The 252,985-nt window shown below is 41.2% G+C and overlaps 3 protein-coding genes and 14 non-coding genes across 17 annotated transcripts; 10 read left to right on the forward strand and 7 right to left on the reverse strand.

Annotated features, from left to right (window-relative positions):
* Positions 1 to 99,926: 99,926 nt before the first annotated feature.
* Positions 99,927 to 99,999, reverse strand: trnaf-gaa (transfer RNA phenylalanine (anticodon GAA)). Its single transcript has one exon. It is a non-coding gene; the product is annotated as a tRNA-Phe (tRNA).
* Positions 100,000 to 100,535: 536 nt separating this feature from the next.
* Positions 100,536 to 100,608, reverse strand: trnaf-gaa (transfer RNA phenylalanine (anticodon GAA)). Its single transcript has one exon. It is a non-coding gene; the product is annotated as a tRNA-Phe (tRNA).
* A 536-nt stretch (positions 100,609 to 101,144) lies between these two features.
* Positions 101,145 to 101,217, reverse strand: trnaf-gaa (transfer RNA phenylalanine (anticodon GAA)). The gene has a single exon. It is a non-coding gene; the product is annotated as a tRNA-Phe (tRNA).
* Positions 101,218 to 101,731: 514 nt separating this feature from the next.
* On the reverse strand, positions 101,732 to 101,804 carry trnaf-gaa (transfer RNA phenylalanine (anticodon GAA)). The gene has a single exon. It is a non-coding gene; the product is annotated as a tRNA-Phe (tRNA).
* Positions 101,805 to 115,666: 13,862 nt separating this feature from the next.
* On the forward strand, positions 115,667 to 115,739 carry trnaf-gaa (transfer RNA phenylalanine (anticodon GAA)). The gene has a single exon. It is a non-coding gene; the product is annotated as a tRNA-Phe (tRNA).
* A 1,050-nt stretch (positions 115,740 to 116,789) lies between these two features.
* trnaf-gaa (transfer RNA phenylalanine (anticodon GAA)) lies at positions 116,790 to 116,862 on the forward strand. The gene has a single exon. It is a non-coding gene; the product is annotated as a tRNA-Phe (tRNA).
* Positions 116,863 to 117,913: 1,051 nt separating this feature from the next.
* On the forward strand, positions 117,914 to 117,986 carry trnaf-gaa (transfer RNA phenylalanine (anticodon GAA)). Its single transcript has one exon. It is a non-coding gene; the product is annotated as a tRNA-Phe (tRNA).
* Positions 117,987 to 119,036: 1,050 nt separating this feature from the next.
* trnaf-gaa (transfer RNA phenylalanine (anticodon GAA)) lies at positions 119,037 to 119,109 on the forward strand. The gene has a single exon. It is a non-coding gene; the product is annotated as a tRNA-Phe (tRNA).
* Positions 119,110 to 133,507: 14,398 nt separating this feature from the next.
* trnaf-gaa (transfer RNA phenylalanine (anticodon GAA)) lies at positions 133,508 to 133,580 on the forward strand. The gene has a single exon. It is a non-coding gene; the product is annotated as a tRNA-Phe (tRNA).
* Positions 133,581 to 134,636: 1,056 nt separating this feature from the next.
* On the forward strand, positions 134,637 to 134,709 carry trnaf-gaa (transfer RNA phenylalanine (anticodon GAA)). The gene has a single exon. It is a non-coding gene; the product is annotated as a tRNA-Phe (tRNA).
* Positions 134,710 to 138,073: 3,364 nt separating this feature from the next.
* On the forward strand, positions 138,074 to 138,146 carry trnaf-gaa (transfer RNA phenylalanine (anticodon GAA)). Its single transcript has one exon. It is a non-coding gene; the product is annotated as a tRNA-Phe (tRNA).
* Positions 138,147 to 139,199: 1,053 nt separating this feature from the next.
* Positions 139,200 to 139,272, forward strand: trnaf-gaa (transfer RNA phenylalanine (anticodon GAA)). Its single transcript has one exon. It is a non-coding gene; the product is annotated as a tRNA-Phe (tRNA).
* A 1,035-nt stretch (positions 139,273 to 140,307) lies between these two features.
* On the forward strand, positions 140,308 to 140,380 carry trnaf-gaa (transfer RNA phenylalanine (anticodon GAA)). The gene has a single exon. It is a non-coding gene; the product is annotated as a tRNA-Phe (tRNA).
* Positions 140,381 to 142,246: 1,866 nt separating this feature from the next.
* Positions 142,247 to 142,319, forward strand: trnaf-gaa (transfer RNA phenylalanine (anticodon GAA)). Its single transcript has one exon. It is a non-coding gene; the product is annotated as a tRNA-Phe (tRNA).
* A 6,704-nt stretch (positions 142,320 to 149,023) lies between these two features.
* On the reverse strand, positions 149,024 to 155,575 carry gdf3 (growth differentiation factor 3). Its single transcript, XM_061724290.1, has 3 exons — positions 155,572 to 155,575; positions 154,000 to 154,329; positions 149,024 to 149,951 (listed from the first exon to the last, which is right to left on the reverse strand). Exons 1-3 carry the CDS (start codon positions 155,573 to 155,575, stop codon positions 149,119 to 149,121), a joined length of 1,167 nt encoding a protein of 388 aa, XP_061580274.1. The 3' UTR covers positions 149,024 to 149,118.
* Positions 155,172 to 212,473, reverse strand: trappc10 (trafficking protein particle complex subunit 10). The gene is made up of 23 exons (XM_061723059.1): positions 212,308 to 212,473; positions 205,337 to 205,418; positions 202,969 to 203,104; positions 190,945 to 191,144; positions 189,945 to 190,140; positions 188,119 to 188,230; positions 187,727 to 187,974; positions 186,853 to 186,999; positions 185,981 to 186,095; positions 185,331 to 185,407; positions 185,097 to 185,188; positions 181,914 to 182,054; positions 180,130 to 180,245; positions 177,208 to 177,737; positions 176,017 to 176,158; positions 174,107 to 174,265; positions 170,969 to 171,198; positions 169,892 to 169,992; positions 166,896 to 167,019; positions 165,575 to 165,739; positions 163,994 to 164,174; positions 161,530 to 161,724; positions 155,172 to 157,983 (listed from the first exon to the last, which is right to left on the reverse strand). Exons 1-23 carry the CDS (start codon positions 212,366 to 212,368, stop codon positions 157,727 to 157,729), a joined length of 3,807 nt encoding a protein of 1,268 aa, XP_061579043.1. The 5' UTR covers positions 212,369 to 212,473; the 3' UTR covers positions 155,172 to 157,726.
* A 5,294-nt stretch (positions 212,474 to 217,767) lies between these two features.
* On the reverse strand, positions 217,768 to 227,338 carry cnga4 (cyclic nucleotide gated channel subunit alpha 4). Its single transcript, XM_061724291.1, has 7 exons — positions 227,256 to 227,338; positions 227,060 to 227,166; positions 224,917 to 225,500; positions 223,144 to 223,389; positions 219,799 to 219,964; positions 218,185 to 218,527; positions 217,768 to 218,134 (listed from the first exon to the last, which is right to left on the reverse strand). Exons 1-7 carry the CDS (start codon positions 227,297 to 227,299, stop codon positions 217,768 to 217,770), a joined length of 1,857 nt encoding a protein of 618 aa, XP_061580275.1. The 5' UTR covers positions 227,300 to 227,338.
* Positions 227,339 to 252,985: the final 25,647 nt, after the last annotated feature.

The following is a 252,985-nucleotide window of genomic DNA, read 5'->3' on the forward strand; positions in this document are numbered from 1 at the left end:
TTATGTTGCATGAGCTTGTGTAAATTACTACTGATATATTATGGCATATGTGCGTGCCATGTTATTCTATGTGTGTGGCCTGTGCATTCATACCAGTTTACCAAACAGAAAGTGCAGAAGGGTGGGACATAGGGAGAAAGAAAAAAAGGATTAAAGTTTAAGATGAAAACGGGAAAAGGGGGTGAGGTGGGGGGGTGGGAAATATTTCTAATCATAAAAAGAAAAGAAACGATCACCACTGTGTGCTGTGTGTTGTTGAGACGGACAATGTAGTGATTGTTAATAATTTAACATGAGCCGAAAGTGTTTATGGAGCTATATCTAATCCAGTCACCAACAGTGAAGAAATACTTTCTACTCATCCGTTTACAAGAGCCAGGGAGTGGTGTTGGGGTTGCGGTACAGTTGTCCGTTCACGTACATCTTGTCCACGGTGATGATTGCCCGTGCTCCCACCTCCATGAGCCTCCTCCGGATCGGGAACAGGACCCGGCGGTGGTCCAAGATCTCCCGGGGGAATTGGTTGTTGACACTGAACGGTAGTCCTCGTAGCTGGGGTCCGCGGCTCCTCACCTGCTCTTTCTTTTTAAAATGTTCAAACTTCGCTACGATAGGTCTTGGTCTCTGGCCCTCTGCTCTCCTCCCTCCCAGGCCATGGACACGATGGAATGTGATGTTCCGCACCACATCTTCTGGAAGTTTTAGCTGTTTTTGGATGAAATCTTGAAGTATCAGTTCTGGGTTTTCAACCGTCTGCTCCGGGATCCCCGAAAACACTAAATTGTCCCTCATGCTCCAAGCCTACACGTCTAATAGGCCTCTTTCATGGATTTATTTTCTTTCTGGATTAGAATTATTTCCCACCCCCCCACCTCACCCGCTTTTCCCGTTTTAATCTTAAACTTTAATCCTTTTTTTCTTTCTCCCTATGTCCCACCCTTCTGCACTTTCTGTTTGGTAAACTGGTATGAATGCACAGGCCACACACATAGAATAACATGGCACGAACATATGCCATAATATATCAGTAGTAATTTACACAAGCTCATGCAACATAACCATCTACATATAATATTACCTCCAACGATTGGACAAATTAAAGTTCCTTACCTGGAATGTACGCGGAGCTGGTACTAGAGAGAAGAGACTAAAACTGTTTAATCAAATGAAAACCCTGCAGGCAGACATTATCTTATTACAGGAGACCCATTTAGTTAAAGCTTCAATAGATGCACTTGCCACGGCACAGCTTCCACATGCGTTCTCGGCCTGTTACAACTCCAGACAAAGAGGGGTAGCGATTCTCATTAATAAGAGGGTAAATTTTACTGTAAAGGACACACACATAAATCCAGAGGGTAGATATATAATATTAGCTCTGCAGATTCAAAATATGAACTTATGTATTTCTAATGTATATGGTCCAAATGTTGATGACTCCTCGTTTTTGTATTGTAATTGTAATGTAATTGTCGCTATCTTGCCTGAAACGGCGCTGCCAGTATCACTCTTTTCTCATCCCCACGCTAAGCTTAGCCGACTAGCGGCTAACCGGAATGCAACAATGGGATTGTTTATGTTGTTTCACACGGACGACTTCAGGTGAAGCACCGCACATGCGCAGTTGATGTACCTGCGATGAGACTAAAGCGTGGAGGAAAGCCCGGCCGGCTGAGTTTTGTTTAAAATTGAATTTCTGTTGCAAATAAAACCTGTCTTCCAATTCATTGCATTTTTCATTGTATTTTTAGCCTAGTTATTTCTGTGGTAGAAGTATCGGATCAGTATGTCGGCGAGTACACAAATTAAAATACTCGTACTCGTAGTCGGTGTGAAAAAAATAGTATCGGGGCATCCCTAATATATACACAGACACATATATATTCCATGATTATGTTATGCGTATATACCCCAAAGGAACCTTGAGAGATGGTGCATCACAGCTGAAAGATTTTGTAATTGGAATATCACTGTATCTTGATATTTTACCCACAGCTTAACTCATCTGAGCTGATTCAAATACCTTCTTAACTCTGGGTGTGGTCATGGATTCAGAGTCGGCCTTCTATCACCTGAAGAACAATTAGAACCAAACATGGAGAAGCAGCATTCAGCTTCTATGTGCCGTAGATCTGGAACAAACTTCCAGAAAACTGCAGCAACGCTGAAACCCTTAGGTCCTTTAAATTGAGGTTCAAAAACGAATTGGTTTACAGCTGCCTTTGACTGAATTATTTAAATTATTCTAAACGTAACTTCAAACTAGGTTAATTTAAGTACTCAATTGTGACTCTAGTTTAAGTTGAACTTTTCTTTATTTTCCCATTGCACTGTGATTTTTACCTACCTTTTTATATATTTGTTATGTAAAGCACCTTGAATTGCCTTGTTGCTTAAATGTGCTGTATAAATAAACATGCCGTGCTTATACTGTAGCTACACCATATAGCACGAAATCTCATCAGAACTGTTATGGCTCGGCCTGCTGGGGTTTCCCCTCGGCCCGATCGCGCTGCAGAAGCAGAGTCTAGGCAGCGCACAGCCAGAGATCTTCGCGCCCAGCGACGAGCCCGGTGGCGCAGCTGAGCCAACAGAGGAGCGCACCTGGAGGCAGCTGTAGCGCATCAGGTCAATTACAGGAAGCACTTATAAGGATCATAACTGCTGGCAGACCCTTGTGAGTTCGTGTTGTCACTCCTGTGTCTGGTCGTGGGTTCCTGGAAAGATTGGATTACTTTTTGGGTTTTTGTTGAGGACTTTTTCCCTTGGATTACTTTGTGGAGTTTTTTACTTTGTTCCTGTATTCTTACAGTGAGTTTCTTCCCCTGCCATTTAAGGAGGCAGCGCTTTTTGTTCTTCAAAATAAACTACGCCTTTTTTTGGGCTAACCTTGAACCTGTCTGGTGTCGTGCGCTTGGGTCCAAGGACAGAATCCTTAACAGTACGAACTCACCAAGATGGACCCAGCCGACCCAGAGCGTGGTTCATTGCAGGCCGCTGTAGATAAGCAGCTCCAGGTAACAAATAGCCACACTCACCAGCTGGAGGCGGCTTCTGTGGTCGTGCAGAACCTCCACGCCCAGGTCCAGCCTTTGCAGGCTTCGGTGGATAGCCTGACCCAGCAGCAGACGGCAATACTACAACAGCTGCAGGCGTTAACAGCGACTCTCACCGCCCGGACACCGAACCAACCTGCACCTGCGAGGGCCGTCAACCCACCTCTCGAGGTTCCGCGCCCTGCTCTGCCCGGTCCGCTACCCCAGGAACCCTGCATTGCCAGCCCACAACCTTTTGGGGGCAACTTCGAGATCTGCTCCACGTTCGTCATGCAGTGTGAGTTGGTGTTCACTCACCAACCCAGCCGGTTCACCTCGGACGCTGCTCGAGTGGCTTACATTACTAACCTGCTCACTGGGCGGGCAGCCCAGTGGGCCGCCGCTTCTTGGTCCATGGGGGCCAGTTTCCGTCACTCGTACCGCGAGTTCGTGGCTGAGCTCCGGAAAGTCTTCCACCACCCGTCCAGGGGTCAGGACCCCGGCGACCGGTTGGTTCGTGTTCGACAAGGTACTGGCACGGTGGCGGACTATTCGGTAGAGTTCCGGTTGGCCGCAGCAGAAAGCGGCCGGAACGATCCTGCACTTCGGGCTACCTTCCGAAGGGGACTGAACGACGCGGTGAGAGAGCAGCTGGCTACACGGGAGGAGCCCAGCTGCCTCGACGACCTCGTCAGCCTGGCCATCCGTGTTGACGGAGGTCTCAGGGAGCGAAGGCGAGAGCGAGTTCGGGGGTTCCTTCGTGAGACCCAGGCCCCTGGCACACGGGAGAGGGATTCCGTTGTCCCTTACAATGCGCCATCGGGCTCCTTCTGGTCCTCCACGCCGCAGATTGCGAAGGAAGAGGAGCCCATGCAGTTAGGGCGCAAACGCGTTAGTCCAGCCAAACGAGAGGCCCGATTTAGGGCAGGGCTATGCCTCTATTGCGGCCAGAAGGGACATCGCATAAGCAATTGCCCCGTGCGGCTCACCAGGACCCCGGGAGATCCTTGTGAGCCAGCTTTCATGTTCCCGCAGTCCGTTACCACCCAACCGACGGGTTAGCGTCACCCTGGCCTGGGGGGTTCAGAGAATTATGGTGGGGGCTCTCCTCGATTCTGGGGCGGACGACTGTTTTTTAGATGAGGAGTTCGCCGCCCAGGCTAAGGTTCCTCTGGAGGCTCTGGGGGAACCCGTGGAGGCCTTTGCTCTGGACGACCGTCGTCTGGCCCGGATCACCCAGTGCACCCGTCCCATTTCCCTCACGGTGGCGGGTAACCATGTCGAGACCCGTCAGTTTTTTCTTATTCTGTCCCCGTCGGCTCCGGTGATTCTCGGGTACCCGTGGCTCATGCAGCATGAGCCGCACGTGGCCTGGTCCTCGGGGGCTATCCTGGAGTAGGGTGCTTCTTGCCACGCCCATTGCCTCCAGGCGGCTCCTGGCTCGTTACCCCGGTCGATCCCCAGCGTCACCTCCCCGGATCTTGCCTCTGTCCCCCGAGAGTACTGGGATCTGGGGGAGGTATTTAGTAAGTCCCGCGCCCAGAGTCTCCCCCCACATAGGCCTTACGATTGCGCGATCGACCTCCGGCCTGGGGCCCCCCTTCCTAGTAGTCGTCTATACAGTTTGTCCGTTCCGGAGAAGGCCGCCATGGAGGAGTATATCTCGGAGTCACTGGCAGCAGGGCTTATTCGGCCTTCATCCTCCCCGGTGGCAGCGGGTTTTTTCTTTGGATTTATTTTCTTTCTGGAGACGGTTCATTCCCTCTGTGAGGGAAATCACCGACTCTTTTAGACCGCGGTTTTCGGCTGTGAGCGCTTCCAACTGCTGCTGGCCGAATTCCAGAGACTCACGCAGAGCCTGGATCTCCTTGTGCAGGACTTCTAGGAGGGACAAGCGGGAATCGAAGGCGGACAAATGGCTGTCGATAGACAGCAGAATGTCCGCGGTGGAATTTCCTGGAGGGGAGACGCCTCCAGGTGACTCCTCGGCCCAAGATCGCTTCAGTGTTAAAGTGGCGGCGCCAGACTTTTTCACCATGACGATTCTGTTAAAGCACTCATCTATATATTCCGTAAGTGAGTCCAAAGTTTTGCTTTGCTCCAGATTGTTTTTATTTTTGTATAGCCAATCTATGAAATAATTTTACGTTAGTTTAATCTCAGTTGATTTTCGCTAAAGCATTTACTGAAAACAGAAATGTTTTTAGCTCGCCATATTGGATTCTGCTGCCTCGTGGTTTTCTTACAACAGCATCTCGCGAGAGTCTCACAGCATCCCCTCCAGATCTGTAGTACCTTATCTAAAATACAGTTGATGAAGGATGGTTATAATAATACACTGATTTTCTTCAGTAAATTCGACCGACAAATAATATTTTCTGCTTTGGCATAATGTAAATTCTGTGGCAATCTCCAACTGTACTATATCCCGGAATGACAGTGTGTGGTGGTTTCCATCGGCAGGCAATCCTCCTTTTAGCCGCTTTAAGACCAGCTAGCAGAAGACGTCTTTCATTGGTGGTAAGCTCTAAAGAGGTAGTGTCATTGAGTAACAGCAGACACTGTGAATGAGGAATGGCTCTTGCCAAGACGTTAGACATAATGCCTGAAACATTTTCCCCAAATCTTTTAACCTCCGGACACTGCCAGACCATATGAAGAAAGGTGCCAATGGTATTATCTGAACAGAAGTCGCAATATGGATTATCTCTCAGTTTCATTTGTTGTAATCTTCGAGGTGTGAGGTATGTTCTGTGGATACATTTATAGTGAATCATTTGATGATTTGGGTTTCTGGATGAAAGGGATATATTTGAAAAAAACTCTTGATGAATAAAATAACCAGCCAAAACTCTTGACACTTAGCATAATACTGACTATGTGTTATGCAACCAATGTAACCGTGTTTACATTTACTGTTTTTATGATTAAAAAATGTATGCAGGCATATCATTCATATTCTATATAAGTAATACACACTTTAAATGATAATTGTAAAAATATTTCAGATATGCCTGTTAATTAAGGTAATTTATTTAATTTTTCTTGTGCAGGTTTGAGGCTGATATCGCCTTCAAAAAGTGCAGCCAGGAAGTAAAGAGGCCTGTTTACTAGTTACATGACAATTATGCAGTTTAGAGAAGACAGTGCTATTCTTTTCTTTTTTTTAAGTTGCATTAGCTGCCCATAGATCAAACAACACTTTCAGAGGTTCCAGAAGTTAAAAGAAATGATTGGTAAAGGCCTTGTATAGTTGAGTGGGTGCCATTTACAGAGGTTATTGCCCTTGTGCAGGCAGCACAGGTTTGAGTCCCAGCCTGTCGTTCCTTGCTTTCCTGTCTACCTACTGTACTTCCAATAAAGGCCACTTGCGCCACAAAACTTTTAGAAATAATCAGCAATAACTGTTGCTGGTGGTATTAAACGGGTCCACGCCGTGAATATGTGACGGACCAACAACATGAGGCAGGGGATGGATTCACCCGTCAATGTATACAGCCCCTAACTATGGTTCAGTCATGAATTAATTGTAATTATACCACGGCCTGTGTGAATACTCCATTCTGATTGGCTGGCAGGTGTCCATTAAAAGTGATAACCTACACCTAGAAAACAAGTTCGGTCAAATTGTCTGATATCTTTAATATCATTGCACTGGATCAACTGCCAGGTGGTAACCACGGCAACGGAGATTCAGAGAAGAAGAGCCGGCTACCGCAGGATGGCGACATGAGGGATTTTGTCATTTATTTTCATTTATTTGGTGATTTTAACAATTTTGATGACTGGGATGCAGAAGAGGAGAGAAAAGAAAAGCGGAGCTGAGCGGACTAGAATATCTCCTGTTGCTGAGTCATATCTCAGGTCTGTCCTAGTTACTGCAGAATCAACACTGTGTCCATTAAGGACCTTATGGGACGGTAGTGATTGTTCCAGGTATTAGTCAGACCCTCAGGTGTTACCAAGGAAACTGACTTATTGCTTGTTAAAAAACTTTGTAACTTACCAGGTTCCAACGGCTGCAGACGAGAGATTAAATAGTCGCTCAGCCGCTCAGCTGTGGCTGGTTATAAAACTAATGATTTACACTGAAAACACACTAAAGCATGAATAACTGATTTAATATTTATGTTTTTTGGTAAGTGACTGTTAGGTTCCTAAGCAACATACATAAATTAATAACTTATGAATAACAATTAATAATAATTAATTAAAATTAATAACTTAGGAAAGACACAGAGACTGTTAGAAATGATTTTTCAGGCCTTCTGCGCAGAAGGGAAGCAAAGTCGGAGCCCCGCAGAGCAACATGGCTCTCTCTGTGGCTCTCGACGAAATGCTTGCTTGCTCCTTCTTTGCATGACGCTTTTATTGAGAATCGGTGACAGGAATGACCATAACCAATGGTAGACAGTGGATGGACAATGGGAGGAAACAAACAGATAAACAGGACATTTCAGTTGTAGAGCAATGGTGTGCAGAGCCTACAGACATCTTTTCTGTTGGGGGTTTTGAACAAATGATCCAACTGACCATGAGACAGTTGTGGAACAGCCCAAAACCCTGAGTAGATTAGGGAGTGGCTGTTGTAACTGGTAACATGTGATAAGCAATTGTAAAAAAACGCAGTCAGCTCTTCAAACTGACTTGATTCTGATTCTAATGTGGTTTTCATAAGGACAAAACTAATTCAAAAAGGTTGATTAACCTCACAGTGACCATGGTATAAGTGGGATAATGCCCTTCAAGGTGTACATTAACATAAATATATGGACGACACGGGGGCGTGAACCGTCCAACGCGAAGCAAAGAATAAGAAAAGAATAAGGGTGCAACACTTCAACTAATTCACTGATCTGACGTCTGCACAGTTCAGGAAGTGGCCTTGTGGCTCCAGCCCCAGCAAAAGGTGAAAAACTCCAGATCATGAAGTGGAGATGGAAACCCAAAAAATGATGTCAAAAACAGTTCGCTGGAAAGGCTTTCTGTCCCCTTGGGTGGAACTTTCAAAGACACAGACACACACTATACTCACAGCCCACTTGCTTTTTTCGGAAGGCTTTGTGCAAGATATATTTGTCAGATTCGCTGGGTTCACACTTCCAATCAACACAAAGATTCTCTGTGATGAAAGTGACTCTGACTCCTGACACCCACCTCCTCACTTCCTCCTCCTCTTTTCACTCCTTCACAGACTTAATTCTTCTTTCCCTTTTCTGTGTCACTATCCTCCATTTCCCCTCTCTGGTCTCTGTCTTGTCCTCCTTCACCGCTTCTTTATCACATTCTCGCCTTTCCTCCTCCCCCTTCACGGCCTCAATGCCCTGTACTTTTTCTTTCACATCTCTTTTTTCTCCTCCTCCACCTCGTCTCCTTGTATTCTCCTTCTTTTTTCCTGAATCCTTCATTTTTTTGCTGTTCTCTCCCCCTACATGTTTCCAACACCTACCTCTTTTCCTTACTTTATTGAACTCATTCGCTTCTCCACTTGTCCCTTTTTCTTCACATGCTTCCTCAATTGAATATCTTTTCCCTTCACCCCCTGAAGTTTGTCTTTCTACTTTTCTCTTTGTTTCCTTTCTCCCCTTCCTGAAACAAAAAGGTTGTAATTGCAACACGAGCATTGGCTACATGAGATTACATAATGCATGAACTCACCTCCTCCTCTTCCTCCTTCACACCTAATCAAACACAGAACATAAACTGTCGAACAAGCAACTCTGTTAGTTTTGGAAGCTGCACGCTGCTTTGGTTACATATTACATGAAAGCACCTCCTATCAAAATGTTTGAATATGGAAACAACTGCATTGTGTTGTCTTTGGAGTAATGAGCTCCCGGTGTGCCGTCACCACATCTGGGCCATTAATAAAGAATGGGGGAGGGGGAGGGAGATTGAAAAACAGAGGACACATGAAACAAAAAGCAATACAGCCGACAGCAATGCCACGCTTTGAAGCATCTCACACCGGGTGTGTGTGTGTGTGTGTGTGTGTGTGTGTGTGTGTGTGTGTGTGTGTGTGTGTGTGTGTGTGTGTGTGTGTGTTGTGTGTGTCTCCTGGTGTGCGTGTGTGTCAATGCACTGCCAGAGAAACTATCAACACAAAGCACACACACACATCCACAAATGCAGAATAAACAACACTTTGTCAATGTCATCTAGTAAATTTATAAAGGCAACTTGCTCCATCGGAGGAAAAGCTCCAAAAAGGATCCTCTCCTCTCTCTCTCTCTGCTGGTAAGATCATGACATTTCTAAAATGCAACAAACATTTGCTTAATTTGTTAATTTTCTTGAGCATGTATCTAACGAACATGAGTTCAAAGGAAATCATTTTCAGTCTCTTTATTGTCCAATGGATTTGAGAATTTAGTCAAATCCAGACTTTGAATGGAACAACCTTCTGAAAAAAAAGTTAAAGGAGTTACATGGTTTCTATTAATAACACTTTTGAAGTGAAACGAAAATTGCCGTTTTGCAAGAGGAATCTTTGCTCTCGAGTTTGAAATGGAGATTTTCTCTGCTCAACATTTTGTGCTGTTTGTCAGAGTTTCCTCCTCATGATACACTGTGCAATTTAAACAGAAGACAGATCCAAACTGTCTGCTGCCAGTCCAGCACATATATTGTTGTCACTTGTGCGTGTCTCACAATTCCTGTTGAAATAATCATGGATTGCCTGGGGGCAAAAAAAATAAATTAAAAATGTAAATGTGAGGGTTGCATATGGCCCTGAAACACCGACGCACTCGTGTGCATCAATAACTCCACACATATTCAAGTTACTCCTGCCGTGGTCATTTGTCACCACCACTGTGCCAACATCCCACTTTTCACGGCTTCCTCGTTGAGTAATACACTTTCACTTTATATTTCTGGAAGCAGTGGCATACTGTGGAGCGCGGAAATGGTTTTCCTTTGACTAAGTGGTTGTATTGATTACGGTGGCCTGATGGCTTCCATGCAGTGTCACATTCTAGGGCTTGAAGGTCACCTGTATCCAGGGGGGAGATTCCAGTCTTGGCCTTTATGCATTGCAATTTTCCCAGACTCCCTGAATTGTTCCATAATATTATGCAGGATACTTGTTGAGGGAGCAAAATACTTTGTTCTTTACTTTGATATTTTGATTGAAACCATTTCATTTATTAATGATTTTTTTCTGATTAAATTTGCCACAAAAACCCCAAGACACTCTCGCTTGTCACCATTTAATCTAATTAATGATGAGCAGGGAATCAGACGTGTTGTACTTGTATTTTCTTATAATTCTTATGTGTTTCTTGGCCTCTCTTTCGACTTTTTTGAGTTTGCTTACACCAAACAAAATATTTGTTTACATTTTATAGATACATGGACGTTTGAAGAAAATCTTTTCCTTTGTATTTCCTTGTTTTTGTTCATAAAGGTTCTATTTTAATTAATCAATTTATTTATTTTGCCACAGATGTTGTTATAATAAAATGTTTAAGGCTTTTTCAAACAGTATGAACCTTTTTTTTTCTCTCCTCTTCATATTGTCAAGGGCTACACAAACATCTTATCCAAGTAGCCAAACTGGCTCGTCCTCAAAGTGCTCCTCAAAGTGCTCAAATTCTGTGCCAGAACTGCAGTGAATGACATATCTACACAGCAATGGCACTAAACTTTAAGACTGAAGCTGGTTCCAGCCTCTCAAGCTGGTGTCTCCAAGGCCGGTGTAGCTGCCATTTCACAGACATTTCACCAGATCTGAGCCAATATTCAGTCCTCCAGTGCATTTCCACACTACAACCACGGTGAATGACATCTGGGTTCTTAACTTTTTCTCAGGTGTTACTTATTTGACCGAAGTATTTGACTGAAGAGAAAGCAGCAAGGTTTTAGATATTAAAGAACATGCCAAAGTCTGTCCAAATTAATGGACCCTGTCACTTTATCAGTGCTGGTCATCAAGCCTTCATTTTGCTGCTATAATTATAATTGATCATATCTACACTACATGTATTACTGTATATATACACGCCATATTGATACTCGGGTTGTTGCACTCTTCTACATTTTATTACACCTACTTTTACTTCTTTTTACTTCTATCCTTATTCATAATATTTGATTACTTGTTACATGTTTACATGTTCTTACATTTTATTAGATTAACCCGGACCGTGCGTACGCAATTTCGTTCCATCCATTCATCCATCCATCATCCGTCCATCCGTCCATCCATCCATCCATCCATCCATCCATCCATCCATCCATCCATCCATCCATTATCTATACCGCTTTATCCTTTGCAGGGTCACGGGTCTGCTGGAGCCTATCCCAGCTGATTCCAGGCGAGAGGCAGGGGTTACACCCTGGACAGGTTGCCAGTCCATCGCAGGGCCCAATTTCGTTCCACCTCATGCAAATGAGATGCAAATGATAGTATATACTCAAAAAGTACACTTAAGTTCAGCACACTTTTGAGTACGTAAATATCAGTAGTATGCATTAATTGGGACGTACTACTCAGAGCCACACGGCACCTCATTGCCGTTGGGAGGGGGAGTTGTTACCATGGTAACAACTCCTGTCACAGCAGCAGTAGCAGCTGTTACCATGGTAACAGCAGCAGTAGCAGCACCGCTCCACTCTTTCCCGTTTATCCTGGCCCAAACAAGATGACTCCTGCGCTGTGTGGTTTTATTCTTACCTCTTCAACTTCTAACGAGAACGTTATGCCATAAAACATTAGCACTAGCTATCATTGGCTGCTTGTAGCTAGCTCATTCGTAAACTTTGCAAATACATATACCCACACAATAATGTAATAAATGATGAACTCATCTGGTTAATATCTTATGGAAACCAAAACAAAATCACACCTAATTACTCATATTTGAATTGTAGCGTGATGGTGGTGCTGCTGCAGCTTTGCTTGGTGGCGGTAACGTTATCCTCCATTTTTGTTGGTTGCTAAGTATCTGCAGCACTTAGCAACCAAACACCGCTGCATTGCATTGTGGGAGGTTTCTGCTTAGCTAGTGTCCATCAATCCACACTAATACATTTCTCCAGAATGAGTATGGATAGTACATACTATTGAGTACGTACTAATGTTTCGGACGCACTAAAAAATCTCACATACTGTTTTTGCTACTCATTAGGGTGGAAGGATGGGATTTCGGACGCAGCTATTATCTCATTCACTCTGGTAATATAAAGCTGCTGTGTGACTTTAAAGAAGTGAAAAACTCTTCAGTTGCTACAGCTCAGTCTTTAAGGGCCGGGACACATCGACCCGACGGCCGACCGTCGCCAGAAAGCAGTCGGACTGAAAGTCATCTCCCGTTTCTCAGAGTTGGTCAAAAATATACTCCCGAACACACCGACCCGAAGCCGACTGGATCATATGTTCTGCGTGAGGCGTAATTCATCCCTATAACTGCAGGCGCCGCTAATCTGTGATGTCGCCCTCAAAGAAAAGGAGAGAATTCAAGAAGGATCGAAAATAAGATGACAGCCCGACTATAGCCGATTATAGGGTTGGTGTGTCCCGGTCTTAAAGCTTTACTACTGATGAGGATCTATTTTTGTATCTCATATAGCCTATTTGAGTTTTGTGGAATTAGCAACATGAGTGAATAATCTTGGCACAGGAATGTAGATTGTGCACCAGCGTTTAAATAACGCTGTAATCATGAAACCACAAAGGCTTGATCACACTTCCTTAGAGGGGATCTATTATGAAAAACACGTTTTTTTCTCTCTTTAACATATATAAAGTGGTCTCCCCTCAGCCTGCCAACTCAGAGAAGGAGGAAAACAACCAAATGCAGTGTCTGTTCAGCCGCCCGGATGAGCCGTCCAGTGTGATGTGGATCTACGAGCCAATAAGATTCTGCTCCTGTCGTTACCTAACGAAAATGTGATTTACATCGTTTGTCCTCCGATGCGTGAAACCACCCCCACAACTGACTCTGCCGGCCGGAGCTTCCGCCATTTTTTCATAACGGTGTATCATGTCATTCAGGCAGCCAATCAGCACAGAGCCTCATTATCATAGCCCCGCCCACTCAGAATCCTGCATAGATAATGAGGTTAGAGAATGGGAAGATAAAGACATGGATCAGAGGCTGAATTTCTAATTTATTTAGAAAAAACAATCAAAAGCTTGTTTTTAAGACATTCAAGGCCTGTTTAAAATAGGTATTAGATGCCATAATAGATCCCCTTTAAGTTAATCAAATATTCTTTTTTAATAATGTATGAAGAAAAAAGAAAACTTGTGTTCCTTGAATTTTCATACATAGTCATGTATGTTGCTCTGTGTTTTTATAGTTAGTGTTGCGTATGTAGTGATTAAACATTTTTACAGAAGCTAGATATCTTCTCATGCACAGCAATGTTCCTAACTCCTACTCTACATAAGACTATACTCCGGTCTTTATAGGGGGTGCATGCAAGATAGTCTGTTCATATTCCCATTTACAAGTTACGTAGTCTAACGAAACACTCAAGCATACAGATGTCTCCTATGCCACTACTTTTTGTGCCTATTGAATTTCTTAATTTATATCTCTAAAATCACAAACCCTGCATTTGGTTTATTTTTCAACCACAAAATGTTTCTTCTTTTTCTCACAACAGCTTGTTTTGCAGTGACACCAGGAACCGGGAGTTTGTAGCATTGGAGGTCACAAAATCTGTGGTGAGATATATTAGCTTAATTAAACATGCTGTGCTCATTTTTAGTTGTGAAACTTTACTTTTGGAGTAGCTTTGCAATGAACACTGAAAAGTTAGTGTTATTTTCTTTTCATTTATTTATTTACTTTTGATTAGATTAATACCTGGAGGCCTCGGATTGGGCAAAGGTAATGGCTCACTAATATGTGTTTTGATGATACTAATGTCACGGTTTTGTGACTTCCTGTTTTATTTTGATGCCTGTGTCTTTGTGTTTAAGTTCTGGTTTGACCTTCCTGTTTCCCATCGGCCCTGATTGTCTGCACCTGTGTCTAGTTAACCCTTGTGTAAATCTGGTCTTGTCTCTCCCCTTCTCCCTGCTGGTCCGTACTGTTTGTTCCTCCGTGTTTTCTGCTCAGGTTTTTGTAGTTTTTGATTCTTGTCTTAAGCTCTGGTTTTTTTGTATCCTGTTCAGCAGCGCTTTTGGTTTTGTTTTCACCGATATATCGCGGTTTTTGGGAACTCCTGCCTTCTGGTCTCCTGCATCTGGGTCCTACTCCAACCGCATCCTGACAACTAACATGGTTTTTATGTAACTGATGTGGAAATTATTACTCTAATAACATCCTATAACCTCTCATAGACAGACAGACAGATATTATTCTGAATGACAAAATGTTTTGCTTGTCAGGAATGACCATGGACATTTTAGTTAAAAACAAAAACTACTCTACAGTTCACAATAGGTTGTAACCCTTCAGACAAGTCAATCAGAAATGGCAGGTGCAATGATTTTAGTCTTGCAGAGATATATGAAGTTATAGCTTGTTTTCAACAATTGCTGCATTGTCAGCATTTTCTGAAATTACCGAGACATCTCACATTCTTCTGTACATATTCAGGCCATATTCAGGAGTATGAAAGTGGACAAACCACTGGATGTCTCTGGTAAATACTCTGCTCATTGCCTGCCGTTGTGTGTCATTATGGATCATGTCATTGTTTAGTCACTCTGCATATAATATGTTTTTGTGTATGTGTTCTTCTTAATAGGTGTGGATGTGGGAAGTGTGGTAAAGTGTTGACTGAATCAGAAAACCTGCAGCCAAGAAACAGAAAAGCTAATGATGCTGTCACCAAACTAGAGCATAAAAGCATGAGACTCAGTGGCTATTGTCAGTGTACTCATGACATTTGCACTAATTTTCACTTGCACGCTATATGCCAACACTACTTAGCACTTGCAGTTCCCACTCACAAGCGTCTGGCACTGGAAGAGCATTGACTCTGTTATTGTCTCTTCAGAGATTCAGCGGTCTAGGCTACCGTCACTTAAACATGGTTGATCATATTTTCCTCACAACAAACAAAAAAACATATTCCTTTCGGAGACATCTTGGGAACAAGAGCAAAACACTTAGCAGGAAGTGTTAGCAGATCCAATGAGATAGAAACAGAGAAAACAACCCTGTTCCTGGCTGTGCCGTCGTAAAGTTCCACTTAGGAAGCAGCTGAAGCTCTGCCTGGATGATTTGACCAGAGGTGTATAGTAACGAAGTAGATGTACTTCGTTACACTACTTAAGTAGTTTTTTTTGAAGATTTGTATTTGTTTTTTTTTATCAGGACTTTTACACTGCAAAAACTCAAAATCTTAACGAGAATATTTGTCTCATTTCTAGTTAAAATATCAAATTTTTAGTCAAAAAATCTCATACACTTAAAACAAGAGTCAAATTTTCAGTAGGGAAATCTGCCAGGGGGACAAGATTTTTTTTGCTTGTAATGAGAAGATAAATCTTGTTCCACTGTCAGATTTTTCTACTTATTTCAAGTGAAAATTTACTTGAAACAGGTGAAAATTGTCAAATAAAAAGTTATTTTTCTGGTAATGACTTGTTTTAAGTGTAATGACATTTTTTGACTAATAATTAGATATTTTAACTAGAAATAGGACAAATATTCTTGGTAAGATTTTGAGTTTTTGCAGTGTACTTCACTACATTTAAAAGTTAAAAAATATACATTTACTTCGTTACTTTGACATTTGCCACCTCGTCACTCGTTAAAAATTAAAATAATCAAAGAATTATATGGAATTCCCGGCGGGTCCGAGAGGACGAGAAGAACTACATCCAGTACTATTACTACCGTGAGATTAACCGCGGGATGCAGAAGGCAGCAGCAGATGTCAACAAGGGAGACACAGAAGACGCACTGCTACAGCTTGGGCAGAAGATGCCGGCCACCCGTGGTCAGACCTGGTCACAATGTTCAGCTATAATCTCGGGATGGGTGGACATTCCAAAACCTACCGAATCAAGTGTATGTTGTGCTTTCCAAAGAGCCACGAGATAAAGGGATTCAAGAATTCAACCGTCCAACCTCAAGAAGCATGTTAAAGTAAGTGAATTAAAGCTCATGAGGATTCCCCCAACATAGTTAAAAAGTGGTCCCTATGTTAAATTTTGCAAGAAGGACAGTTGGTGTTGTATTGTATACCACATTTCATTCACCTGAAAGTGAAATAAAAAAACAAGGGAAGGATCATTTTTGGTTGTGTTGTTTCTTTTCATGCATACTATAAAATACTTATACTTTTACTTTTGCTACTTGAGTATATTTTTTCACAAGATACTTTTGATACTTAAGTACATTTAATGTGAGCTACTTTAAGACTTTTGGTCAAGTCATTTTCTTATCAGTGACTTTAACTTTTACCAAAGTCTTTTTCAGTTATGGTATTTCTACTTTTACTTAGTTACTTTTTTCAAGTACTTTATACACCTCTGGATTTGACCATACAAAGACATGTCTTCTCTGATGACAGAGAAAGCAAACATTAGAAAAAAAACCCCAGGGTGAAGCATTATTAGCACCTTGAAAATCAACGTCAAAGGAAAACTACTAAATACTTGACCCTGTATTTTGTTTGCTCTATTTTGGTTTCTACAACAAAAAACACAGAAAGGGATATGACTACTTCAAGAACATCATAAAGTTCGACATCATGTGACTAAGATCAGCTTACTCAGCAGATTGATTATAACTTAATAAATAAACAACATGAATTACTTTGTTTTTGAACACATGCTAAGGCTCTCAGTGTTCTGAGCCCATGAAGTGCTTTTCACCACAAAGTCTAGTTGGTTTTTAATGCAATACTGCCTGAGAGTCAAAGATATAATACCAGTTTTCTCGTTTTCACACTTTTTAATGAAACTGCAAGGTGCTATATGAAACATAATGACTGGTCCACATTTCTTATGTAAGCATTTACCAAGACAGTCTATCACAGCGAAGTAAAGCCCTCTTACGTTATCTGTGTTACCAAACAAACAATAACTAATTAACTGTGTTGTCTAACAACACTGTTAATTAGTTAACTTTATGGAAGCTTTTTTTTTTTTCAAAAAAAGGCATCTGACAAATTGGAGATGACTATACATTGGATTTACTGCTAACGCTTTTTAATAGCATGTATCAGGTCTGTATTCGTAAAATAAATTGATGAATTAAATATGAAACTGCTGAGTTTATCTTAAAGGGGACCTATTATGACATCTAATAACTATTTTAAACAGGCCTTGAATGTCTTAAAAACAAGCTTTTGATTGATTTTGCTAAATAAATTAGAAATTCAGCCTCTGATCCATGTCTTTATCTTCCCATTCTCTAACCTCATTATCTATGCAGGATTCTGAGTGGGTGGGGCTATGATAATGAGGCTCTGTGCTGATTGGCTGCCTGAATGACGCGATACACCGCTACGAAAAAATGCAGGAAGCTCCGGCCGACGGAGTTAGTTGTGGGCGTGGTTTCACGCATCGGAGGACAACCTGTGTAAATCGCTCCCATCGTTACGTAACGACGGGAGCAGAATCTTATTGGCTCGTAGATCCACATCACACTGGACGGCTCATCCGGGCGGCTGTACAGACACTGCAGAATCTGGTTGTTTTCCTCCTTCTCTGAGTTGGCAGGCTGAGGGGAGACCACTTTATATATGTTAAAGTAAGAAAACGTGTTTTTCATAATAGGTCTCCTTTAACATGGTTGTTTTTGTGGATTTTTGTATGATCATCCATTCTTTGCTTCTATAAATAATAATAATATAATAATATAAATCTTTATTTTTTGAACATGCATGTTAACAAAAGAATACAAAAAGTAAAAAATATAATGTACAAATTATGTGTATATATAAATATAGTCAAAAACAAAACAAATCAAAGCAAACAAAAATAAAACAAAACAAACGCCCATCATTTAGTTCTGCTACTATGTATGTATCTAATAATAGAAGTAGTTATAATTGATAGTATTACATTATCATTACTTTACAATGTTTACAATGTTTACTTTAAATGAATGTATTGCTCTCTGAAGCATCAACCACAACTTTCATAACCTCAGCAATCAAGTTCCTTCCAGGCAGTATCTTCCAGCTGATCTTTATATGCATGACAGCAGGTTGGTGTTTGCACACAAGTGTGTAAAGTTGGTGTGTGTAAATCCTCCCTCGTATGTACAGTGCCCAATTAAGGCCCAGAATGCTATTTCCATCCTGCTGCTGCCTCAGCCAGGTGGCTGAGGGCGACTGAGAGACGGTCTGAGAGGGAGATAAAGTTCAAACCCTCTCATTAATACCCAAACATGCTTTCAGTAGGAATGTGAGGAGCATTTGATCTCCGTTTTAAATTAAAAGACAGAAGATAGGCTGTAAAGACAAGTTCTAGTTTAAAAAAAAGCATCATAGCCTAGTAAAATAATTTGAAGTTTGTCGACTGAACCCACTGACGTATTTCTCTGGCTCTGTAACAAGAAAACGAGAAAAAAGTAGTCCAATATGTGCCGTAGCAGAGCTTGAGCAAGCAGTGGCTAAATGACGAATGGAGGATCCTACTGAACGGGTTTCACCTTGTACTGCTCTTAAAACTCCAGCTCAGCAAGGTGACACATCTGTGCTGACTTTTAAGAAAGTTAAATTGAGGGGTATATATTGGTCTTGTGGGGAAAAATGAACGCCCTCCCCATTGGAAACAAGTAACAGTGGAGACAATGTAATACTGAAGTGGGATCTGAGTTTAACTTGATCATTCTACATGATAATCACATGAAATGTTATGTTTAATATTTAAATGGCTGTCCCGAATGGACACTGACACCAGGCATACCTCCAACTTAATGGCAAAGTGAAGGTATTGGAGTGATCCTCACGAAGCCCTAACTTCATTACTAGAAAAATCTGTGGGGATCACTAGAAGGACAAGTGTGAAGAAAGGCCACAAACTTCAATCAGCTCCAACGCCTACAGTATGTCATGAAGACTGGAACAAAATGTCTGACTTTAGGGAAAGTAACAACACCTCATTTTTTCTTATTACCTGCGATTTGTGACAACAAGTGAGCGAGTAAACATAGATTGATCAGGAAACAGAGGATGACTGAACTTTCCACCCAATCTCTAAGGAGGAGTGGATCCAACCTGCAGAGAAAATGCAGCAGACATAAGAACTTGTAGAAAACTAGGTAGAAAACTATATATATGTATAAACAAACTATGAAAGATAATTTATATGCACACCCATATATGCCATCTTTTATTATTATTAGGGTCTATTGTATCTGTAGGATTTTTTTTCCTCGTTTTTTTCCTCATTTTCCTTCTGACGAAATGAGGGCCTTTTTCCCCCCTAAACGTGCCCCAAAAGTCACCAAATTTTGCACCAAGCCAGGCCTGGCAAAAAATGTGATATTTAATGGTTTGCATTAATGGGCGTGGCCTAATGGCTCAACAGCGCCCCCTAGAAAACTTTGTACCTCAAGCCCCACAATACGGTTTGACGTACATGCACGAAAATCGCTACACACCTGTATCATGTCGCAACTTAAAGAAAAGTCTCTTGGCGCCATGGCTGAAACCGAACAGGAAGTCGGCCATTTTGAATTAATCGTGTAATTTTGGCAAAATTTATGACATTCCTTTGGGAGTTAATGTGGCCCGAACCGTAACGTGCACCCAGGTGTGTTATACATCAAAATGTGCGTCTCCATCCTGCGATAACATGCATAACTTTTCTCTTTCAAAAAAAAAAAGCGCCCCCCCTTCATCTGATTGGTCCATATTTGATATTTCCTACTTTCTGCCATAACTTTTAAATGGTTTGACATAAAGAGTCGTGGGTGGTGTCATCAGACTCGGTTTTGAGTACTTGACCTTCATTGGCCTGAATTAGCCCCGCCCCTTCTTCTGATTGGTCGATATGTGATAGTTCCATTTTTCTGCAATAACTTTTGAATGGTTTGACATAAAGAGTCGTGGGTGGTGTCATCGGACTCGGTTTTGAGTCCTTGAACATAATTGCTGCAAATTAGCCTTGCCCCTTCTTCTGATTGGTCGATATCTGATAGTTCCTATTTTCTGCCATAACTTTTGAATGGTTTGATATAGAGAGTCGTGGGTGGTTTCATCCACTAAATGTTCAGGCCTGAAGAATCTACATCAAGTCATACAAGCTTCCACTGCAGCCTGAACGTGCACAAGGGTGGAGGGCCCGTTGGATCTACGCTCTGAGCTTTAGTAATAATAAACTGCTGTGAGTTATGACTTCCTGTGTTTTCACTGATTTAGAATAATGAACAATTATTTTTCAGCATCTCAGCAGGTTTTCAACCTGCCACCTCATTTTGTGTGGCATGTGCATACTTGAATGAAAGGTTGGACCACCAGTTGGACTCCCAGTTTTACATTCTGTTCCTCCAAAATGTTATTAAATACTTAAGATATGGCTGATTAAATTGTGTATACAGCTGTATACATAAAAGACGTTGCCTGTATCTGTGTAAAGAGTGCTGCAACATTCTCAGTCTAGGAGAGAATTCTGTTTGCGTCACTCACGCCTCATGTTTTTTCTGTTAATTCCTGTTTGTTTGGCGAAGGGACATGCAAATGCAGAAGCCCCGGTTTGCATGTTTACTAAAGAGAAAGAGGACATTCTTGATGTGGATGCTGCTACTGTTGCGACTGTTATACACCACTCATCTACTTTTCTTGAATGTCACCTTCTCTTACTGTGTTCTCTTATGAATTTCGACGCTTTTGGTGCTTTTCCACTAGTACCTACTTGGTTCTACTCATCTCAACTCGGCTCGGCTCGGCTCAACTTGGCCTGGTTTCTTTTCCATAACAATTCAGCACCTGCAGCAGAAGTAGGAGGTTGAAGTGAAGCTGCTGCGACCTGGATCATAAGGGGGGACCCTCCTGCCGAAGGCCAGACTGGGGGGTCGGAGACGTCAGCAGCACACAGCAGGCAGGTGGAAGCAGCAGCAGGATGACCAGAGGTGGGGGGGACCGCAGGCAGGTGGAAGCAGCAGCGGGATGACCAGAGGGTGGGGGGGCGCAGGCAGGTGGAAACAGCAGCGGGATGACCAGAGGGGTGTGGGGGACCACAGGCAGGTGGAAGCAGCAGCGGGATGACCAGAGGGTGGGGCGGAGCGCAGGCAGGTGGAAGCAGCAGCGGGATGACCAGAGGGTGGGGCGGAGCGCAGGCAGGTGGAAGAAGCAGCGGGATGACCAGAGGGGGGGGCACCAGGACCGCAGGCCAGCACGCAGCTCCCAAAGCTCCGGCCTGCAAACATGCACAAAAGAGAAAAAAGGGGGGCCAACACAAGAAACTACAGGAACGATGGACAAAAATGATAGCTATGAGATACTTATAATAAAATAAAAATGGAAATGGAGAAGAGAGGAAGGGAAAGGGAGAGGAGAAGAAGGGTGAGAGGCACCGCCCAGCGGATCATGTCGGTCCCCCCTGCAGCAGAGGCCTATAGCAGCATATCTACGACCGAGCTATGTTTGAGACTAACTATTATAGTCTTGTTCTATAGCTGCAACTATGACTACTGACTCTAACACACTAGAGTTTACACTACCTAGGGATTTACCAACACCAGCTAGAGGTTTACTAAACACTAACTATAGGCTTTACTAAACAGAAAGGTTTTAAGTTTAGTTTTAAAGGTGGAGGTGGTGTCAGCCTCCTTTACCCAGATTGGAAGTTGGTTCCATAGTAATGGTGCCTGATAGCAGAACGCCCGCCCTCCAAATCTACATTTACATACTCTAGGAACTACGAGTAAACCTGCACTCTGAGAACGGAGAGCTCTGCCAGGAACATAACAACAACACTAAAGATGTAGAACCTGGAGGAGATGATAGATGTGCTGCTGGATCTGTGGCTTGTGTTCGATATCAAGTTAAAAAATGAGAGTGAGAGAAGCTTCAAGCGGCAACGCTTTTTTTTGTTAGTTTGTCTCGGTGCTGCTGAAAAGTCAGCTGGTTCCGTGAGCAGCTATGAAGAGACAGAGCTCCTGGTAGATCTGGTCGTTCCTTATCTCCGTCTAGATCCCTTTTTAATTCTCTCCTCAGCACCAGGTTTATGAACATCTGACCCTCAGAGTTGGATCATGAAACAGACTTTTGCTGCCATTGCTAGTTGAATAAAATGAACAAGAAGCCGTGAGAGTTGCTCTTTCTCTGATGTTACATCCTGACTCAGACGTCTGACTCCAACCCCCCGACCAATCGGTGGTCTGTAGTGTGATGATGTCAGATACAGCCGACTCAGCAGCTTAGACCCTCAGCAGAATAGATACAGAAAAGTATCTACTCTGCACGTTAGACCCCTGGTGGAAAAGAACCAAACCAAGTGGAGGAGAGTCGGGCTGAGTAGGTACTAGTGGAAAGCGCCATTTGATAAAATATCTTTATTATTTCACCACGCTGATTTTCTACCAGATAATTAGCTGATTGTGATCGAGTTTATCTGATCTGAAGACGCTTGCCTTGGATACCTCCATTGTTAGAAGCATTATATTTGTGCATTATGTATCAACAATAGTGCATAAATATTTTACATCAAGGCAACTGATATCTTGTCACCAATCAGACTTGTCAGATGGCTTGCTGCTGGACATAACGTCTGTAAAGATTTAAAGGAAATAACTGTGCAGACACTTTTAAGCTGAGAAAGTAATGACAGATAACTGCTGTTAAGTGACTGTGATACCAATCAAATTGAATGCACTTTACTTTTTTAGGGGGTTTTATAGTTTTCATGCAATTTTCTAATAACTAAGAGTCTGCAGGGTGTGTGTGTGTGTGTGCGTGCGTGCGTGCGTGCGTGTGTGTGTGTTCAGATTGGTGACAGGCTAACAACTCAGCTTTGATTTTACAAGACATATTGGTCAGCACATTAAGACCTACCCGGCTGACGATACACACTGATGTAGTTTTACCAGGTTCTCACATTTTTTCCCCCCTCTGGGATTCACACACACACACACACACACACACACACACACACACAGACACACAGACACACAGACACACACACACAGACACACACACACACACACACACACACACACACACACACACACACACACACACACACACACACACACACACACACACACACACAGAGCTCATTCTTGGTGCCCCAGATGGCTTTAAATCGTCTTTTATGAGCAGGACTTGATGAAAACGTTTCCCTGGACACTTTTTTTTCTCCCTCCTTTAGCCTTCAGGCAGGCTGTTGGTTTATTTCTCCACACACCATCACCTTTATGTGCCATCTTCATCACTCTGCTATGACAAGAACCACATATCAGCAGAGGAACATATCAAATATGGATTATTAACATTTACCCAAAAGCAGAATCTTAAAAATTGAACGTTAAACCACCATTTGTTGAAGAACAGAATTACAGAATTTGTAATGAATTAAATTTGTTGTAATTTTAAAAAGATCTTTGTGTCAGCGCCTAAATTAGATATACAAAGTCAACAATAGTTATGTAAACTACTTTTCGACTGCTCTTGAGGATGATGTTGGATCCTTCCATAAATCAACCAAAAACAAAGAATTGAAACTAAATGTCTCCAAAGTATGAACTGTCACTGGTGTTTATTTTGACTTCAAAGCATGTTAGTCAGAAATACTAATCAAGAATCATACTAAATGAAATCCATAAAACAAAATCAGCCAATAACGTATTTGCATTGATTTCAGTTGTATTTCCAAACATAATTTCTACTTGCGACCCTGCAAAGGATAAAACGGGTATAGAGGATGGATGGATGGACGGACGGACGGACGGACAGATGGATGGATGAGGAACTGCAGTTGAGGAACTGCAACAAATCTTAGTTTCGCATGAGACTCTGGAAACTCCCGGAATTGAGATAGTTGGGCGATGGACAGGTGGGATAAACAACCAGATTGGCCAAATACTATATTGAAAAAAAAAGCTACAATTAGAAATAAAACAAAATTGATGTATGCCTATTTTTGAATAAAGTATTAAAGATTGTAACACTTGAATTTATTTCAGAGCAAATGTTGACTTTTAGAACCTACATGGAATATAAAAAGCTAATTAAAATCAAATCAGTCAAATAAAGCACGTGGAAACATTGAATCTACTCCAGTCCTGAGCTCCCTGAGGATATTCCTGGGAACATTCATTTGACTTGAACAAATCCTCGGAGATCTAGGACCCTGACCACACGTAGCCGGGTATTTGCTAAACCGAAGATATTTTCCTACGTTTGGACCTGTCATCCACATGAAAACGCAAATAAACGAATGTTTAAAAAAACTCCGGGCAAAGTGAAGATTTTTGAAAACTCCGTTTATGTAGATGCGTGTCGACAGAGACAACCGGAGTTTTGCGTTTTCGAACGTCACATTATGCGCCAAAACAACAACAAATCTACTCTGACGTGCGACCTTTGTTTACTACAGAACTACAGATGATCCAGTATCTGTTCTCCAAGCTATTTATTAAATAAATGGTCTCTGCTCTTGACCACCGTTTACTGGGTTACACCGACACAGAGCCTACGCCGTAGGGTACGCAGCGCACCGTACGGCGCACCCTACGGCGTACCCTACGGCGTACCCTACGGCGTACCCTACGGCGTAGGCTACGGCGTAGGCTACGGCGTAGGCTACGGCGTAGGCTACGGCGTAGGCTACGGCGTAGGAGACCCGACTGCCGGGGAAGCTGCGCCGCAGTCGCAGATGATCTACAGGTTAGAATGCTTATGAATGTGGTCGAAAACGCAGATCTTCGGTTATGTGTGGAAGGGTTTTTTTTTTAAAAACGATGTAATGTGGATACAAATTATTTTATAAACGGAGGGGGGGAAATATTCGGTTTTAAAAATACCCGGCTACGTGTGGACGGGGTCTAGGGCCAATCCCAATACACCCTCACTTTCTACCACTAGCCCTCCCTTACTACCACTACCCCTAAAAAAGAAGCCATACATTTTAGGGCACTTGAAATCTTCCCAGGACCCTGTCCCAATACTCCCCCTACTCCTACTTTCAGCACCACCACTAAAATCAGGAGCTGAGAGCCAAAAGCTGTTTTGAGTTCAGCTGTAGCGCTGTTAATATGCCACTTTATTAAGTTTTAATATTTTTTCAGGCGTAAAATTAACCGTTAAGATCCCCAACCTGGGCTCAGTTTATCCAAATAACGCCTGTTAAGAAATTTGATCTGATGTTTTCGGCGATGAGAAGAGTCGCCGGTCCGGGGCATTGCCCTGCATTCATCCACAACTCAGTCATTGCTCTTTTGATTTTATTGTACCTTGCTGTCCTTGTGCTTTTTGTTTGTTTTTGTTTCTGGTGTGAATCCGTCATCTTCACCATTGTTGCTGTAATTATTTCCCAATTTTATATCTTTTTCACCCTGCCTTGATCTGTACATTCTTTGTGTTAAATAAAAGATGAACAGTTAGCTACTCATCAAGTCTAGAGTTTAAACATGACCCTGAGCTGCAGTGAAAGCTGAAGTGTGGGGTAAAGATTAAACTCTTAAAATCTGACTGTTTGCCACGTTTTTGTCTCCAAATCCAGGTTTGATAGCAATGGAAATTTCCCATGAATTTTGAACTATTAATCACTTTACGTTGATATTTTATGGGTGGAAAACTAATCTCTTCATCAAAAACTGATGAGTTAATCAGTTCAGCTCACGGATAATTACTTTGATGGCCTTGGAAAGTGATTGTATTTACACTTATTCTAACTCATTAAACTTCCCCTCAGGTAGACTTCTCTTAAAGGAATTCATGATTTGCATTTTCTGCCCTTAAACAAGCAGAGAAATGCAAATGAAGCTGGTACATCATAATTATTTACTGTCATGGAAAGCTAATCAATGTAAAACAGTAGTGATTTTCAAGCCTGAGATAACCCCTGCACGTTTCTTCAACTGCAAATCATTCAAAAATGTGTCCTACACAACAGTGTTGCTTTTAGCACTGGAATTATCAAATATTACAAATAACCATGGCCACGGTTACCGGTACATGATGTTTTTTAATTTGGAATTAATTATTCCGAAATAAATAATTCAGAATTAAACTATTTTCCTTCAAGTTAACATGGAAATAGTAATTTCGAATTGAGGTTTACATGGAAAACACGTTTGATGGTCTTTCTCCAATTCCTCTACAGGTCTGGGGGTTGGGAAGGTTCTGATTGGATAGGGGGACGGACGTCTTTACGTATTTACGTCTACCGGAAGAAAACAAAACTTACTCGATTAGCAACAACATGGAGGACCACATTATTAGCATCCTTTTTGGATTTGTTTTGATCCTCCAAGCTATTTATTAAATAAATGGTCTCTGCTCTTGACCAGCGTTTACTGCGTGCTGCCATCTTCAAACTTTGTTTGGAAAACCAGCCCAGCGTGGAATATAAGCGTCATGGAGACAGACGGACGAGGGAACGAGCAGAAAGAAAGACCGGAATTAATTTAAAGCGGAATAAGTGTTTACATCATACCTGCCAACACTCCCGATTTAAGCGGGAGTCTCCCGATTTTCAACCATTTCTCCCGCCCTGCTCCCGATTTGTAATTTCTCCCGCTTATCTCCCGATTTTAAAGTGAAATGAGTCAATGGTGTTTCACTGTCGGGGTTCCTGCATGGATGTATTATATTAACGAGTTCCTGACAAACCTGGCAACCCAACCCAAAAGCACTGCCTACGTCCAAGCTCCGCCCCATGGAGCTGCCGATACGTAAACGTCGCCGCCATATTGGATGTTCAAGACTGTAAACTAATACAAGTTTAATGGACTTATTTTCATAAAGCGCCTTTCTACAAAGAAATGTACGTTTTACGTCTCATTTATTCATTCACACGCACTAATATACTTGGGAAACAGTTAGGCACCAAATATAATATGTTTAATTTTCTCAGATGGTAAAAATAAGAACTTTATTGATCCCACATAGGAGTCATTCATGTTATATCAGCTATAGAGAACAAGGTAGTGCCGAAAAACAATATATATCCCTCCCCACAAAAAAAAGAAAAATAGATAAATATATTCTCTCATCAGCAAAGCATTACATAAACATATTTTAAAATTTTCAAGTTACAAAATAACATATTTGAACCATTTTTCAGATTTTTTTCAGTTATTTTATTGTTTGGAAAATGGTTAAATATGCTATTTTGTTATTTGAAAATTTGAAAATTTGTTTTGTTTGAGAAAATGCTTTGAAAAAAAGCTGAGGGAAGAGTTGGTGGAGTATCAAGTCATAGCAAGCAAGGATCTCCCACAGGAAGAGAGAGTTGAAGGTTCTGGTTCTTCTAGGGAAAGAGGAGAGCTTTACAAATCTGACATCACTGATTCATCAACGCTCTGCATCTCTCACAGCAATGCCAGCTCAGAGAGGTCATTCAGCATGGTGGAAAAGATCCTCACAGAAAACACATTGACTATGGATAATTCTACTCTTTGCACTCCTTTCTTGCAGGATAAACCATACCAGCCCTGGTCACAAGTATGTTCCTCCAAGAAAGTGATTGAAGCTGCAAAGTCTGCCACCTACAATTACAACAGGTCCTTGGGTGACAAAGGGAACCTGGAAAATTCTACAAATATTGTATTTTATTGTTATTAATACTAAACTTAATTGGCTCCAAGAAGGCTGTAGAATCATTTTGGGAGGTACATTTTAGCACATTTCATTGTAGCTATGGATTTAAAGCTCATTAAAAGTCACCTTGTTTATATCAGGGTGGGGATGTTGTGAGTGGAGCATTCCAACCGCTACCCCAGAAAATCTCCCTCTTTTTCACAGCCCAATGTTGGCAGGTATGGTTTACATGACTGCGGAATTATTCTATTCGGATTTTAAATCGGAATAAACCAGCCCCTTACTTCGGAATTAAGTTTAATTCGGCAATAGAAAAAGAGTTGCTCGTTAGGGTGTGATCGCTGTAAAATGGTGATCGGACCCGGGAGACAGTGTGGAAAAATAGAAGCAAGAGATCCAGGCACTCGAGACGAGGTGGATTAAAAAGATAAAAAAGCCTTTATTCAAAAACGGCTGATATGTTTCGGCCTATCGGCCTTCATCAGGGCAAAAGGAACCCGTATAAATAGCCACAGGTGTGGTAATGAGCACAGGTGAAAATAATCACTCATCAAGGCGGAACCACAGGTGAACCATAGCGACATCTTAAGGTGGTATGGGGAGGTAAACTCATCACAACAAATAATCATTGGAATAAAACATCCATATAGTACACAAAAAAAACGCTGCACGTATGAGCAAAAATGTCTCAAACCTGTGTGCAGAAAAATCTGAAAAAGAAAAAAGAAACACTCCACAATATGAAACCAAAATCAAAAGGAAAGAACATGACACAAGCCGACAAGGGACGGCATATAATTAAAATAGTTTACAGTAGCCATGACCACAAGGTAAAGGCTACATGACAAGTCTAGACCGATGGCAGGGAAGCATAGGCTGCAGTGTACAGTCAGATGTAACAATAGACATATTGACCAACACGACCTATACACCATGATTCATAGGAAACATATGAAATCGATATCTTCCTTAAGGCCAGGCTTATTCAGGGCATCTAAACGATGGATCCAGAAAGTTTCTCTCTGGTTGAGCTTTTTCAAGTTTAATTCGGAATGTCCATTTTCATTCGGAATTAGGTGTTTACATGGTAATTTTTAATCATTGTAAATCGGATTTAATTTTAATTCTGAATTAAAGAGGAATTAAACTTCCCATGTAAACGCACTGCATGCACTGCAGTAGGTCCACATCCTGCAGCTTAATACATCTGGCTGCCTTGGGCAAGAGCCATTTAACAAATTGTGGTGATAATGTACAGGTACGGAGGACACTCCTTTTAAAGCTAAGCTTCCACTGTCCTCTGTGCTGCTGACTGAGAACTGTGAGATGGAAGACACCATCATAATAGTAATAATAACAACAATACATCCAATTTGTAATGCACTTACATTTGAAATCTCCAAGTGCAACACTGCAGAGAGCGGAGGAGACTGCAGGAAGGAGGAGGCTGATGGAGACGGAGAGGTCTGAGTCTCCGGAGATGGAGCTGTGCTTCAGACGAGCTCTGAGAGGAGGCAGAGACAAAGATGGGCAAGGGAGATTGTAATAAACTTTTGGGGTCGTGAGAGAAGGACTTGATTTAAAGAGAAGAAAAAGAAGCCTTGTGGAAGGGATAAATTTGGTGAGGGGGGAAAGAAACATGCCTCTAAAACACTTTTAGGGTGCTCCTCTTTCTTCCTCTTTAATTGCCTGCAGCTCTCTTTGACATTGACCCAGGGGTGTAAGATAATAGTGCTTTGTCTTTTATCCTCTTTCTCTTTCTCTAAGCAGCTCTAAGAGACCACTGGCAAGACCTTAAAACAGTGAACAATAAGCCTAAACAAATTCAACACCTTGACCGTAAACTTCAATTTGAAAGTGCAGTAATAAGAAGAAATCCTTATTGACTTGGAGCCGTCATCTTTTACACCAGTTCACCTCTGATTTTACGAGTACCTTTCAGGTTGGTTCTTTCAGCTTATCAAGAGTTTACCATCATTCTTTTAGGCTGTTTAGGTCCCAATGTTTCCTGTCTCTTTATAGCTGTTTTCATATGTCTGATTAATGAAAATTACTAAACATTACCTGGATGAGGTGTATATTTAATTGCAAATGTCCAAATCTTTTGGACTGGACATTTCAGACATACAAATAAATGAAAAGATCCACATTAGAAATACGCTTAAGGTGAAATTTCGTTGAATCTGTATAGCAATACCCCGTTTCCACGTAGCGAAAACGGTGGTGTTTTCATGCATTTTGGCCGTTCGTTTACACAAAAACGAAGCTCAAAGTGACCAAAAACCTTCATTTCTGAAAACTCCGGCCAAAGTGGAGATTAGCAAAAACTTTGTTTTCACGTTTGCTTGTAAACAGAGAGAAACGGACATTTAGGTTTCAGAACATCACATTATGAGACAGAAACGTCACCAGTGTCATGAGTGTGACCTGTGTTTACACCGTCAATATTTTCTTGTTTTTTACCTGTTTTATATTCTAAAGTCACACTTAAAAGTAACTCCACTTCTCTGTCCCTCCAAACGAAAGACTCTCGTTCATCTTGGAAGTAATGCCTGAATTATGGTCCCGCGTTAAATCGACGCAGACCCTACGCCGTAGGCTCTTCGTTGGTGTAACGCAGAACCATAAATCAGCCTTAATTGGAAGGTACTCGTGTCATTTGTTGATGTTTTTTTCCAGGATTCTGATTGGCTAGCATGACTTTATCTTCTCGTTACACTGCCCCCTGCAGGTTTGGCTGCTCATAGCACCTTAACAGCGTATTTATGCGGGTTCGTGTAAATGAAGAGATTTTTCATTCATAACTTTCAACATACAGTAGAGGGGGAAATATCCATTTTTGTAAATACCCGGCTATGTGTAAACGTGGCCTTAATTAAGCGAGAAGAAGGTCAAGACTGTCCATATAGACTATGAACTGGAAAGCCTTGAGACAAAGTTATATGACCTTGATTGAACGTATGGAGCCTTTCATGTAAAACAAAGGTGTGGCTTGCGTATGGCTGGATGAATCTAGCCATCAGACACCCACACAGAAAACCTGTATCCACTTTAACTTGACATTTACATAAACCTATGTTTAAGTGGTGTTACAATGACTTTGAGGAAATTTCTTCCTGTCAGAGTTTGCAGCACGTAAACCACCTCCGAGAGTATTTCCAGACATAAACATTTACATGACATGGATGATTTCTAATTGCTACAGGTCAAAGGTGCAACTGAAGACAATGTCAGGAGCTCATGTGTGAAAACATCTTATGTAATTTCAGACACTAACAGAAGGGCCCTGGGGCCCCATGGCATCTGTTTCCAGACCCTTTGTTTCCCTTTCACCTGAAAATGAACTCTAGCTTTGGCTTGTTGTTCTGTGTGAAGCTGGAACTGTTGAAATGTTAATGTATGAAAGTAGTTGTAACTCCTTTGTTGCTGTGTTCTATATATTCCACTCTGGAGTACTTATTATGTATATGTAATGTATATAGTTTACTGCAGAGGTCACTGCAGAAGACATCTTACCTCGTTCCAGTGCCAAAAGAAGAAAATAAATCTCATCCACCTGCCGTTAATGGCTATAGTATGTATGTGTCAGGCCAACACACTGCCAAAGTTCCGGGGGTCGCCCACGAGGCCGGGCAGACCGGCGAGACAGCTCGGGGGGTCGTCCACGAGGCCTAGGCTTGGGCCTTGGCGTGGGGCCTGGGCAACTTGTTGTGGGGCCTGGAAGACTTGGCGTGGGGCCTGGAAGACTTGGCGTGGGGCTTGGAAGACTTGGCGGGGGGCTTGGACGATTTGGCGGGGAACTTGGACGGCTTGGCGGAGAACTTGGACGACTTGGCAGGGAACTGGCTGCGGGGGAGCCCGGGTCCGTGGCGCTGGCTGCGGGGAACCCGGGTCCGTGGTGCTGGCTGCGGGGGAACCCGGGTCCGTGGCGCTGGCTGCGGGGGAACCCGGGTCCGTGGTGCTGGCTGCGGGGGAACCCGGGTCCCTGGCGCTGGCTGTGGGGGAGCCCGGGTCCTCGGCGCTGGCTGCGGGGGAACCCGGGTCCGTGGCGCTGGCTGCGGGGGAGCCCGGGTCCGTGGCACTGACTGAGGGGGAACCTGGGTCCGTGGTGCTGGCTGCGGGGGGCTGGCACCGACGCCGTCGTCGGCGTCGCTCCAGAGCCTGAATGCTCCTGGGCCCACTCCGAGCCAGGCGTGTTCCCCAGAAGGGGGATTCCAGCTCATCCGGGGAGTCCAGCTCATCCAGGTGCCGCCAACCAGGAATAGTGAGTTCCGCCTCCCGGTACACTTGGTCCCAGAAGGCGGAACTCTCTCCCGCTGGGTCCGTTCTGTCAGGCTGGTGTGGTGAGGACCCAGATGCAGGAGAGCGAGAGGCAGGAGTTCAACAAAAAAGGGTTTATTTTACAAAAACAAAAAACCAAAACACTGCTTAGCAGGATCAAAAACAGGGATAAAAAAACTTGAGCAAAAACTTGGCAGGACACATGGAGGAAAGAAACAGGACGGAACCACAAGGAGCAAGGGAATGACAAGACCAGATATACACAAGGGGGTAACGAGACACAGGTGTGAACAATCAGGGCAGATGGAAGACAAGCGGGGCAAAACAGAAACACAAACTGGGGGAAATGTCAACCACTGACAGTATGTCCTCACGTCATCTCATCTTGAACGTGAGGAAGAACAGGAAAAAGTTGAATACTAGAAAATTTCAGGAAATTTTGATATGGGCATGCCCTACTGCCCATTCGTCCCCTCTTGCTGCTTTGGTTTGGGGCTGTAGTGGTTGTGTAGTGGTTGTGTGCAGGGTGGTTCTATGTCAGTTTGAGGTGTTTATGGTTGTATTGCATTCATTCCTGTGCTCCCCGCAGGGCGTGTAGTTTAGGGTTGTTAATAAACCGTTAAAGGTTGTTATTAAACCTTTGGGGATGGGGCCATTAGGCAGGCATTTTGATTTAAAATGTACGTAAATCACAGCTTCATGAAACTTGAATATGTTGTAGTCCACAGCGAGGCGAGTTTTGAAACATTTAAATAATGTCCCTACGATAACCTGTTGCCTAGCAACAATCGTCCAAAGTCAAATGGATATTTTATTTTTATTGAAAGTTTAACATCTCAAAAACTGTAATAATTGGCATAATGAGGTTGAAAAGTATTTTGGTCAGAAGTGAACCGAGTCTGGGAACATTTGAATGATGTCGCAACCATAAAGTTCGGCCGACCAATAAGCGTCCGAATTTTTCCCCTTTTTTCCGCTTCTTGGCATCTAGCGTTGCCACGGTAACGCTTTTGACTGAGAAAAGTATTGCCCTTTGAGGCACGATGGATCCACATGTGGTTTTTTCGGGCGTGTTTTTTTGGGGGAGATTTTTTTCTTCCATATCAGAGCGGGGTCATGATGTACACCCATTGCTGCGCAGTGGGATTTTTGTGACTTTAACTTGTTAGTAAAATGCTAGCAACATTGCCACTACCTAGCATGCCCATAACTATTTCCATCATGAAGAGATGAAGTGGAGGTGGTGGAGGAGGCTAAATACCTTGGTGTTTACCTGGACAACAGACTGGACTGGAGACCAACTCTGATGGCGTGTATGAGAAAGGACAGAGCAGGCTTTACTTATTGAGGAATTTTAGCTCATTCAGCGTATTCAGCAGGTTTTTGCATATCTTCCGTTGTGGAGAGTGTAATCACTCAGCTCTCTGTTGGGGAGCAGCATCAGAGCCAGTGAATGAAAGAAACTGAATAAATTCTGTTCTGGGGCTTCTGGAGCTGATGTGCAAAGAAGGACACTTCATAAAATGACAAAAAACATTGGATGACCGTTATTCAACCACATACTTTCTTTCAGTGAGCTTCTTTTAGATCTGCTGCAACAAATAGAGTATTATTGAACCGTATTGATTTGAAAAGAATGAGCTCTGGATGCAACCCAGATTTACATCAGTACATCAGTTTTTCTAATGACATTTTCTTTTAAATCACCTCTCAACTGCTTGCTCTCTTTCTCACTCATGACAAAGTTGTTAAGGGGTCAGTAGATTTCACACAGGAAAAAAACTGTTGCTAGGAATGTATGCACATTTTAGGAGAGGCTAATTGGGCCTCTCATTAACAACCTAGCAACCTTGAGTTGCTAATGATGTGGAACTTTTTAATTTGGCCACAAGCTGGACAGAGAAGTCTGGAGGTCTATACTGTACGTAATGTTCAGATCAAATTAGTAAGGTAGATGCAGTGCTGGGAAGGAAGTAACATTTCCCAATGCATTCATTGTGTTGGTTGTGTAAGGTTGTAAATAAAAAATTATGAGACAAATTATGCATTTAAAAAAACGATTTCCTTTAATTACCAAGGGTAGAAGGATGCTGACAGCTACATATCAAATCTGTGAAATGGTTGGTGCAAGTCTTTCTTGAGGTTCAGGATGAGTCCACTGCATTCCGCACTCAACTTGCCGTGTACATACATTAACACACAAAATAAATGTGTATACATTTACATATAAAGTAGTAACAGACAGATAGGACAGGCATGTAAAGCTCTAAATAACACCAACACTGAATTCCTGAGGCACAGGTTTGGTTATTTGGGAATTTGGGGATTACCCCTTTTTTTCATTTGCTATTAACATCCTTCCAATATTACCAAGCGAGTCATTTATGAGACTTTCAGATGTGTGATATGGTCTACATTAATATACTACAAACCAGGAAAAATATATATCTAGCTGTTCTCAAAGTCACTAAAAGGCAAAAAGGATGTCATCCTGCATAATTTGCCATACGTATGTAATTGTAACAGATGCCATAGAAGACAGCAAGAATGCATTATAAATAGGGAGTAAAATAACACCTTAAAACTACAAATGAACTTTTTTCTCTCCATAATTATAATCATTTATAATGAATAACTTTCTTAAGGAAGAATATTCTACTCCCTGCTGACACGTAAGATACTTCACCACTTTGGCTCTGGGTTTTTTATTTTCTTTTAATCATTATTCTTCCCACTCGAAACCTGTAGTATTTTGTCTTCCTGCTTGAATCTATATTCACTAAAACCACCTTCATCTGCAGTGAGATTTCTCACTTTGCTGCACGTAAGGTGACAAGCAGCATTCCCCTGCAATATTCAACCCCTGGATTTGCTGAGATCCTGTCAGTTGGCATCCCTAAGTTGATCACTCAAGGGTTTTTAATGATGCGGCTGTAGTAGCATCTATCTGACGGCAGTCAAATACCATCTCCCTCCATTTTTCAGAGGTTAAAAACAGTGAAAGTGAGGAAGCCAAAACTGAAAAGCTCTTCGTGTTACAGTCTTTGTCTCATTGAAAGATAATTCACTCTCCCCAGTTGCGAAAATCTACAGTTTAGTCTGCCGTTATGACCAGACTTTCATCTGCTGTGATGCTACTTCACAGCCATCACTTCACTCTGAGCACACTTCAGCGGATAATTGGCTGTCCTTTTAACCGCACAGACTGTCAGCTGCGATGGCTTTTTAGAGTCACTGTTCCATGTCTCCATGCAGGTGTATCAGTGTAGCATCATTTTCTGGACACTCTGGCTGTATTTTCCAATTTTTATCACTTGTTAGGCCATTCTCAGATCTCAAAACATATATTTAGTAGTTCTTGACCTTTCCGTCTGGCCCAGACACAAGCAGCCTATTCATGTCCTTTTTATTGTGTGAAGCGTATTGTATCTTTTTGCCTTTATTGTTACTTGACATTTAGATGTTAGTCTTGGGAGGTCAGGTCGTCAGCCTGAATGCCTGAGCCAGTGGGAAAAGATACTTTTTTGTCATCAAAATTTCATGACATGGGAGCAGTAAAAAAGCGGCTGAGGCTACTGTATGAGGAATTGTGGTTGCTTCGTCTGAAAGTATTATCTGAACAGACACTGCTACAGTATTGGTCTAATAAAGAGCTGAAATGAAAAGTCTGCCTAATGAAACATAGTCCAACATCATTAAGTAACGTCAAATATGCACCAACTGCCAGGGTTATTGTGAGGAATAGCATTATTACGGTCAGGGCCGGCCCAAACCTCCATGGGGCCCTAAGCAAAATCTGATTTTGGGGCCCTCTATTACTGCCAATAATAATGATTATTGATCATTTACACACCCAGTATAAACTTATTTCATGTTCTTCCCTGTCATTACAAATACACTCGTAAAACTAGATGTAAGAACTTTTTGTTGTACAAACCGGATTCGGTTGAAGTTGGGAAATTGTGTAAAATGTAAATAAAAACAAAATACAACGATTTGAAAATCCTTCTCAACCTATATTCAATTGAATACACTATAAAGACAACATATTTAATGTTAAAACTTAATTGTTTTTTGCCAAATAATAATTAACTTAGAATTTCATGGCTGCAACACGTCCAGTAGAAGTTGGGAAAGGTGGCAAAAAATACTGAGAAAGCTGAGAAAAGCTGATCAAACACCTATTTGGAACATCCACATGTGATCAGGCTAATTGGGAACAGGTGGGAACCATGATTGGGTATAAAAGGAACCTTCCCAAACATGCTCAGTCATTCACAAGCAGGGATGGGGCCAGGGTCACCACTTTGTCCACAACTGCATGAGAAAATAGTTGAACAGTTTAAGAACAACATTTCTCAAAGCAAAATTGCAAGGAATTTAGGGATTTCAACATCTACGGTCCATAATATCATCAAAAGCTTCAGAGAATCTGGTGAAATCACTGCACGTAAGCGCCACGGCCGGAAACCAAGACTGAATGACCGTGACCTTCGATCCCTCAGACGGCACTGCCTTAAAAACCCACATGTGTGTAAAGGATATCACCAAATGGGCTCAGGAAAACTTCAGAAAAAAAAGGAAGATTTTTTTTTTCATTAAGCACTTCAAGAAAAAAGTCGAAATATCGAGAAAAAAGTCGAAATGTCGAGATTAATGTTGAAATACAATTTCAAGAATAAAGTCAAAATTTCGTGAATAAAGTTGAAATGTTGAGAAAAAAGGAACAATTTCAACTTTATTCACGAAATTTCGACTCTATTCTTGAAATTGTATTGTGTGTATTAATCTCGACATTTCGACTTTTTTCTCGAAGTGCACAATAAAAAAAAAATCCCCCAGATATTTTTTCTCCTGCATGGCCCTAATACCCTTCCGGAGTATAAACATACATTTTCAGAAGGGACAAAATTGGCCTATACGGTGATACAATTTTCTTGCCTGTTGAGTTTTGTGCTCATTGAGTCATGAAGGTGGAGTCTGATGAAATAACTGGTTGGGACCTGCAGTGCAGTTTCTTTTGTTTTTTTTTTATCCCATTAACATAAAGCTGGTCATTAATATGGAAGACTCACACAAGCGCTAATTTATCAAAAAATGACCTTCACAGTTGAAATTAGACGTATTCCCTTAATGCACTTCTCAGGGTCTAACTTCTACCTATGGCTTTTTGAAAATTGGATATTTATATCAGTGTAGCTCTCTGAGTTTACCTATCTCTCCTCTAAGAACTATTACAACATTTAATTCTCGATTAGTCTTTGGTTGTTTATGGACACCTGGGCACACTTTCATTCAAATGTCATAACTTAGACGTACTGTTTTGAAGCTTATTGGATCAGAACAGTTGTTTCCAAAAACATAGGCTATGTATGTCTTGCTTTGTTTTTTGTTTGGTTTTTATGTCCATAGCCAAATATCTGAAGCTTTAGGTAAGCTTTGGAAGGTGTCATTGCACATTTATGCCCAGCACAATTTCCTTTCCAGCTGTCAAATTGCAGTTTTTTTTGTTTGTTTGCTTTTTAAACTCTTGTGGCCTACATTTTTGGAGACCATCAGCACAAGCCTTGACCAGGTCAACTGGTTTTAAGAACCCACATAATATTTTGAAGGTCACTGGTGGCGGACACGGTTCTTCACAGGTCCATTTTAGTGGCCATTGTTCTCCATTCTACTCAGCAGTTACTGAAGAATGTGGGCATTATCATTTAAGTCAGTAAGCAGCAGTCAAGATTCAGATTTAAAAAACCAAGAAAGTGGGGAGAATTATATTGTGCATGAGGCATGCCAGCTCTCCATGCCAATCAAAATAAGACAAACATCTTTTCAAGTATAATGTCCAGTAACAAGGTCGGAATAAACTTCACTGAACGTGCAGGGCAGTTACCTTTTCAATTACCTTTTTACAAAAAAAAAGGTTTCTTTTCCTCACATGAACAGGTCAAGCAAACAATTAACCAAGAATCAAAGTGGATTCATTCAGAAACACACTGAAGATGAAGGACTGAACTGACAGATTTTAATGTGTTGGTCCCCATAGCAAGACAGTCTTCTATAGAATGGAATTTGAGAAATAGAGGGACTCATGACGTCACAGATCAGACTTCACAGCGGGTTTCGCCCACTGAGTGTCAGAAAGACCGAGTGTCAAAAAGACTGAGTGGCAGCGTAAACTTTCAGTTTGAGCAACTGGAAAACATCTAAAATGGGAAAGAGCTGTTGTGCGATCGACTGTACTCATAGATTTAGCAAGAAATCGGAGTTATCGTTTTACAGACTGCCAAAAAATAAGCTTAAGAGAGACAAATGGATCGCTGCAATTCACAGAAACAACTGGATTCCAGGCACCGAAACGTGGATTTGTGGTTCCCATTTGTATCAGGTAATGTTGGATTTTTGGGTAGCTAACGTTAAACGGTCAAATCATAAAGTTCGGTGTCCACATCACTTTAATTTCACCAACAAATCCTGCCTTGAAGTCGGACCAAGCGTCAAGACTTTTGTATCTTCAAGCTTTGCTTTGTGTATTTCCCCGGCGTAGAAATTAATTACATATAAATATCAGGAAACTGGATTCATGGGAAAAATATTAATGTCCATGGACCACTGGTTCTTGGGGTAACTGTACCAAATATTAATGTCCATGGACCACTGGTGCTTGGTAACTGTACCAAACATTAATGTCCATGGACCACTGGTTCTTGGTAACTGTACCAAATATTAATGTCCATGGACCACTGGTTCTTGGTACATGTTCCAAATATTAATGTCCATGGACCACTGGTTCTTGGTAACTGTACCAAATATTAATGTCCATGGACCACTGGTTCTTGGTAACTGTACCAAATATTAATGTCCATGGACCACTGGTTCTTGGGGTAACTGTACCAAATATTAATGTCCATGGACCACTGGTTCTTGGTAACTGTACCAAATATCAATGTCCATGGACCACTGGTTCTTGGTAACTGTACCAAATATTAATGTCCATGGACCACTGGTTCTTGGTAACTGTACCAAATATTAATGTCCATGGACCACTGGTTCTTGGTACATGTTCCAAATATTAATGTCCATGGACCACTGGTTCTTGGGGTAACTGTACGGGTCACTGTCAAGTCCAACTGCATTTAATTTAAGCCCATAATCAGCTGTTATCCCGTCTTCTCCACTAGTTGCAGCTGTTTTTGCCACTCAGTGTGAGTAAGGGGGCGTAAGTGGGGAAGTGACATCAATGCATACCCTCTATACTGTACTAGGACGGAGGAAATCAAAGGTTAACATTGCCTGTTATTATTATTTAAAACTCATGCTGCATTTAAAGCTGCCATATTATGGTATGTCAACTGCAGGTGACATTATAACCGCTTTTTTAAAAACTTAAATAACTAATTTGATAAATAAATAAAACCTGTACATTAGTGTGATCAGAGATACCTGTAAAGGGACATTCTGCCTTTCAAAAAATTAGTATTTGAAGAGTTTTTTGTTTTTACTCCAGGTCCTATCTAAAATGGAAAGGGTTGGGTTAAAGCAGGTGTGGGCAGTCCTGGGGCCTCATGTACAAAGAGTGCGGTACACACAAAAAAAACCTGCGTACGCCACTTTTCACGCTCACGGTTGGATGTTCAAAAAGTGACGTGAATGTGAAAAAACTATGACCCATATATGTCTATAAAACTATATATAAAAATGTCTCTGCACCATCTCCTAAGCCAGATAAAATGGAAATCAGTTGGTCTTTGACAGTTGCCATGGGCAGCTGCAGCTGAGAAACTTTCATGAACAGAATGAGCTTTGCCTTGTTTTAAAGAAGGAATCCTCACAATTGAGTTTGGACAGGTTCAGTCTCTCATACCCGTAAAAACATTCAAATTTTCAGTGCAGTAGGGTGTGGACAGATGAAGCAGGATTACCAGCCAGGATGTTCTTACCGTTAAAATCCTCAGTAATCTTTGACAAACACAAAAGATGAGGACCAGCTTATGCTTCAGAAATGGATCAGAAGGTTGAGTCCACACAGAATGAGCTTTCTAACTGAAGATAAAACATCAAAATCCTCTAGGTAACTGCACATTAATCAGATTAAGACTGTGATGGTCATGAATAGAAATCAAAACATGCACAGACTCAACTTGTTAATTCTGCATTCAGAAGGATAGTTGAATAATTTGCTTGGCCTCATGGATATCAAATATACTGGGACAAAATGAAGTGTATTTGAATTGTCATTAGGAAATGGTGGATAAAAAAAAGAAATCAGAGATGTAATGTGAACATGCAGGCAAACAAAGTATATTTCCACCAATTGATGTATCTTCACAGCAAAGTACTTTCAGTTTAAGAGTTGACTGTGTTTTTAGCTTAATTTTTCAAATTAGCTCTACTTTGTAACTTGATTTCTTGATACCTCAAACTGGGCAAGAAATGTATGTATCCTTGGTAACATGGTGATTTCATATCTATACATTTGGACTTCCTTTTGAAGCCTTGAGTTTTGCATGTGGTTGTTGATATCAATATTCTCATGTTGGATGTTTATCTATGTATAAGACAAAAAAATTGTAAGTATAGATAATCCGTTAAAAATATACTCCATCTATGCAAACAGATATAACTAAATGTTATATGCTTGAAGTTTAATGACAATTATTTGTATTTGAGGTGAATAGTACAAATTATAAATGATGCTTCAAAAGTTCAAATAAAAAACTCCCATAAACCCTCAAGCACCCTGCGGAGGGTGTAGAGCTGGTCCAGTGTTGCACGACCGGGACGAAAACCGCATTGTTCCTCCTGAATCCGAGGTTCAACTATCGGCCGTATTCTCCTCTCCAGTACCCTGGAGTAGACTTTCCCAGGGAGGCTGAGAAGAGTGATCCCCTATAGTTGGAACACACTCTCCGGTCCCCCCTTTTAAAACGATGGACCACCACAAGAGTCCCACAGGCCAACATGGCCCAATGGGACTCCTTCAGCCTGACAGCATCCCTTACTTCCGGTGTCCACCACCGGGATTGGGGGTTGGTGCTAGAGGGCTGCAGTGGGATTGGGTCCCGCTGCCGACCTAACGCAAATCTTGCGGGCGGGAGCGGGCGGCTAAGAAAAAACATTGCAGGATTGGATTGCAGTCTAGCAACAAGATGGAAATCAGTGGTGTGGAAAAGAACCTCAAACAAGGTCTTTACAAAACAAAGACAACGCAAGGCAAGTCAGATATTTGGAGAAAGTGCGTTTAGTGTCTGTGGAGCATCTTGGAAGAGAGACATGGGATTGGGACCAGCAGTCAATCAGCAACATTCTCTTCCTCCCCAGCAATGTAATGGCCAAGCGAGTCATTTGTTAAATTAATTCATTTCAATCGTTAACTTTGTTTATTTTATGTTATTATATATTATATATATAAGTAGTCTTATTTGAACCACTCACAGCTACTCTCGTTGATATAACCTCAATCACATAATTGCGTGCGCGAAAGGCGAAATAGTTTGTGCGATTATGACAATGATGGATTTGCATTTAACTTTCAGTCAGGTGACCTATGAACTGTCAATTATCCATCAAGCTCCACAATTATCATGTTAACATTAAATCAGATAGATTTGTCAAGGGCGTTTCTCTTGCGGGACGGGAGAAGACACTAAATCAATGCATCTCTATTATTGTGCGGCATAAATTCTCAGAGTTTTGCGGATGCGGGCGGGAGGATATAACCACTGTGGGGGGTAATGGTAAGAAATTCAGCAGGAGCGGGATGAAAAAAGACAGTCAGGGCTCTAGTTGGTGCCACGACAGGCACCAGACCTTGCGTCCACAACTTCAAGCAGCCATCTTTGGTGTTTCAAAGGGCATGCTGTTTCTCTGTCCCAGGGTAGGTGTTGTGATGACCATATATGGGAGAATTGAAAGAGCTCTTCTTCTGAGATTTGACTCAACAGTCCCTTTCATCTATGGACCTATGTACAGAGCACTTGAGTCTTTAAATAAAAGATCTGAAGTACTCAGATCATCTGAAAACAATACAAAACAGGATGTTTCCCAGTTCCAACCTTGGACAAGGTTAACTTTAGTTTTAAAGGCGACATATTATGGAAAACTCACTTTTTTTTCCACACACACGCTCATACACACACACACACACTCACACATATATAGCCACTCAGTCACATACGTATACATACACATACACACACATACACAGCCACACAAACATATACATACACACACATACACACACACACACACACATAGCCACAAAGACATGTACACACACACGCACGCATACTCACACACACACACACACACACACACACGCATGATCATATACATACACGCACACACACACACATAGACATACACACTGGCCTGTTCACCTGCATGCTTGTTCTGTAGTTTTTGGGGTTAGTTAGTGGTAGCTTAGCTCAGACTGGATTCCTGGATTGGCAGTGGACGTCACCCCCCCACTCCCACGCCCTTCTCATTATGGTCTAATTTTTACATCATACCAGGACTTCATAATAACCAATAATGTTCAACTGCAAATTTTTCTCATTTGGACTGCTGTGGCCAGGCTGCACAGAGCCGAACGATTCTGCAGATCTGCCATACTGCTGTCTTCATGAGCAACAGTTTAGACTCATCATGCCCAGAACAGGAAGGCTTTAGAAATGCTCAGATACTGGCTGTAGAGACCAGCACAAAATGCTCCCATCAACAGATGAGCAAAGAGCCCTGAGGATTCATTCAATTTTGAATCATACCGCTTCACAAACCTGGGGCAATACACAGCTGGACTGATGACTAAATTTATATTAAAAGAGGGATCAGTACCAACTGTTCATGATGAATCTACAGGAGATGAAGATGCGCTTCTTTTTTATCTTTTCCATAATGTGGTGTAATTCTTTGTTCACCTAGCACAGGCTAACAGCAGATGTGGTTTCCTTCTAAAGATAAGTGTTGTTTGCTTCACATGGGCATTGACGGTGTTATTTGAATATCTTATCACGCCTTAATGCAGAGACAATTCATAGTCATAAAATGTGAATGTGAGATAATCATGCTTTTTGTGCGTAGTTACTGTACACATCTTATGGATTTCTGGATAATAATTTTGGCTATTGTTTATGTTTTACAGTTTGCACCTGTCTCCCCCACTTAGCATCAGTCTCTCCCACTCAGCATGTGTGTGTGGGAGGATTGCCTTAGCCTGTTAGCTGCTGAACAGTTGAATCTGCAGCCTGGGTCAGTCTCTCCAGGCAACCCTCTCGTCTATAGACACTGAATGGCCTTTTCATTCTCTGTATCGGACTCCGGTTCAACCATGCACGGCTGAACCGTTGTGCGTTCGAGCCGGTAGCCATGTTTCCCACTGCAAAATTCAGTGGAAGCAGGAAAGGGTCTGCCATCCACAGAAATACCTGCTGGTCTGAAAAGAGCACTTTATGCAGTGTGAAAGAAGCTGTAAGGAGTAACCCTTGGAGTGTTTTGACCACTACATATCACAGGCACCTTATTTAGATAACCAGAATTGTATTAATTTTGTGGAAAAAGGTATAACATTTTACTTTTAAAGGGACATTTGGGAATAGAGTTTGTTATTGTTGTGCTTGACAAACGTTTCCCAAACTAACCCCTTGCCCCTGAAAATATATCAGCTATCGGCAGGACTAGAGCTCTCCTGAAGGCTCTGGTTGAACAGCCCGACAAACCATCTCCGATCGCGCTGTTTTATTTACCAAGATCAAAAGAAAAGCAGAACAGTGATCTCTTCTCCATCCTGTTTATTTATCTTTTATCTCCTGTTGATGTTTATTTATCTTTACTCCACCAACTCGAAATATTAATCACTTTTCTAAGCGAACGGGGCTAACGCAGTTCAAACAGCAGGTGTATCCGCCCCTTTAATCTGATTGGTTCAGAGTAAATCGTGTTTTATCCACTGCTCTGCGTCCCCCACGTGGGTGCGCTCTTATGATTGGCTGGAACAAAGGAAGACATCTGATTGGTTGCAGATCCTTCCGTGTTAAAAAAAACCTATTTGTGGACCGAGTCACGTCAAGGGAGTCTCAAAAGTCACACACAAATCCAGCGCAACTCACAGACAAAAAAAACATTTGTAAATCAGGTTATATTTGTGTGTGCATCAAAAATACATTTGTATATCTTGTCCTACGCACGTGTGAATTGTTCTGTGCACGTGTGAAACTGTGTGTGTATTTGCATCGGTCTGTGCATTTGTAAAACTTGTCCTGTGCATTTGTGAATTATGAGACTGTTCTAGCTCCATATTTGGGCAGGGTTTGCGCAGAACAAACCCTGCGGAAGGCGGCCTTTCGCCCGCCGCTGAGCTCCGCTCTGCACCGAGCTTGGCGCAGAGCGGTCGCACATAAATTAATGGGAAAGCCGGCTACGATCTGCGCTTTGCGCCCTCTCTGTGAAAGGGGTGTGTTGTTTTTCCCGGGGTACGGAAGAGGAAACTCCTTCCGCGTTCATTTCTGACCAATCGGAGAACAGCTGGTTCGCGCATGGCATTTGTTAACAGCTTTGAACCGGTACAGACGGTTGCCTTGTGAACACAAACCCCACAAACGAGAAACGAAACAACTGTATCGATTTAGCCCCTGAATAGGAACAAAACAAACGGGCCACAGGTGTGAAAGCACCCTTAATTGGCATCATTTTGATGACTCTGGCCCATACAAAATCAGAAAAATATATATTTTTTATGTTCTTTTATTTGTTTCTTGCAAACAGCCGTTGTCAGAAACAAAATTAATTGGCACATATTATTGTTTACTAAAATGTCATAATAATGGTGTTCCTGAGTCTGTTTTTTGAATGTACACAAAAGAACAGGGATGTACCTACAAACACCTCCATGCATGCAGGCACACATGTCCCCAACATTTGTCTGGGGGTACCCTCCTCCCTATTGTTCTGCCTGCTCTAATATCCCTTCAGCCTGTTATATCTGCAACCACTGGAATCATGTAATAACAGCTTGTCAAGGCTTTTTGTGCTGAGAAGCATTTGCATATTCAAATGTGTTAACGAGTGGATCTCGCTGTGGCTGATTGTCTAATATGCATATTCACACAGTGAATTTGTATTCATGTTCTGCTCAACTGATGAACGCATCAGGCTTGTTGTCTCCTGCTTTTTTCCTTTCAGATTTTCACATTAGAATGAGAGTGCATACCTGTTTTCATGATCCCACCTGCATATTTATTGTGTTTATACATGTATGAATTCCCTCATACTCATGCGCAAACACATTTCTGATTTACAGCCTGTTTATTCCCTGCCAAGCGACACTATCAGACTACAAATAAAAGATAATGCTGGCCAAGTAAACACTGAATGCACTGAGATCATTCCAGCTCTGAAACCTTATCACATCCACACACAGAGATATTGAGATTTCCTGCAAGGGCTTCAAGGATCATATCAGTCCTGCAGATACTTTCAGTTCAATGCATTTTAGGATTTTCAGTCTGTGGGCCACTGGTACTTCTCAGTATATGTACATTTTGGCTGATCATAGCAAATAAAGAGCCTCCTTGTTAACAGCAACCATGTTCCACTCAAGTGAGCAGTTGCAGGACTGTAACAGTATTATGTGGATGATGGAATAGAGTTCTTTCTCTCTCACTGTATGGTTTCGAAGCTTTGTCGTATCTGGCTCTCCCTTCATTCCCTTTGGAGTCTGGTGAGAATGTACCACATGATACTGACACGACAGTTAACTGGTGTTGCAACTGTTGCACTTGCTGCTTTGCCTGTTGGACTTCACTTTCTGCTCCAGTATCTATAGCTTTCTTGGTTGCTTTTGATATTAGCTCTGTGTGTGCCTCTTGTCGCTTGTTTGTTAGCTCTTTAAGCTGAGAGAGCAACTCTTTAATTACTACTTTTAGTTCTTGGACCTCTGTTGATTTGGCTTTTGTCTCTTCACACTTTTACTTGTTCACTGTTGTGTTCAACTTACGTCTCATATTCTTCCTCCTCCCGGATCTCATTTAGGAAGGAGAAACCCCCTTCCTTTCTCTCAGTCTCAGCTGGAGTAGCATGATGTCGGACTCAGCAGCACCCCTTATGAGTTGGTCAACACATGCACGATCAGCTCTATGACTGGGGAGACCTCCTATTTGCACCACTTTGGTCAATGAGTGCTCCAACCGTCTCAAGTCTGACAGCGCTTCTCCTCGCTGTTGATGGAGGCTCCTGAAAGCAAAATACATGTCTTCACCAGACTCAGGGGTTCTAAACGCACTGTCTATAGCCTCTAAACTAGCGTCATGATTACCTAGCCGTACAGTTTAGATAATTTCGAGTGTGGACCCATTTAAACTCTCTACTATTCTCTTTCTCTTCTCTCTGGCAGAACAGTCACACTGTTCAATCACCAGGCGAGCCTGCTCAAGCCAGTGGTCAAGACTCTCCTCACCTGCGGGTGTGGGAAGGTGACCAGAGAATGTTCGAAGACGTCTAGATGCATTGTTCTCACTGGTAGTTTTTTCGAATAGATCTCCAACTGCACGTATGATAGATTCAGGCGAGTTCTCCTGTGGAACATCTGTAGACAGCATGGTCTGAACATCATTAACCGTTTTTCTCTCCCCTTCCATTAGCTTGTTGAGCTTGGCTAAGAAGGCATCAGCCAGACTGGCAGATTCCACAAAAGGGGATATTTTCCAGACAGAACCTCAACCCAATTACCCCTTTCCACCAAACCGGTTCCAGGGCTGGTTCTGGGCCCGTGCTGGTGCTGGTTCACCCCTCCCTCTATTGACCCCTCTATCTCTGTTACCTGCCCTATCACTTTTAGTCAGTTTGAGCCAGTATCTCTCTCCGCTTTAAGCAAATCCGTGGGCCAAATGAAAATTTCATCAGGTCCAGTAGATAGTGTTCCTTCACTTTTCATTAAACAGACAATTGAGACTACAGGTCCCTGCATTTTAACAATTATAAACGATAGCCTTGCCCATGCCTAAGAAGTTTAAGCACGCTGTTGTTGGGCCATTGATTAAAAAACCCAATTTTGACACTTCAGTACTTTCCAACTACAGACCTATTTCGAAACTTCCATTTTTATCCAAGATTTTGGAGAAACTTGCGCTGCAACAACTACAGTCATTTTTAGATACACATGGTATCCTGGAACCTCTCTAATCTGGTTTTAAAGCCCTCCACAGCACTGAATCAAGGTTTTTAATGATTTGTTGTCAATCACTGACTCTGGAGATTCTGCTATCCCGATCCTCCTTGATTTCACAGCTGCATTTGACACTGTAGACCATGACATATTAATCTCCCATCTGGAACACTGTGCTGGCATCAGAGGCACTACTCTGAAATGGTTTAGATCCTACCTAACAGACAGAGATTTTTCTGTCTGCCTGGAGGGATTGGTATCCCCCTCTGCTCCTCTCCCTCTTGGTGTTTCTCAAGGGTCTATTCTAGCCAAAAGAAAACTTCCTACTCTACTTAACAAAAGAAGTTACAACATGTGGCACTCACCTCTAACCTGGTGTATATAACAGAAAGTTACCTACGTGATGCTAGGTGTACAGGGTACCCCATCTTACCCTGTCCCTTCCCCGTAAGGAACTGAGTGAAAAAGATAGCAACTGAAAATGTATTGCTTGAGAAGTTCAACTGAGGTCTGAACAAACTAAGAACTGAACAAACTACTTAGACGGTTGGCTGTTTGGAGCACAGGAGGGTTGCAGCTAGAGGAGAAGAGCCTCATGGGTAGGACACAGGTGCTTTATATATTGTGACGAGCTGAGATGATTGGTGGGACCGCTGAGTGGTGGCCCAACCAGTGGAGAGGGGGGTGGAACCGAGTTGAGGGAATGGGCTGGACCTGTGAGTATGAGACAGAGTGGAGGGAGAGCGAGAGGAGCAGGAGCAAAGAAGAGAAAACACCAAACTGCCCCCCCATACTAGTACACATAACACATGGTCTTGCACCTTCTTATATCTCAGGTCTTTTAAATGTTCATACACCTTCTAAGGCTCTTAGGTCAGCTGACCAACTCCGCTTAACAGTTCCCCCATCCAGGCTAAATAGGAGGGGGGACCGGGCCTTTGCAGTAACTAGCCCCAAACTCTACGCCTGGCTCCTTCTATGGCTGTTTTTAAGGGAGCTTTCAGACCTGTGGCCCGTTTGTTTTGTTTCCGATTCAGGGGCTAAATCGATAGTTGTTTCATTTTTCGTTTGTGTTCACAAGGCAACCGTCTGTAGTGGTTCAAAGCTGTTAACATGCGCGAACCAAATGTTCTCTCATTGGTCAGAATTGAACACGGAAGGAGTTTCCTCTTCCGTACCCCGGGAAAAACAACTATGGAGCATCATAAGCGAGTGTGGCTAGTTTGTTTCTGTTTGCTGTGTCGATTATGTTCTGACTGCAAACGAACAATTGTTTTTCTTTTCCTTTTGCTTGTCCAGCACTTTGGTCAGCTATTGTTGTTTTTAAAGATCTTTATAAATAAACTTGACTTGACTTGACTTCCATCACACACCCTTTCTTGTTGACTTTAAAGGAGACGCTGTTCGGGATCTTTTCTTTTGGCATTGTAATCCGCTTAAAAATCACTATTTGCAGAAGCTTTAATCCAGATGCTGTGCAGCCAAGAACGCAAGTGAAATTCCTTCTCTCGTGGCCAGTGGTTCTTAACATGATGGATGATTCACCTTTCTTAACATTTTATTTTTCATCCTATCCACAATGTAAAAATAAGAATCTCATGAAGATATCTACATCAGAAACTGGTGGTCATCCTGGGGCACAGTGAAGCACCCCCTCCACAACAGCATCATATACAATATGATAATATATAATAACTATCAACAACATACCAACACAATAACATGGGCTCATCTGAGTTGTTTTTGCCCTACAATAGTTCTATTTATTTCTAGGAGAAAGGAAGGATGTTCTTTTTCTTCTTTTTCCTGCTAAATGGGTGTGATTTAGAGCAAATCATTGCTTATTTGCATACAGGCCAGGGAAGTGAAATCCAAGTACAGGTTATCGCTTGAGCCCCATGTGGAGATGCATGTTAATGCCAGGTGTTAGAGCCATCCACTTGTGATGAAGTAACGCGAGCAGATGTTCCCACCAGGTTTAAACAGATCCACTGTATCTCTTATGGAGCTTTAGCAAATTACTCAGGGGTTTTTTCAGGACTTTAGAATCTGCCTCATATTGACTCGCCAATGAGGAAACACACACATCAACGATATATTGCTAAAGGCTAAAATATGAAAAGTAATGAGCCTTTCATAAACCCACTTGCTCTCTTAGTGTTGAGTCATCACATGTTAATGCAATTTCAATACTTTCATTAGCACTATCCTGCACACACACACACACACACACACACACACACACACACACACACACACACACACACACACACACACACACACACACACACGCACACACACACACACACACACACACACACACACACGCGCACACACACACACACACACACACACACACACACACACACACACACACACACACACACAAAGATAGAAGAGAAAGAGGGAATCATGTTTCCATCCCTTCAGACTACATTGGCTTACAGAACAGCCATAATGACTGCATGCATAACCCTGTTGTAACCCTAAACCAAGGGTTCACCTTAAAATTTGATAAATGATATTTCAGGGACCTGCTTTTTGTATCCAGAACAGACAAGTCATCACAATGGAAATGGTAATACAAACACACACACACACACACACACACACACACACACACACACACACACACACACACACACACACACACACAAGCGAGGTAATGATAAGGTAGAAATATTAGCTCTGCCTCTTATTCTAATGGGTGATGTGGATCATGGCTGTTTAGAGTTATTGACTGACACTAAAGACACACTGTTTAAGTCATCATTAGTTCAGCTATCAATAACCACTAGTAGTAAGTGTATTGACCAGGAGTAGGCAAGTGTGTGTGTGGAGTAAAGCTGAGCTGTTACTTTGACTAACTATAACATCAGAATAACTTATTTACATCAACATAATCTGACAATGTATCTCATTTGAATATACGCCATTGTGTGCATTTCTCCCCCTCATTTTATGGCTTCTGTCAGGGTTTGACACTTCCCCCCAGTTTGTGAGTTTCAGTTCCGTCTCTCCTGTGTCCCATTGGCCCTGATTGTCTGCACCTGTGTCTCGTTGTGTCTCGTTATCCCCTGTGTTTCTACCTCCATGTCTCCTCGTAGTTTTTGTCCTTCACGATCCTGGTTTTTTGTTAATCCTGCCAAGCAGCGCTTTGTTTTTGCCTTTTTGTAAATAAACCCTTTTTTGTTGTGAACTCCTGCTCTCCTGCGTTTGGGTCCTCAACTAAACCGAATCGTAACAGCTTCCACATCTACCTCTGCATGAAGTCTACCTTGGCAACTTGGTCCTCCTTTTCTGGTTTAGTTTTGCTATTGTTTGTTTGTTTGTATGTAGGATAGGCATTAATATAAGCACTATGCTTCTGCCTGTGCCTTTTCAGTCACTATTTTTCCATAATGTTTGTGTTTAATGTTTGTAGTGTGATGTGACTGAATAAAGACTTTCAATCAATCAAATAACCATATCTACCATGTTATTGGATATATATTAATTAGAGCCACATTTGTCTATGTCACATTTGTCTAAAACACATTTTGTAAAGGTTAACAGCACTTTTCCAGAGGAATCCATAGTATTTTTGTATTATTGTTCAGAGTTTATTTTTTAATTGGTTAAATTGATGACATTTTATGTAATATGAGGCAACCTGCTAGCTCAGGTGTGATACCATCAATTACACAAATACACTGCTGTTTCACTGACAGAGAGACTAACCAGCATCATCCAATCCTCCAAAGTATGTTCTCCCATGTCGTACTTGCCTCTGAAGTCTGAACAAACAAATAAACAAGTACACAGTTTTGTCTTGAGTGAATCTCCTGCATCTGGGTCCTCCCCAGACCTTAGCATAAAAGCTGAATTATGGTTCTGCGTTAAATCAACGCAGAGCCTACGCCTAAGCGGGAGGATCTCCGTAGCCTACACCGTAGCCTGACCTGCACCTCCCAAAAAATGTAACTACGTGAGGCGATGCAGACCCAACGCAGACCGAGAGGGCTGTGATTGGTTTGCTTGGTAGCAACGCATTTCCGGTTCCGGTTCGTGAAGCAGTAGTGAACTTTCAGCGCTCTTTTCTTCATATGTGTGTGTGTGTGTGATTTTTTTTTTTTTTGGGTTGTTTTGGTTTTTTGCACAATAATTGTCCTTATCTCTTTGATTTACTGTGACCGGAAAAGAACAAAATAGTATTAAATAGTGCTCTGGGGGGGTACTGCAACGCGGAGAAATGGAGTGACGCAGAAGTCTGAAGGGTTCACGACGGCGTCACGGCAGCGGCGTCACGGCAGCGGCGTCAGGGCAACGGCGTAGGTTCGGCGTTGGTTCAATGCAGAACCTTAAATCAGGCTTATTCCCCAAATCCAAGTGTAGCAGGTTTAAGAATTGTTTTACACTATTTAAAAAAACCCTGGTAACACCAAAACATGTGGCTTTGTGTGCAGTGGGAAAGGGACAGCAATAGCTTACAGTCAAAAATAAATGCAAAGGGTCAACTTTACCTACAAAACTGCTCATTCATTGGTGTGGTTTATACCTCAAACTAACGTAGGCCCCCCCAGGCGCTTTATTACAGTACAACTGGTCTAATAAAGTTTCATGTCTGCTGGAGTGGGTGCACCTGATGTTCACTTCCCCACAAATGTAAATACATATCTGGCCAGTGAAGATTGCAACACATTTGATTGGGTTAGTTGGTAGAAATGTATTTTGTTTTATGTGTTTTCTACTTCTTTTTTGCGATTTTCCAGTTGGATAAAAAGATAAGTTGCTGCAAGCACTTATCAGCTCCAACACACGCGAGCTTTAGATGCTCTGTAGCGATGTCTGCTCTACATAAGGGAATTAAAAGGAACTCTAACTTCAGTTTCGTGCTCCTTGTAGCTCTCAGCACACTTAAACTAAATGAGAAAGCATTTCACTTGTTTTAGGGAGTATAGAGAAAATAAATACCAGTGAGAAAAACTATTTGATTCTCTGTCAGAGCTCTTTTATTTGTCTGTATGTAGGCGCATCAAAGACTTTATATCAGGCAGACACATTTAAAACTTTTTTCCTTTTGAGTTTTCTTTCTGCACTTAAACACCAATCCTCCGGCCTTCTTCTTTGTGCAAAAATCTGAGTTTAGTTTGCTGTGAACAAAAGAGAGCACAGGATAAATAAATAGTTGAGGCAAACATAACTGGATAAGGTGTACACAACTCTGGGTTTCAAGGGTTAACAGAAACTTAGTTAGGAGCCACATCCACAGTGACAGCAGCTCTTGTCAATGTCAATGTCATCCATACATGGCATAGCATTCTGGTTTTAAGATTAAAACGTTATATGCAACGATCATATGAACACTGTTAATAATTGGATTATATCACATTGGACCTGGTGGACAGCATGCAATGTTCTGGATTAAGCTCATGTAAAACTGATCAATACCTAAGTGGTTTTACATGAAGGACCTTGACTTTCATTGATCCAGTGGCATTTCTATCGAATATCACACATAATATGTGTTTAATCTGGAGATAACACAGATTTTATTGTGTAATTCAAAGACAGTCCAAGGGCGCATTCACAGGTGTGCTTAAAAAAAAACCTCTCCACTACGTATTCTTTTTTAAGATTTCTGCATATTGTACATATTGGGGCCAGATCTGTGTCAGGGTTGCATAAGATGAACCCAAATACAAGAGACACACAGCCGGGAGTGATCACACAAAGCACTCAGTAACCATAAGAAATGCAATTGCAGGACAACCAAAACCAGATACAAAGGCAGTTATGAAATAAATAACAGTAAGTAATCCACACAGGGAGCATAGATAAGAAACAACAAATCAGCAAGGGAGGAATGAGAAACCAGAGCATATAGTTACTAATAAACACTCAAGATATAAAGACTGCTTCGCTCTTTCAGTGAATTTGACTTCTGAGCTGTAATTAAGACCCGACAATGCATAATCATTCTCAGTATCAAAACAATACAGAATGCTGTGCTGATAAGACACAAATTTGTTGGTACCCTTCCATTAAAGAAAGAAAAACCCACAGTCATCACTAAAATAACTTGAAACTGACAAAAGTAATAAACAATAATTTACAAAAATTAACTAATGAAAATCAGACATTGCTTTTGAATTGTGGTTCAGCAGAATCCCTTAAAAAATAAACTAATGAAACCTGGACGAGAATGTTGGGGTCCTCAAAACAACCCTTTGAGGCCAGAAATGGCGCTGCCAGTCTCACTAATGGGTATCATTCTCTTCTCATCACCACGCTGACTGCGGCTCAACATCTCCCCCTAGAGTCACTAATCATTAACTACAACAACAATGAAGTGGTATCCGTGCATGGTATTGGAGAATTTTTTGCGAGTACGAGTATATGAGAGCAGTATCGGTATCCCTAGTTATGACATAGCCAACAAACTTTGGCCCAAACCGTGGCCTTGGAGTTCAACTTTAATTTCTTTGGAAGTTGTTCTTGGTTCTTTGGTTATCATTTGTATCATTTGTTTTATCAATTTGTCATCAATTTCCTCTTGAGAACATGTCCAGGGAGGTTTACTATAGCTCCATGGACCCTGAACTTCTGAATTAAATTCACAACTGTATACAGGTTTGTAGCAGGGCTAGTGCTACGGGGCCGACCGACAGGACAGAGGACACGGGGTTTTAGTGCAGGAACTCTTTATTCAATCACACGTGCACAAGCAGAACCTTCTCACAGCAGCAGCCCCTCTCTGGAGTGCAGCTGCTCCTTATGAAGGCAGGCAGGGTGGAGAGGTTGATGGGGCCCACCTGTGCCCATCACCTGAGTGGCTGCACCTCCACCCTGCCAGAAGGATCATCAACCTGCTTGGAGAAGGTCTTCCTGCCTTTGCTTCTAACAAGCCTGTCTAAAATTTTCTTTCTGATCTCCTCTGACAACGCTGTTTTCTGTGGTCCATGTTCAGTGTAGTGCAGTGTTTCCCGACCCTGTTCCTCGGGGCACACTGACCTTCCCGTCTTAGATGTCTAATCTAATGCACATGTTCGGGTCACCATCTAATTGTCATCAACGTCTATACAAGCCTGTCAATGGCCCTCAGGTTTCAGCCAGGTGTGTTAAAGAAGGGAACAATCTACAACAAGCAGGACAATGTGCCCCGAAGAACAGGGTAAGTAGAAGAACTTGAGCCTATTGTAATATTTCAATTTCAATTGCATATACTGTAACCACAATATATAAATGACCAAGCCATCCATCCATCCATTCTCCACCACTTATCCGTTACCGGGTTGCAGGGGCAGCAGCATGCCCAGACTTCCCTCACCCTAGACACTTCCTCCAGCTCTTCCTCCAGCTCTTCCTCCAGCTCTTCCTCCAGCTCTTCCTCCAGCTCTTCCGAGGGGAGTCCGAGGCGTTCCCAGGCCAGCCGAGAGACATAGTCTCTCCAGGGTGTCCTGGGTCTTCCCCGGGGTCTCCTCCCGGTCGGACATGCCTGGAACACCTCCCTAGGGAGGAGGGACATGCCTGGAACACCTTCCTAGGGAGGCGTCCAGGAGGATCCGGTACAGATGCCCAAGCCACCTCGGCTGACTCCTCTCAATGTGAAGGAGCAGCGGCTCGACTCCGAGCTCCTCCCGGGTGACCGAACTCCTCACCCTATCTCTAAGGGAGCGTCCAGCCACCCTGCGGAGGAAACTCACCTCGGCCGCTTGTATCCTCGATCTTATCCTTTCGGTCACTACCCAAAGTTCATGACCATAAGTGAGGGTAGGGGCGTAGATTGACCGGTAAATCGAGACGTTCGCCTTAAGGCTCAGCTCTCTCTTCAACACGACGGTCCGGTACACCGACTGCATAACTGCGGACGCTGCACCGATCCATCTGTCAATGTCACGCTCCATCTTTCCCTCACTCGTGAACTTTTGACTGACTTTTGTGCTGCCATTGCTGGTCGAATAAAATGAACAAGAAGCCGCCGTCAGAGTCGCTCTTTCTCTGATTTCCTCCTCCTGACTCAGACGTCTGACTCCAACCCCCCAACCAATCGGTGGCCTGTAGTGTGATAATGTCAGATACAGCCGACTCAGCCGCTTAGAACCTCGGCAGAATAGTTACAGAAAAAGTATCTACTCAGCACGTTAGACCCCTAGTGGGAAAGCACCAAACTGAGGCGAGGTGAGTCGAGTCGGGCGGAGTAGGTGCTAGTGGAAAAGTGCCATTAGAGTTTGTTTGAGACTTTTCTCAATAAATATGGATGATCTGTAAAACATTGATAAAACAAAACTAGGGGTGGTCTACACAAGAGCTAAGTGTTCAGTTGATTTCATCAGTCAGTTCAAATCTGTATTTTATGACAATATTTAGAATAAAAGGTTCTGGGGGATCAGCAGCACACCGTGTGTAGCCCCTGACAGGAATATAATACGCCTCTCTTCCACGCTCCACCAGTCTCTCCATCTAAGCTCCCTCTTCTCTACACTTTCCCAGTTTAACCACTGTCCCCGCTTAGCTTGAGCCACTGCCTTCGAGCCCCTTAATATGTCCTATGTACCTGCTCCACAATCAATCTTCTTTTTGATTTGGGACCTGCTTTGTTCCATACCGGCTTGCTTGATCCAAGCCCCCAGCCTAACCAGCCAAACTGAAACTGGTCCTCTTGGGTTCCATTTCCTTACCATAGTTGGATCTCCCAAACTATCGCATCCTTATTCCCAGCTCACAGTAACTACCTGCCACACTTAAACTCCTCTGTAAAACTAGATTACCGCAATATCCCTTTACTTAGGGAGCTTTCAGACCTGTGGCCCGTCTGTTTTGTTCCGATTCAGGGGCTAAATCTATACAGTTGTTTTGTTTTTCTGTTTTGGCATTTGTTTGTAGAGGTTCAAAGCTGTTAACAAATGCCACGCGCGAACCAACTGTTCTTTGATTGGTCAGAAATGAACGCGGAAGGAGTTTCCTCTTCCGTACCCCGGGAAAAACAACAACTATGCAGCATAGTAAGCGAGTGTGGCTAGTTTGTTTCTGTGTGTTTCTGTGTGTTTCTGTGTGGATTATGTTCTCACTGCAAACGAACCGCTCCAGGTCTGGAATGGAAGCAAGCCGAGACCACCTCTCCTAGGATCTCGGCTCGCTTGTTTTGTGCCGCATCCGATCACGATTGCTGTGTTCACATGTACCAAACAAACCGATCTTTAGGGGGAAACACTCCCTGTTTGGAACAACTGCTCCAAACGGGACAGGTGTGAAAGCACCATTAGACACCAAGGAACACTTCCCGCCTCCTTATAGGTTAACTAGGTGAGACTCTCACTCATCATAACCTGTACATGAAACATCCTACAACTCTTTTAATCAATACACATTTTCATTGAGAAAACGTCTGAAAAAGCAAAAAAATAAATTGTTGTGTAAAAAAGAGAAAGGATCTTATCTTAAGTCTAACTATTTTAAGAGAATTATGGTTATAAGTGGTTTTAAGGTGTGATTTGTATGAAAATGTAGGTATCAGTGATCAAAAAGCCCCAAAAGTAGCTGCTCTGGTCAGGACTGTGAAGACTGAGTTTAAATGATGCTACAGTACTTCATCCTCCTGATATTTTGACTTAAGCACGGCACAGATGTTTCACCATGACTTATTTTGTCAAGTTGTGAAAAGATGTGATGCTACTTTAGGTTTATTGCCTGAATGCTTAATACAAAGAAACATCATTGGAGTATTTTGTGTAGTTTTGTATTTTTTTGTTACCTTTTTTAAAGAGGGCATGGCTCAAACGCAAGTTTTCAGCAGCAAAAGTTTTCCAACTACCTTTCACACGCCGTTTATATGGACTTTTTTATTTTGATACTTTGAATAGTCCATGTACCTTGAAGAAAAATCTATTTTATCCAGTTTGAAGCAAGCTGCATCTTCTAAATACCTCTCGGTTTCTATAGTGTTCTCACTCTGCCTATTATAACTTATCCACCATGTTCTTTCTTTCACTTTTTATGTTACCTCCATGATCATTCTGCTCTTTCCTCCTTTCCTCATTTTCTGTTCATTTTCTGTTCATTGTTCTGCTTTCCTTTCCCTCTATCTATTCTTCCTATGTCTGTCGCCTTAGGAAGAATTCAGCACCAAGTGACAGTCTGATTTAGTCCCGGCACCAACCTCCTATCTCTCCCTCCCTCTCTCTCTCCGTCTCTCCCTCTCTATTTCTCTCTAGAGAGCGGGTGTCGCACATAAATCTCTGCTGTATCCATTTATTACCTACTACATTCAAGCCTTGACCTAATTCCTCCTCGTCTCCAATGTGTCAGTAGGTCTGGGATATAGTGCTCTTACAATAGTCTGTCTCCCTTCCTAATCCAAACTAAGTCTCTTCTGTGTTTTATGGTTAATAATTAAACCTGCACTGTCTTATATTACCTCATACGCCTAATGCAATATAACAAATTACCAATATATAGTCTGCTTTTTCCATAATCACCCCATTTCTTCATGGATGTACTAAAAGGCAGTGTGTACAGTATGTGTGTAAGTGTGTCTAAGATGATGCCTATATTAAGATTATATCTCTTCCCCTTGTGTTGGAAATCATTGCATCAGCACTCCAGTTTAGAAGCATGAGGAGAAAGAGAACTTCAGGCATTTTTACACCTATTCTCATAAGGTCAGAATTTATTAAACCTGCCTCTTTTGGGACAAAAGCCGAAATTATCTCTAGAGTTAGTCTTTGAATCTACTATAGGTCCATTTCCAGTTACGAGTGCAGTCATATACCATTACACTGTGGCAGAGGTATTGCTAGACCCTCTGGTCCTGCAAAAAAAAGCTCACTCTGGGGGCTGAAGAAGTAATCATTACCTTTGGAGGTTAGAAATTGGCTTCTTTCCGCACTCATTTAACCTTATTGCAGAGGAGGTGCTGATGGAGCTGAGCAGATAATAGTTGTGGTCTCATGACTTTTATTGTACCTCTCAGACTACATATTCAACCCTAGTTAATTAGATAACACATTCTAATTAACAAGAAGCCACTACTTCATAAAGGAAGGCGCTGGCCTGGGAGTTGTTCCAGCACAGCATAAAAACATCCAACTTATGCAAAAGTACCACTAATATGTTTGTTTGTCTCTGTGAGACGTTAGCTGCACACAGCTCCCCAGTAATTGCAGCCATGAAAAACCCTGTATAAATAGCCACTGAAAGCACAACTTAATGCTTTACAAAAAACAATAAATAACATGTTAATTAATGAGATTTACAGGGCAACTGCATCCCTTGTCTTGAACTAATTTGCTTCAAATATGTTCAAGGAAAAGACTAATAGGTCTCCTTTATTTAATATTATCCTTTATAATAATATTAAAAATATTAATATAGTGCATGCAGTGCACATGAATGCATTGATTATTATAAGATGCAAATAATCTAATGCAGACCTGCAGGCCCTGTCTGAAGGACACTTTCATAAAACAGTTTTTCTTTGCAGATGGATAATTTGAGACTGAAATGTCGATGGAACTTTAACCATGTAGAGAGAAATTCTGTAACCCATTCAATTCTCATATTTTACACGCCTGCAAATATTCCATTTAATTTGATACCCATTTCCAAACATGCAGTATATACTGCAAATAAGCACCAGGTGATATCCATTAATTAAATGAAAGATGGATGTAGACATAGTGATAACTATGATCTGCTTTACAGACTAACTTCTGGATGTCAAGGGATTCGCTTCATCTTCAGATGCCGCTTTTCCACTAGTACCTACTCTGCCCGACTCGACTCACTCACCTCGGTTTGGTTCTTTTCCACTAGCGGTCTAACGTGCCGAGTAGATACTTTTCTGTAACTATTCTGCCGAGGTTCTAAGCTGCTGAGTGGGCTGTATCTGACATCATCACACTACAGGCCACCGATTGGTCGGGGGGTTGGAGTCAGACGTCTGAGTCAGGAGGAGGAAATCAGAGAAAGAGACTCTGACGGATTCTGGTTCATTTTATTCAACCAGCAATGGCAGCAAAAGTCTGTTTCTGATCCAACTCTGAGGTGCAGATGTTCATAAACCTGGTGCTGAGGAGAGAATTAAAAAGATCTAGACGGAGATAAGGAACGACCAGATCTACCAGGAGCTCTGTCTCTTCATAGCTGCTCACGACTCCAGCTGACTTTAAAGCAGCGCTGAGACAAACTAACAAAAAAAAAAGTGTTGCCGCTTGAAGCTTCTCTCACTCTCATTTTTTAACTTTATATCCAACACAAGTCACAGATCCAGCAGCACATCTATCATCTCCTCCAGGTTCTACATCTTTAGTGTTGTTGTCTTCTCTGTTTAGATCACACAATCAAATACGTTACAGCTGCTTCTCTCCAACCTCCTACTTCTGCTCCGGGTGCTGGATTGTTATGTAAAATAAAACCAGGCCGAGTTGAGATGAGTAGAGCCGAGTAGGTACCAGTGGAAAAGCGCCATATGATCTGCTTTACAGACTACAGTAACTTCTGGATGTCAATGGGGATTCCCATCATCTTCAGAGAGACAAAATCATGTGAGACTCACATGGTAAACTGCTTGCTTAAAGGAGCATGAGGCTCCTTTGAAGAAATTAGACTCTCTAGCACCACCCTTCGCCACGACGGCCGTCGGGGGTACTGCAGCCAACAGTGAAGCCGGCACGGGAGAACGGGGAGAACGTGCATGCAGCGTCATGTGACGTCACATCCGCAGCCCAGCGCGGGAAATTCCGGTCACAATTGCAGCACATTTTGCAGCACACAGCCTGTTCAAGGCAACAGAGAGATACACTAGAGGAAACATTCTTTTTGGTTTGGAACGCTTCATCTGACATTATTACTAGAAAACTTAAAACGTATACGCATTTTTTTCATAAATCCTGCCTCAATCCTGCCTCAAGCTCCTTTAAACATATTTCTAGACATAGCTCTTCCTTTCTGCTATTATCTTTCTAAAAAAAATTGGTGGTGAAAAATAACTACCAAACTCAACTTCCCCTCATACATAGCCGACATGATTTCTAAATTGTCTTCGTCATTTTCTCCACCTGCCCCTTTGCATCTTTTTGTTTTTTATGAAATGTTCCCTTCAGGTTAGAATTACTGCGGATATATTACTTTAATTAATTATTTGGTTGCTTAAACGTCTTTTAAATCTTCGCACTTACAACTCAATAACAGCGCCTCCAAAATGAACTGTGAAACAAGCATGTGTTGAGTTTTGTGATCCCCAGAGGAGGCAAGATGTTGCATTGTTCAATCAGGAGAAAGGAGAGTGTGAAATAAAGGATTCTTCTTTCATCTAAATGTATTTGGAATCCAGGAAGGTGTCATCTCAGCACACTGATTGCCAAATAAAAGTCTTCCTTACTGGTTGAAGTAAATATAGGGCGACCTAGATTCTGGAACTGGAGGGAGTCATCCAACAAAACTTGCTTTTAGTTCATATTTGGGTTTTTGTTTTTCTTTTAAGTTTGCTTATTTGTTTTGTCACCAGGCACACCAGTTTAGCTGGGATAAGATAAGATTATATAAGATAAGCTTTACTGTCCTGAAGGGAATTTGTTTTAAGCTTAAAAGGGCTAATCACAGCTTCAGTTATACACAGTGGACATTCAGCAAAGTAAAGTATCAGTAAGTATTACACGTACTAACGTTGTGCAGTATAAGGCATATAGGGAGACGAAAGGCTATAAAAATAGTACATAAAAACAGTATGAACTGCATAAAATCTTAAAACCAGAGGCAATGAATACTACTAATAATAAGGGACATTGATGAAATGTGATCAGATAATTAAAGTGACACATTCAAGAGTGTTATAGATGAGGGGACTTTAGTGTCTGCCGGCTCCTCTTTCCTACCGGACCCTGGTAGTTCATATTCATACGTTCTTTTATTTCAAACATGTAAAAAAAACAAGAGAAAAGACAAGAAAACAAATACAGGTGGGCATTCCACCACGTAAAGAAAAAAAACCAACATCAAAACACACATTTCAAGTTATGTTTGAAAAGGAGTGGGAGGAAGAATAAATGTATTAAATCCCACCCCCTTTCCACAACTAAACATAAATTATATGTCTGTATTTATTTTTTATACTATACACTTATTTGTATAAATATATATCTTTTTTACAAAAATAACCTGTTTAATACAATATGTATATAAATAAATATAAATATATATAAATATAAACATACAAAGACAACATGACAGAATAGCAGAACAAACACAGCTGCTGATCTTTAAACACAGTCTTCACTTTTATACCTCAAATTAACCATTTCTTTATATTTCTTCTTAAATTGTTTTATGTTTGTACATTTTTTTAACCCCAAATTCAAACCATTCCACAGTTTAATTCCACAAACCGATACACAAAAACTTCTTTTTGTTGTATGCACAAATAAAGATTTTGAAGTTTAGGTTTCCCCTTAAATTCTAACCCCCTTCCTTCCCAATAAATAATTTCTGAATGTTATCCGGTAGCGAATGGTTTTTTGCTTTAAACATTACTTGTGCAGATTGAAATGCCACTAGATCCATGAGTTTTAGTACTTTAGACTGTAAGAATAGATAACATAATAACATATTGTGGGTGGAGGATGTCTGTTGGGTCATTATGGGTACTGCAGGCCGGTTAGATCACTTTTCCATTGTAGTTGGACGACTTTTGTATCTTATCATTAGGCCTATTGTATCTGTAGGATTTTTTTCTTTCTTTCTTCCGACAAAAGGAGGGCCTTTTTTCCCCCTAAACGTGCCCCAAAAGTCACCAAATTTTGCACGCAAGTCAGGCCTGGCGAAAAATTTGATATTTAATGGTTTGCATTAATGGGCGTGGCCTAATGGCTCAACAGCGCCCCCTAGAAAACTTTGTGCCTCAAGCCCCACAATACGGTTTGACGTACATGCACGAAAATCGCTACACACCTGTATCATGTCACAACTTAAAGAAAAGTCTCTTGGCGCCATGGCCCAAACCCAACAGGAAGTCGGCCATTTTGAATTAATCATTGTAATTTTGGGAAATTTATGCCATTTCTTTGGCCGTTAATACGGCCCGAACCGTAACGTGCACCCAGGTGTGTTATACATCAAAATGTGCGCCTCCATCCTGCGACGACGCGCCGCCTCTTCATCTGGTTGGTCCATATTTGATAGTTCATACTTTCTGCCGTAACTTTTGAATGGTTTGACATAAAGACTTGTGGGTGGTGTCATCGGACTCGGTTTTGAGTCCTTGAACATAATTGGTGCAAATTGGATAATTCATAATTCCTATTTTCTGCCATAACTTTTGAATGGTTTGACATAGAGTCTTGGATAGCGTCATTTATGGTATGCTTATGATGATAAGTTGAGTTTTATATGAACAGCAAAGGCACTTTTTATAGTATTATTGACCTAGGAATGTGGGGGGAACCTCATGGCGGTGGCCATGAGTGCGAGGGCCCGTTCATCGCTGCTTGCAGCTTTAATTTTGATTGTAGTTTTAATTAAAGTAGCCATCTTTATTTTTTTCCTGGATAATTAATGTGCCATACCTGGTTGCCATGCCATACATAATGACACTCCTGAGCATAGCATCGGAAAAAAAAACAGACTATTTTTCACTAAATCCAAACAGTGTCAACCTCCTGAGAAAAATGAATTCTCTGAGCAACAGTAGGTTATTGCAGAGAGACCCCAATGTTCACACCGTTTTAATCAAGCCACTTGTTCAGGGACACAGTTATCAATTAAAAACAGTCGTGGTGGTTGCCTCATGGACACAGAGCTGGGTTTCAGGTTCAAGTCCCCAGGTTGGCAGCAGAGGTGAACCACTGTGGTTCTGAGTAAAGCCTTTAACCCCTGAACTGCTCCCTGGGTGCTGGGAAAAGGCTAGCTTTTAGTGTAACAGGGGATGGTTTAACGTTAAGTCCTGAATTAATGAAGTATCTCATTAGCCCTTTGGGATCAGAGAACATTTATTTTGTTTTAGTACTGTTACAACAGGATTTCCTCCTGGTAAACTGAGGGACAGTCATCTCAATGCAGCAAGATCTGGTCTGAGAATTTGACAATACCCTTGTTCTTATTCTTCCTTCTGCAATCGTCAGTGTCCCGAGTAAAGCGTATTGGAGGACTCACACAACCCTGCAGCACTCCAGTGTTACATTGTTCAATCTCTGAGAGGGACATTAACCTTGACCTGCTGTGACCTGGTTGATAAAAAAGAATAAAACCGTTTAATAATCTGACAATAATCTCACATTATCATATTGTATGCCATAGAAAATATAAAAACTTTAAATTAAAATAAAATAAAAAAAGAAAGAAAAGACAAAATAATAACAAAAAATAAGTAAATACAACACAAACCATTAATAAACAAAGATCAAGGCATAATTAAACTAGCCTCCTACAATATCCTAAACTCAAAAGTGTAATTTCTTTGATGATCCATCACCAGCCATGAATGCAGGGAGTTTCATTTGTATCGTATATGATGTATCACATAAGGAACAAAATAATAAAAGAAATACCTACAGAAGGTAAATTAGTTCTTTAGAGGTCCTTATTTTTATATTCGTCAATAATTGTTTTCTTGTATGTGTTTTTAAACTGTATAGAGTTAGTGCTTTGTCTGATTTCTTCATCAAGACCATTCCACAAAGTTCCCCCACAGACTGATATGCACATGCTTTTTAAGAGTAGTACGTACACACGGTTGTTTAAAATGTAATTTTCCTCTTAGATTATATTTTCCTTCTTTATCTTGAAACATTTTTTGAAGGTTTTCAGGCAGTGCATTATTTCTTGCTTTGAACATTATTATTGCTGTTCTAATTTTCACTAAGTCCATGAATTTCAAAATCTCTAATTTAAGGAATAGAGAATTGGTGTGATGGAGATACCCAGCATGATTTATTATCCTTACTGCTCTTTTTTGCAATGTGCATATCCTTTGTAAGGTGCTCTTGTAAGTATTACCCCAAATTTCAACACAATAGATCAGGTATGGTAATATGAGCACGGTACAGATGGTGTAGTGTTGTTTGATTCAAGATGTGTATACATTTACTCAGCACTCCAATACTCTGTCATCTTAGAACACAGATACCTAATGTGAGCCTTGTGGTCTATTAAAACACCCACAAATTTGTTTTCATAAACTCTTTCTATTACAACGTCATTCATTTCTTTGAACATCTTCATTCATTTTACAATTTCCAAATAACATAAATGTAGTTTTGTTCAAATTCAATGGTAACTTTTTTTTATCAAACCAACATTTTAATTTATACATTTCTTTCGTGACCATTTCCACGAGCTGCGGCAAGTCTTCTCCAGAACAAAGAATATTTGTGTCACGCCCATTTCCAGTAACGTCGGGTCGGGACCAATGATAGTTGATATCTGTTGTTGTTGTCTCAGAAGATCTAAACACATAATCTTAAACACACAACAAACAAAACTTTTCACGGCAGTGTAGCCATCTGGAGTGAAAAACTGAGTGATACTGTGGACCAGCAGACAAGTTGATACTGATACTGAGACTGATTTCTGTATCAAATCAGTCCCAAACACCACCATGACGTGCCAGAGACTTCTTATCTCATGCAAAGGCATAAATTAAACAACCTTGAATATGGCCTTTCTCGTGAGTTAAAGTGTCTCTAGCCAACTCGTGCTACCCCGGTCACCAGACAGGAAAGAGGACACGTGGTTTTAGCGGAGAAATTCTTGATTTTTAATTTGCCACTCAGACACACACGTGCTTCAGCACACTGCAGCCGTCGTAGCACACTGCAGCCGTCGTAGCACACTGCAGCCGTCGTAGCACACTGCAGCCGTCGTAGCACACTGCAGCCGTCGTAGCACACTGCAGCCGTCGTAGCACACTGCAGTCGTCGTAGCACACTGCAGCCGTCGTAGCACACTGCAGCCGTCGTAGCACACTGCAGCCGTCGTAGCACACTGCAGCCGTCGTAGCACACTGCAGCCGTCGTAGCACACTGCAGCCGTCGTAGCACACTGCAGCCGTCGTAGCACACTGCAGCCGTCGTAGCACACTGCAGCCGTCGTAGCACACTCGCTCTGTGTCATCCCCCTGAGCGCCCTGCCGGTGTGCAGCCCCTCTTTAAGTAGCCAGGCAGGGCGGAGAGATTGATTGGGCACAGGTGTGCCCAATGGGTGTGCTGCTCCCCCGCAGACCACACCCAATCCTCTACCCTGCCACAGTGTCATTTCTTAGTTGAGACACATAAGAAAAAGTGGCAGGAGGCCTTTTATCACAACTGGCTCTTGATGTGAGTTTGGCATAAAAGGGCCTTAAACTGATTAGTTTCAAATAGAAAATGAAGTGATGGCCATGTGCAGCCACTTTAACACATACAGTATGCTCAGCGGTGCACACAAGCCGGTACTCGAGGGCTAGTCTACTGCATGTTTTAGATGTTTCCCTGTCTTCAACACACCTGATTCTAATCACTGGTCGTCAGCAACATGTCATCAAGGTTTACACAACTCTGTTGGTGACACAACCTTATCTATCAGGGTTGTGTTGAGGCAGGGAAACATCTAAAACGTGCAGTAGACTGGCCCTCGAGTCCCGGCTTGTGTGCACCCCTGAGTATGCTGCTTTTCATTAAACTAACGCCATCCTTCATCGTGACAGAAATAGAAAAGGTGCCGACTATTCACCATTTTTATTTATCTGTTTTAGTAATGGTGCCTGCTATCAGGCACCATTACTATGGAACCAACTTCCAATCCGGGTTAAGGAGGCTGATACCACCTTTCTGTTTAGTAAAGCCTATAGTGCTTAGTAAACCTCTAGCTGGTGTTGGTAAATCTCTAGGTAGTGTAAACTCTAGTGTGTTAGAGTCAGTAGTCATAGTTGCAGCTATAGAATAAGACTATAATAGTTAGTCTCAAACATAGCTTTGCGGTAGATATGCTGCTATAGGCCTATGCTGCAGGGGGGCACCGACATGATCCGCTGGGCGGTGCCTCTCACCTTTCTTCTCCTCTCCTCTTCCCTTCTTCTCTTCTCCATTTCCATTTGTATTTATTATAAGTATCTCATAGCCATCATTTTTGTCATCGTTCCTGTAGTTTCTTGTGCTGGCACCCCTTTTTTCTCTTTTTTTCTCTTTTGTGCATGTTTGCAGGCCGGAGCTTCGGGAGCTGCGTGCTGGCCTGCGGTCCCCCCCCACCCCGGTCATTCCGTTGCTGCTTCCACCTGCCTGCGGTCCCCCCCCCCCCCCCCTCTGGTTATCCCGTTGCTGCTTCCACCTTCCTGCGTGGATGTCTTTTGTGTGCTTCTGACATCCCCCCCCCCCCCCCCAGTCTGGCCTTTGGCAGGAGGTTCCCCCTTATGATCCAGGTCCTGGTCCAAGTTTTTCTTGCCACTGTTTGGCTTAAGGCTTTTCTCCCATTATGGGAGTTTTTACCTGCCATTGTTTATGTAATAATTGCTCAGGGGTTCATGTTTTGGGTCTCTGGAAAGCGTCTGGAGACAACATCTGTTGTACTATACGCTATACAAATAAAATTGAATTGAATTGAATTGTTTATTTGACAAGGACAGAGCTTTTCTTTTTTTTTTTTTTTTTAAAAGCAAATGAACACTTCTAAATATGCCAGATTTCACCGAGGGCTAGTTTTCATCCATTGTCCCTGACCAGGTCTTACAAGGGCTCCCTGGAATGAGATAAATGATGCTTCCTCTCCTCTCCCTCACTCATACAATGAACAGCAAACAGCCAGCAGCTGAGAGCGGAGCCCAGGTAGAGGAAAATATGACATTTCACAAAAAGATTTCACCAGGAATAGAAGTCCATCACAATATCTGTTCAGTTCAATCAGTCTATTGAGCCAATTCACAACAAACATCATCTCAAGACACTTCACATCCAAAGTAGACAAGTTCACTGCAGTTTAATCCGAAACAATCTGTTCAATACTATCAAAATCCATTTATATTCCAATAAACTTCAATCCTTTATAATTCATTTATAATCCAATTTGTTCCAACTCAACTCAATTTATTGTTTTATAATCCTAATTCAGAACCCCCATAAAAACAGGTTTACTGAGGAAACAGCCTGACTTCCAACTGATTCAGTCCACCGCCCAGCGCAAGGGCAAGGCAAGGCAAGGCAAGTACAAGGCAAGGCATGTTCATTTGCCCAGCACAAGGGCAAGGCAAGTACAAAGCAAAGCAAGGCAAGGCAAGGGAAGTACAAGCACAAGTCAAGGCAAGGCAAGGCAATACAAAGCAAGGCCAGTACAAGGCAAGGCATGGCAAGGGAAGGGAAGGGAAGTACAAGCACAAGTACAAAGCAAGGCAAGTACAAGGCAAGCCATGTTTATTTGTACAGCAAATTTCAAGTACAAGACAATTCAAAGTGCTTTACATAAAAACATTTTTAGAAATGCATTAATAAGTAAAAGAGTTGAAAAGTGGAATTTACAGAAGCGTAGTGCTGCCACCCCAGAAAAAGAAAAAAATATCAGTATCACGTTATAACGTGAAAAGTTTATTGTTACAACAATAAATTACTATGTTATAATGTGATATGTTTGTATATTGTAATAACGTGAAATGTTTATTGTTCTTTTTTTTTTTTTTTTTTTTTACCTTGTCTGCACACATATTAATGGTTAATACCATGCTGGTAAGAACCTAAGGCATATATATGTGCATTGTTACTATATTTAATATATATACATATACTGTATATACGCATACATACGCATACACATACATATATATACACGTACGTGCGTTGTTTCTTTTAGGGGGGGGAGGGCGGGTGACATCCCCTGCTAAACCAGGAAGCAAGAACACACATGGAGGCGCACGTCGAGCACTGGAAATCTGCAAGAAAAAAAAAAACAGAACAGACACGAAACAATGTTTATTGTTCTAACAATAAACTTTTCTCATTATAACGTGATACTGATATTTTTATCTTTTTCTGGGGTGGCAGCACTACGCTTCTGTAGGAATTAAAGACAGACAGATGTAAGTTAAAAAGAATGAAACAAATGAGATGCAATAAATAAAGGTTGTAGATTTCTGAAATGCAGTAGTAAATAAAAACAGGTTCAACCTTGACTTAAAGCAGTTGAGAGTTTCAGCAGCCCTGATGCATTCTGGGGGTTTGTGCCACAGGTTTCAGGCAGTATAAAGCTGGCCGCTGCCTTGGTGCGTTTTGTTCTAACCCTCACAAGGTTACAGTAGAAAAGACTGACTGTTTATGAACAGACAGAAGGGGGCACATGAAGGGCAGCCATCTGCCTCCACCGGTGGGGGGGCGCCAGAGTACATGACAATACACAGAAAGACATTAGTCAAAAGATACCTGCTATGAGACAAAAAAAAACAGAAACACTAAATTAATAATAGTAATGGAGGAATACGCATGCGTAAAAAGAAAAGAGTGAGGAACGTGCCCCTGTGCATCATGGGAGGTTCGTCAGTGGTCAGTGTATTGGGGGCGGAGTTATATGGCATCTAAGTTGGCCAATGTGCCACCACGTGTCACAGAAATTGTGTGATCCTGCTGACAGACACACACACAGAGGTGAAAGCATTTCCTTCCACCCCTGCAGGAATGGCAGAGGTAAAAATGATGATAATGCAACACTTTTCTCACAATATGAGCCATTATTACATTATGAGCTGTTATTACATTATGAGCGGCGCCAGTAAGGCTCATAATGTAATAAGTTATTACATTATTACATTATGCACAAAGCCGTTATTACGTCATGCGCTCATTATTTTATTACATTATGAGCCGATTATTACATTATTAACTTTTATTACATTTAAGTTATTACATTATGAGCTGTTATTACATTATGAGTTGCTACATTGATCATTCACACACCCACTATAAACTTATTTCATGTTCTTCCCTGTCATTACCAGTGTGGGGACTAACGCGTTATTTAGTAACGCGTTACAGTAACGCCGTTAGTTTTGCGGTAACTAATACTCTAACACATTACTTTTTAAATTCAGTAACGCAGTTACCATTACCAAACGGTGCGTTACTCCATTATTTCTGGCTACAGTGAAAAAAAAGTAGAGAAAGTCACAATATACAACAATCTAGGACTAAGTGAAACTGATATGTGACCTTGGGTCTTTTTGGCTGAAGCCATTTTGAATTTTCTGCAAACCGGCCACTAAGGGGTGTCACAATTTGTTTGCGGTGGTTTTTGAAAACCTTATGTCCAAACCTAACACCATGCCAAATATCAAAAACTTGTCACCAAGTGCACAATCTTCATGATTTTTGACATATTCCGTCCCAGCTATCTGGAATGATTAGAAACTAACAAAATAAATATCCTAAAAAAATCAGTATTTTAAAAACATGTGTTTTGACCTGCTGCCATCCAGCTTCTGCTGTTTGACTCAACAGCAGAAGCACTGGCACATGAAATGTCATGACACGACAAGTAGTAGAGAGAAAACCCAGAATGAACTGTCACCCATCAACCAATCACGGACTGAACCCTTTTAAACATATACAAGCTCCTTTAAAGGAGCATGAGGCTCCTTTTAAGAAATGAGACTCTCTAGCGCCACCCTTCACCACGACGGCCGTTGGGGGTACTGCAGCCAACAGTGAAGCCGGCACGGGAGAACGGGGAGAACGTGCATGCAGCGTCATGTGACGTCACATCCACAGGACAGCGCGGGAAACTCGGCCCCAGCACTGCAGCACATTTTGCAGCACACAGCCTGTTCAAGGCAACGGAGAGATACACAGGAAGCTCATTCTTTTGGGTTTGGAACGCTTCATCTGACATTATTACTAGAAAAATTAAAACGTTTACGAATTTTTTTCATAAATCCTGCCTCAATCCTGCCTCAAGCTCCTTTAAGGGATAGAACCCTTCAGAAGAGCATCTAAAATTAAAAAAAAATCCTGTTTCAAAGTGACCATACAGTTTGAAAAGAATGACTCGAGTCTTTTAATTTGTACATTATTCTTATCACCCAATCTTGCAGAAAACCGCTTTCTTGATGAATATGTACTTCCGTTATTTTATTGATCTATTTTGTTTTCCTATTCTGTGTCTTAAATTGTAATATGTGACTTCTTGACCCGTCTTTTCTTTTCATTGTTCTAGCTTCAACATACACTGTATATATATTGTGGCAGTGATCCAACAGTCACCCAGCAGTCCTTATAGTCAAAGCACAAAATGTCCCGTAAACATCAACACATGGATTTATTGTGAGGTCATTGCACCTCAGCCGTACTATAAGTGCAGCCATCACCTGTATATACGGTCTACTCAGTGTTTATTTGGTTGGTTATATCTGCAGAGGTTGGCAGGAGACCATTTATCGTCTGAAAGTTCTTCTTTCAGAAGGGAAATTATTTCCAAAATGCCCCAATAAAGGACTCCATCAGAAGCAGAACCCAGAGGGGAGCAGGACGGAATGAAATGACCAGTCTAAAACTGCAGTTGCACTTTTATGTGGTTGAGGACAAATTGTACTTTCAGTGTGGTCAAGAGTAGAAAGGCTGACTGCAAGGTAATCAGAAAAGTGCTCCCAATGAGATATTATTGATGGGACCGTGTTGTCCTCCACAGTTTTACTGGAAGTAAGATTTTTTTTCTGTTAGGAATGCAGCGATATCCTCACCTTCACTTAAAATATAGAAGTCTCAAATCAGGACTTTTCGGATGGTGGTTTGTTTGAGGTAAAGACAATGTCAGGGGCGGCAGGTGATTCCGAGGACTTTGGAGGAGGTGTAGAGGGGATTTGAAGGTGGGCAGATTAGAGGAGACGGAAATGGGTTGATTGGGGCAAAAGGACGAGGTGGCTTTGTGAAAGGGAAGGTGGAGGATGAAAAAATGTTTGGTGAGAGAAGAATATGGAACGGAAAGGAGGAAGGAGGATGATTTCAGAGGAAATGGAGAGGAGAAGCTACTCACCCAGGAGTGTGATAAAGAAAAGTGTTAGAAAGATGTATCTTTAATCTTTATATCCTGATGTGGAAGTGAGTATGGTTATTACTGTGTGAGGAACACCACGGGAAGGGTAGGAATGGCAACGAAAGGGAGGAAAAGTGAGTGCATGATGTCCAAAAGTGTCGTCTTCAAACCCATCATGGCACAATGAACCTCAAGTCTGATGTGTGGATTTATGTCCTAATGAGCCCGTATTTTACACACACACACACGCACACACACTTGTGTATACAGTATATATATATATATATATATATATATATATATATATATATATATATATATATATATATATATATATATATATATATATATATATATATATATATATATATATATATATATATATATATATATATATATATACACATTAGGGCTGTCAAAGTTAATTCAACGTCCTCTTGACGCTGACAATTTTTTTAATGCACGATTAACGCGCAGGATAAAAAAAAAAAAAAAAAGCGTATTATCTCATTTCTGGCGGTCGATGGCACCCGTAGCTTGAGGAAAAGTATGGTGATTACTGCGTGAAGTTTTTTGAAAAGCGAGGAAAGATGGAGAATGAAAAGGAACTTTTGAACGGTAAGTTCACTTTCAAAAAGATGCAGATGGTTCGCTGGACAAGACTAAAGTTATTTACATGTGGATTTGAAATGAATTACCATGGAAGTACGTGCAGTCTCAAATACACTAGCAGCCAAACACACGGCCGATGCAGAGAGAAACCCCCCCCCCCCCCCCCCCGTCTAAAGCAGACAACGCTGGATAGCAGCTGCACCAAAGGCGTTTTGATCCCACTTAGGAGAAGGGGATATTTTTTTATCCTTTTATTTTCCTCCATATGAGGTTAGACATAATTACATGGAAAATGTAACTGATCAATGCACTTCTTGTACAATGTTTGTGATGCATATGGTTCATTGTTTTACATTGAGCTGCTTAAAAAAACAAGGAATCTTAAGTTAGTCTTTACAAGTGTAAAGCTGGGGACTACATTGTGTTTGTATTTATGAAGGAACGTTACATTCAGGTCAAAAGCTTTTTTTGTGGAAAGTTGAATAAACATTGGCATAAAGCAAACATATTTGCCCTTTCTCATGTTGTTAACAGTATTAAAAACATAAAAAAATACCTTAAGGTAATTTAGAACAGCAAAAAATGTGTATATATATATTACATATGGGAATACCTGGAGTAGAAAATGAGATCATATCATGTCAGCGATGGTCTGTGTAATAAGGCACAAACTACCGGTACCAGCAGCACCAGGATTAGTCTGGATGGAGGGGGTTATCTCCTTTATCCTCCCTTCTTCAACTTTTATCTGCCCTTTCTACTCCCTTCATGATGCTTTATTCCCATCTAATCTACGTTTTTCTCACTTTCTCTGTAGGAAGGACATATTTTTCCTCCTGCTCTACCCCTCATGATTTTCTTCCTTCTCTTTCCTTTCAGTTTTTGTTCTTACATTTTCTAATTCCTCCCACTTCCCCCTCCTCCTTCATCCACTCCAGCTCGCTCATCTGCTCTGATATTCTCATACATGAGACCTGTTTCATTTCACCTGTTCTCTCTAGTTTCCTGCTTTTTGTTGACTCAGTTACCCTTCTTTTTCACCTTCTTATTTTTATGTTGCAATTATTTCTATATTTTCCGTGATCTTTTATTCTCTTTGATTTCATTTTCACTATTTTCTGTCATTTCTCCATATTTCCTGTTTCTATTCTTCTGCCTTCTCCCTTTGATATCATACCTTTTTTGTCTCTTTTTCTTTTCTATCCTTGGGTTAATATGTTCTTTTCTTTTATCATCTCTTTAAACTGTTTCTGCTTCCTCTTTCATTTTCCTCAGGTTTCTTCTTTTGGTTTCCTCGCTGGTCACCACCCTTTCATCCTCTCTTGCCCCATAACTTTTAGTTTCCTCTCCTTTGTTCCCCATTCCCTCGTTCCCCGTGTCTTCTCCCCTGCCCTCTCTGCAGGATTATTAATGGCCTCGTATTGTCGGTGACCGGGCAGACAGGAAACAGAACCCCCTGCAAATAGTCAAACAGCATCGCAGCCCCTTAGGCGGGCGACCAGGTGAATCAGTGCGTGTGTGTGAGTGTGAGATGGGATGTGTTTCCAGGTTAAAGTTATGGTGCTTGCGCTGACAAGCAAAAAAAAAAAGGGGAGAAAAAAAGAGGGAAAGAATTCATTTTCTCCAGAGGGATGAGGTGTGTGTGTTTGTGTGTGTCTGTCTGTCTGTGGTAACAGAGGACTCCTGCTACCTCCAGCCCTGCAGGCCTCTCAGAATAAATGGATTTTCTTTTTCTATTCTAGGATGCAGTGAACCTTATTTCCTTCTCATTCTCCTCTCTTTTTCAATCTGTCTCCATCTCTGTTCATGCTTCAAGAGCATTCCCACAGATGTTTCAGCCCTCACCCCCAACTCTGCCATGTCTTCATAAAGAGCCATTAATAGATTTAAATTGAATTCAATACTTTTTTTTTTATTACAGTGGTGTGAAACAAAGAAGAAGAAGAAGTTAATGCAATAAAAGCAAGGAAGATATTCCTGTCAGAAATATGAAGAATAACAGAAATGACAGTAACGCAATGTTGCTAGGGTTACCAACTGTTTTATACCGTCTAAATGAAAATGAATGGTGGGTTATTTTTGTACAAATGTAAATTTTCTGTATAAATCATTGAGATGAATAAATGAAAACACGAAACATCTGAAGAACTGTTGGAAGTGTAGCAGAGAAAGGTGTTGAAACCTCCGGGGCTGTCATGCATTTGCAGCCTGAGCTAATAACATCATCATAAAGCATCAATAGCTAATGGAAGTCAGTGTCTTAGCAGACACTCAGTTTCCAGTTACACGCCCTGCTGTTAACAAACTTTATCAAAGAAAAACGCACAATTATTACTATTTATTGGAAATCTGTAAAAATCAATGCATGTGATAAAATAAAATAAAAATAAAATGGAAAATAGAAAGTCAGGTTTGGGGGATAGTCACCCTTTTGATCAAGATGATGTCCCCTAGTAGCACCAGTAATGACGCTTTTCCACTAGTACCGACTCCACTCGCCTTGCCCTCGTTTATTTTCAACACCCAGATCAGAAGTAGGAGGTTGGTGAAGCTGCTGTGACGTATTTGATTGTGTATCTAAATGAAGAAGACAACAACACTAAAGATGTAGAACCTGGAGGAGATGATAGATGTGCTGCTGGGTCTGTGGCTTGTGTTTGATATCAAGTTAAAAAATGAGAGTGAGAGAACCTTCAAGTGGCAACGCTTTTTTTTGTTTGTTAGTTTGTCTCGGCGCTGCTGAAAAGTCAGCTGGAGCCGTGAGCAGCTATGAAGAGACAGAGCTCCTGGTAGATCTGGTCGTTCCTTATCTCCGTCTAGATCCCTTTTTAATTCTCTCCTCAGCACCAGGTTTATGAACATCTGCACCTCAGAGTTGGATCATGAAACAGACTTTTGCTGCCATTGCTGGTGGAATAAAATGAACAAGAATCCGTCAGAGTCTCTTTCTCTGATTTCCTCCTCCTGACTCAGACGTCTGACTCCAACCCCCCGACCAATCGGTGGCCTGTAGTGTGATGATGTCAGATACAGCCGACTCAGCAGCTTAGAACCTCGGCAGAATAGTTACAGAAAAGTATCTACTCGGCACGTTAGACCCCTAGTGGAGAAGAACCAAACTGAGTGGAGTTGGGCTGAGTAGGAACTAGTGGAAAAGCGCCTTAAGTGTCCACCACTGATGCAAGTTCCAAACATATATCAATATGACACATAAATAGATATTTCCAGCTGCTCTTAGGATATAAAAAATAACGCATCTGACGTTTGCAAGTGAAAATGACGCGTAATTATTTTAGCTGATATAGAGCAGGAAGGCCAGATACGATGACTTGAGATGCATTTAGGTAAACATTGTAATACCAGGTGTTAACACGTGCACAAAGCGCTGGCCACTGATGTTCCTCCCTATGAACTGATGAAAATGAATCACACTGATATATTTATGCTTTTAATTAATTTCTGAATTGAGTTTTGAGAATACATTTTGATGGTGGTCCTGCAATTTCTTTCTCAACGATACTGTATATGCATGATGTACCTGTTGCATTTGCTCTACAGTTGCAACTTTGGGGATAAAAAAATGTCTTTTCTTTAATACATTTTCTAGTTTCTATCATAACTGCTATTGGATTTTGCAGACAGTAAGACCCAGACCCCCAGTTACACCTTCACCACCAGAACTCTTTATTCTTTGTGTCCGTAACAATGGGAACCAAAAGCTGCTAAAATGAAAATCCTGACCTGGAATCTGACTTCAGATTTGGACGTAGGCGTGTCAGAGTTGCCCATCTGCTTTGGCTCTCCGCGGCTCTCAGGGCTCGAGACAAACCCGCCCAGAGAAGCACACAGACTCCTGACATTGTCCAGAGAGGGTCCATCTCCAAACAATCACCAGGGCCATAATTGCATTATGCTGAATTATATAGCAGCAAATGGAGAAGGGACGGAGGCAGAGGAAGAGATTCAGTTTCATTGCATTTTGCACATTAAGATGTGATTCAGCTTCTTGCATTAGTCAAAAGCCTGTTCAATGTCCCCGAGAAAACATATCTTTTTTAAATCAGACAGATTTGGACTAAAATGCTAAATAAATAAGCATGATCATCAAAACCACCTTCAGCCTGTTATAACTTGTTACACTTACAGCTCATATATAATAAAGACGTTTTTTAATCTTTCATCTTATTTGCTAAAAATATAATTAAAGATTCAGAGAATCTGGAGAAATGGTTGTGTGTGCAGAGCGAGGTTGAAATGGTGCCCTTGAAAAACGGAATCGTCCCGTATTTATAAACTAAAGTCCCGTATTGAGCTGAAAAGGGACGCACTTTGTCCCGTATTACTGTGAGAGTCAGAAAATAGTCATAAAATGCCAATGGAAAATGACATTGAGCTGTTGAGTTCATAAGTTATTTTGTTCTGTTTTACTACAACTGTAGCTACAGTCATGGCCTTTGAGACACAAATATGTTTACAATTTTTCTACAGACTACTGTTTTTGAAATTAAAGTGATGAGGACACCGAACTTTATGATTTGACCGTTTAACGTTAGCTACCCAAAAATCCAACATTACCTGATATAAAATGGGAACCTGCAAATCCACGTTTCGGTGTCTGGAATCCAGTTGTTTCTGTGAATTGCAGCGATTCATTTGTCTCTATTAAGCTTATTTTTCGGCAGTCTGTAAAACGATAACTCCGATTTCTTGCTAAATCTATGAGTTCAGTCGATCACACAACAGCTCTTTCCCATTTTAGATGTTTTCCAGTTGCTCAAACTGAAAGTTTACGCTGACACTCAGTCTTTCTGCCACTCAGTCTTTCTGACACTCAGTCTTTCTGACACTCAGTCTTTCTGCCACTCAGTCTTTCTGACACTCAGTCTTTCTGACACTCAGTCTTTCTGACACTCAGTCTTTCTGACACTCAGTGCGCATAACCGGCTGTGAAGTTGCATCTGTGACGTCATGCACATTCCCTCTATAAAGTTGTTGTGGTGATCTCGCATGTGACACATGCAAGATAACCACAAGTTAAGTTACTACGATGATTGAAAAGCGAGTGAAGCTGGCGTCTGTTGTCTTCCTCAGCTGAGCGTTCAGAGAAAACATTCTTGCCGACGTTGCTGCACGAGGGCTTGCTTTCTGAGCGCAGCGTGATGGACACCCTGGCTACTGCCAGGAAGATTGTAGATCACTTCAAACACAAACATTTTATTCTTTAAGCCAGAAAAGGACAGTAAGAATTAAGAGTACAGTCTAAAAAGCACATTACTGCCTTACTTTATGACACTGTTGCACTTGTATTTGCTTACTTGTTTACATGCCTGATGGGTATTTTAAGTTGAGCGGCTGCTGATTTTATTTAATTCAAATTTATGTTTAAATTTGCACTATTTTTAGTAGTTAATAGTTGCACTATTATTATTTGATTGTTCAAGCTACCTCGAAGAGACCTGCACTGTTTAAGAGCAAAATGATAAAATAAGGTGAATCAAATAGAAACAGGGGACAACCTGCATCTGTTTATTTTGCATTTGTTAATTTTTTTTTATGTGTTATTAAATTACCGGCTCGGGACTCGGTATAAGCAGATACTCAAAGTCAAACGACTTGGAATCGGATCGAGGCCAAAAAAACCTGATCGGGACATTCCTGGTCATAAATCTTCATAAGTCCATCAGACTGTATTTTTCTGCAAGACATTGCTAAAGCTGCATCCTGCAGCCTTTGCAAAACATTGCCTAAGCAGAGAGGGGATTATACACAGTGGTAAACATCTCTGCATAGCAAATTGCTCTTCAGGCATAATACAGATACTGTAGCTTGAACTTGTATTTCTTAGTTTTTATTTACATTTTACACAGCGTGACAAGTTTTTGGGGAACTTGTACTTTGAGATAATTAAGAAATCTGAAGGAGCAAACCTTGAAGAGCTCAAGAGCTACATGAGTTAGCGTTAAACTGGTCTAGCTGCACAGATGCCTCTTGAATCAGGCTGTAGTGTTCCAGTTTCCAGTGACAGATGGGTTTTACTTGTATGAAATGCATGGATTGTGGTTCCAGACAGGACCTGTTGACCTGGCTAACGGGCACACGGTAAAGGGCCACGGGCTGGGAGCGAGCCTGCAGGCTGCACGAGGAACAGCCTCCATAAATGGGTGGATGTTCAACTAGGTGAGCTATCCATCTAATCATTTGTAATATCTAATGGCGCTTCTACACTAGTACCTACTCAGCCCGACTCCACTCGCCTTGCCCTCGTTTGTTTTTAAACACCCAGATCAGAAGTAGGAGGTTGGAGAAGCTGCTGTGACGTATTTGATTGTGTGATCTAAACGGAGAAGACAACAACACTAAAGATGTAGAACCTGGAGGAGATGATAGATGTGCTGCTGGATCTGTGGCTTGTGTTTGATATCAAGTTAAAAAATGAGAGTGAGAGAAACTTCAAGCGGCGACGCTTTTTAATTTTGTTAGTTTGTCTCAGCGCTGCTGAAAAGTCAGCTGGAGCCGTGAGCAGCTATGAAGAGACAGAGCTCCTGGTAGATCTGGTCGTTCCTTATCTCCGTCTAGATCCTTTTTAATTCTCTCCTCAGCACCAGGTTTATGAACATCTGACCCTCAGAGTTGGATCAAACAGACTTTTGCTGCCATTGCTGGTTGAATAAAATGAACAAGAATCCGTCAGAGTCTCTTTCTCTGATTTCCTCCCCCTGACTCAGACGTCTGACTCCAACCCCCCGACCAATCGGTGGCCTGTAGTGTGATGATGTCAGATACAGCCGACTCAGCAGCTTAGAACCTCAGCAGAATAGTTACAGAAAAGTATCTACTCTGCACGTTAGACCCCTGGTGGAAAAGAAACAAACTGAGGCGAGTCGGGCTGAGTAGGTTCTAGTGGAAAAGGGCCATAAATCTAACAAAGAATCTGAAAGCAGAATAAATAACTACTGGGAAAATAAAGTACACTATTTATTTTAAGACACACAATGTTGCACCTCAGTTGGGCAGAAATGCAGTTTGAGGTTATTTCTCAGCACAACTTACCCACAAAGCTAGTGTGACACTAAAAACAGAAACATCGTCCTGCTCTGGCCTGGTCAGACACACGAATGGTAGATTACAGTAAATCAATTTCAATCTGCTAAAACAGACATCATGGAAGGTTAAAACTGTTAAAACATCAGATACTGGATGATGGACTACAGACGCTCTCATGTGAAGGGGGAAATGGCAAAGGCAGCCCCATAACAACAACTTCATATACACCCTAACGATCTGGAGGCTTTGACTCCGAACCGTTTGCTAGAAATGAAAATCGGCCAAATATTCCCCCAGGTGTCCTCTCAAAAGGTGATATCTATGCGCGTCAATGCTGGAAACAAAATCAGTATATAGCAGATTTATTCTGGATTAAGGGATACCTGCCTGTCTTTCAAGAAAGGTAAAAGTGGAGAACAACAAGAAGGAATTTCAGCCTGTCGTAGTTTTCCAGCACTTGATTCGATACCTGTAAATGGGATTCAAAGAGACAATGGTTCAGTTAGCATAACAGAAGTTTATTTAACCATTAGATAAGCCCGTATGACTCAGAGTTTAAATCCTTAAACTGAACACTGCCAACTCCTCCAGTTTGGGCACGAGACTCTCATCGTTCACACTTTAGTCACACTCTCATGCCACAACCATTTTCTCACTCACTGAATTACCAATTTACAACTGTTGGCATAGAGGCGTAAAAGAGGAGAGTGACGCTGCACACAAAGACGAGGCAGGCAGCAACAGCACTTTTTTAGACCTATCAGGAAGAGAGTGAGAGATGTCCACTAAAAATGATTGGTGATGCCTTCGTTTGTCTGGGACCAGTTATCAGAGATGTATGCCCCATAACGGTACAGCTCCTCTTCTGCTCTGCTCGCACAAAGGTAGGAATGAGTGTGTGAGTGTTCCCTTACTTAAACCCACAAATGTGGCAATGCCTGTGAGCGGGTTCAAGCCATCAAATCAAGTTTATCCTCACATCCCTCCATATGGTTCATTCCAATTACCGTACTTTCGCGACCATTCGGCGCGTTTGGAAAGGCACACCCTTAGTTTTGTGTGTAATTTCTGTATTTAAACACACACACGGCGCACCGACCGAAAAGGCGCCGTCTACAAACGGAGCGCCGCCTTACAACACACACACGCGCGCCGCACAATACACACACACACACACAAGCATACAAGTGTGCATATTTAAAAATAGAGCGGGAGCAAAACTTAGTTTGATTGTACTTTATTTAAGTAATTACATTAATCAGTTGTCAGGACTCAGCGCTTCGGGTTTCATCCGAGCCTGATCGCGCTGAGACCGGGAGAACTGATCAGCGCTGAGACGGGCACGAGCCTGATCGCGCTGCTCTGGCCGTGCTGAGCAGCCGAGTCACTTTCCGATGCCAGCTTTTGCGAAAGCTCCCCGACCAAGCAGCAGCCGACCTCCCAGCCCGCGGGGATGCGTCCCCGCCGCTCGGCCGGGTGGTTCCTCCGGCCTTCGGGCCCGCCTCCGCGGTGCAGCCGCGTCTCCTTCTCGGTAGCGAGCCCGAGTCTCCCCGTCCGCTCCAGGTGTCCCGCCACGGAGCCGCCGCCGGGCAATCACGGGCAATTCATGCGCCCCCCCCTTCCCCCTTTAACTTCTCATGGTGGCCTCAAAACGTCCGCCTTAAGCCTGAATTATGGTTCCGCATTAAATCGACGCAGAGCGTACCGTACAGCGCGCGTCGCCGCGTACCCTACGCCGTAGGCTCTGCGTTGGTGTAACGCGGAACCATAAATCAGCCTTTACAATAATACAATGGGCGCATTGCGTCATTGGGCGCGCGGCACATTTTTAAAAAAAAAAGACGTTTATATGCGCCTAATGGTCGCAAAAATACGGTACCCTCTCTGGTTTATCAGCCTATTTGAAGGAGTCAAACGGTGCCAACCAACACACACCTTCCAAGCGTGTTGCTAGTCAAAGATGGAAAAGCTTCTTTTTTTCCCAACTCAACACAAGGATAAGCATTCATGCCGTGTCCACAGGCACAGCCGATGTATCTCTTCAATACTTCAACCAGTGACACATGAATTACACTTTGGAAGAGCTCTGCTCCTGAAATGCTCCACTTTCATTGGGTCCTAAGTGTGCAGACCTTTTCAACTCTCCTCACCTAGATGAAAGTGCTGAACTAGGAGGCCATTTACTGCTCACTCCTCCAGAAAGCTTTAGTGTGCATCATAGACCTCAGTTATCATGTGGATGGCTCCGTATCCCTGAGACGCTACATCCGTCTGAGCACTAGGATCTGCAGCCGCGGGGGTTCAGTCCCACACAGTGCTGCCTTCCCGTATCTCTGGAGAATCACTTACAGAAGCTGAGGTCTCGGTCACGTCTGAGCTTCTCCCTGACACTGTACTAAACAATATTGTTCTCTCACAGCTTGACTGCTGCCAAATAGTATGGGAGAATGCTACTAAAAAAGATTTAAATAAACTCCAGCTGGTTCAGAAGAAGGCAGCACGCCTTGTTCTCCAGTGTCCATATAATACCAGTATCAACAGCATGCACTTCTGTCTACAATGGTTAAAAGTTGAGGACAGAATGAATGCTGCACTTCTGTTTTCAATATGGAAGGTTTTACAATCCAAAACTGCATTATATCACACAATCTAGAGTCATATCCATACGTCACTAGACAGGCAACAAGGGGCCGGTTTTCACTTCCTAAGCCAAACACTAATTTTCTGAAGCATACAGTAGAATATAGATCAATGAAATTATGGAATTCTTTACCACTATATGACTAGATTAACACAGAAATCAATATTCAAAAAGCACATTAAGAAACACCTTGGAATATCATATGTATAGGATACCATACACATACACACACTTATACAGATACATATACATACTGGAACAGGGACGGGTGCGTCCGGGACCACCACTGGAACAGGGATGGTTGTGTCCGGGACCACCACTGGAACAGGGACGGGTGCATCGGGGACCACCACTGGAACAGGGATGGTTGTGTCCGGGACCACCACTGGAACAGGGACGGGTGCATCGGGGACCACCACCAGAACAGGGGCGGGTGCATCGGGGACCACCGCCAGAACAGGGGCGGGTGCGTCCGGGACCACCACTGGAACAGGGACGGGTGCATCGGGGACCACCACCAGAACAGGGGCGGGTGCATCGGGGACCATCACTGGAACAGGGATGGTTGTGTCCGGGACCACCACTGGAACAGGGGCGGGTGCATCAGGGACCACCGCCAGAACAGGGGCGGGTGCATCGGGGACCACCGCCAGAACAGGGGCGGGTGCGTCCGGGACCACCACTGGAACAGGGACGGGTGCATCGGGGACCACCACCAGAACAGGGGCGGGTGCATCGGGGACCACCGCCAGAACAGGGGCGGGTGCGTCCGGGACCACCACTGGAACAGGGACGGGTGCATCGGGGACCACCACCAGAACAGGGGCGGGTGCATCGGGGACCATCACTGGAACAGGGATGGTTGTGTCCGGGACCACCACTGGAACAGGGGCGGGTGCATCAGGGACCACCGCCAGAACAGGGGCGGGTGCATCGGGGACCACCACTGGAACAGGGACGGCTGCGTCTGGCACCACCACTGGAACAGGGACGGGTGCGTCCGGGACCACCACTGGAACAGGGACAGGTGCCTCCGGGACCACCACTGGAACAGGGGCCGGTGTGTCCGGGACCACCTCGGGAACAGGGACGGGTGCGTCCGGGACCACCTCGGGAACAGGGGCGGGTGCGTCTGGGCCCTCCTCGGGAACAGGGACAGGCTGGGGTTGCCGCCACCGTTGTTGTCGTTTCCCCTGAGGCTGAAAACCCCTGGGCCTGCCTAGAGCCAGGCGTGTTCCCCAGAAGGGGGACTCCTGCTCCTGCCAACAGGTCCCTGTCCTTTTTACCTCCTGGTGAAAGAACTTCACTCTGTCAAGGTAGAAGAACTCCCACAGGTCAAGAGTCTGTCTTGCGGTTCTGTTAGGAGTGAGGTTGGAGTAGGATGCAGGAGAGATGCAGGAGGCAAGAGTTTCAAAAACAGTGATTTATTTAACTTAGACAAAAAACAAAAACACTGCTGAGCAGGATTGCAAAAAAAACACCCCAACATGAACTTTACAAAGTACAAAAACCTGAGCTGAAACACGGAGGAACAAACAGTACGGACCATCATAGATAGATAAATAAATAAATAAATAAATCAACCACCTTCTGACTTACAGAACAGAATTGTTGACATTGTCTGTTCTGTAACCATGAGGAGGCTCCCGTGTCGGTGCACGTGGCGGTGTGTTCAGAGCTGGCACACAACAACAAGGTGATTTCACTTCATTAGCTTCAGCAGAATTGTACAACCATTTGGATCTCAGTCAAGGTGAAAGAACGGGATTAATTAGGCCCTCTGAGCAAAGCTCTGGTGCTCAGCGCTGGCCCTCTGTGGAGGACGGTTCACAGGTTTAACAATGAGTTTGATTATTTGCTCTAATTCTGCCACGTGCAGCAGATGGACAGGGATAATTAATTTCAGGCCAGAGGGCTTGAACTTTTCTGTAGCCCTGGGAAAATTCTGACAATTAAAGAAAAGTAATCACAAAAATGAGCAAATGAGTGATGCAAATGGTCTTATCATTTATAAACAGACCAAGCAGATGAAAACAAAAGAGCAGGAGACATTTTCTCTTTGAAAAAAATGGAAGTTTAATTACTGCTTTGTGGAATCAAGGGAAATAGGCATTCAGAAGTAAACAAGAAAGTAAATGCAGTCTGCCATTTCCCTGTCTGTCACACAGCCACTTGCTTTCCCAGAAATTAGTTTTTTTAATTGTGAAGGGAAGAAAAAAAAGAAACGGCCTAATGTGTGCAAAAGCAAACTATGAAAATTGTTTAGTCCATCTCACGTGTTGCCAACTGATCCATCAGCATTTCCACGTGTTGAAGACATTTTTTAATATTATTGTATATTATCATTTCTCTTATTTGCTATAAATGGCTGTAAAATGAAGTTTATGACATCAGATCACATCAGAAAGACCCAAAAACTGCCGGTTTATGTCACATCTCTCAGTACTGGTGGATTCAGTGACATGCATTGAAACTCCCTGTGACTCTACCTGATTTCACACAAAAACACTGGAGAAGTTCAGGAAAATGGGAAGACAGCTTGGTCTGGACCGTTTCCAGTTGTCTTTCATCTCCAGAAGTACATAGGAAGCCTGATGAGCTGGTTTGGTTGCAATTTGCAACCTTGTCAATAGGAGTCACTAAATCCTGAATGCTGATCCTTTAATTGCACACAACAGGACACTTTACAACATCTCCTTATTAACACAGAGGAAATGTGTGCTATAAACTGATTTCATAACAAAGCCATAGTTTATTATAATTTAAAACACATGGGCTGCCCATCCTTCCATCCTAATGAGTAGCAAAAACAGTATGTGAGATTTTTTAGTGTGTCTGAAACATTAGTACTTACTCAATAGTATGTACTATCCATACTCATTCTGGAGAAATGTATTAGTGTGGATTGATGGACACTAGCTAAGCAGAAACTTCCCACAATGCAATGCAGCAGTGTTTGGTTGCTAAGTGATACGTATATGTCATAAGTATAATATTAAGTATAATAATATTATTATATAATATTAATATTATAATATTATATAATGTTATCTTGTTTGGGCCAGGATAAACGGGAAAGAGCGGAGCGGTGCTGCTACTGCTGCTGTGACAGTAGTTGTTACCATGGTAACAACTCCCCCTCCCAACGGCAGGAAGTGCCGTGTGGATCTGAGTAGTACGTCCCAATTAATGCATACTACTGATATTTACTCAAAAGTTTGCCGAACTAAAGTATACTTTTTGAGTATATACTGTTTAGAATGGCATTTGGGACGCACCGATGGTCTGTATGCATATCCTGTGCATTTCTATACTGTACACTTACTACACTTCTGGTTAGATTCTAAGTGTATTTGGTTGCCCTGTACTTGTACATATACTGTACAGTGACAGTTAAAGTGGAATCTGAACTAATCTCATAAATAGTAACCAGGTGTAGCCATTTGAGTGCACTTTATTAATTGATCTTTAACTTCGTAAAAGCTGAAGTTTTTTATAATTGGCTGATCTGGAGCCTTCAAGTGTGTGTGAACACAACACTAAGGAGGAAAGACATCAGCAATGATCTAAGACAAGCAGTCGTTGCTATCCCCCAATTTAAGGTCCATAAGATTCCATCATTTTACAGTTAGAAAGATCTTTCCCAAGTAGGAAAAATTCAAGTCCTCCTTTCCAGGAGTGGAGCACAATGCTCAGAGATGTGTCAGAAAACGCAAAAGCTATGTCTCAAATGTTCTAGTGGGATCTTAATGGTACACTCACACAGCAGCGTTGACTTAATGTGCAACAGATGGTGCTTCTGACGCGCCTTCATCATCCCATAAACAATTAAAGCAATGTGCTCCCTTTCACTCGACAAATGAGTCGTGTACTTTGAAAATGTCCCAGACAGACCCGACACAGCAAATAAAATCCACAATTCAATTCGGCAACACATGACACTCTTGCAAGGCGCTAAGGTTCGGAACAGAATGAGCCCAGCCTTAGTAAAGGCCCTCAGTGCCCTCGGAGGGCCTGCCTAACCATCAGCGCCTTGCAAGGGTTAAGGTGAACGGATGTCCCTGCACAGGACGTTTGAGGGAACTGTGGGAGAGCTGCACGGAAATGAATATTCACAGAGGCAATGCTGGACAATACTACAAAATAATGTACGGAAGAGTATTAGGACCAGGAGGGGAGAACAAATATCTGAGAGGGAAAGATCTTTTTTATTGTGCACTTCGAGAAAAAAAGTCGAAATGTGGAGATTAATGTTGAAATATAATTTCAAGAAGGAAGTCAAAATTTCGAGAATAAAGTTGAAATACAATTTCGTGAATAAAGTCGAAATTGTACTTCAACATTATTCTCGACATTTCGACTTTTTTCTCGACATTTTGACTTTTTTCTCAACATTTCGACTTTTTTCTCAACATTTCAACTTTTTTCTCGAAGTGCATAATGAAATAAAAATCTTCCTCCTCTAAAATATTATTTAAATTTTTTTATATTTTTCGAGAAAAAAGTCGAAATGTCAAGATTAATGTTGAAATACAATTTCAAGAATAAAGTCAAAATTTCGAGAATAAAGTTGAAATACAATTTCGTGAATAAAGTTGAAATTGTACTTCAACATTATTCTTGACATTTTGACTTTTTTCTCAACATTTCACATTTTTTCCTCGACATTTTGACTTTTTTCTTGAAGTGCATAATGAAAAAAAATCTTCCTCCTCTAAAATATAATTTTTATTTTTCTCCTGCCTGGCCCTAATACTCTTCCGTACTAATGCCATCATACAGAACGCATTCTTAAAGTTAATGCCCCCAACGATGGCTGAACAAACTGTTGAATCATGGGGTGTACTTACTTTTCAGTTTTTCACATGTATTACTGCTTTAGATATTGCCTTGGTTCTTGATAGATGAATAATGACAATGTTTAATATGTTGTGATCGTATTTAGGCTAATTTTGAAACCTAAGGGCTGTTTGCACAAAACCCAGATAAGGGATTAAGCCGGGAAATGTCAGTTATCCTGGCTGAACTTGGTCTCCGGCTGGCTGCACACAAGCAGACGCAGAAGAAGAAGAGAAGTTCCCACAGGAATGATTCTGTGCAGCTGCTTCATCCTGCTAGCTGCCTGCATCAGATCATTCTGCTGTCGCTCTGATCACAAATAGATTTAGTTTACAATTATTCATCATCTTCTTTGTATAAGTTTGACCCACATCAACCTTTTACAGACAAATTGTAATTTAGCGTAGTAATGATCATTATATATCGTCCATTTAGGCTATAATTATAAAGGTGATTGAGGGCTGATGTTTGCATTCATCATCAAAGCTTATCATGATTGTTAGAAATAGTTGTATAAAGTCAGGGTGTGTGATCGTCTACTCCTGTTTTTGGGTGACCTTTTTACAAGAAGCATCTCCCATTCTTATGGTGGTGCATTTACATTGAAGTAAGGTATTAATGCAAATATTTGAAGTTGTGAATATGGCTACTTCCCACAATTTATAAATAAACTAAAAATATGCAGCAATTCCATTTTTTTTTCTCGAGATAACAATTCATCATTGAAAAGCATATTTACCTGTCAAAGAAAGCTTCAACCTTTTCTATGAAAACATCAGTTATTCTCCCAGAAGAGATGTGATCAAGTTTCTTCATAGCATTTACATTTAGTTCTGTGTTGAAAAAATCAATTTTCCGATTCTAAATCGGTTCTCATATTAATTCCTAAAAATCGATTCGTATGTCTAAAGATCACATTTTTTTTTCATCATTCCATTACAACTTTTGGTTGTTTTTTTTGTTTATGCCCAAAAAAGGAATGTTTTGTTGGACACGAGAATAACTAATACCATGTTTTTGCCTTTAAATATGTTTTCAGTTATAATTGCATAAATTGTCTATATTCATTACTTTATATACTGTCTTGGGGTTACATTTGCATAAAAAGCTAAAAACCAAATGCTCAAAAATTAAAAACCGAAATCGACCGAAAATTGAAAAAATAAAAACGGAATGGGGAAAAAAATAAAACTGATTTCATCCGTCTCTGTTTCCTCCCTGGATCTGTTTGGTAATTTTGACCCACATTATGTTTCTGTTTGCAGTTCTATCAGCATTCTGGGAGCTGATTGGTCCTTACAGCGTCATTAGCTGCAATACTTGCTATTGAATCTCAATATAATACTAGTATTAATATGTTGCATAACGACAGTCATGTAATTCATGCAACAACTCAAAAAACCGTTTTAATAACACTAACCCAAATCAATATCAGAATCGAAACGGATGAAATCAAATCTTGATAATCGATTCTGAATCTTAAGAATCGGAATCGGAATCGAATTGATTCTTGACATTTGAATCGATCCCAAGTCCTATTTACATTATGTACATTTAGAATCCAAATTCGACTAATACATCTTCATTACAGATGTTTTCACTAAATATTTGTGTAAAACGTATCTAACAGCGTCTGATATCTGCTGGAAGGAGCCAAAGAGAAGTGCAGGCCAGTGAAGACCTGCCTTCAGCATGTTCCTGTTGTTCATGCCTTGCTGCTGATGAAGGAACAGTCATGGTCTGGGTGGTCCAGGTTTTTGTTTAATGTGCCTTCAGTCAGCATATTTTTTATATTTCATTGAATAGAATAGAATAGAATAGAATAGAATAGAATAGAATGTCTTTATTGTCATTTGTACAGGTACAACGAAATTGGATGCAATCTTCTTTAAGGTGCATGGTTCCAAAAAATATATATATTAAAACTACAACTATAAAAAATATATAATCTCTAAAAGGACACAAACAGGAAGACAACATACAGTATTCACGTTTGGCAGGTATTGCAGTATTGCACATGGAAAAGGTCAGTTTGAGTATTTAGCAGTATTGAGTTTAGTTATGGCTCTGGCATAGAAACTGTTCTTGAGTGTGTTTGTGCGTGATTTCAGTGTCCTGATTGAAGAGGCAGAAATCCTCAGTAAAAGGCAGCATTTCCCATTTGCAACACCATTCCAGTGAGTCTTGCTGTCACCTGCATGAAATTACGTGAACTGGCATATTAAATTAAAAACCATGAAAAGGTGTCTTTCAGTGTTCAACGTTTTATATGTAGACCTGAAATTAAATTCCCAGTCAGAGGCACCTTACTTCTGTTTGATGAGCATCACTCACAGTAAGACGATATTTTGCGAATGAGTTCTTTATTACAAACTGTGTTGGATTACTGCACAATCAATCTGTCTGATAGACAGACTCTAACCTCTAATCTTCACACCTCATGTATTACTTTTCTTTTCAATGTACTGGTTGATTAAGCTCCTCATGGTTTCCATTGCATTCTGTTGCTCGGGTAGAGAAATCTGCAACATCTGCGTCAGTAAATCTGCAAACAACCTCACGATCTGTTTAAAACTGAAACTGGACGTGTTTTCTTTATCATGCAGGCGTACATGCCGTATTCAGTAGAGTGGAATGGTATAGAAACGTAATTATCATCAGATGTGTGAAATAAGACCTGGAAACAGGCATTGTGGCATAGAATTGTCAAATTGGTTTAATTCACCGTACAAATTGTTACAGATTACTTTTGTAATTCTGTATTTGACCCGGTCTTTGTACGTGTTGACCGTATAGAAACGTAATTCTTGCCATTTTAAGAATGAGATGTACCTGCTGTACTCTACTGACCTTACTGTTTAACAACTTTAACTGCTTTTTATTATTTTACCTCTTTTCTTATCATTTTATTTCATGTGATTTGTTAATTACTGTTTAATTGTGTATTGCCGCTTTTAATGTTGATGTAAAGCACTTTGAATGACCTTATGTTGAATTGTGCTAAACAAATAAACCTGCCTTACCTTGCCTTGGATAATTACACCTATCAGCTAGAATACTCACTTCTAAAATTGTTGAATACAGTTTTGTCCTTTTTTTTGTCAAATTCAGACATGCATTGGTTTGTTAGATGTCTCATATTGTAAACCACTGGCTTTCTGTAATGAGTTATTATGTCTTCACACACGGATAGAAATCGCTTTTGTTCTTTTGCATTTAAAAAATATTCCTTAAAGATGAATTTGTGGTTTTGTGATTGATGAATAAGCGTACCACTGGAACCAATAAATGTCAACATTACACAGTTTTATATATCAGTGATCTATGTCTCAGACCTTTAAATAAATAATACGACCGTACGTACCATGTAGGTCAGTTTTCTGGAGAAGCAGAGAAGATGGGTCTTCACTTGCAAAGAAACACTTAAAACAAGGTGTAGATGCGTAGAAGTCTGTTACCCAGAATATAGGATTTATATAAGTGAGCATAAAGCTCACTGTGAGATGAAGTCTAAACATTTACACTTGTTGTGCAACAAGTAGCGGGCTGTTCAGTTATCAAGAGTTATTAATCATTTTATTCAACAATTATTAATAATTAATAAAGTAGACTATTTATTAAATTGAATCATCAAAATGATTTAATCCTAATTGGGGCACCACCTGGATGAAAAAAAAGATAACTTTTAATTATTCCACCAGAACACAGTAAGGGCAGTTATTTCTGGTGGATAATGTTGAAGGCCATTACGGTTCGGCACTAGCTCTGTCAAACAGCCATTGTGACGAGAATTTGTGTAAAACATCACAAACAACTTCTCATTAAAGTCAATCAGAATTTATTTACATCAGGTACCAAGCAGATGGTAAAGCGATACCCAAATAAACTCTGATGGCAACTACATTAAAACATAAATCAAGAAAACAGTAAGAACAAAAAATGAAATGTTAACTGCATGAATGGGAAAGAAATCAAAAACAATAATCACGTGATACAACGATCATCTATGGTTCAAAACAACGTGGCTGCACGTGGCCCTGTGGTATTTAAAGATGGTGGCGCCCTCGCAACGCCACGTGCAATCAGACCGGGTGACAAACACAGCATTTAAATCGTGAATAATTGGCAAAGATGGCGCCACAAAATAAACAAACCATAATAATGCCGGTAGTTGCCGGCGTTACACGGTAATATGCGTACAGTAACTTCATCAAACACAAATTTAGCTCTGAACCGCTCTAGATTAAACTGATCACCCAGAACCATAAACCTCACGCCTCGTCTGGGTCCGGATCGGGAAGCTGCGGGCTCTGTCGACTCCGGGTCGCGTTTTTGCCGGGGTTTTCCAGTCAGAGTCTCTCGGTTTCTGTCGCCTCCTCCCTGAAACGAAACGGGACAGCGGTGGAGCGCCGCCTTCGGCCGGGCCGTGCTTTCGGATTGAACGGAGCCTCTCACGCGCTTCTAGGCGCGGCGGAGCCGGTCACTTGTAGATGTGCGGCTCTTCTCGCCGGTCCCCGAAGTGCGGGTGTCACGGATCCAGGAAATGCAGCTCACAGCTGAGGCGAGGCGCCGGCTGGCCGTCCTTGAGACGTCCCGATTCCTGATATGAACAGATAACTCGGAGCGGGAAAAAGGGGTTTCAGTCGGGGGTTTCAAAATGTTCACAAAACATTCATGAGTCCAGAGTTCACATGAGCACATGACGGTAGTCCAACACGTGTTTCAAGTAAATTTTCACTTGAAATAAGTAGAAAAATCAGTGGGACAAGATTTATCTTCTCATTACAAGCAAAAAAATCTTGTTGTGGCAGATTTTTCTACTTATTTTAAGTGAAAATCTACTTGAAACAGGTGAAAATTGTTGTTTTTTTCCAGTGATGAGTCTTGTTTTAAGTGTAATGAGATTTCTTTGACCAAAAATGAGACATTTTAACTAGAAATAAGACAAATATTCTTGATAAGATTTTGAGTTTTTGAGTGTACCTTACTTAAATGCAAAACTAATTTCCAGAAAAGAATTACACACCAAAGTCAGGACAGGCTTTATACTTCCTGTGATGCATCTGTCTCACTGACTATGACATGTTCGTATCTGAAACTTTAACTTTTAGAAGGTGCCTGGCGGTACCGTGAGTGTGAATGTCTGATAGTTACTTGATGCTCATTAAATTACCATTTGTGTAAGAGTTAATGTGAATGCAATGAAGTGTATCAGCATGAAGAGGGAGCTCAGCTAATTAAAACACTCCAAGTGCCACATGCACACCCACACACACCCACACACACACCCACACACACACACACCTGGACACGTGCAGCCAGATAAGGCTGAGGGGTCAGCGCTAATGGTGTGACCGCCGTCCGCTAAGAGCGTCCATTTGAGGTGCTGAGGCGTGTGTTGCTGGAACCTGCTGTCACCTCATTACAGGACACCGCCAGCCACAGCTTACGCTGACATCCAAGAGAATAAAACACTATTTTACTTTCCCAAAAGTCCTGAGCAAAGAGTTTTTCCCTCATGAGCCGCTCACACTGCGGCTGGATCCTCCCCCACTGAGCCCTGCAGAGGAGAGAGAAGACAGGAGAACAGAACCTACATTAACTGCAGTTATCATGAGTGGAAAACATGTCAGTTATGCTCATGCCAAACGTAGGCTCAAAAAATGTTGGTTTCATACCAATAAGTTATCATTGAATTTGAACAAAACTAAATTTATGTTATTTGGAAATCGTAAAATGAATGTAAAAAGATGTTCAAATAGAAATGAATGATGTTGTAATAGATATAGTTTATGAAAACAAATTTGTGGGTGTCTTAATAGACCATAAGTTCTGCTGGAAGGCCCACATTAAGGCCACGTTTTCACGTAGCCGGGTATTTACAAAAATTTCCCCCTCTACGTTTTGAAAAATACCATAATTTAAACGAACCCGCATAAATAGCTGTTAAGGTGCTATGAGCAGCCAAACCTGCAGGGGGCAGTGTAACGAGAAGATAAAGTCATGCTAGCCAATCAGAATCCTGGAAGCCGGGTGGGGGTCGTTGGCCTGAAGGGTGAGGGCCTCCTGGCCGCGTGTCCGGCCCGGACCGGGTGGCCGGGGATTGCCTGGGTCGCGTCCGCCGCCGCGGGATCCCTGGCTGCTTCTTCCCGCGCCGTGGGGGCCCCGCCCGCGGGCCCCCTCGGCCGCCGCCGGGGGGGGGGGGGCCTCGCAGGCGGTGGGTTGCCTCCCTCCTACTTCTCCCCTCTGTGGGGTTGCCGGTGGCCTGGGTTCCGGGCTCTTCCGTGTCGGCCTCTGGTATCGCGGGTGCCGGGGTTGCTCCCCCCCTCCCCCACTATAGATACACTTCAGGTGGAGCTTTGTTTGGTTTATTACACACACACACACACACACACACACACACACACACACACACACACACACACACACACACACACACACACACACAGACACACACACACACACACACACACACATGATCATATACATACACACACACACACACACACATAGACATACACACTGGCTTGTTCACCTGCATGCTGGCTCTCTAGTTTTTGGGGTTAGGTAGCGGTAGCGGTAGCTTAGCTCAGACTGCGATCAGATCTCAAGATTTAGGTTGATTGCTGTTATTGTTTTGGTTGGCTCCGTGCCGGTTTTGTGCTTTGTTTGTGGTTTTTTGTTGCAGATTTCCAGTGCTTGACGTGTGTTTCCGTGTGTTCCTGCTTCCTGGATTGGCAGTGGATGTCGTCACCCCCCCCCCCCCCCAAAAAAATAAAAAATAAAAAAAAAATCACTGGGTTTGTATGTGTATATTTATGTATGTGTACGCATATGTATGCGTATATATATGTATATATATTAAATATAGTAATAATGCACATATATATACTTTTGGTTTCTACCGTCATGGTATCAATCATTAATATGTGTGCAGACAAGGGAAGAAAAAAGAAATAAAAAAAAAGAATCCTGGAAAAAAACATCAACAAATTACACGAGTAACTTCCAGTTACTTCCAAGATGAACGAGAGTCTTTCGTTTGGAGTGACAGAGAAGTGGAGTTACTTTTAAGTGTGACTTTAGAATATAAAACAGGTAAAATACAAGAAAATATTGACGGTGGCCAAACAAATTGTAAACACAGGTCGCACTCATGACGCTGGTGACGTCTCATAATGTGACGTTCTAAAGCCTAAATGTCTGTTTCTCTCTGTTTACAAGCAAACGTGAAGACAGAGTTTTTGTAAATCTCCGCTTTGGCCGGAGTTTTCAGAAATTATGGTTTTTGGAGACTTTGAGCTTCGTTTTCGTGTAAACGAACAGCCAAAACGCATGAAAACACCACCGTTTTTGCTACGTGGAAACGGGCCCTAAGTATCTGTGTTCTAAGATGGCAGAGTATTGGAGTGCTGAGTAAATGTAGACACACCTTGAATCAAACAACACTACACAATCTGTACTGTGCTCATATTACCATATCTGATCTATTGTGTTGAAATTTGGGGTAATACTTACAAGAGCACCTTACAAAGGATATGCACATTGCAAAAAAGAGCAGTAAGGATAATAAATCATGCTGGGTATCTCCATCACACCAATCCTCCTTAAATTACAGATTTTGAAATGTTCAAAGCAAGAAAAAATGCACTGCCTGAAAACATTCAAAAATTCATCTAAGAGGAAAACTACATTTTAAACAACCTTGTGTACATACTGCTCTTAAAGCATGTGCATATCAGTCTGTGGGGGAACTTTGTGGAATATAATATGATACTGTGAGGAAGGGACAGGACTAAATCAGCGTTCTGCTTCCTCCTGTTTCCTCTCCAACACATTATTTTGCTTTTTATTGCTTTTTTATATTTAGACGCTTTTAATTTGATGGTGATTTGTTGTTGTTCGAGATAAAGCCAACAATAAACAATAAATTAAAGCTGCAAGCAGAAATGAACGGGCCCTCGCACCCTTGTGCACATTCAGGCTGCAGTGGAAGCTTGTATGACTTGATGTAGATTCTTCAGACCTGGACATTTAGCTGATGACACCAGCCACGACTCTCTATACCAAACCATTCAAAAGTTATGGCAGAAAGTAGGAACTATCAGATATCGACCAATCAGAAGAAGGGGCGGGGCTAATTTGCACCAACTACATTCAAGGAGTCAAAACCGAGTCCAATGACACCACCCACAACTCTGTATGTCATACCATTGAAAAGTTATGGCAGAAAATAGGAACTATCAAATATGAACCAATCAGATGAAGGCTTTTTGGCACCTATCGTCGCCACGGTAACGATTTTGACTGAGAAAAGTAAAAAAGTGCTCGGGCCCTAATAAATAAATAAATAACTCCACACATAAGCATGTGATTCACTTAAGCTATTTCTCTCTCTTTTTTTGCCAGTTGACGCTATATTAATTGTACAGAGGTATCACATATAATACAGGTGCCCTGAAGAGTCCTTCAAGTAGCACAAATGTGTTTTTTCATGTTAAGATATCAGCTTCAATTTCATCTGCAGGAAAACATGATTACTTTTAGGAAGTGTCCTGTGAGACTCTGGTCTCACATACCTTCTACAGCACTTTCTAACTTTAAAATGTTGTGATTCCTGCAACAACTGTGTTTCACTTCACAGCACTTTTTCACGTAAGCACAGATGAAACTAACTCACAGAGGTACAGAGTACGTCATGGCAGAGGTGAAAAACAAGCTTACCAGACTGTACTATACTGGTTTTTGGTAATCTTCTATTATGGTTAGGAATACTGCAGTCAGTAGGCTGGTTGACAAAACAGGATTTCTTCCACGTGGCATGGAAATGGATGCAAGATGCACCATTATGAAGTCATTTCATTCAACAAAGTGCTGGACATCCTCCACTGTTGTCCTTTCTAACTGAATTGTGTTCCTTTATTTCATTGACTGGAGGCATTTTATTGCACAGGGATGATGTTGCACCGTTACATAGCAGAGGGGGCTACAGTCATAACAGCTGAAAGACAAGCTGGATCAGGGAAAACCAGGCCAAACAGTACCAAACTGACACAAACTGAGCTGCGCTTAGAGGCTGCATGACAGAGCAAAAGACCGAACAAGAGCAAGTCTGGGATAGTGTCGTAAAAGACCTCTTAACCGCTAGCCTTTAGGGGGACCCTATTAGTGTAAAATAAATGAAAACATTCCTTTTTGTTAACTTAATAGATATAAAAAAACAGATGTTGATGCTGAGACTTTGAGCACAACCTGGTTATAACGAGAACGTAGTCAACATACTATTACTTATATACTGTATGACCTCCAAATACACCCAGATACACCTAACTGGTACATCCCTCTCTGCTGTGCTTCAGCCTGCCTCTAAAACCCTTAAAGGTATAGTCTGTAATGTTGGAGAGCTAGCAGGATTTGAAAGTGGCACCTCCTCTAAGCCCCGCCCCCTCCTCTAAGCCCCTCCCCCTCCCGTCAGCGCTCCGTCCGAAGCCACGCCCCCACAAACTTTGGGGAACGCGCATTTGCAGGAGTCGAGTTTTCCAGGACATTTTGGAAAGCACATTTTCAACAAAACTACCCCATGTCTCATTCACCTGTAAGCGAAGCCGGTTTTAGGGGGGGCAGGAGGGGGCTGTGCCCACCCAAACGTGCGTCATGCCCACCCAATCAAAGTTATGGGGATCCTTTATTTTTTTATAATTTAATTTTTTTATAAATATAAAAAAATATCGCAGAATATCTGTACCGTTTCTAATTGGGTGGGCACTGCGCATCATTTTTAGACAACAATGAACGCATACCGCAAAAGTTGTGTCTCGGTGGAGGGACCCGACGTTCCAGCAAAATGAGAAACAGAGAAGTTCAGAACAGCACACAGAGCCACAGTGAAGGCTGATTTATGGTTCCGCGTTACACCAACGCAGAATGGTGCGCGTCGCCGCATACCCTACACGGAACCCTACGGCGTAGTCGTGGCTCCAGAGCCTGTGCAGAGCCTGTACAGCACCGCAGCACACCGCCACCCTCACCGGCGCTCTCCGCCCTCTCCGGGATGGAGACGCCTCCATCCCCACGGACCCCCATACTGGCGGTCCGTTGGCCCCGACGTCCCAGCAAAATGAGCACAACAGAGAAGTTCAGAACAGCACACAGAGCACACACTGAAGGCTGATCTATGGTTCCGCATTACACCAACGCAGAATGGTGCGAGTTGCCGCGTACCCTACGCCGTAGGGTACAGCGTAGCCTACGGCGTAGCCTACGGCGTACCCTACAGAGCCTGTACAGCACTGCAGCGCACCGCCACCGCACCGGCGCTCTCCGCTCTCGCCGGGATGGAGACGCCTCCATCCCCACGGACGCCCATACTGCGTTGGTGTAATGCAAACCCATAAATCAGCCTTCAGTGTGTGCTCCGTGGCAGACCCCCAGTAGCGGACAACCTGCGCCTCGGAATCGCACTTTGGCTTTCTTTTTTTAGCTTTTTTAGCAGGGCGAGGTGGTATTTTTGGCTGCGTTTTCTCGTTTTCTGCGCCATTCTTCAGCAAACGTGACTCGAGTGTGTGAAGTTTTCCAGCAAGATTTTCGACGTGACGAGTGCGCGCATGGGACAGAGGGGGGCGTGGGCGGGACTTAAAATGAAGGCATCTGATTGGTTCTTTCCCCCCTGCCAATCCTCTGGTCCTCTGACCAAACCGTGCCATTCGGACCGCAAAAAACAGATTGGAGTTTTTACAGGATTAAAGCTGTCAGAGAGGTCGGATTTTTTTCTTTCCTTTTTCTGAACACATTATTCACTGGCTACTCTCAGGATGGAAGGACCATTTCACCCAGTACAACAATAAATGTTTTTGAATACAATTACAGACTATACCTTTAAGCATGACTTGATGTCAGTCCAGTGTGAGTGATGCCACACTGACTACGTTTACATGCAGTCAAAATTGGGCTTGTGGTCAATATTCCGGTTACTGAGACATTCAGAATAATCTATTTCCATGAGTGAGCAAACAGGGTCATCCCTGTATACATGGTGATTAATAATTTGGGATATCTGGATCAAACCAGCGACGCACAGAGAACGTGATGACGCAATTCCCCTCATTTCTGCTTCTTCTTCCTGTATCCAAATCACAAAACCACGACAATAACAGCAGCACGGCGGATAATCTGACCCGCTGGTACCGTTTTGTTTCTCGGCCTTGTAGTTCTCCTTTTCCAGCGTCTTCCAGTGGAGCTTGATCTGGTCTGGTGTTTGTACAAATGCTGCTTCGTACAACTTTTCTCTCACCTTCTTGTAAATCTTCTATCCCGGTACTTTGTACCGTCTACAAATGCAGAAATGTTCATATCCTTCATTACATTTATGAAGTGATTAGTCTCCTCCTGGTCTTGGTTTCTCAGTGTTTATAAGAACTTCCTGGACTCAAAAGACCAGGATTCCTTGTGAACAGAGCATGAGCAGAAAACTAATTCCTGTTCCGTTTGATGGGGATATTCTGTTTGGCGTTTACATGACCCAATATTCGGGTTTTAAAAGGAGTAACCCAGGGCTCATATTGGGGTTTTTAAAAACCGGAATAAGAGCAAATTCCGGTCATTCAAAGGGGTTATTGGTGTTTACATGGCCGTGCACAACCGGGTTATTGCTAATATTCCGGTTAGAAAAGGGTTATTGACTGCATGTAAACATAGTCACTGAGTGAGTAACGTGAGTTGCACAGAAACCACAGCAAACTAAACACCCGCATAGATGAAGGACAAGTGTCTAACTAATATCAACAGTGATCAAGTGTGATGACACTTTCTAATTCAAATGATGCTATTAACTTAAAAGCTATTAGGTTACCTGACTCATGCATTACTGTCAGGGCATAGTAGTGACAGCTTCAACAACATGGTGAAAAAAGGTAATTATTTACTGAAATCACAAGGTTTTGCTTCATGGAAACTGTCGATATGTCATAAAATCCCAAATAAGAGCCAACAGGAGATAAAATCCTGGGTAGCTTTCTGCAATTACTGCTCACTCACACACATTTGGAGGATTCAAACAAAGCACCATTGATTTTGTTGCATACTCCCGGCTTCCATTTATTGTGGTAAACAGCTTTACAAGACAGAAAATTGTCCAGATTTCTTTTTCATTTCCAGCCATAAAATGAAGCAGTGGTAAAGAAAGGTGCCAAACAAGCTGGATTTACATTGTTAAGTCTACTGACACCCAGCACAGTTATTTTATAAAGTCACAATTAAAAAGCAAATTAAGTGTGGGCCGTTTAGGAATAACATGCAAGTAACAGCATGAACCTCCTAAGACCTGGTGTACGGGTACACATATGTGCACATCACACGCCGTGTTTTCTTTGTCAGAATATTTAATTTCTTAACAGAGGACCAACACAAAAAGAAGAAAAAAATGGCACCAGGTCTTAGGAGGTTAAAGAGGATGTAAAAGTAAGTGCAAGGTAAACCAGCCACTAAACAAGACCTTCTAATCAAGCAACAGGCATTTATTTCTGTCCTGAAGGCACAAAGAAAAATGGTTGTAAAATTTCAAAGCTTGTAATTCAAAACCGAATGAGCTAACTCTGATTTTGCTCTTATTTTACTAACAGACCACTAGATCCACCTTTGTACCGCCACGTCGTATTTCAAGCTTACTTATGGTACTTTTCCACTAGAACCTACTCAGCCCGACTCGCCTCGGTTTGGTTCTTTTCTACCAGGGGTCTAACGTGCCGAGTAGATACTTTTCTGTAACTATTCTGCCGAGGTTCTAAGCTGCTGAGTCGGCTGTATCTGACATCATCACACTACAGACCACCGATTGGTCGGGGGGTTGGAGTCAGACGTCTGAGTCAGGAGGAGGAAATCAGAGAAAGAGACTCTGACGGATTCTGGTTCATTTTATTCAAACAGCAACAACAGCAAAAGTCTGTTTCATGATCCAACTCTGAGGGTCAGATGTTCATAAACCTGGTGCTGAGGAGAGAATTAAAAAGGGATCTAGACGGAGATAAGGAACAACCAGATCTACCAGGAGATCTGTCTCTTCATAGCTGCTCACGGCTCCAGCTGACTGCTCAGCAGCGCAGAGACAAACTAACAAAAAATTAAAAAGCGTTGCTGCTTGAAGCTTCTCTCCCTCTCATTTTTTAACTTGATATCAAACACAGGCCACAGACCCAGCAGCACATCTATCATCTCCTCCAGGTTCTACATCTTTAGTGTTGTTGTCTTCTTCGTTTTATTCACACAATTAAATACGTCACAGCAACTTCGCTCCAACCTCCTACTTCTCATCTGGTGTCTAAAAAGAAACAAGGGCAAGGTGAGACGAGGCGAGACGAAGCGTGCTGAGTAGGTACTAGTATAAAAGCGCCATAAAGGTCTCCCAACTGAGGTATTTCAGCATTATCAAAGCTGTCAGGTATACCTGTGACATCGGTGCTGCCACCTACTGGTTGGTCTGTATCAACAATTGATGACAATCTTTCAATTCTTCTATCAATTCTTTCTGTAAAACTGTGAACACCTTTTAAAAAATACCAGCCAGGGACCTTTAGATCACCAGTGTAACGCTCTCCCAACTGAGCTATTTCGGTGTGTTAGAAGTTTCTAGGTATACTTGTAACATTGGTGTTGCCACCTACTGGTTGGTCTGTGTCCAAAATGGTTCAAGTCCTTCATTCTATTGCTCTCTTTAAAACAGCAGATATCATCCAACGGAGACTGCTGCCGAAACCCGGGATCGAACCAGGGACCTTTAGATCTTCAGTCTAACGCTCTCCCAACTGAGCTATTTCGGCACGTTCATAGTTGTCAAGTATACCTGAAAAATAGGTGCTTCCACCTACTGGTTGGATATACCAGAAATTGTTGACAGCATTACCAAAAATTGTTGACAATATTACAATTGTTCAATCAATGGTCTCTGTAAACCTGTTAACAACTTTTGACGCATATTAGCCAGGGATCATTGGATCTACAAACCAATACCTTCCCAGTTGAGTCATTTTTGCGTGTTAGAAGTTGCCAGGTATACCTGTGAAATCGGTGCTGCCACCTACTGGTTGGTCTGTCTCAAGAATTGTTGACAATCTTACAATTCTTCAATCAATGCTCTCTGTAAAACTGTGAAGAACTTTTAAAAAATACCAGCCAGGGACCTTTAGATGGCCAGTGTAACGCTCTCCCAACTGAGCTATTTCGGTGTGTTAGAAGTTTCTAGGTATACTTGTAACATTGGTGTTGCCACCTACTGGTTGGTCTGTGTCCAAAATGGTTCAAGTCCTTCATTCTATTGCTCTCTTTAAAACATCAGATATCATGCAACTGAGACTGCTGCCGAAACCCGGGATCGAACCAGGGACCTTTAGATCTTCAGTCTAACGCTCTCCCAACTGAGCTATTTCGGCACGTTCAAAGTTGTCAAGTATACCTGAAAAATTGGTGCTGCCACCTACTGGTTGGATATACCAAAAACTGTTGGCAATATTACCAAAAATTGTTGACAATATTACAATTGTTCAATCAATGGTCTCTGTAAACCTGTTAACAACTTTTGACGCATATTAGCCAGGGATCATTGGATCTACAGACTAATACCTTCCCAGTTGAGTCATTTCTGCGTGTTAGAAGTTGCCAGGTATACCTGTGACATCAGTGCTGCCACCTACTGGTTGGTCTGTCTCAAAAATTGTTGACAATCTTACAATTCTTCAATCAATGCTCTATGTAAAACTGTGGACACCTTTTAAATCATACCAGCCAGGGACCTTTAGGTGGCCAGTGTAACGCTCTCCCAACTGAGCTATTTCGGTGTGTTAGAAGTTTCTAGGTATACTTGTAACATTGATGTTGCCACCTACTGGTTGGTCTGTGTCCAAAATGGTTCAAGTCCTTCATTCTATTGCTCTCTTTAAAACAGCAGATATTATCCAACGGAGACTGCTGCCGAAACCCGGGATCGAACCAGGGACCTTTAGATCTTCAGTCTAACGCTCTCCCAACTGAGCTATTTCGGCACGTTCAAAGTTGTCAAGTATACCTGAAAAATTGGTGCTTCCACCTACTGGTTGGATATACCAAAAATTGTTGACAATATTACAATTCTTCAATCAATGGTCTCTGAAAACCTGTTAACAACTTTTGACGCATATTAGCCAGGGATCATTGGATCTACAGACTAATACCTTCCCAGTTGAGTCATTTTTGCGTGTTAGAAGTTGCCAGGTATACCTGTGAAATCGGTGCTGCCACCTACTGGTTGATCTGTCTCAAGAATTGTTGACAATCTTTCAATTCTTCTATCAATGCTCTCTGTAAAACTGTGAACACCTTTTAAAAAATACCAGCCAGGGACCTTTAGGTGGCCAGTGTAACGCTCTCCCAACTGAGCTATTTCAGTGTGTTAGAAGTTTCTAGGTATACTTGTAACATTGGTGTTGCCACCTACTGGTTGGTCTGTGTCAAAAATGGTTCAAGTCCTTCATTCTATTGCTCTCTTTAAAACAGCAGATATCATCCAACAGAGACTGCTGCTGAAACCCGGGATCGAACCAGGGACCTTTAGATCTTCAGTCTAATGCTCTCCCAACTGAGCTATTTCGGCACGTTCAAAGTTGTCAAGTATACCTGAAAAATTGGTGCTGCCACCTACTGGTTGGATATACCAAAAACTGTTGGCAATATTACCAAAAATTGTTGACAATATTACAATTCTTCAATCAATGGTCTCTGTAAACCTGTGGACACCTTTAAACTCATTTAGAATGTGAGAAGTTGCCAGGTATACCTGTAACATCGTTGTTGCCACCTAGGTAAGGAATAAGGAACGACCAGATCTACCAGGAGCTCTGTCTCTTCATAGCTGCTCACGGATCCAGATGACTTTTCAGCAGCGCAGAGACAAACTAAAAAAATTAAAAAGCGTTGCTGCTTGAAGCTTCTCTCACTCTAATTTTTTAACTTGATATCAAACACAAGCCACAGATCCAGCAGCACATCTATCATCTCCTCCAGGTTCTACATCTTTAGTGTTGTTGTCTTCTTCCTTTAGATCACACAATCAAATACGTCACAGCAGCTTCTCCAACCTCCTACTTCTGATCTGGGTGCTGAATTGTTATGGAAAAGAAACCAGACCGAGTTGAGATGAGTTGAGTTGAGTAGGTGCTGGTGGAAAAGCGCCCTTACTCACAGCGTATGCTGCTGTGGTCCCCGCAGTTCATTTTTTCACCACCCACTCGCACCTGTGGCAGCATAAAAACTTCCTGCTCCCACTGGACTTACATCAGGTTTTCTGGTGTCGCACTCCAACGGCCCTCCAAGACAAACGTCATATTCCCATCACAGTCATTTATTATGCTTTGAATGTTATGAATGCTGCACTGTGACGACACTGTGTCACCATCAAATTAAAAGCGTCAAAATATTTAAAAAAAGCAAAACAATTTAACAGTCTCATCCAGAAATAAAGAACAACAGCAAAATAATGTGTTGGAGAGGGAACAGGAGGAAGCAGAACGCTTATTTAGTCCTGTTCCTTCCTCACTATATCATATCATATGCCATAGAAAATATAAAAATTAAAAATTAAAATTAAATAAAATAAGAAAAGAAAGAAAGAACAAAATAATAACAAAAAAATAAATAAATACAACACACACAATTAATAAATAAAGATCAAGGCATAATTAAACTAGCCTCCTACAATATTAAACTCAAAAATGTAATTTCCAGTCACTGATCCAGAACAGCCATGAATACAGGGAGTTACATTTGTATCATATATGATGTATCACATAAGGAACAGAATAATAAAATAAATACCTACAGAAGGTAAATTAGTTCTTTAGAGGTCCTTATTTTTATATTTGTCAAGAATAGTTTTCTTGTATGTGTTTTTAAACTGTATAAAGTTAGTGCTTTGTTTGATTTCTTCATCCAGACCATTCCACAAAGTTCCCCCACAGACTGATTTGCACATGCTTTTAAGAGCAGTACGTACACACAGTTGTTTAAAATGTAGTTTTCCTCTTAGATGCTATTTTCCTTCTTTCTCTTGAAACATTTTTTGAATGTTTTCAGGCCGTGCATTATTTCTTGCTTGGAACATTATTATTGCTGTTCTAATTTTCACTAAGTCCATACATTTCAAAATGGTTTGATTTCTTCATCCAGACCATTCCACAAAGTTTCTGTTGATGGTGCACATCCTCATGTAGATGTGTGTGGGGGTGAGTATGTTAATGATGCAGATCTGCTGTTACCAGGCAGGATACACGGTGATTCCATTATCATTGATTAAGTGGCAGAGTGTGCGTGTCAGTGTGACACACGCACTATAAAAGGATTAGAATTATGGCAGCCAAGGAGTGTGTTTTTATGTGATGGTAGAACATTAATCAATGTGCTGGTGCTATCAGATTTTACTTATTATGGAGGTTAAAGGAACAATGAGTGTGTGTCCGTGTCTGGTATTTAGACCTGCAACCATTCACTCATCCTGAAGACGTAAGCAAGAAAAGGTCTCTCCAGTAGCCAAAAACACCCAAACCTTCTTTGTCTTTTTCATGCTGTATGTTGTTTTAAAACATGTTTTTGCCTAATTCTCACCAACAAATGCTCAACCTAATCACATAGAGGCAAGGCAAGTTTATTTGTAGAGCACAATTCAACACAAGGTAATTCAAAGTGATTCACATCAACATTAAAAGCGGCAAGACACAATTAAACAGTAAATAACAAATAAAATGAAATAAAATGATAAGAAAAGAGGTAAAATAATAAAAAGCACAAGTTATCAAAAAGTAAAGGCAGTAGAGACAGCAGGTACATCTCATTCTTAAAATGGCAAGAATTATGTTTCTATACGGTCAGCACGTACAAAGACCGGGTCAAATACAGTATTACAAAAGTAATCTGTAACAATTCGAACGGTGAATTAAACCAATTTGACAATTCTATACCACAATGCCTGTTTCCAGGTCTAATTTCACACAACTGAGGAGAATTACGTTTCTATACCATTCCATGCTACTGAATACGGCATGTACGTCTGCGTCATAAAGAAAACACGTCCAGTTTCAGTTTTAGACAGATCGTGAGGTTGTTCGCAGATTTACTGACGCAGATGTCGCAGATTTCTCTACCCGAGCAACAGAATGCAATGGAAACCATGAGGAACTTAAAGCAGCACTATGTAACTTTTCCACCTTAATCTAATATTTCATCATCATCATTGTGATGGTACATCAACTTCCAACAGGTTTAATGAACCTCTGTCATGGTCTGAGGGGTCTGTATCGCCTTCACTGGACTATGTAACTTTGAGGAGCATGGTAGGAACCCTGCCACACTACTGGTAAAGCACTACCGCTTTTGTCCAAAGAAGCCGCCAAACTCATTAATTTCAAGAAATGAAAGTATTCTACATATAAAACGTTGAACACTGAAAGACACCTTTTCAAATAAACAGTAAATGACAAATAAAATGAAATAAAATTATAAGAAAAGAGGTAAAATAATAAAAAGCACAAGGTGTTAAAAAGTAAGGGCAGTAGAGTAGAGCAGGTACATCTCATTCTTACAATGTCAAGAATTACGTTTCTATAGGGTCAAAACGTACAAAGACCAGTGTAGCAGTGCGAGTGCACTGCTACACTGCTATAGGTCTATGCTGCAGGGGGGCACCGACATGATCCGCTGGGCGGTGCCTCTCACCCTTCTTCTCCTCTCCTTTTCCCTGCCTCTCTTCTCCATTACCATTTTTATTTATTATAAATATCTCATAGCTATCATTTTTATCATTTTATCCTGACTCCCCCAGTCTGGCCTTCGGCAGGAGGGTCCCCCCTTATGAGCCAGGTCCTGGTCCAGGTTTCTTCCCTCCTAAAGGGGAGTTTTTCTTGCCACTGTTTGGCTTAAGGTTTTTCTCCCACTAGGGGAGTTTTTACCTGCCATTGTTTATATAATAATTGCTTGGGGTTTATGTTTATGTTTATGTTTATGTTCATGTTCTGGATCTCTGGAAAGCGTCTAGAGACAACATCTGTTGTATTAGACGCTATATAAATAAAATTGAATTGAATTGAATTGAATTGAATTGAATTGAATTGAGTGCTACGGGGGCCGACCGACAGGATAGAGGAGGACACAGAGTTTTGTGCAGAACCCTTTATTCGTCAAACACTTCCCAAACACCGCCACACGTGCACAAGCACAGCTCCAGCAGCTCCTCCAACATCAGCAGAACCACACGTCTCAGCAGCAGCTTCTCCTCTTATAAGGCTGGCAGGGTGGAGAGGTTGACAGGCCACACCTGTGTCCCGTCAGCCTGAGTGGCTGCAGCTCCTACTCTGCCACAACCAGGTCAAATACAGTATTACAAAAGTAATCTGTAACAATTTGTACGGTGAATTAAACCAATTTGACAATTCTATGCCACAATGCCTGTTTCCAGGTCTTATTTCACACAACTGAGGAGAATTAAGTTTCTATACATAGACTTTAATACCGACATCCAACCAAACAGCAACTGAACGGAGAGGTGTGTTACGGTGACATCTTCAAGGGTGGGAACATGGGTATGTATGTTTGGCTGTTCCAGAACATTACAGTGTCTGTTACAGCTGGAACCTCCTCTATCACTGAGATGGAGCTGCTCAGGCTTTCCTGGCTATGTGAGTCCAGCTGACAGCTAACTCGCTCTGTTGTCAGCTGGGTTTTGGTTTGTGCCAAATGCAGCCACTGAGGGAATCGCCACCATGTAGCCTAAGCAGTGACCAATGAGCACGACCGAAAGTTCTGATCATAACATTTGTCAATAGATGCCATATGGCTCAACAGAACTTCTTTCATACAAGCTCTGGAAATGCAGGGAGGACCAACTGCAGGCAGGTGAACACTAATGATTTGATTCTGTTTTATTGAAAAGGAAACAGGAAACTAATGGCACTTTTCCACTAGTACCTACTCGGCTCTAATCATATCATCTCGGCTCATTTCAAATCGGCCTGGTTTCTTTTCCATAACAATTCAGAAACTGGAGCAGAAGTAGGAGGTTGGAGGAAGCTGCTGTGACATATTTGAATGTGTGATCTAAACGAAGAAGACAACAACACTAATGGCGATTTTATACTAGTACCTACTCAGCGTGCCCCGACTCGGGACGCTTCATCACGCCTCCTACCGCCTCCACCCGCTTTGCCCTCGTTTCTTTTCAACACCCAGATAAGAAATAGGAGGTTGGAGTGAAGCTGCTGTGACGTATTTGATTGTGTATCTAAAAGAAGAAGACAACAACACTAAAGATGTAGAACCTGGAGGAGATGATAGATGTGCTGCTGGATCTGTGGCTTGTGTTCCATATCAAGTTAAAAAATGAGAGTGAAAGAAGCTTCAAGCAGCAACGATTTTTTTTTTATTTTGTTAATCAGCGCTGATGAGAAATAAAGCCTGAATTATGGTTCCGCGTTAAATCGATGGCGTAGCCTACGGCGTAGGCTCTGCATTGGTGTAACGCGGAATCATAAATCAGCCTTGAGCTGGAGCCGCGAGCAGCAGAGAAGAGACAGATCTCCTGGTAGATCTGGTCGTTCCTTATCTCCGTCTAGATCCCTTTTTAATTCTCTCCTCAGCACCAGGTTTATGAACATCTGACCCTCAGAGTTGGAACATGAAACAGACTTTTGCTGCCATTGCCTGTCGGATAAAATGAGGAAGCAGCGGGCTGCTCTCGCACTGACTCCTGCTTCCTGACTCAGACGTCTGACTCCAACCCCCCGACCAATCGGTGGCCTGTAGTGTGATGATGTCAGATACAGCCGACTCAGCAGCTTAGAACCTCGGCAGGATAGGTACAGAAAAGTATCTACTCGGCACGTTAGACCCCTAGTAGAAAAGAACCAGTCGAGTCGGGCTGAGTAGGTACTAGTGGAAAAGCGCCATCAGCTGCAATGTGAAGTATAAGGTTCTGGAGCCAGGTTCGATCAAAAAGCTTTGAAACTGCAGATTATAACGCAAAACTGATCACAGTTCAAATTTATCGTCTGTCCAATGGATAATTATCATAATAATTATCACCACTTGTGATAATTGTGACCCTTATCCCGGTAATTCCACCGTGTCTGCAACTCTCCCTCGAGGCCCGTCTGACATTTCCCTGGTCTGTATTTTACTTTTCATCTTGTACTTAAAATTTCTGCAGATGGCATATATTAAATTCAGCATTTAAACATTTCTTCTCAGGACCATTACTAGTGATAAGAGTTGAATGGGTAAAACCTACAGACGGGGGATAAAAAGAAAAAAAACAAGCCTTCTTTAGCTTTCAAGACAGATATCATTTGACATTCATGGAGTCGTGCACCAAGAAGTTGTTTTGCGGGTCAGACGAGGCCGTGGCGTCTGAAGGAGAACATTATATGAAAACTACTTGAACTGTGGGGCATTTTTAAAAGTTCAGCTAGTTCCAGACGGGCCTTTAAGAATCCTGCAGGTTTTTGTGCAACAGGACTCTAAAGCATTCTAAACACGACAGAAGGGGCAGCTTTTGTTTTCATTTGTTTTAAATCCCTACACTTTTGACTATCTGGGAGGTAAATAAACTAAAAGGCCAAGAGAAACCAAAGTATGCATGAAGAAATGAAGAAAGTGAAGAAAACGTAATCTCACTTGATCAAATCAAATCAAACGTTATTTATATAGCGCTTTTCATGCATAAAAATGCAACACAAAGTGCTTTACATAAACCATTAAACAAACATAAAACTTATTAATACAGGATAAGATTAGACTATGAAGTTAAAATACACACTAAAAGAGTATAAAAGTATAACATAAAATCCTAAGAGTAGGTCTAGAAAGCAAGATATTAAAAACTGAGAGAATAAAACAATAGAATGTATAAAATAGACCATAAATAACGACTAAAACGTTTAAATATAACATTGAGATAAAACAATGAGATAATAAAACAGGTTAAACTAAACTAATGATTAATATAAAACAGAGCAGTAAGATCAAATAAAAATAGGGGTATAAAGGGTTAAATGAGTCAGTTAAAAGCCTGATAAAGAAATGTGAAGCAGGTGAATCAGGTGAGAGTAAGAAACTGGACTGGGGACGTTTGGACACAGAACATGTGAATGGATCAGAGTTTAACCATGAATTCTTGTCAATATACCTGTCGGAGATAAATACAGAAGAAGATGCCTCAGATTCTTTCCACGATGTTCTTAAATTGAGTGAAAAGGGCAAATTAAAAATAAAAGAAGTGGTATTATAAGTCTTACAGTTCCAGGTTTTGTAATTTAACACATTTTTCATGAATATTTTCTCATTTTTTTCATTCTTTGATATTTGTTGTACCTTCATTCAGCCTCTGCCTTGTACTGTCTCATACGTGCTTCTGTTGACGCACTTGTATTGCACTTTCACTAAAAATCAATGAAAAATGTTTGTTTTTGACAATGTGGCAAGGCAAGTTTATTTGTATAGCACAACGCAAGGTAATTCAAAGTGCTTTACATCAACATTAAAAAGCGGCAAGATACAATTTAACAGTAAATAACAAATCAAATGAAATAAAATGATAAGAAAAGAGGTAAAATATTAAAAATCACAAGTTATTAAAAAGTAAGGACAGTAGAGTACATCAGTACATCTCATTCTTAAAATGGCAAGAATTACGTTTCTATACGGTCAAAACGTACAAAGACCGGGTCAAATACAGTATTACAAAAGTAATCTGTAACAGTTCGTACGGTGAATTAAACCCATTTGTCAATTCTATGCCACAATGCCTGTTTCCAGGTCTTATTTCACACAACTGATGAGAATTACGTTTCTATACCATTCCATGCTACTGAATACGGCATGTACGGCTGCATGATAAAGAAAACACGTCCAGTTTCAGTTTTAAACAGATCGTGAGGTTGTTTGCAGATTTACTGATGCAGATGTTGCAGATTTCTCTACCCGAGCAACAGAATGCAATGGAAACCATGAGGAGCTTAATCAACCAGTACATTGAAAAGAAAAGCAATACATGAAGTGTGAAGAAGGTTAGAGTCTGTCTATCAGACAGATTATTAAAAAGTTATTAAAAAGTAAGGGCAGTAGAGTCCAGCAGGTACATCTCATTTTTACAATGGCAAGAATTACGTTTCTATACGGTCAAAACGTACAAATAACCGGGTCAAATACAGTATTACAAAAGTAATCCGTAACAATTCATTCGGTGAATTAAACCAATTTGACAATTCTATGCCACAATGGCTGTTTCCAGGTGTGATGCTTAACAAAATCATTTTCTTTCTGCTTTTCCCTTCAGGTGTCAGCACAGTGGATCAGGTGACTCCATCCTAACCTGTCTCCTGGATGCTCGTCCGTCACACCAGCCAACGCTATCTCCTCTTTCACCACATCCAGAAATCTCCTTTTTCTCCTTTCCCAGCTGTTTCTGCTGCAGGAAGCTCCACCTCCAGCATCCTTCTATCAGCACAGTCCCCATCCCTCTTCTTTATGTGCCCAAACCCTCTCCGTCTGGCCTCTCTCACTCTGTCACCCAGACGTCTAACCCTTGCTCTTCCTCTCATGTGTCCCATCCATCCATGTCACTCCCAGAGAAAATCTCAACACCTTTAACGCTGTCACCTCCAGTTCTGCTTCCTGTCTCTTGGTCAGTTATGTTCCATCAAACAGTTATTTAAAATGAACTGTCTTGGTCTAAAAACTGTTATTTTTTCATTCAACACTGTGTTTTACAGTGGCCGACAAGGGCCAAACGCACTGCAATGGCCTAATGCATCTCAGTTAAGGAAAACGGCTTCAAGTACAGAAACGATTCAAATTCACAAACTCAAAACGAGGTACAAAAAGAGGAACGTGGTGCAAATGAAAAAACGTGCTGCAAAAAACAAAGACAAATGCAGCATCATCAAACGCTGCAAATAGAGAAACGATGCAAATCACAAAACGATATAAAACAAGAAACTATCTTCAAAAGAAAAACGCTTCATAACTACACTACAACCGGAAGTGCTCCAAACCTGCTGGGGGCGCTCTCAGCCTTTTTTCTCAACATTTTGACTTTTTTCTCGACATTTCGACTTTTTTCTCGAAGTGCATAATGAAAAAAAAAATCTTCCTCTAAAATATTGTTTTATTTTTCTCCTGCTGGCCCTAATACTCTTCCGTAGTTTTCCTCTACGGCTGACTGACATGGCTAAAACAGGTAATAACTGAAACAGGTCATTTGTGGTATGTAACGTACCTGTATGGGACCAATGGACGTTACCTGTGAACCTCTGACACATTGGCCCCTTTGGAAATTATGGCATATTGTTGTGACGGCATTCATGCAGTAGACATTAGAACAAAAGACCAGGATTGCCTTTTATTTATAAATCCAGGCTTATATATCCAACTCTACCCGCAGAAAGTCACTCATTCATCCCTGACTGAGATCTGCTGGAGAGCTCTGCAGTGGTCTGCTCAGCACCTCCACTAACCAGCTGCCTCGTGCTGCCAGTTCTCAGACACCCATGCAAAGATGCAGCAAAGGAAATGCATGCTGCACTTTCAGCTGGATCCACACTGCCCCCTGCTGGTGGACAGAGGAACACCCCCCTCAGAACTAAAACTATCCTAATCCAAGGTGGTCAAATAACTTCCTCAAGCAGCAGATCCTTTAAAAGGAATAAATATTCTGTTAAATCACATCCTGAGAATTAATCCAACAATGAATTTTAGTTTATAGTTTTATTTGGATCCCCATTAGCTACAGCAAAACTGCAGCTATTCTTCCTGGGGTCCGACACGTAATACACAGTACATTACAACAAAAAATTAAAAGTGGGTTCCATGCAGACATAGCTCTGTACATCACCGTTCTTTTACCATAGTTTCTTTATTCTTGGCAGTGAAAAGTTCCCTCTGAGACGTCTTGTGCTGTAGCTTTTAGCACTAAGCCCGAGCTGACAGTGACGTTTCTTCTGCTGAACAAGACTGAGCTCAAGAGATCCGTGCAACCCAGTGAAGATGTTGTCAATGCATGCAAGCCGATGTTGCAAGCACGCTGTCGTTTGAGAGGAAGCTGTAAAATGATACATATAGATGGACTGGCAAGAGAAACGCAAGAAGTGGCCACATGCAGTCGTAGTGGCTGAGTCATCCTGGCTCCACAGGCTCCATCTCGACTGCTATTGATTATTCATTTCTCTTCATTTGTGCACATGTGGGAGAGTCTGGCAGAGACAAACTAACGCATAATATCAGGTCCTGACAGCAGTAAATGCAGAAAACAGTTTGGTAAATGTGTTAATCATTTGTGTTATTTATATTCAAGAGCGAGCAGTTGATTCGGGCCCCGGCTCCCACACCCCAAACTTAGAGAGGAAGACGGAGGTGGAGGAAATAGATGAAGGTTCAGGATGCAAACTTAGCAAGTGCAAATGCTCATTTACCTATTTTTTTAATGAACCAGTTGCTAACATTGTTAGCTAGATCAGTGGCTGCTTGTTGGTATTAAAAAGGAGCCTATATCAGGAATTCAGTTAAAGCATCACTATTGTCATCTATAGCTCAGTTTAGACACAGAGGTTACGTTCATTTTAACATGCCGTCCAGGACTGTTGGAAATGTTTTCTTTTCCTCTTTAGTCTCTCAGTTGACATGCTAGCACTTGTTTTGGAAATGATCCGCCGCTGTCCCACCAGCCCAACCCAGGTCCAGTATCTTACATTTTAAGATAGATTTAGGAGAAATCCAAAATAAATACCTGTCAACCACTTACAAACTACAATTATGTGCTCAGAATCTGATACGCCTATCTTTGTTGACACTGAAATGCTGTTGACATTCCTATGTATGTGATTCCTATAATAGCGCCTCAATGAAAACACAAAGGGGAATTAAAGCACACTTATTTATTTTAAATATTTTCAGTTTATATACATAGTGATTGTCTTCAAGTGAAACATTTACATTTTCTTTTAATTTGTCATTTTCACTCGTGGCTCTCTGGCATTCATGACTGATGACACAGACCCATTTTTCTGCCTCCGGCTGAAATAACTTTCACAAAGCGTAACTGAGCCCCATCCTGCTCCTCTTTAGGAAAGTAAATTTGGTTCCGCATGTTTACAGTAGATATATTTACATGAAGTCTTCCCTTTTTGGGCAGAAATGTTTTCTCTCTGGTTACATCCATCCATCTCTGATTTGTTGTTCCATGTGCCCTGGGTGGATGCTAGCTGGGAGGCTAGTGACAATTCAGTTTGCAGTTTAAAAATTATTATATTATAAAATGAGAAATTTATGGGAAAATACTACTACAGGAGGACGGTGGGAAAGAGGGGTGAAATACGGTAGTTTCCCAGCCAAAACGGGAGACTTGACAGGTAAGCACTTGTTAGCCAGACCCGAAACCAGCTTTTTACACTTTGCATTTTGCATTTGTTCAATGCTTTTCTTTCTCTGTATGATGAGCTATGCCAAACTATTAAGCATTTTTGTGACACCTCAGGGCAACACAAATAAGAGAGACTTTGCTAAAGTCTGGTCATCCCGCTGCTGCTTCCACCTGCCTGCGATCCCCACCCCCCTCTGGTCATCTCGCTGCTGCTTCCACCTGCCTGCGGTCCCCCCCCCCTCTGGTCATTCCGCTGCTGCTTCCACCTGCCTGCGTGGATGTCTGCTGTGTGCTGCTGACGTCCCCGACCCCCCAGTCTGGCCTCTGGCAGGAGGGTCCCCCCTTATGATCCAGGTCCTGGTCCAGGTTTCTTCCCTCTTAAAGGGGAGTTTTTCTTGCCACTTTGGCTTAAGGTTTTTCTCCCACTAGGGGAGTTTTACCTGCCATTGTTTATGTAATAATTGCTCAGGGGTTTAGGTTCTGGGTCTCTGAAAAGCGTCTGGAGACCACATTGTGCCTCCTGAATCCGAGGTTCAACTATCGGCCGTATTCTCCTCTCCAGTACCCTGGCATTAGACTTTCCCGGGGAGGCTGAGAAGTGTGATCCCCCTGTAGTTGGAACACACTCTCCGGACCCCCTTTTTAAAAAGAGGGACCACCACCCCGGTTTGCCACTCCAGCGGTACTGTCCCCTTCCTCCATGCGATGTCGCAGAGGCGTGTCAACCAAGATAGCCCTACGACATCCAGAGACTTGAGGTACTCAGGGCGAATCTCATCCACCCCCGGTGCCACTGAGGAGCTTATGAACCACCTCAGTGACCTCGGCTTGGGTGATGGATGAGCACGCCCCAAGTCCCCACTCTCTGCTCCCTCTGTGGAAGACGTGTCAGTCGGGTTGAGGAGATCCTCGAAGTATTCCTTCCACCGTCCGACAATGTCCCGAGTCGAGGTCAACAGCTCCCCACCCACACCGTAAACGGTGCCGGCAGAGTACTGCTTCCCCCTTCTGAGGCGCCGAACGGTCCTCCAGAATTTCCTCGAGGCCGACCGAAAATCTTCCTCCATGGCCTCCCCGAACTCCTCCCAGACCCGAGTTTTTGCCTCCAGTACTGCCCGAGCCGCGGCTCGCTTGGCCTGCCAGTACCCATCTACTGCGTTAGGAGTCCCACAGTCCAACATAGCCCGGTAGGACTCCTTCTTCAGTCTGACGGCATCCTGTACTTCCGGTGTCCACCACCGGGTTCTAGGATTGCAGCCACGACAGGCACCGGAGACCTTGCGTCCAAAACTTCGAGCCGCCGCGTCGACAATAGAGGCAGAGAACATGGTCCGCTCGGACTCAATGTCCCCCGCCTCCCCCGGGATCCGAGAAAAGTTCTCTCGGAGGTGAGCGTTGAAGATGTCCCTGACAGAGGGCTCAGCCAGACGTTCCCAACAGACCCTTACAATCCGTTTGGGTCTGCCCGGTCTGTCCAACCTCCTCCTCTGCCAGCGCATCCAACTCACCACCAGGTGGTGATCAGTTGACAGCTCAGCCCCTCTCTTCACCCGAGTGTCCAAGACATGCGGCCGAAGGTCAGATGAAACGACAATAAAGTCGATCATTGACCTCTGGCCTAGGGTGTCCTGGTGCCACGTGTACTGATGGACACCCTTATGTTTGAACATGGTGTTCGTTATGGAAAAACCGTAACTAGCACAGAAGTCCAACAACAAAACACCGCTCGGGTTCGGATCGGGGAGGCCGTTCCTCCCAATCACGCCTCTCCAGGTATGACTGTCATTACCCACGTGAGCGTTGAAGTCCCCCAGTAGAACAATGGAGTCCCCAGTTGGAGCACTATCCAGTACTCCTCCCAGGAACTCCAAGAAGGCCGGGTACTCCACACTGCTTTTCGGCCCGTAGGCACAAACAACAGTGAGAGACCTTTTCCCGACCCGAAGGCGCAGGGAAGCGACCCTCTCGTTCACCGGGGTGAACTCCAACACATGGCGACTGAGCTGAGGGGCTATAACCAAGCCCACACCAGCCCGCCACCTTTCACCCTGGGCAACTCCAGAGTAGTGGAGGGTCCAGCCCCTTTCAAGGAGCTGGGTTCCAGAGCCCAAGCTATGTGTGGAGGTGAGCCCGACTATCTCTAGCCGGTATCTCTCAACCTACAGGAAGGCGGCCCACGTCGCCGTTTTGGGATGAGCCCGGCCGGGTCCCACGGGCAAAGACCCAGCCACCAGGCGCTTGAAGGAGTTCAAGTATCTCGGGGTCTTGTTCACGAGTGAGGGAACGATGGAGCCTGAGATTGACAGACGGATCGGTGCAGCGTCCGCAGTTATGCGGACGATGTTTATGCGGACGAAGCGCCTTTATGGCGCTTTTATACTAGTACCTACTCAGCGCGACTCGACTCGCCACGCTTCGTCTCGCCTCGTCTCACCTTGCCCTTGTTTCTTTTTAGACACCAGACGAGAAGTAGGAGGTAGGAGCGAAGTTGCTGTGACGTATTTAATTGTGTGATTAATACGGAGAAGACAAAAACACTAAAGATGTAGAACCTGGAGGAGGTTCGATCCGGGAATTTGGTAACTGTTTCAGCTGGAAGATTTCTGCAGGTTTAAAGACAGCATTAGCATGAAGAACTGAAATATGTTTTACACAAACCATCAAGCAGGTGGCAACACCGATGTGACAGGTATACCTAGCAACTTCTCACATTCTAAATTAGTTTAAAGGTGTCTACAGTGTTGCATAGAGCATTGATTGAAGAATTGTAAGATTGTCAACAATTTTTGAGATAGACCAACCACTAGGTGGCAGCACCAATGTCACAGGTATACCTGGTAACTTCTAACACGCAGGAATGACTCAACTGGGAAGGTATTAGTCTGTAGATCCAATGATCCCTAGCTAATATGTCTCAAAAGTTGTTTACAGAGACCATTGATTGAACAATTGTAATATTGTCAACAACTTTTGGTAATATTGTCAACAATTTCTGGTATACCCAACCAGTAGGTGGCAGCACCAATTTTCCAGGTATACTTGACAACTTTGAACGTGCCGAAATAGCTCAGTTGGGAGAGCGTTAGACTGAAGATCTAAAGGTCCCTGGTTTGATCCCGGGTTTCGGCAGCAGTCTCCGTTGGATGATATCTGCTCTTTTAAAGAGAGCAATAGAATGAAGGACTTGAACCATTTTTGACACAGACCAACCAGTAGGTGGCAACACCAATGTTACAAGTATACCTAGAAACTTCTAACAAACCGAAATAGCTCAGTTGGGAGAGCATTACACTGGCGATCTAAAGGTCCCTGGCTGGTATGATTTAAAAGGTGTTCACAGTTTTACAGAGAGCATTGATTGAAGAATTGAAAGATTGTCATCAATTGTTGATACAGACCAATCAGTAGGTGGCAGCACCGATGTCACAGGTATACCTGACAGCTTTGACCATGCTGAAATACCTCAGTTGGGAGACCTTTATGGCGCTTTTATACTAGTACCTACTCAGCGCGACTCGACTCGCCACGCTTCGTCTCGCCTCGTCTCACCATGCCCTTGTTTCTTTTTAGACACGAGATGAGAAGTAGGAGGTAGGAGTGAAGTTGCTGTGACGTATTTAATTGTGTGATTAAAACGGAGAAGACAAAAACACTAAAGATGTAGAACCTGGAAGAGGTTCGATCCGGGAATTTGGAAACTGTTTCAGCTGGAAGATTTCTGCAGGTTTAAAGACAGCATTAGCATGAAGAACTGAAATATGTTTTACACAAACCATCAAGCAGGTGGCAACACCGATGTGACAGGTGTACCTGGCAACTTCTCAAATTCTAAATGAGTTTAAAGGTGTCCACAGTTTTACATAGAGCATTGATTGAAGAATTGTAAGACTCTCAACCACTTTTGAGACAGACCAACCAGTAGGTGGCAGCACCAATGTCACAGGTATACCTGGCAACTTCTAACACGCAGGAATGACTCAACTGGGAAGGTATTAGTCTGTAGATCCAATGATCCCTGGCTAATATGCGTCAAAAGTTGTTAACAGGTTTACAGAGACCATTTATTGAAGAATTGCAATATTGTCAACATTTTTTGGTAATATTGTCAACAATTTTTGGTATGTCCAACCAGTAGGAGGCAGAACCAATTTTCCAGGTATACTTGACAACTTCGAACGTGCCGAAATAGCTCAGTTGGGAGAGCGTTAGACTGAATATCTAAAGGTCCCTGGTTCGATCCCGGGTTTCGGCAGCAGTCTCAGTTGGATGATATCTGCTGTTTTAAAGAGAGCAATAGAATGAAGGACTTGCACCATTTTTGACACAGACCAACCAGTAGGTGGCAACATCAATGTTACAAGTATACCTAGAAACTTCTAACACACCGAAATAACTCAGTTGGGAGAGTGTTACACTGGCCATCTAAAGGATCCCTGGCTGGTATGATTTAAAAGGTGTTCACAGTTTTACAGAGAGCATTGATAGAAGAATTGAAAGATTGTCATCAATTGTTGATACAGACCAACCAGTAGGTGGCAGCACCGATGTCACAGGTATACCTGACAGCTTTGACCATGCTGAAATACCTCAGTTGGGAGACCTTTATGGCCCTTTTATACTAGTACCTACACAGCACGACTCGACTCGCCACGCCTCATCTCACCTCGTCTCACCTTGCCCCTGTTTCTTTTTAGACACCAGATGAGAAGTAGGAGGTTGGAGTGAAGCTGCTGTGACGTATTTGATTGTGTGATTAATACGGAGAAGACAAAAACACTAAAGATGTAGAACCTGGAAGAGGTTCGATCCGGGAATTTGGAAACTGTTTCAGCTGGAAGATTTCTGCAGGTTTAAAGACAGCATTAGCATGAAGAACTGAAATATGTTTTACACAATCCATCAAGCAGGTGGCAACACCGATGTGACAGGTGTACCTGGCAACTTCTCACATTCTAAATGAGTTTAAAGGTGTCCACAGTTTTACATAGAGCATTGATTGAAGAATTGTAAGATTGTCAACAATGTTTGAGACAGACCAACCAGTAGGTGGCAGCACCGATGTCACAGGTAAACCTGGCAACTTCTAACACGCAGAAATGACTCAACTGGGAAGGTGTTAGTCTGTAGATCCAATGATCCCTTGCTAATATGCGTCAAAAGTTGTTAACAGGTTTACAGAGACCATTGATTGAAGAATTGTAATATTGTCAACAATTTTTGGTAATATTGTCAACAATTTCTGGTATACCCAACCAGTAGGTGGCAGAACCAATTTACCAGGTATACTTGACAACTTTGAATGTGCCGAAATAGCTCAGTTGGGAGAGCGTTAGACTGAAGATCTAAAGGTCCCTGGTTCGATCCCGGGTTTCGGCAGCAGTCTCCGTTGGATGATATCTGCTCTTTTAAAGAGAGCAATAGAATGAAGGACTTGAACCATTTTTGACACAGACCAACCAGTAGGTGGCAACACCAATGTTACAAGTATACCTAGAAACTTCTAACAAACCGAAATAGCTCAGTTGGGAGAGCATTACACTGGCGATCTAAAGGTCCCTGCCTGGTATGATTTAAAAGGTGTTCACAGTTTTACAGAGAGCATTGATTGAAGAATTGAAAGATTGTCATCAATTGTTGATACAGACCAATCAGTAGGTGGCAGCACCGATGTCACAGGTATACCTGACAGCTTTGACCATGCTGAAATACCTCAGTTGGGAGACCTTTATGGCGCTTTTATACTAGTACCTACTCAGCGCGACTCGACTCGCCACGCTTCGTCTCGCCTCGTCTCACCATGCCCTTGTTTCTTTTTAGACACGAGATGAGAAGTAAGAGGTAGGAGCGAAGTTGCTGTGACGTATTTAATTGTGTGATTAAAACGGAGAAGACAAAAACACTAAAGATGTAGAACCTGGAGGAGGTTCGATCCAGGAATTTGGAAACTGTTTCAGCTAGAAGATTTCTGCATGTTTAAAGACAGCATTAGCATGAAGAACTGAAATGTGTTTTACACAAACCATCAAGCAGGTGGCAACACCGATGTGACAGGTGTACCTGGCAACTTCTCACATTCTAAATGAGTTTAAAGGTGTCCACAGTTTTACATAGAGCATTGATTGAAGAATTGTAAGACTCTCAACCATTTTTGAGACAGACCAACCAGTAGGTGGCAGCACCAATGTCACAGGTATACCTGGCAACTTCTAACACGCAGGAATGACTCAACTGGGAAGGTATTAGTCTGTAGATCCAATGATCCCTGGCTAATATGCGTCAAAAGTTGTTAACAGGTTTACAGAGACCATTTATTGAAGAATTGTAATATTGTCAACATTTTTTGGTAATATTGTCAACAATTTTTGGTATGTCCAACCAGTAGGTGGCAGAACCAATTTTCCAGGTATACTTGATAACTTTGAACGTGCCGAAATAGCTCAGTTGGGAGAGCGTTAGACTGAAGATCTAAAGGTCCCTGGTTCGATCCCGGGTTTCGGCAGCAGTCTCAGTTGGATGATATCTGCTGTTTTAAAGAGAGCAATAGAATGAAGGACTTGAACCATTTTTGACACAGACCAACCAGCAGGTGGCAACATCAATGTTACAAGTATACTTAGAAACTTCTAACACACCGAAATAACTCAGTTGGGAGAGTGTTAAACTGGCCATCTAAAGGATCCCTGGCTGGTATGATTTAAAAGGTGTTCACAGTTTTACAGAGAGCATTGATAGAAGAATTGAAATATTGTCATCAATTGTTGATACAGACCAATCAGTAGGTGGCAGCACCGATGTCACAGGTATACCTGACAGCTTTGACCATGCTGAAATACCTCAGTTGGGAGACCTGTATGGCCCTTTTATACTAGTACCTACTCAGCGCGACTCGACTCGCCACGCTTCGTCTCGCCTCGTCTCACCTTGCCCTTGTTTTTTTTTAGACACCACATGAGAAGTAGGAGGTTGGAGCGAAGTTGCTGTGACGTATTTAATTGTGTGATTAAAACGGAGAAGACAACAACACTAAAGATGTAGAACCTGGAGGAGGTTAGATCTGGGAATTTGGAAACTGTTTCAGCTGGAAGATTTCTGCAGGTTTAAAGACAGCATTAGCATGAAGAACTGAAATATGTTTTACACAAACCATCAAGTAGGTGGCAACACCGATGTGACAGGTATACCTGGCAACTTCTCATATTCTAAATGAGTTTAAAGGTGTCCACAGTTTTACATAGAGCATTGATTGAAGAATTGTAAGATTGTCAACAATTTTTGAGATAGACCAACCAGTAGGTGACACCACCAATGTCACAGGTATACCTGGCAGCTTATAACACACCGAAATAGCTCAGTTGGTAGAGCGTTACACTGGCGATCTAAAGGTCCCTGGCTGGTATGACTTAAAAGGTGTTCACAGTTTTACAGAGAGCATTGATTGAAGAATTGAAAGATTGTCATCAATTGTTGATACAGACCAACCAGTAGGTGGCAGCACCGATGTCACAGGTATACCTGACAGCTTTGACCATGCTGAAATACCTCAGTTGGGAGACCTTTATGGCGCTTTTATACTAGTACCTACTCAGCACGACTCGACTCGCCACGCCTCGTCTCGCCTCGTCTCACCTTGCCCTTGTTTCTTTTTAGACACCAGGGGTCCGTTTCACAAAGCAGGTTTAGTGAAAACTCGGAGTCTGTTAACCCTGAAATGAGGGAAACTCTGAGTTTTCCTTTTCACAAAGGGAGGTAACTCAAACCAGAGAACCAGTGAAACCTGAAGTTTCTCTGGGTCTCCGCCCTCTTTCAGAGCCGCACGCACATTTGATTTACTCACTCATTCAGTCAGCAGGCGAGTTTTGGCGAAGTTCAGCCGTCTGTCATTAAAAACAGAGTCAGTATATATATTAGAAGTCCATTGTCACGAACATGGCATGTCCTTTTGGTGAAGACACAATCGATGAAGGTGCAGAATTAATGCGCAGAGAATTAAATATTCGTCGGGAGATGGTTATCAGACCACGTAATACATGTACATTACAGTACATAGTCTCATTACAGGCAAAGCAATATATGTTAATCCTTTATTTGTTGTAATTTTGATGATTGAATTGTTTAATGATTTCATAATATATTCAAATTTTTTGAGATTTTTTATTTGGGGTTTTCATAAACTGTGAGCAATAGGCTAATCATCAAAATTATAAAAAATAAAGGCTTGTAGTGGGAAATAATATTTGTTGAATTTACTACGAATGAAGTTTTGCAATATATTCAAATTTTCCGACCTCCACCTTTATATTATTACATGAATAAATAAGAGCATAATACTGGGGTCTCCAACTCCGGTCCTGGATCCACCTATCCAGCATGTTTTAGGTGTCTCCCTGCATGAACACACCTGATTCTAATCAATGGTCGTCATTAACTTGTCATCAAGGTCCGGACATTTCTGTTGCTGACACAGCTCCTTGTATCATGGTGTTCTGAAGCAGGGAAAGATCTAAAACATGCTGGATAGGTGCTCTCCCGCAGGACCGGAGTTGGAGAACCCTGGCTGTATTGGTTCAATACGGAACGCAACTTTTAATTCCCAATTACGGAACAATTCCGTATTACAAGGGACGGTTGGCAAGTGTAGCAGGTATATAATAGTATATATATGTTATGCATTCCATCAAAAATCCCTCACGCCATATTATTTTATTTTCAGTCTTATTTTGTTATTTTTCTCTTACTTTGGTGGGGCGCTCACAAGCGCGGTGACGTCATCCACCTGCTTTTGCGCGGTTTCTCCCTCTTGCCACTGACAATCGAGGGAGAGGTAAGTGGATTACTTTCCAGCTGTTACAATTTTGCTTTATAAGTGTCTTTAAGTGTTACAAACGGGGGAGTATTGTTGTAGTCTGAAGTTTTGTTGTGTGATTTTCTTTTAATTGAGTTAATTTGTCGAAGGCTTGTTTTAATAGCATTGTGGGGACCCCCCACTCTGCTCTACACTCTGACACACACACTCGCACTCACAAACCACTCCATTTGTTGACACATTTTTTCCCTCATTGCAGCTGGTGTCGAGGCTCTAGTGTTGTACGAGCAAGCACTAAAGCCTAGTTTTTCCCGTTTATTTCAGGTATGTTTCTGTTGCCCCAAGATACTTGAACTCCTCCACCGCGGATCGGTGCGGCGGCCGCAGTAATGCGGTCATTGTATCGGTCCGTCGTGGTGAAGAGGGAGTTGAGTCGAAAGGCAAAGCTCTCAGTTTACCGGTCGATCTACGTTCCCACCCTCACCTATGGTCATGAACTCTGGGTCATGACCGAAAGAACGGGATCCCGGATACAAGCGGCCGAAATGAGTTTCCTCCGCAGGGTGGCGGGGCGCTCCCTTAGAGATAGGGTGAGGAGCTCTGTCACCCGGGAGGAGCTCGGAGTAGAGCCGCTGCTCCTCCACATCGAGAGGAGCCAGCTGAGGTGGCTCGGGCACCTGTATAGGATGCCCCCTGGACGCCTCCCTCGTGAGGTGTTCCGGGCATGTCCCACCGGGAGGAGGCCCCGAGGAAGACGCAGGACACGCTGGAGTGACTATGTCGCTCGGCTGGCCTGGGAACGCCTTGGAGTCCCCCCGGAAGAGCTGGAGGAGGTGTCCGGGGAGAGGGAAGTCTGGGGATCCCTGCTCCGACTGCTGCCCCCGCGACCCGGACTCGGATAATGCGGTGGACAATGGATGGATGGATGGATGTTTCTGTTGCTCCCACGTTTTGTTAACTTTAACTTTATATAAAATATGCTGTTCAGCTAGTGTTGTGTTTATTGTGAAGTGTGTTATATGTATTTGTATTTATGTATTTTCTGTTTGAATTTGTCTTGTACTGTAGTCTAAGTGTGGCTGCAGTGCTCTTGCCACTGACAATCGAGGGAGAACTGGTGTCGAGGCTCTAGTGTTGTACGAGCAAGCACTAAAGCCTAGTTTTTCCCGTTTATTTCAGGAGAAGAAATAAACTGGCTGAACAGTATTCCTGAGTCCCCGTGTCCTTCCATACAAAACACAACGCAGAGCGCAAACCGGCTACATTGGTGCCGTGACCCGGATGCATCAAGATCAACGCCAGCTTGGTCGCCAGGGGTCAGCCGACAACAACGTTAAGGTTCTTTTAAGAAGGTTACATTGAAGTGACTTTGTCACAGTGAAAAGGACATTGGGGGTGGATTTGGTCATTGTATGATCCTATTTTTTATTTTTTTTTTTCCTGGAAACGGAAAAGTATAACTAGAAAAAAAAGAAATGTAAAGTGTCAAGTGAAAGAAAAAGACAACTGAAAATTACTTTCTTTGTTATTGTGAAAAATCAGTATATACATATATTTTTTTTCTTTTTTTTTTTGCATTGATGAGTTATTTGGAAGAAAACAAGAAAATGTATTACAATGCTGTAAATGGGAAATCGGCTCATACTATTGGTTCTGGTTCTGGGAGGGGGGCCCAACTATTTAACACATTTTTGGTTTGGGGAGGGGCGTTCGGCTGTTTAACTCTTTAGGGAGGGGGTCACAGCTATTTAACTCTCCAGTTACTGGTCTTGGAAGGGGGGCGCAGCTGTTTAATTCCCCAGTTGTAAGACCAGAGGTGAGGTCACCAGCACCCAGATCCACCCATCCGGTTAATGTTCCAGACAATGTAGGTTCCCCAGTGTTCACTTCCACTCATCTACCTAGCCGTCCACTCATTACACACATGCCCACTGAATCACTGTCAGCCATCCCAGACGTGAGTAGCCCAGCTTTGAGTAGTCTCATCACATAGATTATTCTATATCAGCTCAGTTAAAGGGGAATAGTCAGACAAGTGAAGACAGTCAGGTACGGGTTCAGAACCCAGGTACAGGCCAGTCACTTGTTGATTCCACGCTTAATCTGACTGGTGTGAAGTTAGTCATGCAGTCTGATGTGAGAGAGCCTCCAGTATACAGAGGAGATGGGTCTGACAAGCTTACAGTGCATGAGTGGGAGGAGCTCATGGACACCTACTTGAGGAAGAGGAGCATACAGCTAGGAGAGCAGCATCAGGAAATGTTGTCTAAATTGACAAAGACATCGTAAAATAACACTCCGTAGCAATCCTTCACTGAAACCTCATGAGAACCCGAAAGTTATCATTGACATACTGAAACAGCATTTCAGTGGTGTGTCATGGTCCAGTATGCCTCTTGCAGACTTCTATAGCACCGTGTCTGTGGTAGGAGAGAACCCAGTTGAGTACTGGATCCGCCTTAACAAGGCTGTTGATGCAGCTGAGGAAGGTCTGAGCAGACAAGGGCGACATATTGATGATCCCTGTCGAGAGGTGTCTATGATGTTTGTCAAGTATTGTCCTGATCCTTCCCTTGCTGCAGTGCTGCGGTTCAAAGCGCCAGAGAAATGGACTGCTGGTGAAATACAGGAGCACGTTGACCGTTATCAGATCGAGAAGGGAGAACGACTGACCACCAGACCACACCGTCCTGGCCCGGTGAGGCCTGTCACCGCTCATGCTCAAGCACCCGTGTCTGAGGAGACATCAATGCCCAGCCAGCCTGTGATGCCACCTGTCCAGGCTGAAGCTAGTGTCACATCTGCTCCTCAGTTCGATGATAATTGTCTAAGGACTCTGATTGGCCTCCTTGATCGCACACTCGTTCAGAACAGCCAGGCAATGGCTCAAGATAACCAGCCGATCTATAGACAGCACCAGTCTGACCAGTCACAGAGGAGACACTGCAGAGTCTGCAAGTCTGTGGAACACTCGACTCTGGCACACTGCATGCGGGACCGCCTATGTTTGTCTTGTTTCAAGTCAGGCCATATCAAGAAAGACTGTTCGAGTTACACTAATGGACGGAAGGACCAAGCCGCACAGCCACCTCGAGAGCAGAAGCCTTTAAACTAACTGGCCCGCATTGGAAGAGGGGAAGTGTGGTTGAGGACAAACAAACCCTCAGGAGTGACAGTGAAATTGAACAGTGTTATGTGAAAGTGTGCAGTGCAGCACCGGCCGGTGTGAAAGTAATAGCACAGAAGACACAGAGAATTGAGCCATACGATGAGCTATTCTATGCTCCAGTCAACGTGAATAATACATTTCAGATGCGGGGGATGCTCGACTCAGGTTCCATGGCCTGTACTTTCAGTGAATAAGCAGAGGAAAGAATGCTGATGGAGAAAGTATTGTCAGAACAAAGACCTATGACTCAGGAAGTGGTCTTAGTGGGCTGTGGAGGAAAACTCACTAAACCAAAGTGTATGTACGAGGTTGAACTGAAGGTGTATGGCGAGAGCTGCATCGTTCCAGTCCTTGTGGTGCCAGGCCAGCGAGATGATCTTATTATCGGCACAAACGTCATCAAGTTTCTCATGCACACAAGTTGAAGAACAGTGATGATTACTGGCGCCTCATCTCCGTCTGCAGCCTTTCTTCGTCCCCAGAGTGTGAACAGTTCTTAGACGTCATGGCTAATACATCCCGTTGGAGGGGTGAGGAGCATAGACATATATAAAGGCTAGATAACTTGTCCGCGCTGCTGCCAATGCAGAGCGACATCGTCACACGGCGGCCATCTTGCCACAGGAGAGTCGCTCACTCATAACATTGTGTTTAATGGTGCCTGTACTGCTTAAACAGCCTTAACTTGCTCAATTCTCAACAGATTTTCAAACAGTTTGGTTTGTTATGAACGTCAGAGATGTAGATTGTATGAAAATAACAAGAAACAGATAGTATTTATATTAAATGAATATTTCTATAGTATTCTTAGTAATATTTATATTTACATATACAATATAAACATATATACATATATTATTACCTTATAACATATATATATATATATATATATATATATATATATATATATATATATATATATATATATATATATATATATATATATATATATATATATATATATATATTATATATATATTATTACATTAAAACATGTTTATATATTATTACATTATGATGTATTTATATTATGACAGTATAACATGTGCATATGTGTACATTATAACATGTGTGTATGTATATATATATATATATATATATATATATATATATATATATATATATATATATATATATATATACATGTTATAAGGTAATAATATATGTATATATGTTATAATGTAAATATAAATATTACTAAGAATACAATCGAAATATTAATTTAATATAAATACCATGTCATAGCTATCTGTTTCTTGTTATTTTCATACAAAAGTACGTTTTTTAATGTTTATAATTATTCACAAGTATGCAGTGTCATAACTACATCTCTGACGTTCATAACAAACCAAACTGTTTGAAAATCTGTCTAGAATTGAGCAAGTTAAGGTTGTTTAAGCAGTACATGCACCATTAAACACAATGTTATGAGAGGTGAGCTCTCCTGTGGCAAGATGGCCGCCAGTGAACGACGCTGGAGACTCCGCCTTGAGTCATCTAGCCTTTATATATGTCTATGGTGAGGAGCTACCGGACAAAATTGGCACAGTCAAGCTCAAACAGTCAGTCACTCTTCTAGCGATGCAAGAACACCTTGTTTGGGGTAAGCTGCCCAACGATACTCCGATGTCACCAGGAAGCACTGTGATGGTGGAACCGACCTCATCCAAGTCCATGCCACGTAACATCATGGTTGGTCGTATCGTGACACCTCTGTGGGGTGATAGGTGGATCCCCATGAAGGTCACCAATCTGTCTGATAGACCAGTTATGCTGAAGAGGAACTGTAAGCGGGCGGATGTGTCCCCCTGCCTGGCTGTGGAGGATTTTGAGCTGCTCCAAGGCTCTAGTCAGGTTGACAAGACTGTTCCAGCCAAGCGTCGAACATCAACCAGTCCTTCTGATCTCGAGCAGAGGCTGCGGGATGTTGGCCTCGACAACCTTGACATACAACACTGTCTCACCACTCAAACAGGGAAGGAGAAGTTAGTCCAGCTGCTTGAGTGCTACAATGATGTGTTCTCCAAGCATGAGATGGACTGCGGTGAGGCAAAAGGCTTCGTCCACCGCATTCGATTGACTGACGAACGCCCGTTCCGCCTTCCTTACCGAAGAGTACCCCCTGCTCACTACCAGAAACTACGTCAAGTCTTGACGGACATGGAGGAGCAAGGGATAATCCGGAAGTCTGTGAGTGAGTATGCCTCACTGCTGGTGATGGTATGGAAAAAGGATGGAAACCTGAGGATCTGCACCGATTTCCGGTGGTTGAATGCAAGGACACTCAAGGACGCCCGTCCCCTTCCACACCAGTCGGACTGCTTGGCCGCCTTGGGAGGAAACGCCTACTTCAGCACGATGGACTTGACGTCCGGCTTTTACAACATCCCCATGGCCGAAGAGGACAAAAAATACACAGCCTTTACCACACCGCTGGGTCTGCATGAGTATAATAGGATGCCGCAGGGGCTATGCAATAGTCCAGCCTCCGTTATGCGCATGATGCTGAGTATATTCGGGGATCTGAACTTCAGCAGTCTGCTATGTTATTTGGACGATTTGCTTGTTTTTGCGTCAACTGAAGATGAAGCCCTGCAGAGGTTAGAGGTCGTCTTCCCACGTTTGCGAGACCACAACCTAAAATTGAGTCCCAAGAAGTGTCACCTGATGTGATCGTCTGTCAAGTTCCTGGGTCACATCATAGATGGCAGTGGTGTGGCTGTGGATCCTGCAAAGGTAGAAGTAATATCCAAGATGTCTAAGTCTGATCTAATGGAAGATGATGGGTGTACACCCTCAGTGCGGACGATCAAGTCCTATTTAGGCATGGTGTTCTTCTACCAACATTTCGTCCCTAATTGCTCTTCCATCGCCAAGCCTCTCTTTGCTCTGACTGCTGGTCAAAAGAGAAGAGGAAAGAAGAAAGTCAATGTGAAGCCAGGGACGTTCAGGAAACTCAAACCTGATGACTGGACTCCGGAGTGTGACATCGCCTTTGTCAGTCTTAAAGACAGTCTGCTGAACTGTGTGGTCCTTGCACACCCCGACTTCTCACGTCCCCTGATTCTGTCTACCGATGCTTCCTTGGACGGACTCGGAGCAGTGTTGTCGCAAATACCGGCTGGTGAAAGCAAAGCACGACCCATAGCATCCGCAAGCAAGACACTGAGCAGCTCTCAGAAAAATTATCCAGCTCATCGACTTGAGTTCTTGGCACTGAAGTGGAGTGTCTGTGACAAATTCAGCCATTGGCTGAAGGGCAATTCCTTCACAGTGTGGACAGACAACAATCCACTCACGTACATAATGACCAAGCCCAAACTCGACGCCTGTGAGCAACGATGGGTCGCAAAGCTTGCTCCTTATACATTCAGTCTGAAGCATATTGCCGGAACCAAGAACGTGGTGGCTGACGCCCTCAGTTGTGATCCGTTTGCCAAGCCAGTTGGGCATAGACTTGTCTCGGAGTCCTACAACAATCTGCTTGCGGAGTCTGAAGAAGTTGGAGTGAATGGAGTTCAGGATGTCTTCCGTCTGAAAGTCCAGTGTCACCGGACTAAGAAGGCAAAACGGGGCACTGCAGCTCAGTCCCGTTGTCTCCAGCCCCTGTGTAAAGACATTGTGAAAGCTATCATTGATTCTCATAGTCATTGGGACGCAGCTGTGGAGTCCAGGGCGACAGAACTGATTCAGTCCGTGCAACACCTGGTTCCACCTGGGCAAGATATGCTTCCGGCTTTCTCGCTGGAAGAGCTCCGACAAAGCCAAGAGCTTGACCCTAGCATATCCAAAGTCATGCCTTTTCTAGATTGACAGAGGAGACCCTCAAGGCGAGAGAAAGACTGTTTGGACAGAGGTGCCCTGGCGCTTATCAAACAGTGGGAGAGACTTAAGGTTGTCGATGGGGTGCTTTACAGGACTGTTAAGGACCCCTTGAGTAAACACAAGAGACACCAGTTTGTCTTGCCCCAGAATCTGATTGGAAAGGCCTTGAGTGGTGTGCATGACTTTGCCGGACATCAAGGGCAGGCAAGAACGATTCACCTGGCAAGACAGCGCTTCTTTTGGCCCGGAATGGAGCATCAGATCAAAGACTACGTGAAGTGCTGTCAGAGGTGCATCCTGGCCAAGACACCAGAACCTTCTGCCAGAGCTCCGCTTGAAAGTATCAGGACTTCCGCTCCTATGGAACTAGTGTGCTTGGATTTCTGGAGTGCGGAGGATAACAAGCAACGTTCAGTGGATGTTCTTGTCCTGACAGATCATTTTACAAAGTTGGCCCACGCCTTTCCCTGCACCAACCAACAGGCGAAGCAGGTTGCTAAGAAGTTATGGGATAACGTCTTCTGTGTGTATGGATTTCCAGGACGAATTCACACAGACCAGGGAACCAATTTTGAGAGTGATCTGGTTGCAGAACTGCTCAAACTGTCGGAAGTCTCCAAGTCACACACTACAGCGTATCACCCCATGGGGAACGGAGGAACTGAAAGATTTAACAGGACTCTGGGAAGTATGCTCCGTTCTCTGCCACTGAGGGAGAAAGCCAGGTGGCCCCAGCAGATTCAGACCCTGACGTTTGCATACAATCCCACGGTGCATGAGACAACTGGGTATGCACCCTTCCACCTGATGTTTGGTCGGGTTCCAAGGCTTCCCATTGATGTGATGTTCAAACAGGTCCTGCACGACCCTGTGGTTGTTGACTACGGCAGCTATGTGACAACACTTATGTCCCACCTTTGCGAGGCAGCGGATATTGCCCAAAGACATGCCATCAAGGAGCAAGACAAGCAGGCCAGGGGATACAATCGAAGGGTCAAGGGGACTTGTTTGAATGTGGGAGACAGGGTGCTTCTCGCCAACAAAGGCAAGAGGGGCAAGAAGAAACTCGCAGACAAGTGGGAACCGACAGTCTATACTGTCGTGGGCTGCAATCCACAGACTCATATCTACAAGTTGGAGGATAGCGATGGAAGGACAAGGGTGGTGCATCGCAACCTTCTCCTGGATATCAGTTTCCTGCCTGTGACGTCTGCTGAAGGGGGTCCATCAGATACCGAGGATGGTTTTGATGATTCCGAGGACGAGTCTCAAATGGAAGATACCGTCGACTCTTTGGAGGAGGAGGATTCAGGGGATAGGACGAGCGCATGGGTCCTCACTGGAGCAGAAGATGTCAGTCACCAGTCTGATTCAGAGGCAGATGAGTCTGATAGGAACACAGAGCCAGGCCAGTCAGTTGCTCCAGATGCAGCATCGGTGATTGACGCCAGTAGTGTCCAGTCATTCAGACCAGTTACAGTGCCAGCAGTTTATATTTCAGATACAGTGTCGAGTGTTCACACAGCCCATGCCCCTACAGTTATCCCTGGCGCCTTACCCAGAGTTGAGGAAGAACGGGGCCGAGTCATTCAGGGACCCACGCAAACAGACATGCAGGGTGTGGTCAGGACACGTGCTGGCAGGGTTGTTAGAAAAGTCGACCGGTTGATAGAAACGATGGTTCAGGAACCTCTTAGCATGGGGGGGTTTGCCTACTCGTTTCGTTAGGGTTCACAGCTTGCTTCCACTCTGTTCTAGAGGGGTTGTTTTGTTTCTGTTTTTGTTTTAAAGAGAGGTTCGCCCTCTTTTCTCACATTTTTTTTTTCCTTTTTCTTGTCGTTGTGCTATGGTGTACTTCCTGAATGTACTCACCCGTTTAGTTTGGGACTCAGGTAGGCCGGGTGGTTTGGTGTACGCGGCACCAGACATTTCTAGGAGAGACTAGGGTTTGGCCGACCTTTTGTTTACTCTGGGCCTGTTTACCGGGCAGCTCTTAGCTGAATGTGAAGATTAGATCTTTGTGTGTACCCGTGCCAGTTTTTTTTCGTGATGTTGGTTGGCCCTTTCTGTGATATGTCCTGTCAGTCGCTCAGGATTTTGGTGGAATTCAGGAAGGGTGAATGTAGCAGGTATATAATAGTATATATATGTTATGCATTCCATCAAAAATCCCTCACGCCATATTATTTTATTTTCAGTCTTATTTTGTTATTTTTCTCTTATTTTGGTGGGGTCCTCACAAGCGCGGTGACGTCATCCACCTGCTTTTGCGCGGTTTCTCCCTCTTGCCACTGACAATCGAGGGAGAAGTAAGTGGATTACATTCCAGCTGTTACAATTTTGCTTTATAAGTGTCTTTAAGTGTTACAAACGGGGGAGTATTGTTGTAGTCTGAAGTTTTGTTGTTATGTGTTTCTTTTGTGAGCAGTTTTGGCGTTTTGGGCGATTTTCTTTTAATTGAGTTAATTTGTCGGAGGCTTGTTTTAATAGCATTGTGGGGACCCCCACTCTGCTCTACACTCTGACACACACACTCGCACTCACAAACCACTCCATTTGTTGACACATTGTTTCCCTCATTGCAGCTGGTGTCGAGGCTCTAGTGTTGTACGAGCAAGCACTAAAGCCTAGTTTTTCCCGTTTATTTCAGGTATGTTTCTGTTGCTCCCACGTTTTGTTGTATTTTAATTTATTCTTTTATTAACTTTATATAAAATATGCTGTTCAGCTAGTGTTGTGTTTATTGTGAATTGTGTTATATGTATTTGTATTTATGTATTTTCTGTTTGAATTTGTCATGTACTGTAGTCTAAGTGTGGCTGCAGTGCTCTTGCACTGACAATCGAGGGAGAACTGGTGTCGAGGCTCTAGTGTTGTACGAGCAAGCACTAAAGCCTAGTTTTTCCCGTTTATTTCAGGAGAAGAAATAAACTGGCTGAACAGTATTCCTGAGTCCCCGTGTCCTTCAATACAAAACACAACGCAGAGCGCAAACCGGCTACACAAGCCTATCATAAACCTGTCCAAGCCATCAAGGGGTTCCACAGGATTGCAGGTGAATGATGTGGAGATCTGTTAAATTAGTTTTATATTATTCTGTGCTGCGGTGTTACTCTTTTTTCGAAAAACATGTTCAAATTTGCGGTATGCGCGCATTAAAATCTCTAATTCCATTCGGGTGAAAAAGGACACGGCGTGAAGTATGTGGATCTTCAGATGCAAACTAACGTTTCCTCAAAGGGATTTTGTAAATTGAAATGATAAATAAAGTTTAAAATAAAAAAAAGAAAAAGTATGTCGCTCTTTTGTTGTCGCCGGTTGCCATGGTGAATCCTTGTTTCAGCGCTCTACTGATGATGGCTTTTTATTTCCCTCATGCACGAGCTTAACTCCAGGGGTCCGTTTCACAAAGCAGGTTTAGTGAAAACTCTGAGTCTGTTAACCCTGAAATGAAGGAAACTCTGAGTTTTCCATTTCACAAAGGGAGGTAACTCAAACCAGAGAAAGAGAGGTAACTCTAGCCCGTTTCACAAAGAGAGGTAACTTAAACTCTCGGTCAGTGACCGTAGTAACAGACGCTCTGAACCTAACCTGGTCGGGACCAGGTTTATATCGTGAAACCTGGAGTTTTTCTGCGTCTCCGCCTCTTTCAGAGCCGCACGCACATTTGATTTCCTCATTCATTCTGTCAGTAGGCGAGTTTTGGCGAAGTTCTGCCATCTGTCATTAAAAACAGAGTCAGAATATATATTAGAAGTCCATTGTCACGAACACGGCATGTCCTTTTGATGAAGACACAATTGATGAAGGTGCAGCATTAATGCGCAGATAATTAAATATTCGTCGGGAGATGGTTATCAGACCGCGTAATACATGTACATTACAGTACATAGTCTCATTACAGGCAAAGCAATATATGTTAATCCTTTATTTGTTTAATTTTGATGATTGAATTGTTTAATGATTTCATAATATATTCTAATTTTTTGAGATTTTTTATTTGGGGTTTTCATAAACTGTGAGCCATAGGCTAATCATCAAAATTATAACAAATAAAGGCTTGAAATATCTCACTTTGCATGTAGTGGGAAATAATATTTGTTTCACCTTTAGTTAAATATACTACGAATTAAGTTTTGCAATATGTTGACATTTTCCGACCTCCAACTGTATATTATTACATGAATAAATAAGAGCATAATAAAGGGGTCAGCAACTCCGGTCCTGGATCCACCTATCCGGCAAGGTGTCCACAGTTTTACAGAGAGCATTGATTGAAGAATTGAAAGATTGTCATCAATTGTTGATACTGACCAACCAGTAGGTGGCAGCACCGATGTCACAGGTATACCTGACAGCTTTGACCATGCCGAAATACCTCAGTTGGGAGACCTTTATGGCGCTTTTATACTAGTACCTACTCAGCGCGACTCAACTCGACTCACCACGCCTCGTCTCGCCTCGTCTCACCTTGCCCTTGTTTCTTTTTAGACAACAGATGAGAAGTAGGAGGTTGGAGCGAAGTTGCTGTGACGTATTTATTTGTGTGATTAAAACGGAGAAGACAACAACACTAAAGATGTAGAACCTGGAAGAGGTTCGATCCGGGAATTCGGAAACTGTTTCAGCTGGAAGATTTCTGCAGGTTTAAAGACAGCATTAGCATGAAGAACTGAAATATGTTTTACACAAACCATCAAGTAGGTGGCAACACAGATGTGACAGGTGTACCTGGCAACTTCTCACATTCTAAATGAGTTTAAAGGTGTCCACATTTTTACAAAGAGCATTGATTGAAGAATTGTAAGATTGTCAACAATTTTTGAGACAGACCAACCAGTAGGTGGCATCACCAATGTCACAGGTATACCTGGCAACTTCTAACACGCAGAAATGACTCAACTGGGAAGGTATTAGTCTGTAGATCCAATGATCCCTGGCTAATATGCGTCAAAAGTTGTTAACAGGTTTACAGAGACCATTGATTGAACAATTGTAATATTGTCAACAATTTTTGGTGATACTGTCAACAATTTTTGGTATATCCAACCAGTAGGTGGCAGCACCAATTTTCCAGGTATACGTGACAACTTTGGACGTGCCGAAATAGCTCAGTTGGGAGAGCGTTAGACTGAAGATCTAAAGGTCCCTGGTTCGATCCCGGGTTTCGGCAGCAGTCTCCGTTGGATGATATCTGCTGTTTTAAAGAGAGCAATAGAATGAAGGACTTGAACCATTTTTGACACAGACCAACCAGTAGGTGGCAACATCAATGTTACAAGTATACCTAGAAACTTCTAACACACCGAAATAGCTCAGTTGGGACAGTGTTACACTGGCCATCTAAAGGTCCCTGGCTGGTGTGATTTAAAAGGTGTTCACAGTTTTTACAGACAGCATTGATTGAAGAATTGAAAGATTGTCATCAATTGTTGATACAGACCAACCAGTAGGTGGCAGCACCGATGTCACAGCTATACCTGACAGCTTTGACCATGCCGAAATACCTCAGTTGGGAGACCTTTATGGCGCTTTTATACTAGTACCTACTCAGCACGACTCAACTCGACTCACCACGCCTCGTCTCGCCTCGTCTCACCTTGCCCTTGTTTCTTTTTAGACAACAGATGAGAAGTAGGAGGTTGGAGCGAAGCTGCTGTGACGTATTTATTTGTGTGATTAAAACGGAGAAGACAACAACACTAAAGATGTAGAACCTGGAGGAGGTTTGATCCGGGAATTTGGAAACTGTTTCAGCTGGAAGATTTCTGCAGGTTTAAAAACAGCATTAGCATAAAGAACTGAAATATGTTTTACACAAACCATCAAGCAGGTGGCAACACCGATGTGACAGGTGTACCTGGCAACTTCTCACATTCTAAATGAGATTAAAGGTGTCCACAGTGTTGCATAGAGCATTGATTGAAGAATTGTAAGATTGTCAACAATGTTTGAGACAGACCAACCAGTAGGTGGCAGCACCAATGTCACAGGTATACCTGGCAACTTCTAACACGCAGAAATGACTCAACTGGGAAGGTATTAGTCTGTAGATCCAATGATCCCTGGCTAATATGCGTCAAAAGTTGTTAACAGGATTACAGAGACCATTTATTGAAGAATTGCAATATTGTCAACAATTTTTGGTAATATTGTCAACAATTTTTGGTATGTCCAACCAGTAGGTGGCAGAACCAATTTTCCAGGTATACTTGACAACTTTGAACGTGCCGAAATAGCTCAGTTGGGAGAGCGTTAGACTGAAGATCTAAAGGTCCCTGGTTCGATCCCGGGTTTCGGCAGCAGTCTCAGTTGGATGATATCTGCTGTTTTAAAGAGAGCAATAGAATGAAGGACTTGAACCATTTTTGACACAGACCAACCAGTAGGTGGCAACACCAATGTTACAAGTATACCTAGAAACTTCTAACACACTGAAATAGCTCAGTTGGGACAGCGTTGCACTAGCGATCTAAAGGTCCCTGGCTGGTATGATTTAAAAGGTGTTCACAGTTTTACAGAGAGCATTGATAGAAGAATTGAAATATTGTCATCAATTGTTGATACAGACCAACCAGTAGGTGGCAGCACTGATGTCACAGGTATACCTGACAGCTTTGACCATGCTGAAATACCTCAGTTGGGAGACCTTTATGGCGCTTTTATACTAGTACCTACTCAGCAAGACTCGTATCGCCTCGTCTCACCTTGCCCTTGTTTCTTTTTAGACACCAGATGAGAAGTAGGAGGTTGGAGCAAAGTTGCTGTGACGTATTTAATTGTGTGATCAAAACGGAGAAGAAAAAAACACTAAAGATGTAGAACCTGGAGGAGGTTCGATCCGGTAATTTGGAAACTGTTTCAGCTGGAAGATTTCTGCAGGTTTAAAGACAGCATTAGCATGAAGAACTCAACTGGGAAGGTATTAGTCTGTAGATCCAATGATCCCTGGCTAATACGCGTCAAAAGTTGTTAACAGGTTTACAGAGACCATTGATTGAAGAATTGTAATATTGTCAACAATTTTTGGTAATATTGTCAACAATTTTTGGTATATCCAACCAGTAGGTGGCAGCACCAATTTTTGAGGTATACTTGACAACTCTGAACGTGCCGAAATACCTCAGTTGGGAGACCTTTATGGCGCTTTTATACTAGTACCTACTCAGCGCGACTCGACTCGCCACGCTTCGTCTCACCTCGTCTCACCTTGCCCTTGTTTCTTTTTAGACACCAGATGAGAAGTAGGAGGTTGGAGCGAAGTTGCTGTGACGTATTTATTTGTGTGATTAAAACGGAGAAGACAACAACACTAAAGATGTAGAACCTGGAAGAGGTTCGATCCGGGAATTTGGAAACTGTTTCAGCTGGAAGATTTCTGCAGGTTTAAAGACAGCATTAGCATGAAGAACGGAAATATGTTTTACACAAACCATCAAGCAGGTGGCAACACCGATGTGACAGGTATACCAAGCAACTTCTCACATTCTAAATGAGTTTAAAGGTGTCCACAGTGTTGCATAGAGCATTGATTGAAGAATTGTAAGATTTTCAACAATTTTTGAGACAGACCAACCAGTAGGTGGCAGCACCAATGTCACAGGTATACCTGGCAACTTCTAACACGCAGAAATGACTCAACTGGGAAGGTATTAGTCTGTAGATCCAATGATCCCTGGCTAATATGCGTCAAGAGTTGTTACAGTTTTTCTTGATTGCCTAAGCATGATTTTCAAAACAGGGCCCGTGGTTTCAAAACACTACACACAATTAGCACAACAACACACCAAATTAGCAAAACACTACAGATCCTTTGCAAAATTAAACACGCTTGTAAAAACTATACACTTCTTTTTAAAAACCACACTTTGTTACCATATGAAACAAACACGTTTCACATTACTATACTCTGTTTGCACGAGTTACACTCTGCTGTGATAAACCTAAAACACTTTTAGCACTTCTACGTCCCTATGATTAGAGTAGGCTACTATCAACAAAGTACAAATATACAGTTTTTCTTGATCGTTTTGGCCCATTTTTCCATTCACAGTTTACTTTTTCCAAACAGCTCACACAAAGCCCTTAACAGAAGCTGAAATAACCAAAACACTTTATGATGTTTGCAGAATGACACCACTTTCTCAAAACTTGTCACACATCCATCAAAACCAAACTTTTCCATCAAAACCTAGAATTTTTTCTCAATTGAACATGTGTGTTTTCTCATTTATTTACTGTAACGATGGATAACAAAATTGATACTACAGTTATCAATATCAACTTTTGTTCAACACCCTCATAGTATTGACTATTTTACAACTGACAACATACTACAATTTGGGTTTTGTATTGAGCACTCTAACTTAGTTATATAACTTAGAAATATACTGTCACAGAGTATTTACAGTAAAATCAGAAAATGTGTATACAGTAAAATATTGTAGATCTGTTTTTGTATTGCTGAAGTTCCTGTCAACACCATTGATTTACATTTGTTCTACTGTGTACAAAATGTCAAGATTCTGACAGAAAAATATTTATTGCAGTACTTGTCACATGCACATACTGTAAGCAATCAAAATGACAGGGTTCAATATGCAGTACAACAAAGGTCAATTCTCAAAGAAAGTACTGTAAATGAAACACAATCAAATGAAACCCTGTAAATATGAAAAAAATAAAAATACAGGAAAATTACGCATTGTCGACACGGGCCTGACGATCAGGCCACATGTTCTCGTCCACGTCCTCCTCCATCCATGCTTGGTGTCAACTTCAAGCTATTGACCTCTTTGATAGGTTGAGGACTACTTGCTTTGTTTTGCAAAGAGAGTTCACACAGGTGCTGATAATTTTTAGAATTGAGAGAGCAGTTCCAATTGGCTGCTACAAAGTGTCTGCAATGTGTTGCCATGGTAAATCAGTTATGTTTTGTGTCTCTTTGTGAGAAGTGTGTTAACTGTTTTGAAAAGTGTATTACAGTAAAAGTCAAAGAAAATTGTGTGAAAGCAATGAGAAATAGTTAACCGATTCACCAGAGAGGACTCTTGCTGTGCAAAGAAGGTGTGAGCATTAGATAAAGTTGACCCATGATGTGCAAAATGTGTCAAAGCAATCGAGAAAAACTGTAGTCTTTCTCTGACTCTTGTGCTTGGAGACCAATGAGCTCATCTGCTGCTTTCTATAGTGAAGATACACCTGATTGGTGTGTCTACATTTAAGCAAACAAGTGTTTGCACACCTGATGACTGTGTTGAACCAACTGGTTGGACGGTGTGCTAATTTGACAGTCAGTGCTTTGGTATTGCAAAGAAGTGACTTTATGATAGATTTTTGTGTCTAATGTACGTTTAGTGTGTTTAGTGTTTTGAAAATCACTGTGTGTAGAGTTTTGCAACAAGTGTGAGGTTGAAAATGTGCTTATAGTTGTGCAAATATGGGCTGATGTTTTGCTTCTTGAGTGTAAGGTTTTGCTAATAGTGTACTACTTTTAATTTTAGTGTGTAAGCAATCGAAAAAAACTGTAACAGGTTTACAAAGACCATTGATTGAAGAATTGTAATATTGTCAACAATTTTTGGTAATATTGTCAAAAATTTTCGGTATATCCAACCAGTAGGTGGAAGCACCAATTTTTCAGGTATACTTGACAACTTCAAACGTGCCGAAATAGCTCAGTTGGGAGAGCGTTAGACTGAAGATCTAAAGGTCCCTGGTTCGATCCCGGGTTTCGGCAGCAGTCTCTGTTGGATGATATCTGCTGTTTTAAAGAGAGCAATAGAATGGAGGACTTGAACCATTTTTGATACAGACCAACCAGTAGGTGGCAACACCAATGTTACAAGTATACCTAGAAACTTCTAACACACCGAAATAGCTCAGTTGGGACAGTGTTACACTGGCCATCTAAAGGTCCCTGGCTGGTGTGATTTAAAAGGTGTTCACAGTTTTTACAGACAGCATTGATTGAAGAATTGAAAGATTGTCATCAATTGTTGATACAGACCAACCAGTAGGTGGCAGCACCGATGTCACAGGTATACCTGACAGCTTTGACCATGCCGAAATACCTCAGTTGGGAGACCTTTATGGCGCTTTTATACTAGTACCTACTCAGCGCGACTCAACTCGACTCACCACGCCTCGTCTCGCCTCGTCTCACCTTGCCCTTGTTTCTTTTTAGACAACAGATGAGAAGTAGGAGGTTGGAGCGAAGCTGCTGTGACGTATTTATTTGTGTGATTAAAACGGAGAAGACAACAACACTAAAGATGTAGAACCTGGAGGAGGTTTGATCCGGGAATTTGGAAACTGTTTCAGCTGGAAGATTTCTGCAGGTTTAAAAACAGCATTAGCATAAAGAACTGAAATATGTTTTACACAAACCATCAAGCAGGTGGCAACACCGATGTGACAGGTGTACCTAGCAACTTCTCACATTCTAAATGAGTTTAAAGGTGTCCACAGTGTTGCATAGAGCATTGATTGAAGAATTGTAAGATTGTCAACAATTTTTGAGATAGACCAACCAGTAGGTGGCAGCACCAATGTCACAGGTATACCTGGCAACTTCTAACACGCAGAAATGACTCAACTGGGAAGGTATTAGTCTGTAGATCCAATGATCCCTGGCTAATATGCGTCAAAAGTTGTTAACAGGTTTACAGAGACCATTGATTGAAGAATTGTAATATTGTCAACAATTTTTGGTAATATTGTCAATTTCTGGTATATCCAACCAGTAGATGGCAGCACCAATTTTTCAGGTATACTTGACAACTTTGAACGTGCCGAAATAGCTCAGTTGGGAGAGCGTTAGACTGAAGATCTAAAGGTCCCTGGTTCGATCCCGGGTTTCGGCAGCAGTCTCCGTTGGATGATATCTGCTGTTTTAAAGAGAGCAATAGCATGAAGGACTTGAACCATTTTTGACACAGACCAACCAGTAGGTGGCAACACCAATGTTACAAGTATACCTAGAAACTTCTAACACGCTGAAATAGCTCAGTTGGGACAGCGTTACACTGGCCATCTAAAGGTCCCTGGCTGGTGTGATTTAAAAGGTGTTCACAGTTTTACAGAGAGCATTGATAGAAGAATTGAAATATTGTCATCAATTGTTGATACAGACCAACCAGTAGGTGGCAGCACCGATGTCACAGCTATACCTGACAGCTTTCACCATGCTGAAATACCTCAGTTGGGAGACCTTTATGGCGCTTTTATACTAGTACCTACTCAGCAAGACTCGTATCGCCTCGTCTCACCTTGCCCTTGTTTCTTTTTAGACACCAGATGAGAAGTAGGAGGTTGGAGCAAAGTTGCTGTGACGTATTTAATTGTGTGATTAAAACGGAGAAGAAAAAAACACTAAAGATGTAGAACCTGGAGGAGGTTCGATCCGGGAATTTGGAAACTGTTTCAGCTGGAAGATTTCTGCAGGTTTAAAGACAGCATTATCATGAAGAACTGAAATATGTTTTACCCAAACCATCAAGCAGGTGGCAACACCGATGTGACAGGTGTACCTGGCAACTTCTCACATTCTAAATGAGTTTAAAGGTGTCCACAGTTTTACATAGAGCATTCATTGAAGAATTGTAAGATTTTCAACAATTTTTGAGATAGACCAACCAGTAGATGGCAGCACCAATGTCACAGGTATACCTGGCAACTTCTAACACGCAGAAATGACTCAACTGGGAAGGTATTAGTCTGTAGATCCAATGATCCCTGGCTAATATGCGTCAAAAGTTGTTAACAGGTTTACAGAGACCATTGATTGAAGAATTGTAATATTGTCAACAATTTTTGGTAATATTGTCAACAATTTTTGGTATATCCAACCAGTAGATGGCAGCACCAATTTTTCAGGTATACTTGACAACTTTGACTGTGCCGAAATAGCTCAGTTGGGAGAGCGTTAGACTGAAGATCTAAAGGTCCCTGGTTCGATCCCGGGTTTCGGCAGCAGTCTCAGTTGGATGATATCTGCTGTTTTAAAGAGAGCAATAGAATGAAGGACTTGAACCATTTTTGACACAGACCAACCAGTAGGTGGCAACACCAATGTTACAAGTATACCTAGAAACTTCTAACACACTGAAATAGCTCAGTTGGGACAGCGTTACACTAGCGATCTAAAGGTCCCTGGCTGGAATGATTTAAAAGGTGTTCACAGTTTTACAGAGAGCATTGATAGAAGAATTGAAAGATTGTCATCAAATGTTGATACAGACCAACCAGTAGGTGGCAGCACCAATGTCACAGCTATACCTGACAGCTTTGACCATGCCGAAATACCTCAGTTGGGAGACCTTTATGGCGCTTTTATACTAGTACCTACTCAGCACGACTCGACTTGCCACGCTTTGTCTCACCTCGTCTCACCTTGCCCTTGTTTCTTTTTAGACACCAGATGAGAAGTAGGAGGTTGGAGCGAAGTTGCTGTGACGTATTTATTTGTGTGATTAAAACGGTTTCTTTTTAGAACTCCCCCACATTGTGCCTATTAAAGGCAGTGGCTCTTCCGAGAGAGGTTGCTTCAGGAGTGCGGCATGACAGATGGTGGCGTATCCTAAAACTCATGAACCAATCACGTCCTATAAAAGGTTAAAAGTTGATATATAGCCTAAATCAGGGGTGCCGAATCCTGGTCCTTGAGAGCCCCTATCCAGCATGTTTTAGATGTTAATCAGACAAGCTAAGTTTATAGTAGTTTAACTAGAATCAGGTGTGCTGAATTGACCAGGATGGTTATCTTTTTATTTATCCTTTATTCAACCATTGCAGTTTACGTTGAGATTTACATAAGAATGATGGTGGGCATTTCCCTGAAAAAAAAATTATTAATATTCCCAATTATTATAAATGTACACTTAGACTAACCTGCTTTTTTCGTCTCTCATCCAGCTTGCAGGGACATCAAGGCCATTTCTTCGTGCTAACTCAAATGCCAGTTCACGACATTTCATGGCACTTAGACCGTAAAACATTGCAGCTAGATTTTTTATATGGTCTGCAAGCTCTGTCTCAATTTCTTCACTGAAGACTTGATTGGCATGTCCTGCTCTCTTATGGCCTGTTCTTTTCACTTCTCCTGGTTGTTTCATATCCATGTATCTCTTTAAAGTCATCCTGTCGATCTTCATGTCCCTTGCCACCTGACGAATGGACTTCCAATTCTGTACCTCTGCCACTGCTCTGTCCAAATCCACAAAAGGAGTTGAAGCCCTGTCTGTCTTCCGTTTATAGTGGCGTTGCATGATGGTTTCTGGTCTAAATTTCAAAATGTCACATAATTTTGGTGATAAAATGTAAGAATGCAATGAACATATTACAGTAACATAATACTTTATTAATAATAATAATAATAATAATAATAATAATAATAAGTGGGTGAAGTTGAGCCACTGACTGGCTCAACATCCCCCAGGCCTTTTGGCTAAAATTACCCCACCCCTACCATTTTAAAAAACTTGTATCATCCAGCAGTTTAGAGCTAACATCATGCTAAAAGTATAGCCTCATATTATAACTTCCTAATCCACTAACACATATGTGAGATTTGTTCAAACTTGTCTTTAATTGCAAGAATCACTCCTTGAACATGAAAAATTCACATTGAACAGAAAAAAACTGTTTTTTGAACTTAAATATGCTTACCACTTACTGGATCAGCCTCTCTCCATCACAGGGTGAGTACAATGGATGACTCTTCAAACACACGTGGTCACGTGACCAAATTTGTCTATGGTTGATCATAAACAAGGGGTGGCTCAACTTCCCCACAGGCTCAAATCAACCCGTTCTCCCCTACTTGTCAACTTTGAATGTGCCGAAATAGCTCAGTTGGGAGAGCGTTAGACTGAAGATCTAAAGGTCCCTGGTTCGATCCCGGGTTTCGGCAGCAGTCTCAGTTGGATGATATCTGCTGTTTTAAAGAGAGCAATAGCATGAAGGACTTGAACCATTTTTGACACAGACCAACCAGTAGGTGGCAACACCAATGTTACAAGTATACCTAGAAACTTCTAACACACCGAAATAGCTCAGTTGGGAGAGTGTTACACTGGCCATCTAAAGGTCCCTGGCTGGTATGATTTAAAAGGTGTTCACAGTTTTACAGAGAGCATTGATTGAAGAATTGAAAGATTGTCATCAATTGCTGATACAGACCAACCAGTAGGTGGCAGCACCGATGTCACAGGTATACCTGACAGCTTTGACCATGCCGAAATACCTCAGTTGGGAGACCTTTATGGCGCTTTTATACTAGTACCTACTCAGCGCGACTCGACTCGCCACGCTTCGTCTCACCTCGTCTCACCTTGCCCTTGTTTCTTTTTAGACACCAGATGAGAAGTAGGAGGTTGGAGCGAAGTTGCTGTGACGTATTTAATTGTGTGATTAAAACAGAGAAGACAACAACACTAAAGATGTAGAACCTGGAGGAGGTTCGATCCGGGAATTCGGAAACTATTTCAGCTGGAAGATTTCTGCAGTTTTAGGCCCTGTCCCAATCCCCCCCATACCCTTACTTTTCAGCCCTACCCCTAAATTTTGCACGTTCCCGTCAGTGTAGTGGTGTCCCAATTCCTCTTTTCATCTAGGGGGAGTGCAGAAAACGAGGGTAGTGTGTACAGTATGAATCTACCCCTTCACAGCTAGGGATTTCAGATGCACCCTAGTTGACCTTAGGCCAGAAAAATTTCCCAGAATGCTTTTCGTCGTCATTTGCGGACTGAATCCAAAAAAAAAACATGGCGGACATTTCTTATTTTTTAGTGAATAAAATCAATATTACAAGTACCGTATTTTCACGACCATTCGGCGCGCCGTGTGGAAAGGCGCACCCTCAGTTTTGTGTAATTTCTGTATTTAAAACACACACACGGAGCGCCGCCTTACAAGACACACACACACGCGCGCGCACAACACACACAAATAGAGCGAAAAATAAATAATTAAAAATAAAGCGGGAGCAAAACTTAGTTTGAACTTTATTTAAGTTATTACATTAATCAAAACCATCGAAATCTTCATCCTCCGTTTCTGCATTCATCCAAGCTTGATCAGCTGAGACCGGGAGAACTGATCAGCTGCGACGGGCAGAGCCCGCAGCTCTCTGGCCGTGCTGAGTAGCCGAGTCATTTTCCGTGCCGTGCGGCCCCTCGGAAATGATGCCGGCTTTTGCAAAAGCCCGAACAACAGCCCAACCCAGCAGACATGTCAGCCCACGCATCTACAATCCTTCAACAGTACAGACGGAGCCCGTCGACCAAGCGAGCGGCCGCAATGGCAGCAAAAGTCTGTTTCATGATCCAACTCTGAGGGTCAGATGTTCATAAACCTGGTGCTGAGGAGAGAATTAAAAAGGGATCTAGACGGAGATAAGGAACGACCAGATCTACTAGGAGCTCTGTCTCTTCATAGCTGCTCACGGATCCAGCTGACTTTTCAGCAGCAGAGACAAACTAAAAAAATTAAAAAGTGTCGCCGCTTGAAGTTTCTCTCACTCTCATTTTTTAACTTGATATCAAACACAAGCCACAGACCCAGCAGCACATCTATCATCTCCTCCAGGTTCTACATCTTTAGTGTTGTTGTCTTCTTCCTTTAGATCACACAATCAAATACGTCACAGCAGCTTCACTCCAACCTCCTACTTCTGATCCAGGTGCTGAATTGTTATGGAAAAGAAACCAGGCCGAGTTGAGTCGAGCTGAGTAGGTTCTAGTGGAAAAGCGCCATAATAGACCACTGCGACTGTCTGTGGGTCGACCTGGAGGATCAGCAGATGAAGCTGAGCTGAGCTCATTTATGCTCTGTGTAAATGCCATGGTCGTTCCTGATGTCCTTCCAGCCTCTGGGCCTGCTCCTTCTGCTTATTTACAATACAATGTTCCACAACACCAGGGGGGGGGGGGGGGGGTTCAAAAGGGCCTTTCAGGAAAGAGTGTCCAGTTCTTCTTCTCTCCAGTCTGATTCCAGAGCGTCAGGGCTGACAGCAGCTTAGCTGAGGCTGATGGACATGTCTGATTCCCTGCTGCTTACAGGACTGTCTCAGGAAATTAGAATATTTTGATAAAGTTCTTTTTTTTTTGTAACGCAATTAAAAAAACGAAAATGTCATACATTCTGGATTCATTACAAATCAACTGAAATATTGCAAGCCTTTTATTATTTTAATATTGCTGATTATGGCTTACAGTTTAAGATTAAGATTCCCAGAATATTCTAATTTTTTGAGATAGGATATTTGAGTTTTCTTAAGATGTAAGCCATGATCAGCAATATTAAAATAATAACAGGCTTGCAATATTTCAGTTGATTTGTAATGAATCCAGAATGTATGACATTTTTGTTTTTGTAATTGCATTACAGAAAATCACAATATTCTAATTTTCTGAGACAGTTATGTATAAAACAAAACAACCTACAAAATAAATGCCTGACATAATGAAACTCATTTTCTGTAACTCTTGAGAGGAAAATAAATATTTGTTTCACATTTCATGACGAGACTGAGGCTTTTAAAACAAAGCCATCAAAACTTTAGGGTTGAACTGAAAAGAAAGGAAAAGGAACCAAAGTTGTGGGATCCAGGCTTTGTACATCAGACAGATAAGACGTTTTACGGCAGCCTGAATCACAGTTATCACACATCCTTTTACCTCCTTTCTCCTTGGTTCTTTTACCAAGCACAGGCTGCCGGGCATCTGGGACAGAGCCGCTGACGTAAAGCAAAACAGAGATAACTCAGCTCTGCGCCTCATCCGTCACCAGGTGGAGATTCATGTGGGAGGCAGAGGAGAGATTGATGCTCCGGTTTTAGAGATGGGAAGGAAAACAGTGCTGAGAGTCTGACTGCTGAGGGAACCACGAGACCCAGAGGGTGAAGTGGAAATGACTTTGTCTTTGACAGAAAAAGAGCTGTTGAAGTGCCGGAGGCTCCGCTCTCTTCCTGTCTCCCTCTGCTGCTCCGCTCGCTCTCACTTCCATTTATCTGTCTGTTCGGCAGCGCTACACATCACAGGAGGAGAGAAAACTAAACATCCTCACGGTGCTGGAAGAAAGGCAGTCGTGGTGTTAATCACAATAACACCAGACAAAGAAATGAGTCTTAAAAGTTAAAATGCTGGTGTTCAATGCTGCTGGATCTGCAATCAATGGATATTTACAGCCATTTCATGTTTGTTGCACTGCAAAAACTCTAAATCTTAACAAGAATATTTGTCTTATTTCTAGTTAAAATGTCTCATTGAATTTTTAGTCAAAAAGTCTCATTACACTTAAAACAAGACTCATTACCAGAAAAATAACCTGTTATTGACAATTTTCACCTGTTTCAAGTAGATTTTCACTTGGAATACAGGACTGTCTCAGAAAATTTGAATATTGTGATAAAGTTCTTTATTTTCTGTAATGCAATTAAAAAAAAACAAAAATGTCATACATTCTGGATTCATTACAAATCAACTGAAATATTGCAAGCCTTTTATTATTTTAATATTGCTGATTATGGTTTACAGTTTAAGATTAAGATTCCCAGAATATTCTAATTTTTTGAGATAGGATATTTGAGTTTTCTTAAGCTGTAAGCCATGATCAGCAATATTAAAATAATAAAAGGCTTGCAATAGTTTTTTTTTATTGAATTATAGAAAATAAAGATCTTTATCACAATATTATAATTTTCTGAGACAGTCCTGTAAGTAGAAAAAATCTGCCAATGGAACAAGATTTATCTTCTCATTACAAGCAAAAAAAATCTTGTTCCACTGCCAGATTTTTCTACTTATTTTAAGTGAAAATCTACTTGAAACAGGTGAAAATTTTCAAATAAGTTATTTTTCTGATAATGACTTGTTTTAAGTGTAATAAGAGTTTTTTTTTACTAAAAATGAGACATTTTAACTAGAAATAAGACAAATATTCTTAATATTTTGAGTTTTTGCAGTGTGTCCTGGACTGGACATGTTACTTCTCCTGGCTCGTAACCATGGAGATGCATGAGAAATACAGGTCTTTTTTTCCCCTACACAAGGAATTAAACTAATATTCAGGCCGCGGCCATTTTCATGTCAACTCGGCTACCAAGGGACCACCAACTTTAACTAATCCCACTGAAACCTGTAAACGTTCTATTCCCCCTTGTCTCAAGCAAGGCTGTAAAGCGTTTTGATGGGAGCCGGGGTGGACCAATTTCAAGCCCCCCTTGTCACAGGCTTAGGTGCTGGTGAATATTTGTTGGAACAAGTTGATTAAAAGGACAAAACTCCTAATAGAGGGTCTGCATTGACGTCACTTCCCCACTGGAGTGGCAAAAACAGCTGCAACTAGTGGAGAAGACGGGATAACAGCCGATTATCGGCTTAAATTAAAATCAGTTGGACCTGACAGTGACCCGTACTGTTACCCCAAGAACCAGTGGTCCATGGACATTAATATTTGGTACAGTTACCCCAAGAACCAGTGGTCCATGGACATTAATATTTGGTACAGTTACCAAGAACCAGTGGTCCATGGACATTAATATTTGGTACAGTTACCAAGAACCAGTGGTCCATGGACATTAATATTTGGTACAGTTACCAAGAACCAGTGGTCCATGGACATTAATATTTGGTACAGTTACCAAGAACCAGTGGTCCATGGACATTAATATTTGGTACAGTTACCAAGAACCAGTGGTCCATGGACATTAATATTTGGTACAGTTACCAAGAACCAGTGGTCCATGGACATTAATATTTGGTACAGTTACCCCAGGAACCAGTGGTCCATGGATATTAATATTTGGTACAGTTACCCCAAGAACCAGTGGTCCATGGACATTAATATTTGGTACAGTTACCAAGAACCAGTGGTCCATGGACATTAATATTTGGTACAGTTACCAAGAACCAGTGGTCCATGGACATTAATATTTGGTACAGTTACCAAGAACCAGTGGTCCATGGACATTAATATTTGGTACAGTTACCCCAAGAACCAGTGGTCCATGGACATTAATATTTGGTACAGTTACCAAGAACCAGTGGTCCATGGACATTAATATTTGGTACAGTTACCAAGAACCAGTGGTCCATGGACATTAATATTTGGCCATGAATCCAGTTTCCTGATATTTATATGTACTTAATTTCTACACCGGGGAAATACACGAAGCAAAGCTTGAAGGCTTACAAAAGTCTTGACGCTTGGTCCGACTTCAAGGCAGGATTTGTTGTAGAAATTAAAGTGATGAGGACACCGAACTTTATGATTTGACCGTTTAACGTTAGCTACCCAAAAATCCAACATTACCTGATACAAAATGGGAACCACAAATCCACGTTTCGGTGCCTGGAATCCACTTGTTTCTGTGAATTGCAGCGATTCATTTGTCTCTCCAGAGCTTATTTATCAGCAGTCTGTAAAACGATAACTCAGATTTCTTGCTAAATCTATGAGTCGATCACACAACAGCTCTTTCCCATTTTAGATGTTTTCCAGTTGCTCAAACTGAAAGTTTACGCTGACACTCAGTCTTTCTGCCACTCAGTCTTTCTGCCACTCAATTTAAACAACGTTGAATACACTGATCTCCGTAAATGCTACGGTTTCCAAGGGTTAAGAGTCCTCATATTGTTGTAGCAGAACTGGACTCTTGGGCGAGTTAACAGGCTTTGTTTGGTCTGTGGTGTGGAGCTTCAGATGGGTGTACAACTTAAAGCTAAAATAGTAAATGTTAATTGGCTTGTAATCTGGAAGGAAAAGCTTTGAAAATGCTGCTTCAAAACACTTCTTTCAAAAAGTTAAAAGCAACATTTCATGTGTTCTCTCCCCAGCCCTGCCGGTGACGGGGGATGGGAGAGCTATCACACAGGAAGAGATAAGATAGGGCATCTTTCATTACGGAGATAAGAGCTGCTGATGTTGCTCACGGAACCGTTTCAACAGCAGGGAGCCGCTGTAAAAGCACAGTTTACTTCTTAAACACAAATATCATTAAACAGCTTTTTTGTTGCCATTAGAAAAAAAAATAAACATTTTATTTTGAACCTTGAATGAAGCTGTTTACATGTATTTCAGGATGCTGCAGGAATAAGATGGTTTTAGCTTCGTGCTCCAGGTATGAAGTGAAAAGTGCATTTATAGACGTGTGACATGCATCTCCCATGAAGGCAATCCTAAACTTATATTATAAAAAAAAAAAAATAAAAAAACTATACACACCGTTGTACCTTGGAGTGGACAATTATTATTGACTTTACTATTTTTTTTTTTAATTTATGAGTTTGTTATTATATACGTATATTTTGGAGTGAATAATTATGCTGTTTTCTCTTGTTTTATTTGCTTAATAAAATGTATAATGTGTACAAATGTTGTATGCAACTAAAAAAGGGGAAAAGAAAGAAAAAAAAAAGTGGTGTATTGTTGAAAACTAAATAAAGATTAAGTCCCCCCAAAAAAAAAAAAAAGGCACAATAACCTGCTTTCCCCACAGGTTATTTTACCTCATGACTGACAAAAATACTTTAATTCCTTTTAATATTTATAGTAAAACACAATCTCAAATATCACATTGCTTAAAAACATTAAACTACAAAACATTCCCTCAAATACTGAAATTCCCCCCAGAACTGTTAGACCGCTGAGCAACAGTGATAAATTTAGACTTCCAGTCAGACGTAGAGGTCTTATCGATGGCGGGTGTCTCATCGGCAGCCGCACTCGTCCACCACCATGTCCTGGTAGTGCCGCAGCACCACGTTGTCGTTGTTGTCGTAGTAGAGCATGGAGATGGGCGAGAGGCGGACGGGCACGCAGCAGGGCTGCGGCGTGGCGCGCGGGTCCAGCGAGTGCACCAGCGTCTGCAGGATGGCGTGGTTGGTGCCGTTCAGGCTCTCGCTGAGCGGGAACGGACACTCCCCGTGGCAGTAGTTGGCCATGTAGCCCTGCGGCGCGATGATCCAGTCCTGCCAGCCCACGTCCCGGAAGTCCATGTAGAGGCGGCGGGCCTTGCACACGTTGCTGGGGGTGACGGGCAGGTGCACGGCGCTGCGGCGCTGCCGGGACCGGCACTGCTGGGGGTCCAGGGACACGGCCACCAGCTGGGCCCGGACCTCCGGCAGGTCCAGGGACTCCTCCGGAGCTGCACGGAGGGGCAGCAGCTCCACCATGAGGCCGTAGTTGCGTCCCGGAGAGCGCCAGCTCTCCGCCAGCGCGGTCAGGTCCACCGTGATGGAGCTGGGCTCGAACTGCAGCTGCACCGACTGCGCCAGCAGCAGCCGGCGGTTGGCGTGGCGGTCGGCCCCCCTCAGCGTGGCCCGGATCACCTTGTACAGCGAGGCCCCCACGGCCCCGGAGCCCTGCAGGAAGTCGGCCGCCCGGACCGGCCTCCAGTGGAGCCGGAGCTCCAGCCGGGCCAGAGACAGCAGCTCCACGGGCTGCAGGACGGACATGTTGAAGAACAGCTGCTTCTCCAGACGGGCCGGGCCCCCGCCGATGCTGCTGCTGCTGCTGCTGCTGACGCCAGACACCAGGCTGCCTGCAGGACGCACAGGCTTCAGTCACTCAGGCACATTCAACCAACACAAACTGCTCTGATTCACATTCAACTAACAGAAAGTGAAATTTCACATGGTTTTCTATACTTTAAGCCAGAATTCCACTTAACCCTTGTGCTGTCTTTGGAAGAAGGGAGAAAAGAAGGAAGGAAGTAGGAAAGGGAGGAAAGAAGGAAGGGAGGGAAGAAGGGAGAAAGGAAGGAAAGAAGGGAGAAAAGATGGAAGGAAGGGAGAAAGGAAGGAAGGAAGGAAGGGAGAAAAGGAAGGGGAGGGAGGAATGGAGAAAAGGAAAGAAAGAAGGGAGGGAAGAAGGAAGGAATGGAGAAAATAAGGAAAGAAGGAAGGAAAAGCAAAGAAGGTAATAAAGGAACGAATGATGGAAGGGAGGTAGGAAGCAAAGGAGTAAAGGAGGGTAAAAAAGGAGGAGAAGAGGAAAGGAAGAAGGAAGGAGAGAAGGAGAGAAGAATTGGGTCATTTTGACCCAAAGACAGCACAAGGGTTAAGTACAACTTTTGTAGTAACTTTTAAGCAACTGTAGCCGCCCGAGTGCAATAACCCGTTTCTCTGAAAGTTCAATAACCTTCGCCCGCTAAAAACCTCACGTATTTTTGCACATGTAAATATTATCCGTTTTTTGAGTTTACTATTTTCTCTTGTACATCGCTCATTTTTCTACATTTTATATAGCTCTTTTTTTCTTAATTATTTAGTTATTTATTGGTTATTTTATTTTTTTTAGGATATACTTTTTTATACCTTGTCATACTTTCATGTGTATTTGTATAAACCGTTGAGCGCGTGTGTGTTTTGTTGCTGCACAATTGAATTTCTCCTCTGGGAGATCAATAAAGTCTATTCTTTTATTCACAAAGCTTCCTATCTTTTACGCTTACGCATATTTTGAAGATTTATCTCTATTAATTCATTAATAATTCAATATTTCCCTGTTTTTAAAGACCATTTAATCCAGAAAGCAGGGCAAAAAATGATTATGTTTTTTCTTTTTCCTCAGCTTATGATTGCATTTTCTGATTTATTGAGTAATAAAGAGAGATATGCAAATCCCTGTAAGTAATAAATTGTTTGGAAAGATATGATTGACAAAAATATACTGCTACAGAAACAATCCAAAATGCAGAAGGGGGAGGAGGTGGTGTCGTGTTCTGGTCTCTGGAAAGATCCTAGAGACAACTTCTGTTGGAATAGACGCTATAGAAATACAATGTAATTGAACTGCTTTGATCCACAACACTGATCCTGGAGGAGTATGTTGGCACAACTGATCATTTCTACCTGAAACAGTATTTAGATAAAACACCTTAGAGTAGGAGGCTGTATCAGCTGAGCTGGTTTTAGATGAAGCTGCCTTCATGAAAACGCTGATCAATAAATAAGTGCCAACCATCTGGGAACAGAAACAATCATTATTTGACTTTTTGTGTCTGAATCACTTTTTAACGAACACAGAGCAGACTGAGCTCCGACCCGGGGTCAGTCCCGCAGCACGGTACCTAGTTCTGCCAACCGTCCCTTGAAAAACGGAATCGTCCCGTATTTATAAACTAAAGTACGTCCCATATTGAGCTGAAAACGGACGCACTTTGTCCCGTATTACTGTGAGAGTCAAAAAATAGTCCTAAAACGCCAATGGAAAATGGCATTGAGCTGTTGAGTTCATAAGTTATTTATTTCTGTTTTATTCCAACTGTAGTTACAGTCATGGCCTTTGAGGAACAAATATGGTTTTCTACAGACTTTGTTTGCACTTTTGTTATTGCACTAAAAATGTGCACTATTACAGGATGGATGTTCTGCTTTCTTTCTATTGTTTTATATTAATTTATACAATTTTAAGTTAAGTAGGACAGGTTTCTTTTGAAGAAAGATACTTATTTTATTCAGTTAATTTTGTTATTTTGTATTAAAGTGATTTGCTGGATAATTAGTTTTCCATGTGTTCATGGCATTTAAAAATATGCATCTAATTCAATTCAGGTTTGAGTCAAATAGTTAAACAAAAAAAACCTAAATTTTCACTTACAAAAAAAGGGGCTAAAAAAAATTCACGACGCCAGGAAAGGTGAAGGCAACCGGGTTGATGAGGTGTCCATTATTTATTTTACAGGGAGTTGGCAACTCTAGTTTTGGATGAAGCTGCCTTCATGAAAACGCTGATCAATAAATACGTGCCAACCATCTGGGAACAGAAAGTCATTATTTGACTTTTAAATGCCATGAACACATGGAAAACAACTTATTATCATGCAATTCACTTGAATACAAAATAACAAAAAGAACTGAATAACATAAGTATCTTTCTTAAACAGAAACTGCTTAACTTAAAATTGTACAAATTAATATAAAACAATACAAAACAAAGCAGAACATCCATTCTGTAATAGTGCACATTTTTAGTGCAATAACAAAAGTGAAAACAGAAAGTGTGTAGAAAACTTGTAAACATATTTGTGCCTCAAAGGCCATGACTGTAGCTACAGTTGTAGTAAAACAGAACAAATAACAGCTCAATACCATTTTCCATTGGCATTTTATTTCATGTCCCTTTTTTTTTTTTCCCTTTCTCTTCTCCTTCCGGCCCCATCTCCACAATCTGCTTACTCTACAACTGGCATAGAACCTTAAATTCCACAACCGAACAATACATGTGATCTGGTTTTGCATTGCTGCAGCCCATTCCATCTTCACTCTCCCCTCCCCTTCCATCCTCCTTGTCTTTCCCTCATTATAGCACTTTAACTTTAAACCCTCAGCACTTTAATCGTAACCAGCACTTTAACTTGCTCTGGCACTTTACCGCCTAAACTTTTAACTGCTAAATGTGTAATGTGTGTAATGTATTCCCTATTGTAATATATGTAAAGGTCTGTAAGATCGTGTTAGTACAGATGGTTCCAGTTCCATGAGATGCCACTCACGCATGATTCTCACGAGATCTCATGTGAGAATCACGTCTCTTGTTCGAGGGGGGAGGAGAGGGGGGGCACCAGAGGCTGCAGTGTAGCCAAACACCCACCAGGGGCATCTGTGAGCAGGAAGACACCGCTCAGCCCACAGCAGCAGGGAGCTAGAATTATTATTATAATTGCGTGAATCTTGTATCCCGTGAGTGAAACAGCCATGTTAATTTAGCACCATCTGTATGAAGATTGATGTGTCAGGTTGTTCTCCTGTTCCTTCTATCTTAAATAGAAGCAAAATAACAAGAACAGAAACTTTTTGCACGCTTTATTTGTATTTGTTCTAACTTGTTGTTTAACTTGTCTTTCTTTTATATTTTTAGCCGGGGGACTGCCAATGGAAACTAGCTCTGTAGCTAAAATTGGGTGCATTTGCATTTTTAATTCTAAATGTATATGAATGTGCACTGTCCCTTCCCAAATAAACTGAATTGAATTTTATGACTATTTTCTTTTTTTCTTGCATTTTTTTAGAAAATAAAAAGGACAACAGAATAAAATAAACAACAAAACACACACACACACACATAAAAAAACAACCCATCAAACTAAATTAAAAACATTATACATATCATTTTGTCAATACATATAAGAAATCATTCAGAGGATTCCTTATTTACACTACATGAACAGAAGTATAGACGTATTCAGAGACAAAACATACACAAGATCCTGTTATGGGTCATTAGGGCTATTGTTTGTTGTTAACTAACCTATTTTCCCCATCTTTCTTCAAAAATATAAACTTGATTTCTAAGTCTCATTGTTATTTTTTCCATTCCATAGCCTATATGTCATTTATAAGATCCTTCCATTTAGAATTAATTAAATTGTCATCCTTTAACCAATTTCTTGTAATTTGTTTCATTAATGCTACTCTTAAAACAAGTGAGAATCTTTCATTTGACTATTTTCTGACTCTCACAGTAATACGGGACAAAGTGCGTCCCTTTTCAGCTCAATACGGGACTTTATAAATACGGGACTGTTTGCAGCCCTAAGCCCGGTCCCGGGGCTCGGTCCTGCGGTCCTGCGGCCCCCGGGGTCCTACCTTGGTCCTGCACGTAGCGGATAATGTTCCCGCGGACTCCGTACTCCGACACCGTGCACGGCTCCCCGTCCCGGGGCTGCGTGTGCTGCTCGGCCGCGCGGAACATCCTCCAGAGCGCGGCGGGGACGCGCCGGGGCCGGGTCCGGGTCCTGGTCCCGGGGCCCCCCGGGGGCCGCGGGGCCGCCGACAGCCCCAGGGAGCGGAGCAGCAGCCGCTCCGGGGCCCGTGGCTCCTCCGCCGGGGGGAGCGAGCACACGCCGGCCAGACACGTCGCGAGGAGCAGGAGGGGAGACATGTGTGAACCGAGGTGAGGGGAGGTGTGAGGGGGGACTGAGAGAGAGACGGGGGCCACAGCTGAGTCACTGATGCTGAGTCACGCTGCACAGGTGTGTTAATGAGGGGCGGGGCCGCCCCCTGCGGAGGGGGCGGGGCCCCCGGCCCGGGCAGACGCTGCGCAGCGGGGTCTGTGTGGGCCTGACTCGGGCCTCTGCTGCTGCCTCACCGGTGCTGAGTAAATTGAAATGTCGAGATTAATGTTGAAATACAATTTCGAGAAAAAAAGTCGAAATGTCGAGAATAAAGTCGAAATGTCGAGAAAAATGTTGAAGTACAATTTCGACTTTATTCTCGACATTTCGACTTTTGTGCATAATGAAAAAAAATCTTCCTCCTCTAAAATATTATTTTTATCCTGCCTGAAAAAAGTCGAAATATCGAGATTAATGTTGAAGTACAATTTCAAGAAAAAAAGTCGAAATGTTGAGAAAAAAGTCGAAATGTCGAGATTAATGTTGAAATACAATTTCAAGAATAAAGTCGAAATTTCATGTATAAAGTCGAAATTTCGTGAATAAAGTCTGAATTTCGAGAGCAAAGTTGAAATACATTTCGACTTTTTTTTCGAAATTGTACTTCCACATTATTCTCAACATTACACTTTTTTCTCGACATTTCGACTTTTTTCTTGAAGTGCATAATGAAAAAAAATCTTCTTCCTCTAAAATATTATTTTTATTTTTCTCCTGCCTGGCCCTAATACTCTTCCGTATTATTCACAAAAATTGGATTTCAACTTTATTCTCGAAATTTCAACTTTATTTACGAAATTTTGACTTTATTCTTGAAATTGTATTTCAACATTAATCTCGAAGTGCACAATAAAAAAAAATCTTCCCCTCAAATATTTTTTCTCCTGCCTGGCCCAAATACAAATAATGAAATTTCTGTTTGATCGATGTAAAACTAAACAAGAGACTTGATTGGGTTGAGGATACAGCACCTACTGTTATAAACACCATACATCCATCTGCTTTCATTGATTTTTTTAATATAGTTGGCAATCAAAGATCATTTTGATTGGAATCAGTATTTACAGATCAGTATGTACAGCGGTCACGGGAGAGGAGGATGTAGTTACAGGGAGGACGGACAAGGGAGGCAAGAGGGGGAGGGGTGAAGAAAAAGCCAATATTCATTCATTCAAATACACAAAGGAATTAATCCAACACTTCCCCACCTCATTCACTCAGCATCGACGACGTGTGCATAGCTAGGACACGGATCTGGCCTCACCCATGTTCTCACGCAGACACACACAATAAATATGCATACGCAGTACTGAATATGAAGAACCCACTGATGACAGACTGATGCACCGGCTGATCCTGGTGTCTTTCCTGATCACACACAGTCGTACGGAAACAAAGACCGTCGTACAACCACGGGAGGACAAGGATACACACACACACAAACACACACACTCTGGCTTCACCACTGGATTTATACCTGAGAGCTCTCTGCTGAAGTTGGCAATGAAAACAAGGCTTTGGATTTAAAAAAAAATAGTAATTTTATAAACACCTGCACGTTTAGATGTATCCATAATTACTTTTTTCCCAAGCAAACATCTGCCGAGCATCTGCCACTTTTTTTGTTAATCAAGCTTTTTCCTAAGAATCGACTTATTAACTTAAAACAAGAGTCATTACCAGAAAAATAACTTGTTATTTGACCATTTTCACCTGTTTCAAGTACATTTTCACTTGAAATAAGTAGAAAAATCTGCCAGTGGGACAAGATTTATCTTCTCATTACAAGCAAAATCTTGTTCCACTGGCAGATTTTTCTACTTATTTTAAGTGAAAATCTACTTGAAACGGGTGAAAATTGTTGTTTTTTCCAGTGATGAGTCTTGTTTTACATGTAATGAGATTTTTTTTTTGATTAAAAAGAGAGTTCTCCGCTGAAGTTGGCAATGAAAACAAGGCTTTGGATTTAAAAAAAATAGTAATTTTATAAACACCAGCACGTTTAGATGTATCCATAATTACTTTTTTCCCAAGCAAACATCTGCTGAGCCTCTGCCACTTATTTTGTTAATCAAGCTTTTTCCTAAGAATCGACTTATTAACTTAAAAGGGAAATTAAGGTTGGCTTGAATTGATCAGTAAAAGCAAACATGACAGTTTAAATGTCAGTCGTTGCAGGTAAGTCTGTTTATACTGATAAACATGAACGGGAGGCGACTGCTGATGTTGGGTAACAAATACCTGTCAGGATGACAGGAAACATTAGTTTAGTCTGTCAGGATGGTGCATGAGTCAGATCTGGAGGTTGGAGTGAACGGAATAAACACCGGACTGTGAACAGTCATTAGTTACATGAATGGATTGGAAAACTATTGATCAACAAACTGAAGGAACGACTTCAATGTTCCACCTCTCATTATTTCTCTATAGTTTTCATTTTCACTGCACAGCAGTTTAGTTGTGGCTCCTCGTGTCTGTGGGGCTCACCGTTATTACACACATCCCGTAATATCCTGCTTTAACGCACAAGCTTGGAGTATTTAGGGCACCGGCAGGGCAAGAGTCTGTCAAGGTTATGAAGAGCATCACGCAGATATTCAAACCGCCTGGTTTCACTGCAAAAACTCTATATATTACCAGGAATATTTGTCTTATTTCTAGTTAAAATGTCTCATTTTTGTTAAAAAAAAATCTCATTACACTTAAAACAAGAGTCATTACCAGAAAAATAACTTGTTATTTGACAATTTTCACCTGTTTCAAGTCAATATGTTCCACTGGAAGATTTTTCTACTTATTTTAAGTGAAAATCTACTTGAAACAGGTGAAAATTGTTGTTTTTTTTCAAGTGATGAGTCTTGTTTTAAGTGTAATGAGATTTTTTTTAACTAAAAATGAGACATTTTACCTAGAAATAAAACAAATATTCTTAAGATTTGAGCTTTTGCAGTGTTTGACATGAAAGCAGCAGCTGATTAAGGCTAAACTCTCAGGTATAGACGCCGGTGGAGCAGCTTCTTGTTCATCCAACACCCAGTCAACGTTACAGCACTGAGCAGCGGATCAAGACGGAAACATCCAGGGCTTTGCTGCATCGTGGGACAGTTGAGTGTTTTTTTTTCCAGTTCAAAATAGCACAACAGGAGCAGATCTGATTGATCAGTCCATAAATATATATATATATTTATTTATATCTATAAATCCATTCAATGAGCTATGTACAAAGTATGGCAATGAATCTTTTATTTAAATGTATTAGCAGTTGTCGTCGGCTCTTCACTGTCTAGTCCAGAGAGTCTCCAGTGATGTGAACATGCTTTTGGACTCGGGGGCCCCGGCGGGCCCCGGCGGGCCCCCGGGGGTCAGCAGAGTTCACCCAGAGAGCGGGTTAAAGTCCTGTGAGACGGCCGTGGTGGAGGTCACGTGGCGTTGACCTCCATGATGTGGTCGTCGGGGGCGGGCAGCACCAGCACCTGCTGGGCCTGGCTGTGGTTGAACACCTGGCCGGGGCTGAAGGGCTCCAGGCGCGGCACGGCCACGCCCGTACGCTGCCCGTCCCCCCCCCCGCTGCTGCCCAACGAGTGCACGCTGCCGCGGCTGCGGATGCTGGCCGTGTCCCCCTGCTCGTCCAGCGTCTTGTCCAGCAGGGACAGGCTGTCGTTCTCCACGCAGCTGTCTGTGGAGGACGGACACAAACTGGTTACCGGCAGGACTAAAATCAGGGGGGATGGTGGATTTTATCATGTGGGGACAGATCATTTGTGCTGATTACAAATAATATAATATAATTATATATATATATATATATATATATATATATATATATATATATATATATATAGTAGCACTGACCAAAACACAAAGCTGAGAACGGCCAATGAGCTTCAGCAGCAGCTCAACAACGGGAGCCTTTGATGAATCGTTCATTACAGTCTCAGATATAATCTATGGTGGCATGTCGGTTTATAAGAATCTTTTTGCCCAGAAGAAAAAAGAGCGACAACAACGACCCATATAGGGCTGTTCGATTTTGCCCAAAAATAAAATCTCAATTTTTTTCTCTCAAAATCCGATTTTCGATTACGATTACGATTATTTTGTGAATTGACAAAAGGCAAAGAAATGATTTCAAATATGCTGTTTTTTTATTGAACATTTGCCCCATTGGGCTTTAAGTGCAAACTTTGCTCTTATTAAACCAAAAATGAATGAATAAAGTGCAAAACTCTGTAAAATAAGTTGAAAAAAAGTTTTAAAAAATATAATAAAATATAAAGTTTTATCTCTGAAAAAAAAAAATCAGCAAATCAGCACTTGCAAACATACAGTAAGTTATATTTCCAATTAAATAAAACAAGACATTTTCTAATTAAACTAAACTGGGTCTTTGCATGCTAAATAATAATGCAAGTTTTTTGCAAGGAACACGAGCCGGTCTACCCGGTGGCATGTTACAACGCCCCCTCCTACACTAAAGAGCCTCTCCGATGGGGCACTTGTCACAGGTATTGAGAGGTATTTCCATCAATCATTAATATGGTATCAATCATTAATATGTGTGCAGACAAGGTTAAAAAAAAAAAATTAAAAAAAAAGTGAAAAATCGATTTTACGAGTTTCACGTTTTAACATCGTTCTAATTACATAATCGCGATTACGATTTAAAATCGATTAATCGAACAGCCCTAGACCCATAACTATTTTCTTCTCTGGAAAAAAAGACACCTGCACCGCGGCTTTAGGAGAAAAAGACGAGAGTCGGGATGCAGCGGCTCAGAAGAGCAGTGGAATACGTGCTCCGGTGCTGATCTCTGCAATTTGAAACCTTCTATAATAATTGTAAAAAGAATTTCACTTATCACAGGTTCTTTTTGGAACGTAACCCCTGCGAAAAACCAGGGATTACTGTAATGACAATATCTCACGTTGTGAAACTCTCCTTCTCTTGGCTCATGACCGTCATGTTTGGGAATAAACACACACTACGTTTCCTCTGGTCTCCGTGTGTGGGGAAAAAAAGCTTCACTGTAGCTGCAGAAATAACGGAGTAACGCTTGGTAACGTTTGGTAACGGTTACTGCGTTACTGAATTTATAAAGTAATGCGTTAGAGTATTAGTTACCGCAAAACTAACGCGTTACTAAATAACGCGTTAGTCCCAACACTGGTGGTGGCCCAGGCGGAGAGTGGAGCAGAATGAACTAAGATCTTCAGTGTGTCTTCATCTAAACATTGCTGTGTGACCGTCAGCTTCCTCCGACTACAGTGTTTAGTAAGCAATGTTCTTACTCCTCTCATTTAATATCCAAATAGTAAAATCTACTAATGCAGAGCTGTATTCTTGGTCCTTCCAGGACTTCTTTCTCTCTCTCATTCCCTGATTATGCATAAGAAAAACATTTGATGTTTTCCAATGGATTTCTAAACTTCTATACCAGACGTGGGTTAAACTACGGCCCCCGGCCCACGTTAGGCTTTTTAATCCGGCCCGCCGGACTGGTCCAAATTATAGTAAAAACCTCCTTCATTTCCCTGCAGTGCCCACATTTCCCCAATAGATGGCGCACACACACTCAAACATGTTGACCGTTGTTGGAGTGGCGCGTATTTCATTTCGTTTCAGGTCGCCATTCGAGCCTTTCTGTTAAAATGAGCGGATCAAAGAGAAGGGAAGTGTTTACGCACAGCAGCACTTCTATACTAAACCCTTCAGTGACTTTTACTTTTTATTTCTTTTAAAAAAAGGCAGCTGGTTATAAACTGAGCACCCTCTTAAACACACTTAAATCCCCGTACTCTGCAGACAGCTGCTCCTTTCTGCTGCCAGGACGGTCATGTAAATGTAAATGTACTTTATTTATATAGCCCTTTACAGCCACCTCTAGGTGAGCCAAAGTGCTTTACAGAATAAAACATACAGAAATACAACATACAATCATGAGACAGAGCAAAAAATAAATAGAATAAAAAAGAAAAAAAGGAATAAAAAGTGTCACCACACTACTGGGTATTAGGAATGTTCGATTTTGCCCAAAAATTAAATCTCAATTTTTTTCTCTCAAAATCCGATTTTCGATTACGATTACGATTATTTTGTGAATTGACAAAAGGCAAAGAAATGATTTCAAATATGCTGTTTTTTTATTGAACATTTGCCCCATTGGGCTTTAAGTGCAAACTTTGCTCTTATTAAACCAAGAATGAATGAATAAAGTGCAAAGCTCTGTAAAATAAGTTGAAAAAAAGTTTTAAAAAATATAATAAAATATAAAGTTTTATCTCTGAAAAAAAAAAATCAGCAAATCAGCACTTGCCTTGCCTTGCCTTCAGTACAGTAAGTTATATGTCCAATTAAATAAAACAAGACATTTTCTAATTAAACTAAACTGGGTCTTTGCATGCTAAATAATAATGCAACCCATGAAGGAGGTAGAGGTGTGTAATGTCACTCATTACATTTGCTATTCACATTTGCAAGTTTTTGCAAGGAACACGAGCCGGTCTACGGCATCTGGCTTGAGGGATGCCCGGTGGCATGTTAGTATCACCATGGTTACAACGCCCCCTCCTACACTAAAGAGCCTCTCCCATGGGGCACTTGTCGCAGGTATTGAGAGGTATTTCCATCCATCATTAATATGGTATCAATCATTAATATGTGTGCAGACAAGGTAAAAAAAAAAAAAAAAAGTGAAAAATCGATTTTACGAGTTTCACGTTTTAACATCGTTCTAATTACATAATCGCGATTACGATTTAAAATCGATTAATCGAACAGCCCTACTGGGTATTAAAAGCCATTCTAAATAAATGGGTTAAAAGACGGGCGGCTGCTTTCTGCCCTAGTTGAAGGCTGATAGAGGACTTGGAGACGCCAACACAGAGCATTACAATAGTCTAATCTCGGGCTGATTAGAGCATGAACAGCTTTGTCTAGGTCGGGACCATTTAAAAAAGATTTCACTTTGGCTAGGAGGCGTAACTGATAAAAACTAGTCCTAACGACGTTATCGGCTTGTTTGTCAAATTTAAAAAAACTATCAAAAATCATACCCACATTTCTGACATAAGGACTGAAAGAAGAGGACAAGGCGCCGAAGCTAGTCGTCATGTAATGAAGGCATTCTGTTGCTCTTCATGTCAAAATGAAAGGAATGAAACCAGTATTCTAGGGTCAAGTCTGTGGACGTAACTGAACCTTTACAAACTGCTGTGGGCTTACCGGGGTCAGGCTGGATAGCCACGGCAGCGTTGTGGGGCAGGTACTTGAGCACCTTGATCTTTGGGAAGGGCAGGTGTCCTGCAAACAGCGGCATCACTTCAATCTGGACTTTGTGTGTAGCGTCGGCCTTGACGGGCATCACCACCATCCCTGAACTCTTCCCACACACCGCCCAGTTGCTGCTGCTGTCGGCCACTGGGGACACACACACCTCACCGTTAGTTCCACTGACGGGAAACTAAGGGTGTAACGATACACTAATCTCACCATACAAGATATTGAGGTCACGATAACGATACAATATTATATTCTTTGTTGTAAATGTGTACATATGTAATGTAAATATGTAATATGAAATCAACTGAGGATAGTCATTTCTGAGGAGGGAGAAGGGGTAGGATTAAATAAGCACATGCTTCTTTCTACTCCTTTTCGGACATGGTAACATTGTTTTGTTTTATTTATCTATTTTTTTTGTTGTTTTGACTATTTTGACTTATGTGTTATTTCATGTTTTCCCATGTTCTGAATAAAGCTTTCATTCATTCAAAGCTTTCTTTCATTCATTCATTATAGCAGTATTTTTTAACAACCTTGAATGAGGAACATATGACTGGAAAAAATGGTCTTTTATTTGAAAGACACAAAATACAAAACAATACTGTGCATTTGCCCTATTGTTACAGTTTGTAATGCTTTAAGTTGTGCTGTAATGCTGTTTTAAGTTTTAAAGAGAAAGCCAGGCCAACCATTTTCCACAAACTGAACTAAAAGTAAATGTCAGGTTTGCATTATGATCTTCAGTTTCATACAAGTACAAATATTTAGCCACAAACTGAATAGTTTCTCTCATGTATGATTTGACTTTTTTCTTTTCCAGAAATTTAACAACTAAAATTAAATAAATAAATAAATAAAAGTAAATAAAAACATACAATTTTACATCATAAAAAAGATTGATTCATGCTCACCTTATAAGTGTAATAGGAGATTTATTTTTGTTAAGGTTATTTTGGTAATTCAGGGTTCATTATTTTATAACTATATTCTTTATATTCTGATGTAAATCAGGGACTATAATGACACTAGTCAGTTTATCTGTAGTGATTAGTCTGTTTTAGATTGGGCGGAGTGATACGCCACAGTACGGCACTAGGTGCTGTGTTGATGTTCTAAAATCCTACACTGTTGAGGGACATTAAAGTACACTGGAACTCAGCAGAAGTTGTCCCCGTGTTTATCCTACTCACCACCCCAAAAAGGTTTAATTTAATAAGGTAAGGCTTAACTCTACACCAGCCTTACATAAGTAAAAGTTCAGAGCTCAAAACCCTGCAAGAGTCCCGTGATCGGGACCAAAACGGGACTAGTTTCTTCTGAGTGGAGGAAGATTTTGGTCCGCGGGTCGAGGCGCGGTCGGCACCAATACACTGCTCGTTACTAGTCAACACAATAGATTAATATTAATAACCCAATATCTCGGTACAGTTTGTCACCTCCACGACACGTATCGTGACATTTTTGTATCGCGAAATTTCGTGGCACGATATATTGTTACACCCCTAGTGGAAACATGCTCAGTTACAAAAACCAGTGATCAGACTTCAGAATGATTTAATAATACATTTGTCTAGTATTTAACTATCAGTGGGAAAACAATGATTGTACATAAATGGCAAGCAGAAGACCTTTTTGTTTAATTGTACATTTTTCCTTTAATCCAAATCTATCTAAATTCATTCATCAATTATTTGATTCAATTGAATATATTTTTCTTAAACGCCAGTTATAAGAGAAAGTAAAGGCTTACTTAAACTTGTAAACTGATAATCTATTATAGATTCAGCTGCTAATAACTGATTTCAAATGAGAAACCATTTCAGTACTAATTTCTATCTTGTTGACCAAAACAAGTTAGTACGTTCTTCTTGGCACATTTTAGGTCATAAATGACAAAGAAAAAAAAAAAGCTAAAAAAAGTATTGAAAGTGATAAAGGTGCCCATTAAAAGTGATAATCTCCACCTAGAAAACAAGTTCGGTCAAATTGCCTGATATCTTTAATATCATTGCGCTGGATCAACTGCCAGGTGGTAACCACGGCAACGGAGATTCAGAGGAGAAGAGCCGGCTACCGCAGGACGGAGACATGAGCGGTTTTGTAATTTCTTTTTTAATTGATTTGGTGAATTTAACAATTTTGATGACTGATGCAGAAGAGGAGAGAAAAGAAACTAGGCGAGCGGAGCCGAGCGGACTAGAATATCTCCTGTTGCTGAGTCGTATCTCAGGTCCGTCAGCTGTGGCTTGTTAAAAAACTAATGATTTACACTGAAAACACATTAAAGCATGAATAACTGATTTAATATTTATGTTTTTTGGTCGGGCATTATCCCTTACTTCAATTTCCATGTATTAATACCAACCGTGGTCTAATGCTCCTTCAGTAAAACTCTACCACATACCTTCATACATGAGTTTGGTGGTTTTGAGGCCGTCCGTGTCAGTCTTGCTGTCCTCTGCTATCTCTCCGTCTGCAGGTTCCGTCAGGCGAGTGATGCAAACCTCCAGCCCGCAGAGCAGCCCGGAGCGGCAGTGCTGCTCCCCGGCAGGAGGAAGGATCTGCGCTCTCACGCTGTACAACGTCTACAAACGGCCAGGAGAGAAGCTTATTACAGGTACAGTTTTTAGGCAAGGCAAGTTTATTTGTATAGCACAATTCAACACAAGGTCATTCAAAGTGCTTTACATCAACAAGCAGAAAGACTAATGTGACCATGCCATTGAATTTTGAAACATTATTTTTGGGTGACATAATGTTCGAAACAAAAACTGCTGACTATACTGTTGGCAGCCAGTAAGAAATGTGTTACAAGGAAATGGTTAAAAGTAGAACCCCCACTATCGACGACTGGATTGGGATCATCTACCAGATTTATGTTATGGAGAAGATCTCTTCCTCCCTCAAGGTTGAGAAAGAAAACTTTTATAAGATCTGGTCCAAATGGACTGAGTATGTGAAACCAATCACATCTGATTTCATGTGAACTATTCTTTATCTGATGTAATGATTATAAACATGGGTGCTGCTCCCTGGTTCTGTTTTTTTTATTTTTCTGTTATTGTTTCTGATTACTGTTCATAAAAAACGTCTGGAGGACAGTAGGGACAAAATCATTTAAGTTAAAGATTGAATTTAAAAACGTGTTAGATGGAATCCTGCTGTTCTAAATAAAAAGAACATTTCAAAAAAACAAGACACAATTAAACAGTAAATAACAAATCAAATGAAATAAAATGATAAGAAAAGAGGTAAAATAATAAAAAGCAGTTAAAGTTCTTAAAAAGTAAGGGCAGTAGAGTTCAGCAGGTTCATCTCATTCTTACAATGGCAAGAATTATGTTTCTATACGGTCAAAACGTACAAAGACCGGGTCAAATACAGTATTACAAAAGTAATATGTAACAATTTGTACGGTTTAATTAAACCAATTTGACAATTCTATACCACAATGCCTGTTTCCAGGTCTTATTTCACACACTGATGAGAATTATGTTTCTATACCATTCCATGCTACTGAATACGGCATGTACGGCTGCGTCATAAAGAAAACACGTCCAGTTTCAGTTTTAAACAGATCGTGAGGTTGTTTGCAGATTTACTGGTGCAGATGTTGCAGATTTCTCTACCCGAGCAACAGAATGCAATGGAAACCATGAGGAGCTTAATCAACCAGTACATTGAAAAGAAAAGTAATACATGAGGTGTGAAGATTAGAGGTTAGAGTCTGTCTATCAGACAGGTTGATTGTGCAGGAATCCAACACAGTTTGTAATAAAGAACTCATTTGCAACTGAGGAGAATTACGTTTCTATACGGTCAAAACGTACAAAGACCGGGTCAAATACAGTATTTTAAATGTATAATTTGAAGTTGTGCTATCATTTGTCCAGAAACGGAAAACAACAAGTATTCTTGTCCGTTGTTATGGAGCTTCACCTAAAAGAATCAAACTGAAACAGAATCAAGCGTGTGAGTGACTTACAGTGACTCTCTCCAGCTGGAACTGGTAGTGGAAGGGTTTGAAGGCCGACGTGTCTTGGTCGAGCGGAGAGAAGTTGGCAGAGAAAACACATTGTAGACAGGACGGCAAATCATCCTTCCACCTCACCTCCCACAGGCAGAACACGCTGTGCTTACTGCACAGGAGCTGCACACAAGAAACACAAGAAACACAGCAAACACCACGTCAGTTCAGGGAGGACAACATTCAGTTGCTGTAGAAAGAAAATCCATGGAAAAAAGTATTTTTAGAAAACTTAAAACTCCTCACCCTGACTCACAAATTATTAATTATTGCGTAAAAATTATTACAAAGTATCAGGGCCAAACTAAGACAAAAAAAAAAAAAATGGAAATAACGAGAATAAAGTCCTATTATGGGAATAAAGTTGTAAAATTACGAGAATAAAGTCATAATGTTGCGAGAATAAAGTCGTAATATTACGAGAATAAAGTTGTAAAATTCCGAGAATAATGTCGTAATATTACGTGAATAAAGTTGTAATATTACGAGAATAAAGTTGTAATATTAGGAGAATAAAGTCGTAATATTACGTGAATAAAGTTGTAATATTACGAGAATAAAGTTGTAATATTACGAGAATAAAGTTGTAATATTACGAGAATAAAGTTGTAATATTACGAGAATAAAGTTGTAATATTACGAGAATAAAGTTGTAATATTACGAGAATAAAGTTGTAAAATTACGAGAATAAAGTCATAATGTTGCGAGAATAAAATCGTAATATCACGAGAATAAAGTCGGGAAATTCCGAGAATAAAGTCGTAATATTACGAGAATAAAGTCGTAATATTACGAGAATAAAGTCGTAATATTACGAGAATAAAGTCATAATGTTGAAGAATAATCTCGTAATATTACTAGAATAAAGTGGTAATTCATGAGAACTCTAACAGGAAGTGCTTCTTCTCCCTGTGTTAAAATGAGGAATATTGAGCATCTTGTGAAGTTATATTTTGGTATCAGTTTCACAAATAAGGAAATACTTAATCTTTTGGCACATCAGCATGAAATTCTTTTCAGTATAAGGACTTTAAAATTATTGTGTAAACGACTGCGTCTATTTCGAAGAAGGAACCACACAGACTTGGAAGAAATTGACTGGAAACTATTCCCGTCACTGCTCTGCAGCACAATCAAACCAGGGTTGGAACAAAGATCAACAGAAAGAACCATCTTTCCATCTTATTCATACTTCCTCAAATAAACCAGAGAATTTGCAACATTTGTATTTAAAATGCTGTGATACTTGTTTTTGTAAGACGTGTTGTTCCTTCTCACCTGATGTGTTTTAGTGTTGAGGGACTGCAGCTCCAACGATGCCTGCTGTTTCTCCCCCAGCTTCACCTCTGCCAGAGTGAAGTTTACATCCGACACGTTCTGCACACACACCTGGATGTATTTCCTGTGGAGAAACATCAGCCATCACGGGTCAGACTTGCACGATTAACAATGTCCGTGGTAAAGACATCCCTCTTTCAGAAGCTTGCAATGAAAAGTGAATATTTAAGAACACGTTCATTTCTGTGAGAACGTTGAACTGAACGCAACATATTTGCAAATAAAGAACTTGAACGTGAACTTGTTCATTCTGCAGATCATGAACTGGAATTTGAACTGCTCATATTATGTGAGTTTCAGTTTCACTGTTTAGGTCCAATTATTACAGAATTATCCTCCTCATTTCACCAGTGGGCAGCACACACATTTAAAATACTCGACGAGATGACTTCACACTACATTACCCACAATGCAGTGCACACTAGGATAACAACGGGCACCATCTCCATGGCAACGGCGGCCCGAGCCCGGTGCATCTTTACATGACCAGTGAAGAGAGAGAGACGATGAGGACGCAGATGATGATCCTTATCATTATCTGTGGGAATTTTACACATCGTCTCCCAAAGAGTCAGACGGTAAAAATCTAACCTTTCTGTTCAAATGATGTCCACCTGCGCTGAGAAAACAAGTCTGAACATCTGCCTCGTCAACTTCACATTTGAAACAAATAATAATTATATAATAATATATATTATAATAAATGAATAATTGCTCGGGGTTTATGTTCTGGGTCTCTGTAAAGCGCCTAGAGACAATTTCTGTTGTAATAGACGCTATCCATCCATCCATCCATCCATTATCTTACCCGCTTTATCCCTTGCGGGGTCACGGGGGTCTGCTGGAGCCTATCCCAGCTCATTTCAGGTGAGAGGCAGGGGTTACACCCTGGACAGGTCACCAGTCCATCACAGGGCCACATATAAACACACAAACCATGCTCACAATCACACTCACGCTCACACCTACACCTGTAATAGACGCTATAGAAATAAAATTGAATTGAAACGTCATGTTGAGTTAAAGCATCCGTCCAGTGTGAGGAAATATCTGCAAGTCCTTGACAATCAAACAAAGTCATCAGGAAAGACTACACTGCAAAAACTCAAAATCTTAACAAGAATATTTGTCTTATTTCTAGTTTAAATGTCTCATTTTTAATCAAAAAAATCTCATTACACTTAAAACAAGACTCATCACTGGAAAAAATTTCCACCTGTTTCAAGTAGATTTTCACTTAAAGGGGACATATTATGAAAAACATGTTTTTTCTTGTTTTAACATATATAAAGTGGTCTCCCCTCAACCTGCCAACACAGGGGAGATGAAATCCCATGAATTTCTGCAAGGTCTGTGACCCCCGCCTTACAGAATCCCCCAGTGTCACGTGATTTTTTTTTGAGCCGATTAGAATCTGCGCCTAGGGTGACGTCACCCGAGGCGCAGAGGTTCAGCCTCCACTGCTGAAACCACGCCCACAACCAGCTCTCTCCGCCGGCTCGAGCGTCCGCCATTGTTCAGCAGCGGTGGCTGTTTCCACAGCGAGGGAGAGTAGAAATGAGGTTTTGCATCGACATTTACCCTCATAAAAGGATCAGATCCCAAAGCACGGACCCGGTAACTGCATACGAGTCAGCGGTAAGTTCTTTTTTTTTTAAATGTTATTCATATTTGTATGATCTTTGCATGGGCTAAGTATTTAGCTTAGCTCCAGAGCACCGGCGCCGCATACGGAGCTGCCGGAGCTGCTCACGGACCGGACCGTCGAGGAGCCCCGGGTTCGGAGCTCCGGGCTCCGGGCTCTATCAGTACCGTAATACATTTTTCTTCTGTGGTTTCAGATCTTTCAAGCACCTGGAGCTGTTACAGTTAACAGGATTCATTTGTCTTGTAACATAAGAAGTGAAATGATGAGGAATCGGAGTAAATAACCATGGTGTACCTGTTTAGAATTAAATTCAATCTTCCTGTGTGAAGACGAGGTGACTAAAGGCTGATTTATGGTTCTGCGTTACACCAACGCAGAGCCTACGGCGTAGGGTACGTGATGATTTAACACAGAACCGTGGACACGCTTTGCTACGCAGCCGCTGCTCTTCTGCCCGGAGCGACGCTTTGTCTCCTCCCCTGCTACACGTCATTCAAGCAGCCAATCAGCGCAGAGCCTCATTATCATAGCCCCCCCCCCCCCCTCGGAATGAAGCACAGAAAAAGGCTTTAGAAGCGGTAAAACTAGTGACATGGCCCACAGGCTGAATTTCTGATTTATGTAGAAAAAACAAGCTTTAGATTGTTTTTAAGACATTCAAGGGCTGTTTAAAATATACATTAAATGCCATAATAGGTCACCTTTAAAATAAGTAGAAAAATCTGTCAGTGGAACAAGATTTTTTTGCTTGTAATGAGAAGATAAATCTTGTTCCACTGGCAGATTTTCCGACTTATTTCAAGTGAAAATTTACTTGAAACAGGTGAAAATTGTCAAATAAGTTATTTTTCTGGTAATGACTGTGGTTTTAAGTGTAATGAGACTTTCTGACTAAAAATGAGACATTTTAACTAGAAATAAGACAAATATTCCTGGTAAGATTTTGAGTTTTTGCAGTGCAAGAAGACCCAACAGCCCAAACCCCCCCAGTCCCACCTGCAGCCTCTGAGTGAAGTTGAAAAGCCACTAGGAAAATACATGATTGTATACAGTGAACAGTTTTAGGATAGGGTGGCGTTTCATTCGTATTTCTCACCTAAAAATATTGAAATTAATTAAATTTCAACTAGTTCAAAATGAGAATGGTGAACTATGAACGTGAACTGTTCATTTTTAAACTGTGTGAACTGAACTCTGAACTAGTTCATGAGAAGTATGAACTTGCATCACTGCCTAAATGTGGTGCTTGGTAACGCAGGCAGGCGTTTCCAGGATCCTCAGGTCTCACCTGTTTCCAGCAGAGAGCAGCGAGTGTTTGGTCTTGAAGGGGATGTAGAACGTGAGGGCGAGCAGCGTGGAGTAGATGGACCAGGGGCAGTCGATGGACATCTGCGGACAGACAGACAACATCCTGTAATTGCATGATTGTGCATTACAGTACTGAGTAGAGGGCTGCATTGACCCAACGCAAATCTGCCGGTAGCGGGCGGTTTGAACTCTGCTGTGGGCGGCTAAAAAAAAAAAAAAACCCTGCGGGATCAGGATGTAGTCTAGCGACAAGATGGAAATCAATGACATGTTTATTTTTTCTTTATTTTCTGTTTTTCCTTTCTTTTTTTATATGCTACCTCTTTAGGTTTGCCTTTAATTTTTTGTTGTCATGTACTGTGTATTATGTGTGGGACCCCAGGAAGAATAGCTGCAGTTTTGCTGTAGCTAATGGGGATCCAAATAAACCTGAAATCTATAAACTATAAATTATAAACATGGAAAATAACCTCAAACAAGGTCTTTACAAAACTAAGACAAAGCAACAGATCAAAGACGCAGGGGTTGGGACCTCAGTCGGTCAGCAGCATTCTCTTCCTCCACAGCAATGGAATGTTTGACCTTCTTTTTCCTTTTTTTCCTTTTTTTCTTCTTTTTTCCTCTTTTTCCTTTTTTTTCCCTTTTTTTCTTCTTTTTTCCTTTTTTCTTCTTTTTCCTTTTTTTCAAATTTTTTCTTCCTTTTTCCTTTCCTTTTTAATCTCGATATTTCGACTTTTTTCTCAAGATTGTACTTCAACATTAATCTTGACATTTCAACTTTTTTCTCGAAATTTTGACTTTTTTCTCGACATTTTGACTTTTTTCCCGACATTTCGACTTTTTTCTCGAAATTTGACTTTTTTCTCGACATTTCGACTTTTTTCCTGACATTTCGACTTTTTTCTCGACATTTCGACTGGATTTTTAGATTTAAACCAGTTTGTCTTTTTTTACTATGTGTATATATTGCTGCAAAATGAATTGACCCATTGGGGACAAATAAAGTTATTATTGATTGATTGATATTGACTGAAGCGTTCATGTCCGTGAGCCTCACCCTCTGGTCGATGGCGGTCATGGGCGTGTCGGGGTGGCTGTAGCTGCGAGGCCGATGCCGGACCTCCCCGTTCGTCAGCCTCTCGTTGGCCGGTCGCTCGGCGCCAGACGGGATAGTGCACAGAACTTCCAGCTGGAACTCCAGGACGTGGTAGGGAGGAGTGGGAGGTAGGCTGATGCTGGTCACCTTCTCAGAGGACTGGATGGACAGGACGCTTTCACCAACCAGCTCTGGATGAAAGAGAAAGAAAAGGCCAGACCAGTCAAACTGGTGCTAATAGCTGCTGTGGTCAGCTTTCTGCAAAAAACAGACATGTTTTGATGGGGGGGGGATTGACAGGTAACCAGTAGGCCTGTGTTGAAAAAAAAAATCGATTTTCCGATTCTAAATCGATTCTCCATATTAATTTCTAAAAATCGATTCATATGTCTAAAGATCGATTTTTTTTTTCATCTTACAACTTTTGGTATTTTTTTTTGCCCAGAAAAGGAATGTTTTGTTGGACACGAGAATAACTGGTGCCATGTTTTTGCTTTTAAATATGTTTAAAGGTATGAAAACATTAAAGTTTTCAGTTATAATTGCATAAATTGTCTATATTTCATTACTTTATATACTGTCTTGGGGTTACAATTGCATAAAATGCTAAAAACCAAATTCTCAAAAATTAAAAATCGAAATAGTACGAAAATGGAAAAACTAAAACCGATTTGATCCGTCTCTGTTTCCTCCCTGGATCTGTTTGGTAATTCTGCCCCACGATGTTTCTGTTTGCAGTTCTATCAGCATTCTGGGAGCTGATTGGTCCTTACAGCATCATTAGCTGCAATACTTGCTGTTTAATCTCAATATTCGTCATGGTGATAATGTGTACTTCTTGGAATTATGTACAACATTGTAAGAAGATATACCATGAACGGAATAAATGAAATGAAATGAAAAAAAAAAATATAATACTAGTATCAATATGTTGCAGAACTACAGTCATATCATTCATGCAACAGCTCAAATAACTGTTTTAATAACAATAACAATAACAACTAGAAAATTTCTGGAAATTTTGATATGGGCATGCCCTACCGCCCATTCGAGCCCTCTCGCTGCTCTGGTTTGGGGCTGCAGTGTTTGTGTTCGGGGCGGTTTTATGTCAGTTTGAGGTGTTTACGGTTGTATTTCATTCATTCCTGTGCTCCCAATAGCTATTAATGGGGCGCGCTTTTTGCTGTCTAGCGTCCCCACGGTAACGCTTTTGACTGAGAAAAGCAATGCCCATCGAGGCACGATGGAGACGCATCCAACGATGTATGCCATGCATGGGTGCACGTTCCGGTTCAGGCTACGTTAACGGATAGGTTTTTTTTCCACCATGGTTTAAAAAAACCCATCCGAATGAATGGGGCCATTTGGCATGGATTTTACATTAAACTTTCCTTAAATCACAGCTTCATGAAATTTTAATACGTTGAAGGTCACAGCGTGCCGAGTCAGGGAACATTTGTATGATGTCTCTACGATAATCTGTTGCCTAGCAACAAGCGTCCAAAGTCAAACGGAAATTTAAAAAAAAATGAAAGGTCAATATCACAAAAACTTAAAAAAATGGCATAATGAGGTTCTAGGCTCCGTTAGTGCCAATCGGGCCGAGTGTTTGAAAGTTTGAACTATGTCTCTACGATAAAGTCCGGCCGAGCAATAAGCGTCTGAATTTTCGCCTTTTTTTTGGCTTTTTGGCATCTAGCGTTGCCACGGTAGCACTTTTGACTGAAAAAAGTAATGCCCATCGAGGCACGATGGAGACGCATCCAACGATATATGCCATGCATGGGTGCACATTGCGGTCCGAGCAGTATTAACAGATTGTTTATTCACATGCTCTCCCATACAAATGCATAGGTTTTTGTTGCCATGGTAACAAGCCCCATAGGATAGAATGGGACAATTTGGCTTTAATATCTCAAAAGCTGTAAACGACAGCGTAATGAGACCTCAGTATGTTGTAGTCCACATCAACCTGAGTCTTTTAACGTTGGAACAAAGTCTCTGCGATACCGCGTTGCCGCGCAACAAGCATCCGAAGTTCCGTTAGCATCAAAATGAACAATGTGGAATATCTCAAAAACCGTAATAGCAAGCATGACGAGACTAAAATATGTTGCAGTACAAAGCGTCCCGGGTTTGTCAATGTTGTAATGATGTCTGTACGATAAACCGTTGCCTAGCAACAAGCGTCCAAAATAAAATAGATTTTTTTTTTAAATAGAAAGTTAAATATCGCAAAAACCGTAATAAGTAGCATGATGAAGTTTTATGGTCCTTTAGTGACTATCGGGCCGAGTGTTTGAAAGTTTGAACGATGTCTCTACGATAAAGTTCGGCCGAGCAATAAGCGTGGGAATTTTCGCCTTTTTTTTTGCTTTTTGGCAACTAGCGTTGCCACGGTAACCCCTATTACGGAGAAAAGTAATGCCCATCGAATCACGATGGAGACGCATCCAACGATGTATGCCATGCATGGGTGCACGTTGCGGTTCGGGCCGTATTAACGGACGAAAAAAAGTGCGGAATAAGAATAATAATAATAATAAGAAAAGGGAAACCTTTTCTGGGTACTAATTTACGCCTTCATTTTCATGTTTTTCCTCATTTTTTCGGCCGTGTTTTACTTTTTGGGGATTTTTTTTTTCCACATCAGTGCGGGGTCATGCTGTACACCCGCTGGTGCGCAGTGGGACTTTTGCGACTTTAGCATGCTAGCAGCATTGCCCTTTGGGCCATTCTGGACGATTGCAATATGGTCATGCCACTACTTGGCATGCCCATAATTAATAACAATCGGAATCGATTCTTGACATTTGAATGGATCCCCAGTCCTAATAACCCGATAACAGTAGGTTCCGCTGCAGAAACCCAATTTGGAACAAATATTGTCGGATAATTAACTGAAAAATCCTTTGCTTCTACGTGCGTTTGTGCACATCAAGAAGACCTTTGAAGGGTAATAATGACAGCAGTGGGAAAGGCTAGGAGGAATGATCATTCAAAAATAATCAGTCATACTATTCTTCAGTCCACACTTTCATCACGGTTTAAAACTAGTGTAGTGGATGTTTTTTCTGCCCTTCAGATGCAGGTACTGACCGGCGGTGGGGCTGCTGATGCGGGCGGAGCAGCTGCTGGAGGGCAGGATGGGCATGGTCTCCGTGTTGCTGAGCTGCAGAGCATCTCCTTTCTTCACAGTGTAGTGACCCGTCAGGAGAGTGAACTTCACGGTCTGAGGAAGACCGGCCAGCAGAGGCTCTGGACACAAACACAAGAGAGTGAGCAGCACGTACACGCTGATCACAACTGGTGACACACCGGCTTATGTTTAACAAGATGTTCATTATAGTCACTCATTTATAAGTACTACAGTAATCCCTGGCTACACTGCAAAAACTCAAAATCTTAACAAGAATATTTGTCTTATTTCTATTTAAAATGTCTCATTTTAGTAAAAAAATCTCATTACACTTAAAACAAGACTCATCACTGGAAAAAACAACAATTTTGCAATTACTTGAAACAGGTGAAAATTGTCAAATAAGTTATTTTTCTGGTAATGACTCTTGTTTTAAGTGTAATGAGATTTTTTGACTAAAAATTAAACATTTTAACTAGAAATAAGACAAATATTCTTGTTAAGATTTTGAGTTTTTGCAGTGTATAACGCGATTCACCTTTCACGTCTCACTGCTTCACAGATTTGGATTGTGCATCGTGTTCTGCATTCTGATTGGCTAAATGGTGTCCCCACTTCTTCACTTCCTGTGTCAATAACGTTGGTTGCTTAGCAACAAGCTGAGAACGGCCAATGAGTTTCAGCAGCAGCTCAAGAATGGGAACTTTGATGAATCGTTCATTACAGTCTCAGATATAATCCATGGTGCATGTTGGTTTAGAAGAATCTTTTTGTCCAGAAGAAAAAAGAGCGACAACAACGACCCATAACTATGTTCTTCTCTGGAAAAAACACCCCTGCACCGCGGCTTTAGAGGAAAAAGACGCTACAGAGCGAGTCAGGATGCAGCGGCATCAGAAGAGCAGTGGAATACACACACTTTGTCCTACTGTACTTATTGTAATTTTTTTCATAATGATAATGATTTTCTCCCGTTCAAATCCAATTACTCGGGTCGTGGGGGGTGAGGGGGGGGCAGGGGGGGGCTGCTGATCTCCGCAATTTGAAGCCTTGTATAATTGTAAAAAAAAAAAAAAGTTGCTACTTCACAGATGTCACCTATCACGGGTTCTTTTTGGATAGTTTTGGATACGGTTAGTGATGCACCTAATGTTCGGTAACCGAAATTGTTCGGCCGAGAATAGCAAAAAAAACACTTTCGATGTTCGGTGGAATAAGTGGGGAAAAAAAACAACAATTAATAACGGCGTGTTTAGATGACGCAAAAGAAGTGTATAAAACAAAATAAAGAAAAAGAAAATCAATCCCTTTCCCATATTAATACTAATTAATATTAATTAATATTAATATTTTTCTTTATATTGTTTTATCCACTTCTTTTTCACTTTTTTTACAATGCACTTTAATGCATTTTTTTTGTTTTAAGACCTATGTTACAATTTTTCAGCAGTCAGTTATAGGCCTAATGTAAGCTCAATGATGGCCAAAAAATATATAGCTAATTTATTTATTTTAAGTTATTGTGCCTTGTTGGTATAAAGTCTGCTGGAATATTTAAAAAATGCTGGGAAATGTTCAGTTGTTCATGTTCAATAAATATTTCTACCTTGTAAATTTATTTGATATATGAAATGGTGAAAAAATTGGCAAAATAAATGAAAAACTGTGAATAACCATTGTTCGGTATGTTATTCGGTATTCGGACAAGTGTTTATTATTATTTTCGGTTTCGGTTTCGGCCACAAATTTTCATATCGGTGCATCACTAGATAAGGTTAATGTTTCATGAAATCTTCACGTCGTCCTGACATCAGTAGTTTGACCTAAGATTTGACACTTTCAAAATGTTTCCGTGAAATAAAACAGCCACCTGAGAGCGGCTCCACGGTGAGCTGGGGCTCCTGAGAATAAACTTCATATCGGACGGATGGGTAGATGTGAGACAGGACGAACTGCACCTCTCCAACTGTGGCACAAAGCTGCCGCAACGTGTACGTCCCCGGCTGTCCACTCTGCACAGATTCAGAGGAAACACAGGAATTACAGAGCAGAAGGGAAACAGTGGACAGTATGACGACAAGAGAAGAGATGACAACAATGAACAAAGGCAGTAATACTTATATTTTCAATGATGTCAACGGGTTAACGTGGGGGTCAGCAACCCGCGGCTCTTTAGCGCCGCCCTAGTGGCTCCTGGAGCTTTTTCAAAAATGTTTGAAAATGGAAATAGATGGGGAGGGAAATATATTTTTTGTTTTCATATGGTTTCTGTAGGAGGACAAACATGACACAAACATTCTTAACGTTTTCCAATGCTGTAAAGATGTGTAGAATAATTTCTGTTAATGAAGATTTGCGTCAGAGACGCACGTTTCTACCAGCAGCCGGCGCCAGGCAGGAGCTGTTGTAAACAAACCGGCCAAAGGGATTAATGTTTCCAACGGGAAAAAGAGAAAAATAACTGAGAAAAGAGGATTCAAAAAAACAAAAATATCTAATCCTTAAAATAGGTAAAAACTAAACAATATGAAGGTTTAATTACTTTAAATCCAGATTGAATCCTTTTTTATTTAATTTTTTTGTTTTAATATTGTTGCTGGTGTTTCTATGTAATATATGCTGAGTCTGTTTGTTACACGTTGACCCAAATAAGTCATTTAAATTCTGATTAAATGAAAGAAAATTTACAAAAAAAAGTGGATTAAACTTAAATAATTCACGTAAAAAATAAATTAAAACATTAAAAAAAAATTTAAAAAACAACCTTAAAATATATAAATACTATATGACAATATGAAGGTTTAATTACTTTAAATCCTTAAAATATGCTTGGAGGACCTGGAAATAATTAAAAAGAACCTTCCCAACCCCCAGACCTGTAGAGGAATTGGAGAAAGACCATCAAACGTGTTTTCCATGTAAACCTCAATTCAGAATTACTATTTCCATGTAAACCCGAAGGAAAATAGTTTAATTCTGAATTATTTAATTGGGAATAATTAATTCTGAAATAAAAATCATCATGTAACCGTGTCCGGTGCAGCAGTAAAGAGCCTCTTACTGGTGCTGTGAAGACGATGCTGTTGTTTCCGGGCTCTAACGTCACGTCCTCCACCTTCAGCATCTGGGCTCCTTCCTTCATGGCGACAGTGGGGGGGCTGACACAGTTGGGCGTGTCCGACGGTGATCTGTTGTCATGCCGACGCATGAGCAGGTGAGTGTTTTTACACACCACCCCTGTGGAGATGAGAGAATTGTCTGAAGGACTCCTGTCCTGGATCTCGTCCAGCTCTAGCGGAGGGCCGGGGGTCATGGAGGAGGGCAGGCCCGAGGAGTGGCCCTGGCTGAACTCCACCACCCCCTGGTTGCTCTGTCTCTGGGCTCTCTTGGACCGTCCGTGAGTCCCCCCGTGATCCACGTCGAAGTGAATGCTGGCCACCAGCTGCTGGATGTTCACGGAGACGGGCATCAGGCACCTGAGCGTGAGCTCCACCTGCAGGACGGCTCCGGAGTGCACGGAGGCCGTGGGTGGGACGAACTGCAGCCGCGTCAGCTCGGCAAACACACTCATGCCCAGGGTCACCTGGGGAGCTGGGGGAGAAATTATAAAGATCAGGGATAGGATATGTACGGAGCCGTGCAGGAGAAAAAATATTGAGAGGGGAAGATTTTGTTTTATTGTGCACTTCCAGAAAAAAGTCCAAATGTCAAGATTAATGTTGAAATACAATTTCAAGAATAAAGTCGAAATTTCGTTAATAAAGTCGAAATTTCTCCTTTTTTCTCAACATTTCAACTTTATTCACAAAATTGTACTTCAAAATTTATCTCGACATTTCGACTTTTTTCTCAAAAAAAAAAAAAATCTTCCTCCTCTAAAATATCATTTTTATTTTTCTCCTGCCTGGCCCTAATACTCTTCCGTAATTTATGTAATTGCTACCTACTAAATTCAATGATACTTTATCAATCCTCCAAATGAAATTATGTGAAGATTATGTTATATAGATGTATTGTTGAATAAATAATTGTTAGCTGTAAGAAAAAATATTGTCCGAGATATATGTTTTTGTTCAAGATTTCCAATGCAAAAATATTGTTATTTGCCTTTTGTTTATTCTGTAATTAAAATCAGCAATAACTAAAAAATAAAGTATTTTTCTAGCTAATAAATGTTCCCTTCGAAATGTCAAGAAAAAAGTCGAAATGTCGAGATTAATGTTGAAATACAATTTCAAGAATAAAGTCAAAATTTCGTGAATAAAGTCAAAATTTCGAGAATAAAGTTGAAATACAATTTGGTGAATAAAGTGTACGGTAAATGTCTCCTCCTCCATCAAATCCAGTTAGGAGAGCGACTGACAGCTCAGCAGCAGCAGCCGTAACTAACTAACTAACTAACTAACTAACTAACTAACTAACTAACTAACTAACTAACTAACTAACATCCTTGGAGTGGAACGTTAAGGGGACGTTTCTGAAGTTATGCAACTGCATATGTGTGATATGTGTTTCAAATTAATATCGTAAAGCCAATTCGCCTTTTTTCTCAACATTTCAACTTTTTTCTCGAAATTGTATTTCAACATTAATGTCGACATCGACTTTTTTCTCGACATCTTTGACAGAAAAAAGTTGAAATGTCGAGATTAATGTTGAAATACAATTTCAAGAATAAAGTCGAAATTTCTCCTTTTTTCTCAACATTTCAACTTTATTCACGACATTTTCAGTTTTTTCTCGACATTTCGACTTCTTTCTCGAAGTGCATAATGAAAAAAAAAATGTCCTCCTTTAAAATATTATTTTTATTTTTCTCCTGCCTGGCCCTGATACTCTTCCGTATTTTGTTCTTTTGCTATTGTTTTTTTCCAACATTTTGTAAAAGCAAATGTATCATACACTGATTTAGAGAAGACAATTAACATTTAAATTGATACTTAAATTCTTTATACACCATATTCATTTTGAATTAAAACATGCAACTGATTTTCAAACATCTTAACCCATCACGACCTAAGACAAAAAGCTTTCTGAAACCATTTCATGAACACTTAAGTGTTCATTGATTTCCCTCGGGAGAAACTACAAACTTGAAATAAAACCACATTGATGGGTTAAACTTGTTTTGTTACGAATGACAAATTAGGCCTGTGTTCAAAAAAATCGATTTTCCGATTCTAAATCGATTCTCATATTAATTCCTAAAAATCCATTCGTATGTCTAAAGATTGATTTTTTTTCCATCATTACAACTTTTGGTATTGTTTTGTTTATGCCCAAAAAAGGAATGTTTTGTTGGACACGAGAATAACTAGTGCCATGTTTTTCCCTTTAAATATGTTTAAAGGTATGAAAACATTAAGGTTTTCAGTTATAATTGCATAAATTGTCTATATATCATTACTTTATATACTGTCTTGGGGTTACATTTGCATAAAATGCTTAAAACCAAATTCTCAAAAATTTAAAACCGAAAAAGACTGAAAATGGAAAAAATAAAACCTATTTCATCCGTCTCTGTTTCCTCCCTGGATGTGTTTGATAATTCTGACCCACAATGTTTCTGAAAGCAGTTTTATCAGCATTCTGGGAGCTGATTGGTCCTTACAGCATCATTAGCTGCAATACTTGCTGTTTAATCTCAATATAATACTAGTATTAATATGCTGCATAAATACACAGTCATATCATTCATGAAACAACTCAAAAAACATAATAACACTAACTCAAATAAATATCGGAATTGAATCGAATCAAATCTTGATAATCAATTCTGAATCTTAAGAATCGGAATTGATCCCCAGCCCTGCTACAAATGTCATGATAGACATTGTTTGTAAAAGTTAAAATAGTTTGTTTTGAAAAAATGCTGAAGTGATGCGCAATACTTGGGCATTAAAGATAAAGATATTATTTTAAAAAAAAGAGGCAAAAAGCAAAGAAGAAGTGAAAGGCCAGCAGTGGGAGGTGATGAACTTACAGGCGTCTCCATCTCCAGACGGGCCAGCAAAGCTGAGAATCTCCTGACAGAAGAGCTTCCTCTCCTCTGTGCTCAGATTCACATCACCAGCCAACAAGGCACTGGTCTGCAAGTAGCTGGTGTGGGTCGTCAAGGAAACCATCCATTTTTGTATCAAACCGTTGCCTCTTTTAGCTGAGATCTGGTTCCAAGTGGTGGGTTGAATGCCAGAGTTTGTACCAGAACCAGAGTAATGGAAGAGCCAGGTGGAAAACATGGCTCAAAAATCACATATCGACTTAATAATTCACTGTCTTCATATTCCTGTCTTTCAACGATTTAAAGTCAATGGTAACAAGGGTACAAACGATGGCTGCACACAACTCAGTCACTCACGTATTCACCTTCGTTGGTTCTTCTCGTCTTTCATCTGTTTTTCATCTGCACTGACATATTTATGCCAGCGTAAAGCGACCTGACCATCTGGTATCTACGATTATGTTCCTTTGATCAGTTGATTTCTGGTCTGATTTCACCCCTTGTACTGATGTGATGGCACAAAGGACTGGGAGTCTGCATTGGTGTTTCATTTGATTGTCTCCAGATTATCTTTACTATTCTTTTTTCTGACTTCCTGTCAGGTTCATGTGTTTTATCAACCTCGTCATTTCCTGTCAAAAGAGACCAAGTTACATACGGCACTTTTCCACCAGCACCTACTCATCTCTACTCATCTCAACTCGGCCTGGTTTCTTTTCCATAACAATCAGCACCTGGAGCAGAAGTAGGAGGTTGGAGAAGCTGCTGTGACGTATTTGATTGTGTATCTAAACGAAGAAGACAACAACACTAAAGATGTAGAACCTGGAGGAGATGATAGATGTGCTGCTGGATCTGTGGCTTGTGTTTAATATCAAGTTAAAAAATGAGAGTGAGAGAAGCTTCAAGTGGTGACGCTTTTTAATTTTTTTTTAGTTTGTCTCTGCTGCTGAAAAGTCAGTTGCACTGCAAAAACTCAAAATCTCGTTTTTAGTCAAAAAATCTCATTACACTTAAAACAAGAGTCATTACCAGATAAATAACTTATTTGACAATTTTCACCTGTTTCATGTAAATCTTCACTTGAAATAAGTAGAAAATCTGCCAGTGGGACAAGATGTATCTTCTCATTACAAGCAAAAAAATCTTGTTCCACTGGCAGATTTTTCTACTTATTTTAAGTGAAAATCTACTTGAAACAGGTGAAATGTGTTGTTTTTTCCAGTGATTTTATCTAGAAATAAGACAAATATTCTTGTTAAGATTTTGAGTTTTTGCAGCGTGGGAGCCGTGAGCAGCTATGAAGAGACAGAACTCCTGGTAGATCTGGTCGTTCCTTATCTCCGTCTAGATCTTTTTAATTCTCTCCTCAGCACCAGGTTTATGAAAATCTGCACCTCAGAGTTGGATCATGAAACAGACTTTTGCTGCCGTTGCTGGTGGAATAAAATGAACCAGAATCCGTCAGAGTCTCTTTCTCTGATTTCCTCCTCCTGACTCAGACGTCTGACTCTAACCCCCCGACCAATCGGTGGCCTGTAGTGTGATGATGTCAGATACAGCCGACTCAGCAGCTTAGAACCTCAGCAGAATAGTTACAGAAAAGTATCTACTCTGCACGTTACACCCCTTGCTGAAAAGAACCAAACCGAGTCTAGTCGGGCTGAGTAAGTGCTGATGGAAAAGCGCCATAAAAAGGTAGAAACCCGCCTGCTTCCTCCTCACTATTTGTGTCTCCTGGCTGCCGTCGGTGGTTTAAAGGATACTCTTCAGTTCTGTGCAGCAGCTTCTGACACTCGGCCGTCTGTCTCCTGGTGTGAGTCACGGGGAGACTCCAGCCCTCCGACACGTACGACTTCAGGGCTTCTTGCAAAAAGCTTTCTGCTCGCTCAGGATCCCCCTTCTTCCTATTGAAGAAACACAAAAACATCAGCTTCTTTACTGCACTAAAGCACAGAGATGAGAGGACTGGGAAACGGCTTTGTTCAGAAGTTTTTACTATTACTTGTTTATAATTAAAACACACTAAACAAGAATAGCGTGATGGTGAAATCCCACCGCCCTCACAAGTACACTTTAAACATCACTTTCTTCAATCAATTTCTTCAGACAGTGTGCATTTACACTTTCTGTGTTATTTAAATGTGGAGAATTTTTATTCTAGGATGCTTCATTAGCTTATTTTTGCCACAACTTTAACAACATAGCTAAGAAGAGAAATTATGTCGGCACAAATCTCTTGATATGGTCAAAAAGATAGTTACTATACTAAAAAGATAGAACTATACTCGTTTTCAGACAGATAATCAATTATATATATATATATATATATATATATATATATATATAGATATATATATATATATATATATATATATATATATATATATATATATATTCTGGTACCGTTTAATATTTACATTTATAATAATTAGAACTACTAATATAAAACACTGAGTATTGACATTTTCATTGTCAACTAGTTTCTGTAGTTAACACCTTTTACTCTCTTATGATGTCATAACCTTTATTCTAATACAACTCAAGCACAAATGATTTTGTTTTAATGTATGTTCTGTTTCTGTAATCAGAGCAAAATCCGTGACAAATGACGCCTTCAAAAAAGGCTTGTTATGATAACACGTTAACCAGCAGTCACAGATTTTACATATCTTAAAAAAAAGGTCAATGTGCCATCAGGGGCAAGCACAACTATATTTTTTCTCTGATTTATTCATCCTGGTTTGGATTTTTTGGGGGATTGTAAACAGAAAATAGCCGCCAGCTCCCGTGAAGAGGACTAATCAACAAAGGACTGAAACAAGCATCACATTACACCCAGTTTTAGAATCGCTGCATTTGCTCCCCGTGCGCTTCAGGATCGATTTTAAGGTTCTCTTATTAGTTTTTAAATCTCTTAACAGTTTCGTGCCTTCTTATCTGTCTGATCTGCTTTTATCCTATAAACCCCAGCGGACCCTGAGGTCGTCCGGCTCCGGCCTTTTAGGGCCAGTCCCAATCCCCCCTAGTCCTACTTTTCAGTCCTAGCCCTAAATTTTGCGCGTTCCCGTGAGGGTAGTGGTGTCCCAATTCCTCTTTGCATGTAGGGCTAGTGGACATAACGAGGGCTAGTGGACATAACGAGGGCTAGTGGACATAACGAGGGCTAGTGGACATAACGAGGGCTAGTGTGTATGAATCTAGCCCTTCACAGCGAGGGATTTCAGATGCTGACTCACTGGCCGAGGGCTAGAGAAAATTTCCCAGAATGCTTTACGTCATCATTTGCAGACTGAATCAAACAAAAAAACATGGTGGACATTTCTAATTTTTAGTGAATAAAATCAATATTTTGAGTTAGTTTCTGCATAAAAATGCGTTTTGATTACATTTCTAGCGAGAAATATATATTTTACTTTCATAATATTCACTCAGTGATAGGGGTGGGCAAAAATATCGATATGGCAATATATCGTGATACTTTTCCAGTGGATTCAATATCGATATTCAAAATTTGAATATCGATTTTTTTTTTTTTTTTAATATTTTTTATCCCCGATTTTTTCCCATTATATCACCCAGTGCTCCTACCTAAGTGACAGTCCTGGGCATTGCCACTCTCTACCAACCCTGGGAGGGCCCTGCAAGGAGCTCAGGTTTTATTTCACGTTTTATTTCATTTTATAATTTATTTTTTATATAACACAATTGCCTGTCCTTAAGAAAAATTATGGACAGAGGTTTATTTATTTATGGATTTATATCTATACTGACTGATCACTGTGCCTGTCCTTGGTTTTAGTACCATCTTTCTTGTGTTTATTATCATTTGCCACATAATTAAAGCAACCTCATACTAAATTTAATGTTAATTTCATATGATGTAAATAATATGAAAAACATATACAAATATGTTGTAACTTTAGCTTGTATAGTTATAATAAAACATTGTTTTGACTCAGTTTGTCCCATGAATTGTCACTATAATCTGATGAACGTGCAACTCGGATTTTAAGATCCATCACTATCATCTGATGTACATATATACAACTTGGATTTTAAGATGTGTAATGCATTTTTAAATTTTTCGGTGAACTATGTAGAATATAATAATCGGGATATCGCATAATCGGGATATCGCAATGTGTATCGTATCGTGGCTCAAGTATCGTGATGCGTATCGTATCGTGAGGTCCTTCCCAATACCCACCCCTACTCAGTGAATGTACATAATCAGTCGCTTGCTCGTTTTTCAGATCTCACCAGAATAAAGGCTAATTTACGGTTCCGCGTTACACCAACGCGCGCCGTACCCTACGCCCTACCCTACACCGTAGGCTACGCCGTCGATTTAACGTGGAACCATAAATCAGCTCCCGAGCCGGCGGCTCTTCTCATCCCGAAAACATCGGATCAAATTTCTTAACAGGCGTTATTTGGATAAACTGACCCCAGCTTTTATCTCTGGGCTTCCTGATATGGTGTGACGTATGTGCAAACGTAACTACGCAGTCGCTTACGTACCCGAACGTAAACCACGCAGTGACGTAGCAAGTGGTGTCCCAATCCCTAGAGAACATTACAAGTACCCTGAAGTTTGTGGCTTCATTTTTAGGGCTAGTGGTAGAAAGTAGGGTGAGGATTGGGATTGGCCCTTAGTCTTTCTTGTATCCCCTTGTTTTAACTAGCTGTTCTTGTTGTTGTCGTATGGTTTGAAGTTGTTCTTATGCTTGTTTTAGCATATCTTGCTTTCTAGACCTACTTTTAGAATTTTATGTTATACTTTTAAACTCTTTTAGTGTGTATTTGAACTTCTTTTTCTTTTTTATTTGTATGAAAAGCACTATGCAAATAAAGACTGATTTGATCAGTTTGTTTAATCTTTCTGCTTCATATTGAAATGCCAGCTCTAATTCCCCCCGGCTGAAGCGGCAGCTTCAATCTCGTACATGTAGAACTCAGCCAGGCTTTTCCCCACCAGCCGGGCGGACCTCATCCGGCCGATGGCTCGATACATCTCCATAGCAGCATCACAGAGCTCCTGATGCAACAGGGAGCCAACGAGGGGGTGACAGGGGAAGAGAGGAGAGAAAAGCAGTTAAAATCAACTATTTCCAGGACGTTACATCATATTGATTCAAAAACTGGGGCAAGAGTTTCCACTGTCACCGAGTGCGACTTACAAGATAGTGTCTTTCAAAAGCTTCTACGGATGACAACGCTTCCTTCAGCTTTTTGTAAGGGCTCTGCAAACTGTTGACTGTTGAGAAGATCAGAGGAGAATTAAAAACAATGCAGTTATTTTTGCACTGCAAAAACTCAAAATCTTAATAAGAATATTTGTCTTATTTCTAGTTAAAATGTCTCATTTTTAGTCAAAAAATCTCATTACACTTAAAACAAGACTCATCACTGGAAAAAACAACAAGTTTCACCTGTTTCAAGCAGATTTTCACTTAAAATAAGTAAAAAAATCTGCCAGTGGAACAAGATTCTTTTGCTTGTAATGAGAAGATAAATCTTATCCCACTGGCAGATTTTTCTACTTATTTCAAGTGAAAATTTACTTGAAACAGGTGGAAATTGTATAATAACAAGTTATTTTTCTGGTAATGACTCTTGTTTTAAGTGTAATGAGATTTTTTGACTAAAAATGAGACATTTTAACTAGAAATAAGACAAATATTCTTGTTAAGATTTTGAGTTTTTGCAGTGCAGCTGTAGTTTATGGGAGTAAGAAGGGTCCAGTTTTGAGGAGCATCTCTCAACTTGTTGCAATCAGATTGTTCTTACCAAACAACAGGAGCTAAAACTAGAACTAGTTTTCCCTCACCGGTCTCAGGCCTCTCGTCTCCCAGTCCTGCCAGCAGATCCACGGTCCGGTTCAGGTCCTCGGACGTGGGTCCCTTCTCCGACACCAGGCCACACAGTTCCCCCAGAGACTTCAGCTGGAACACGCAGCACACAGACATTCAGAAGGGAACGTTTATTAGCTAGAAAAATACTTTAGTTTTAGTAATTGCTGATTTTAATTACAGAATAAACAAAATGCAAATAACAATATTTTTGCATTGGAAATTTTGATCTCGGAAAATATTTTTTTCTTACAGCTAACAATTATTTATTCAACAATACATCTATATAACATAATCTTCACATAATTTCATTTGGAGGATTGATAAAGTATCATTGAATTTAGTAGGTAGCATTGAAATAAATTCTAAAACTTTGAAAAAAAAGTCGAAATGTTGAGAAAAAAGTTGAAATGTCGAGATTAATGTTGAAGTACAATTTTGTGAATAAAGTTGAAATGTTGAGAAAAAAGGCAAAATTTTGACTTTATTAACAAAATTTCGACTTTATTCTTGAAATTGTATTTCTACATTAATCTCCACATTTCTACTTTTTTCTCAAAATTGTATTTCAACATTAATCTCGACATTTGGACTTTTTTCTTGAAGTGCACAATTACAAAAAAATTCATAAATCTTCCCCGCTCATATATTGTTTCTCCTGCATGGCCCTAATACTCTTCCATAATAAATGCTCCTAAGTTGAAACAAAGCATTTTTTCTAGTAATACGTCCTCTGCCTCTGTTAAAATTGAAACCAATTACAAGATTTCTGAATCTTTTGGAGTGCCAAAGGTACACATCCCTCAACTTGCACAGCGGGTTAAAGCCACAAAGGATATTGGATTAAAACCTTATCAGTGGCGTACGCCCAGAGGCCGACGGTGTGGGAGCAGTTAGCAGCGAGCTGAGCCTGATCGCAGCAGCCCTCGATCCTGTGCAGAACCTCCAAGCAGCTGAGGAACACCCAGCAGTCCAGCGCTCCGTCAACCACCTGCACCTGAACAACAGACGGGTTTTAGGGAGACTGACATGTTGGATAAGGTGTGTGTAATGGAGCTTTTCCACCACCACCTACTCAGCCCGACTCTCCTCCACTCGGTTTGGTTCTTTTCCACTAGGGGTCTAACGTACCGAGTAGATACTTTTCTGTAACTATTCTGCCCAGTGGAACAAGATTTTTTTGCTTGTAATGAGAAGATAAATCTTGTCTCACTGGCAGATTTTTCTACTTATTTCAAGTGAAAATTTACATGAAACAGGTGAAAATAAGTTATTTTTCTGGTAATGACTCTTGTTTTAAGTGTAATGAGATTTTTTGACTAAAAATGAGACATTTTAAATAGAAATAAGATAAATATTCCTGGTAAGATTTTGAGTTTATGCAGTGCAGCTGACTTTTCAGCAGCACCGAGGCAAACAAACAAAAAATTAAAAAACGTTGCCGCTTGAAGCTTCTCTCACTCTCATTTTTTGACTTGATACGAACACAAGCCACAGACCCAGCAGCACATCTATCATCTCCTCCAGGTTCTACATCTTTAGTGTTGTTGTCTTCTTCCTTTAGATACACAATCAAATACGTCACAGCAGCTTCTCCAACCTCCTACTTCTGCTCCAGGAGCTGAATTGTTATGGAAAAGAAACCAGGTCGAGATGAGATGAGTAGAGCCGAGTAGGTACTGGTGGAAAAGCTCCATAAAACTGCTGTGTTTTACTGTCTTTACCTCCAGCAGGCGTAGCTCCTGAACACAGTTGTGGAGGAGCTCTAAGGCTCTCTGCGTGACCTCCCAGGGTCTCTGCAGGAAGATGAGTAAAGTGCATTGGCGTGAAAACAGGTAGCTCCTCAGATCCAGCAGGCTGGCCTCGCCTCGCTGGATGCTGTCCCTCTTTTCCATGTCGATGGGTCGTCGCAGCAGCAGACCGCTCCAGTTACGCACCGGCGCGCAGAAGGAGCCCAGCCAGTTAGCCGTATCTGCAGACAGACAAAGGCCAGTCGCGGCAAAACTCAAACCAGGACACACCTCTGGGCTCGGGAAAGGTACACAAGCACAAATGTTCATTTTAACAAGAGAAAAATGGGCATATTAGAGCTGACCGGTGGGTGGAGACAACATACCTCCTGCTCCGAAGTTCAGGACGTATTGAGTGAAAAGAGCATCTAGTTCGTCATACTGGACCAAGGCATCTTCAAACTGCTGCAGCATCTCAAACACAAAGGCCAGCTCCTCCTGCACGGGCACAGACGGAAACAACACATAACTGGACTGTTGCTGCCACAAAACACCCTCTCAGTGACAGCGCAATCTCTAATGCTGGATTCACACTGAAGGCATCAAAAATGGCCTGTGGAGGCTCGGGACGCCTGCATCGCTGCTTGGTAAAGTCTGTCGACGACTGCAGTGGCGGAGCTTTCAAGCTGCAGAACGGGAGGGAAAAAAGTGCATATAGTCTACACCAGGGGTCGGCAACCCGCGGTTCTAGAGCTGCATGCAGCTCTTTAGCGCTGCCCTAGTGGCTCCTGGAGCTTTTTAAAAATGTTTTACCTTTTTTCTTCTTTTTTTTCCTTTTTTCTTCCTTTTTAATCTCGAAATTTTGACTTTTTTCTCGACATTTCAACTTTTTTCTCGACATTGTACTTCAACATTAATCTCGACATTTCAACTTTTTTCTCGAAATTTTGACTTTTTTTCTCAACATTTCCTCGACATTTCGACTTTTTTCTCAACATTTCGACTTTTTTCTCAAAATTTTGACTTGTTTCTCAAAATTTTGACTTTTTTCTCGACATTTTGACTTTTTTCTCGACATTTTGACTTTCTACTCAAAATTTTGACTTTTTTCTCAAAATTTTGACTTTTTTCTCAAAATTCTGACTTTTTTCTTGACATTTCGACTTTTTTCTCAAAATTTTAACTTTTTTCTTGACATTTTGACTTTTTTCTTGACATTTTAACTTTTTTCTCGAAGTGCATAATTAAAAAAAAGAAATCTTCCCCCAGTTCTAACTAATATAGATACATGCAGCATGTGTTTCCTTCATTCTAAGGCTGATACAAGACTTTTCATTTTTTGGGGCTCCAGACACATTTGTTTTTTGTGTTTTTGGTCCAAAATGGCTCTTTCAAAATTTTGGGTTGCCGACCCCTGGGCTACACATATCTATATAAAGCTGCATATCTTCAGTTTCCTGTTTCACCATGGATCACACTTTGGGAAGCTTCTTTATATTTTAGCGTTATTTCCACGTAGATAAGAGTGAGTTTGATCCTTAACCAGGTTGGTCCTGGCTCAACATCAACCATCATCGTTGGTCCCGGTGAAGCTGCAGTCTGTCTGCGGTGATCACTGACACACCGGGTCCCAGCGGATTTGGTCATATTGTTTAAACTGTGTTTTTGTTATTAATAAGCACAGTTTTTAATCATTTTGCGTTGGATCAATGCAGTAAATAAAATTGTTCAGACCATCCAGCCCCTCAACCATCAGTTACGTGTTTCATATGAGCAGTTCACGTAAAAACGGCAGTCAAATCAGCAAAAATGTCATTTTGCTGGATGAAATAGATTATTTTCTGATAAAATAAGTTCACAGCTATGCTCATGCATAAAAGTACAATCTGCATTGAGGCTTCTTGCTTCGAGAATCCCGGTCTGTGATTGGACGCTGCCTCGGCGTCGCCGCTGCTCATTTGAATAAAGTTGAGATTTTTCAACTTCAAATTGACGCTCTGGACACCTCCAACACCTCCGTGGCCTCTGACGGCTTTACAGGAACAAGTACTTAGGAAGTACTGCAAGTGTGTATTCAGTAAGCCTCTTGCAGCGCTTTCATAGAAAATGAATGGCAGCCAGACGCCTATGTGGAGCTTTCAGTGTGAATCTAGGGTTATTCCTTCACTCCCAGGGTCCGGTACTCTGACTGGTCTGGGCGTCTTCCACGTACCTGAACCATGAAGTATTCACAGAAGCTCCAGCCGGGCTGGGTCCGCTTCTCTCGGAGTGTACGCATCTCGTCTTCAAAGCGGCCCAGGTTCTTAGTGAAGGACATGAGGAGAAGAGTCCGGAGCTTCAGCAGCAGAGAATTCCAGGAATCCAGTGATCGAGACGAGTCCTTCAGAGGATCGGACAAAACCACACACCTGGAGAAAAAAAACACCCTTACTGACACGGGTATTTAGCAAGTACTGCAAGTGTGTATTCAGTAAGTACTGTGTGTTCCCAGCATGGAAAAATGATTAAAAGGGAATTATAAAATGTGTAAAAGGGTTTATCTGTAAATAATTTTTTAAGCTAAAAATCAGTGAATGAATGCTTTGTTTACTGAATTGGGAAAAAAAAAAAAAAAAAAAAAATCTTAACTATACACACATACATATGGAAGAGTATTAGGGCCACGAAGGAAAAAAATAAAAATAATATTTTAGAGGAGGAGGATTTTTTTTTCATTATACACTTCGAGAAAAAAGTCGAAATGTCGAAACAAAAGTTGAAATGACGAGAAAAAAGTCAAAATATCGAGATTAATGTTGATGTGCAATATTGAGAAAAAAGTCAAAATTTTGTGAATAAAGTTGAAATGTTGAGAAAAAAGGCGAAATTTCGACTTATTCTTGAAATTGTATTTCAACATTAATCTCGACATTTCGACTTTTTTCTCGAAGTGCACAATAAAAAAAAAAAAAAATCTTCCCCTCTCAAATATTTTTTCTCCTAATACTATTCCGTACATACATCTATATATAGATATTTTACAACATCCTCTTTTACAGAAAAACGATCACATCTGTTTTTAGGGCAGCAAAACTAGTATGTAGGGACAAACGTGTTGGGAAGGACATTTGGTACCATTTCCTATTATCTATTATCTATAATAATGGATAATATTTCCTATTATCACAGGAAACTTGATCCTAAAATGACTCCAAAGGGAGAAGAGCTCTGACCTGTCGTTCTGCTTGTTGCAGAAGTCACTGCGGATCTTGTCCACGATGGAGGAGCGTGGCAGGATGTTGGTTTTGTTCTTCTTCTTCATGTCGTTGGTCTCCACCACGATGATGACCCAGTCGGCCGAGCTGTGGCTCCGCAGGCTGTTCTGCCAGCGCATCATGTCCTCCCTCACCGAGCCCTTATACACCTCCGTGTCCTGCAAGGGAGAGCATTATTCACACCTTCTACTCACATTCACATACAATATTCCATGTTGAATAAATACTTCAGGCAATCTTGATGTTTAGAACACTGCATCACATAGATTTCTTTTAAAAGCATCTTCATGTAACTTTTTGCTCTCGACTGTTAAGCGGACCTCTCCCTATGCCAGGGCTCGGCAACCCGCGGTTCTAGAGCTGCATGCTGCTCTTTAGCGCTGCCCTGGTGGCTCCTGGAGCTTTTTTGAAAATGTTTGACCTTTTTTTTCCTTTTTCTTTCTTTCTCTTTTTTCCTCTTTTTTTTCTTTCTCCTTTTTCCTCTCAATATTTTGACTTTTTTCCTCAAGATTGTACTTCAACTAGGGGCACGGTGGCGCAGCAGGTAGTGCAGCCGTCTCACAGCAAGAAGGTCCTGGGTTTGATTCCCGCCGGGGACGCTGTGGGCGCTGAAGTGCGTGTTAGTTCCCCCATGACTTCAGCACCCACACCCTGGGTGGGGTTGGTGAAAGGATCTTTCTGTGTGGAGTTTGTATGTTCTCCCCGTGTTCCCTTGGGTAGCAATGTGAGCTACCCTCACAAAAACATGCAACAGTCCTGGGCTATACATGCCCCCTCTGGCCAACCGGGGCGCGAGATGGGGGGGGGGGGAGAATCCAGCCAGAATAACGTGATCCTTCCACGTCCGGCCGGAGAAGCCCCACCCTGTCTGGTGAAAAGATGCGGCCTGCTCACTCCTCAGGTTAAGGAGGAGACCTGAGCTCAGTGCAGGGCCCTCCCAGGGTTGGTAGAGGATGGTAATGCCCAGGACTGTTAGGTAGGAGCACTGGGTGATAAAATGGGGAAAAAACCGGGATAAAAAAAAATAAATAAAAAAAATTAAAAAAGATTGTACTTCAACATTAATCTTGACATTTCAACTTTTTTCTCAAAATTTCTACTTTTTTCTCGACATTTCGACTTTTTTCTCGAAGTGCATAATGAAAAAAAAGATCTCCCCCCAGTTATAACTAATATAGAAACATGCAGCATGTGTTGTCTTCATTCTAAGGCTGATACAAGAATTTTCATTTTTTGCGGCTCCAGACATATTTGTTTTTCGTGTTTTTGGTCCAATACGGCTCTTTCAACATTTTGGGTTGCCGACCCCTGCCCTATGCAAACAGTGATAAAATGAAAATCACAGAAAACTTAAAAATAACTACAAATCCTATTTAGGAAGGATCTGTTCAGTCAGTGAGGTCTAGGGATTGATTCAAATGTCAAGAATCCATTCAATTCCGATTCTAAAGATTCAGAATCGATTATCAAGATTTGATTCCATTCCGATATTGATTTGGGTTAGTGTTATTAAAACAGTTTTTTGAGCTGTTGCATGAATTATATGACTGTAGTTATGCAAAATATTAATACTGGTATTATATTGAGATTCAACAGCAAGTATTGCAGCTAATGATGCTGTAAGGACCAATCAGCTCCCAGAATGCTGATAGAACTGCAAACAGAAACATCGTGGGTCAGAATTATCAAACAGATCCAGGGAGGAAACAGAGGAACTATGAAATAGCTTTTATTTCTCACATTCCGTTTTAATATTTTCCATTTTTGGTCTATTTCGGTTTTCAATTTTTGAGAATTTGGTTTTTATCATTTTATGCAAATGTAACCCCAAGACAGTATATAAAGTAATTAAATATAGACAATTTATGCAATTATAACTGAAAACTTTAATGTTTTTATACCTTTAAACATATTTCAAGGCAAAAACATGGCACCAGTTATTCTCGTGTCGAAAAAACATTCCTTTTTTGGGCATAAACAAAAAAATACTAAAAGTTGTAATGTAATGATGAAAAAAAAAAATTAAAAAAAATCGATCTTTAGGAATTAACATGAGAATCGATTTAGAATCAGAAAATGTATTTTTTCAACACAGGCCTAGTGAGGTCATCTCCACATGGATGTTTAGGAAGAACTACTAAAATTCCTCCCTCTCACAGCTAAACCTGCTCATGTGTAGGATACGGGTGAAGAGCAGCGACGGGATTTCCTGCATACAGCCCTGGAGCCGGCTCACGCTGCAGGGCAGCGTTTGCTCTAAATGAGCTGCAAACGAGCAGAGGTGGGATATCATATGATTCACTGGTTATGCAATGTCCTCCAAGCAGTAAGGGAAACTGATCCTCCGTTGAACAGTAACTAGTTACAGCCAGGAGGATCATTTCCAGCAGTAAATGCTGGTGAATAGTTGAATGACACTGTACTTGCAATGTCAACAAGGAAACAGATGTCAAACTCACCGTTGAACATGTTTTCTTTGGAATGTTAACTATGCTACAGAACAGACTTTGGTTTGACTGAATATGATAAATCCTTTAAGGCTGCACTTTTCATTGATTTGGTTAATTAGTTTGGCCTGACTGTCCTGTGACTGAAGAACTCATGTTGGAGCAACGTGGTCAGAGCAGAAATAACTGTACCATACAGCTTCTTATTCATACCGATATGTTTCCTATTCATCCATAGTGGAATGTAATACTTTCCTCAGGTCAACACAGCAGAGTTTCCCACACAGCAGAACTCTCTCATCTCCCATGCCATCATGTTCCTGGCTATTATGAAGAGAACATGCTGGCTCTGCCTTCATGCAGGATTCAGGCCGCTTTTAGAAAGAAGGATGTGTGGAACAAGATGTCCATTAAGCTTTATTTCACCTTTTCCATCCATCCATGCTTATCTAGTGTGTTAGAGTCAGTAGTCATAGCTGCAGCTATAGAACAAGACTATAACAGTTACACCCTGTCATAACTGCATGAGAGCGTCCGACTATCGCGTCGCACTGCGTGACATCGGACGCTCTCTGTCCACAGTGAAACCGCTAATATGCAGTTCTGTTATTAATTGTTGTTCAACTCTAACAGGCCATATTATTGTGCTGAACTTGCCAACTACCCTCCCTCAACGGTTTAACAGTAGCTAGAGTACATTAACAGAAGCTAACGGTAAATTAACGTCTGCTCAGCATCCTGACAAAACACACAAAAATAACTGTCAGAAACTTCCAGCACTCTGTCCATCTCCCTCCAGCAGCTGCCACTTTATTGAGGTTTTTGTAGTGAAATGAGGAGGAATCATAGAGATAACTTCTCATTTCAACTAACTGGATCAGCCGTTCCTCATCATGACCGTTTCCTACAGCGCTTTCAACCGGCTTTCAACGCGAGCGACAGGAAGAAAATAGAAGCAGGACGTCCGACAAATGTTCAGCTCAAAACGCCACATTGCGCCGCGTCACTGCAGCCAGTTAGGACAGTCCAATAGAAAATAAAGCAATGGAATTGATTTTGTCGCTGAGGCTCGCTCGCATCGCATGCAGTTAGGACCCGGTGTTAGTCTCATAAACATAGCTTGGTGGTAGATATGCTGCTATAGGCCTCTGCTGCAGGGGGCACCGACATGATCCACTGGGCGGTGCCTCTCACCCTTCATTTTTTATTAATTATAAATATCTCATAGCCATCATTGTTGTCCATCGTTCTTGTAGTTTGTTTTGCTGGCCCCCTTTTTTCTCTTTTGTGCATGTTTGCAGGCCGGAGCTTCAGGAGCTGCATGCTGGCCTGCGCCCCCCCTCCCTCTCTGATCATCCCGCTGCTGTAGTGCACCAGTTAGCCATTGTGTCTGTGTCTCTCCTTTCTCTGTTCTTCATTCTCTCTGTCTGTTTTCTCTTTTCCTGCTCTGTCCAGTCTGGTCTCCACCAGGAGGTTCCCCCTTATGATCCAGGTCCTGGTCCAGGTTTCTACCCCCTTATGATCCAGGTCCTGGTCCAGGTTTCTACCCCCTTATGATCCAGGTCCTGGTCCAGGTTTCTACCCCCTTATGATCCAGGTCCTGGTCCAGGTTTGTACCCCCTTATGATCCAGGTCCTGGTCCAGGTTTCTACCCCCCCTTATGATCCAGGTCCTGGTCCAGGTTTCTACCCCCTTATGATCCAGGTCCTGGTCCAGGTTTCTAGCCCCTTATGATCCAGGTCCTGGTCCAGGTTTCTACCCCCTTATGATCCAGGTCCTGGTCCAGGTTTCTACCCCCTTATGATCCAGGTCCTGGTCCAGGTTTCTTCCTCCTAAAGGGGAGTTTTTCTTGCCACCGTTTGGCTTAAGGTTTTTCTCCCACTAGGGGAGTTTTTACCTGCCTTTGTGTGTTATGTTTATGTAATAATTACTCAGGGATCAGGTTCTGGTCTCTGGAAAGATCTTAGAGACAACTTCTGTTCTAATAGACGCTATACAAATAAAATTGAATTGAATTATCCAAGTTCAGGTCACGGGGCAGCAGGCAAAGGCAGCAGGATTAGCTGTCTGTATCTACAGTGTCAGTTTTATTGGTCACACAGTTCACGACCAAAGAAGGCCTGACTCTAAATTGAGCGGTTAACGGCCAGCCTTGCCTTTAGCTCAACTCTGTTCTCTACAACAGACCTCTTCCCCAAAACAACCATTCATACATTCATGAAGAGAAGGAAAAAAGAAACTATTAACTGCAGCCCTTGGGACATGGTGCTTGTGACGGCAATCAGGCAACAGAAACCTCTTAATCCAATAGATTATTCATGTTTGACGTTGTAAAGTTTTTACTCATCCCATTACATGATTTTCCTTTATCCATGTATAGAAACAATATATAAAATGTGCATTAGTGTGGACAGCAGTACATCAAATCTAGCAGGGCTATTGAACTTGGAGCAGAATAAGCTTGCAGATGCTTTTCTTAGACAGTTATTTGAAAGCGATCCCTCTCTAACAGTTTCACCAAAATCTTACTTCTTAAATGGGTATTTTGCACCCGTTTGAAACCAAACCTGGCCTGTTTTTAACAGTATTTGTGCTGCTGAAAAGATTCAACTTGAATTGTATTATAAAAGGTCAGGGTTCACAGGGTTCTACCCAAAGGTTTGGGGGGGAAACCAGAAGCTGGCGGGGTGAAGGGAGCCTGCTTCCTCCATAGAGGAAGACCAGAGCTGGTAATGTGAACAGCAAACGTTTCTGTGAGCCGGCTGTGCCTGGCAACACAACCACCATCGCACCACAAATATCAAGAGGAAAAGAATAAAAATAAAATAAAATCACTTTTCTAAGTGCAGCCTGTCTTTAGTTGCACTGTATTAAAGTGCCGTCCTTTGCTTTTGGTTGAATTATTTTGACACCATCTCAAAAATACTTTCAGTGATTCTAAAAGTCTCCCACTCTCCCCCTCTCTCTTTTCTCTCTTTCTTCTTCCTTTTTAGTTATTTGTTTACTTTTTATTTGTTTTTTTCTTTTTTCTTCATCTATTTTTTCATTAATAGGCTACTGTTTAGCTTTAATACTTAATTATTACTTATATATAAATAATTTTCAGTTATTTATTTATCATTATTAATATTATTTTTGTTGAATTGTGTAATGTTTTGTACGGAGCCCCTAAAGGGACACAGATTTTTATATATATATATATATATATATATATTTATAATGAGTTTTACGCGCGCATGTAAACCTTTAAGTGAGCACGTAAAGTTGTTTACTTGCAAGTAAAGTGGTAATGTCCTTATAATGGAGTCCCAGGTTAAAATATAGCTCAGCTAAATCCTGTAATGTCATTTCCATTCATAAACAGAGCAGGAACTGGATGGTTCCTGTTCCAGCAAAACTCCCATGTACTTGTTTTTACGCGCTCACATAGAACAACTTTTAGGCGCTCACTTATAAGTATTGCGAGAGCGCGTGAAACTTTTTAGTGAGTGCATAAACGCTTTACGTGATCACTCAAAGGTTTCACACGCGCCCGTAAAACTCATTATATATATTAAAAAAATCCATGTCCCTTTAGGGGCTCATTAGTTTTGTCCTTAAATCAAGAAAAACATCCTAGCAGGTAGACTGTATATCCTTTTCTCATTCCATGGAGACGCACAGTATTGTTATGGTGTCATATATCCTAATTTTGTAGATTGCTATATAGAAATAATATGACACTCAATGTAAATGTGTCATTGATTCCTGTTCTACTGTGCCTTACCCCCTAATAAAAATAAAAGAAAGTGCTGTCCTGCACAGGTAGTGAAGTATCCACACTGTCAACACATGCAGCTCAATACTCATTACTCCCTCACTACTGAGGCAGTTGTTGGGAAATGTCACGAGTCACAAGCTGATGACAGCACTTCCTTAAACTAACCTGCTGCTCCATCAGCAGCACATTTCTGCTTCCCTTATTTTCTTTCTCCAACCTGCTTCCTCCGTGCAGCCTTGATAAGTAGGTGTCCGTTTGCCCCCCGTCCATCTCTCATTCTATAATTAAGCACTAAAATGCAGTCAAATTTGTATAAATTTAAAACGCTGACAGAGAATAAGGCTACGTTCACACTGCAGTTCCCAAGTGACCCAAATCCGATTTTTTGCTCATATGTGACTCAGATCCGATTTGTTTATGACAGTGTGAACAGCACAAGTCACATGGAATCTGATCTTTTCAAATCAGATTCAGGTCGCTTCCATATGTGGTTCTAAATCGGATACAGGTCTGATGTTTTGCAATGCGACCTCAGTGTGAACAGGCAGGTCGGAATTAATGCGACTTTGACGTCACACGCAGAGCCCCGAGGCGCGGGGGAGACACGGGAGACGGCGGGGGTCCCTCCGGGCCGCCCCCGCCTCTCCTCCTCCCCTCCTCCGCCTCTCCTCCTCCCCTCCTCCGCCTCTCCTCCTCCCTCCCCACCGCTCACCTCTTTTTCGCCTACAACCTCAGATCAGACAAGACAACCGGCTGAATTTAAGCATATTACTAAATAAAGAAGCTAAGGATTCAAATCAGTGAAGCGGTCGTGGTCGCATAACCTGCCCGTTTTACAACGAGCTGGACCGTGTGTTAGGTGATAAACCCAGCTGAACGCCGGAGAGCAGAGCTGACACTCCGGGGAGCGGAGCTAGAGCCCTGCTATAGCGGGACTGTTTTCTTCATCCCGCTCCCGCTGCATTTCTGACCATTAACGCCCGCACCCGCAACGTGTGTGTTCCACTCCCGCCCGCGCCCGCAGTGTTTTCATCCGCTCCCGCAAAACTCTGAGAATTCATGCCCGCATAATGATAGAGATGCAAGAGAAACGTCCTTGCCAAATCTATCTGATTTAATGTTAACATGATAATTGTGGAGCTTGATGGATAATTGGCAGTTCATAGGCACCTGACTGAAAGTTGGATGCAAATCCATCAGTCATCATCCCACGCCTCTGCGCATGCGGGTCAGTTCAGGGCCGCGATGCGTTCACACTCGAGTCGGATATAGGACACATTTTAAAAGATAGTGTGAACAGCCACACAAAAAAATCGGAATTGGGACAAAATCGGAATTGAGCATTAAGGACTGCAGTGTGAACGTAGCCTAACTCACGGTGATGCGTGGCTGTCAGCCGTGGCAGAGGCAGAGCTTTGCTGGCACCATATTGATTCAGTGAATGATGGCTCGCGTACACCTTGCATACAGAGCTGTCAATAACCTATTTTTGCCCAGAAAGAATAGCTACATGTTGCTATTCTGGGGAGTGGACAAGCTGTGATCTCTTCCCCGCAACACGCAACGTTAGACAAGATCTATCAAGAGTCTTCTGCTGAGATTTCTTGGAAAGATTTTGGGTTTGGTTTTTTGATTTTTGGTTTGCCATCTTTCATCCGTCACAACGTAAACACAAAGAATCTGTGTAGAAATAAATGAAAGCATGGTAATGCTCTTAAAGCAAAGCATCCAGCTTCTCAAGAGGAAATGGTGCGTTCACTGACGCCCCCTGCCCTTTGTACACACTGCCAGTCACTACTACTGGATGGATGGTCTGGTGAGGTCTCAGAGCTGAAATGAAGCTTGAACTTGACCAAGTGAAGTAAAAGCTGTATCACGGTTTTGTGTAGGTGAATCTACAGAAGGATCCATAACAGCTCACTGGCGGGCGACTAACAGGTTAACAGACTACTCCATCTTTCACATATACAGTAATCCCTCGCTATAACGCGGTTCACCTTTCACGTCTCGCTGCTTCACAGATTTGCATCGTGTTCTGCATTCTGATTGGCTAAACTGTCAGTACGTTTACATGCAGAAGTTCATTCGGAATTTTGATCGTGTAAGACATCGTTTGGACGTTTAAACTACATGTAAACACCTCAATCTGATCTACTTCAGACCTGTATCGGACATTTAATGATCGGATAGCAACACCTAGATAACTCGTTCACAGTCAGAATGTTAACTCCATGTTTACGGAGACATCAGATATTTCAGTCAGCACATGCTGGAGAATTTCCTCTGGGGCTTCACCCGGAAGTGAAAGGAGACGGCGCGTGTTAAATAGTTGTTTAAACACCTTTAAAAAGATGGTGAAAGAGATGCAGAAGCTTCATCAGGACACCGGAGCAGATCAGAATAAAGAGGAAAAATATACGGAAGGCGTAACATTGGTGCCAAAAAAAACAACCGTCAACCGGAAGTGGCTCCTTGTTGAAATGGTTACCATGGTTACCATGGTTACAGCGTCACGAGTGAGCCATGCTCTGGACATTTATCCCATTCTCTGAACAGCATGTAAACTCAGACAAGTGATTGGGTCTTCTGGATGTTTATCTGATACCATCAGAAATCCCATTTCTTTGCTGCATGTAAACGTACCGAGTCTCCACGCTTCTTCACTTCCTGTGTCAATAACGTTGGTCTCTTAGCAACAATGATGAGAACGGCCAATGAGCTTCAGCAGCAGCTCAAGAACGGGAACTTTGATGAATCGTTCATTACAGTCTCAGATATAATCCATAGTGGCATGTCGGTTTAGAAGAATCTTTTTGCTCAGAAGACAAAAGAGCGACATCAACGATCCATAACTATGTTCTTCTCTGGAAAAAACACTCCTGCACCGCGGCTTTAGGAGAAAAAGACCCTACAGAGCGAGTCAGGATGCAGCAGTATCAGGAGACCAGGGAAATACACACCAGTCACAATTTGTCCTACTGTACTTATTGTATTTTTTTTTATAATCATTTTTCCTTTTCTTCCGTTCAATCCATGTCATCTTGAAACTTTGTTTGGAAAACCAGCCCAGCGCGGAATATAAGCGTCATGGAGACAGAGGGGTGAGAGAACTAGCAGAAAGAAAGACCGGAATTAATTTAAAGCGGAATTATTCTATTCAGATTTAAAACAGGAATAAACCAGCCACTTACTTCGGAATTAAGTCCAATTCGGAATAGCCATTTTCATTCAGAATTAGGTGTTTACAGGGTAATTTTTACTCATTTTAAATCAGATTTAATTTTAATTCTGAATTAAAGAAGAATTAAACTTCCCATGTAAACGCAGCCAGTATAAACTAATAAAAACAAACTGATGAAGCTGGCCTGGACAAAGTAGTTGTAATTTGACCATAGTGGCATGTTAAACTTGAATGTGTCAGCAAATTATCATCACAAATATCTACAACCTTGCAGTTAGTCACTCTGACTACTATATAAGGTTGAAAAGTTGTCAGTCGGCTATTTGGACCATAGGAAGCAAAGGAGAGAGTTGTCTGAGGAGATCAGACAGAAATGATAGAGAAGCATGTTAGAGTTGAAGGGCTAACCTCCTCTGATGTGGCCTCAAGAGGAAAATTGATGACAAAATGAATAAAGAGTTATAATGAATGATAGAAACTTCAAAACATATTCCAAGGTGATCTCCAAGGTCATGGTATCGGTGTCAGATTGCACTATTTATCGCTATAAGAGCCAATCCAGGTTTTACAATTATTTTTTGTTGAGGCCAGTTTCATTATAATTATCCTAATTATGATTGTGTTTACCAAAATACACGATTTTCCCAGGTCAATTTTTTGTTGACTTTTATGAGTTTTGAGTAATTTCAGTGACCTTAGTTTTTTTCTTACTTTATTGTAACAAATGTTCCCCCGTCTGAAGCTGGGAGAGTCTCCCCAGTCCCCTTCAGCTAAATGTCACCAGTAATAGCTGGGACTGCTTCCATTCTGAGCCGTAATAAACCGTAATAAACTGTCCTGAATATGATCTCACCCGCTATGAACTGCTTTGTAGTTGGGGATACAAATGACGTCTGCTTAAAGCTATCTGAAGCTCATGCTTCCCATTTCAGAGAGCTTCCACACTCACATGGAAATACGATGCAAGACACTTAAAGTTATCACTGTGAACCATTAAATTAGATGTTTAGCAAAACATCTTCAGCCATTTCACAAGTTTGCAATTATAGGAACAGCTTATATACGTTTATGTGTGTACATATATACATATATATATATATATATATATATATATATATATATATATATATATATATATATATATATATATATATATATATATATATATATATATATATATATATGTGTTACGGTTAATGTAGAAAAACGGCTATTTTGCAAACTAGCCGGTCAATGTGTAAATTATCCGGCAGGGCTGTGAATGTGTAAAAGCCGGCTAATAAAACACATCCGCGCTCTCGCAGCTGCCCCATGCAAATTATCCCAGGATAAAAGCTTAGATAAAACCCCAGGTGATGATGAAGAAAAAAGGGCTGTCCTTGGCAATATCTGGAGCGGAGGGCTCAAGACCGAGGAGGATGGAGGAGCTTGACGGCCTCTTCCAAGTAAGTATAAGTAAAAAGCTTGTAAATGGACACAAGGTACTTTTGTCAAGGTGGCAATACATTTTTAAGCTCATGGTGCGCGGACATCACATTTTCAATCATCTCTCCAGTCTCGATGCTCCGGTCAGCTCGAGCACATAGCTCAAGACAATTGTTATAGCAATTATTCTGAGTCCAAATCCCATGCAGTATATTCCTAAATTGAGTATTCCAAAACGAATTAAAGCTGCAAGCAGCGATGAACGGGCCCTCGCACTCACGGCCACCGCCCCCCATAAGCATATCAGAAATGACATCACCCACGACTCTCTATGTCAAACCATTGAAAAGTTATAGCAGAAAAAAGGGACAACCAATCAGAAGAAGGGGCGGGGCTAATTCAGGCCAATGAAGGTCAAGGACTCCATAAAGAATCTGATGACACCACCCACGACTCTCTATGTCAAACCATTCCAAAGTTATAGCAGAAAATCGGGACAACCAATCAGAAGAAGGGGCGGGGCTAATTAAGGTCAACGAAGCTTAAGGACTCATTACAGAGTCCCAGGACACCACCCACAACTTCCTATGTCAAACCATTCAAAAGTTATGGCAGAGAAAAGTATTCTAGGGGGCGCTGTTGAGCCGTTAGGCCACGCCCATTAATGCAAACCATGACATATCAAATTTATCGCCTCCTCCTCCATTTGCACAAATTGATTAAACCAAAACAAACTAAGTAAACGTATTTCATTTGGTAGATAGAGTCCAGTTACTACACTACAGAATAGCCTACAGTTCAGTTGAATGGATGAAATTCGCGCTTCAAACCGGTCACTTACAGTCTCCAATCAGTGCAGTTGGTGCGTAGCAGCCAATGGAAGAAGCTGCACATGCTTGTTGTTGACTAGGCTCTTTATGGCTGTTGAAGAAGCCTAACGTTACACTCCCCGGAAAAGTGTTGGGTCTGACACAACCACAGCATTAACCGGCTACTGACGTTTTTCTACCCTGGCGGCTATTTTGCATATTAGCCGGCTATTTTGCAAAATAGCCGTTTTTGTACATTAACCGTAACACGTGATGTTCTAGATCCTGCTCTCAGGACCAGCACGTGTCCAGTTCCAGTTCTACTCAGCTCCAGTTCTACTCAGCTCCAGTTGTACTCACACAGCAGTCGGTCCAGTAGATGTGCAGGAAGGGGAAGGTGAGCAGAGCCTTGTTGCCCTCCTTTGGGAGCAGCTCCTCTTTAAACTGGACAAAATTAGCTTCAAGGTGGATCATTTTTGGTGCACGGCCGTAAGTCCTGAACAGAACACAGAGCACAGATTCACGGATCAGCTTTATAGCATCTCAAATGGATATGACATGTGATGAATTGAAACATCTTCAAACTTTTCCCAGATCAGCAACAGTTTTAGAAGATTAGCTTTCCAGTGTTTGAAAGGAAACCAGATTATAGGTCATGTTCTGGGCCTAGACACAACTTCTGTTGTAATAAACGCTATAGAAATAATGTTGAATTGAATTATTGACAATATCGTTTATGATTAATACCAAAATTGACCAAACCTCTCGACAGAATAAGCTCTACATTTGAAAATGTACAATTTGCAGAGGGTTTCCTGTATTTATTCTCAACAATAAGATATAAAGGATAAAATATATTAACTTCCCTTTATGTGGTCTGACATCGGTAAAACATCAACAAACACTATAATAACAAACTTATGTTGCCAATGGTTTCCTCCATAGAACATTAAAACTAGGGCTGTCAAAATTAACCTGGAACAATTGTTTTAATGCCACTGTTTTTACAATTAATAAATAAATAAAACTTGTGCATTTCAGGAAATATGACCCTTGGCCCGACCTGTAGTTTGGAGGAAGGAGAAGCGATGCAGCTGTCAGGAACTGTAAAATACAATGGTCACGTGACCTATTGATTTATGAAGAGCGCTTTTGAAGCCTCTTTTTTTCCAAAGACTAAAATAAATACACTTCTTGCTGCTGGTGTGCTGCCCTCGTTGGAACATGCCCTCTGTCTTGAATCAAAGTTTGCTCCTTCGGCCCACCCACGCCAGCTTAGGATGTACAAAAAGATGAACCCCGTCAGAGTTGTCCTGGATGTGAAATTAAAATGATACAAAACAAATTGGTTTTCTGAACCAGGCTGTAAATGTTTATTAAAAACTGCTTTGTATAAAGCAAAGATAATTGTCTGTTTCTGTATTATTGCCATTTGAAAAATATATTTGAGTGATGAATCACGATTAAAAATCTAATCTATTTACAGAAGTACGTCACTAGAATGATCATTCCTGATATCTTCCTATAGCGGTTCATAAGCTCCAACGTGGGAAAGGGCCTGCTACAATATGGGCACATTATTTCAACAGTGGGACTGTGTTTGCATCTTCAGTCCATCTTGGAATTGCAGCGTGTCATCAACAAAACGGGCACATTGTCAACTAGAAGGATATTCAGTGTGCTTTATTACACAGTCATAAGAAATTTGATCTAAATCAGGGGTCGGCAACCCAAAATGTTGAAAGAGCCATATTGGACCAAAAACACAAAAAACTAATATGTCTGGAGCCACAAAAAATTAGAAGTCTTGTATAAGCCTTAGAATGAAGACAACACATGCTGCATGTATCTATGTTAGTTATAACTGGGGGAAGATTTTTTTTTTCATTATGCACTTTGAGAAAAAAGTCGAAATTGAGAAAAAAGTCAAAATGTCGAGAAAAAAGTCGAAATGTCGAGAAAAAAGTCGAAATGTCGAGAAAAAGTCGAAATGTCAAGATTAATGTTGAAGCACAATCTTGAGATAAAAGTCGAAATGTCGAGAAAAAAGTCGAAATGTCGAAAAAAAGGAAAAAAAGAAAAAGAAAAAAAGAAAGAAAAAAAAAGAAAAAAAGCAAAGAAAGAAAAAAAGAAAAAAGGGAAAAAAAAGAAGAAAAAAAAGAAGAAAAAAAGAAAGAAAAAAAAGGTCAAACATTTATGAAAAAGCTCCAGGAGCCACTAGGGCGGTGCGTCTCTGGACCCCCGGGTTGCCAACCCCTGATCTAGCTCTACTAAGCAACCTTAATTAAATGTTTCTCTGCATATTAGTAAATTTCCCTTCAGGAATTTAAAAATGATTTTGATTTTGAATTTGAATGAATTAAATGATTTACTCCTATCTCACCTTGAACGAATAATGGCCTGAAACTTTCTGTGTAATCTGACAAACAGACAGACAAGGCCGACAACCTAGCGTTACCATAAGAATAAGTCATCCAATATTAGCAGCAATATTTTCATTTAATTAAATAGCTTTGCCAAAGAGTGAAAAGAGACAAGTAAATCATTTCCAACCTGTGACATTAACACACCTCTGAAACTCAAAATCCTGGTTTCCTCCTCACTCCCGTTTTGACTAAATCTATACTTACATCCGTCTTAGACATTGCTTTATTTTAGTCTTATACTACAAAAGGATCTCCTTCTCTGCTAGTATTTCCACTCATGCATTGAACAGAAAGATACTCACCTCCTCCATTCCATGGGCTCCCTGGGAAGCTGCTGGGCCAGTGAGGTGTAGAGGGACGTAAACAAGGCCTGGTCTCCAGCACCTGCAAGGAAAAGGGAAGACAAAAAACCTTTGAAAATGATTTCAATAATGGAAGAAGTTCCGGTAAAATAAGCCCTGCCGATAATGCAAAAGAGAACTGACAAAGAAAACATCCTGAAAATTAATGCTGATCTGTAGAAAGTGAAAAATCCTACTAAAAGTGAAAAACACTGACAAACAAGACTCAAAAATATATTTTGAAAACAAAATAAAAAGGAATCTCTTACGCAAATGTCAAACAACCATCAAGAAAAAATCTACATGACAAAACATTTACAGCACAAAAAAATCCTCATAAACCCAAAGAAAATAGTGAGATACGACATTTTTTTATTTTTTTCCAAAGGTTGATAGGATTTCCTGATCTTGTAATGAAATATCTATTAGTTTCGGTCAAAATAATCACAATGTTGACCAGGGAAAAACCTGTGGATGTTTGTTATCTTGTTTGTTGATTTTTAATCAACGAACGAAATAAATAAATATTAACTAACTAAAATTAACTAATTACGTGGTTTGGCTAATATACCAGCAACGTCGAGGAGAAGAACCCTTTTTAAAAACATCTTTACAGGTTTGTTCATAGCAGCCTGATGGATGTCACTAATTCCCCCAGTGAGTGTGTTCATGCACTCTTCCCTTAAAAACACACGACTGAATGTGCCTTTACATGGACACTCTTGGGCCTTCTTATCCGTCTGATCTGCTTTTAACCTATAAACCCTCTGGCCTTTTAATCATTCCCAAAGTTAGAACCGTAACCCACGGTGAGGCATCGTTCCACTACTACGGTCCACGTCTGAGGAACAGCCTGCTGGAAAATCTCAGGGTTAGAGACTGGTGATGCTTTTAAAATCAGACTCAAGACTCCCCTTTTTAAATTGGCTTTTAGCTGATTCCTTTTAGTCTTTCTTGTAGACCCATGTTTTAACAAGCTGTTCTTGTTCTTGTTCTAGACCTATTTTTAGGATTTTATGTTATACTTTTAAACTCTTTTAGTGTGTATTTTAACCTCATCGCCTATCTTCTCCTGCTCTCTTGTAGCTATTAGCTCCAGTGTTTTCCTCATGGGGAGCCTCCATGCTGGGACCCCCCCCCCCCTTGTGGTGGCGGGTTCTGAGATCTCCTGGAGTGGACGGATCCCTGATACCATTTCCTCACCTGGATCCTCAGTGCTCAACCATAAACTAGTGTGAACTGTAGTGTGCTTGCGTCTATCTGTCTGTCTGTCTGTGTGTGTGTGAGTAGAGGGAGGGGGGGCATTATTAAAGGGGATCTAAATATGGCATCTAATACCTATTTTAAACAGGCCTTGAATGTCTTAAAAACAAGCTTTTGATTGTTTTTGCTAAATAAATTAGAAATTCAGCCTCTGAGCCATGTCTTTATCTTCCCATTCTCTAACCTCATTATCTATGCAGGATTCTGAGTGGGCGGGGCTATGATAATGAGGCTTTGTGCTGATTGGCTGCCTGAATGACGCGATAAAAAAAAAAAAAAAAATGGAGGAAGCGCCGGCCTGCAGAGTCATAACCGTGTCCTAATAACTGCATGCGATGCGAGCGTCAGCGACAAAATCAATTCCATTGCTTTATCTTCTATTGGACCTAACTGGCCTCAGCGACGCCGCGCGACGCCGCGCGACGCCGCGCGACGCATCGCGGCGCAGCGCGCTGCACGACGTTTTGAGCTGGCCGTTTCCTGTCGCTCGCGTTGAAAACCGGTTGAAAGCGCTGTAGGAAACAGTCACGGATGAGGAACGGCTGATCCAGTTAGTTGAAATGAGAAGTTATCTCTATGATTCCTCCTCATTTCACTACAAAAACCTCAATAAAGTGTCAGCTGCTGGAGGGAGATGGACAGAGAGCGTCTGATGTCACGCAGTGCTACGATAGTCGGACGCTCATGCAGTTACACGGTGTTTAGTTGTGGGCGTGGTTTGCATTTTGGTTGCGTAACGACGGGAGCAGAATCTTATTGGCTCGTAGATCCACATCACACTGGACGATCATCCGGGCGGCTGTACAGACACTGCAGAATCTGGTTCTTTCCTCCTTCTCTGAGTTGGCAAGCTGAGGGGAGACCACTTTATATATGTTAAAGCAAGAAAAATCCTGTTTTTCATAATAGGTCCCCTTTAAGATTTATGTAAAGCGCTTTGCATTGCATTTTTTATTTTGCATGAGAAGCACTAAACAAATAAAGGTTGATTTGATTTGACTAATAGTTGAGCATATTCACAGTGAAAGAACCTTATCAGTGATCTATGAGGGCAATAAATGAAACTAAACAACTGGTTATTAATCCTAATCAAGTTTAGAGATGTTCCAATACCAGTTGTTTTTTTCCACTACCAGGGCTTTGGCTAATATCAACACATAGATATTGATAGTGTTTGTTGATAGTGATAGAATATTGTTCCAAAACCAGTGTTATTTTTCTGAATAACAAATCAATATACACAAATATACAGATTCAAGAAGATCTAAAAACTTTTGGTTTGGAGCATGAGGCTCCTTTTAAGAAATGAGACTCTCTAGCGCCACCCTTCACCACGATGGTCGTTGGGGGTACTGCAGCCAACAGTGAAGCCGGCACGGGAGAACGGGGAGAACGTGCATGCAGCGTCATGTGACGTCACATCCACAGGACAGCGCGGGAAATTTGGGCCCGAATTGCAGCACATTTTGCAGCACACAGCCTGTTCAAGGCAAAGGAGAGATACACTAGAGGAAACATTCTTTTTGGTTTGGAACGCTTCATCCGACATTATTACTAGAAAACTTAAAACGTATACGCATTTTTTCCATAAATCCTGCCTCATGCTCCTTTAAGAGAAAAAAATAACACCTGAGCACCATTTTCATAATTGTCCACCTATAGGAAATATTTGTAAAGCTTTGATATTTGTCCTTTCTGCTCATGGAATAGTAGTTGTGTGTGGCGGCTCCTTCATCCTCCAGCAGCATATTTCATGCCTTTTACTTTTATTGTGTTTTAGGAAGCTTTGTGTTGGGAATGTAAGGCTCAAATGGTAAATTCAATTTTCAGCACAGCTGAATGTGTCATGATGCACATCCTAGTCCATTTTTCTGTTCTGGAATCACCGCTAAAAATGAGTCACATTATTCTTGCATCCCACATTTACCAAACCATCTGTAAATATTGTGTTTTTATGTTGAAATCTGTGCACATGATGTTTGCTTCAGTGAAAACTCTAAGAAAAAGTTATTTTAAAAAACCAAAACAACCAAAAAAAAAACAGCAATTGGAAAGAAGCAGAAAATAATAGCTTTAAATGTAAATGAAAGTCTGCGAGATCTAGCAGCTAGGGCTTTTATTTCGATTAACACCGATCTAATAACCATTGTCAAATAAAAATGCATCAGTGACCATTCAGGGACAAGAACCCCGAAGTGTTGTAAAACATCTTTTATCACCATATAATGCCCTACAAAAACTGACAGCAATAAAAATGACTTTCAAACTGAAAGTCAAGGTGTTTTATTTCAGATCTCGCTTAATGATCTGAAATTCCAGAAGCACCTTGAGAGTTAAATGTATACTTTTGAAATAAAGGATCTAAAACAAGAAAAAAAAACTAAAGGGGACAACAAAAATGCCTTTTACACAATGTGACCAAAATTAAAAACTTGTTTTTTTTCTTCATGGTCTTAAAATATGGCAACGCTACAAAAAAAAAACTGAACTTTGACTTTCACATGCGCTTTTAAAAGCTGATATCAAATACGACTCTGGGAAGGAAAGACCAGCAGGATTCCTGTCGTATAAGGTGGTGCTAAACACAGGCTGGAACACACAGGGATCAGTGGTGCAATTAGGACATAAAGAATATTGAGAAAAAATAATTAATTATAATAATAATTTAACTTAACAAGTATATATCTAAATATCAAATCTATAATTTAACAAATAGTGACTATGTCAAAAGTGACAAAAGTGACCCTGGCTGGGCGATATACGCTCAGATCAATATAATCTGTACATTTTAGCTCCATTATGATAAATGAACGATAGATTTGGTTTAATGTTTTGCCCCAATGATCATTGACAATCCTCATGTTTTTTGTTAAAGTGTGCCCAACTATTAGTTTCCCCTGTGACTTCACTTACAGCAGTAGCTTTCAGGGGGATGGTACACAAACACACACAAGAGGGGAAGTAATGTAGGGCTGAAAAGATTCCTCGAATAATTTGAGTAATTCGATTACAGAAAATGATCGAGGAATTTTCTCTGCCTCGAGGAATCGTTTAATTTTGCAGCTCATAGCTGGTGTTTCGCCCGGACTTCGTTTAATGGCACATAAAGGAAGAAGAAAGAGGAGGCGGATATGTTTGGTTTTTGTAACATGCCATGTAGCTCTTTTATTTTTAATCCACTCTATTCTTCTGGTCCGTTCTCCTATATGTTCCCCCTCTAACCCGGTACATACATAGGTTCCTCTAAACATCTGTTCCCGCTACAGTTTTAACTAAAAGAAAATGTGCTCCAATACAGCAGGTCTCATCATTTTATTTTGAACACTGCCAAAACTCTAAATCTTATACTTTAACTTAAAACTTAACTAGAACTTAAAATGTGCTTGACACAAATGAAAGTTCAATTGAAACTCGTGGGAAAAACCCCTAACCTTTTAAGTGATGTGTGTTATCAGGTGTAATGGCATTTTTAGGTTAGAAATAAGAACATTTCTTGGTAAGATCCTTAGTTTTTTGAGTGAAGGCAGTGAATTTGGTCGACCAGTGTAAGTTCAGGGTTTTTAAATGCACAGCCATGAACCTACTGGATTATATCATTTAGTTTTAGTAATGTCAATTAACATCTAACATCTTATGTATATTTATGATTGCTCTTTAACTAAACAAAAATATGTTTTATCAGATTACTCGATGGAATTTCCAATAGAATACTCGATTACTAAAATATTCGATAGCTGCCCTAAAGTAATGACAGGATTTTATAAAAGGTTAGGTTCTGAATGGTGGTTTTTAGTCTATTTGATCTATTTATACACTGTGCAAGTGATAAAAATTCAAATCACTTAACATAAATACAGCAAATATGCACAATAACCACAAGAGAAAAGTGTGATCAATAGTAGCAAAGGAACTGTGACCTCTTCCCCATCCGCCACTTGAACAAAGTACTCAGTTTTGCTTCATAAACATGTATATATTAAGAAATGTACACAAAGATACAAGCAATAAACTAACTCTTTCTGTCCAAGGTAAGTTCTTAAGCATGGCATGTTCCATTTTCTTAATCTGTCTCAGACTGCATTTTCCCTTGTACATAAACAAGTTGAATGCATATGTTTTAACAAACATTCATACATTTTTAAATTAAACATAGGAGACAGGAAGCCGAAGTGACACTGGCTGCCAGCACTGAAGATGCATTTCCATTCATTTTCTTGTTTACAAGTCTAGAGGACATCATATACTAACTTTTTAAGCAACAGATAGTTTGATCAACGTGTGCCAAGTGATTTTAAATGCTTATGTCTAAAAATGAAGATATGTTTTCCTTACTCAAAACTAAAAGGAAGTGTAAAGTGAAGAGGGATCTGACACCCAGCAGGGCTGCCAGCTGTCTAGAGTCCCTCTGGTTTCATCCTTCATTCTGCTATCAAATCCCCACGCGGTGATTCACGTCATGTTCCGATGGCTAGACGCGGTGAGGTGCTAAAGATGGGGCAGACCGAGCTAAAATAAACCCTGACGAGCTTCTGTGACACTCTGAGGGGATGCATGAAGGGTAACCTGAGCGGGAGAGGGCACGATGCAGGGGCTCCACGCACGATGCGGGGGCTCCATGCACGATGCAGGGGCTCCACGCACGATGCGGGGGCTCCACGCACAGTGACGCCACCAGGGGGTGGCCAGGGATGGCCAGGGTCCCCCCTACAAATTTGCTGGCCGGGTGGCCAACAAATTTGTTTGCCTCAATAAAAAAAAACACTTGCCGGTCACAGAGATTCTATCGTCAGTTATGCGTTTCAAATCAAATCATTTGGGCAAAATGCACATCAGTAGGCGTTTCTTTAAGTATTTCTGAGCCTAATAATAAAATATATATATATATATACAAAAAAAAAGTATATGTATAAATACACACACATATATATATATATATATATATATATATATATATATATATATACCTAATAATAAAAAGTATCTATATATTTATAAAAATGATATATATACACAAAAAGTATATATATACATATATATGTATTAATAAAATAAATATATGATATATTAAAATAGATATGATATATATATTATATATTACAAATGCATATATATAAAAAATATATATATGCCTTAGGTTTTTACCAACATGGTATTAACCATTAATATATATGCAGACAAGTTAGTAAACGTAAAATATAAATAAAAATAAGTATTTCTGAGCCTGTATACTACAACAGTATAATAAAGTCCTGTAATGATGGCTTTTAGTTTGGGTTCCACCCCAAGAATTGAAGTGGCCCCATCTGGCCCCCCTATGAAACAGTTCTGGAGGCGCCCCTGATCGAGGCTCCCACGGAGCCTGGACCAGGTGTGGGATCCTGGATCAGGTGAGCAGCTGTCTGTCTCCCCAGACCGGCTGCAGCTGACGCTGCTGGACCTGCTGGACCTGCTCGGCCCCACAAACAGACACCAGCAGCAGACGCAGACATGGATGTAATCCAGCCGGACCAACCAGGATAAACCAGCCCCCCCTGGTCGCCCCCCCAGCAGCCCCCCAGCAGCGTCCCGGCTGCAGCCTGACAGCTATATCCTGCTATAGCTGCTGGATGGAGCTAGCAGGCTAGCTGTCAGGAGCAGCAAAAACAAGTCATTTCCAACAGGAAACTCACACGTTACAATCGGCTTGTTCTCCATAGTGTAGATGACTGGCCGTTCCTCTTGACTCTCCATATGTATCAGCTGTAATCCTCCATGAAAATGACATCCAAACAGGACTTTATTATTAGTAAGTGCTTGTGTGTGCAGTTGTGAGTCCGACGGGCCTGCCCCACGCACTTCCGGGAAGTGCGCGCCCGCGTCACTGAAGAGCGGACCCGCCCACTTCCGGGAGAAACATACGAGCCGTGCGGCCGCCATCTTGGAGCGGGCACCCGCTCCCGTATATACAGCACTGTCTCAGCAAATTTTAATATTGTGATTTTCTGTAATGCAATTACAAAAACAAAAATGTCATACATTCTGGATTCATTACAAATCAACTGAAATATTGCAAGCTTTTTATTATTTTATGAAGGATATGAATATCCTGGGAATCTTAAAGGAGCTTGAGGCTCCTTTTAAGAAATGAGACTCTAGCGCCACCCTTCACCACGACGGCCGTCGGGGGTACTGCAGCCAACAGCGAAGCCGGCACGGGAGAACCAGCCCCTGAATCTCGCGCTCAGAAGGCACGCCGATTTTTTCCAGTGGCCAGCCGCGGTACTGCAACAAAAAATCCCATGGGGCCCAGAAAGCTTTTTTCCCATAGACAGCAATAGTAAAAGAGAAGCCTCTAAAACTGTTCACAGGAACCTCCAGCTGTAATCATCGGCAATTACTAATCTTTCAATTCTATATTTTTAAGTCATGGACTTTATATCCGTCAAAAATGTTTTATAACGGCCAGAAAAGTCAAAGAAAAGTCTCTTTCTGGGCGTGACGTCACAGCTGACGTCACAGCCGTGCATTCCACGGATGAATTATATTAATATATATTATGTAATTATATTATATTAATACATTAATAATATATGTAATACTATACATGTAATAATATACATTAATTAATATAGTGATGCACCGAAATGAAAATTTCTGGCCGAAACCGAAACCGAAAATAATAATAAACACTTGGCCGAATACGGAACAATACCGAACATGGTTCTTCAGCAGTTTTTCATTTATTTTGCCAATTTTTTCACCATTGCATAAATCAAATACATTTTATTTAGGCATGCTTTTCAAAGAAAAAAATCTTTTACAAAATTACAAGGTAAAAAATATTTATTGAACATAAAAAAAAAAAAAAATTTTAATTTCCCAGCATTATGTTGTTTTGGTTCCACCTCCTGGTGAATGTTAGGTAAAATTCTTATGGGGTTAGTTTTTGGTTGGCCAACGATTTATTACGGGAGCGGCCAGTCTATTAGGTAAAATTCTTATGGGGTTTGAATAAAAAATTTTAATTTCCCAGCATTATGTTGTTTTGGTTCCACCTCCTGGTGAATGTTAGGTAAAATTCTTATGGGGTTAGTTTTTGGTTGGCCAACGATTTATTACGGGAGCGGTCAGTCTATTAGGTAAAATTCTTATGGGGTTTGAATTCAATTTTTTAATTTCCCAGCATTATGTTGTTTTGGTTCCACCTCCTGGTGAATGTTAGGTAAAATTCTTATGGGGTTAGTTTTTGGTTGGCCAACGATTTATGTAGTGCGCAACGTTACGGGACGGAGCAGCCAGTCTATTTCCTTATTTTTCCCTATAATTGTTCGGTTCTTATCCCCACTTATTCCACCGAACACCGAAAGTGTTTTTTTGCCATTTTCGGCCGAACAATTTCGGTTACCGAACAATCGGTGCATCACTGAATTAATATATTATATTAATAGGCTACATATATTAATATTCGCGTCATTCCCCCGGGGCATGATGGGAGGCCCCAGAGAATCATGGGAGGTGACTCAAGTGCGCATGCTCTATGAGCAAATTGCATTGAAATGAATGGGCGGCCATTTTCAGTGTCCCATCCAGTTCTATAATACATCTATGGGGAGAACGGGGAGAACGCGCATGCAGCGTCATGAGGTCACATCTGCAGCCCAGTGCGGGAAATTCCAGCCCGGAATTGCAGCACATTTTGCAGCACACAGCCTGTTCAAGGCAACAGAGAGATACACTAGAGGGCTCATTCTTTTGGGTTTGGAACGCTTCATCTGACATTATTACTAGAAAACTTAAAACATATACGAATTTTTTTCATAAATTCTGCCTCAATCTGGCCTCAAGCTCCTTTAATCTTAATCTTAAACTTAATTTAAAATAACTTTATCACAATATTCTAATTTCCTGTATGTCTATGTATGTCTATGCCTGCTCCACTCAGTGCCATCTGTCTGGCTGGCTTAAAGTTATAGTATGCAATGTTTGAGAGCTAGCAAGATTTGAAAGCGGCTCCTCTAAGCCCCGCCCCCTCCTCCCTCTCCCAGCTTAAATCATGTAAAAACTCTAACCAATCCGTTTCATTCAGTCCGAATGAAACGGATTGGTCCAGGACCAGAGGCTTGGCAGGGGGGGGAAAACCCAATCAGATGCCTTCATGCCGCCCGCACCCGGCCACCCCCCCCCCCATCCCATGCGCGCACTCGATTCCAGCCGTGTCCACTTCCCACGGGACCTCCTGGGCTCACAGTGTCCCAGTGTAACCCCCCTCACTCCCCTCTGCCACGGACCCCCAGTATGTAGTTATTATGTAGTTATTTCCAGAGCGGCTCGGTCCCGCTGTGTGTGAGAGCGGGGAGCAGAGCGTCGGTCCGGGCTGCTGCTGCAGGACTCTCCGCCCAGCAGCAGCAGCCCGCGGGGACACGTGAAGCCGCACTGAAGCGCCGCAGCAGCTCCAGCTCGGAAGCTGTATGGGGGTCTGTGGGGATGGAGGCGTCTCCATCCCGGCGAGAGCGGAGAGCGCCGGTGCGGCTGGCGGAGCGCTGCGGTGCCGTGCAGGCTCTGTTGCCACAGCTACGCCGTAGGGTATGCCGCAGCCTACGCCGTAGAGTACGCCGTAGCCTACGCCATACCCTACGCCGTACGCCGTACCCTACGCCGTACCCTACGCCGTACCCTACGCCGTACCCTACGCCGTACCCTACGCCGTACCCTACGCAGTAGCCTACGTCGTAGCCGTGGCTCTAGAGCCTGCAGCGCACCGCCACCCGCTCTCCACTCTCTGCTCTCCACTTTCGCCGGGATGGAGACGCCGGTGGGCAGGATGCACGTTTGGGTGGGCACAGCCCCCCCCTGCCACCCCTAAAACCGGCCTCGCTTACAGGTGAATGAGACATGGGGTAGTTTTATTGAAAATGTGCTGTCCAAAATGTCCTGGAAAACTGGATTCCTGCAAATGCGCGTTCCCCAAAGTTTGTGGGGGCGTGGCTTTGGACGGAGCGCTGACGGGAGGGGGAGGAGGGGGCGGGGCTTAGAGGAGGTGCCACTTTCAAATCTTGCTAGCTCTCTAAAATCATGGGGGGGGGGGGGGGGGGTCATACATACATATGTACAAAGATATCTCACAAACCATATTTACACATATGCTAAAGCCCTGAAAAAGGACTGCTTTGCAGAGCTTCTTTCTCATGCTCCCTTTCTGCAGGTCAAGAGAGGTGAGTTTGGCAATTTGGGTGTAGCCTTATTTTTAGATTTTTTTATTTTATTTTAATTTTTTTTATTTATTTATTTTTATCCCTGGTCACAACTGTTTGCCGATTTGTCCAGGAATTCGCGGCACAGTGCTCTGGCATCTTTAATCCTGTTCTGTCTCATGATGTATGTATATAAATAAAAAAAATCAACATAAAGATCTAGTACTTTAAAGATAAGATTAGAACTTTTAATGTTGAATCACGTTAGTTTCATGAAAAAATACTGTAAATGCCAACTATTATACAATTTTTTTTAAAGGGAATTAAATAATCAATAAAAGAATAAAAGTACCTGGTTACTCTATATTCAGTTAGTTGAGATGGTGTCACATGTACAAATAAGAATTTTTTTACATGTCAATATCTTTCATCATACGAATTTCAATAAAGGTAAACAGAGCAAAATAATCCTAGTCACAGAGAATAAAATCACATCTGATGACAAAAATATTACACATTTTTATTACAGTATACACATAGGGCCCGATTTACTAAAGGTTTGCGTGTGTAAAAACGTGTGCAAACTTGACAGCACCCGCAAACCAAAGTGCCAGCTGATCTACTAACAGCGTGCAAAGAGGACTGCGCCTCTGAAATGCGCAAAATAGCACACGCAATCCATTTAGTACTTTTGCCCTGATGAATAATCAATATGGGGCGTACCCGCCAGAAATCGCTAAATACTGGGAGGGGAAGATGCAAATTGGTCCATTTACCACGCGCAATGAGATTTACCAAGCCTGAAAGTTTTTGCGGGGATTGTGATTGCGTCTGTATTTAATACGTTCGAAAGGAAGGTGCTAATCTCCACATGCAAAAGGAGAAATATTTTATTTGAATGTTAAATCGAGTATTATTCAGCAAAAGGTTGCCACAGGAGGCACATTCATTTTTTTATTTGTGATAATAAATAAATCACGTGTTTTCATGGAGAAAAAAGTGTTTCTCATTGTGCGCCTATACTTGTTCTGCAGTTGTCATACCCCGGTGTTGTGCCGTATTCAGCACCCCTGCCGTGAAAAGCACCCCCTCGTCTGACAAAAATGATATTCTCATTCTGTTCTGTTTAGCGTCCAGTTTTGTGTTAATGATTCATGTTTAAATGCGCTCATGGATTCCACAATAGTCATACTTTCCCACAATCACATAAATAAATCACAAAAATCGGGTAAATGGTTATTGATGTCATTAATTAATAGCCTGCTTACTGTGTTGTCTTCCATAATATTTGTAAATATATATAATATAAAGTCCTAAGTATGTGTTTGTGTGAGTGTGTATATATAAATATATTGAAGTGTCAGTGTGTTGTTTTTTTTCTTGGTCTACTTATCATTGAATATACGAGGGGGTGCTTTTCACGGCAGGGGTGCTGAATACGGCACAACAATTTGCCTCTTCCACTAATATCTCTAACTCCAACTCGTCAAATTTCATTTTGCGCTTGCGACTATATCCTGCTTTCCATCCAGACTCTCCATGGCGCAAAGTTTGTGCCGCAAACCGTAAGACGCGCAACACCTCATTTAAATACTGCTGTTTGCACCTGTTATCAATTGCGCACGCAATCTTAGTTGATCACCCGCAAAACACACAACAACAGCAAACTTTTTCAGTGCACACGCAATTTAGTACTCTTTATTTAGGATCTTAGTAAATCGGGCCCATAGAGTTATCATTGCAATTGTTGAAAAATGCATTCAATATATATTATTGTCCAAATAAAGATTCAAAAAAAGGCAGAGGAAAACACAGTTTTGTCAGTTTTAACTTGTCCAAAACCTAAACATTGTTTATGAATTTGTTAAAATTAAGTATTGGCATCTGCTGTCAAGATTCTAATCTTCATACAAGCTCAAAAACATACTCTTCTGATACTCTTCTGTACCCCTCAGATTCTCACTCTATACTCTTCTCATCTTTTCCATTGTCATGTTCTAATTCAGCTCCATCACCTTTCTCGTGTCTATCACCTCCTTCCATTTTGCAGCTTTCTTCATCTTCTTTCTCTTTCGGGTTATCCGAGTCACACAGACCAGTTTTATTTCCCTCTGCCATCCTTTCAGCCTCTTCCTTTGTACTTGCAGTGCTCTCGCCGTCTCCCTCTTTGGTCACATCATCCACATCTTTTCTCTGTCCCTGTTTTTCCACCTCTTCCTCTCCCTCTGCATCTTCTCGCTCCCATTCAACCTCCTTTCCCACACCCTCCCCTCTACCATGTGCTTCTTCTCTCCTCCTCCTCCTCCTCCTCCTCCTCCTCCTCCTCCTCCTCCTCCTCCTCCTCCTCCTCCTCCTCCTCCATCTCCATCTTCTTGCACTGCAACCTTCCTCTCCAGCTGCTCCACCCTGGCCTGGATTTTGCGGTTGCTCGATTCAAATTCCACCATAAGTCGAGCAAGTTTTGTTTGCAAGACCTCCAAGTTGCTCTCCAGCTTTTGTATCTTTGTTTGAACGCTCTCTGTCTTCCCTTCCTCTGTCTCCTCACTCTCCTCCAGCATACCCATCTTGGTGAGGATCTGTCGGCCTTTCTCCTCCAGGAGCCGTTTGGCTGCAGGAAACTGAGACAGTACATTTGTGAGGTCTTCTTTGGACAGACTGAACAGGTCAGAGTAGCCGGTGCTCCGGATGTTGGCAGTGCGACGATTGCCAGACTTGTTTCCTAAACAGAGACAATGTGATTGCTTTAAAATAAATGACATACACCATTGATAAAGATATCATTTTATCAAGACGGGACTTGATGTAGATGGCAAGTTTGTTTTAGAGTCCAATTCTTATTAGTGTTTCATAAGAGTAAAATGCATTAGTATTTTTGGCATGTTATAGTCTTTTTTGTGTCTTAAAGTCCCTGTGAAACCATGTGTGTAGTTGGAAATATTGACATTCAAAATGATGACAAATCATTTAAATATTTGCAAAGTTAGTATAAGAATGCTATACGGAAGAGTATTAGGGCCAGGCAGCAGAAAAATAAAAATAATATTTTAGAAGGGGAAGATTTTTTTTTCATTATGCACTTCGAGAAAAAAGTCGAAATTTCGTGAATAAATTTGAAATGGCGAGAAAAAAGTCAAAATGTGAAGAAAAATGTCGAAATTTCATGAATAAAGTTGAAATGACGAGAAAAAGTCGAAATGTCGAGGAAAAAGTCGAAATGTCGAGAATAATGTTGAAATGTCGAGAAAAAAGTCAAATGTTGAGGAAAAAGTCGAAATGTCGAGATTAATGTTGAAGTACAATTTCGAGAAAAAAGTCGAAATGTCGAGAAAAAAGTCAAAATTTCGTGAATACAGGTAAAATGTCGAGAAAAAAGTCAAAATTTTGAGGAAAAAGTTGAAATGTCGAGAAAAAAGTCGAAATGTCGAGATTAATGTTGAAGTAAAATTTCGAGAAAAAAGGCAAAATTTCGAGAATCAAGTCAAACTTCTGAGACTATAACAAATGTGACTGTCTTTACATAAGGCCTTGTAGGCCTATAGAGGAACTGGTGAAACTGTACTTCAGAATCGGCTTCAGTAACAAAGACATTCTTTCTCTTTTAGCTCATAAAGATGGTGTAGTTATCAGTATTAGGACTTTGAAGAGACTGTGCCGAAAACTGCGTCTGTTCAGAAGGATTAAAGATTAAAGATTGGAAGAGGTGGCCGCACTCGTGCAAGCTGAAATTGCGGGTAATGGACAAATGCAAGGGTATCGATGGTTGCACCCTGCGCATTTCGACTTTATTCTTGAGATTGTACTTCAACATTAATCTCTCATTAATGCACAAAAAACGACCTATTTTGTGAGTAAAATAAAATAAATTAAAAAGAAGACTTTGAGCTTTCTTGATCTTCTACATCAAAAATGAGCCCGTTTCTCTTAAGTAAGCCTTTTCATCCCCAATATGCTTTTATAAATATTCTAACATATGAAAAGCACCCAGGTTACCTTTGATCTTGAGGATACTAATTTCTCCGAAGAAATTCCCTGCACTCAATACGGCAAATTCTGTAACCCCATCATCTGCTACAACTGAGAGTTTTCCCTCTTTGATGATGTACATCTCGTGGCCCACGTCTCCCTTCCTGCAGACGTACTCTCCTGGACTGAAAACCTGCAAGATAAAAGGCACGAGAGCTCACTCTTCTGACAAACCACAGGGAATACAAATCTGCAAGGCAAGAATATGTCATTGATCCAGGGCCGGCCCAAGCCCCCATGGGGCCCTAAGCAAAATATGATTTTGGGGCCCTCTATTACTGCCAATAATACTGATTATTGATCATTCACACACCCACTATAAACGTATTTCATGTTCTTCCCTTTCATCACAAATACACTTGTAAAACTAGATGTAAGACTTTTTGTTGTAGTTAGATTGTAATCCACAGGGATTAAGACCATGGAAGCTACAACAGATTAACAAACTTGCAGAAAAATCTTTCAATTTATATTGATCAAAGTCAGCAGCTGCCCCTACTGGCCACACAGAGAAGCAACAGGTCAAAGGTCAGAGAGCTGCACAGTTGCAGCAGTGATGTTTTCATCATCCTACTGTCAGCCTGGCAGGTTTTTACCCATCTATGGTTTTTAATCTGAAATGGAGCAAATTCAGCTACAAGAGCGTCTTGGGGTTGATTTACACTTAATATTTAAAATGTTGATATGTCAGCAGTTGTCTACTCTAGTCTGTTAACATAATATTGTTTATGTTATAATATGAATTATTGTGTTTTTGTACAATAACATACCTTTGATAATGTCTGAATCATCACTCACACATAAAAAAATTATTTTATTTTAACTCTTGGGGGCCCCCTAGTGGTCACGGGGCCCTAAGCAGCTGCTTAGTTCCATTATGCCTTGGGCCGGCTCTGAATTGATCCATGAGCAATAGATTATTCCACCTGAGCAGGTGCAATTTGTACTATACTGAAACAGTGTTAATGGTGTTCATGACACAATACTTCCCAAATCTGAATTAATATTTACATAATAGAGGGAATGCGCATGATGTCACAGATGCGACTTCACAGCGGGTTACACCCACTGAGTGTCAGAAAGACTGAGTGTCAGAAAGACTGAGTGGCAGAAAGACTGAGTGTCAGCGTAAACTTTCAGTTTGAACAACTGGAAAACATCTAAAATGGGAAAGAGCTGTTGTGCGATCGACTGTACTCATAGATTTAGCAAGAAATCAGAGTTATCGTTTTACAGACTGACGAAAAATAAGCTTAAGAGAGACAAATGGATCGCTGCAATTCGCAGAAACAACTGGATTCCAGACACCGAAACGTGGATTTGTGGTTCCCATTTTGTATCAGGTAATGTTGGATTTTTGGGTAGCTAACGTTAAACGGTCAAATCATAAAGTTCAGTGTCCTCATCACTTTGATTTTGCCAACAAATCCTGCCTTGAAGTCGGACCAAGCGTCAAGACTTTTGTAAGCCTTCAAGCTTTGCTTCGTGTATTTCCCCGGCGTAGAAATTAAGTACATATAAATATCAGGAAACTGGATTCGTGGCCAAATATTAATGTCCATGGACCACTGGTTCTTGGGGTAACTGTACCAAATATTAATGTCCATGGACCACTGGTTCTTGGTAACTGTACCAAATATTAATGTCCATGGACCACTGGTTCTTGGTAACTGTACCAAATATTAATGTCCATGGACCACTGGTTCTTGGTAACTGTACCAAATATTAATGTCCATGGACCACTGGTTCTTGGGGTAACTGTACCAAATATTAATGTCCATGGACCACTGGTTCTTGGTAACTGTACCAAATATTAATGTCCATGGACCACTGGTTCTTGGTAACTGTACCAAATATTAATGTCCATGGACCACTGGTTCTTGGGGTAACTGTACCAAATATTAATGTCCATGGACCACTGGTTCTTGGTAACTGTACCAAATATTAATGTCCATGGACCACTGGTTCTTGGTAACTGTACCAAATATTAATGTCCATGGACCACTGGTTCTTGGTAACTGTACCAAATATTAATGTCCATGGACCACTGGTTCTTGGGGTAACTGTACCAAATATTAATGTCCATGGACCACTGGTTCTTGGGGTAACTGTACCAAATATTAATGTCCATGGACCACTGGTTCTTGGTAACTGTACCAAATATTAATGTCCATGGACCACTGGTTCTTGGTAACTGTACCAAATATTAATGTCCATGGACCACTGGTTCTTGGTAACTGTACCAAATATTAATGTCCATGGACCACTGGTTCTTGGGGTAACTGTACCAAATATTAATGTCCATGGACCACTGGTTCTTGGTAACTGTACCAAATATTAATGTCCATGGACCACTGGTTCTTGGTAACTGTACCAAATATTAATGTCCATGGACCACTGGTTCTTGGGGTAACTGTACCAAATATTAATGTCCATGGACCACTGGTTCTTGGTAACTGTACCAAATATTAATGTCCATGGACCACTGGTTCTTGGTAACTGTACCAAATATTAATGTCCATGGACCACTGGTTCTTGGGGTAACTGTACCAAATATTAATGTCCATGGACCACTGGTTCTTGGTAACTGTACCAAATATTAATGTCCATGGACCACTGGTTCTTGGTAACTATACCAAATATTAATGTCCATGGACCACTGGTTCTTGGTAACTGTACCAAATATTAATGTCCATGGACCACTGGTTCTTGGGGTAACTGTACCAAATATTAATGTCCATGGACCACTGGTTCTTGGTAACTGTACCAAATATTAATGTCCATGGACCACTGGTTCTTGGTAACTGTACCAAATATTAATGTCCATGGACCACTGGTTCTTGGTAACTGTACCAAATATTAATGTCCATGGACCACTGGTTCTTGGTAACTGTACCAAATATTAATGTCCATGGACCACTGGTTCTTGGTAACTGTACCAAATATTAATGTCCATGGACCACTGGTTCTTGGTAACTGTACCAAATATTAATGTCCATGGACCACTGGTTCTTGGGGTAACTGTACCAAATATTAATGTCCATGGACCACTGGTTCTTGGGGTAACTGTACGGGTCACTGTCTAGTCCAACTGCCTTTAATTTAAGCCGATAATCAGCTGTTATCCCGTCTTCTCCACTAGTTGCAGCCGTTTTTACCACTCAGTGTGAGTAAGGGGGCTGACCAGTGGGGAAGTGACATCAATCTATTCATTATCTATATGCCTACAACCCCACTGTCTTCATCATTTTTTCCAAAACAAATTGCCAACATTGTTCAGCTATGCATGTCTGACATCTCTTTAAGCCTGACCTGAGGTGTCAGTTTAAGAACCAGCTCCTCCAACAGACTCTTCTCACAGTTCTGGAAGATGGTGACCTTGGACAGAATGGGGAGGTGAACGCTGACAGCAATCTCCGTCCTCATGTGTAAAGGGAGCTGCTGCAGGATTTCATTTTCTCGCATGATCTTCTTGTTGATGTGAACGTGCTGGTACCAGCTGTCGATGCGCTGACGGAGGTCTTTGCTGATGTGGTGGCTGCGCAGGTATGCTTTCACCTGCAAGAAAAAATAACTTCATTTTTTTTCTATAAAAACGAGAAATCGGACATTGTTTGGCATAACTTTGCTCTATTTTTTAACTTCAGACTGTTAGGAGTATATGAAATTGAAAAAAGAGTTTGAAGGGTTTTTCTATAAGATTCTACACCGGTGGTTTTTCTCTATTTGCAGAGTCTCCTGTTCAGGAGTTCAGCTATAGTTCAGCTGTTTTCTCTAGTTGCAGGGTCAACTCCTATTTTATGACTAGGCTGTTAAAATAGCCAATCCCAATGTTCACCCTACTTTCTACCACTAGCCCTCACCCACTACCACTTCACCCTAAAAATTGGTAGGGCTTTGTAATCTTCCCTAGGGATTGGGACACCACTTGCTACGTCTCTGCGTGGTTTACGTTCGGGTACGTAAGCGACTGCAGTTACGTTTGCACAGATGTCACACCATATCAGGAAGCCCAGAGCTAAAAGCTGTTTTAATTTCTGCTGTAGCGCTGTTAATATGCCACTTTATTATTATAAGTTTTAATATTTTTTCAGGCGTAAAAGTAACCGTTAAGATCCCCAACCTGGGCTCAGTTTATCCTAATAACGCCTGTTAAGAAATTTGCTCTGATGTTTTCGGGGGATGAGAAGAGCCGCCGGCGATTTATGGTTCCTATGACGTAGGTAACCTACACCGTAGGCTCTGCGTTGGTGTAAAGCGGAACCATAAATCAGCCTTTATTCTGGTGAGATCTGAAGATGCAACGCAACAACGGGCAAGCGAGTGATTATATACATTCACTGAGTGAATATTATGAAAGTAAAATATATATTTCTCGCTAGAAATGTAATCAAAACACATTTTTATGCAGAAACTAACTCAAAATATTGATTTTATTCACTAAAAAATAAGAAATGTCCGCCATGTTTTTTTGTTGGATTCAGTCTTCAAATGATGACGTAAAACATTCTGGGAAATTTTCTCTGGCCCTCAGTCAGTGAGTCAGCATCTGAAATCCCTCGCTGTGAAGGGCTAGATTGATACACACTAGCCCTCGTTATGTCCACTACCCCTACATGCAAAGAGGAATTGGGACACCACTACCCTCCCGGGAACGTGCAGAATTTAGGGGTAGGACTGAAAAGTAGGACTAGGGGGGGATTGGGACTGGCCCTTAATCTTCGTTGAAGACAATGAAGATATACAGATGTTTTAAAACTGATGGATTATCCGTTATCTGGGTTGACATCTTAAATAGGAAGCAATAAACAGGGATATAATGGCTGAAGGTCTGATATGTTTGGCAGATGGGGTTCACGTACAAAGAACACCTCCCTTTTTAGTATAAATAGGGCTGAATCGATGACCACTGTGTGCATTTCTCTCCTATCTTTGTGGTTTGAGAAAAGTTTACCTCCGATCGGAACACATTGTGCATGATATAATAAAAGCTTGTATTAACTTTTATTCTATATTTCACTGGTTTTCTTATGGTGCACCAGACAAACGAACACGAGGATCTTTCATGACAATCTTCCAACTTACCAGCTCGTGGTTAGGGAAAAAGACGTTGTCCCGGTCTCTCAGACTCGTGATCACATTGCCCACATTACCAACAATGGATGCAAACACCAGCACAGCAATGAGCAGGTCTGCAATCATGAACAGGTACTCCTCTTCCCTGCTCGGCAGGGGCGTGTCTCCTACCGTAGTGAAAATCTGGGCCGAGAACCAGAAGCAGTAAAAGTACTGACGCCGCATGGAAGCAAACTTTGCGTTGGTGATGTTGGGGTAGGTCCAACGGTCGGTTCCAAAGCCGATGTAGCTGGACAGAGCGAAGTAGAGACACGCGTTCCAGTGGATCAGCACAAAGATGTAGATCATGAGCTTGGTGATGCGGAACGTGTTGGGGTACGAGGTTCTGGTCTCCATGCGATCCAGGGCCTCGTTCAGGCGTGTTATGCGCACAAGACGGTTGATCCTCACCAGAGGAGTTTGGATGCCCAAGGTAAAGTAAAGGAAGTCAGTCGGCAGCAGGGAAGTCAGATCCCAGAGGAAATGTTTGGAGTGCAGATAGCGCCTCCTCAACAGGGTCAGGTCCTTGATAAGGATGCCTTGATCCAAGTAACCTGAGGAAGGGAGAACAGGAAAGATCACTTGCAAGACATCGTTGAGGAAGAGTCAAATCCTCTTGACCTGCAAAGGTGAACAAAGACCCATTTCTAGTGACACAGAATCTCAATGTGTCTTCTTACATTGTTACTTTTCTTGAAACAACTCAAAAGAACTGGTTGAACTATAACACCTGATCCTGAAACCGCTCTAATTGGACATTTTGCTACTATAGAAAACTTGGACCGCAGCATAGGTATTGCCCTGACACTTGGCATCAGTGGCGGCTGGTGATAAAAAATTTTACGGGGGCACACTGGCGAGTGGGGATTACAACACAACTATAAACTCTACTTGAACATACATTTTTTTATGTTATTTTTTATTACATATTACTACATATACTACATATACATATACATATACATATACATGTAGCATATTTTACATAAACATGTTTTAAAATGTTTAAGTAACAAAATAACATATTTGAACCATTTTTCAGATTTTTTTCAGTTATTATATAGAGATATTGACAGATATTGTCTGCAAAATGGTTCAAATATGTTATTTTGTTATTTGAAAAATGTAAAAATTGTTTTGTTGATGAGAAAATATGTTTCTCTATTTTTCTTATTTTTGTGAGGGGGGATATATATTGTTTTTCGGCACTACCTTGTTCTCTAGCTGATATAACATGAATTACTCCTATGTGGGATCAATAAAGTTCTTATTTTTGCCATCTGAGAAAATTAAATATATTATATTTGGTGCCTAACTGTTTCCCATCTGATGATCGCCAAGAGATGTATCCTAAAACTGTGGAAATCTGACTCAGCCCCCAAGTTTGAGGCTTGGTTGAGGGAACTCATAAGCGTTTTACATGTTGAAAGACTGAGACATGAACTATCTGGCATTCTTCTGAAGTTCTCCAGGATATGGAACCCCATAGTAGAGCATATTAAGGACCAATGATACCCTTCTCTTTTCCTACCCTGCTGGTGAACTTTTTTGATAGGTTGGTCTGTAGTGCAGTGGAACTGGTGAACTGGTAACTGGAAAAAAGTTGAAATGTTGAGAAAAAAGTCGAAATTTCGAGAAAAAAGTTGAAATGTCGAGATTAAAAAGGAAAGGAAAAAGGAAGAAAAAAAGAGGAAAAAAGGAAAAAAGAAGAAAAAAAAGAAAAAGGAAAAAAAGAAAAAAAAGACAAAAAAAGACAAAAAAGAGAAAAAAATAGAAAACAGGAAAAAAGGCGAAATGTTGAGAAAAAAGTCAAAATTTCAAGAAAAAAGTTGACATGTCGAAAGGAAAGGAAAAAGGAAGAAAAAAAGAGGAAAAAAGGAAAAAAAGAAGAAAAAAAGAAAAAGGAAAAAAAGACAAAAAAAGACAAAAAAGACAAAAAAAATAGAAAAAAAGAAGAAAAATAAGAAAAAAAGGGAAAAAAGACAAAAAATAAGAAGAAAAAAAGGAAAAAAAAAGTCAAACATTTTTGAAAAACCTCCAGGGAGCTACTAGGCTTGCTGACCCCTGGACTACAGAGACTCAGAGTAAATCCACCTCATATAAAGTTACATACCAGCGTGCAGAGTGACGACCATGTCGGCTGCATACATGAGGTCTGACAGGTAGTCCAGCGTGAGCCACACGGGCAGGTAGCTCAGCGCGATCCCAGTGAAGCACGTCCTGTCAACAACAATCAAGACTGGGTTTCACAGGGTTCCTCACGACCACAAGCTTTACTGGTTATATTGATTATCGGGTTTAAGTGATACCTCAAAATGATGATGACCCAGTTGTAAACAATGGGCATAATCATCACCTGTAGCCAGACGTAATAAAAGTGCTCAGCTGGATCAATCACCAGCTCATTCCAGCTGACAGGGACAAGAAGAGATGGAAGAAAGAAAATGAGAGGATAGAAGGACGAGAAAGAATAACATACATGATTGTTATAGTTCATAGTTCCCATGTCTAATTTTCTGATTAAAACAATAATACTCTACTAAAATCTTTCATGGACAAATTAATGAAGACATATATAACAAAAAAAAAAAAATTTTAAACCGTCCTTACAACTTTCTGAATGATCTCACCAAACAAATCAATACTAATCAATGATATGTAATAATCAATACAATAATTCTGACCTCAGAATTATTTCCTGTTTGGAAGTACTTAAAAAAATGGTGTTGCAGATCCAAATGTTGAGGCCAACTTAAAATATTAACTGAAAAGTAAAAATCAAAATATGTTGTCTGTGCTTTAGAGATTGGTTGTCTCATCAAGAAGATTGTTATTATGTCGCCATTTTAAAAGCGATGAAACGCACATACAGGCCTAAATGTTGTTTTTTACAGTACCTCTGTAAGACCTCTGATGAAGATATATAGTATATAGTTATTCAAGTACATTGTTATACCATTGCTGTCTATTGTTCTCTATTATACTGTAGTATTATAGTAAAGTAATGATAATGTAATACTATGCATTATAATTACTTCTATTAGTACATACATACATAGTAGCACAACTAAATGCTGGGTGTTTGTTTTGTTTTTTTTGCCTTGATTTGTTTTGTTTTTGACTATATTTATATATACATATAATTGAGTATTATATCACTTTTTGGGTATGTGTGTTTTATAAGTAAGCTTATTCAAACTCGTCTTCTTATATGTAAGAATATATATATATATATATATATATATATATATATATATATATATATATATATATATATATATATATATATATATATATATATATATATATATATATATATATATATATATATATATATATATATATATATATATATAAATAATTGTATTAAATTGTTTTACTTTTTTGTATTTTTTTTTAACATGCATGTTCCAAATAAAATTTTCAAATCAAATCAAATCAAGAACCCTAATCAAAAAGCTATTTATTATTGATATTTATGTTTAATTTCTAATACAGGTAAAAAAGGGGCAGGGTTAAATACGTTTTACTTCTACCTGCTCCTTTTTGGACACTTTTTTTCCCCCTGTTTGTATTACGTTTTTGTTGTTGTTGTTTTTTTCTGTACGTCTTGAATTTGTTTTAAAATTTTATATTTTTCCCTTATGTGTTCGAATTAAACAATTCAAAGAAAGAAAGAAAGAAAAACAAAAAGGATCTTTTCCTTTAGCACAAACTGCATTTTACTTACTTGAAGTCTTGCTTTGCTTTCAGCTGGGTGTTTGGTTTTCCTTCAGCATCTTCTCCTCCGTCATTCATTTTCTGCCCATGGCTCCACCAGAGCAATCTACGCCACCGCTCTCTCACATTTTCCATTTTGCAAAGTTTGAGACTGAACTATTTTTTTAGTGGCCTCTGCTTTGAATCAAATGTTTCGAGATGGCTCACATTTCCACGAGAGTGTCTACCGTCCACCTGGTGAGGAAGCAGGTGTACCTGAGCCCTGCCTAGCGATCTGGTCTCTATGGAGCCAAGCAACAACACGTCAGGAGTGCTCAGGGAATTCTTGCCTCCCCTAGAAAACCACAGATCTGTGCACTCTGCAGAAGCTGCAGAAGAGGCCGAGCCATGGATAACACATCAATGTCAAACATACAAGAGAGCAGCTTTAAATGGAAAAGAAAACAATCAATACACATCAGTAATTCAAGTAGATTTTCACTTAAAACAAGTAGAAAAATCTGCCAGTGGAACAAGATTTTTTTGCTTGTAATGAGAAGATAAATCTTGTTCCACTGGCAGATTTTTCTACTTATTTCAAGTGAAAATTTACTTGAAACAGGTGAAAATTGTCAAATAACAAGTCATTTTTCTGGTAATGAATCTTGTTTTGAGTGTAATGAGATTTTTTGACTAAAAATGGAGACATTTTAACTAGAAATAAGACAAATATTCTTGTTAAGATTTTGAGTTTTTGCAGTGCATGAAGATTAAAAGTACATTCACATAAAAGTACATTTACATATACGTCATATAAAACTTTAAATATATGAATAAATAAATGAATACAATGACATCACTCCACTAACCCCAGCCACATCATTACATTAGCAACGTCACTATAGTGGTAATTATCACAATTTCTAACTACATTGAGCTGTATATTCCATACACTACACAGTACAAAATGTATATTAAACATATATATATTAAACATTGTGTATGTCTGTACCCAAAAGAAACCTTTTTAGTTGCTTTTTAAAACTGTCTCTGCTTGTTTCTTTAGTAATGGCACATGTTCTTTTCATTGCATCTGATCCTGGTAAAGGGATGGAAACATGACCCCTGCTAACTTGTCTTGTCCTGTGCTCATGTCTGTCTTGGGAAAAGGTTATTTTTGAGTCCAGGCAGTTTGATTGTTTAGACAGTTATATTCCTGAATAATGATAGTATGTTACGTGTTGATCTGTCCTCTACTTTCACCCAAGCAACATCACAATCCATTTGGTCAACACTTTTCTCCTAGAACACCCGAGTGCAAGGCCAGCTGCTCTGTTCTGCACTATTTGAAGTTTCTTTACATCTTTTTTCGCTGCACTTGACCAGATAGCTGAGCAGTAGTCAAGGAGTGATGATACCAAGGTTTGAGTAACCTGTCGGAGTGTAAGTGGTGTTAATAAAGAGGATCTTTGATTTGAAACATGTATAGTGCATATTATCTTGTTGTAACATTATTGTTGTCTTTGACAAGTTGTCTTCTGTATTTGCATGAGTGTCCTTAATGAAATCATGGCTTGGAATGTTAAAAAGTTAGGAATAAGTCCTTATAACTCGACGACTTGGAGCACCTGATGGCCTGATGTGCGCTGAGGAGGCCCACACTGATGCTGTTTGCTGCGCACTCAGTACTCGAGTTTTAAAAATAAATCAGGGGGGATGGTGGATTTTATCATATGGGGACAGATAATTTGTGCTGATTACAAATAATATAATATATTACAAATAATAGCAGTGACCAAAACACCTGCAGAAATACTGCAGGAATGACATAGCAGCAGTTAAATGCAGCCTTCTGTAAGCTTTAAATATCCACTGGGCTTACATCAAATACATCAAAACACAACAATAAAAAACACTTTTCTGAACTTATCAATATGACTCTGTCCTTCACAGGATAAGTAAAATGGATCACTGCAAAAACTCAATGTTAACAAGAATATTTGTCTTATTTCTAGTTAAAATGTCTCATTTTAGTAAAAAAAAATCTCATTACACTTAAAACAAGACTCATCACTGGAAAAAACAACAATTTTCACCTGTTTCAAGTAGATTTTCACTTGAAATAAGTAGAAAAATCTGCCAGTGGAACAAGATTTTTTTGCTTGTAATAAGAAGATAAATCTTGTCCCACTGGCAGATTTTTCTACTTATTTCAAGTGAAAATGTACTTGAAACAGGTGAAAATGGTCAAATAAGTTATTTTTCTGGTGTTATTTTTCTGGTGATGACTCTAAATGTTGAAATAGCAGTAAAACCACATTCATTGATGAAATGACATAAGGGATGGAAAGGAGGGATGGCAGTTTTACAGGGGGGATGATTTGGACCGTTTTTATTTCCCCTTCAACTCCAGTACTGGTGTCACTACATAGGCTAATGTTAGTTAAAGTTCTCCTTTCTCCACTGAATGTCTTTCTCTGATCATTCCTCCCCACAATCCACACACACAGCTGTTGGGTTAATTGTTAATAACAAGTAAGAATGTGAGTGGATTATGTTTCTAAAATGTACACCTTCACAGTGTGTAATGTGCACATGTAGCACAAGATGTCAGTGTTGGATCATCATTACACACTAAACTGCTTAGGATGAACGTAGAGCAGGGCTATTCAATTGGCGGCCCGCGGGCCACATGCGGCCCGCCAGGAGCTTTTATGTGGCCCCTGGTCATATTTCAAAAAAGGGGTTGTTTGTTGAAAAAAAAAAAAAAAAAAAAAAAAAATTTTTTTTTTTTTTTTTTTTTAAATAATAGTGATGCACCTGCGCTGCGCTGCGCTGAGCTGTGCGTAATTTTGTTGGCCTGCTGCACACCGCTGGCTGACGAGCAGCCTTGAGACACATGCAGACAGACGGGCAGACAGATATGCCAGGAATGCGTTCACACAAGGTGCGATTTTTATTTGTAATGTGTGCAGAGAATGCATATAGCATTTAAGTTTAAGATGCTTGGTAGCCTTTTTTTAGTTGGTTAACGATGCATAGTGTTTGTACATGTTAATCTCTGTTGGAGATGTTTTTTACTTCAGATTTTTTGCCAGTGTTGCACAGTGTTAATGTTTGTCACATTATTATTAACCTCCGTTGTACAGAGGACTTGTTGACATAGGCTTCTAGGATTGGCCTGACATTTTTTTCATTTGAATAAGTGAGGACTTCTAAGCCTCCTATAATTTCATGTGATTGTTTTGTTTTGCTGATATTATGCACAGATGTTTCATTAATAAAGGAGCTTATGGTTAATATTTTGGTTCCTTATTTATAACATCAAACTGGCTACTATGGACTGAAATGCTTGTGCTCAATGCTTAATATAATATTCAAATAATATAAGGAAATCTTGGTGGAAAGTGGTGCTTTGTCATTATGGCGTGTTTTATTAAAAGTAGGTCAATATCAACTTCATTAAGTTTGCACAATGCATGGTTTCAAAATGAACTTGCATTTAAAATAATATTTCTTTATCTGAATATTATATTTAACATTCACAATGACTAAATCTGGAGACAATTAATACATAATTCATATGTAAACTAGATATATTCAAATGTATAATACAAATGTATTATATATAAATAAGTCTTCGTCTTTGAGTGCAAATTACATTTTGAAAACCCCCAAATTTTCAAATTGTGCGGCCCTCTCCATACAGTCCTTTTGCAGATGTGGCCCCCGGCCGAATCTAATTGAATACCCCTGACGTAGAGCGTTTATGCTGCAGCAGTTTTCTATTGGAATAACTTCTATAATGAGATAGATTGGAAAAACACATGGGTCTTGTCAAGAAAATGTATTATTACAAACAAAGTAAGAGAGGTTACTTTTAAAATACTTCATAGATGCTATCCAGTCAAGACCAATCTTATTAAATATAAGTTAAACATTGATACACTGTTTTTTTTGTGGTAATGTGGATGAAACAATATCTCACTTATTCTGGAATTGCACATATACTCATGTTCTCTGGATTGACCTTAATCTTAATCTTAATCATTTTATAAATGCTAAAGTTGATTCTTCCTTTAAGTTGAGCATTCAACATGTACTTGTATTTGGTGTATCAAAAAAATGATATGACAAGCCCAGACAAAGTATATTTAATCAACCTTCTCTTAATTATTGCTAAATATCATATTCACTGTACTGAATTTGCTAGCCAACGTCCAAATATAATTGTTCTCAAAGCTATATTAATATCGTATTCAGACAGTCTTAAACAGCATAAACCCCAAAGCGGTTAAAACGAGAAGCCTATGTGAAAAAAAAGATTTTTCCTGATCCTTTGTTTTTATTTTTTTTCCCTCCTTAAACCTCAAGCCTTCTATTTTATTTTGATATATAATTTACTGTCCTTAATTTGTAACTGCATTTTATCCTGAAGTTTTGTACCTTTTCTGTATATATCTGTCAATAAAGAAAAAAAAAGGTAGAGTGTTTATGAACCCATCCTTTTCAATGACTGACAAAAACAACAAATGTATTTCTGATTGTTTTAAAAATAACATCTTTATAGGTTCCTTGGGCTGCATGTGATCTGAAAACATTGTACTTTTAAACTTGTAAGGTCTTGAATACATTAAGCATTACATACTGTTAGGGTCAAATTTCACCTATTTGACATTTAACAACAGTAAAACTACCTTAATCAACATTGTTTTTTTTTTTAAAGCCACATTTCCTAAAAAAGAAAATATTTGAAAAAGTTATACTTTTATTCAAATGCTAGATTTTCGCACATTTGTGTGGTTTGTTTGTTTCAGGTCAACTTGGACCCACATCTACTTTGATGGATTTTAGATGGACTAGTGTTGGTCAGATAGAGGGACGTGGTTTATGTAATAAAAGGTAGAGCCTTGTTTTACACCGTGTCATAACTGCATGCGATGCGAGCGAGCGTCAGCGACAAAATCAATTCCATTGCTTTATTTTGTTTTGAGCTGAACATTTGTCGGACGTCCTGCTTCTATTTTCTTCCTGCCACTCCAGTTGAAAGCTGGTTAAAGCGCTGTAGGAAACCGTTACGGATGAGGAACAGCTGATCCAGTTAGTTGAAATGAGAAGTTATCTCTATGATTCCTCCTCATTTCACTACAAAAACCTCAATAAATAGAGGGAGATGGACAGAGAGCTGGAAGTTTCACAACTTATTATCTAAAGCTTGTGTCTTTTTCATTTACCTTAATGTGATAACCAGTCTCTGCTTAGCGAGAGACTGACCAATGGAAATCGCGCTCCATTCGTCTCGTCCGTTGACCTCGCTGAGCTGCGCGGATTCCAGCCAATCAGCACGTCGCGAGGTGCTGCCTCTTTAGGAGCGCACGGGCGGGTAGAGCAGTGAGTAAAAAGCGAGTTTCTGCTGTCAATCAAAATAACGCGGGGGCCCATAACGCTTTCAGTGTGGACAGAGAGCGTCCGATGTCACGCAGTGCAATGTGATAGTCGGACGCTCGCATGCAGTTAGGACACGGTGTTAACCTTGCACACACACAGTTACACAGACATACACACCTGCTCACTCACCTACATACTCACCCCACAGTTTTGGGGGACAGATAATCGCAGTAGCCTAGTTTTGATTCAGTTTTAGAGACCTGTGGCCTGATGTACAAAACGTGCGCCGCACAAAAAACGTGCGTTCGCCACTTTCAATGCTCACGGTCGGATATACAAAGAATGACGTAGAAAGCTGCGGTCCGTCACTCACACATTAAGGCTGGCGTACGCACTTTTCTGAGGTTTTGTCCGTTGGCGACACTCACTGGTGATGCAGTGAAGTGCAGAATATGAGGAAACGTGACGTCAACAATAAATTCGCAACCACATGAAGTACACGACAGTCCCCAATCACCAAATAAGTGACACACGGGTGGAACTGCACCAATTACATAATTAACCACATGGTCTGAACATATAAAGGTCGGCGCAGGACAACGTAACCTGCAAATCACAATGGCAGTACTGCTCATGGTAGACGACTGCAATAATGGCAGGATCAGGAGGGAGCGCACACTGATTTACTGGCCCACGATGATGACTGGCTGTTCAGCCGTTTCAAGTTCCAAGAGCCATCCTCTTGGAACTCTGTGCTGAGTTGGGTCCCAGTTTGGAGAGGGGCACAAGGAGGAGCCACGCACTACCTGTCCCCCTGCAAGTGCTCACTACACTGGGTTTCCTGGCTACCGGGTCCTACCAGCGCGAGTTGGCAGACCGGTCAGGAATAGGCCAGTCCGCACTGAGCCGGATAATGCAAGCTGTATGGTATGGGATCATCAGCATGTTTGCCAGGTACATCAGATTCCCGTATGGTGCAGCTGACCTTGCAAATATTAAAACGCAATTTTACAGCGATTGCCAGTTTCCCTAATGTAATCGGTGTGATTGACTACACACATTGCAATAAAGGCGCCATCGGTGGATGAATTTGCGTACGTCAATCGCAAAAACTTTCATTCCATCAACGTGCAGATCATATGTGACGCACAGATGCGCTTCACAAATGTTGTGGCAAGGTGGCCTGGCTTGACCCACGACTCTTCATCCTCACCAACAGCCTGGTGGGGATGAGGCTCCAAGCTGCCAGGATGTATGGCTCCTTGGTGAGTGATCGCTTACAATGTCGACAATAAAGCCACTTCGCAGTTCATTAATGTGTCCATTGACAACCCGTCAGGTGACAGCGGCTATCCACTGAAGGGGTGGTTGTTGATCCCCCTCACCAACCCCCAGACTGCCCAAGAACTCGCTTACAACCAGGCTCACACCATCACTAGAGCTGTTGTAGAGCAAGCGATCGGGCAGCTGAAATGTCGGTGGTGCTGTCTGGACAGGAGCGGGGGGGTGCTGCTGTACCGCCCCGACAAGGTGGGCCGCATCATTATTGCTTGTGCCACCTTGCACAATCTGGCACCGCCATGACGTCCCACTGGCAGAGGTGGAGGAGCCAGCAAACGAGCCAGAGCCAGCACCCCCCCTTGTGCAACCCCATCCAGCTGCCATTCAGGCCCGACAACGTGTCATTGACACACTATAGATGGAAAACTCAGGTAGTCAAGATTCATTTTTTAACGTCTTTTATTATTTCACTGATCTGCTCAAGTGTGTCAGCCATGCGTGTCATGGTTTTATTCAGTTCTTCAATTCCCCGACTGATCCTGTCGTGGATTTCCAGAACCGCCTGCGTCAGCATGAGGCCGGTCGGACGGACCTCAGGACCGGAGGCACCGGTGGCGCAGGATTCCTCAGATGGGAGGGAGGAGGCTGTGACCCCCAAGGTTCCCGGTGTGGCATCATCTGAATAAAATTGTCACAATATCACTTCAGTCACTCGAGTCTATTATTTCAATGCAAGCATAAATAAGTTTCCTTCACTGTGGGCTATGGTACACTTGAAGGAGTTCATTTACCTTTATGTGGATGCTCAAATGAGTCGGTGTCGCCCTCACCGACAGGTAGGATGCCTGTGAGGACGGTCTCACCCACAATTGCGCACACGCGCCCCTCAAAAGGCGTGAGCGCCTCCGTGCCTGCTCCACCACCCGTCATGGCCGCACTTTGCCGGTGTGCAGCCGCTCTTCTTTTCACCTCCACCTTTATGTCCGACCACTTCTTTTTGATTTCTTGTGTGCTGCGGTGTTCCGAGCCCACAGCGTTTACGGACGCAGCCACACGCTCCCACTCGCCTTTTTTGCGTTTGGTGTTTATCCCAGAGGACAGGGAACCAAAAAGGACGATCTTCCTGGCCTCCACCTCTGTCAGTAGTGTCTCCAGCTCACACTCCGTGTATTTTTTGCGCTTTTTGGTTGTTGCTTTCGCCATTTCCAAAGTTTATTTGGCCAATTTTCACTTGCTGTTTTATACCCATGATCATGAGTCAGGGCGGAGTTTTGCGCTCCCGCATGTGCGCTCAATTCCACGCTGAATGGTATGTACAGAGCAACCTGCGTGGATTTGGGTATACGCACAGCTTTGTACATCTGAATTGTTTGTTACGTCTAGATTCCACGCTCGGTTTCACGTTGAAATTCACGCACTCTTGAATTTCATAAGGGCCCTGGAATGGTTGCTGTTTGTGTCTCTGCCTGTTCTCGTTTCTGATTGTTTGTTTTTTTTATCTCTTGCAGATTCCAAAGGCTTGTGTGCCCATTGTGTGTTTTCTTGTGTTTCTCTCATTTCAAACTTGCAGCAGATGCCCCCCCCCAAAAAAAAAGTGTTACCATTTCAGTTAAAACATAGAAATAATACCGAAAACAAATGTCCTTACTTTTTGTGCTAAGTTGATATACATACATATAGATCGGAAAACACATGCAATTTAATGTGAAAACATGGTCTAACATTTAGCAGAAAAATAAATAATAAATCATCAAATTTATGATTTATTTACAATAAATTAACATTTGTCAGACTTGTCATGGAATTTAAACAAATTCAATCAAAAATACATTAACAATGTCAGATGGGAGATTAATAAAGAACATGAGGAGGTTAGAACATCAAGTTAGTATCTGAATCACCAGTCTGAAAGTCTGCACCTTAATTTCGTTGTGCAATGTGACATTAATACAATGACAATAAAAATGTTCTGAAAAAACCCACATGTTAGCATGCAGCTCACTACAAGATGAAGCTGTGCTTCCATTCTTCAAAACAATTCCATGACAGAAAGCAATGAAGGGTTCGAGGAGGTGACGAAAAGACAAAATAACAGAGCAGGAAGCCAACACGAGTCTATACTGGACCAACTTACACTTGGACTAGCTGGAAGAGATGAAGAGCTGCTGGAGTGATGTACCCTTGAATTTGCTGCTAGTGTATTAGCGAGTCATGTTTATATTTCCTACTTTCTATATCTTGTGCTTTGGAATCTGGTTGATATTAGACGGTGTTACAGTTGTTTATTTGATTACTAATTCCCAGGGTTGTAGTTGTAAATGTCTTTATTGGATGAGATAATGCTGCCGGTGTTACACCAAAGTCTGTGACCCATCGGATTCTGTGACCCTAGGCGGTACTGTTGCCTTTGTTGAACTTATATTGCTCTCAAAGAGGAGTATGTGATGTAAATGGTGCAACATTGACTACGTTTACATGCAGTCAAAATTGGGGTTAAGGTCAATATTCCGTTTACTGAAACATTCGGAATATTCCGTTTACATGCGTGAGCAGGGTTATCCCTGTATACATGGTAATTGTAATCATTTGGGATATCTGAATCAAACCAGCAACGCACAGAGAACATCTATCCACTGCATACACTGCAGCTCTAAAATAAAAAAAGTCCAAATATACAAATTCATCTATCGTTAAAGGGCGTACTTGACGGTCTTAACAAGCTGTTGCACCTGGGAACAGAGCCAGACAGCTGTCAGTTAAAACGTGGAAATGTTTGTAAAACCCCTGTGTGAAAAAAGATGTGGATTTGGAGTGACTAGAGACAAAGTAAAGAGTTGTAAAAGGAAAACAGAAAGATAAAGGACAGAAGATGTCAACAGGTCAGGAAAGAAAAGTCAAAGGAGACTTGACAACAGGAAAAATGCAGAAAAAAGAGAAGAAAAACAAATGGGCTGAAACAAAACTCTTTTTCGAGTCTGTTAATGAACTGTAAGAAATCTGTTGAAGAACATGGATTTACACACAAAAACATCTAACATAAACATGAACCAGCCCGAACATCTACATAGAAGAAAACAAGGTTACAGTGGACTAAAGAGAAGCAGAAATGGAGTGATTGGATGAAAGGTAAAAAGGAGAAGCCATCACAATCAAACAGACGACTGCCTTAAGACAACAAGCACACAGTGAAGTTTCATGTTGAAGGAAACAGGGAGATAGGAGCTGAACTACAGGAAATATACAGCTTAGCATTGACTTTTGTTGGTCAGTTAGTCAGAAGTAGGTTTGGTGATGATAAAGCTATTTTTTGGAAGAGGATAATGCCTTTTGCCACAAAGCAAAAGGTGTTAAGAACTTTCTTTATAAAACTCAGGACTCAGAGACAGTCTTTTTTCTGTTTCAAATTTCTTTTCTATTTCATTCTATTGTATCTCCAAGCTCTGCTTCTGGCTTACTAAACACTTACCCAAAAGGCTCATCAATACCTTCACTCCTTCATCCAGAGCTACACTCCCTCTCCACAGCTCCGCTCAGCCAGTGAAAGACGCCTGGTGCTTCCACCACAACGTGGTGTGAAATCAGTAGGCAGACTCTTCTCCTCTGTTGTTCCCCGATGGTGGAACGACCTACATAAAGGCTGAATTATGGTTCTGCGTTAAATCAACGCAGAGTCTACGCCGTAGGGTACGCGGCTACGCGGGAGTCTCTCCATAGCCTACACCGTAGCCTGACGTGCACTTCCCAAAAAATGGTAACTACGCGTTGAGGCGACGCAAACCCAACGCAGACCGAGAGGGCTGTGATTGGTTCGCTTGGTAGCAACGCATTTACGGTTCCGGTTTGTGAAGCAATAGTGAACTTTCATCAGCGCTCTTTTCTTCGTGTGTGTGTGTGTGTTGTTTTTTTTGGGGGGTTGTTTTGGTTTTTTGCACAATAGTTGTCCTTATCTCTTTGATTCACTGAGCCGGAAGCTAAACAAAGTATCAACTAGCGCTCTGAGGGGGTATTGCACCGCGGAGAAATGGAGTGACGGAGAAGTCCGAAGGGTTCAAGACGGTGTCACGGCAACGGCGTAGGCTCTGCGTTGGTTTAACGCAGAACCTTAAATCAGGCTTAAGTCTGTCCGATCTGCAGGGTCTGTACCTACTTTTAAGAGCAACCTAAAGACTCAGCTCTTTAAGGAGCACTTCTGCATCTAGTAAGATGCAAGCACTTATGACAAGATGGTGTCTTCTTAGACGTCGCTTACTTATTTAAAGGTGACCTATTATGATATTTAATGTCTATTTTAAACAGGCCTTGAATGTCTTAAAGACAAGCTTTTGATTGTTTTTTTTAAATAAATTAGAAATTCAGCCTCTGAGCCATGTCTTTACCTTTACCGTTTCTAACCTCATTCTCTATGTGGGATTCTGAGTGGGCGGGGAGGCTATGATAATGAGGCTCTGTGCTGATTGGCTGCCTGAATGACGTGTAGCAGGGGAGGCACAAAGCCTCGCTCTGGGCAGAAGAGCAGCCGGCTGCGTACACTATTAAGGCTACCATCGGCTACCATGAAAATTCAGAATCCAATTTAAAATGTTATTACTTGCGTATAAAGCCCAAAACGGCTTTGCTCCGCAGTATTTGCAAGACCTGATAGTGCCTTATGTTCCTGGCAGAGCTCTCCGTTTTCAGAGTGCAGGTTTACTCGTAGTTCCTAGAGGATCCAAATGTAGATTTGGAGGGCGGGCGTTCTGCTATCAGGCACCATTACTATGGAACCAACTTCCTATCTGGGTTAAGGAGGCTGACACCACCTCCACCTTTAAAGGGATTGTGACATGAAAAACACATTTTTCTTGATTTTTTGTGTTTTGTTGGGTGTCTTGACATCAATTACACCCAAAAAACAACGAACTTTTAACATTCAGTGTATTGTGTGCTTTCTGGGATTTTCCGCATAACTGTGCAAAAACGGCGCACCTGGTTTGCTGGCGGGCCGTTACGTAACGGCCCGCTAAATCACCGCCCCCTCCACCCAGCTCCCTGCCTCCTCTCCTCTCCAGCGCACCATAAAGGCTGATTTATGGTTCCGCGTTACACCGACGCAGAACCTACGGCGAAGGGTTACGCGGCGACGCGCACCGTACGCTGAACCCTACGGCGTATGCTCTGCGTCGATTTAACGCGGAACCATAAATCAGGCTTAACACGGAGCTGTTTACAGCCTCTTCTGTTCTCATCAGCGGAGGAAAACTGCTAAGAAGACCCGCGGCCACTGACTGGACTTAAGCTAAGGGGACACTTTATTTACATGCCTTTATTTTTATGATTGTTTGCTGTGGTTCGCCCTCCTGCTTTTCCGTGCATGCTTCGCCTGTCGCTCTCGGCTTAACTCTCCGACGCCGCTGTGAGCGTATGGCTGGAGGAGGAGGAGGTTTGGAGGAGGAGCGGAGCAATGATTGACAGGAAAGGGGGGAAAGGAAGCATTTTTCACGGCGCAAAAAAACACTGTAATAAAAAGCCAGGAAAAGAGTACTAGACTGAAGTTTTTCTTGTTACACTCTTTTAGACACATTTGAGGGATGTTGGCCAAGACTTTTAATAGTGTTAAAAGCATGTTAAAAATGATGTCACAATACCTTTAAAACTAAACTTAAAACCTTTCTATTTAGTAAAGCCTATAGTTAGTGTTTAGTAAACCTCTAGCTGGTGTTGGTAAATCTCTAGGTAGTGTAAACTCTAGTGTGTTAGAGTCAGTAGTCATAGTTGCAGCTATAGAACAAGACTATAATAGTTTGTCTCAAACAGCTTCGTGGTAGATATGCTGCTATAGGCTTATGCTGCAGGGGGGCACCGACATGATCCGCTGGGCGGTGCCTCTCACCCTTCTTCTCCTCTCCTCTTCCCTTCCTCTCTTCTCCATTTCCATTTTTATTTATTATAAGTATCGCCATCACTTTGTCCATCGTTCCTGTACAGCGCGGCGCGCCATTTTGAGCTGAACATTTGTCGACGCAGTGCTACACGATAGTCGGACGCTCGCATGCAGAAGGCTGGATTAGGACACGCTTTTATAGTTGTGGGCGTGGTTTGCATTTTGGTTCCGTAACGACGGGAGCAGAATCTGAACGGCTCGTAGATCCACATCACACTGGACGGCTCATCGGGGCGGCTGTACAGACACTGCAGAATTTTGGTTGCTTTCCTCTCTCTCTGAGTTGGCAGGCTGAAAAAAAAAAAAAAAAAAAAATATATATATATATATATATATATATATATATATATATATATATATATTCTAGCACTGGCATGGCAGCCTGACCAGTACTGATCCAGCTGGACCCTCCTATGTGATTGTTGCTGTGTTGTTCTCTCAGATGGAAGTTACTTTGGATAAAGGTGTCTGCTAAATGTCAGTAGTATTTCATGAGCAACTTTTGAGCAACTTCTTTGCTCCTGCCCTTTCTGCGCGAGTCATTTTAACGGCTGTGTTCATCATCATGACGTCTTCCTCTTTCTGCTGACAGCAAAAGCCACTCTCCTTTGCTTTGTTAGGAAGAAGACTACATGTTCAAATCACGTCAGGGTCAACTATTATGGTCTGGAGCGTAAAGGTGATCAAGTGATGCCATTACCGCACAGACACAGACAGATACAGTGGTATTGATTAGCTGGTGATCTGCAGATACAGTGGTATTGATTAGCTGGTGATCTGCAGATACAGTGGTATTGATTAGCTGGTGATCTGCAGAGGCAGTGGTATTGATTGGCTGTACCAGGCTGGTTGAGAAGAGTTTAGGAGGCAGCGGTAGGCTGATGGTGAGGAGAGGGAGGAGCAGGACATGAAGGATCTATAATTGTTTATGGTAAAAAAAACTTTAGCATTGAAAGGATACATTTAAATGAATCAACATTTAAAATTAATGTTTGTCAGGGTTGTTGCAAAAGGATTGTGAGATACCAAACGGCCCGCCTGCTAGCTGGAATGTGGGTTTGGAGTTCCAGATGGAAAAAAGGATGACAGAAAGGTGGTTTGCAGTTCAAGAAAGTAGCTTTGCTCTTTTGTTGTTCTTTTAACTTCTTTTAACAGTGCCAAACAATCAGGCTAACAGGAGATGCCAGGATTCCGCCTTCTTCTTGCGAGCAGCGGGAAGGGGGATGCTGTTTTATGACCAGCCTGTTTCAGTTAAATTGTTGTTTTCAACAAATTGCATGATGAATTTGTTTTTCTCTTTCTCCCATTTCTTCTTTTTGCATTTTGAAGCTCTACTCTGAACCTTCTTAAGATCCAGCAGTGCATAATTAACCCGGCGATTGTAGTGTTCTCATAATAAAGAATAGCCTATCGCGAGATCAGACCAGACTAGAAGAATAGAGAGGCAGCCATGATGGATATGTTTGTGCCGAGCTGAATGTTTTCATTAAAAACCAACAAATTGGATATTCTCCTGTGTGTGATTGAAATGATTCTGTAATAATTGCTCAGGGGTCATGTTCTGGGTCTCTGGAAAGCGCCTAGAGACGACTTCTGTTGTAATAGACGCTATGTAGGAGCCATACATTGATTATTCAAGTTTCTATTGGTTTGATCTGGTTGCCACGGTGATGTGGGAAGTTTGGGTCACATGGGTGATTGCCATAGGTTATATAGGAACCCAATAGGGCTTGGTCGTCTTGACGTCATCACTTGTCAGAGCCGCCATGTTGGAAGCTACCTTAGCTGCTCTTCGGACCACTGTGGTGTACGGACGTGCTCCCTCTTCGTTGTATCTTACTTGTAATCGTTACTTTCCGTTATTCTGTAACCATGGTAACCCGTTGCTGTGTTGTAGCTGCAGCAGCTCCACACATAACAGACGTGGGGAAAAGATCGCTAATGGTTTAACTTTTCACCGCTTTCCTGCTCGGAGGCACAACCACGGAGACAGAGTATCTGAGATAACAAAGAGTCGTCGGCTCGGTTGGATCGCGGCTGTAACAGTTGTTGTTGTAAGACGACCAAACATAACCTTCCACAAAAAACCACAAACAAACACTCACACAGACCGGATCGGATCAAAACACAGGTTTTATTCCCCACTTCTCCAGCTAAACGCAGTTGCTGGCCAGCTCTCTGTGGTGCGATTAACCCCAATCTTCAGATAAAACTAGTTTGTTGAGGAAAAAATATGAACTATTTGTAGCTGCAGAGGAAAAAAATAATCCCACGAGGAAAACAAAAATATTGCTCACGCCTCGGAGCCTCTTCAGCATAATATAGCAGTAAAAAAAAAGAAAAGAGAAAAGTAAGAGTGATACAAAACATGTACTGTATGTTGTACTATTATACTAATTTATTGAAACACATGGCGAGTCAAACATTTACCAAAGCTGCTGCCAAACACTCTTAAACACGGTAGCCGAAGACGTGGGTTGTGCAGAACTGTATGTCCTCCTCGGAGCTCCACTCTTTAGTAGGGATTTCAAATGGATCCAAACCGTTAATAATCATTATTTTCTCCATATACCGCTCCCTGGCTTCCTTGTTTAAGGTATCCCGGTAAATTCCAGTGGCTTTCCGGCTTTTTAACATTGTTTTTTGCGTTCTGTCTGTTCACTAGGTGCTACTACACTGCTACTACACTGCTGTTTGTTTACACTCATGAGGCTGCCAACATGGCCGCCGCATCCCAGAATGCAACTTGGCGACCAAGCCCTATCACCTGTGATTGAGAGAGGCGAGTTAGGTAACCATAATTTTTGTTGACTGCTTTGTTCTGTTTGATTACTCCGATTACACATTTGCAGGCAGTGTACACGTTTTAAAAAACAATAAGCCGGTGCAATCGGAAGGCCGTTGTGGCTGAGTTTTGTTATTAAACACCATAAAACTTCTCTTGGACTCAGCGTGCTTCTCTGTCAGCAGCAGCGTGTCATGCAAATATACAGGACCTAACAACTAACTCTCAAGCGGCTCTTAAAAGGACAGGAAAGCCGCAATACGCGATATAAATAAAATTTAAGGGAGCTGTATGTAAGAGCAATAATAAAACGAATCATAAAATTACCCCAATATGTCAACAGACATTTAAAAATCATGTTCATTTCAAATACTTATGTCACTGACAACAGCACTCAAGCCAGGATATTCCAGTTTAAAAAGAGGAGTTGCAGCCCTCAACTGATGTTTATGTTGTCATTTTTTGTTTTGGCCTGAAGCTCCACCCTCCACCTATCTCCCAATCACCAAGTCAGTATTGTTTCTGAAGCTTCACCCTCCACCTATCTCCCAATCACCAAGTCAGTATTGTTTCTGAAGCTCCACCCTCCACCTATCTCCCAATCACCAAGTCAGTATTGTTTCTGAAGCTCCACCCTCCACCTATGTCCCAATCACCAAGTCAGTATTGTTTCTGAAGCTCCACCCTCTACCTATCTCCCAATCACCAAGTCAGTATTGTTTCTGAAGCTCCACCCTCCACCTATGTCCCAATCACCAAGTCAGTATTGTTTCTGAAGCTCCACCCTCCACCTATCTCCCAATCACCAAGTCAGTATTGTTTCTGAAGCTCCACCCTCCACCTATCTCCCAATCACCAAGTCAGTATTGTTTCTGAAGCTCCACCCTCCACCTATCTCCCAATCACCAAGTCAGTATTGTTTCTGAAGCTCCACCCTCCACCTATCTCCCAATCACCAAGTCAGTATTGTTTCGGCATCCGGGTTGCCAGCTCGGCTCTAATTATCGCAGCCATGGCAGCCTACGTTCCTGCTGCATTCTGCAGCCTACCTGGCAACCTCTGGTCGGGGGGAGGAGGGGGAGGGTACACGCCGCTCAACAATATTTTGAAAGTGACTGCAGTACCATTTGGACATTTTTTACAGACGGCTCCTTTAATTAAAAATTGAATTGAAAGGTTGGAGTCGTGATTTTGCAGGAAAAGGAGCAGGCTCTCTCTTGAATGTATTTTATATTTTCCTCAACTGTGATGGGTTTTCCCATCCTCTGGTGGTCCACCGAGGAGGAAGTGATCACTGAAACGCCCCTTTAGAAAAATGAAATGAGGTGGAATGACGTTTCTGATGGTTGAGCCAGCACAAGAAATGATGAGGAGAGGTTCCTGTGCAGCAGAAGTCACAGAAACCACCTGCTTATTTTTTGTGTAAAAGAAAATATTAAGTAGGTGGGATACTTATTTACTTTTGACAATGAAAAATTAAGAAGCTGTACTCACTGAAAAAGTAAATGACCCAAGTGAAATAAAAGGTTCCCGGTTCGACTCCCAGGCCCGGCAGGGCCTTTCTGTGTGGAGTTTGCATGTTCTCTCCGTGCTTGCATGGGTTTTCTCCGGGTACTCCGGCTTCCTCCCACAGTCCAAAAACATGCATGTTAGGTTAATTGAGGATTCTAAATTGCCCGTAGGTGTGAGCGTGAATGTGCATGGTTGTGTGTTTATATGTGGCCCTGTGATGGACTGGTGACCTGTCCAGGGTGTAACCCCTGCCTCTCGCCTGAAATGAGCTGGGATAGGCTCCAGCAGACCCCCGTGACCCTGCAAAGGATAAAGCGGGTATAGATAATGGATGGATGGATGGAAATAAAATACTTCTATAATTGTTCTGGTTTATGATTTCATTTTTCCTTTCCTTGATCTAACAAAAGGAAGAAAAACAGCAATCAAAACGTGAACTGCAGCAATGTATAACCTTAATTCCAAAAAAGTAAAACGCAATGATTTGCAAATTCATAAACCTTTTTTTTTTATTTCTAGTAGAACACAAACAACATATCAGGAAATATCAGGAATATACAAGATCATTTTGAATTTAATGGGAGCAACACATCTTAAAAAAGTTGGAACAAGGTCAGCAAAAGGAAAAGAAAAGAAATTTGCACAAAACAACAAAATTCAAAATGAGCTAAAACTTTCCATAAAAGGGCAAAATACATTTGATACGTTGTTTGCGTTCTGTTGGGAATAACATTTGGGTTTATGAGATTTACTAATCACTGTAGTTACTTTATTTTTTTCAACTGTGGTTAAAATAATTCTTTAGGCAAACTTTGCAAATCCAGAACAAACAGACAGACAAAGTAAACAGCTGGAGAGCAGAATACAACAACGTAATCATGAAAACATGGTGACCTGCCAGCGTGTCTGCAGGGAGGAGGATCAGGTCGTTCCTTGTTTCAGATTTATTTATTTCTTTATTGACAGATATATACAGAAAAGGTACAAAACTTCAGGATAAAATGCAGTTACAAATTAAGGACAGTAAATTATATATCAAAATAAAATAGAAGAAATAAAAACAAAGGATCAGGAAATATCATATTTTTCACAAAGGCTTCTCGTTTTAACCGCTTTGGGGTTTATGCTCTGTTTAAGACTGTCTGAATACGATATTATTATAGCTTTGCGAACAATTATATTTGGACGTTGGCTAGCAAATTCAGTACAGTGAATATGATATTTAGCAATAATTAAGAAAAGGTTGATCAAATATACTTTGTCTGGGCTTGTCATGTTATTTTTTGATACACCAAATAGTACATGTTGAATGCTGAACTTAAAGGAAGAATCAACTTTAGCATTTATAAAATGATTAAGGTCAATCCAGAGAACATGAGTATATGTGCAATTCCAGAATAAGTGAGATATTGTTTCATCCACATTACCACAAAAACAACAGAGCTGCGTCCGAAATCCCATACTTTCACCCTAATGAGTAGAAAAACAGTATGAGAGATTTTTTAGTGCACCCGAAACATTAGTACGTACTCAATAGTATGCACTATCCATACTCATTCTGGAGAAGTGTATTAGTGTGGATTGATGGACACTAGCTGAGCAGAAACTTCTCACAATGCAATGCAGCTGTGTTTGGCTGCTAAGTGCTGCGCAGATACGTAATTATAATAAAAATAATAATATTATGGTGTCCACCAGTCTTAATATTATGAGAATAAAGTCGTAATATTACAAGAATAAAGTGATAACTTATGAAAAGAAAGAGAATCTTCTCCCTGTGTTAAAATGAGGAACATTGAGCATCTTGTGAAGTTATATTATATATTTATAATATATTTAATATTACGACTTTATTCTCGTAATATTACGACTTTATTCTCTCAACATTATGACTTTAATCTGGTAATTTTACGACTTTTTTCTCATATTATTATGACTTTATTTTTCGTAATTTCCATTTTTTTTGTCTTAGTTTGGCCTTAATACTCTGTGGGACCTGTTTTTTCCTTTTTTTCTTATTTTTTTCCTCTTTTTTTCGTTTTTTCTCTTTTTTTCTTCTTTTTTTCTCTTTTTTCTTTTTCTTCTTTTTTCCTTTTTTTCTCTTTTTTTCTTCCTTTTTCCTTTCTTTCTCAATCTCGACACTTTGACTTTTTTCTCGAGATTGTACTTCAACATTAATATCGACATTTCTACTTTTTTTTCCGAAATTTTGACTTTTTTCTCGACATTTCGACTTTTTTCACGAAATTTTGTGTATTTCCTCGACATTTCGACTTTTTTCTCAACATTTCGACTTTTTTCTCGAGATTGTACTTCAACATTAATCTCGACATTTCGACTTTTTTCACGAAATTTTGTCTATTTCCTCGACTTTTTCCTCTTTTTTTCCTCTTTTTTTCCTTTTTTTCTTTTTTCTTCTTTTTCTTCCTTTTTTTCTCTTTTTTTCTTCCTTTTTCCTTTCCTTTTTAATCTCGACATTTCGACTTTTTTCACGAAATTTTGTCTATTTCCTCGACTTTTACCTCTTTTTTTCCTCTTTTTTTCTTTTTTCTTCTTTTTCTTCCTTTTTTTCTCTTTTTTTCCTTTCCTTTTTAATCTCGACATTTCGACTTTTTTCTTGCCATTTCGACTTTTTTCTCAACATTTCGACTTTTGCCCCTGCCACAGACTGCTGTATCCCTGACGTGTCCAGGTTCTGGCAGCGCGGCGTGCGCGCCCCCGCGGCGCACCGCAGCGGGAGCGCGCACGCAGCGTCCCGGGTGGGAGGAGCCAGAGTAAGATGGCTGCGCGACAGGGAAGAGTGTTGCAGGAATCATCAGGAATCATCTGATGGGATGTTTATCTGCCCATAACAGGATGCTCAGCTGGCCCCATGGAGCAGCGCTTCGTTCGTCAGTCCCCCCGCGTCGGCCCGGTGTAGCTCCGCGCTCGTCCCTGCGTTATTTGGAGGCGGTTGTCCCGTTTGCTGCTCTGACATTGTGGGATTGAACCAGCGGCTAAGTCGCTACTAGCGACATCCTGCAACCCCACCAACCCGGGCCCTGCGAGCTGCTGCCCCCCACCCGGCCCTCACACTCCCGGTAGGTGCCCACACCAGCCCCCAGGCCGGCTCCAACAGCATGTCGACGCTGCAGAGCCGTGGTTCTTTCTGCAGCACTGACGGCTGATTTATGGTTCCGCGTTACACCGACGCAGAGCCTACGGCGTACGGCGTGCGTCGCCGCGTAACCTACGCCGTCGATTTCACGCGGAACCATAAATCAGCCTTAACTGGCTGCACCGTTCACATGCGTTGATTGTTGTTTTCCATTGAGCTTGATTTCTGCTAAGGATCATTTCAAAAAATACTAGATCTTCATCACTAAACCGGTTTGGTGTGCAGCTGTGCGTGCAGGCTGTCAGACCTGCAGCTGTCAAACATCAGCCCTGCTGGTTTCTCTCCTCACGAATCTGTCATGTCACTCACTTTCCTGCTAGAATGGCCTCAAGACTTTTAGAATACTTTCATTATACACGGGTACAGTGAGATTAAGAGCAGCATCACATCTCCAGTGCAAGACAGTGCAAACAGATAAGAAATATAAATAATATAAAAAGGTTAAGGTGCATTTTGAATGGTGAAATCAAGACCTGAGATCCTATCTACAGATACAGTAATAACATAACTACACATGTGGTGAAATATTGCACATATAGGCCGGGAAAAAGTATTGCACGGTAAAAAAAAAAACAGTAATGAAGACATTCACATGTTGTTCAGGGCGACTAGGGCTTTGGGGAAAAAGCTGTTTTTCAGTCTGTTAGTTTTTGACCTGATTACTCTGGACTTTTACTTATTGCATAGTTAGAAATTCACATAACTGAAGGGACGGGTGCAAGATAAAAATCCTTTGCCTTTATGCCCAAAATGTGTTTCTAGAAAAGTTTGGACCTAATAAAGTAATACAATCTTTAACTGCTTTCTATATATCCTCAATTCACCTCTCTTAACTCAGTCAGGTTGGAGATCAAATGTTAATATTTGACAGTTGGATGCGAGCTTGATGTCTTCTGAAGGATCATTTCAAAAATACTAGATGTTCATCACTAAACGCACCGGTTTGGTGTGCAGGCTGTCAGATCCTGCAGCTGTCAAACACCAGCCCTGCTGGTTCCTCTGCTCTCCTCACGAATCTGTCATGTCACTCACTTTCCTGCTAGAAGGGCCTCAAGACTTTTACACAGGTGTATGATCCAGGTGCCATAAAGTAAAAATCCAGTCCAGCAGTTGTTCCAACCGGTTACTAAACCAGCTCCTCTGCAGGTAGATGGTAGGTTGTTATTTTAATGTATTTATTAGATTGTTGTTTGCAGTTTCCAACAAGTCAAATATCAGTCACTGTTACAGGCAACAAAGCAAACTTTTTCTCCCCGTTCTCCCTCCCATCCCCTCGTCCCCTCTCCAAGTTGGTATAAGAAAAATGGGTTAGAATAATAATAATAATAAAAATAAAATATAAAAAAAAAAAAATATATATATATATATATATATATATATATATATATATATATATATATATATATATATATATATATATATATATATAGAGCAAAAGAAGGAAAAACATTAATAGATATAGTATTGATTAAGAAACACGTAAAAATAGATAGATGGTAGGTTATTAGTGAAAACACTTGTTTTAAATGTACTGGCTGATCCACAGGTTACGTATATGTTGTAATGAGCAAATATCAGTTTAATGTCAAGAAAATTATTTGACTAAGTGCTTTGAGACTGACCCATTTCAAAATTGGTCTTAACTATTTTGGATTGTGTAAAAAAAACAACAACATTAAAGCACATCAAGTGGTGTATAATCCAGGTGCCATAAAGTAAAAACGCTGCCATGTTTCTGGATCAGTCTGTACATTTAGATTTTAGAACAAGTGTTTTCTCTAACAACCATCTACCTGCAGAGGAGCTGGTTTAGTGATGGTTGGAACAAATGCTGGACAGGATTTTTACTTCATGGCACCTGGATTATATACCTGGATTATACACCTCTGCACTTTTACTTATTGCATAGTTAGAAATTCACATAACTGAAGGGACGGGTGCAAGATAAAATCCTTTGCCTTTATGCCCAAAATGTGTTTCTAGTAAAGTTTTGACATAATAAAGTAATACAATCTTGAACTGCTTTCTATATATCCTCAATTCACCTCTCTTAACTCAGTCAGGCTGGAGATCAAATGTTAATATTTGACAGTTGGATTGGTGCCTGAGATGTTTTTGGACTGTTGCTGTAGGAGAATCGGAAATAGAAGAAAAAACTGCTATGATTTGAGACAAATTCAACTTTATTCCGGATGATTTCTTAAGAATCCAGGGCTGTAACATGTACTCGTCGTGTAGAAATGTTTGGCATTATGTTTATAGAAGGTTGTTATTGTGAAACTGTTTACACAGTGAAAGTATTTATATTGATGAGATCTCAGGAACATCAGGCGTAAAGGAAATGAATCATAGTAAGTAGGTGGCTATGGCTTGTGGTGCACAGTTTCAATTATCTTTGCTACTGAATCAAACTCTAAATAAACAGGTACATTATTTTAGTCAGCGGTTCTGTGTCAAACATCTGTCACAGCTGTTGAACTTTATTCAGATTTTGCTGCCATGTATTCCTGTCTTATCTTCCTAGCTTTGTCTCTGTGCGCTCTGACACGGTCTTGAGACAAACTTGAGACGTTGTGATCCGAGGTTTTGCAAGCGAAACCCTGGAGTAAAGTAAAGTGAAGTGCTTGATAACCTCACGTCTTTCCAAAGCCACCTCCCTACTCTGGAATCTGTGGCTGAACCTTGAACTCTCTTTATGAGCCATTCTTTTTTTTTTTCTTGTTCCTTTTGCTTCAGGTGTCGAGTATATGACCTGCAAATATAAAGCATTTCCTGCATGTAGAGATCAGGATGTTTTGTCTTAGACTTGATTTTCACTTCACTTTACATCCGTTTGTTTGGATTCCGTACAGGTCTTGAGCTTCTTACTTATGATGACTTACTGTATGGGGATTTTTTTTTTTCTTGTTGTGAGAAGCATAAGTGCCACTACATTTATTTTGTTAAGTGAATCATTAAGAAAAAAGCAGACAGTTTTACCCTGCTGTTTTCTTTAGTCAGTATGTAGCTACTCGTAAAACTGTAAGAAGGAAAAACTGACTAAAGAAAAGCACTGAGTCTTATTGATTTAAGGACATATAGTCAGACGTCACCTACTCTCTACAAATCATACAACGTCTGTTCCCATCATGTGGCCACAAATAGAACCTAATGTGTTTGCAGTCTGCGTTTATGTTTGCTGTACATTTATCACCGTGGCACCAAACTCATCTGCCCTTGCTGCCTTTTTTATTTTAAACCTTTCAGCTCAGTTGAAAGGTTTAAAATGCTCCCATTTATTTACTTACTTTTACTTTTTGCTAACCTGCTGGAATCCAGTTTAGCTCAGAGTCTTTTTGAAACTGAGTTAAACTGCATTTTATGGAGGTAGATTTTTTTTGTCTTAATTATTCAATCAAAAAAAAAAAGATTGCTTCAATCAAAAAATATATTTTCAATAAAAAAAAAAATCACTTCAATCAAAGAAAATGTCTGACCAATGGGGAAGCATCCGCCCACTGCAGGATGTTTGTGTCAAAATGATTCAATCAAAAAAAAGACTTAAAATCGAAAAAAATATTTTAAATTAAAAAAAAAGTGTTCAAATGCAATTTTTTGGGTCTCAAATATTTTTTTGCATTCAAACACTTTTTTTCTTTGATTGAAAAAGTTTTTTTTTATTGATGTGATTTTCTTGACAATATTATTTTCTTTTTAAGCAACTTCTTTTTTGATTAAATGATAAAGACACAAATGTCCTACCCATAATGGCCCAAACACAAAAAAACACTACTTCAATCAAAAAAGTTTAAGTGAATTTTTTTAATTGAAAATATATATATATATTTTTTTTAATATTTTTTTTTTATCCCGGTTTTTTTTTCCCATTTTTACCACCCCGTGCTCCTACCTAAGTGACAGTCCTGGGCAAAAAAAAAAAAATTTTTTGATTGAAGCAATCTTTTTTTTTTATTGAATAATCAAGACACAAATCTACCTCCATAGCATTTCAGTGAAATGAAGTTGCGTGTCATGCATTCAAGGAATATGCTAATTCAAATGAATATTTTACTCCAATATGTCTTTTGGCTTGACATATCCATCCATGCATCATCTATGTCAGCGTGTTCCTGTTCGGGGTGGCAGGGGTTGCTGGAGCCGGTCCCAGCTGTCTTTGGGTAAAAGGCATGAAAACACCTGGGACACGGCCACGTATAGACAAACACACACAAACACGGGCAAGTTGGAATCACCATTTAGCCCAACGCACATGTTTTGGGGCAGGAAAGAACCAGGGCACCTTGAGGAAACTCATGCG

The sequence above is a fragment of the Cololabis saira genome, chromosome 6 (assembly GCF_033807715.1).
Source record: "Cololabis saira isolate AMF1-May2022 chromosome 6, fColSai1.1, whole genome shotgun sequence".
Lineage (NCBI taxonomy): Eukaryota > Metazoa > Chordata > Actinopteri > Beloniformes > Belonidae > Cololabis > Cololabis saira.

Excerpts from the sequence above, each read along its gene's own strand:
- gdf3 (XM_061724290.1), bottom strand. Across the intron at positions 149,952-153,999 it reads CCGCTACGTGCAGGACCAAG|GCAGCCTGGTGTCTGGCGTC; the intron begins GTAGGACCCCGG and ends TGCGTCCTGCAG.
- trappc10 (XM_061723059.1), bottom strand. The coding sequence starts at position 212,368 with ATGGAGAGTCAAGAGGAACGGCCAGTCATCTACACTATGGAGAACAAG. Across the intron at positions 187,975-188,118 it reads CCTGAACTTCGGAGCAGGAG|ATACGGCTAACTGGCTGGGC; the intron begins GTATGTTGTCTC and ends GTCTGTCTGCAG. Across the intron at positions 174,266-176,016 it reads CACCGTGGAGCCGCTCTCAG|AGCCTCTGCTGGCCGGTCTT; the intron begins GTGGCTGTTTTA and ends GTTTGTGTCCAG.
- cnga4 (XM_061724291.1), bottom strand. The coding sequence starts at position 227,299 with ATGATTATGCCCATTGTTTACAACTGGGTCATCATCATTTTGAG. Across the intron at positions 218,528-219,798 it reads TAGTATCCTCAAGATCAAAG|GAAACAAGTCTGGCAATCGT; the intron begins GTAACCTGGGTG and ends GTCTCTGTTTAG. Across the intron at positions 218,135-218,184 it reads CTGGAGAGGAAGGTTGCAGT|GAGGAGGAGGAGGAGGAGGA; the intron begins GCAAGAAGATGG and ends GAGGAGGAGGAG.